Raw genomic sequence first — 219,913 nt, forward strand, 5'->3', positions numbered from 1 at the left:
AGCACTTGAATAGAGAATGTTGTCCTCAAAGTAGCAAATTACGATTTTATGGACTGTTAATGAAGATTTAAAGCTCTTTAGAAAGCTGAGCTAACAGCTTTTCTCTCTCGGATGTCTCCCCCAGGATCCTGGGGCATGCTATTCAGGATAAGGTTTAAAGGAACGGTTCCCTCTGGGAAAGACAATTCAGTGCAGCCAGTGTCCTCTGCTGTCACTACGTGCCACTCACCAACAGTCCCGGACCATTTACTGGAAACCACAGGATACCAGCATTGCCACTATCTCATCTTCCAGCAAGGCAGAGCTCTCAGGTTTTTCTGAAGTACAATGACTACCTAATAACTGTGCTATCCACACAAAGTGTCTTAGCCAATTTTCACATCATGTTTCAGATTACTTACTAGAAAGACAATACTCGGAAACTGGAGCAACGTGCACAGATGTGTGCTGCGGTACGTGATGGCTCTGCCCTGAGCAATCTGCTACCAGAACTGAAGATAGATTAAACACTTTATAAGTACCTCTGACAAAGAAATATAAATACATGGTTGCATTTAGGTAAAAGTGGTTGCTTATTCACCTGAAAGAAAGCATAATGAGCAGTATTATTAACCATAATCAACTGTCTTTCCAAGTCCATACAATGAAGCTTTGACAACAGAAAAAAGACCACTTGCAGGATTTAAACATAGAAGGATTAAAAAAAGTTTTTACACAGTTTTGTCTCTAGATTAATTAAGATATAAAAATCCAGTTAAAATATTCAAAAAACAAAACACACAGAATAACCATTCATTGCAAGTACTGAAAACCGAAGTTACTCTACAAAAGTAGCTTGTCTTTCCCAACTATTTGCATCTATCATGTCAAAGTAGAAAGAAGCTCACAGATTTTCCATTTGCTTTCTCACAAACCTTGAACCTAAGTCAGTAAGAGTCACAAGCTAACGGAATAGACAGTTCTTCAAGGCAGTATTAACAGTCCTTTGATATGTTCTGCCAGCACGGCCTTTTTGATGCATGAACCTTCCCACAACATTCAGAGCATGAATCCAGTGACAACACGGACAATCAATATTCAAGAGAATCAGACACTTCTGAAAATTGTTTCCCTTCCTTTGTTGTTTGAAAGTGCTTCCAGAATCCTGAGAGAACGAACACAGCTGGGCCATTACAACAACTCCAGGTTACACCAGCTTTGGTGCACTGAAGGATTTCTACAGGAAATACACTTTAATAATTTCCTAAACTCCCAGCCACTTGATAATAACATTCATTGCTACCAATTTTTATTACAATGAGAAAACTGTTCACAAAACAGCTACCGTCACTTCAGCGACCAGTCTTGTAGAAACCCTTTTTTTTTTTTTTTTGGAATGGCATTTCTCAATTCAGCACAACAGTTCCTAAGTTGTTTAGCATGCAACTAACACTAAAAGAAGAGAAAATAGAACAATAGAAAATCAGGCTTACAGTCTTGCGTTCTCCATTGTGACTAACCACACGGATGATTTCTCCCGTAGGAATAAGTTCAATTTGCAGTTCCATCTTTCCAAGGTAAGTTAGTAAATCTCTTTGGAAGAAAACCTCAACTAACTGCAATCTTTGGTTCAGAGCCCTGTGTTGAGAGGAAGAGATGAACCTCTATATTTATATTAAGTGTAGGTGTGAACTGAAACAACAATTAAGTTCAAGACTAGCTTCCACTAGTTACAATGTGTGAAGACAGTTCCAAGAAACCTAAATTTATGTTCGTGTTTATTGCTGCAAACTTTGTTGATGTTCCATTTTGGTCCCAGTGGACTTGGGAAGTCAAGCCACCGCGGGTGCCATTTCATAGGTATTAGCACGAAACAATAATATGACAGACCTTACAAACATACCAAGAGATTTTATTTAGAAAAGGTTCTCCTTTTTCAACTCTAAGGTTTAAGCTCAGTTTAAAGTGACAGAGCAATATTGATTGCTCATGTGGTGACTACAGGAAGTTCTTCAAATTACTCTACATCTAAATCACTATTTATTGAATTGTTGAATAGCTAACTAATCACGGCAAAGGAAATTAACTTGCACGTTACTGCACAAAAAATCCTACTAAAAATATTAGAAAAATAAGCTGGTAAACAGAAACTCTGGTTTAAGTGTAATTACAGCGCTTTACTAAAGTCATGTAATCCATTAAGGCAGCATCTAGACCTATAATCTCCACACACTCCCCTCACAGATGCAGATACGCTGACAATGACCATGGAGAAAGAAGACCAGTCTAAACACCGGGTATTTCAAGACTTGCTGTTATGGGACAATTCCATCAATCTTATCTGAATACGCAAGGCTGAGTTTTCAGCTCTACCACAGAAGAATTCCAGATGATACTGCTTGTTAAAAAACAAACCAAACCAAAAAAACAACCAACCTACGTAGATGTTAAGATTAACAAGCATTTGGCCATTCAAGAGTGGACACAACACCAGTCTGGTCTGTAGCTGAAAAGAAATGGCCCGGCGCCGTTCTGTGTTTCGTATCTGGAATCATTCTTACACTGGCCTTAGCTGTTATATAAATTCTTGGACTGGGCCAATCCTGGTTTCCCTGACCACTTACTTTCCAATATAAGGCTACATTGAAAAAGAGATTTTATCAGATTAAAGAAAAAACCACCACTGTCACTTCCTGAAACAAAAACCAGACCTATTCTCAGTAACATGGAGCAATAGCGTGTCTATCTTATCTACCCTTCATATATGGAGACGTTACGAAGATTAATAGTCCAGAACGTGAAGGCTGTTTAACTGGAATGATTTGTGACACCGATGCCAGAATTGTTTTTTTTGTTTGTTTGTTTGTTTTTTTAAGTGGGCTACGAGTAAATGAGAACAAGAGAAAAAGGGTAGACTAAGCAGAGGCTTTAAAGTGTGCGTGTATTTACCCTATAATTATATACATAAACAAAATAGAAAAGGAAGGAGAGGAACATGGGGTGATCTTTGCCAATGCCAGGCAGTAGGCTTTAAGACCAGTTACAGTAGAGCATGTATTGATAAACAATGCTGAAACATTTCCCTCCAGGGCTGGTGTCTGTATTTGATAACTTTCAGTTTCAGTCAAAGTATGGTTGACAGGTTAAAGTATTATTTTTTCTCCTTCTTTTTGTGATGCTAGCAGATTACTATTCTCTGAACTCTTCCTATACCCCTGCATTTCCTCTCACCAGTTTATGTTCCCAGATCTCATGCTTCTTCTGACTTCTGTATTCTCCTCCAGTGATTCTTCCAACCTGTGCTCCAAATGCTCCCACATGGATTCTCTTGCTACTTTCTAGACTGCACGAATGAGATGTTCTTACTTTTTTGATAGCAGGGACCTTGTGAGGGGAAGAAGACAGTTGCACTGTAATACGAGAGGTGGGATGTACACATACACACACATTATTTTTCTTAAGTTGAAGCTATTGAACATACAAGCTCAGTATAGTTCCCTTCAGTAGCTCAGTTTCCAGAGTAACTGAAGACAGTTTATACTGCATAGATTAATCAGGTGGCAAGTACCACTGCCTCGGCTGTTAAAGCAGCCACACAAACAGCTTACTGCACGCTGTATGCTATACAACTCCCTGATGTTTGAGTTTGCCCCCTAAAGAAAGGGTTAAAGAATACAGAGACGAGGGAAAGCTGAACATGTAGAAGACTGGCCTCAAAACACTTCTATCTTTACACAGAAATCTTTTTCCCCATTCTCTTTTACTATCAGTATAAAGAAAAAACAGATATAAGAAAATGAGGATACTACCTGCCTAATGTATGAGTTATAAAGTTAAATAATATTGGTACTCCTGCATTGACGGGCACTTTCTACGATCTCCATATCATGTTGTTAAAAAAATATTGCTTCATTTCAATCACCTTCAAATAGCAAATACCTATATCTAAGGATAGAAAAGGCCATCAGAAATATTCCTGTTAATAATGCAGCGTTCTCAGAAAAGGTATCGTTTCCTCTCTCAAGGAAAACCTAATTCAAGCTCTGTCCAACTGGCCTTTCCCCTGCAGTATATTAAGATAAGTTCATCTGAGTGTCACTTAGTGTCCAAGAGCAGAGAAGGAAGTAGTGGTAGTAGAAACAATAGTCTTTATCAGAAGGTATTTTTAGGGTCTAACAAACACGCAAGACATCTTCGAAATATTTCCTGTTTACACAGAGCTGTACTATCTATGTGCAATGATATACTGCGTATCCTGAGGTTGGTTAGGAATCAGAGGTATAAGGAAGTTAAATAAGGCTATACTGACAAACACTCCTCAGTAGACATATTTCATATTTTAAAATAAATTCTCTAACAGCAGGGAATTGTGAAGTTACCCTTAGAAGGAAGCAATTTGGTAGCAAACGTACATGAAAAATACATAAAGTTAAAATATAAAGTATAATGTAAGAAACTTTTCACAAAGAAAAAATATCTCAAATTACATAACCTGTGAAAAAGTCGATTTAGTAGAACCTGTTCTTAAATGCTAAGGAAGCATTTTAAGTGGTTTGAGCATTTTTACAGGGAAAATATTGAAACCAAAGTTTCAGGGAATGAGAAGTGAGAACTCTAATAGATCTAGGGATGCCTCACGAGTAGCAACTGTTACTGACCCCTTTTTTTCATTGTTTCCCTTGGCTAAGACAGCACTCCAATTCTTCTCTTTAACTGTGTTATTGTCAACTGTCATTCATCCAACTCCTCCCCATCAGCCTTTTTTCTTCTATCCAGCTAGAAACCAGTTAAGTCAATTTTGAAGACACTGTGTAATAGAGGAATTGTGGAAACAAATATGCAAGTTAGCAAGAGGAAATACTGAAAACTGATGATGAGAAGTATTGTGGATAACATTAATATAAACACAAAAACTATGAATCTTCTGTACAGAACTTCATTTAGGGAAGAATTTCCAAAACACAGCTGTATACATCTTCTCAGGGAAAACAAACAACAACAACACAGAAAACCACCACATACAAACTTGTGTTCCTGTGTAAGCATGCATAACTCCACTGGTACAGACAGAGAGTAGAGACAGAAAGGATAGGTCAAATTGAATGAAAGCAGGTTCAATCTCCTGAAATAAAGATTTTGAACCAAGCAAGTGCTAAGTTTCTAACAGGAAAAAAAAAAAATAGTTGCCAACCAAATAAGCTAGTTCTCCTTTGTTACCAACATGTGCTCTGCAATTCAATATTACTGAAATTATGTCCTACGGGTGGAATAAAAAAGCAAGAGGACCTTTTTTTTCCCCAACAGTTTAAACATGCAACTACTTCAGATGAATTTTGTATTAAGATACCTTTTCTAGGGAGGGGGGAGAAAATTCAGAACAGATGCTTACAGCATCATTTAAGTTCATTTAACACTAGCCTCATTTACAGGGGAAAAAAAAGTCTTTTTAGATCAATCTGCTTTATCCAAAAGAAAAGCAGTATTTGCCTTTGGCCTTCTGTTTCAGTCCAAAGCCCTACCACATATGTTATTAGTGACATATTTCCATTCTAAAATACTACTGTATGTGCACATTAAACATCACCAGAGTTTCTTGGAGAAAGGGTACCATGCATGGAATCGATTCTCTCCACCCAAGCCAATGTCTTTGTTCTCAAATTAATCGAGGCCATGTAGAACACTTCACTGCCAGGATTTATTTTAGTCATACATGAAAAGAAAACACATGAGTATAAAAACATTTCCAGTGACCATAACATCCAATCAAAGGTGCTTTTAAAAAAAAGATAAATTTCATTAGAAATTGCATCATTACAGATCATGGAATAGTTTGAAAAGCTACCATAGGTAACAGTAGTAAACAAAACTGCTACTGTGTGCATAATCTTAAAGAAGTATACAGTTCTGTGCAGCATTTTCCTAACACACGATCAGATTCAATCGCAGCTGCTGTGGGCATTTTCAGTGAAGTCCTGTGGTGCAAAGGATTAGCTTACAAAATGCAGCTTCTGTCTCCAGTGATTGAGAGAGTTATCAGTTCTCATACAACATTAAGGAGCTTGGGTTTCTCGCCCATGTAAAGCGGCTGTATGGCTCCCCCTCTGAGCTGCTCGTGAATGGCAGATGCACCCTGATTAGAAGAAACTGGATCTTGGTCCACAATAAATCACCAGCTATGGTCTGGAATTCAAAGACCACAGTTCTTTGAGCTCTCCATGGGAATCTCCTTGCATGGAGTATGGTATTACAGTTACACAAGAAAAAACAGAAACATTAACGACTCAAAACCTGCAAGTTATTTGCACTTCAGTAGGGATTTGTCTGATGCTGTAACTGCCATGAAAAGTCACACATCTGAAAGATTTAGTGCAACACAAATTCTTGTAAGACTGCTACAAATGTGAAAATGGTTTCTAATATTGTTCCAAAGTATAGTAGGAATGTCAACTGTAAACCTTAAGGCGGTTTTAATCCATGCAATGAACACAGGATCTTTCTGAACCTGCCCTCCCTACTTACAACTGGAAATATTTCCCAATACTGAGCATTAGTTGAGATACAACTAACTGAAATTTACAGAGGCTAGGTGCTCTTAAACCCCAAACTGCAACAATCTAACCAGTTCACCCATGTTAAAGTTTCCACAATATACAAAGACCCTGGGACCCCAGAAGGTTTTTTATACAGTGAATGACATAAGGAAGCAATTGAGAAAGAAATTTCACATCCAGGTGTACACTTCCTATCGCAAAAGAATCCTAACAGAAATAACTAAGACTATAATAATAAAATAGAAACCACTCAGTTCTGAAGCAAAATAAACACACCACCAGCAGCATCCTTTGCTTCATTCTTCCACTTGAGCCAAATTTTCTCTTTTCCATCCATAACCAACAAGACAGTGATTAGCAACTAACTTTACTTACCATACACAGTAGGTAACTCAAAGCTGTGTCTAGAACATGGAGACTAACAAGTGCTCTTTTCTGTCACTGAAATCTGAGATTCTGTGGAATGGTGGTGTCTCTTCCAAATCCTTTCCAAAGACCTCCCTTTCCTCATCAACCAATAAAACCATTTCTAAAGCTAACTACCTTTCAGGTTTTTAAAAGTACTTGATCTTTCTTATTCTATCTCCACCCTCAAGTGCACAGGATACATTCAAGTCTAAGCACCACTAGGAAAAGAAATTTTGCAGACTGATTGCTAGAAGTGAAAGACTTCCACAATTTTTGGTAGCACAGATTACGCTATAGAACAAAACTCGTTCCACTAAATTTCCCATTTATAATTCATGTCACTCTGTAGTATGTGTAACAATAATGTAGCCTAATAGTATCAGGGATGAACTATGTCTTTAGCTTTATAAATATGATACAGCAGAGAAGAGGCAGGGTTAGCACGTTCAGTAGCTCTTTGCCAACAAGTGCTTTATGAGCTATGAACTGCCCACCTATGCTAAAGCATTTCTCAAATGAAGCTATTGCTTCCAGAAATTTTGAGATTCTGCTTAACTCCGAGCCAGGGACCAACATAAAAGTATTTTTACTTTAAAAAAAAAAAAATAATCAGAGGGAGAAAAGGCATAGGCAAATTGATGAACTGTTTTGTAAAAGAAGAATCTACCCCCAAAACAAAACAGGAAAAGTGTGTTTCAATAAAAGTATCTCAATCTGGAAAACTTAGAAATGAAAAATCAGAAATGAAAAATCTTACAAACAGGTATCAGCAAGGCATGAAGAAAAAGGATGTACTACTGAAGGAAAATTTACACGCTCCAAATATTATGTTTTTCTGTGACTTATTACCACATGTGTTTCCCAAAAGGTACTTAGCTTACATTTAAAAGTCAAATATTTTTTTTAAAATAAGCTAGATAGCTATATCTAATAAATAATTTTTAAATAACTTCATTTAAACTAAAAAACTTGAAATCAGTGATTAAGTGGTTACAGCTTAGTGAATATTGTATTGTAAATAAAAATATCCTCTGCAAAAAAAAAAAAAGAAACAAAACAGTCCTAAAAATCTATTACAGAATGCAACTTACTCAGGTTAAGTCACTGGATTAAAAGCATCTATCATCTTAAATCACACAGCATTCATTAGGTGCTGTTTTTTACAGTTCCTATCTAATGTAAGAGTTACTCTCACTGTATCAGTAAAAATGCTTCCACAATAAATTACCTTCTATGAGCTTACACAGTTCCCAAACAGCCCTACCTGTCTTACTTGCACTGCCTTACTCCATCTTCTAAGAGTAAAAGCTTATAATCACTAAGACATAAAGAATCATCTGACGCCTGAATCAGGACCACTGAATGCCCCTTCTGACTTCAGAACTCATTATGCGATTCCAGATTGTCAGGTGTTTGCATCCAACTGTTCTCTTCCTGTGCCAGATCCTTTTCTATTAATGTTCTATTTGGCTGAATCTAGAAGAAAAACAATAGTTAAAAAAATAAGAAATAGGGCAACACAGTGTTTCTAAATACTATCAATATACCATCATATAAAGATATGCTGCATACTTGATAAAAAAATAATTAAAAAAAATGCATATATGCAGAAATTATGAAGCTTTAAAAATCTATTAAAACATTAATAAGATAAAAACATTAAGCATCATGGAAAAAGAAAGGTATCCTATAAATGACCTAGTTTATTATATTTATATGGTGTGTTGTATTCACACAGAAGTGACAACTATGCTGCAGAGTTTGTAGCAGATTTTAAGCTCAGAGACAGCTGAAATACTGGACTCTGTAATACTTTTTACCAATAGATAAGAAAAAGATGAACAGTATCACTGAGGTTTACCAGCCAGCTCAGCAAGTTTCATTACTGTATCTCTTACGGTAACAGAGTGTCACAGCCTTCTAAAACCCCCTTCATCCAACAACAACATAGAACTTCATTTCAGCCATCCCACAACACGTTAGCATGGCAGCAAGGGAAATAACTCACAAACAAAATGATTTTGGCAAAGAGAAGCGACAATTGGTCATTTCATCTGCTCTGTAAAGGTTAAGTTAACCTTCCGGAAATTAAACAAAGCCTGTTAAACAAATAACTTGAATTCCAACTGCCCTGTCTTTCCCTAATTTAAGTGATACAGGAAGCACTTCCGTGCAAACCTGCCACAGAAGGGAGCAGAAAAAGTTCACTCACGATCTGTCAGAAACTTGGCAGCATTCGAGTTCTCATCTTTACGGAAAGCAGGGACCTAACTGGCAGAGCATGAAGTTCCAAAAAAAATGAAAGATGAGAGAGAGCTGCCTTATTTCATTAGAACAACGTGCTGCAATAATAGCTACTTAGAATCTTTTAGAATATCAGCAAATTCTTTTACTGGCTGTTAGCCAGCACATACCCTTTTTGCAATTACTGCTGCTGCCATCTCCCGTGGAATTAACCCAGTTGCACACACCTATGTTCAGATGCATATGAAAGCAAAAGAAGTAAAAATCCCAGTCAAAGTTAATCAAAGCTTCCAAATGTATTACCTGAAAAGGCTGGCTGATACCAACTATTGCCTGCAAATTATTGCTGTAGTAACACAGCAAAAATTCTCCTCCTGTATCAGGTATTTCTGCAGCACTCATGTAAATCTGTCAACAAAAATAAGAACAGGGGCAAAGGGTAATTTCCACAGAGAAAACAACTTTCAAAAAGTAGTCTCTGCCTTTCAGGAAATCATAAAATTCAGTACTTGCTGCTTATAAGCAAATTTTTAAACATAAGCTAAAAAGGATGAGCAAAGAAATAATTCAGGAAACCATCTGAAAAGCCAGGAAGAGAAAAGTGAATATCCTTCACCATGTTAGCAAGCTGCCTTGGTTCAGCAAGATGTGAGAAGAAAGAGTTGTTAGAAGGGAAGCGGCAAGGCCACACAAGCAGCAAGGAGGGAGATGAACTGCCTCCTGGTGGCAATGACCAGGTGTTACATGAAACAGCCACACCACCTCCGTTTTGTACTGTCCTAAGGACTCACGGATCCTGAACTGCAGCCCACAATACCCTGCTACAACAACGTTAACAGTGCTTAGATTTTTAAGCTTAGTAATATGAACGCATGATGCCAGAGAAATTTTGAGAGTCAGAATACTGACTCTCGAGTACAAGACAATTTGTGCTCTTGTTATAAACTTGATGTTAACCTCTAACAAGAAACAACCGCTTTCCATTATTGTCTGGGAAGTCTCATCCATCTTTCCACTTTGCCCCTGAAATTAAATTTAAATTCCTGTTTGTTCAGCAAAATACCTCTGGAAACAGGTCATTTGTATGCAAAATAGTTTTTAATTATTTTTTAAATTTATTTTTATTTATTTATTATTATTTATTAATAATATAAATATAAATAATTAATTTATTATTTTTATTATTTATTTATTATTATTTTTTTAAATTGCTTTGTTATCACAACTAGAAAGCTATTTAACAGAGCAGTTTTTAAAAAGAGGCCAAAACACTTAGCAGCCAAAAAGAAGAAAAGTCTAAGAAGCACTAATCTGTAGCTGTATTTGACATCTGGAACTAATTGTGTTAGTCAAATTAAAGTACGTACAGTTGTAATGAAAAAATCATAAAATAAATATTTAAGATACATTGAGAAACTTTGACAATCAGATGAAAAAATGGCCAGTTACATATTTCAGTGGCAGAAATAGAACAAAATAAAAATGATTGTAGCCTTTAATAAAATCAAAAGAGACTACAGGCATAATTTTTTTCATCAGTTACTTTAAGGCACATGATCACACCTGAGAACATATGCTGGACTATCTGAAAATTAAAATGACTTAGAAGAGGTATTTTAAACAATAATATCATTCCCAGAGAGGTTTGACTGGGAAATTGGAGGAAACAAAACCCAGAAGAAGGGGATATGGAACAAAGAGATCCTTGAATACTGCTCTGTAAGAAACTACAGTAGAAAGAAACAAATTGGCTTACTTGTTTGCTGTCCTTGTTAGAAGAAATTTCATCATCTTCTACCCAAGCATAAGTAACATAGTCATTCACGTGCCTGAAAGCCACCTGCAAAGAGAGATGTGAACCATCAGCTTTCTGGAGGAAACAAAAAACGTATCACATGGAAAACTCAAAGACGTGAGAGGCATGGTTATACACTGCAGCAGTTAAAATACTTTACATTTAGGATCAAAACATTTTGGGGCTGGCACATATCTTTAATTTCTAAGAGGGAGGGAATGCCTGTTGTCACACCCTTTCACTGACTTCCTTTCATTTGTTCTCTCTCCTGCATAAATCTTTTGAACCATAAGCATTAAGGGAAGGCAATTCCATTTCACAGCTTCTGACAACCATTTTACTCATGTACATCACCACATTATTTTAGCAGAGAATTAAAAGAATGTGTAAAAGTTCACAGTCATCTTGAGAGGCAACTAAACTCTCACATACAGGAACTACCAGCAATCAAGAATACAAGACTATTTTGGAAAGTTTTCCACTAGCAAGAATCACAATATCCTATGCCAGAAGACTATCTCTTCCTGTCATGTCCACCATCTTCATTAAAGAGCCACAATGCAGGAATGTTACCTTAAAGAGTCCAATCCAGTCCCAAGCGCTGCTTGGGAATTCAGGCACTGCAGAATAGCGGATTAGAACATCATGCTCTGCACTCCACTCACCCTCAGGATTCAGAGTGATCAAAGGATCTGTTAGAAGAGGCTTCAGCTAGAGAGAGAGCAAAATTTAAAGTCAGGCAAGTCTGTTTTTGTTTTTCTTTCAGTTGTTCTTTTTCTATTCTCTGCCACACCTGCTGCAGTACTCTTAAACAAATGGAAACAACCTGAAAGCAACTTGCTGCCTTCACTTTAATCAGAATGAAACACAGAGATTAAGACTTACAATGTATAGAAAAACAGCTTCTGTAAGGCAAGACTTAGAAAAACAATTTTCTTTTTTAAACAACAAGGGGGACATCACCTCAAGCCCAAAAGTTCCTGTAACAGGTTTGTGATCGCTGATGCCGTAGCTCATATGACTGATATAGTTATTCAACGTAACAGAAATTGTCTGTTCTTCTTCGGAGAATTCGCCTTCTTTTGATGCATGCTGGCAGAGATTTTTCACTCTCCAAAGAATTCTATCAGTCCATGCTGGCTTCCTTTTCTTCTCGCTACACAAATGAAAGTATAAAAGTGAAATGAGAAGAAAAAACAGTTGCGAAAAGCTAAAAATAGTGTGCAAAATCTACTCATAGTTGAAAGGCTGTCAGATGCATATTAATATAAGAAGGTAATCATATCCAAGCTTCATTTTACAGCTCTGTTCAACATGCTTTACCACCACGGATTCCTCAATTTGAATGCAACTCCATGTACTGGAGATAAATTTCATAGGTTTCTGAGAGAGGAGTAAAATGAATGGGAGAAGGGCATTCCAATGGGTTAGTCAGCTTCGTACAGGAAATGATACTTTCTCCTAATACACTCCATAAGAACATGCAAGAACGTTGAGATGATTCAACAACTGCCCTAAGCTTCAAATGTATGGTCAGTCTGAGGAAAGGGGCATAAACTTAAGGAAGATGTGGGAAGAGTCTGAATGGTATTTGAAACTATTGAAAAATTTTGAGAACAAGTTTACTTTAAAAACTGAATTTGGACAAACTTAGGTAACTTATATTAATCACATGTGACACAGCAATACTTTCCTCTAACCTGCACTAGTCTGTATTCCAAGTCTGCACAAGCCATTGCTGTCCCATAACAAGAGGCTATAAAAATCCCGTAATCAATAAAATTGTGCCTGTGACTGTACTGTATATCAAACTGCAATCATAATTCAGAGTTTCCTTTTATACCATATCAATAACAACAGAAGACATGAGCCTTCGGTGGTTCTCTCTGTAGTGGGAGGAAGACTTAACAGCAACTCTCTGTATGGATGTATCACTTCAAATTGAAATGGAGAAAAGATCATACCCTATGGAAGAGGAATTAGAATGGACTAGATTGAATCATAAAAGTTAATGAGCAGGATGTGTAAGGAAAACTGTCAGTTTAATATCAAAATCATCACAAACTGGGAATGCCATTTAGTTCAATATTCAACATATTTTTGTTTTACCCCTTCCCATATACAAGTCTGACTCACCTTTAATAAGGTGGAAAGATTTTAAATGACTAAGGGGCTATATCCCGCTCACTCCAGTAATTACATAAACCGACAGAAATCTTTATGAGCTGCCATATGTCTGCTCTGCTGTGCAAGAAAATATCAAAAGAACAGCTTAAGTTAATACACTCACTATTTTAGAGAAAATGGCATACTAGGTGGGAAAGAAAAACTCAAAATCCACATAGAAAAAGCATCAAAATGTGAAGCACACTTTTTGGGGATGCTCAAAAGACCCAAGTGTCTTGAGATCTACTGATCATGCCCCCAATCCAACCAGAATACCTCTGGTAGCAACAGCAGAAAGCACACGGTATGCATAAGCATACATTCTGTTCTTTAAGTAAGCCAACACAGACTATTAGGCTGTGAATCATCCTTAGAATTTCTAGGTTTGGATTTTTATGCATATTTTTTTGTTAACTGGATTTATCACCAGTCCCAGTATCTCGCTTTATGCTCAGTTATAGAGCAAAAGGTCTTTTTGGATCCAAACGAATAAACTTCCAAGATTAAGTGCAACAGCAAAGTAGATAACACTACAGCTTTCAGACAGGTTCAGAAAATCCTGAAGAAAATCAGCTGTCATCTGATTTTCAAATATTTCACAAAAATCAAATCAAAAGCTCAGAAGGAGCATTGTTTTGATTCTGAAATATTTACAAATCTATGAAATCCAGAAGGTTATCTTCTTACTTAAACCAAAACAGGGACTTCTGCTCTCTGGAAATAAAGAAAAAGATCAGTACAAAACCCCTGTTTGGACAGAAACTTGTCCTTCTCTTGAAACATAAGATTTATATTTAACAACAAACTTCAGTGCCAGAGAAAACCTTTGGAAACTTAAGCTACTCCATTTTACAACTTAAAATTATTTACAAAGACACATTTGCATTTATTTTCAAATGCAAGCAGTATCAAATAAAATGCTTACGTAGAGAAGGCAAACAAAAAATGCAGATGATTACTCTCTTCCTTTTTGCTTATTTCTGATAATCAAAGGATGATTATAGTATTAAAGACAAAAAAAAAATTAAACAAGTACTAGTTTATCCTGTTAGTCTAGTCTTTCCAAAAAGAAAGCTGGGCTTTCTTTTTCACTTTTTTCACTCTTTTCACTTCTACTCCTCTCGTGCAAGCAGCAGGCTCAGGCTTCTTCAGAAATGTTCAGATTTGTCCACTGAATGAGCCTATTAGAATAGCTCAACAGCTTCAGTTAACTAGCACGTTCAGGAAATTTAAGTTTGTTTAGCAAAGCTATATATTACTCAAGTACCATGTTGTAATACTCCATGTCTGAACAAATCTTACTGCGCTTTTACCTTGTATCATATACATCTGAATAAAGGTCAAACTTGTAGGTGGGTTTAAACTGCAGAGGACCCTCTATGAATTCCTGAAGAAATGCTTCCTTCTTTTTTGCCATATTTAACTGCAGAAATAAAAAGCAACTTTTAGTTACATTTAAAAATCGGAGCTTAAAAGTTAATTGGGAAAGGAACAGAGAAAGCATTTTCCAAGAAGAATTCAACATCTCAGTCAGTACAAGATGTTTGGAAAAGTAAATTCAGAAGTGTCTCTTTGTTACTGCCAGAACTCTTGACACAATCTATTTAAAAGTTTTGTAGCAGTTCTAATCAAATGCCAGAATAAGAGTCTCTTAAAAACAATTCTTGGGAGCAGAAAAAAAGGAGGAGAAATTAATGTGAGAAACAATTCACAAGCCATGAAGTTCAAAGAAAGCTTCAGTAATACACAAGCACTGTAAATGAGTAAGAAATTAAACTAAAGAAGAAAAAGTTTGTAATTAATTGAGGTTTATGACTGAGAAATGAAAGAGCAAACAGATAGATCTGTTCCACCTCAAGACTACTCTGAATTTGTGTTTTTAATAGAAATGAGAAACTCAAGAACTAATGTTAATTACTACGGTGTTTTTGTATTAATTTAAAAATAATAATAAAAGTAATTTAAAAAACACAACTAATTAATACAACATACCTGGTCCTTTTCCCACAGCAAATTGTAACGCTTGTTATTTATTGATTCTCGGACAAAATGTATGCCATAATCTGCTATCCGGAAGTTCAAATCTCCAAACCAGAAGAGAATGCTAAAAAAAAAACAAACCAAAACAAACAAACAAACAAAACACACACAGGCAGAAGGTTTGTAGAAATTCATTAACTCACGAGGGAAGAATTCAACAGGCACTATCAAGAAAATGAAACACATTAAATAAAAATATCAAACACATACTAGGACATGAAAACTAATGATTTGAAAGCTGTGTCACATATATTTACATAATTTTAATGAAGTTATTAACTATTAAATCTAGAATAGATATGAAATATCACTTTATCTGGCCTGGTAGTTTTATGGGTAAAAAAAAAAAAAACATCTAAAACATTTTGTCTCAACTCATTTTTAAATAGTTCCATTATAATCCTTAGACTCCAGCATTACGTGGGGAATTCTCACATGAAAACAATGAAATATACAAATAATTTAATAAAAAAATGTTGAAAGAAATGGCGAGACACTTGAGGTAAGCGTAATTCATATAACTACAGAAATCATCAATCAAGGATTTAAAGGCAGAGAAGCCCTCAGCTAGATACTAGAATTTTAACAGGAATAAAAACATCCCAAAACATAACAACACAAATCTCCTCCAAAAATGGGAGGAAAATAAACATTTAATAGTGATCTAGACTATTTTTGGTATAAATGAGCTTTAGCTTCTAAAGCTCTCCAGCCTCTGGCATTTCCAGCCTCTTCTCTTCAGGATTGGAAGAGAACAGTCTGGCAAAATAGACTTCAGCCCTTCAAGTCAGCTTTTTCAGCCTGGCCTCCCAATATTCAGGATTAATGCTGAAAAGGCATTTAAAATAAAAATGATGCATAAAAACTCCAAAACCCAAACTCTTTGGTGCATGAGTCTACCATTTAACAGATAAAAACAATACAGACAGAATAGAGTCAGAACAACTCACTCATGGTCCAAGGTACTTGGAATATTCTCTCCTTCAAACTGCATTTCCAGAATTTTTTCGAAGTCATCCAATCGTTGCTCCGTGTTCTCCATGTGTGCTGGCAAATGGCAGTTTATGAAGCAAACTGTATGACCATAGAGGGACATGCGAATGGTGACTCCTCCTTTATTCCCCTGGAACACAGAAAATTAATGTTCTCTAAAACCACAGTCAACAACTGCAAACACAACAGTTAATAACATCTAAAAAAATTAAATCTTGCTATTTAGATTTTAATTAATACAATTTCTTCCTACATAGGTTGTTGTACATCAGCTAATAAACTGGTAAAATATTATGGTCTGTGCTACACGTTTGCATACCAGGTTCAAACAACTGAGTCTCACTGCTTATTCATTTTTAAGTAAGCCATATACCCTCTCTCCCACCATGAAACCATTTAGAGGCACACAGCATCATAAGCACAAGTAACCAAGGCAATCAAATCTCAGTTGTTTCTTTACCCAGTATCCATATAGGCCTGTGCGTGTGTAGTGGGTATGAATGTCCCGGATGAAAGGAAGGTGGACGTGCTTCACAAAGATCAGAAGTAGCAGTCCCTGCATGCGAACGGAGGAGAGCTGGAAAAAGATACAAAACGGTCGTTTCCAGAGAGCAATTTGGAACTCCTTGGATGTACTTCACAGGAGCTGTTAGGTAAGGAATGCCAGAGCAGAAATCATGCAATCCCTTTGCCAAGCCTGGCATCAGTACTGGGACATCGTACATGCAGACACATTTCAGTGCTGTGAAGCATATGTTCCTACGGTAGACTTATTCATAAACAAATTTTTGATGAATCTCTTAATTAACATTAGTGTATTATATTGCAAACTTGAGGTTGACCCCAAAATGTACTTGTCAAAACATTTCTAAAGACCTTTATTCTTCCTCACTAGCCTCATTTCTCTCTGAGCATCCTGTTCATGAAGAACCAAATCCTTCATTTTTCACCTGTTTTATAATACTGCACACCTACAAGTTCTCTGACAGAAGCAAATTTTTCAAACTGCAATGTCCTTCAGCACATAACTGATCACTATAAATCCTATTACAATACCTAACACGCATGGCAGTTGCTTCTAGGCATCTGCAAAAACAGCAAGCTGTAAATAGGAGTATCTTAGTAGCCTGTTATTCCTTTAAAAAATGATGTACTGAACACTTCCAAAGCAAAGATGCTCATATAGCACATTAGATGCTATTTCAGCTTCAAGATACATTTAAGGTACGTTTGGTTCGGGCTTTCTTTTTTTGTGAAGACAGTCTAACGAAGACGATCGTCAAAATTTATGAATTTTAACTTTATGTTGTCCCTGGCAAAAGACACAAAACTCAGCATTTGTTTTAATGATAATGATTCAATTTAAAATGCACATTGAAATTGTTCAGTTTTGAGTTGGATGAACTTAGAGAAAGACTACATAAGAATAAAACCCATTATTAACACTGACTATAGAACTGCAGAAGTATATCAACTGAGCCCAAATTTTACTATAGAATTCCTTCACTCTTTGCCTCTGCATCTACACAGTTAAGTGATTTGAGAACACACGTTACCATTTTCATTGTCCTTGAACCCAATAAAATACTAAACAGTGTACTGAAATGATGAATCACAGTTACTAGATAACAACTATTTGTATCCAATGAGACATTAGTCTCCTTTCCAAAATTTTGTTAAATGATATACAGTATCTTTCAGTCCCTTTATAGACCACATTGAGTAAAGAGAGACCTGGTCCAGGTGCTCAACTCTTCCTGTTTTCCCAAGTCCAGGGTCTATTTGCTACATTTAAATCTGCCCTGTGCTGTTCCCCAGACATTTTTCAAGATCTATAGTTGACTATGACTCCTCTTCGCTCTACAGGTCTTGAGCATCAAAAGACAACGGACCTCTCCTCTGCCGGAACTAGTGTAACTTACACCAATATGTAGTGCCCAATTAAGTAAAAACCTTTGATAGAGGGAATGTAATTCTGTTTATTGTGAAACAACTGACCAATCCCAACCAACCTCACTCTGTGGAAAGAGACCCTGTTATTGAGGGGACAGAATGCCCAAGGATGACTAATAGCCCCTTACACCCAACCTCGTCACAGTTCAGCACACAACAGGCGACTGCTCCTCTCTAAATCAGCCAACTTCCCAGATGAGTCCTAGCGTGATCTCTCCTAACTGCCTGTTTTGATTTTGACCTGGCCTGCCAGTAACATGAAAGACATGTCAATGACCTAGTTCTCCTCTCATTATTAGAGCTAATCCAGTCCTGCTGAAAACCATTAGGTGGCAGCATGCATTCCTCAGTGTGTCCAAAGTGCTGCATTTATAAATTAGAATTCAAGATCAACCATGCATGCCACTGGGAATTCTATTTAGCTGCACACACGTCCTGAACATCAGCCTGCAGATGGATTTTGAATCGCCATCAGCAGTGACTTACGCTAGAATGAACTATGCTTTTTTCCTTTTTTATTAATTCCCAATAGGTTCTTTGTTTTGTTTAATTACAGTTAAAAGAATTGCATAACTACTGAGTCTGATTAACATGCAGATAATAAACTCAGCAAAATTACCCCTGAAACAATGCCCAATTTAGAAAACCAGTAAAACATTCAAAAGGCTTTTAATATCTACTTATTAGGGAAATTCAGGATATCCTCCTACATTACTATTCCCATTACCAAAACAGCCAGTACTTTAGCTGACCTTATGCCCCACGTATTACCAAAAAATCCTGCCATTTAAGCTACCATACGATGTTCTAGGTCTTCAATTGAAATAAAGTCTTCAGAATGATCTGTATACCGTGCTAAAATCCCATTTTACATATATGTAATCTATTTTCACCTGAAAATAAGTTGAGGGGAAAAAAAAAGAAGAAACCTTACCAATCTTAACGAAAATCACTGCCATTGCTTGGGACAGTTATAGTGAAAGCAGGTACTTAAGCAGACTACCTTAGAAGCATCACAATACACTTCCCCAATACTGCACAGAGCAAAAAAAATTTCTACAAATAAGAGAGAGATAGAGATATTGTGGCCACAGGAAATACGCTGTTGAGTGTTATGTTTACATCACATTTAATTTTGAGTAAACTTCATGACTCTGTTCCTTGAGAATGTATTCTCATTATGACAGGAGTGTTTATTTAATTCATCATATGCTTCTACAGCAATTAAACTGGCCATTGCCAGTGCATCTGAACAACTTCTCGCTGTTTATCAGCTGGGCTTCCATCAAAACTTCCCAACTGTTCCAAAATGAGAAATGAATAAATTTAAAGTTGAATTTTTACTGCTACAATTAAGCAGATTATTAATAATAGAGAACATTTTTAAATGCCTTTATTAATAAAGCAAGAAAACACAAGTGTGTCAGAGAATTATTGCTAACATTCACCTACATATGGAAATGACTAATACGTGCAAAAAACACCAACTTATCTTCTATGGAGAGGAATGAGTTTGAGACAAAAATATGCATAAATGGAGCTAGAGAAGATGTTTTCCTTCACTGCTGTAACATTTGTGAAATGTAAACAATTACCTTGATATACCCCAATGGAGACAACACAGTCATGAAAAAAATGCTCCAGGGATCATCAAATGCCAAGTCAGACAAAAAATTTGTGATTCTTGAGTTCACCTCCTGTAAACTGAACACATCAAGATTACTCTCCCCGTACCACCTGGTTTTGACAGAATTCATATAACCTTATCAGAACGCAGATCACAACAGACCTCTCCCAGCATAAAGTCTAAAGTTTCTTACTGCTGTTCTGTTTCTCAATTGTAAGCGGTTTAACCCATCCACAGGTCTACCACAGTGAGAAAAACAAAGTTAAAGGAGCTTATAAACACCAAGTCAGTTTAAAGTTGAAGTCAGTTTAAGGCAACGTTAGGATATATTATAACAAATAACATGACTTTCAGGTCTTCAAAAATTTCAATTGAGTTTGGAAAACATGTCGGACTGTGCATAATGACCTTGCAATTTTTTTTTAAAACACACTGAAGTTTGGATAACTTTCATATCACAAGGAATATGCTCTATGTGCCAACAAAGAAAAACAGCAGCCAAAATACGTTTTAATTTGTGTGTTTAGAAAAAAGTTATTCTCTAGTGTATCATGAAACAACAGAAAGGAGAGAAGATTCTCTTGCTATAAATCATCTCTGTTCTAAGTCACTAATTCTAGTCTTCACCTTCTGCTAAGTTTAGTATTAAACCACCTTCTGGGTGGCAACTCACACTGTACAGTCTTCCCGAAACCAACAGCAAGCTGCTGAAACTTTGCAGTTTTGCAATAGACTTAAAAAGCAAGTTCTTGAACTTATACTTACCCTATAACATACATATCCATAGTTGGGCCCAGTGAGTTGAGCTGAAGTAAACTAGTGACATCAGGAGGTGGAGAAGCTGTGCCCACATTCCAAGTAACTAAGTGCAGTCTACAAACAAACAGACAAACAAAATCATACAAAACCACTGCTAAAATTTAAAGATGAATAGGTAACTCTACAAGCACCTACTTTCCCCACAGGATTTCTATCTACAGAAAATAAAGATTTTCTGTCACTGTTCATCAATCTGAAATCTGTTTATTAGCTAGCATTAAAACCAAACCAAAAAAAAAAAAACCAAAACCAACCAAAACCAAAACACAAAACCAATCAACTAGAGGGAGCAAAACCTGAATTCTTGCCACTTCTCCTTCAGCTTTTTCCCCCAGATAAGGAAAGCTTCATCTAGAGTGCGAGACACTTCTTCATGAATTTCATCATCTGAGCTGATATCCTCTACACAAGCCATAAGTTGGGCCACGCGTTGACGGAGCTGCAAGCGGCTGCTGGACCCTGTGCTGCTGAAACTCGCGGACCGGCTGCGGAGGTTGTGCAGGCTTTCTAAATCATGTAGGGAGAGGGCTGCTGAATCTTCAAATGCATCTTCACTACCGAAGGATGCCATTTGCTCAAAAGAAAAGAATAACTATGCTCTGAAGAACTATCCCATTCAAATCCTGAGTACAAAAGAAACAGATGGCTAAGGGTCTTCCAGATCAGGTTTTCACTCATGTGAAATTCAGCATTGCTTCTAATGCAAAAGGACAAAAGTAGATGCGGCAATGCTGAAAAAAAACCTGTAGCATTACCACCACGCTCAATAGCTTGTTACAAAAGCTGCAACCACATCCTACCTCACACACCAAATTGTTTCTTCCTAATAGATTTAATGTGGCTAATTCTGTAAGCTCACGATTTAAAAGAAGTTATTGTTGGTTTGAATCAATCATGTGCCTCTGTGCCTCTATCTGCAGGTTAGTGGAAACGTAATCTCCAGCTTCCAAGCGTACAAGTACATAGTTTTGACCAAAAGCAAGCAAACCTGCTGTCCCCTTAAGCACTATCAGAAACATTTATATGCCATAGGACTTGTCTATTTATATATATATATATTTTTAAGATGGTGATTTCAGTATCAGAACTTCTAAAAATGGATTTGCTTTACCATCAATCTTGTTACATGTCAGCCTTAAAAAACACTAAGCTGTTAATTTTCCATTCATCTTATTGAACCCTGCAAACACTGCTGGATAGCTAAATAATGAAACTTACCACTATACCCCTTATGGCAATATTTTTATGCCTCAATCAACTGCCTAATCAAGGTGACACACGATATATGTGGAAGAGATGGAAAGTGACCTTGCATCCCACACAAACTCAGTGATCCACAAAAGTCTGCATGCTGCAGATCTCACTCTGCCATCAAAGAGAGATACCACCTGGGAACTCCCCCAGTTAATAACTTCAGACAATTATCTGAGAAAACAAAACTGAATTAATATCAATTGTTATTGACAGAAATTAAGTTCCTCAAAGTGCCCAGTTTCCACACTACTAATGAGAACATGAGTAAAGGCTGCAGTGCTAGAACTTACACCAAAGGAAAAAAAATATTTGTACAAATTACAAGAACATCCTTGAATGAAAATTCAGTTTCACTGCAGGTCACAACTACATCTGCAACAGAAACTTAATAGTGAGGAACGCAAATGAACCTGCAAACAACCTTTAGCATTACACAACCCTAAAGCCCTACAGATGCTCGCTACTACCTCACAAGACCCCAGAGGCACTGCCCACAGTGAGGAGGGAAGGCTGCAGCGACCCCAGTTTTCACCTGATACCACAAATCCTTCACCAAAGGAACAGTACAGTACTGCCCAAACTATTACGGAGACTTTCAATAGTTACGTACTTCGGTGCCAAGCACGCCTTCTGCAAACACACTCTCCAAAATGAGCAAACTATTGAGGGCATTTGGTGTCACTGATCCCTGCAACGATCAAACAGCAGAGAATTCTTTATACTATGGTAATGTGGCTTTAAGATCTGTGAGTAAATGTTTCTGTTTGGTTGTTGTTTTTTTTTTTTTTAAACTATTTTTCCTGTTATAGACAGCTATTCAAATCCCTTTTACGTAGAATATTTATTCAACCAAATGCGTGCCGTCACCGGTTGTGCCACCACAACTTATCTTCAAAGAAGTCGCAACATAAAAAACAACGTTAAGAGCAGAAGCTAAAGATCTACTCGAGCTCTTCCCTCCTCACAAGTTGAGAATTTAAGACACCTGACATGTTACCAGCAAGCGCAGTGGGTTTTTGCCCTCATTAAACGCTAAGTAGGTCTCCCAAAAATCCCCAGGACCCGAACAATACCCACTGAGGCGCGCCGGGCACCACGGCTTTCAGCCCAGAGAATCAGCTTTTCTTCCCTATTTCATGTGACCACGTAACTTCGCCAAGCAGCCTAACACCCCCGGTAATGAGCAGAACCGCAGGTTTCGCTAATTCTGAGGTAATTCCGCAAAGCCTCCCCTGTTTTCTCTCCAACCCCCCGAGAAGCCGCGCTCGGTCCCGCGCCCCCCCCCCCCCTCACCTCAGTCCCCTCAGCGCCGGCCCCGCGGGCTCCATCCCCGCCGCCACGGCTCCAGTCAGGGACGCGCAGCAGGGGGGGCACGGGGGAGCCCCCGGCCTCGCCCTCGGCCTCCCTCCGGCTGCCTCCCTCCCTCCTCCTCCCTCCCCTCAGCCGCCGGGCGGCCGTTGCCGCGCCCATCGGGCCCCGTGACGGGGCGGGAGCACGGGGAAGGGGCCGCGGCGACGCCGCCAGGCGCCCGGGAGGACTGCGGCAGCGGGGCCGGCCTCTGTGCGAGGCCCGAGGTCGCGTTGCGGCCCCGCGGTGCGCCCACCTGAGCCACCACCACCCACCCGGAGCACCGCCACGCACCCTGTCCCGAACAAAGGAGGCCGGGGCGTGAAGCTCTGTCTAGTATTTTATTAGATTTCGTTTCCAATATGCCTGTATTGGAAGAATTAGGAGACAAAAAAGGCACAAACTCACATTGAAAGAAACGACGAGATAATCTAACCCATTCTACGGAGTGTGTCGCCAAAGGAAAAAAAGAGCACGATGAACCGATCAGAACGTGGCGGGGAGGCCCAGCGGGGATGAACCCAGAGGGGTGCAGCGTGGGGGGGGGGGTGGGTGATAGGGTCCTGTCCCCGAGCACCCAAACCACGCGGCGTGGATCGGGGAGCGGGTCAGGGCCCAACCGGCACCTTGGGACAGACAAAGAGGCCCCTGATAATAAATAGCAGGGTGTGGGGTTCGTGCCAAAGCCAATGAAAGATACAACAACGGTAACGCTGCATGATCTTTGCTATGCTCACTAGCAGGAACCAAACGTCGAGACTGGAAAGTCTTCATAGGGTTTGTCTATCCCGAGGCTGAGGGATGCTTTCACTTTGGGTTAAATTAGAAGGAAAGAAGGACAAGGAGGGCTGGGTGCGGGAGTATTCAGGATGGAGTTCCTGCATATTTTTTTTTTTTTGCCAGTTTTTCCACTAATCAGGAAAGCTTTGTGTAAAAGCTCTTTCTCTGAAATCAGAGGATCAAAAAAGGATTGCATGGTGGAATGTTACAATCTGCTTCCACAGCGATTAGTGTCATCAGATAGAAAGCCTCTTGGGTAACACAAATTTAAAGAACAAGTGTGCTGTGTATTCTCAGGTTGTCCTCAAGTGTAAGAATCCCTCAACACGTAATCAACAAACATGAACAGAAGTCAGTGCATAAATTCTTAGTTAAAAATGCTTTAAACTGAAGGAACTATTAAGTGGGGCCTATACTCCTAGAATACTTCTTGAACAGCTATAGAAGATGCCATAAAACATCCTGGTCCCGAATATCCTTGCAGATTAAAATTTAGTATCTTCACCTATTTTACATTACATTTGTTTTACTTCTGTTTGGTGAGATTGCTAAAAATCCCTCATCCCTCCCCACCCCGCAAAACCGTCTGAGGTCACTGAGAAGAGCCTGCCAGAGTTACTGGTACAATTCAGAGCTTATTGCACTTAGACATGAGTAAGGCAAAATAACAAACTAAAAATAAAAGGGATAAACTGCCCCCTCCCCAGAAACCAAAAGCCATCCTCTCCCTCCAGAACACGTGTCGTCTCGTCTCACACTGAAAACAGTTCAGACCCCAGCACATACTTGTTCAGCATGGCACAGGGGCATTTCAGGATCTCCTCCTTGCAGGAATGTGAAGGGCTGAAGGAGTTGGATGTACTACAGAATGCCAAAAAGACTCCTCAAAAGCAGCAATACGCCCCTGTCTGTGTTTGGCATTCAGTATTTCATGTTAGTGCCACCAAATACAGAAGTGGAAGATAAAGTGATTACTACCGGGAAAATAAATAAATAAAATCAAATATTGGGCCTTACACATAAGCAAAGAAATTCATGTTTTCTCATATGTATTTAATAAAGCAGCATTTCTTTGATTCTGTTCTGGTTATTTGATTGTCTAAAGCTGATATCAACATATGGATAGTTACAGTAAGTACTTGAGTTCATTGAATACTCAGAGCTCTTCGTAACTTTTAACGGTATCCTTTGCAATTTATAATAACCAACAGATAACCTAGAAAAAACACAGGTCTCTAATGAGTTGCTTTTCTACAGCATGAAGGGAGATATTTTAGTCTGTCTTGCAATGGGAAGAGTATTATTGCTGAGCAGAACCACCGACCCAGGCACCTGAATGTGATCAGATACCAAGACTTTACTTGTACACCAGCTTTTTGCTACATTCCAATTTGTCCAGGGAGAATGACATTATTATTAGTCAAAAGAATTTTAGTTTTGTAAGTTACAAGAAATCTTAGTAAATAAAGAACCAGGAAGTTGCAACATATGTCAAGCAACTTTTCAGAATGATTTTGTAAGACTGACACACACAGCTGAAGGACGACATAGCTACATGGGCCAAAGAGACCATGTACCACTAAATTGAAATTCAACAGTTACGTGCTGAAGGCCCTAGCATGGGGATGCCGCGTGCAGCTTCTGATCAGTCTTTAATTCTTGTGTGCTAAGACAGAACAAAGTAATGCCGTGCAGAAGCCACGTATCACGATATATTCATCGCAGACCAAGAACTCTATCTGGCTACTCCTGATTATGTATTCATATTACATGCCATTAAATTTGTTACCCTGGGAGCAAGGGTCAGAGCGTATAGTTTTATGGAACAGTTTTGCACTCTAAAATGCTGACAGTTTCCCTCTTCAAATAGACATTCAAAGAATGGTGAAGGGCTGAGCAGGAACAAAGGTGGCAGTTTATCCCAGTTGGAAAATAATAATAATAAAAAAAATAATCTAAGTCACCACATCACAAGACTATTTTAGCTAAAAATGTCACTTGGAAATCAAACAGGGCCACATGGAAATTGGTCTGAACACAATGAAAAAAAGGAGGGAGGAGTCGTAAATACAGCGATCTCTAAGTCACACGTCTCCAAGGAGCTACCTCCTTCATATACGTGCTAACATTGGAGTGCTTAGTACCAGACGGTCTATTTGCTCACAATATTAAAGGGCATCTAGAATTAGCTATGGGAGATTTAAAATCGCCTGCCGATTGGATATAGAAAGGCTTGATCCAGAGATGGTCCGTCAGTCAAGAGTGTGGATTCCCCAGGCCTTCCTGATGACTGTCTTGCAAACTGAAGTAAAGAGACAACAGGAAAACATTTTAGAACCACTATGGAAGTGAAGTGTCCCACAAGAAGCGTCAGACTGAACCTTCATAAAGCAAATGTGAGACACTGTCACCAGTTCAGACAATGGCAATAAACCACTGCATCATATTTCAGCACCAATTCAGAGTAGAATTTCCAGCGCAGCCTGAAACTGGAAAACATTTCAACTTGAGTAATCTAACAAGTCTAGAGGCTAAAGTACAGTTGAGTAGACCACCAAATCCCTTCTCTAAGAACTAGAATAAATGTGAAAGAGGAGGAAACAAAAAAAGGTTAAAGTTACACTAGAAGATTAAAACATACCTAGTGGATTTCAGACGGATGGCATACATACATCTCCTTGTGCTCCCCACTTACCACCAAACAACCAGCAGGTAACAGAGCACAAGCAGAGGCTAACAGTCCCACTCTGGTAAAGACTGTGGTTCTTCCCCACCCTGTTCTTTCCAAGGATAGCTAGGATGGCATTTTACTGTTCTAGAAACGTGGCCAGTAACTTGGGCTTCTCTTCTCTACATAAAAGGGCAATCCTTTCTTCCTCCTCACTTTCTTCCCTAATACTTCTGTTCCTCAACAGAATAAGATTCAACACTCTAAGCACTGCTTATGTGTTATCATCCACAATGAAATACTTGAAAAACAAGTCAAAAAATTAAAAATGGGCATTGCTTCTTCCCTTGCAACATGCAAGTGTTGCTCCAGGCCCTGGCCCATTAGTAAATACCGTTAGCAAACAATGCCAGAAATACATTCCAAATGTATTTGCAATTTCTTAACGTATTCCAAGTATTTGCAGGCCCAACTTATCCTTCCTGGATTGACAAAAGTTTCTCTGCAGGTCACGGAAAGTACGCATGCATCACAGAAAAAATAACATCAGTAAATCTACAAAATGTTGTAACACTTATTTCATATGCTCATCACTCAAATGTTGATTTAGAATAATTCTGAAACAAAAGAGTAAATTCACTTGTCAACCTGTCAAGGAAACAGGTTTATTATCAAAACAATCAATCTTACATATCTGACCGCCATAAGCTTTCTTACCCATTTTTTCCCTAAATAGAGCAATATAGAGTTTTGTAAAACTCTGTTGATACCTACAGTGCACAAGGAAGAAGTCATGTTAGTCATCTGCAGCTGACATTCCTTTCACTGGATCTTTTTCTCTCATCTGAAAGAGGAAACACTATTCAAATATTCATTCTCACATGATGTTATCTCAAAATTTACCAACGTGGAACATGTTAAGCTACCCTACTTTATGTAAGACTGTTTATATCCTAGCATCACAAAACAGTTTTTGTGAATATGCACATCTAGGCACTATTTTCTCTTAAGCTGAACATCTGCAAGGGATCTGGAATCACTATCCAAAGGGCAGAAGGTACATGAAACTATAACGAAATACCTTGAGGCTTGAAAGAAGGGAAGGGGGCAGTGCAGGATACAAATCATGGAACATTGTACTCATTAAAGATTGTATCATTTGGATCTAGGTAAAACCTAAAAGAAGGTATTAAAGTGATAAATGAATCACTGACACTCACACCCTCATTACCTGCGGGTCACTATGTTTACTGGCGCAATAACAAATACAAGAAAAAGTCCATAATGATTAGAAGGAGATGCCAGCACAATTGAGTCATAGCCAATCATTCAAAGCACAAGCAGCATGACCTAAATAGCAGGAGGACAATACACACTATGCTATGACAATGCAGCAGTCTTTTCCTCTCTGCTGTACTGGATAGAAAGAGTTTCTCACACAACCCACACCTGCCCTGCTTTTCCACTGACCTCATCCAGCTGTCTCTTCGTCTCGTCCTCCATCCTACGAATGTCCTCCATAGTCAGATCAACCCACTTATCAAGCCAGCAAAAGAGCTGCCGATGGAAGTTCGTAAAGAGACGCTTTTCTTGCTGCGAAAGGAGTAGGAATAAAACACACAAACAAGTTTATTCACAGCATAATTAATAAGTATCTAACCAAATCATAACAACTTTCAGAGATTTGTACACTGAAGAACCAGCTCCCTAACCTAACCTACCTTTCTATATAACCACCATAATTGGAGACTGGAGCTAGATCATTTTTATTCATTTTTTTATTTTAACAGAATACCTAGAGCCTTGAATCCTGAGAGAAACACTATTTTTCCAAGCCTCAGCAGCAGATGGAACAGTGCCTTGAAAGAATTAGCGAATGCTTTAGTCATTTCCTTTGATTTGAGGGTATTGTTCTGATTGAATAAAGCACTCTAGGTTTGGTTTACTTAGAAGATAGTTGGCCTGAAGGAGCACAAAAAAAGGAAAGAGAATAAAATATTTTTAAGTAATCCTTGACTTGCAAAAAAAATAGGATAGGATTGACGTGCACCCACTTTGCTTTTCCCTTTCACAGCGACCTAAGGAAAAATAAGCCAAAACTTGTTTTCCATAGCTGAAAATCTTTCAGCAGAGGTAAGTAATGTGCACAAGATCCTCCAAGTTAGGAGAAATTTATTCCCCTTTTATAGGAGATAAGCTAGACAAGGTCGTTATTAAACAGAAGTATATAATGGCTCTTGGAAAGTTCTCATTAGGGAAGGACATTTCAGTTTTACCAATTATGGTTTCACATCTGATAACTTGGTCTCATCAAAGACAGCTTAACTACTTTGAAGCCAATGTGCAGCTGAAGAGACACTCGTGAAGAGAAAAGGATTCAAGACACTGCTTTGTTCAGGGCTTTTGTTACAGATATTAGAAATCTTGCAGCAGCATGGTCATTCCCTCAGAGTTCTCTTTAGATTATATCACCAGTCCTGCTTTTGCAGAAGCAGTACTATAGTTTATCAATATTAACTGCTGAGGAATCGCTATGATCTGAAGTCATAGGCATTTTCTGAGCTTGACACTGGTTAGAAAACTGCACATTGTAACTCCCATGTCTAGCATTCTGGTGCAGTTTATGGGTTACAAACTCTGGCACAGAAAAAGTTCTTTTCAGGATACCAATTATTCATATTTTAAGTTTCCAACCATCTGCCTATTTTTTTTTTTAAACACTGGTTCTTCAAGCAGCAGACTGAGAAAAGCAGAAGATGTCTAGAGCTCTAGGACTTGCCAGAAAAACCCTCAGCTGATTAAGATCAGATAACTGAAGCTGTAACTCTCCCCACAAAAACATCTGTCTTGCCACTGAGCAAAATATCCCTAGCATATATGCAACATTTCATCACTCACAAATTAACTACCAAACAACTTCAATTCTCAAGCTGACCTATTAACCAAAGCAAAACTGAGATGTTTTACCTGCATACATTAGAGTAAAAACCTACAACAGCTGATTAACCAATTCACATAACCACCAACCAGTCCTACTCTTGGATTAGCAGCAAATTGAATCCAGCTTTAAGTGACTGCAGTATACTGGGCATAACCCTTGACAATATTGCCTGAGGTGACATGACTGGGTTTCAAATTAGTATCTCCGTGCAGGATACACTCTAAGAATGAGTTGAGGTGTAAAAGCAAAAAACACACCTCATTTCTACATCTTCCTCCAACAAACAGCTCACTTACCTTCTGTATAAAGTTCTCAACCTTATTTTGCAGACCCCACCACTTGAACTTGACTGTTACCAGTTTGTAAGCACACATGTATGGACATTCTGTCTGTTTCCCCAGCTCCTTCTGCAAAGATATAAAGATATTCACTCAGGTCAAATGTTCCCAGGAAGGCAGCTCCTTCAGTCAATCATCTTTCTACAATTCCTCACAATCATCTTACATCTTTACACCTTGACTATCTTTTATTAATAAGTTTTGTCACACCTTTGCTCACCTCTTTTCCAGGGCATCTAAGAGCATGATGAAAGTAAACCCTGGTTACCTCCACAGGTGGACCTCCCTCCATTTTGAGAGGGGACCACTACTTCCTTTCCTCTGATCACCATTTTTTCTCCATTAAATGCATGTCTTTCAGGATCTTCACCATTATGATGTAGCTACTTAGTTTCCTTTCAAGTCTTTTGATAATGTCCCTACCTAAAACCTTTTGGAAATCCACGTAGATTGTATCAGTTGGGTCATCCGTACAATCACTGAGCCTTTAAAAAACTCCACAAGGTTGGTAAAGCAGACTTTCCTACTTTTTGTTACAGAAGCCATATACACTCTCCCCAAGCAGAACATATATGCCTCAGCTACTACGATGTTTGCCCACTAGAGATGAGACTTGCACACTTACAGCTTCCCAGATCCCATCCAAAGTCCCTCTTAAAGACTGGTATCATATTTGCCCATCTAGAGTTTTCAGATTCCAAGGATTTAAGTGAAAGGTTAAACACTGCTGCTCATAACTCACGTTTTTCATCCTTGAATTCTCTTGGGTGAGCTCTTGGACTGAACACCAGACAGCTCTGGCAATTTCTTAGAACTCATTCTATCTCTTTGTACCAAACTTTTTCATTTCCTCTAACTTCAGAACAGATCATCAGCTGCGTTCTGCATTTCTACATACAAGTCAATCTAGATGTGTTACAAACAGATCTGTGGCCCCAAGCCACATCTATACTTCAGTATCTATACTTCAGTCACGCAAACTGATATGGATCCTGAAGTCAAAACATACCTTCCAGTTGGGACCCAGAGGTCCACGTCCAGTCTTGACAGATTTAAATTTTGCTGGATCTTCTTCTGCCTTGTAATCCTATTGGATAGGCACACAAGATTAAATACATATTATCCTACTCTTATGCAGCTGCTCACTGTCACACAAGATGTATTTTTCTGGTGGGCAAAGACTAACCTCTAACTGCTTTCTCAAGAGCTACTGTTTTCAAACTTCAACATTAGGTCAGGCACTCTTCAAGGAAACGTATTTCTCCCCCCTGTGCTGTGTCCTAGACCTATGTGAAGAAGTTGTAACAAACCAATATGACCTTTGTAAGGACTCCTTTGGGGTAACACTATCAGAAGACTGGTAAACTCTCCTTATAGGTTTCCTGTGACCACTTGTTCTTTGACAGCTGCTGCAGAAAATAGCTATGCTCTCTGGAGCTGTGGTATCTAGTATTTTTCACAGCACCATATAAGAATGATGCTCATATATAGCACACTAGATGACAAGCACAATCAAACTCACAACTATCACCAAAAAGAAGGAGGCATTAGTTATGCCTCCTATCACATAGCAAACAATTTGCAGCATCCCCTTCATCTACACTGGATTAAGACCAGGGGCTGTACTCTACTTCTACCCCCATTTCAATTAAAATGGGAACAAACTCAGATCATCAGTTCAATGCCAGAAGTGATAAACCAGTAGAATCTTCTTTGGAAGACTTCTGCTCCAGGTGGATTCTGCTTGCTCTCTGACAGCACTTAATTCAGAGCAATTTCTATTTGCAGGTATACCTTAGCACCTGCCTAATCTATTAGAAATCAGATGCCACTCATGTCCTACCAATTCATCTTTATTGGAAAGAAAAGCTAAAATAAAGACTAGATCTGTCTTAATGCCCAAGGTCAAGTTTGTGAAGAGGTAAGTTAGCCGTAGTCAAACTTGATCAGAAATACAAAGTAGGGAAACTCAAACAACATTCCATTTTTATATAGCTTTTTTTTTTTTTTAGTAGAGTACAGAAACATCCCTTAGCTTCTTATTGTAACTGTAGTCTTTCTTAGAACAAAGTATTAGCTACATGATTTCAAAAGACAACAGCTTGAAGCCATGGGTCAGTTTCAAAAAAGAGGCAATTTAAACAAGATGCAGCATGGGAAAGGCAGTGTCATTTCTTGTTATTCAAGCACTATAATCAGCCACAGTGCTGTAAAGCTACGCATAGTACACTGTTACATGTACTGTAAGGCTAAGCAACACACTTTACAGAATCTTGACAACACTTTCAAAAGTGCTCTTCCTCTAGCTTGCTTAAACACTTTTAAGGAATGCCTTTCCTCCTCTTTCCTTCCTCTTACTTGTCCTGTTACCTGCGACCGTCTCTGTGAACAAAGTTCGTACATCATTCCTCTCTTAGCACAAGGCCTCCCAAACTAGGGAGCTCTTACCCACCTACCCTACCTTGGGAAGTACTTGAGTCCGGTCAGCAATGTCTATATAAATAGCTTCTACGTTCTTCCATACATCTGGCTCCAGTTTATGAACCTGCAGTGAAAGTACAAGCCCAAAGTAATTGATTCAAATAGAGATCACTCCCATTCTAAGACAGTAAAAAACAGACAGAGATACATGGACCCACTGCTCGCACACAGAGAACACACCATAGCGTAAACACAATATAAGATCTTTTAAAGAAGCAAAGGTGTTCACACAGAACAAGTGACTGGGGACAATTTTATTCAGCATATAAGAGAAGCCAATGGGAAGGAGTCCCTGCCTTGCTAGTACAAGAAGCACTTCAAATCCAGGAACACTGCAAACAAGACAGTTCTGCACAGCAACTCTCTAAGCTAGCAAGGAAAGCAGCATTGTGACATTAAAGAGATGAATAAAATACATGACACAAGTACTTACATTTTCTTGTGTTCCAAGATCTGATTTATGCCAGGTTTCGATTTTGATCAGGAAGTCATCCTTCATATATTCGTTCTGTCATAAAAACAAAGCTTCTTGTTATTCTTTGGATATTTAACTTGTCTGATTATTAGCTAGATAAGCAGTGGGAAAGACAACTCAGTGTTAAAACTTGACTGGGGTTTGACTTAGGGAATGCCATATTTAGCTATAAACACATCTTGTTTTTAGAAAAGTTTTTTGATCAACAAATACATAAGATCAAATAAATCACAAGCTGTTTGGTGAAAACCACTTAAGTTCCATTGCTTTAGTGAAACATTTGGAGTTTTCCCCCTATATAATTGTAGCTTTTTCTTTAAAGGAGAATGTCTGCCACTCTAAATAGTTTAGAAGGGGTAACATGTTAACTAGGCAGAAATTGCCTTTTCAAAGAGAATATTGTTCTAGCACTGAGTACTCTTCAAACGAACAACAATATTAAACTGATGTGTTGAGAGCTTTTTGACACTGGGAAGGGAAGGGACAAGAAGCACAGTTCTGCCAAGCAAGCAAAAAACTTTCCATTTCTCATAATTACTGTGAGTAGAAAAAAGACTTCCAAAAGTAACCCTATCCTCCCTCAAGGGAGCAGAAACAAAAATACAGGCCAGTGAAACACTCAGCATGTAAAAAAGGAAATATCAAATTCAGAAGACACATTACTCAGAGGGACGTAATGTTACGAGCTAGCTTTCTTTCAATCAGTTTATTTGGGCAATGGGACATTCCCATGTGTAAAGCTGAGCATTACTGCAGTAAAGAAAGATCCCTGTCCACAGTTATAAATAAAGTGTTTGTGGATATGCCACAGATGTTAAGGGGGTTTTATCTACATGATCTTACCACAACAAAAGATAAAGTGCCCTTAGCTCAAGCTAAAGAGCTTCTTGTACCCAGAATGCTTCATCTCAGACATTACACATGCTTCCATGGATCGTCAGTAAAAAAATAATACTTACTGTAATAACTGGTCCAAGAAATCAATACATGAAAAGAAAGAGATACAATACTTTAGTGAAAAAAATGTACAGCATCCATCACCCCCCTCCCACTATCAGCAAAACAGGGAAAGCTTCAGCTTCCCAGGGAGCTGCTGATACTACTGAAGAAAAAACAAAACCAGAAGTCCATAAAAATTAGCTAACTTCGCCCCCTTCTCCTCTGGAAATTCTCAGACTTGGAGAAACCCAGAGGAGCAGCAATTAATTATGTACTGCCACTTCTGCTCTCTGGACTCCAGCCAGCTGGATGAGAAGATGGAATAAGTTTATTCAGCTGACAGCATTTTACCAATCCTTTCTCAGCTTGCAGATAAGAAACGTCTCCACAGTTCTGAGGCGAACGCATGCTGGATTTCAGGCCAGTGCAGACCTCATCACTCCTGCATGCAGTAACCAGACCCTCCGCATCTCTACTGCTCATGGTAACTAAACTCCCTGGATAGTAAGGCTCAATTATTCAACACAGAAAAGAAATTGAAGATCCTTTAACAGTCAGCATCTGTTCTACCCAAGCCATCTGAGTACATTAGCAATGCTACTCTAAGAATAATGATGTCTGGAAGCTAGAGTTGAACTTTGCTGGTGTGTTCTGAAGTCTAACATGAGGTCTTCACTAAGAAGTAATTTTGTTTTAAAGATACCATTACAACTTGTGATTTTCCAACCCAACATCCTGCAGACAGTACCGTCCATTATCACTTATCATACACATCCAACTCTCTTAATTGCCTATGGCTGGGCCTTGGGCTGCTCTAAAACCCTAGCACTCTGAAAATTGCATTTTACAGAAGGCTAATTATTTAGATTGACGTATTGGGGCAGGGGGAGAGAATAAGCAAGCAGAGCTGAGGCTAATTTTTAAAAGGCTGAATTTCATCTCAAAGAACACTTCATTCTTTCCTGCAAGAAAGAGTTTCGTTCCTGCTAGTCCACATAAATACTGAATAAAGCAGCAGTAATTATAAGCCAGAGCCTTCCCACCTTCCCGTGACAAGCTGCTTTTCCATGACTATGCACCATAATTAGCAGCTGCTTTAGAACAGGTCCATTCACCTTCCTAGTTTCTCATCTATAGGGAAGATTTCTCATTTGTAGAGTGAACAAACTAATCTCTTTAGAGGTGTCCATTAAAACTTAGATGCTCAGCTTGCTACAAATTAGGGCCTGAACTTGAGGTGCCATAGCAGCAACTCCTACGCATTTCAGCTGCAGTAATAACTTTTCAATTTCTTGACATTTGGCCACAGGCACCTCATGCTGACACCCAGAAGAGTGGAACACATACCAAATTGCTTTTCTGAAAAGCATTTAAGTGACATTAATATCTAAGTCGGACTGCAGGAAAGAACCACGAAGACTGTTCTCCTTGGCACCATCCCACGGTTATAACTATCAGGCAATCCTCACTTCATTTTTACTGTAGAAGTTATAAATGTCTACAACAACAATCTCATTTTACAGTTCACACTCACAAAGGAGCAAAGCAAGGCTTCCATATAAAATACATAAAAACTACTCACTACAGCACAAACAGTGTGCAGAATTGCAGGAAGTTATAAGACAGGCATTTAAGCTCCCTCAATCTACAGCACTGGTTTGATAACATTATATAATATGCATAGTAAAGTAATAATTGCGCTTTTCAGAGGCCATATAGCAAAACGTGAGGATGACCATCTTGTATATTAAAAAATAAATACTATAATGCACAATCAATGGAAAGTACAGTTTTATTAAAACTCAAAAGGCTCTACGTAATGACTGACATGCAAGCAAGCAGTGCTCCAGAGAGCAGCACACTAATAATACTACCTCGGTACAGGAGGGTACAGGCAGAAGTACCACTAATTCCTACACAGCCAAACCAGGTTTAGCTCTTAATGCATCCCCGTCTCTTAAGTTTCAAACTCTAGTGAGCAGACTAAAAACCATGCCAACTGCTGTAAGGCAGCATGGCATTTTGTGTTGCGCAAAGATTCACACAAGGCCATCCAAGACTACGACCTAAACACCTGAACACATCTCAAAGTAAAATGATAATGCCAAAGGCAGCCTACAGCACACACACGGGTTCTTCCCTCCTGCCCAGTACTAGCAAGTGAAGGTTTCGGCAACATTTCTGAGCCCTTCTTGATTCATGTCAGGCTGGCAGATTCTCTAAACAGATTTTTCAGCCTCCGCATAAAAACTGCCTTCTGCTGCAACCCCCACAACAATGCACTTTCTATCTCCTATTACATTGGTGTTTATTATAGTTAAACATTTATTTATTTATTTATTCATTTGTTATGCCATCATTTCTAGCATACCAAAACCTGAAGTTTTTGTCAACTGGGCTGGGAAGTCTTGCATTTCATTTTGGTATCATGTTTTTTCCACTTAAGAAGAATTTTAGCAGCATATAATTGAAGAATAAGCAGCTAAGAGTGAGAAAACACACTAACTCCCTATCTTTGTTTCAGAAATTGGAGGAGATGAAAAGGAGGATATAGGCAGGTGTTATGTCTAACAGAATCTACTGGAGCCAACTTAGATCTGTTTCCACAATTTAAAGAATTAATAAAAGACCTGTCTGAGCTTAAACCAGTTCAATGTACTTAGCATGGAAATAAATTAGACATTTACTAGCTAAGTTCAGTAATATGCAGTAAGAAAACTGCATAAAAGTGAGACAGCTGGGTTGTAAATAACTTTGCTTCAACATATGGAATTACGTGACACATTAAAAACTTACTCTGCAGTTGATGGCAGTAACTGAACTTCGTATTTGCAACATCCATTCCACTACATTGCTGTAGGTAATTTCACATACTGAAGTAATGTTATCCTCCCCCACTGCAAAGCTTTTTCTTTCTTTTAAAACACTTCATTTAAAATTCTCCTATGTGGCTGAAAAATACATCTTTCTATACTGAGTTTCAAGAACAGTTGGAATTTTTAAGTTTACAGTTCCCATAGCAATTGTACCTCTGCCAAATAGCAGAAAATGTGTCCTTCAAAGATACAAACAAAAAAGACAGATAAAAATATGACACAAGTGTGGAGGCAAAATCAAAGTTGCAGGGCCTACAGCAACACAGACCCGAAAAACAGTAGTGGTGAAAGATTGTGGCTGATAGCTTCAGTGAGTAAATAAAACATTAAACACTGCAGTAGAAAATGGGTTTGACGCTATTTCACCACTTTGCACAGCTTCCAGGGCCTCCCCAGTTTACAAATGGATTCACTTCACACTTGTTGGATGATATTTGGATGTCTGTGTCAAGCCTCCATCCCAAAAGCAACTGTAGCATTGCCAATTCAACCTTCACTAACCTTAGATCCCACAACGGAACAAGTATCAACCACTTAACACTTGCTCACATCAAACTGCGCTACAAAAAGAGACAACCAAGGTCTCCCCTCTTCCCCCTTTGCATCTTCCATTTTTATTCCACCAGGCTATGCTGCACTGGAGTACATAAAAAAGCGTTCCTCATCCATCCATTTCACTAGTGTTGCAGTTGTTCCTTTAGGAGAACTGACATCCCTTTCTTGGTTTGTTCTGTTCCAATACTTAACCAACAGTACACACACTGCCATTCACTAGCAGCACATCAGGAAAGGATATTTCTTTCAACTCCGCAGACCTATATTTTGCTTTTCCTGACCACAGAAAGGGCTTAGAGAATAGAAAACTAAAAGCTGAAACAGTTCCTCTACTGCTTGCCTCTTTCCTTCGCCCATCCAACCCACCAAACCACAAAGAGAGACCAAAAAGCCAGCAGTCCACAGCCCTTCCCCACACGCTCACCAGTTCTGCAGTAGGGATAAGCGTTCCATGCTTTCTCATGTATATTCAGAGCTCCTTCAGGGGCCAGCATCCTCACAAACGTTGGCACTTTGCTGCAGAATTTGGAAATAGGAAGAAAAATACTGATGAGAATTGCACATAAGAAGAGGTCTGGCCCAGACTCTGAGACAGACAGAAAATCACCTGAAACACAGACCCTAGGGACCTGCACATTGGTGGAACTGGTGGGGTTCTCCTCCCCACACTACTATGGACTTCCAGAGACTGATGAATTGGTCAGTCTAATCTAAACCTTCTTTACATAACAAAAGAGAGGTGGAAAAAAAGAAAAAAATACAGAGGCTGAACACAGGTTGAAACGTAGGAAGCCTTTTGATCTTCAGTCAAATTCAAGTATCAAAATACCACGTAACGGAATTATATTTGCTTTGAAAAACACAGAGCCAGATTTTCTTGGGACAAGAGCCACACCTACGGGAACAGATGGGTGTTCAGCGATGCTCACTTCCAGCTGTGCCGTGTGCCTGCTGCCCTTATGCTCCATCTTACCTCCATGTCCTTCAGCCCTTACATAACCTCTGATTTACACAGTAGGGGCAATCCCATTCCATCTTCCTCCAGTTCCTCTTGCCTTTTAACCCTGCCTGCCTCTGGGAATAAGATGTTTCACATACCTCTGTAAGTGGTAGATCTTGTGTGTGTACTGCCCACGCTCTCCATCTCTTTCGTAGGGTTCATTCACCAGGACCTCCACACCTTCACCTCCACCAGTTTCATTTTTACTGGCTTCTGCCACAGAGTACAGCTGTCCCACTTGATACTAAAGAAGTTAAAGACACATTATTGTGATAGCTGTAATTTAGCAGAATTTATAATAATCAGAAGAAGCCGTCAGGGAAAAGGACATCCACTTGTGTGTCCAGATAAGTAGCTCATTTAATTTCATTTTGGTATAAAAAGCTAGAGTGGTAGTTAGGAGAAAAGCACTGCCAATAAGACAGTTACCTTTACCCCTTAAATCTCAAGCTCAAAACCACTGCAAATTCAAGAGAAAGTAAAATGGATGAAAGGAGAGCCAGGAAGGAAAACATTTAAAGAAAATCCAGGAGCCCTCAGGCATACAGTAGTAAAATCCATTCTTTGTTTCCACTCTTGGCACACAGGTGTACCGATTGTTTACGTCAAATGGAGGGTAACACGCTGCCAGTCCTGAATTAATAAACATGTTAATTTATCCAGAAGATTCCCAAAGAATTCCACTTCTTTTTTCCAAGTCTTTTGACAAAATGGACTGTACAAGGGAAGGTAGGGAAGAACTGAAGAAGAGAGACCGAAGATAAAGGGCACTTGTACCACCTAATTTAACTGCTCTAAAATATATCTGTTAGATGTGCACAGCTTAGAAGCCCAGTAGAGCTGAGCATCCCCCAAGTGCAATTCAAAACAACTAAGTTAGGAAGCTTCAAGTGAAGAGGTTATTTGCACCAGCAGGCTTTCCAATGAAATGCTGCTAACTCTAAAGCTGAATGTAGAGAAATTACTTTTTCTTGGCCTTTATGACATATACTATCACCCTTAAACCTCTTGCCAGAGTTGACACTATAATCTCATCAAGTCATTTCTCTTCGCTGAACATCCATTTCCCTTCTGAACCTAGTTCAAAGTCTGTTCTGTGAGGGCGTCCACAATCATGCCTTATCTCCCTTCTCAACAGTCTTTATTCCAACCCAAACGATGTTTTACTTCATATAACCAAACCCATTCTGAAAACTTTATCTAATGAAATAACTGAATCAACTAGTGTCATAGATAACCACCTGGTCCTTGCTGCCACTGCACCCCCTATTATTTTTCCTACTATCTTTAAGTTTTGTTTGGGGTTGTTTTTTTCTGTCACACTTCCTGTTAGCCATAAGCATTACACCGCTAGCAGGGAGTGCACAGGATTTCAACATAGTCAAATTCTTACCTTTAAGGTCATTTTTAAGTCTCTTACAGACACTGTCTTGGCAGTATTAATTCTCAGGAATCACTCAAACTACTTCATGCTAGACAATCTTTTTCAGAAGAAGCATCCCAATGTTTCACAGGAAAGAGAAGAGGAAAATCAAGAACGTGTACAAGAGAGAACATTCTCTCATCTGCAGAAGATGCAAAGACCAATACACTCATGCTTCTAGCTAAAGAAGAGGATGCAGAGCTCAAAAGAAACACGACAACATGAAAAAAAATCATGCAGACCTCTGACAAAAAGTTAGGTGTGCAGACAAGGTTTGAGAATGAAGCTAAAGCAAAAGGTCAAAAGGAAGTGTTTAAAAAATAACTGATACAACTGTTTCCAGAAATGAAATTGACCAAAACAACTGATGCCAAAGGCACTACAGAGAGGCTGTCTGAAAGGGTAATCCAAAAAGAGTTAGACATCAGAAGTACAGTGACTAAAACACCAAACCAAACCTAAGAACATAACTACAAAGGAATGGAACGCTGCTTAGGCCTTCCTCCGGCTCTCCAGCGCAGGGCTGCACACCAGAATCAGGAATAGCTCTTAACGCTCCTTACATGGAAACCCAGGCTGGAAAAGTGCTGAGAGCTGAAAAACTGCTCAGAGCTGACAACCCAGAAATATTTCACTAGGCTGGCACGTCTTCGGCATTGAAGGAAGACTTCTACAGCGGTTGTATTTTGTTGTCAGAGCATCCAAAACAAAAACAGAACCCAAGTTTTGCAGTGTTGCGCACCATCCGAAGGTAACACAGACTGCATTTCTAACATTGAATAGAGTAGATGATATGCCAAAGGTGAAAGGCCAGCTGTCCTGGCCTCAGTTAATCTGGGGCAGGGTAAAAAGCACACCAGAGGGACTGAACCAAGTGCTCTGTACAGCCTCAAGTTCACCACAGAGGCATAGCAAGTCTAGCAGGTAGTCAGCTGGGAGGGAGGGAGGCCACTCATCCATCTAATAAAAGCTATCTATAGAAAAAGCAATCCACAGAGCACCTCCTCCTAGCTAAGAGCAAAGCTCAGCTGGATGCGTCCAGAAGGTCCTGGCCCAGGTGAAAGAAGCACCCCTCGCTTGGCTGGACGGTTCCTGCGCTGTCACCAGCAGATTGGGTTTCAGTCTGGATTTTGGACTGCGGTACAACTCTCTGCCTTCTGACATTTCAAACGCCACATTGCTTTCCTTATGACTCCCCACAGATGACCCAAACAAAACAGAACACTCACCTTCCGCCAGAAGAGCAAAACATGAGAGTTGTGAAACCTTAGAAGCAAGTTGATTTAGTAGAGTGAAAGCCCCACGTACACTCGTACAGAACAGAACATAAGTAAGAGTTTGGCAACGACAGCACTAGAGGGGCAGGCTGGCCTTGACTGCTTTGCAGCAGGTCTCAGGACAGGTCTCCAGGGGTACAAACTAATTCCTCTTACTAACAGTCTCTCATTCATTCCTTCTCCCTTTTAAACACGTGGGTCAAAGTTCAGACACTAAGAGGATAAACCCTTTGGTTTGGCATCTTCAACATTTAATCTTTGCTGTTATTTCTGATCCGTTAATCACATTGATAAAAGAGGAAAGGGCCCGGACGAAACTGTCCCAATGAACAAATCCCATAACATCTGCCTGTGAAAATTAACAGGGAAGTGGATTCTGGCTCCATGAAGTCCAGAGCATCAGACAGGCCTATCCTTGCAGCTGTGAGAGCTCCCGAAAACCTTATCTCCTGGGGGAGTCACCCCTTTATACAGCAGGACAGCATACCTTCATTACACCAAATTTCATTCAGAAGGCCTGATCCAACGTAGCCACCTTCAAGAACAGTTACTTCCCTGAAAGCGGCTTTGAACGCAATTAATAAATAAGAGCCTTTTGTGTTTGGCAAGCTCCTTCCCATGTGAGAGGAACAAAGAGGCAGCACAGAATGTGTACACACAGCTCTAATCCATACCAGCATTTCAAAGTGGCAGCTGGCGAGACACCCACACAGCAGCTCAAGACCACGCTCTCAAAGTTGGCACTGTGCAACGTGATGTTGGTCAGAGAGCACAGGAGTAAAGTTTAGACCTAAGAGACAACAAGGTATTTAACTTTTTTGCTCCCTGTAATGTAAGATTGTATAGAACAACACAGGAGTGCAGCTCGCAGCCTGCACTTAAGCAGGACCAGATTTTGGCAGAGTTTCCTAGCAGAAGACAGTTTGCTGTGGTCTACCTCCTACATCCCAGCCTTCAAGTTTTAGTCATCACCAGGGCCTTTCCTTCACTGTTTGTTCCCATCTTAGCAGTAACTTGGCTAACTGTTTGGTGTTGAGCTCCAAATTTACTAAGTAATGTCTTCCCACTATCTTCCTGATCACTGGTTTTCTCTTGAATTCCTTACTCTTTGTTAAGCTGCACTTGTCAGAGGTGAGGGGACTCAGCAGAGGACCCCTGGCACATCACAGGGCAACATAGGAGACTGCCTCAGCCCTCTTACAATGCCTCAGAGACACAACTGTTTTCACTCTCTCTTATGCACTGGCACCATACTTTCAGAAACAATTTGCATGCTGAAGGAGTGAACTTTTCAGTCTTTCAAGCAAAAATTCCTAAGATATTACAGTGAAACCAGAAGTCCTCTTCCTAGTCAGAGACGCTCAATGAGCAGCTACACAGTGAAGAGCTACGTCAAGTCTCCAGAGCCCTGTTTAGAGTTTCGTGAGCAAGGAAATCCTTGAAAGCAATGAAGTTGTAGCAGCTGTTTTGTACAGACAACAGTGCAGTGACCAAGTGATGCACAGATGCATCAGCATCTCTCTGCAGAGGCAGGAAGATAAAGCAATACACAAACCCAGAGCAGTAGTCATCCTTCCACTCAATAGGAAAATAACCTTTCTTCTTAAGCATGCCTTTAAAACTACCATAGCATGTAAATGTTTAAGCAAAGACAAGTGGATATAAGAACTCTTTCTGCTTAGGGAACTGTTTCCTGAAACCTAGCCTACAAGTCACATAAGAACATCCTGTCCTAGAAAAGGTGCCTCATGCAGGGAACACGGTAACAAATATACAAGTCTGGGGAGAAATCGGGTTTGGTCAAGTCGGCGGTCCTTCCACATCCAAGCACGTTCAGGTGCTCTCTCTAGCATTTTCATTCCTTCTCTTTTAATGGTGTTTATTTGCACTTCACTTTACAGTCTTCTCACTAGGTTACTCAACCCTCCGGAACTCCGTGGATCCAGAGGAAAGAAAGGAATACATTGTCTTAAACAGATGACCCCAGGGCATCCTCAAACGAGGAGGTTGCTAGAGATGGACAGGTTTATGTACTGCCTGAAACCTCAACTTTCCACCCGGGCAGCCTACACACAAGGCTGAAAACACGCCTGGCACTGAACAGCCAGTCAGGGAGGGAAAAGAGCATAGCAAAGGACTCGCTTTAACTGGATGAAGTTTAATCCTAGTATCACGGAACTCGGAAAAATCCTGTGCTGGGTTCCATCCAATCTAACCCCCTCAAAGAAACAATCTGTAGACTGATGCGTTGACTTTCTATTTACACAGCTCAATACTTAGAGGCATACCCCTGTGAGCTAGGGCTGCTGCTGTTTAGGCTAAAGTCTTCCATTTCTTGAGCTCTGGATCACCTTACCATTTGCCTGCTGCTTTATCAAACACTTCCTCTGTCATTTGCAAGTTTGCATCCCTTGCTTACATGCTACAGTTTATCGTGTTAGTCCCTTCTTTGTCAAGAACTTCCTCACGCAAGTAGCATTCAGGCATCATAAAAGACCCAAATACACCTACTCGTAACACTTTAGTCGAACTTCTGCTAAAATTGCTTGAAACAGATTAATGCAGAAAGTACATAAGCTACAGGTAAGGAGTAAGGAACAGACCTCAGGTATTACCAGACTCATTCCTGCACCAAGACAGCACAGAGACATAAAACTACTCTTTGGTGAGAAGATTAGGTTGCCATCAGCGTGCGATGCCTGTCACAGCAGACTGGTCCACAGGAACAAGGAACTCAGCTTTGACTTTGTTTTCCTTTTTACTAGCCAGCCTCCTGGCTGCAGAAATACACTACACCAAGTTCCAAAGTGTGCTCTCTGAAAAGAGTACGGCGTTATCAAAGGAATATGCTTAAAAGAGCACTGATCCATCTTACCACTCTCTGTGCCACCGTAGATGCTATAATCAGGGGGAAACAAAACTGAGTTCTGTTATTGCACCTCTTCCTAAGAGTTAGGACAAGCTCTTTATCAGAGCTCAAACCAAAGGCTTACAGCCAAGGATCGTAACCAAAAAAAGTACACACAGCAGGACTCTACTACAGAAGCGCTATAGACTCTTACCATTTCAATTTCTCATCTACATTGCTAGTATGAAAATTCAAAAAAAGAAAAACATTTTCATAGGCAGATACTCTACAGGAGTGGTGCTCAGTGCACAAGGGGAAGCAGTGACAAAAAAGGGAGGAAGGAAAGGTAAGCTGCAACTCCCAGAGAAAAGAACAGGAATCAGCTCAGACTGCACAGCTGCTCTGTGGCCAGTTTGGTGACACAAATCACCACCTCCTTTATAAACTACATTTCTCCTTTCTCCTTTTAGAGCTTTACCTACAGAACAAGAAAGCTTTCTTTCTGCGAGATCTAGATAAGATAGTCTTAAAAACTGCTAAGTAGTAGATATACGATCTTTCTTTTGCTATACCACCCTCACAAAACAGAAAAAATTGCTTTACACTTGTAGACAAAGAGCGTAAAAAAAGAGTTCTAGGAAAACACAGGGCGATTTAAATTTGTATTAAGATTTCCTCTTCGTGTTAAAAAAAGAAAAAAAAAGAACAATGGTATTAATCAAAAGGAAACTACACTTTGGAACAGTCTGACAAGTCAACACTTGTTATCAACACATCTGAAAGTACTTTATAGGAGAGAGTATCAGTACCCGCAGGCTTAAAGAAATGAAATTGTTTGGCCAAAGCGACCGTGAAAGAGTAAGAACGCACACAGGTCCTGGAGACAGCTATACCTGTCTCTTGCATTTTCCAGTTTTTGTTCAAATTGCTTTGATCACAAGTTTATTTACAGTCCTAAAGAAAGGAAGCAACAAGAAAAGGACTTACCTCCTCCACAGACACAGGCAGGATAACGCGGCTGAAAGAGAACACAGAAATGGAAAGTTAACAAACGCAGCTGCAGCACTGAGATGGCACACTCCTCCCAGCGATGACTGCTCAGCTCTCCTCTCCCCCATTTCTCCAGCATCCACCTAGCCCTAGCTTTCCTAGCACTTACTCTTTACTTCCAAGACTACTTATGTAATAGCCTCAAGGAGAATCTATACATGATATAGCGTAATTGCAATCCTATACCAAAACTAGTGGAAATATCTTGCCACCCTACAAACCCACACAGAATCAAAATAGTTGCATGTTCCTTCTCACTACATCCTTTCAATAGTCGCATCTTATTTCCCGTCAAGTTGGTACAGAGCGTTGCTATGTGCTTCAACAACTTGGTGCCGATTTGTCATAGTTACAAGTCACTGCAAGACTTGTTTATACATCCCATCCCATAGGAAGCAGCACTAAATAGAGAAGTATATGGAAGGCTTTCTCAGAGCTGACTGCAAAAGAAGGTGTTGCCATTTCCATATATGAGTCACTTGTGGTTTCCTGAATGCCTCGTCGAACCAACTGACTGTGACTTTGGCAGTTTTTGTTCTCTAGACCAGAGATTTTTTGAAAAGACAAGAATGAACTTGAATTTAAAGCTGAAAATGATGCATGCATGTTAAGGCACTTCAAAATATTACGTGTTTCCCCAAAACTAGATTTGTGTTCAACTTCTGCTTTCAGTAAGGATAATGTTGAAACAGGAAACCAGAGCAATACACAGATATGAAATGGATAGGGTTGCTGTGGGTAGAAGAAATCCCATTTCTTTCAGAACTAGTCTCAAAGAAATGTGGATATAATGGGATAAGAAGAAAGTCCTTATTATGACTAAACTGATTTTCAGAAAAGCACTACTGGTGAAAACTGAAGCTTTCTCCTACACTAGAGGAATGTTACCAGCAAGATACCACAAGAACAAACTGTAAGAGAGACAAAAGTTTACAGATTATGCAATATTATTTATGACAGCAATGCTTTATGCTGGCTGCAAAGAACTGCAGAAAAAGCTACTGAGAACTGCAGATGAAGTTCAGCATCAACAGAAACTGAATAACGCATTATAAGCGCTCATTTTCTCCAAACACACAGGGTAACAAGCCCCAAACTAGCTATCACCAACATAAACCTTGGTGCTGTTACAGAAAAACATCTGAAAACATCAGTTCAGTGCCAGTTCAAAAATAAATAAAACAGCAAAAATTGGAGCACAATATTTACACAAAAAAATAAGTGACGGCTACACCACCGCAATCTCTCGTGCATCGGCACCTTGAATACTGCACACAAATAGTTCCAGTCGCCTCACCTCAAAGAGGACACTGAACAAAAGGAGGGCAAAAAAGATTACCTGAGATGTAGTTAACTGGGTTTTTTGTGGTGGAAGAAAGGACAGCGGAAGGGGGAAGGTATGGTAGAGTGTTATAGAGTATGAATGGTGCTGAAGAGTGAATGGAGAAGGAACAATGACAGCATCTTACAACAGAACAACCCAGGACGCAATAACAATCATTAGGTAGCAGATTTTTAAACCAATCAAGGGTACTTGGTTACATCATGCGTATTTAAGTTACGGGATTCCTTGCCAAACACGAGAAGCAATTTTAAAATGGGTTTTGATCAATTCATGGAAGTTCACATGCCGCTTACTGGAAGGATACACTGAAGAACAATCATTCTACTCCCTATTTATATATTGTTTCCTAAAAATATCTGCTAGAAAGCACGATGGAAGAGGACCTTTAGTCCAATTCATTACGGTATTCTGTACATAAGGGAGGAAAGAAAAATGGAGAATGGGTCTCCACAGGTAGACCACATACACAATATTAGCTTAAACACCAAACACAATATTAGCTTAGCTAACTGGATAAAACTACAGTTGAACAAAAAGAGGGACAGGATTATAAATAAGCAAAGATGAAAAACCAAGTATCAGGGAAGAAACATTGGCTTTGGAATGGAGTGCAAAATTGTCTTTTAGAAAACCTGGCATAAAAACATTAATATAAGCTATTGAAATTCTATTTAAGAAACTGGAAGACACTAGATCTGAATATTACCTTACAGCTTGATGTTCACGAACAGAGAAACAAACACAAAAGTTAAATAGTTTACAGTTTGTTTAGCCTAGCAAACAAAGAACGCGGGGGATGACTAACATTTATAGGCCATCAAGCAATAAAGGAGGAGGAGGGAAAACTACTCAAGAGCATCCAGAGGAAAAGCTTCCCAGGAGCAGCAATAGGAACAAAGACACCTAAATTTGGGACAGAACTTGACCAAGCGATGAGAAATTATATGATGTGGTTGCCTGCCACATCAAAGGCCTGAAAATGATAAAGAACGTTTAAGATTCCTCCTAGATTAAAATATGCCTCGAATGACAGCAAAGGGAAGTACAGCTGCAGAGAAGGTCAGTGTCATTATCGTCACTTCACAGGAAAGGGAAGCGACTCTCTATACTCAGATTCTCCTCAAGGTCTTCCGACGCAGTTTAAATCAAAATAGGGAGAGCGTGCAAGCATGCAAGATCTTAACCAGCACTTACAAACTTTGCAACTGAAACCAACCAAAGAGACAAAGAAAACCAAAACCAAAACGCAACAACCCTCTCACCCACGCACAAAACCCAACCATGCAGCTTATCCAGAGTACGGATAGGTAGAAATGAAAGATAAGTCTGAAAGATTGATAGGACACCAAAGGTACACTTTAAAGCTATCACTGCATAACCACCAGTGAAAGAAGCTGCACAGAAAAGACAGATGATGCAGATTGTCTGGGAATAAAAGGTGTGATACAGGCTTTTTGTTATATTGTTCTATATCTGTAATATCTCCTAAAATACCTACGGAGCACATAATAATACCCATTTGATTTAGTAGGGAGGATGTGACGAGGGGTCACAGCGGTGGAAGAACAATCTGCTCAGAGGGCGCACAGCTACAACTCGCTTGTATTTCTGCCACCTACAGCGGCGGGCAGGCAGCAAGGTACCTGACTGCAGCACTGGGGCAACCAGAACTAAACACAGGCAACAGAATGACTTTGACTATCCAGGTCACGCCAAAAAAAGTTGTTCCCATACGCCTTAAATAACTGCTTCCTAGAACACAAGAGTTCCCCAACAGCGTGCAAGATGGGTGACTTTTACATACAACGTCAAGGATGATTAATACCAAAACCAACAGTGACAACTCAGAATGCGCAACTGTTGGAACCAGTTGGGAATCCCAAGAAGTCCAAAGTCAATGCACAAGTTTTTAATGGACAGTGGCAACCTTGACTGTCCTTAGAGCCACATGAGGACATCTTAACAGAGACTGAGAGAAAAGGAACAGGACAATATAGCGAACAAGACTCAAAGGGTTTGGTGACCCTTCTGAAAAAAGAAATGGAAGCCTGTAAAAAGAAAGAAATTCAGTAATTCTGCTTTTTTAACCTTTGTCTTAATGTCTACTCCACATTTTCTTTCAGGAATAAGCAGCATATAAGACCAGTATGTACACTGATTTGGTGAGGTAAATGATAATAGCAAGCAAAACGACTTTTGGAAGTGATCCTTCTCAAAATTGACTTTAAACGCAGAAGCCTGACAATTTAAAGTAGCGATGTTCCCATCTTTACGTGATGCTCTGTAGGTAGCATAGCTCACTGGCAAGTGGGCTTTACTGCAGTACAGGGCAACAAACTGGAAAGGAAAACCAGGAAACACACATGAATTTGAATAGAAATAAACCAGACAGGTGCTGTAAGAAGCAAAGTACATTAACCAACTAAATTAATAGGGAAATCTCAATGAAATAGATGTTATAGAAGAACAAATTAATTAGCTTTTCATGCATCTGAAACTAAGTGCTCAGCCAATGCTTCTGTTTGCTATCCAGTTTAGCACTACAGAAGGTAACAGTGCCTCTGTGTTACAGTGACCAGCTCTTAAATTCTACACCCCTACTGTTGGATAAAAATGGCACGGGTTTAAAGATTGGGGGGGGAAGTTATTCAAGCTTAAAGACAACTACAAGGATCAGCACAACCTTCCTCAGAGTTTTAATACTTAGATCCAAAGCACATCCATGATCTGACAAAGCAATTGCTACAAGGAGGACACTGTCATGTAGGTAAATGTGTCTGAGAGAAGACCTGAAAACCCACTTTGTCATTGGGATCAGCGCATAAGAAAAGAAGAGGGGAAAAAAAAAAAGTGTTTTCTATCAGTCAGAAGAAGTTTAAAAGGACAGGATGCAGGTAGGAAAACCAAATGTAAACTGAACATCCGAGCCTTGAGAGCTGACAGAAGAGCCGTGCAGCGGTGCGCCCAGCTCCAAGCCACCTAACCAAAGTGCACCGGTCCAAAAGAGCACACCACGTTAGCAGGCAGAAAGGCGCCGAACAAAAGACTTGGGCACAGCGGTGTGACTAATAGTTACACACAGCTGGGACGGATCCGCCAGCCTGCCCGCAGCCTGCCTTCCACCCTGTCCCTGTCGGGCAGAACAACCCCGCAGCAACGGCGACCAACTCCAAGGTGAGGGCTGCGCACCGAGACGTATTTCGGAGCTCTCCGGCACACTGAAGTCCTCGCTGAGTTCCTAGCTAGAAATCACACGGCTAAAGGAAAGGACAAGGGCGATAAAACACCGAGCTTGTCATTTAGATGGGGGCAGGATCCCTGCCACCGCTGCGTCCCTGTGAGGAAAACCCCAACCCCCTGCCCTGGCAGCCCCTCTCCCGGTCCAGGCGGGTTCCCCCGGGTGGGGGACACCCGTACCCCGGTACACAGCCGGTGCTGAAGGGCCGGGAAGACCAAAAAGGGGGGGGGGGGGGGGGCACCGAGCCCCAAATCGCCCCCCCCTCCCCGTGAGGCTCCGCAGGCCGCCGGGCCCGGGGGAGCAGCACCGGGAGGCCGGTCCCCGCTTGTGGCCTCCGGTTCCCGGGGAGGGGGGGGCTCCTTCACCTCACAGCCGCCTCCGCGACCTTCACACAGCGCCCCCCGTGCCCGTCCTTCCCTCCCACACCGGCACCGGGGCCCGGCCGGGCCTTTCTCCCCCCCCCCACCCCCCCCCCAAAGCTCCGCCGCTCCTCAGAGGCACCGCTGGGTGACCGGAGGCCACAACGGAGGAAGGGAAGACGGGGAGAAGGAGCTGCCCGCACTCACTATTCCTTGATGAGCACCATGGCGGCGCCTCCCGCTCACGGCACCGGGCGCCTCCCGGCCGCTCCGCGCCGCACCGGGACGGGGAGGGGAGGGGAGGGGAAAGGGGGGGGGGGGGGAACCGGGAGGGGAGGGGGGAGCGGGGCGGCGGGAGCAGGGGGCGGGGCGTTGCCGCGGCAACCGCTGCGTCACGGCGGCGCGCAGGCGTCGCGCGCGCACGCCTCGCGGGAGGCCATTACGGGGGGGGGGGGGGGGGGGGAGGTTTTCCCGCCTCAGTGCTTCCCGCCTCGGTCCCATCAGCGCTGAGCCGCCCCCCCCCCCCCTTTTTACTGGGGTTCAGCCTCTAAAAACTGCTCTTTTTGTGTAATAAGGGGCTGGCAAATGACGTGGTGCTAATGTAGAGACCTAGGGGATGATGCCAAGGAGTGTTTTTTTCAGGGAATGGGGCTCCGCGGGGCCGGCGGGGCAAGGTTTATGGCGAGTCCTCGGTGATGTGAGGTGCACTTGGCATTAACGATGACGTGAAATATCTAAAGATATCTTAAAATAATAATAAAAAATGGAAGTGTAGGTCTCTGTGTGCGTGACCTCTGTTTAAGGCAGGAAAATAGCTAAAGAGCACCAGCTGTACTACTTCATCACTGCAATCACACAGAGCAAGGATCACCTTTATTTGACTGGAAAATCGAGCACTATATGTTCAGCATCACCAAGCTCAAGCGTGGATAACTGAAACGTGCGGCTTTTCCACTCGCACCCAGCACCTCTGCTGTAACGCTCCCACCTAAGGCTACACACATTTATCTGTCACTACTGGATACCAGGTCATCCTGTTTGGTAAAGCCTGATCTCTTTCTCAACCTGCTATCTAAATTAAAAATAATAATAAATACTAATGCATTGAGATTTTTTCCTCAGATGAAGATTAATTGAAATCTGGCTGTGAGCTCCTACCTAGAGAAGAAAAGGACAAGGAAGCATTCGAAGTGCAGCCAAGCAATTTGGCAGACAGCACTGCGTAAAGCGCTCAGGCTTACATAGTCTTGTTAGGAAGCAAGCAATACTTGTATTATGTTCAGCCTGAAAAGGAAAACTAATGATTAACTTAATACCACATTTATTTTTAGATAGCACTGCAAGAATGCACATCACCTTACAGACACAAAAGATGACGCTGGCCTGCCACAGGGCGCTTACATTTTAGCTTTGACAAACACGCCACAAAACAAAAATCTCAGGGACAGGAAGAAGTGGAGGCTGTCAGGTTGTAAAGGGGGGACATCTAAAAAAAAGGAGGGGAGGGGATTATTCCAGGAATAAAAAAGCAAGTTGATGAGGGTCAGGTGCTAGGAAGAGGACAACAGCATGGAGCACAGCACACCTGATAAAAACAGATCGCGCAGAGACAGGCAGAACCGCACAGGTAGAAAAACAAGCTGTAGGGTTTATAATTAATATGTCGGAATGCATCTACATAATACATCATTGTTTCAGCTATTTCCAGAGATTATAATGGTGACATGTCATCAGGAGCGTCTTTTTTTTTTTTAATTGTCAGTGTTGGGTTTGGTTTTTTTTTCAGGCCCTTCCCATCAGTAACCTTAGTGTAATATCATTTTCTATTATGAATAACTTTGCACTTCTAAACTGGGAAGTGGGGAAATAGAAAAAGCTCTGCAGATGCAGGAAAAAAAAATGCTCAAAGCAGAAATTTAACAAAACTTGAAGTTTTTCTTTTTCCCTTGCAGTATCTGCTTTATATTTTGTGGCATATTTCCCAAATCCATCAACCTGTCACGAGGGAAATTTCTTACTTTAAAACATTTTAGTGATTTACTGTCTTAGTTAAAAATCTCGTTATCCTACAATTTTCCTTTGTAGAGAGCATGAAGAGCTCAGGCTTTGTTGTGGAAGTTAAATGTTTCACTTGTAGCTGTGTTGCAGCTAAGTTGGACTCCCAGCAAGATTTGTTCTTTTCTTATTTTTGTACACGTGTCCAGTTACATCTTAAGGATCCAGATACTCTGTCAGTAACTGAATACAGTTACCAGTCCTGATTAGAAAAAACACCACAGATATTCTCTGCTACTCTTAATGGCAACATGCACTGCTTGTTGATGTACTTTGTAGATTGTTGATGGGACTTAGGTATTGACAAATTAGTGAAAGGAAAAAGCAATCACCCTTCCTTCCCCATTCAGTTTTTTTTTGTTTTTGTTTTTTAAAAAAAGATGCATATTAAATGCATGAGGGTTTGTAGAGACCAGGAGCGGCATTTCCAAAAGGTACAGTCACCTTTGCACGGCAACACCCCTGACAGAAGGCTCCTACAAATGGCAGGCACCCACAGCTTAGGTTTCTGCTTCATTACATTCAGGTGGGGATGCTTGTACTGAGGGGATGAGGCTTTTTCCATGACCACCTCCTCACCCGCTCCTTACCCTTCTAATATGAGTGATAGGGAAACACATTGACCTATATTTGAGTTATAAAGGTAAATTCATTATTGATCTAATTTATGTGGCTCTCTAGTATTTGGTAGCCCACTTATTTTTTCCACAGGATGGCTCATGCACACAGAAGAGTGCACTGGGAATTTTCTCAGTCCTGCATCACTTGGCTAGAAAGCAGCAATGCTATTTTCCATTACAAATGTATGTAATTATTACATTTCCATAAGCATCAACAAAAAAGGCAAACTGCCCCTGAACAATCATGCTTAAGAGGACCATCTCAACAGTTTGTTTCTGCAGCATCCAAGGCAACATTTAGAAAAGGCTGAAGCCAGAATACTCTGTTTATCTTCTTAGAGCCGACCCCTGCAGAAGGTGCAGCATTTAAGCAGTTATGCCACAATTAGTAGAGGATGTGCACATCTAGCATGCAGATACAGTTTTGTAGATAAGTTTGAGACTGCTTTTAAAATTAATTTAGTTCACAACTGTCAGAGTAAATTACACCCCATGAGATCAGATCAGCATTCCACCTAGCCCAGCATGTATTTTCTCAATCTTTGACCAGCAGCATATTCTTGAAGAGACAGTGTGCAGGAAAGTAATCTTTCCTTGGCATAACTTTCTTATTTACAGCAACTTAAAATCTCCCTGAGTTATTGGATGCATCAGACCACTGTTTAACCAGCCCCTTGTTTTAAAAAAATAAAAATAATAAATGCTTTTGTTCCCTACCACATTCTACAGCAATACATTTCACGGTTTGACTTTGGGCTGCATGAGAAAGTATTCCCATTTGTCCCTTTAACCCTAAACAACTAAAACATCATTGTGTACCCACCAGTCCTCATAACTGCAAGCCAAAGGCACACTTTACTCTCAGTCTAAGAACAGAGCCTGGAACTGTGACTCAAAGGCATGAGCCCTATTCCTCACAGCCGACCGGCAGCTTCTATACATCATGGCACATCAGCCACAGAGATAACAATTACATATACCCAATATTTTATCAAATGAAACTGGATTAGAGGACACCCCTAAAAAGGGCAGGAACTGAGAACTGCAGTAGGGAGGTAGGTGGCAGGAATAAAAGGGTGCTCTCTGTTTAATTTAGCTGCATACACTTCAAAGGCAGCAGCATCCCCACTGTTTCTTCATGAAAATACGCCACTTGTATTCCACCATTTTGCAGAGACATTTATATCAGGAATTCAAATGACAGAAGAGTGGAAGATATCATGTTCAATATTTTGAAACTGAAGTGGTAGTGATGCTGAGTTAGCACACTCACGTCCTCCAAGAGATGTCTATTGTAAGATATTGCAAGGCTGAGGACTGGGGCTCAGACACTCACCTGTCTGAGATCTTATTTAAAAAAATAAAAAGATGCATAATCCGTCATTGTTATGTGACAAGTATCTTGGAGCAGGAGTAGGAATCGTCTCAAAATATTTAGAAGGAGCAAGTATAATAATGTGGAATGCGGAAACCTGCAAAAAGCCCTCTGGAAATCTTGGAAAGCTGTACTACTGCTGGCAGGTCTCTGGGCATGTATTTGAGACAGTTCCAGGTGAACAGGAAATCAAATCAAAACGCTGCTTCCTTAATTACCACTCATCACAAAAGGTAAAAAGCTGGGAAGGTCAGTAAATCATCACCAAAGCTGGAGGCCAACAAAAAAAAAATGCAAAGTTTTAGAACAGCATAGCGTTGACAGCAGGCAATATGGCTGTCTTGGAACAAACACATTTAATAAAGGCAACGGATTAAAAAAAATAATCCACAAACGTGTAAAATACTCAAGTGGCAAGTCATTTTAAAACAAGTGACTGAAGACTAAAAGGTACCATGGAGTGGAGCAGCAACCGAGCTGCCCGCAGGGCGGCTGAGGGCAGCGACTCAAGATGGCGCTGCTGCCTCACAGCTGCCTCGTCATCCTGCGCTGCCAAGGGCACCGCCGGGGCTCCCAGCCGTCCTCCGAAGCTCTGTAAATCGCCAAGCTTGAAATTTATGAAGGTGAAGACCAGGTTGGGCTGAGCATCTGCATGCTTTAAACCACCAGTAACTGAGTTAACACCCAGTTCCCAGGTAATTTCTCACAGGGCGGTCCAAGCGCACTGATGCTTCTAATCCCCGGCTTAGAGGTAACAAACAGAGCAGGGATTGAGCCTTGTCCTTCTCCAACCAGACATAAAGGAGTTGAATGACTTACCCTCTGCCAGGCTTTGCAGTAATGCAAGAGTTGGCAATTCAGAAGACACCACCACTACATCTTCATAATTGTTTTATTTCTCCCTGCCAACCTCCCTGCAGCCGCTAGCTCAGCCCAGCGCATGCACTGCTGCGCACCCCATGGTGATGTTCATTCTCAATGCCACACAGCCCTGCTCCAAGCAGGTCTACACGGTGTGGTGGCTAATGCTAGTTGCAGAGGCTGAGCTACTGACATCAACGAGGTTAAGGGGAGAAAAGTCTAATTTAGGCAAGAACTAGGAAATCCACTATAAAAATAAGCAGGTTAAGAATTCCCTTTGTATTCCCTCCATGGCAAACAGGCCCTGGGGCACCTTTACCCACATGTATTGCTCTATAAGTCAGCTTCACCATACAATCAATCACCACATACTCTGTCCAGACAGAGCATTGACATTGTAGAAGGCTCTTTATACAGCCAAACCAGCAGCTTTTTGGTCAGTCAGAGTAACTTGGTGTTCAGCAGCTTGGGGGCTATTATCATAACAATGTAGATAAGCTATGGCTAGAGGAAGAATTACTTTGCCACATCACCCTGCCATACATCCACAGGATCCAGTTACCAGACACAAGGAGTGTTCTGTACTCTTGACTCTTTTCAACAAGAAGTCAGATCATGACATGTGAACACCAAGGTATTTGGAGCCCCAGAACCCAGCTTCAAGACGTTTTTCCACTTTAGTAAATACACGCTGCTGCTCCCCTCCTGGGGTCACATTGGAGGGAGGAAGAGGCAAAAGGCAACAAGTCTCAAAGCACTTCATCGGTAAACAAGATCCAATTCCTATCTCAACAGTTCCAGGACTGCAGGCAGTTTACAACACATACAGGTGGCTTTCAGGCTGGGAAGAGGAGGAATTCCAGGCCTTCGAAGACTTGGTGTAGGACCAAGCAGTCCAGTAGGGTCTCCATTTCAGTGTGGAAGGCAGATCCATTGCTCACAGTCTGTTCCATTGCAGTAATAAAAGGTTTGGGAGCTGTCAGTGCTAGCAGCCAACATTTAGCAAAACACTGAAGCTGTGCTCATACACATAGGTATAATTTCCCTTCCCTGCCTCAAAAACAGTCTGGGATATGTCTGGATAGGCAGTAAAACCATTGGGTCCAGCTACGTATCAAGCAGAAAGACCATTATGAAACCTCAGGAAGGGAGGAGAGTGCAGCTTGCATCTGAGACAGTCAGACAAGGTTGAGGGAAGAGGGGGGGAAAACAGACTTCAGTGTGTTATGTTTACAAATTCAAATTAAGGTCTTTCTTCCCTCTTCCCCCATCCCTCTTCCTTCTCTCCCCAGTTTCCTATGACGAGCCTCGGAAGCTGGAGAGTGTGATCAGGGGATAACTTAAGACACAATATCTGCGTGGCCTTTATAAAAAGGAAAAAAGTGTCTTGTGTTCTGGAGTAAGGAGTGGGAAGTCTCCCTCTGCCATTTATCTGAGGAAAGCTCAGTCATGATGTCTGGCTCTCACTCCAGTGATGAGCAAAGACTGGCAGAGCCAGGAGAGAAAAAGCCTGGCTTACACCACAGGTATAACCCACGGATGTGGTAGGAACCTGTACAGGGGAGGTTGAATTTGAAGCACCAGTTTAAACGAAGGCTTCCTCATTGGGAGTGCCATTGATTTTGAGGAAGAGTTTGGCATCGTCATTCTTCTGTTTCTTTTCTCTCTCTAGCCTGCGTTTGTAGCAGACCAGGTAGATCGGAAGGCAGAAACCCAGTAAGCTCAGACCGAGCAAGCCAACATTCACCTGCAGGAAGACAGACAAAACAGAATTAGGCAGGCTAGGACGACAACGACCAAGCCACACATGTCCACGTGTCAGAACCCAGCCCACGTCACTCAGCTACAGGCAAACCAGGAAACGCCCTGCTCGGTGTATTGGCAACAACCTCCTTTGTATTTTTATTTATAAAATACCCAGAGCATCATGTGTATAAATTAAATGCTGTAAGAGTCTGTTGCTCTAGATCATGGCTGCAGAAGTCTCTTTTTTCAACAGAAGAGGTGCGGCTGTTTAAGGTGGGGTTCTTTTACACCAACATCACTGACTTAAGGGCCCTGGGGTGCTGGAGTGCAGATATATGCACATGCAGCCAAGAGACCAACATTCTCCAGGACCACCCACGTTATAGATTCAATGAGCTGTGCAAATACTCTCAGCAAAACACCACACATTAGCCCTACCCACAATAGCCACTTGGCTTTCCTGGCATTAGCATCAACAGACCAAAATTTACTGAACTTCAGATCTTATAGGTCTCAAGAGCACAGAGAATTTCTTTTACATTTGAGGGCCTGACAGATCCACTCACTTTTACCATACAAATTTCGGCTCCCCATGCAAACTGCTCACAAGAAGCACCCCAGCAGCCTTCTCCCTTCCTCCCAGGAAGGGGAACCTCCTAACGGTTAATGACGTTCCCTCCCAGGGCCTCATTACTTACACGCAAAAGGGTCTCCTGGATGGCACCAAGGTAACAGCAGACTAAGAGACATGCAAAATTCCTGCTGTTTATAGCCTCGGTCCATGCACAGGAGTGCTTTTATTTTCAAAGAAATGAGCCCAAACCATCTTCGCCACCGAGCCTGCATATTAAATTTGAGAAGAACTTGCCCAGAGAGGGTCTCCTTCCAAAGGTCCTGTCAATGCCATAAACAGAGGCTGCTGCAGAAGGGCGAAAAGGGCACTGATCAACGACTGCAACCCTGTCAAGCTGCCAAACTGAGTAGAGGGGTATCTGTCAACAGAAAAAGCAACAGCATTATTATACGTCACCTTGACTGTTCACATCACCCCGATCAGGTTACATTCCCAGTAGACTAACACAACAGAGCACAGTCCCAAGAGAGGCATAATAAGAAGAACAACTCTCTCCTGGACTTATGTACAACTCTCTCTTATTCTAGAGTTTTTAGTTATACTTGGTGGTAAGCACAGTGATCTGTAGTCCAGAATTCATCTGGTGACAGGGCCAAAGGCTTCCTCTCCAGACTCTTCTCATCCTGAATTCTCAAATTTAAGAAATACCAGATCCAGCACTTATTTTGTTTTGCAGTTGTACCGTAAGACAGATGGAAGTGCTTATACAGCTACTACTCCTGTTGCAAAGGGAGAAGAGTGTTGACATTTACTAGTTAAAAGCATGGCCTCTTTATCCAGATGACAGCATTTGCAGCTATGCAATCATTTTCATCTGGCCATAACAATTTGCTCCCTTTAGAAGTGAGTGAAACCTGCACAACAGGTTAGCGTGTGTTTTCCTTTTTAGAGGACAAGTCTGATCCCATGTCAAATTAAACAATACTGTTGACTGGAAAGTGCTGAATATCAGATACTACTAATGGAAAAATAAATCTCAGGAACAGTCTAACATCTGTCTCTTTTCACAACTGAGCAGGGTTTAAAAAAGGTCAGGTTAAACTAAGCTTAGAAAGAAAAATGGATCAAAACCTTCCAACACTCAAAGAAGTCACATTCAAAGCAAAAATACCTCGCTCCAAGAAGTTGGAGAGAGTTGCAATGGTCAAACAGGGTTAGTTTATGTACAAGCTGATATGTACACCAACAGACATTTACCTTGCCCAGGACAAATATCTTTTGCTTCTAGCTGCCATGGAACCGAAAATTTATGTGTTTTTGAAGCAGAGCCTCAGATGGGTTTCCTAATCTGGATTGCCCAGACACTGGGACCAAAACCTTTTCACAGATGGAGCCTGGGAAGCCCCCATATGTGGAGATATTCAAACCCCAAGTGGATGCAGTGCTAGACAACCTGCTCTAGCTGACCCTGCTTGAGCAGGAGGGCTGGACAAGATGGTCTCAAGAGGTCACTTCCCACCTCAACAATTCTGTGATTCTCCGAAAGAAAACAGCTTCTTTCTGTCCCTCTGTTCAGCCACTCAGGACAGAGGGGCAGATCTGTTTTCAAAACGAAAAACACTGCTTACTAAGGAAGAGAGCATTTAGATTCAGCTATCGATAACTTTGATAAGTTGGAAACAAGACGCATGATCCATCCTGGGAAAGGGAGTAGGCTTCACTAATGGCATCTTGAGCAATGCTTTACCCGTGTAATTTCAGAGCAGACCAGAAGCAATGTACTCAATTATGTTAATGTTTTACCTGGACCCATGCACATAGCTACTCATTATAAGACAAAAAAAGCCTTGAATTCTTACTATATAACCTCAGTGTCAATAGCCTAGTCTCACCCGCAGCCCATATACAGCTGTGCCTGTCTCCTCGCAGTAGCTATGCCAAAGGGGTTAGTTGTTTCCGAGCAGGGAAAGCATCAACTAGGACTTCAGTCCAGCTACTGTCATGCCCAGCGGTGACTGGGGAAACAAGTTGCATCATTATTCCCCTCTGACCGCAAAGACTTCACTTCCTGATCTCCCTCTCACCTGGGCAGCTTATCACCCCAAACCAGTTTATCTGGCCAGCCACATGCTATAGGTGAGCAGAGACTTACACAGCTGCGTAGAGGCCTCCCACCGCTGAGTGGATGAATCCTCTCACGATTGTGTGCAAAATGAAGGAAAGAATCTGGAAAGAGAAGCAGAAAACGTCAGGTGCTAGGTGCCAAGGTGTGCCAGACCCCAACACACAACCAATCCTAAAAAGTATTCTCCTTTCTAGTACAAAGGGGGGATCGAGCAGTGAAGAACCCAAACCTGAAGGTTGGCACAAGGAAAAAAATTGTAGATGGCACTGTTGCAAGGGCATGTCCCCAGCAAACTGTAGTCAGGGTCACGATACTCTTCTTTTTATTGAGTCCATTGCCAATTTAGTTAATTTTCCACAAGTTATTGCAGACAATATGCAAATATGAGCAAATGACGTCTGCTTGCCTACATCATCAAGGCATGTTTGAGTATGGCATAAAATCACTGAACTCCTCTGCCAAAAACAGGTGGTGCCACAAAATAAATATTTTAACAGGTTTATAATCCCACGGGTACCACTGGGCATAGCATCTGATGCAGAAATAACCTGCTGTATACATCGGCGTCATGCTTCTTACAGCAAATTTCCTGACAGTCAGCAGCTTAAATCAAGCCCAGGTTAAATGCACGGGCACTGCTAAGAGGATCTCAGTAGGAAAGTATTTGTGGTTACAGAGCTCAGCTGCACGAATTCCAAGTGTGTATAAACTGAAGGTCAACTGACGTTTTAACTATAATTGCTTCTTTAGGTTATGGTATTGTTTGTTTCAGCATTAAGGCTGGGGTTCCCAAAGCAGCACAGAGGTCTCCCAGCGGTGCCCGTAAGCCCTCCCGCCACCAGCTGGTTCTGCTGGTTTGCAGGACCTCCCAGCACCGTCCTGTCTATCGCTTTGCCAGCCCCTTCAGCACACCCATCCGTTTGACCTATTCACCTGCAATGGTAGATTAGGAATGAGACAGGTGACTCCGAATCCAACCAGCAGGACATTTGTGAATGCAAAGGCATTGGTGGCATTGGTGATTTTCTGGATCTGACGATCACGTTTTTTCTTTTTCTTGTCACCTCTGGAACAATAGCAAAACCTATGTTACAAAAAGCACTTTTAGCAGCTACTGAAACTCATAACAAGGTTCTCCATGTCTCACATCAACTCTAAACCATTTGGCTAGAGGTCTGGCTAGGGAGACGGTGGGATCTCCATCAGCAGAAACTGAGGAACATTTGGGCAATTAAGTGCTGTTGCTGTTACTTTAACTGTTACACTAGAAGTAAAGTCTGAGCCTCCTTGCTACAACTTAAATTTGCTCCTCTTGACTGATCTTAGGGGACATGGAAGATCCTTTCCTCTTTGCAATTATTAGGTTATCAAGTCTTCCTTCAGGCTCTTTTTTCTATACTGATGGACCGACATTCGTTTCGGTCTTCTATCACAAAACACAGGGGGCCTGCTACGTGGCTGCATGTCCCGAGTGGCACACACTACGCACTGCTCAGCGTTGCTCTCCTCGTTCTCTTCTGAGCCATCATCGCATTCTTTCAGCCGCCAGTCCATGATGTACCCGATCACGGGCGCCGTCAGCAAGCACAGCAGTTGCAGTACCCCAAAAATGGAAGTGTAGAGACTCACTGCAGGGGAAAAAAAAAAAAAAAAAAAAAAAAGGTTTTTTGAAAAGTGTCAGTCCAAGTGGTACCGTAGCAGTAACAGGAGATGCCTTGGTCATCTGCTCTCCTGCCTTGCTGTGAGCTCCAGCTGTATCTCCTCCAGCTCAGAAGCTCCAGCAAGGACAAGCCAGGCTGGGAAGGTGAGTTCTAACCCATTTTGTGCAGAAAGGACAAGTTTGGAAACGTGTATGCGGAGGGAAATCTGCAGCAAGAAATACAGCACCTGAGAGCAATCATTAAAACTTCAACCTGATGAAAATTCCCCACGTGTTAAACATGGGAGAAGTGTCTACACGGCTCTCTAGGGGAAAGCTGATGCCAGCAGACTTAGAAGAGACCCTCCCCTCCTGTTCTATATAGTTCCCCCACCCCACAATGCTTTTTCCACTTCCTCTCTGCAGCCCACGTGATGGATTTGAAGGCATCGCACAGAAGGGCCGGTGAGTCACGGCGTACCACAGCTCTGAAATAAGGATGTGATTCTGAAACTGCCCATCTCAGCAGAGAGTCCTCACAATTTACAGCACCGTAAGCAAAACACAGCCGAAACGAATTTGAGTTTGTCCCTCCCGACACATTTCAAGAGCTCTCCAAAGCAGTACAGCCATGACTTATACCAAAATCAAGGTGGTAATTGAGAGAAGTTCCCAACAAGCTTTTCTCTCATATACAGTTGTAGCAAACCTCATCAGGGCCGCCTCGTGGTGCCCAGGCATGGCACCAGGTTACCCCTTCCTGGCTCCAGCTGCTGGCCAGGTCCTTGCAAGAGGAACTTCCAGCTCCAACCTCTGAACTCACATTCCTGCCCCCATTACCTCCAGACAAGCAGGCCCTGATGTGGCCTCACATCCCATCTCATGATAACAACTGCTGGAGCCAAAAGAGACAGGTGGCATCACCCTCTACAAACACTCCTGAAGCTGATTTGCTCTTGTCTGGTTATTTTTTAATAGAGGGTAAGAAGCGAGTCACGCTGTCAAGCTTTGTCTCTCCATGCTATTCTGAGCACTTAATCTTGGGCTCTAAACACCGACAGCAGAAGCCAAATTCAGGCGGGGAATGAAGTTTATGGGGACAGTGAGAGAAGAGAAAGAAGGACTGTGTTTGCTACAGGAACAGAGTTTTCTCAGTTTATCAATCATCTTAAAAACTGTTCTTTCCTCAGGATGAAAGAGAACAATTTCTAGCAAATACCAGCAGGTATGGCAGAAGTAAAGGAAACAGAAAGGGTTCACACGTGGGCACAACCCTTTACATCCACTGTCCCACAAGTCATCGCCTCAAACTATCCTGAGCAAGGACCTCATCACAACCGAGTCTTCCACCCGCCCTGGCTCTACCCAAGGTCTCCGAATATTACCAGGTTTGGAAGGAAGATGACAATTTTTGAAAGATGCAGTGAAATTTCAAGTCTCAAACACAACAGCTCTACTCTCCTGCCTTCCTACAACTAAATTAAACGGTCATTTAGAGGGATGCTGAAGGCCCTAGCTTCTCCCCTCCGTCTTTTTGGGGGCTGCAGAAGACAGGTAGCTGCAGGCTGACTGCTTTTTCCACCTCCAGGTTTCACAGCAAGTCGAAGTCACCATCCTAATACGCACGGGAAGCAGGACTTTCAAGGACACAGTGCCTCACTGCAGCTTCAAGACTTCACACACTCACTGATTTCCCCCATGTCCTTCTCTCCCGTTCTGTTTCCAGGTATATTTAAATTCTCTTTGACCACAACAACACTTGCAGGAGTGACTCAACCCTCTTCTTCCCTTGTTGAGTGCTCCAGAGAGCAGCTGCAGGTGGGGGGAGCTCTCTAAATAAATCACATGCAAGTAAACAACAGCGAGGAGAGCGAGAAATCGGAGGAAGAAGCATCCCATCCTCGCCTGATGCACGCAGATTACATTTCTAGGGATCTGCATGCGTCTTGGAACTGCTCTCGCAGCCTGACGCTGCTGCAAGCAGACAATACCACTGTTTTGCTGATGCCATGGAAACACCAAGACAGCCGATTGCACTGCGAGCCCGGGCTGCATTCGGGGGGAGGAGGGGGAAAAATGGGAAGAAATCTCAAAGGTGGCATAGAAGAACAAATCACCCAAGAGGCACAATCCCTTTTTTTTTTTTTTCCAAGTACAGAGCTTGATCTAAACAGAATTGGCAGCATAAATAGTTAATATTAATCCTAAAATACTGGGGCGAGGGGGGGGGATAACTAGAGCAAGCCAGGGTAAAAAAAGGAAAAAAAAAAATCAGAGCAAAAGAGTTACAAGGTAAGCAGAAAAGTGAGCTGTGTTGGGAAAGGTAGGCAGCGTGAAGTTTGTCCTGTTTACTGTTTAATGTCTAAATTGGCTCTTGAGCCAGGAGATAAAGAGCTGAATGCTGCAGGCTGTCAAAGGCCCAAGAAACAAAGCAATTCAGGGAATGCCAGGGCACTTGGAGTTTCCTTCCCTCCCCCAGAGCTCACTCCTGTTTTCAGAGGAGTGCCTCTTGATTTATCAGCTTCATGCAATCCAGATTTAACAAGTTCAAACTGGATCTTACTACAGAGGACAGAAAAAAAAAAAAAGGCTAAGCCTTGTTTTGCAATCCCGGGTATTTTCAACAACAGTAAACTAATGTACTCTTTCCTGTTTGCTCCATGTACTGAATCAGAGCTATAAATACAGCCGAGTCCAGTGCAGCGAGCACCCCTGAGCCTCCCCAGCTCACAGCAAGCTACACAAAACAGCAGTGACTTCACTTCTCCCACCCCTGTTTGGGACGAGACACCTACTCCAACCATTAGTCATGAGAGTCAGCTGCTTTGCACTTTGTGCTTGCTTAGGATAAGCAAAGCAAATACCTGATGAAATAGGTTTCCCAGTGGAAAAAAAAAAAGTTATCACAGGCCATCCTGAGAGGCTACTTTCAACAAGTTATCTGGAGGAATAGCATGGACTAGTATTTAAAAGACACCGGGCTAAAATTAGCTTGACATTCAAGTGCCTGCCTCGCTGCCCCTCCGTCCTGGGCCAGGTCCAGCCCTCCACTAGACCCTACCAGCAGCTGCTGGCCGCACTCTGACACCAGTAAGTGCTGTACACGGTGTATTTGCTGAGTAATCAGGCACACTGGCCTCTTGCAAGGCCCGAGTCTGGGTCAGTTTCCCGTTCCAAGGAAGCAGATAAAAGCCTCTAGGTTACCTTACCTTGATCTTCATCTCCAGACAGAAACTCAAGGATGGTATTCATGGCCCCCATGTAGAAGATGAGCCGCAGCTGAGTGACACACATGGTGATGAGGCTGAGCAGCAAGATGGGACTGAAGACACTCTTCATGAAGGAGGGAGAAGCTGCAGAAGGAATAACAGAGTCTCTAAAGAAGGCAATATACCCTTCTAAATGGGCACGTCTTCAGAAGAGGCTGTGGTTAGCAGGTTTTCTAGCTAGTCATTTCAACACGGTGTGCCTGTGGCGGCTCCAAAAAATTTACTGGTAGCAACTGTCTAGTGCTTTACAAATGTCCTTAATGAGTGGCAATAGCTGCTGGGAGTTTGGCTACCGCTAACTGGAGTGAGGAAGCCTCACCTAATTCTGTGGATCAGAGTGAAAAGGAAACTTTAAGCCATTTGCTTTTGCCATACCACTGGGTAAGGAAGGCTTGGTGATGGCAGCAGTCGGTCTAAGAGGTGGCAGTGACCAACTACACTGTCCTTCTGCAGCCATAGCCGTACCCGTGGTGTTGTCCCCACCACTGGCAACGACATACCGTGTGTTTAGGCAGGCGTACACTAACAGGATTCCTTATATAACTAAACTTGTATTTAGATAACGGTGGCTGGCATGTGGCCCTGGCAGCATATGGATCACGTATCACACTATCTGATAAAAACAGGTCTGGAGCGAAGCAGAGAGGCCGCCGGCCTTCTGCCAGAGCAAGCATCCCCGGGGCACCCGGGGAACCACACCTGAGCTGTCGGGCTGGCACTTCACTTCCAGGTCCACCGTGGACAGACAGAGCTTGTTGTTCTCTTGCAAGGCTGTCAGCTCCTTGGGGCCCTTCATGGAGCTCCCCACACTGAGGCGGCGTCCCACGGTCGTGACTTGCTTGTAGAACTGCTTCCCGGTGATTTTGTGGTCAAATCCCAGCCAGCTGAACTTTATTTTCACCCTGTTGGGAAGTAAAGAGAATGAGAGCTGCAACACGGGGTAGGGAACCAGAGGCAGCAGAGTTGCAGAAATCAGCCTACGTGTGGATTCATGGCACTAGTTTTCATCTACAAACCCACAAATGGTCTGGATCCAGAGCACGCAGAGATATAGGCCCTGGGCCAGTTTGGTGTAGGTCAGCATAGAAACGCTTATTGCTACTGGCAGATTGTTTTCTTCATGACTCCTATGCTTTGGAAGGTTCAATTTCCACAGATATTCACCAGTAGAGATAAAAATCTAACGGCAGACATAAATCCTCAACCTCAGAAGAAATGGCAGCAATAAACAACATGCAAAGGAACTCCCTGCCCATTCCTCTGTATTAGCTGTGCCACCACTTTCTAGAGAAGAATGGGATTAGCCCCAGGCCTAATCTAGATGATGCTTACGTATAGTCCATATCTTCTGGTCCTGGGAAAGGCTCCAGTGGCCAGTTGAAGAAACAGTTGAGGAAAACCAGTCCTGCACAGCTTGCCCAGACAAGCAGAATGAGGATGAAGGAGACCCCAAAGTCATATATAACCTACAAAGCACAAGGAAATATGGTTTTGGCTGTAAGGCCAGAAAGATCTTCAATATTCTTAGAATACTGTCTGAAAGGATGTTGTGGAAAAGAACACGCTACATGTAACACAGCTTGAAGAGAGCTGTATATGCACATCTTTAACAACAACTACAGCGACAACAGGACCTCCAGCTGGAATAGCACGCAGCTGCATCACAAATGGCCGCCAAAGGTTTTCACCAAGGACCTTCTCCTTGGAAAGCCAACAGGAGCTTCCCTACACCCTTGGAAAGGGCCTTCTTTTACTGTGTCTCTCTTACTCTGGCTCTGCAGCAAGCCATCGCTGGTTCAGAACTGCTAGGGACCACCAAGGCAGCCCAAGTGACACTCTCTTCTCTTCCCTCAATGCAGTTTGCTAGCTCTGAAGTGCTCAAAGCCAACCACTGGCGACAATCAAACAGGTGAAGTACACACATGTATTAAAAATACACATAAATAATACCTGGAGTCTTTTTTTTTTTTTTTTTTAAATAAAACAGACTTTCATTAAAAAGTAATCATCTCTTCATTTTTCCTTACTGAACACCCTTAAAATCTTACGGTGTGTTAGCAAACAGACAATTCTCTTTACAGTATTCATTGAGTTCTTGAGACAGGCACTTGGGAAGTCTTTAAACACACACAGGAACTGAATCTCGTAAAAGCATCTCTAAAAAAGCGCTTTAACAGTTAGTCCCTCTTTCTTTCCACATTATTGCTAAATGGTGCAAAACCCCGGCACAACAGCACCAGGAATGAGTCACGGTCCCACAGCCTCACCTTGATTCCTGGAAAGGTCACAGCAGAGGAAGCATAGGAGCCAATCATCAGAGCAATGAACGTGGAACGAAGGTCACCAAACATGTTGGGCAGCTGGGGGGAGAAAAATCGGTTGAAACAGGTTGCTGTTGGGAAGGGAAGACGAGGCAAGAAGAGGGAAGGAGGCTCTCTCGAGAAGATACTGGCATTTAGGATCAGGACTTCTGGATACCAGAGCCTGAAGAAAACAGTTTTCTTCCAGAACGGCTCAGCTCTTCAGGACAGTACCCTGCAGGTTGCAGTGGTGTCTCCAGTGTCAGGGAATGTCCACAATCCAAGATTTATGCGCTTAATGATACTGCTTCCTTCCAGACTGACAGCATGCTTTGCATTGGTCACCTTTAGCACAGGATTGTTTGTTCCAGCCCTTGTGCTTTCTTTGAGTTCCTTTCCCCGAGGCTACAGCCACCACCTCTTTTCCTTTCCAAAAATATACGCTCGAGTTCTCTGCCAGTCACCCTCCTTTTAGGCAAGAGCTGCTAGACACGGGCTGCGATAGCTGAACGATCTCCAACACACCCCGCGACACCTCGAACTGCCAGGTTTGCTTACACACCTTGGGTCAGCACCCAAATCTTTGCGGTAGATCAGAAAGCTCCCGTTATAACAAGAAGGAACAGGGACAAAGACGAACTGCTTTGCTAGGTCCCCCTGTGCCGGCAGGCTCTCTGCAAGGGAGACCCAGCTCCTATGGGGTGCGACGTGCGACGGCATCACCGAGAGCAGACGGGGCTGGTTCTGCGAGGAGCTGTTGGGAAAGCAAAGCTCTCGGCGGGGCAGCGAGGAGCACCTCACGCAGCAGTTCAGCCAGCTCAGCAGCTCTCCCCAGACTGCCTCTCCAGCCCTTGTTTCCACTCGGGACCCGAAAGCAAAGCTGAGCAGGCAGAAAAAGCCCCGAGACGTTCCCGCTCATGGGAAAGGAGGAACTTCCCATTTTTCTACACCAGCCTGCTAGCTGAAAATCATGGGAGAGGTCCTGAAGTTGTAGGGTACAGAGAGCTGAGCTGAGACCTCCTGAAGCTGCTCAGAGGGCAGAGGTGCTGCTTCAGGCAGCCAGATTTCCCTCCCGCCTCCTTTTCAGGTAACTCCCCAAATTCACTTGGGCATCACCACCACGTCAGCCTCGGGGGGCCTTTAAGCCAGGCACTGTGGGTGCCTTCTAGGACTGAAAGCCTAACCAGCGTTTTATCTGTTTTCAGACACAGCTGAACAAAATGATTCAGAGAATATTGGAGCCTGAGCAAGCAAATGCTCTCATCGCATTCCCGTTTCGCTGCTGGAAAACAAATCCATCTTTCCCAGGAGCAGCATATAAGGCAAGCGAATCTGGCTTGTGTCACGGTGGGACCAGCGTGTTTACAGCACAAGTATTCCTGCGCAGGAACACTCCAGGATCCATCTGGCTGTTTATCATCTCCCTGTCTCACTGCAGAGCTTTCTATGCAGCGCAGCCTCCAGGTCCTTGGATAACCCCAGCCCAGGAACAGCAGCAGCGATGCGCTGAGCCCGATGCTGAGCCCCGAGCAGGCACGGAGGAGGCAGAAAACACCGTGCTCCTCTGCGGCGAGGATCCCCACACCCATCCCCAGATCCCCGCATCCGGGAGCGCTGCCAACAGGCTGCTTTCAGGAGCTGCAGACAGGAAACGGCAAAGGATCCAAAGGTCTGTTACCAGGCTCAAAAATCTCTCCCTGGGAGCGCTGGCCTAAAATACACACCCCAGAAAACTGCATCTGCAGAGCGAAATATCTGCAGGTTGCAGAGGCTGGTTGCCGTTAGCAGGCAGGGCATTTGTTTCATCTCGAATGCCCCAAACCTGAAACAATCTCCAGAAATTACAACAAACAGCTGCTGCTGCTGGGCAGCTCACAAACACAGCTGCTTCTTGGCTCGGGCTGATTTTCCCCCGGAGCCCCAGAGATCACAAAAGGCCTTTTTCATAAGCAGACAAGCAGCTCCCAGGTGGATCCTCCTGCTCTGGGGGCTACTGGAGACCTAGAGCAAGCCCAAAAGCAAGCAGCCACATCTGGGAAACCCGAGTCTGCTTTGCCTCGATGGGGACACAAGTCCTAGAAAGGCTTGAGACTTCCTAAAATCCTATTTGGCACCAAGCAAGTGGCTGGCTTAAAGAAAATTGGATAGAGGAGATTCATTGGGTTGGATAAGATCTTATCAACTGCAACTGCTAACACTGAGCACTGGGGGGGAAAGGAAATCCGAGACTACCTGAGGGGAGGCAAAGAGAAAATAGCCCAGACCCAGACAAAAACCCTCAGACCGCCAGTGCCAGCACTGGCAATGCCTGTGCAGGTCTCCTCTGAAGACCAGCTACCAAAATAACATACGATATTTACTAAGCCATTTTTCCAGCTGTCTTTACAGCAGTGAGCACTGGAAAAATATGAACCCTAGGGACAAGAAAATAATAATTATAAAAATCAAAACACAAAACAAAACAAAACCACAGAGCAAGTAGGCTCTTTGCTTTCCTGCCACCAAAAAGCTCTGATCCTCAGTCTGACCTTACTCCTACAGGCCCGAACAGACTCCTCCATTAATTTCTGCCTGTTCTGGTACGAGCGTCTCAATTCCGGAAGATCTACCATGAAGAAACTCTTATGTCTTCTGTTTAAAGGTCAATAATGCTCAATGTATAATTAACTTTATGCCCTGTCTGAAAGATACTAACTGAATTTTGCCATACCATAGCTATTTTTTCCTGGAGTCCTTTATTACAGGTCTGCAATCCTAAACTGATAAAATCACTTCCTCGTTTCCTCTTGCAGATGATTTTCTCCTCATCTACCCTATAGCGAGTTTAAAACCTTCAATTAGTTTTACGATTTTTCAGCTTTTCCCTGGAGACAGTCCCTATGCAAAAGATACCACAAAAACCACCACAGTGGCATTACCAAACCCAGTGTCCCTCCTTCTTGAAAGAACAGTGGAAAAAAGTCAAGGGACTGAGAACTGGAAAACTTTGTTTTGCCTATCAGGAGGTATATTTGGAAATATTACAGACAACAAAAATCTGTTCTCCAGGAAAGCCTCAATCTGCCCGCTTTGTCCGAGGCATATGGAAATTCCTGTTCCTGTTCTCCAACAAAAGACCCCAGAGCCCTAAATACTGCTAATATTTCCGAGCAGAGAAGGTTCCCTATGCAGAGATCCCCCCCGCCCCGACCAAAGGGTGCTGTTTGCAGCAGAAAATAAGAGCAAAGCAGCTGTAATTCTTTGAAAGGAAAACAGGACAGAAAACAATCTATAAAAGGCTCTTTGTGGTAATTTATCACACATGTTTATTTCTTTGCATGAAATAGCTCTGGAGCAGAACCAGTGCCAGATTCCTGTGTTGCTGTCAGAGCCACCAATACGGATCTGTTTCCATTTCCAATCTCCCCTTATATTGGCTAAGACCGAGTCACGAGGCAGAAATCTCCCCTCTGCATTTTAACAGCAGGCACAGCCTGACCTTGTTCCCAGAAGCGGGAACACCGCCGCTCTCTTGCTTGCTCCCCCTCCTCCCCGAGCCGCAGCGCCCGGCGCAGGCAGCCTGGCCCTGCAGGGTGCCACGCGCTGCCGGCAAACCCCGGGGACTTGTTGCTGAAAAACCCTTCAAATCCAAGAGGCACGCTTCGTGGGGCACTGCCTGGGCTGCAGTCCCGTTTGTCCCCCTCCCTAAACCCTTGCAGAAGACCATCAGACCCCGCCGTGCCCACGCATGCGGGTGGCCCCATCACCCAAAAAAGTGCCCGACCGTGGCCACCCTGCCACCGAGCAGCCACCCTGGGGTGGCACGGGACCAGCTCATGCACCAGCGGGTTTGACCCATTTCCTAGGGCGTTCCAGGTCGCTGGCTGGACGAGGAAGTCACTTCGCTTCGACTCGTGCGCGATCAGCAGCCGGCGCCGGCGTCAGCCAGAACGAGCCCACTTGGCACCGGGTGCTGATTCCCGCTCGCTGCCTCCGTGCAATGACCTGCCGTCCCCACGTCCCTCCCTCACCATCCCCAGGGGCCACGGCTGGAAAGGACCCACAAGAGATCCTCGTATCGCCAAGGAAGGTGACTCAAGTCATGAACTGTGGCTCGCAAGCAGAGCCATGCAAGGACACGGCGGCGAGCTGCTGGCGAGCAAAACACACGCGCTTGTAAGTCATCGGCCGCAGCAACGCCATGGTGCAGGAGAGGTGCTTCCCTCACAGTTTGGACTGTTTTTAATCACTTTTACACGCCTCAGGTGCAGAAATGCCTCTGCGTGGAGGCACGTGCAGCTCTATCTGTGCCTGGATTTGGGGAGTCGGACCTGAGGCCATCCCAGCTCCCCGCAACGCACACCGCTGCCTGGAGGAGCCGGCTCTACCTGCGGTCTCCCTGTGTGAACTCACAGCTCTGCTGCTTGCTCCAGCCCTCCCCGAGGCTTGGATCACTTCTTGGAAGATTTGACCTTTTTCCTGCAGCTGTACTTCCTCTGTGCTGTGAAACTGGCTCGCTAACGAGGGCACTAATAAGTGGCTTTGCTTATTTCTTCTGCTGCTAAAAGCCACGGTACAGCACATCCAGTCTCAGCCCTACCCTTGCCCTTCCTCCTATCATCACCAGTGGCTCAAAAATAATCTGTGACCCCTTAATAACCACCCAGAGGGACAATAACCAAAGCTGGCAGCTGCAGGATGGGAATCCTCTCCTCTCCCCCCACGGTACCAATGTGCTCCTCTCTTCCTTGCTTGTTTTTGAAGCGTGGCAGGATGACATTTGCCCCACAGTTCTTTGGGAGCATGGCCAAGGCTTCCAGTGAAGAACATTACATACAGCCGCGAGACCGACATCTGCACACATTTTTGAAAGCTTTGAATACGAAAGCGACAGCAGCAACAACATCGCAGCGCACGCGGTGATCTCTAAACCCAGCCTCTGCCAAACGTAGGTCTCAGGAGTTCAGCCAGTGCCTAATCCACGTTAAATTAGAGGTAACCTTAACTACGAGTTTAACTTCTAACAGCGAGCCCAAGGTAACGCGGTCCAAATCAGAAAGTTTTCAATCAGTGCTTCCCAGGCTCTTTTCTAGGAGCTTTTCCACCCGGCCCTGGTTCAGCCACACTGACAAGGGTAATGAGGTGGAAAATCAAGCAGCTACTTGGAGAGTGATACCGCTTCTCTCTCCAGGCAACACGAACCCCAAAACGCAGGGACCCAGCTGACGGTTGTTGACCAGTGCTTGTAACACAACCCACGGACTGAACCGACCCACGCAGCTGCGCAGACAGAGCCAGGGGCATTCAACAGCTCAGCTTTTCTAAGGAAACCTGGAAAGGACTCTCGCCCTTCCGAGAGCAAACACTTTTGTGCTGGAAAACAGTGGGGAAGAGATGCAAAAAGCGCTCGCAAGAAGCTGGTCCTATCCTGCTGCAGGGGTTCTGCACCCTCCTGATGCTTCCCTCAGTTTGTCGAAGCTAAACTGGGCACTGCATGTACAGGCACACGGCAATCTGAGCCCGAGCCAAAAAAACTTCTTTATTTTCACCTCCATCTGAGATGCAAGAGGCAGGTAATAAAGGAATGGAGAAAAAAAGCCTTAGACTAACCAGCTAACACCCAGCCTTTCAGGTAAAAGTGTGACCGACCCTTTGTTCCAAACAAAGCCATGTGCTGCTCGAGCTGCAGGCAAGAGATCCACTTTGTTCCTTCCTGCTAGCCCAGCTCACAGCCGCAGTAAGGAATAAAATAAGAGTCAGATGGTAACTCTTTGCTTACCGTGAGCGATGTGAAGGTCATACACATCCCACCAAAGCCATTCAGAGCCAGCGCAATGAATATCAGCACAGACAGAGCTGCAACAGAATAAAAAAAGCTCAAGAGCCTTTACTGGGGTGGGGAGGGAAAGGAGACCAACAGGCCATCAGGGTTTTGGTCCCAACATGCAAACCTCCGAGGACCAGCCTTGGGACGTGCCACATTCCTCCCAACCCAGCTCATCCCACCAGCACCCATCTCTCCAGCCACACAGCGAGCGAGGGGCTTTTCTCTAGGGAACAGGCTTGCTGATGTAGCTTGTCTGAACGGGTACCAGAAGGGAGATTTACTTGAAGGAATTGGTTCCAAAGTGTAATCGCACTATCTGGTCTTGAGGAGCATGCTCCAGCCATCCCCAGTGAGAAAGCAGATTACACATCATGTGCTATTACCTATTTCCCAACCCTGGAAAAGCCAGGAACTTGCTTGAAATTGCTCCTTACAGCACTTGGCCAAGTGCAAAGCTGGGGGAGACCTGGCTATCTCAGGCATTTGGCCCTTGCCATGCACTTATGGCTGTAAAACACCAGCCCTCCCCGAGCCACGGAGCCCCCCCAGGCCAGCAGACCCTTGGTTTGTGTCCCCAGCGAGACCCCGGGGCTGCACATGGAGCACGCAGCTCTGTGCACGTTCATCTGCACCCCAAAAATAGGGCCACAGCCCCAAAGCCCTCCCAGCTCGGCACCAAATGCCTACTTACAGTCTGGGTTACTGGCACCATATGCGATCAGCACGCAGGACACAGCGAAGCAGGCGCTGAAAGGGAACCAAAACCATGAGTCCAGCCAGCCTTGCGTGCAATAAATTACACATCCCTCTCCCTCCTCAGCACCTCGTTAAGCCAGCGCTGTGTAATTTATGTAAGGGAGCTGGCGATTTGGAAACAAAAATCCAGGGAAATACCCGAAGATTACAGAGAAGCCTTGCACAAGGGCTGAAGCAGCAACATTCCCTCCCACTGCTCTGGCACAGCTCTTGCCGAACCCAGATGCCCCGCTGCTTTTCCAGCACGCAGCTTGGCCAGTCATCCCCTCGAGGTGACCAAGGACAGCAGCAGCTTCGGTTCTGTGACCCAGCTGCGGTCACAGCTCCTCTCAGGTAGGGTCTGAGTCAGGCTTGCCCTCTTTGTCCCACCCTGCCTACGGGCCAGTTTGGTTTTGGTACAGTTCAGTGCTATAAAACTCAGCGGCGCTGGGGCCCACTGTGCCCAGCAAGCCACATCCTCCCGTGCCACGGCAGAAGCTGCGAGTGACGTTGTTATCGGGGACAGAAAACGACACAGATACCACATGGCACAGAGGGGACCCAGAAAAGGCAGGCAGGACGGGTTTATCTCAGAGTTAACTCCCCAGCTTGCAAGCTCTGATGTAACATCTTGGTTTTGTGCCTCTCAGGACATAGCTGAAGGGAAAAAGCTAGCCGCTGTGACTCACAAGTGACTCTGCTCTTCCTCCAGGCTCCATCTGGCCGGGAAGCAGGGAGCAACACTGGAGAGCTGAAGCTTGGACACGGAGTCCCAAGCCCTTCCCTTGTGGAGCAACTTGCCGTGCAGCCCAGCGCTGGCCAAAACCATCCCAGAGCTGCTCTGGCACCCCATACACAGCCAGCAGCTCCCAGACCAATCCCCCATAAGGTTCCTGAGGTTTCAGGGACACACCAAAAGGCACAGCACCCGTCGGCTTCTGATAAAGTGTGAATTTGCCCCTCAGCCCACCCTGGTGCCCAGGACACCGACCTGCCCAGCAGCCGCAGCTTGCGAGGGCCGTACTTGTCCATGACGATGCCCAGGGGCAGCGTGATGGCGCTGAGCAGGAAGGAGCCGATGGTGAAGGCCAGGTTCAGCATCTCGTCCTGGGCGTTGCACGTCGGCCACTTGTGCTCTGCCGCCGTGCTGTTCTCGTGCTCAGGGCTGCCCGTGGAGTTTCCTGCGTGGGACGACAGAGGAGCATCATTGCAGCGTGTTGGGACGGGGCTTGGAGCCAGGCAGGGAAGAGAGGAGCCTCCAAAATAATCTTGATTATTTTGATTGTAATCAGTAAGAAATGGAGAAGGGAGAGAAAAAGAGCAGAAGGACAGGGGACAGCTGACGAGGTCAGCTCGGAGCAAAGGGTGCGCAGGCACCCGGGAACAAGTCTCCCGTGAAGAAGGAGCAGGAGGGCAACAACCTCAGGACAGAGCAGAGCAACCTGAGGACAGAGCCCCATTAATTTATAGAACTACCCTAGTTACAGGGCACTGCCCCAGCAGGACTGGAAGGGACCGAGATAAAAACTAAAGTACTCCTAATCCGGGACTGGCGTGTCATCAAGGATTTTTTCCGAACTAAACTGGAAGTGGTGACTACAGCCAAAGCGGCTATTTTGGGTCCAGATGCCGGGCTGACGAGGCCTGGCACGGAGCTCGGAGGACGAGCCTCCTGCCCTCGCCGCGCGAGGGATGGGGAGGCAGCGGCCACCGTGCTGCCCCAGCCTGGCTGCCCCGCTCCCAGGAGGGCAGGCAGCTCACCTGCCCTTGCCGGTTATTAACGGGTTGATGCATCTTTAGCTTCGACCCTGTAATTAGTTTTTTTTTTTTCAGTTTTTTTTTTTTTCCAAGTGGGTTTAGGCCACACGGATCAGTTACACCTCTGACTTTCTGCTCTTGACTTGAGGAACTGCGCAGGCAGACTCCCACGCCAAACAGAGCTCGCGTTGTGTAACAGACACAGAAACAGGACGGGGGGGGGGGAAAAAAGAAAGAAAGAAAAGGAAAAAGAAAGAAGTTCCTTTTCTTCTGCAGCAGCAATTTCACTGGCTCTTGCCACCTCCCCTCCTGTCACAAGCCCATCCCAAGAAGGTTTAAGTGTCCTGCAACAACGTGGGTGCCTTTAGACTTTCGTTAGCCCAGAGCGTTGGTGCGCTCCACCCCTCCTTTGCCCGGCGCTTATCTGACGTTTCGGTAACCTTTGCTGGTATGACAAAGCACTTGCCTTTCTTTTTTTTTTTAAACTGCTGCAGCGAGCCAGTGACATAAAGCACTCTTCTCCATATTTAATAATTGATCTGACAAAATTCAATATTAAAGGAAGATTAGAGAGAGGAGTCACCCATGTAACCATCTGTGTGAAGCGAGACCAGAGAAGCTCAGTGCTGGGGTTAATTAGCAGGAATCCCTAATATTCCTAATATTTGAGCAAGGACGCTTGCTGCTTGGTGTGGCTCGTGGTCAGGCTCCCCCCGGATGCCCGTGCCACCCCGTGTCCCCGTCCCACGTCTCTTTCCCTTCCACCCCATTCCCCCCAAGCCCTGGCAGCGACTGGTTTCACCCTGCTTCTCCCAGCTGGCATTTTTCTCTCCTGCTTGCCAAAACAACCCTCCCGGCTCTGTGTCAATCGCAAACAAACCACGGGCCACCTTCCAGACCTTCCAGACGCCAGGTATTAGCAGGAATTCAGACGCTGATATCAGAGGCTTACGGGCTCCTGCAATCCTTCCTCTGCCCCCTCCCAGCCCTCTGGGGAGGATGCGAGGCGTTTCCATTCACACTGCCCCCAGAAACAGCTCTAAGATGGTCTCAAACAGCCTGTGGCAAGCAATGACTGTTTGCTCATTCCCTTTGCTATTTGCTCCTGGTGGATAATTAATCCATCCCTTCCCTTGCCCTGCTAGCCACGGATAGCCAAAGTGACAGACATGTCCCCAAAAGGCCCCGTGCAGAAGCACTCCTTCTGCAGGGAGGATGATGCACTTGAGTCACGTCCTTAGAAATCAGTCCTGGACAGATCTGGGAGCCTCTGTGGCTTCACAACACCTCTAAATCTCTTCACCGATCTTTCCTTCACCATCTCCTCTGTGCTGTGGCTCAGGACCCCAAACACCCGACGTCCCACAGCATCTCCACGCGGCAGGCAGAGGCGCAGGGCTTCGCCCCCAGCACCAAGGCTTTGGGGCTCTCCGCCGAGATAAGCTCACAGGAAACAGATGTGGTGCGAGGCTGAAGTCGGAAAAACAAGAGGGGTGGTGCGCTGGGGGGGGGGAAAGACTGACAAAACAGCAGTGATTTCCCTGTGTCAGCACTGTGCGGACACAGCTCAGCTGTGGCGTGGACGAAGGGACGCGGGCAGAGCAGTGACCTTACAGCCGCACACATCGCCAGCAAGAGGATCTCAGACCAGAAATATTCAGCACCGGGAGCTAGATCAGATTAATTGACATTAATATATGGATGTGTATGGTTACAGCGTGACCCCAAGGTGCTCCCGCTGACCACGGGCCCTCCAGCAGCACCAGGAGGACCAGCAAAGGGCGCTTGGCCACCTCTGCAGCCTTGCTGCAGCCAGGAGGGCTGGGACCAGGGCAGCGAATGCAGGCTGTGCCTGTACCAACCGCCTTGTTTACAGCTGCTCGCCGCCAGCTCCGAGGAGGGGCCAGGCAGCAGCGCTATGTGGAAATACAAATTGTTTGCGAAAATAGCAGCAGCCCCTGAGCAACAAGGGAAGATCCAGCGAGGCGTAATGGAAAGGATTCGAGCGGCCCTTGGCACCTCCTCGGCCGGGGAATCTCCGGGAGGTGCCGCAAATAGAAGATTTTGGAGGGGCTGCAGGTGCCTGGCCGGGGAGCCGGCGGGTCACCTGCAAGGGGAGCGAGTGGCAGCGCGTGACATGGACAGGAGGAGATTAATGGGCAGAGAACCTGCCTCGCTGCTCACCTACCCAACACGCCAGGCTACGGCAAACAGCCGTTTCCTTCAATCACAGCTCAGATCCTGTTCCAGATCAGTGCACGCCACAACGCCGGGGAAAAGCTCCTACGTGCCCGGCTCCGTCCACAGCAGCGCTTTGGGGAAAGGCTGTCCCTGTGCCGAGGGCTGTGCCCTCCCCAAATCCTCCTGCCAAGTCCACCTTGGACGTCGTGCACGAGTGCCACCGGAGCACGCGAGCAGCCCAGGCTGGGTCCGTGCACGCTCCCCGCTGTCTCACCGACCAGCCAGAAGGAGCTGCGAGTCTTTACCAGCAATTACAAGAGCACACTGCTTGTTTTTACAGCGCTCCCCCCCCTGCCAGCAGCAGGATTTCTGCTGCCCAATTAGTAGTTTTGAGTTACTATTTAAAGAATGGCAGAGCTTAGGTGAGAGGAAGGCTGCCTCGGTAATCATTTATGTCAAGCTCATCGCTGGGATTTGTTCAGGCTGTTCCGGGAACGTTTAAAGCCATCCTTTCTCCCACACGAAGTGCTGTAGGTTTCAGGAGAGGGTCAATCATTAACTACTCTTTGCTGACCCCTCCGAATCCCAGGCGCACAGCGGGTCACCTGAGGAATGAGCCTGGCTTTTTCAGGAGCGGCTGCCATCTCGCACCGGCACAGGTTTCCTTTCATCTTGTTCCTTGGATCAGCCTGAGCTGAGCAGGAGAGACAGCCCCGGCAATAACTCTAGGACACAGCCTGAGTGGCTTCACCTACCTCTTATATTTTCTTTTATTTTCAAAAAAAGAAAAAAAAAAGGAAGAAAAAAAAAGCAGGGACAAAGTCTGGGAGCGCTGGCAAAAAAATGAAAACAAAATTAAGAAATCACAGCAAAATGCATGTGCAAACAACTGATCCGCAGCCTGCCCACATAAGAACATGTTTTCTCTTTTTAGGATGGTGTCATACTTCTGGGAACTGGGAGGAGATGTTCTTGCTTTACACTGCTGCGAACACAACGGGTTCGGGCTTCCCTCCGCTCGCACCTCCCTGACCTCGCTGAGCCCCGGAGAAGCCCCAGCCCCGCGTTATTTAAACCCCCAGTCGCTCCCCAGCTGCGGTTTCGGTCCGCAGCGGTTCTCACCCCAGCCAGCGCCGCCAACAGCTGCACGCCAGCGCAGCGAGCTTCCTGCCGAACTCGAGCTTTTACCACGCTCACGCTTTTTCCTGTTTACAGGGTCGCGTGCGCAGCCTCGCCACGAGCCCTCCTCACGTCTCGCCAGTCCCGAGGGGCCCGAAGGCCCCACCACAGCCCCAGGGTTTAGCTCAAGTACCACAGGGCCGCGAGGCTGCGCCTTCCCTCGCCCCCGTCCAGGTGTGTTACGCTGAGCTGGGTGAATTAGCTTATCGCCTCCTCGGTTTTCCACAGCCCCGTCTTACAGGAAGGTCCTCTGTCCCTCTGGCTCCTTATCTTTGCTCTTTGCGAGCAGATTACCAAGTTCAGTACTCTTTTTTCCCCCCCCCCCCTCTTTAAACGTGCTTCAGAAATGCCTAAGCCTTGAGCTTCCCAATCCAAGTATCATCGCAGCAGCACGAGGCCCTGACCAGATCAAGTTCCCCAGCAGCTGATAAGGCCCGAATCCTGATAAAGACCGCGGAATCAGCATTCGAGCCAAACGAAAGATGCTGCTTCAGTTGGTTAAAGGCCAAGTGGTAGTGTAGTAAAATTCAAATGGGAACAAAGTGCCACCACCAGATTCCTTGTCAGCAAATTTCAAGCATACCTCTCGCTGTGGTCAAGTCTGCCACCCGGAACAAGCATAGCCCTCCACTCAAACCCTCTTGCACAACTGCTTTAAAAATATTTGCCGCTTCGATGGGGATTTTTCCAGGTGTCCACCTCCGCTCTTGTGCAACCGAGAGGACCCTACGTGGTTGTAGGGCGGACGGGTGAAACCCAGCGCCAGAAGCCAAGGGCAGAAGGGGAAAAAAGTGGGGGGACTCGAGGAAGACCATGAGCCCGTCGTGAACAGCAGCCGCTTTCTGGGCAGCTGCTACCTTCAGAGAAGAGCCTGCGGAAGGGATAAGGTCTAGTTTTCTCTTTTGTTGGAAGGCATCACAAAGTGCAGAGCTTTTGCTGACAAACAAAAAGCCCTGCCAAGAACCTTTGGCTCATTAGGAAAAGTCTTTTTTTTTTTTTTTTTTTGCAATACTTACATGCACACAGCGGCGTTAGGAACAACAAGTGCCCAAAGGCTACTAGTTACAATTTCTTTGTTTCCACCCATCTTCCAGCCAAGAGCTGCATGATTCAATGGGTTGTGCTGAGAAAGGCAACCGCTGGGCCGCCCTAACCCCAGCAAGGGTCAAAGGCAGCTCGGTGCCAAGCCCTATGGGGTCGGTCAGGGCTCCTGCCGCAACAAGGGCATCTGCTGTCCCCAGGCCTGGAGCTATGGCTCTTCCCTACCTCGTCCCTGAGGTTATTACAGCGAGGACGACAACAGAGAAAGGAAAATGAGTAAGCAAGGATGGAAACTGGCAGAACTGCTCCTCAAGGCTCATGGCAAGCCATTTTTTGAGCCAGTATTTGAGGACAATGAGAACGTTTGACTCCTTAAGCGTCTTTTCAGGGTTTAAATCGCCCTGCCTGGGGGCACAGGCTGGGACAAAGGCATCGCCCCCGGGGCAGCGATTCCATCGCCTCCTCCCCGCGGTCTGCGGCTCCGGCACTCCCAGATGCAGCCAGACCACAGCACGGCAAACCAGGGTGAGAAGCCACCGCAAATCTCGCCGATTTGGGGCAAAGGCAGACGAATCGAATGCAATCAAAGCAAAAAGCAGGAGGATGGGCCTGAAGCGAAGTGCAGCTCCTGTCAGCAGGGCACAGCTCAGGGCACCCGATAGCAAAGTGGCTGCTCTCAGCCGCAGTCAGCGTTTGCTTATCAGCTCTGGCGTGTTTGTGTTTTATCTCCGTGGCAGAAAGCTCCACCTGGGTTTAACGAGACCTCTCACACTGGCCCGAGGCAAAGTCGCCATGGCTTGGTGACAACACAACAGCCTCTTTAGGCCTGAAGTCTCCTAAACAGTGTCCGGCTGCCGGGGACGCTCCCTCGCGTCACCCGGAGGGCCGCTGGAGATGTAAGCAACGCGGACACGCTTGGAAGAACCGTGCTGTGAGCAGAGGGCAGGAAGGAGAAGAAGCAGCCACGCTACAGCTGACAAGAACCAAAACCTGCCAGGTGCAGCTACGAGACTGAGGCAGCCACCCACAGGCACACAAAGCGGGGCTGATGAAACAGAAGTACGACAAGCGAGGGGAAAACCAAAGTATCATCACAACTATTCACTGCTTGGAGGTCATTTGCCCACATCGCAGATTTCCCCCACTATTCTTAGCCATACTGAGGTATGGCTCTGGTGCATGGCCCTGGGTCCATGCACTTGTTTCCACCTCCTTCCCTTCACTGCTTCTTCCTCCATCCCATGCCCACCAGCCCTCGGTGCAACCCTCCCATCTCATCTCTATCTCACACCTCTGTCCAGAGCCCAGACACCCAGCTCCTGCCTCCCTTTGCTCTGCCGGTCCCCTCCTGGCCTCATCCCAGCCTTCCCACCCAGCAGCACGCACGAGCCCTCCCCACGAGCCATTCACCGTCCCCCAGCACCCACGGGGCCGCACCAGCCTTCCCTTGCAGCGCTCAGCCAGGCCTCCGAGCAGAGGCAGGACTCAAGGCCAAGAGGAAGAGGCTGTGCAGGAAAACTGGACCTAATCTTTGAGGCTCCTTTTCCGTTCACCCCGCAAAGCAGCAGCAACCACAGGCACATCACACCATCACAAGGATGCCTTCATTTCAGGAAAGGGACGCACATCCCAGCCCTCTACCCCAGCCCACACCACCCCGAGGCAGGGAACCACGCCACCAAACCGCAGCAGCCACCTTTTCACCCATCTTGGGAGCCTCCAGTTCCTCAGAGCATCCTTACCCGACTCTTGGCAGAGGTAGGAGTAAAACCCTTCTGCTTTCAGCATGATGAGCAGGGACCCCCAGCCCAGCAGGACAGCGGAGAAGAACAGGTTCTCGATGATGGCTGTGAACGCCATCCACCAGCGCCGGCGGTGGGCGGTGGCGAGCGTGGGTGCCATTGCTACGTGGGAAGGGTGCCCTCGTCCAGAGTCTCAGCCTGCAGGGATCTGAACAATGACAGGAGAGGTCACGGATGTGGCACAGGCTGCTCAAGGAGAGTGCAAAAAAAAAAAAAAAAAAGTTTAAAAAGAGGGCGTTTCGCAGGAAGGCAATAAAGCCTGCCCGATGAATGAAAGGCACTCGGGTGTAAAGCTCATTTATGCAGGCAGCGGCTTGCCAGGTGCCCCGGAGGGAAGGGGGAGCACGGGTGCCCTTGGTGCAGCCCCTCCAGCGCCAGCACCGTGTGCCAGAGGAGCGCTCAAGGGCTCCGTTCCACCTCCCGAGCAACAGGTATGAAAACACAGCAAATATCCCCTGCCCAGAGCCTGCTCCCCCATCGCAGCCCGTTTGCAGGGAAGCACGTGCAGAGCCGGGAGCTGCCCCAGCACCCTGACCTCCTGCTGCTGGGGCAGAGGCTGGGAGCGGGGAGGCAGCCCTATAGGAGCTGTAGGGACCCACCAGCTCTGCTCTGCCCCACGGGAGGCACGGATCTGCCCTGGAAAGCGGCCGTGAGTGTTGCCCCTATACATGTTCATACCGCAGGCAGCTCAGCAAGGAGCCCCTTTTTGCCAAACACCCGACCGGGTGCAAGGCGGGACGCATCCTGCCCCATGCTAGCCCTGCAGATGGCTGGCCGGGGACAGCCCATGCCGTGCACGTGCCGCCCCGTGGATGCTGCGGCCGGATTAACAGCTCCAGCTCCACCTGTCCCGGTCCCCGCGGCCAACGAGAGCGAGCGGCAGCAAATATGGGAGCAAATCTGGCTTGGCTGGGGGAGCCCCGAGGTGCGGGGACGCCCCTGGGTTCATACGGCAAGTGGCCATTTTAGACGAGTTGGGTTTTTCCCCCCCCACCCCAAAGCATGCCATGATCAAGCACTATGGGGAAACGAGCGGGCTGCCCGAGACGGTCTTCGGGCTTTCCACGGGGCCAAGGTGCCACCACCCCCTTGCTTTCCAGCCCCCCCTACAAGGGTGCCAGGAGGACAGGACCACCCTGCAGCCACCCAGGCTGCCACAGAGAGAGAGCCCCCTGCCCCTGGAGCCAGCCTGCAGCCCCCCCACAGCCCCCCACCCACCCACCCAGGCAGCGCGCAGGCCCGCTGCCCCCAGCGCAGCCCGGACGTGCTTCCTCCACGCCTCCTCTTCCTCATCCCGTGCACCCGCGCGCCCACCGCCCCCAGCCCCGCTCCTCTCCGTGCCGCAGCCCCCCCTTGCCCAACGCCCCTGAGGAACCCCGTTCTGCCCCCACCAAGCCCCCCGCTCACCCTGCTCAGCCCCTACAAAGCCCCCCCATGCACCCCACTCCCCCCAAAAAACCCCCTGTGCCCTGCCCACGGATCGCTCCCACACCCCCTGCTCCCCCCCCAGCGAGGAGCCCCCTCTCCCTCCAGCACCCCTCCCAGCATAAATCCCCCCATACGCCCCTTTTCCCAACCTCCCCCAAAAAAACCCTTCTCACCCCGCTACCCCCAAACTGATGCTAACCCCACCTCGCTCTCCCCACACTCCCCCCCCCCCGGCTGCACCTCTCTGTGCCCCCAGCACCACCCCGAGGGGGGCACCCCGTGCAAGCCAACACCCCCAGCGCAACCCCCCCCCCCCCCTTGGTACGCCCGCTGTCCCCAAAGCCCTTAACGCAACCCCATTCTGCATCCGGCCGAAAACGAAGGGGGAAAAAAAAAAAAAAATGCAAAAATGCGAAAGCAGAAAAATGGGGAAACGGGGAAAAAGCAGAAAAATACGAAGGCGTAAAAATATGGAAAAACGAAAATGAAAATTAAAAAAAAATAAAAATTAAAAAATTAGATATACAATTTAAAAAATAAAAATTAAAAATGAAATTTTAAAAATTAAAATCGCCCCCACCCCGAGCATCCCCCCCCCCCCCCTCGCCCGCCCCCGGCCCGCTGCCGCTCACCCCGGCCCCGCTCCGCCGCTCGGCGCCGCCGCGCTCCCCCCGGTGTTTTTATCCGCCCTCCGCAGCAAACAGCCGCCGCCGCCCATTGGCCGCCGCCACGACCAATGGCCGAGCCGCCGGGGCACGTGCCGGGCCCGGTGCCCCCCCCCCCCGGTGGCCCCGGTGCCCCCCCCCCCGGGGCCGGTCCCGGTGCCGGTCCCGGTGAACGCGGCGCGGGGAGCGCGATGCGCACGGAGCGCCCCGGGGTCATGCACGGGGGGGGGGGGGGGGGGGGGGGGGGGGGGGGGGGCAGAGCCGAGGCACCCGCGAAGCTTTCCGGGAAGGGGGAAAAATAAAATTAAATTAAAAAAAATAAAAATGAACATTTTAAATTAAAAAATAATAATAAAATTAAAAATTAAAATGAAAATTTAAATGTTAAAAAATAAACAATAAAAGTTAAGCAATAAAATTAGTACATAACATTAAATTTAAAAAAATTAATAAATGAAATTACAACTAAAAATAAAATGAATAAATGAAATTGCAATTAAAAAATAAAATGAATAAATGAAATTGCAATTAAAAAATAAAATTAATAAATGAAATTGCAATTAAAAAATAAAATTAAAATAAGGTTAGAATTAAAAATTAGAGTACGGTTAAAATTAAAACCTCAGGTTAAAAATTTAAAAATAACGTTAAAATTAAAAAATTAATGTTAGAAGTTAAAAAATGACGCTAACATTAAAAATTTAAAGTTCTAATTATTATTAACCCTAAAATGGACGTTAGCGTGAAAATTAGCATTCAGATTAACATTAAAACCAACTTTAATATCGTAATATTAACATTAATATTAAACATTAAAAATTTAAAATCAATATTAACATTAATATCGCGATATTAACGTTATTAATATTAACGTTACACATTAAAAAACCATCAAAGTCAATATTAACGTGAATATTAAAACTAAAGACCTGAGATGGGTGACAGGTGCAGGATGCGGCCCTGCCGCACGCTCCCCTCCCGAGCACCGGGGGCTCGGGGCCCTGCAGCCCCCGGTGCCCACGGGGCCGTGGAGCCGGGTGGCGGTGACAGAAGCGGCGCGAGGATGAGGAGCACGGCGTCGAGCCCCGGTCGGGCCCGGCCCTGCCTCGCGCCCCGTTAGATGAATTTTCAGGGCCGTGCCGCGCCGGCTCCCAGCGCCGAGCCATCGCCCGTCGGCTCGCTCCTGCACCGCGGCCACCCAGGGGTTTGGCCACCGTGGGGCCGTTTTGGTGGCCGAGCGAGCCCACGGCGGCGCTTGGGGCAGGGAAAGGGCTCTGGGGGACTCGTAGTGAGGCTGAGGGTCCCGACAGGTGGAGCCTGAGGGTGCAGACATGGAGGGTCCGGAGAGACGGACGCGCACCGCTGCGACGGGTGGGAGAGGAGAGCCTTCGGCCTCGGGTGGAACATCGCAGCGGCAGGGCAGGGCGTTCGGCCAAAGCAAACAGAGAGAAAAAATCCCGAGGAAAACAAAACAGCCGGGGCCGGTGCGGTGCCTGTGGTGGCCGTAAGGGAAGGCCGGGAGGGCACGAGGCCTGCGGAGACCTCGAGGGCCTAGGGGAAGCTGAGAGCGCCGCGGGGCTCTGTCTGCCTACGCTAGGAGGCAAAAAGAAGCTCTCAGGAGATCTGCTGCCCTCTGTAAAGACACCCGGGGAATGAGTAAACATCGTGGAGAGAAAAAAAATAAAAGCTAAAGGGACAGCGAAGCACAGCACTGGCACAGAGAGGCGTTTACACAAACCAGCCAAGGACAGGGGAGGCTGGAAGGGAGGCGACAGCTCCTGCCCGGCCTCACCGGGGGTCTGCGGTGGGCTCCGGCGGTGGTCCCCGGGGTCCCCATCTGGGGACAGGTTGGAAAAGCAGGGGACAGCCCGGCGAGGTGTCTGCTCCTCCCTTGGCCGCCAGGACGGACATGTTCGCCTTCCCCAACTTGTGGTGGTGCAGAGCAGAGACCCCGCAGCGGAGGAGGGCTGCAAGCTGGAAACCCCCGTGCGTGATCGTGGGGAGCGGGTGGCTCCCCCTGGGGAGATGCTCCCGTGAAAAGCAAAAGGAGAAAAAGCAAAACGCCCCGAACCCAAAACGGGCAGTGCTAGAGCGGGGTCCGCATGCGGAAACTCAACCTGAGACGTGTGTGCTCCCAGCCCACCCCACACCCCCCTCGGCCCTGCTCTCTCCATCACTTAGAAAATTAAGATATAAAACAAAAGCCTAAAGGTAGAGGCATTCCCCTACTTCAGAGAACATTTCTGGCCGTATCTTCAATCTGGAGAGCAGCTGGGCAACCACATTTCTTTGGTAACATTTAATTTCCAGTCAGAGGCTTTCATGCCCCTCAAAAGAAGAGAAATACACACAGAAGTGCTACCACCTAGATGCATCTAAATCCAGCTCATGCTGCGAATCCTCCGGCTCCTCGAGCAGCCGTTGTGCCCACTGACAGACACAGGGCTCCCTCGGAAATGCCATTTTCCACCTGGTTTCTGTCCTTACTGGGGCCAGCGCAGCTACTGGTGCACAAGGCGATGCTCACGGCCCTGCTCTGCTCGTGCATGAGCGCAGCGTGGCGTCTTATGGTGCTTCAGGGCCGCGCACCGAGCCGGTGCCGTGCCCCATCCCGTTTCACGCGCCGTGCCTCTAACACACGGAAACCCACGTGGCCAGAGCCGTGAAAGCCAGAGCTGCACAGATAACCCCCCCGCAGACCCAGATATCTTTCAAGATAAGCAGCTAAAATTAATTTTTGCAGAAGCCGCTCGCGGCAGCCCATCGTCTCGCCCAGCAGAGCTCCGTAAAATAATCCCCTCCAGTGAGAACCACCTTTACAGCGAGAGACAGCGAGTGGCAGCACCTGAGGTCTCCGAAGGGAGCGCCAGAAGGTGCCACCGCTGCGTCCCGCTCCCCCCAGCAACCACAAAATGGGGCCCGTGGGATGCAGGGGGCGGAAAACAGCCCCGAAGCACCGTGAGCCGCTGGGGCTGCGGCTCTCAGTATCACCCATCTCACAGTCGGGGTCCTGGGTGGTGGGAAGGGAAGGGGGATAACGGGAAGGCTCCACGTGTCCAGCCCCCCACTCGGGGGGGACCTTGGCTCCCCCAGGCTGGGACCGACCTAGCGGGGTCCCGCAGGTCCCCGCTGCCCCCAGCCACAGGGCGGGACGGAGCTGGGGGCTCAGGTGGCCGCAAGGGCGGCCGGCGCATCCTCGCTGCCGCTCACGGTCTCGTATTTGGGCTCTTCCTCGGGGGCAACCTGGCCCTTCGTTTCCAGGCTCAGGGCCACCTCCAGGCTTTTGCCCCTCTCCACGGCGTCGCCAGCCCCGTCCTGAGCCCCGGAGCCTTTCAGCGGGGCCGATGCCAGCGGGAAGGACCGTCTCTTCCCGGGGAGGTGCTGCTGTTTGCCGGGGCGCTGCTCACCTGCAGCCCCCGGGACGCTCTCCCTCTGCTTGCAGCCGTTCGCCGAGTCCCTGCGCTGCGCCAGGGCCCGGCGGGGTGGTTTTTGGATGGCCTCGACGCTCCTCCGCACCTTGGGATCCTCCTTGGCGGCCCACTTGCCTTTCTGCAGGCTCCCCAGCCGCTTCAGCACGGCCTGGACCGGTCCCTCGCCACCGCCCTCGGCTTTGGGGTCCTGCCCGGCCGTTCCCACCATCATATAGATGGTGGTGACGTTGGGCTCCTTCCCCTTCGTGTCCCAGCTGCCGCTTTTGGCGGCCGCTTCCAGGGCTTCCACCCTCTGGGCCACATGCCTGGTGCCGGAGACCACCCGCCGGCGGCCCCCCGGGGTGGCCCGGGGCGATGGCCGGTGGCTTTCTTCCCCCTTGGCGAGGGGATCGGGGCTCTCGTAGCCATCGCTGGCCGGCTGCTCAGCGGGGGGCTCGTCCCCTGTGTCCCCTGATGTGGGGGACAGCTTGGCCGCCCCCCACGGGGTCTTGGGCTTCCGCCCGGGGCTGGGGGTCTCCGCCGCACCGAATTTCGTCCCCTCGGCGAAGGAGACGGAAGGCCGCTTGGCCTTGGCGATGCTGGAGGTGCGGGGGATGGCGAAGGGCTGCGAGACGTCCTCGGCGGTGAAGGCGGCTGGGTCCGGGAGCGCCTCGCCGGGGGGGGAGGCCCCATCCTGCAGCTCGGTGCCCTCCAGCAGCGGGACACCTGCGGGAGAAGGGGGAGAGCTTCAGGGCTCGGGACGCTGCTGCAATAGGGGTGTGCCCACGTCGGGCACGTCCCAGCGCACGAGTCCAAGCACGGCCTCGGCTCGTCCTTGGGGAGAGGGAAGTGAGGGAATAAAAATAACGGCAGGCTGCGCCCAGCATCCTTGGGAAGCCCAAGGACTGTAAAAGGGTGGGATGGGGTCAGGGCAGCGCGGAAAGGCTGCGGGGAGAGGAGGCGCAGCTTCGTGGGTCACCTTCTCTGGGAGGGACGGAGTACTCGGGTCCCTCGTTGTCAGTGTCGAAGGAGGAGAAGGAGCTGTCCGAAACCCAGGCGGCCGAGGGCGACTCGATGAAGCTGGGGTTGAAGGGGATTTCTGCGTCGTGGTGGGAAACTGGGGGCGAGATGACGACAGGCTGAGGTCTGGGGGCACAGAGCATCACCCGCCCCGTGGGATCCCCCCACAAAAGGTCTGTCGGCAGCTCCGTTTTCCTCACCTGTGACTTTGGGAAGTTTGTAGCCGCCCAGGGAAAAGCAGGGCATCATAGCGCTGAGGTTCGCCAGCACCCCCTGCACGTGGTGCTTCATCCTGGCCACCACGTCGTCGTCCGGCACGGCCGCCCTGTGCAGGGACAGGAGCATGAAGGCACAAAAGGGACGGGGTTTGGCAGCAAGGGGCCCCTGCACACCCACCTGTCTCTAGCGTCTGCGGGGCCGGCGCTGCAGCAGCAGCAGCAGACGCAGAGCAGCAGCAGGAGGAGAGGGACGAGGATGGCAGCGGCCAGAGCCCCGCGGTCCAGACCTAAATGGGAAAAAAGGGATCGGGGTGTCCGTGGCTGCACCCCGACATCCCCATCCCTGGCGAGGATGCTGCGGACCCTCCTCGTTTGGATGGAGGAATAAATGTGAGGCTGCTCTTACTCAGCATGCAGTCGCCCCCCACGGGGTGGCAGGGCCCTCGGGAGCACTGGCACGGGGAGGAACAGTTCGCGCCAAAATACCCCTCCGGGCAGGTGTCGTTGCAGCTGAAAGAGAGAAGAAAGGAGGGGAAATGCCCCCGGGGACGGGGGGGTCCCGGCCCTGCCCTGCTCCCCCCGTTACCTGGGTCCCCAGTAGCCGGCCTGGCAGAGGCAGGCACCCGACACGGGGTCGCAGCTCCCCCAAACGCACTCGGGGCAGAGGAGCTGGCATCCGTCCCCGAAGGTGCCCGCGGGGCAGGAGCTGTTGCAGCTGCCAAGACAAAGCAAGGAGGCGTCAGGGTGCCGGGACCCCAGCCAGGACCCACGGCCGCATCCTGCACCCAGGGGGCAGCGGGGGGTACCTGGGTCCCATCCAGCCGGGCTCGCAGTGCAGGCACGATCCGGTCTCCGCATCGCAGGCGTCCCCGTGCCGGCAGCGGGGGCACAGCTGGAGGCAGCCCTCGCCGTGGAAGCCGGGGGCGCAGCGCTCCTTGCACAGGGTCCCGTTCCAGCCGGGCTGGCACGCCAGGCAGAAGCCGTCCACGGGCGAGCAGGGCTGGCTGCGCTTGCAGCTCCCGCAGCTGCACGGGCATAGGGGTGGCGAGGCCTCGGCATCCCCCCCCCAAAAAAACACGGGGTTTTGCCCCACGGCAGCATCGATTTGGGCCACGGGGAGATGCCGCAGGGCAGGAGCCGAGCAGGATAAATGCTGCCTTGGGGCACGGTACTGAGGATGGCCAGATTTAGGGATGACACCAGAGCTTTCCTCTACTTTTTTAGGGGCGACGCCAATGCTGCACCCAACCGGGGCTGCTCGAACCTCCCCCTCCCCAACATATCTCCCCATCCAGCCAAAGGGACGGACACACCCCCATCGATTTTCCCCCTGCTCACCTGTGCACACACTGAGACCCGTATTTCCCTGCCGGGCAGGGCTCCCGGCAGCTCCTTCCCTGGTACCCGGGGACGCAGCTGCAGTGCCCGGTGAGGGGGTTGCAGGAGCCGTGCAAGCAGTCGCAGCGCCGCTGGCACGCCGGCCCCCAAAACCCAGCCTTGCACTCGCACTTGCCCGTCTCCTGGGCGCAGGGCGAGAGGTTGCAGGAGCACTTGAAGCTGCACCTCCTGCCCCACCAGCCCGGCAGGCAGCGGCAGTGCCCGCTGAGGGGGTCGCAGTGCGAGCTGGCGGCGTTGCACTGGCACTGCTTCTTGCAGCTCGGGGACCACCAGCCCGGCTCGCAGCGGCAGGCGCCAGTCAGGGGCTCGCAGTGGCCGTGGGGCCCGCACTGGCAGGGGAATTGGCACAGCTTGCCCCAGCGATCAGGGTCGCAGGTGCAGCGCCCGCTCGCCGCCTCGCACGTCCCGCCGGGGTGGCACGGGCACCGCTGCTTGCAGTCGGGGCCCCAGTACTGCGCGGGGCAGCCTGCGGGGGGAAGGAGACAGCAAAGCCAGGAGGAGGAAGGGGGGGGATCACAGGGAAGCCCTCCCAGCATCCCGGGGAAGGCTGGAGGAGGCGGGGAGCACTCACGGGAGCTGCAGTCTGCGCCGAAGAAGCCGGGTTTGCAGCGGCAAAGCCCGGGTTTCACGCACACCTCGTCCGGCCCGCAGGTGTCCTCCCCTTCGCACAGCGCTGTCGGGGCACATCAGCATGTGCCATCCCCACCGGGGTGCCACCACGCATGGTCCCCACCACCTCCCGCACCCCCAGCCCACCCGCAGGGGGCTGGCATCCCCCTCCCCACCATCAGCACCCCGCTCCCCACGCTCGGTGGATGGCCGGGGGCTCCCCAAGGCGCCGCAGGGCCAATGGCATGGAGAAAACTTCCAGCCGAGCGTGGGATGAGGATTTTGGGTGTCATCCATCGATGGCTTACCAGCCGTGCACTCCCGCCCTTCCTGCTTCCAGCCAGGGCAGCACGCCAGGCCCGCGGGGGGGCTGTGGGACAGAGAGGGGACATCAGCTGGGGACTGGGGGGGGACCAGGGCCGGGTATGTCTGCGTTCAGCTTCAGGACTTTGGCTAAGACGAAGCTAAAGCGGGGTGTTCCCCCCCCGGGGCTCGGCCTCGCACACGGGGAAGCCGCGAGGCCCTGGGGGCTTTGCTCCGGAAGGAAGCCAGGAAAATAGAAGGAAATTTAAGACGCTGCAGCCAGCGTGGGCCGCGGGGCTGGTGCTGGGACAGGCGCGCCCGGCGCTGCCGACACCACGGCTACGGAGCCCAACCAGGGCCCTGATGCTTTGGGAGAGGCTCAGAACTGTGCTGGTGACCCCAAAAAAAGGCACCAAGACATGGCGTTGATGGAGAGATCAACGGGAAGGGCAACGTAGCAGCAAAGGGGCAGGGATATTGCCTCCAAACGCCATTTAAGATTTGCTCCCATGACATTTCTGGCCTGGTGAGCGTTAGAAGTGTTGCCAACGCTCCCAAAACCCCACCGTTGCCCCCAGGCTCTCTTGGTACGTGAGAAATAACCCCACGGGGAAGGGATTTGGGGGCCTGGAGCCCCCCAGCACCGTCCTGCTCCCTGTGCCCACGCAGCACCAGGCTGCAGCTCTCCGTCCATGGAAGGCCGGACCGAGGATCCCACCCTGCCGCCACCCAAGGGCCCCGGGGACGCGGTGGCACCCACCTGTCCACCTTGCAGACGTTCCTGCCGTCGGGGTCGAGCTCCTGGGCAGAGCCCTGCACCCACAGCCACAGCTGCAGGCACAGCAGCGGCCGGGCGCTCGCCATCGTGCCGGGGCGCGAGCGCCGAGGCTGTGTCTGTCCTTCTGTCCGTCCGTCCGCCCCGTCCCTCTCCCGCGGCTCGGCCTCTTCCTCCCGCCAGCCTTGGGTTTCTTCCTGAGGAAACGCGGGAGGAGGCGCCCCGATCCCACGTCAGGGGTGCGCAGGGAAGGAAGGAGCCGGGAATGCCACCGGGCGGGCTATTTTTGGCCCTCGCTGCCAAAAAAACGGGCAGCCCGGGACTCAGCACCCCACGCGGGGCAGGGCACCCACCCAGCATCTCCCCTTCACCTGCTCCACCGCCCCCCAAAGCTGCTTCGGCCGACGTCCCCAACCCCACCTGAGGCATCCGTCTGCCCCCTCTCCTCCTGCTGTCCCCCCGGGGTCCCCACGTCCCCCTGGGCACACGGCGGGCCCCAGGCTGCCCTTTGAACCAGCCAGGGGCCAGGGCCTGCGGCCACCACTGGCCACCGTCCCACCGCCCGCCTCCCCAGGAGCTTTGTGTCAGCAGATGCACAGGAAACACCTTTTTCCTACCCAAGCCTGGCCGGCCAGGGGGTGGAATCCAGGCTGCAAGCGTGGTGCTCCCCCCAACACGCAGGATTTAACTCCTCCGCGCCCGGCGCTGCGCCCGAGCAGCCCCAGTTGCCATCGCAGGTCACCCACTGGCCATTTGGGGTGGCTGGAGCACAGCCCATTGCCACTGTCCCCAAGGCAGCCCCCCCGTAGGGGCTCTGGCACCGTGCAGCAGGCCGCAGCCCTTTGCACCAGCACACAAAAAGCCGCAGATTCGCTGGGGAACGGCTCCCAAAACCCTTCCCTGGGCTCCTTCCAAAGCAAAGACAGAGCAACGGTTGCAGCGGGTGCCTCGCCGCAGGGACGAGCGCCCCGTTTATTTCTGACTCCAGTTCTAGATTGAGGAATTACCCGGCCCACGGGAAGGCTGTGCCCCCACAAGCACAGGGATTGCCAAAGTTTTCCAGTTGCCAGCAGCAGGAACAAGTCCCGGTACAAAAATGATTCACCCCGCGTCGGATACGTGCAAGAGGGGCACTCGCTGCGCCGCAGCCCCACGGCTCCTGAGCGCCAGAGCACCCGGACACCCAGCCCTCACCAGTGCAGCGTGCTCAGCCCGGCGCGGGCACCCGCAGGACAGTGCCCATCCAGCCCGGGCACTCTTCCTCCTTCTTCACATTGCAGGGATACGGGGAGGCACGGTCGGAAAGAGGGGAAGGAAAATACCCAAGGCAGGGCAGGATCCGGCAACGGGGCCCCTGGGCTGTGCCCACCATGGGGTGCTGCAGTGCAGTGGGGAGCGGGCACCCACCGAGCTACAAGCAGGGAGAAGCGCGGAGCAGCACCCATGGGTGCTGAGCTGCCCCGTGCTGGCTGAGCCCCCCCACTGCCCCGTGCCCACGCGGCTCCTTGCGGTGCCGGCTCCAGCGGGGTCAGAGGGGCGGCGATGCTCTGTGCGGGCCAGCCGCCCGCTCGCTCTCTCCCACCGTCTCCAGCTTCGTGTCGGACGAGTCGATGATTTCCCAGGCTCCGGAGCAGCTGGGCGCGGGGGGGTCTTTGCTGCTGCCCTGATACCACAGCCCGAAGCTGCAGAGAGAGCAGATAAGGGGCGTGAGGGAGGAGAGCTTCCCAGGGAAGCGGCCGGATCCCAGCCGCCCTTCTGCATGCCTGGCTGCGAGCCCCCCCGAATGCGTGGCAGCCCCGAGGAGGCAGCAGGGTCTCTGCCTGCCCAGGGAAAGACAAATCCCCCAGGAACCAAGCAGTCCTGCTCTGTGGCAGCACCCCAGGGCAGGCACCAAGCTCAGCCAGCGTTGGGTCCACGGCTGAGCCCAAAACCTGCTCCCTGCTGGCAGAGCCACCTGTCCCCACCAGCGCCTGACATGGGAGTGAACTTACAAGCTCCTGATTTTGGATTCGGGAGGCTGACCATCCACACAGTCTGCGCTGCGAGCCGGGAGCCAGGAGCCCTCGTCTTCCTCGCTGCAGCACAAAGGAAGGGACAAAAACCCAGCTGAGCCACACATGGCGAGCACCAGAGCCCCCGAGGCACCCGCCATGCCCCAGCACCATACGTAACAGGCAGCCACCGCTTCCTCTGCCCTGGCTGTGCCACAGGAGCAGCTCAGGGAGAGCCCTCCTGGCATTTTCTGTCTTATTTTGGGTCTCCATCACTGCCTGGCGGGAAGGCACCCATCTTTTCCTCTTGCTCCCAGCCCGCTCCATCCCACGCTTGCTCTCCGAGCCCTTGGCACCCAGTCACAGCAACGCTCGCATCCCACAGCCAGCCACATTTCACGGCGAGCACAGCCCCAGCACCGTGACCTCAGCCCCCAAAGCTCTCGGATATCAGCTCCAAACACCCAGCGCTTGGTCAGCAGACGCCGGTCCCACATGGCCGCGGCAGCAGAGCCGCAGCCCACGCCGAAGTCCGTAGGCAGCTAAACCTGGCACACCGCTCAAGGGACCTGTGGGCACTGCTGCTGCCTTGGCTGGGTGCCGGGGGGACGTCCCCAGCCCTGCGCAGCCCCCAGCCCACCCAGGGTCTGTGCCAGCTGAATGCGGTCTCAGGGGCGCCACCAGCTACAGCTCGGCGACGTGATGGGGACCAGCCAGGCCCCGCAGGACAGGGGGTGACCCCCAGGAGAGGACTGCAGGGCAGTGCATGGTGGCAGTTGTCCGGTGGCAGCGTGCGAGCAAAGCAAGCAGCTCCCCCGAGCACGCAAGCGAGCAGCATTTTTAGCAGGAGGAAAAACAAGCTGTGCGGAGCTGGGGGAACCCCCGTGCTCCTGAAAATCCCGTTCTGCCTCTCCAAGGGCACTGCAGGTTGCACAGAAAGGTTTCGGATAGGTGGGGAGGACCCATCCCTACCCTGACCGGCCTGGCCCGGCAGGTCCCAGCCAGGAGCACCGAGAGCATCCCTGCCCTTCCCAGCCCCCGGAGCTCCGAGCAGCACCAGCCCCCTCCTCCTGCCTGAGCAGCAGAGCCAGGACTGATGAGGGCTGCCAGAGCTGGGAAGTGGCCACGCTGGGAGCCTCAGCTCCAGCCCCAGAGCACTCTCAGGCTGCTCCAGGTTGTACAACCCCCCCCTGCCAGGAGCCCCCAGTGCAAGCAGCAGCAGCAGGTTTCAATGGCACAGAAGAGCTCAGCCCCCTTCAGACCTTTATTGAAGCCCCGAAAGCCAATGAGATACATCCCCATGCATCCCCCCGATGCCACAGAGCAGCTTCAGCGCAGGCTTAGCCCCCTGCCTCGAGCAGGGCTGGTGCTCAGGAGGGTCCTTCCCCGTGGCGAGGAGTCTGCTGGAGCCAACACTGCCCACAAACGTCTGGCAGAGCCTCCAGGGAACACCTCTACCGTCACCTTCAAGGGCTCTCTGCTGGGTGGCCTCCAGCCACGCAGCGCAGGGACCAGCCCGGTGGTCCCAGCACCGCCACCATCCACGCAGGCACAAGAGGCACTCGGCCATGGAGCAGGCGTGTGACGGGTGACAGGGGCATGCGAGTGGCGGCAGAGAAGAGCCCAGCCCCTGCAGCACTCCCAGGGCTGAGCCAGAGCGAGACATCAAGCGCAGACAATAAACCTTTGATCTCTGGAAGCAGGCAGGGACGAAGCAGGGAGCCCCGGGGAGTTCCCTTGCAAGGTGTCACAGCGCAGGGAAGCACCAAGCCGGCCGGCATCCACCCCGCTCAGACCTCCCTGTCCTCGGACCAGCCGGACTCACCTGCTCGCCGACTCCTCTGCTGTCCCCAGCATTTTGGCTCGGATTTTTCTTTTCTGTCTTTTGATTGTCGACTTCATTGCATCCAGGAAGAAGCTGGGGACTCTGTCTTCATTCAGCAGCTCCCTGGCGAAGAGAAGGCGGTGGTTAACTGAGAGCCTCATGAAGAAATCCTGCCTGGATGGTGCCAGGAGCAGCCAAGGGATGCTACGGGGGCAGGAGGCACCCGGCTCGATTCCCCGTGCCACCAGGCTCACCGCTGGTAATAGGCCAGCTCCTCCTGCACCAGGAACAGGTTGGTCTTGAGCTCGTTCCGCTCCTGCAGGATCTGCTGCAGCTCTTCCTTGGAGAAGCAGCAGTGAGCGGGGCTCCTGCCCGCGGCCCGGGGCTGGGGCTCCTCGTCAGGCAGCGGCTCTCCTTCCTGGGGGACGGAGAGGGTGAGCAGGGGGACGCAGACCCTAAAGCCCTGCTCTCACCTCCCACTGCCACACGTAACAACCCCTCCTCGGCCGCTCGGAGTCCCCCCCGTGGGCAGCAGCTCACCGGGCTGGGCTTTGGCTGCGGTGCCTCGGAGGCAGCCCTGCTCCTCCTGTTCATCTCCCTCTGGGTTTGCACCACGACGGCCTCCAGGTCCGACTTCTTCTCCAGCGCGCTCTTGAGCTGCGCCTGCACCACGGCCACCTTGTGACGCAGGTCCTCGTTCATGGACATGAAGCGGTGCAGTTGCTCCTGCAGCTGGAAAGCCCACGGCAGCCACAAAGTCAGGCACAACGGCTCCGCTCGGCCGCCACCCGGGCCACCAGCGCCTGCACGGCGTGGGAAAGGCATCTGCCCCAGCAGGCTCGTGCCACCGGCCCCGGGGAGGGGACATGGAAGCAGGTCCCCAGGCCCTTCACGCCCTCCAGCTCCCCCGCGCTCACCGCCTCCGTGTCCCGGCTCTTGCAGACGATCTCGTGGGCTTGGGCACGAATCTCGTCCCGCTGCTTGTCCACCACCTCCTTCAGCCGCAGCATCACCTCTCGCTCCTTCCGCGCCGTGCTGTCTGCGCCCAGGCGTGGGGGAACGGGCGTGAGCAGCTCCGGGGACCCAGGGACACCCTCGTGCTGCCACCCTGCGTCCGTCCCCACCACCCTCTGGCACCCCTTTGGATCCCAGAGCCTGCGGGCGCCTCCACCTCCCTGGCACGAGCTCCTCCCAGCCCACGCAAGGCATATTTTGTCCCAAACCCTTCACCCGTGCTTAAAATCAGGGGACTGAGGGGTCCTGTGGCTCACACAAGCCAGCACTGGTGCTCTCTGTTAGGACAGGGACAGCCGGTGGTGGCAGGGCACCCTGAGCCCGCCGGGACACCCACCTTCCTGGGACTGGCTCTCGGCAAGCTGCCCCAGGAGCTGCTGGTTCTGCTCCTCCAGGTGGGCCAGGCGGCCGCGCAGGGCCCGCTCCCGGCGCTCGGCCTCCCACAGCCTCTGCTCCAGGTCCTGGGGGACAGGGACAGCGGGGTCAGGGCCGCCCCCAGGGGCTGGGGACAGCTTGGTCTGAGCCACCCCAAGGGGCTGGGGGACAGGACACAGCCGGGCGTGAGCCAACCCCAAGGGGACAGCAGCGTCCCCCAGGGGAATCCCGCAAGGACAAACGCCACCACGGAGGGGACCCATGAAGGAAGAAGGGCCAGGCCAGCCACCTGCCCTCGGGGACATAGCAGAGGGGTCAGCACCTCCCCAGAGGGCCAAAGGGCCCCTGGCCGGGCGCCACCAGGAAGGGGACCGGGGACAGGTCACCGCTTCCCCCCGGGGATCCCATCGGCACCCCGCTCACCTCCGCGTCCTGCCGCCCGGCCGGCGGTGCCTCACCCTCGGACCCCGCCGGTGTCACCGGTGCCACCGGAGCCACCAGCGCCTCCAGCAACTCCAGCAGCCGCACAACTGGCGGCACCAACCCGGCCACGGCGTCGGGCCCGAAGCGGCCCGAGAGGCGGCGCAGCTCGGCGCCCAACGCGCTCGCCATGCGGTAGACGTGCGGCGGGGCCAAGCGGCCCGGAGGCGTCTGCCACAGGGGCTCCGCGCCCCGCGGAGGCTCCGCCATCGGCCGCCACCGTCGCCGCCACCGGACGCGGGCCCCGCGCTCGCTCCGCCCCGTCCCGCCCCGTCCGGGGCCGCCCTAGCGAGGCGTTCACCTTGGTTAAAAAAAAAAAAAAAGGATTTATTAAAGCCACTCTACAGACGGTACAACCACCGAGACATCGCGTGCGGGGTAGACGGGGGACGAGGGAGGTGTGAGCACGGGAAAAGCAGGGAGAGGCTGTTGAATATCAACAGTACTAAGAGTGCCGGGAGGAGCAGGGCTAGGCGTAGAGGTCCTCCCGGTCGGCGGAGTAAACCTCCCCTCCTGCAGCAGGGCGAAGTTGAGGAAGTGAGAGGGGCGATGGACTTCGTGGTAAAACTCCTTGGGGTTGGCGAGCTGCAGCTCGTACTTCATGTTGGGGTCGTGGCGAACACCTGGAAGAGAGAGTCGCAGCTGAGCCAGCGCCTCCGCCTTCAGCTCCCACCCGTACCCCTCTGAAAGCCCTTCCTGCCTTCCCCCATCAATCAGGAGCTTAACGAAGCCCTCTGCCCTCCCAAGAGGATTCTTAAGCAGAGCATGCAAGAAGTTTTAAATCCACAAGTCTCCACACTGTGTGTTCCATGGCTCCCTCCCCCAGAGACTTAAAATGCCCCCCCAGTACTTTCCTGTAGAATAAGTCGAGCATGTTGTCTGCCAGTCTCCTCATTTCCTGACCCCTTCTGCAGCTATGGTTCCCCAAGCTCATGTCCTCCTACCAGGGCCCCCTGCTACCCCCCCCTGCTGGGCACAGCTTCCCTCTCCCATCATCATCTCTTCTGCCTGACAGATATTAATTATTCAGTGGCAATACACCAGACACTACAGTCCAGAAACACAAAATGGTCTCACGTCTGATTTCTCCCCCGCATCAGAGTTTGCTCTCTTGCTGCCTCAAATCATTAAGAACTGACATCCCTGCACTGGTACCAAGGAAAGGTCAGACCACAAAGCTAGTATCCCTGCCAGCTGCTCAGAGGAAGGTCAAGCTTCACAACATGTGAGGAATGCTTCCCTGAAGGAGCCATTTCCTTCTCCTGCCCAAGCTGTTCACGTTGCCTCCCTTCCTGTCCCCTTCCCGGGGCTCACCCATGAAGTTGTAGTTCCAGGACCCTTGCGCTGGAACCATGAAGAAGCCGAGGAAGCGGTCTGAGAGCAGCATCTGCACCCTCTCGTAGTGGGATGGCAGGTAGCCCTTGGGGTTGTTCCCTTTGTCTGTGTTCTGCCTGCCCCACTCGTAGCCGCTCGGGGTCAGTTTGTAGGCTGTCAGGGTGCAGGAGCCTGGCGTGAAACTGAAAGGAGAGCAGAGAGATGATCCAAGTCAGATTAATTTGGGACAGAGGGAAACGAGAAATGAGCAAATGCCCCCTTTCTGACGAATTTTTAGTTCGAGACTTCAGCACGTTCCCAAGAGCTGCGCCCACAGGTCCCCTCAGCAGCCTGGCTTCTCTCTGCCCTGGCAGAGGGGACACACAGAAGCCCTGCTGCCTCTCACCTGCAGGTGATGATGATGGTCTTCTCCCCGTCCCAGGAGGGGTTGTCAGCCATGACCTTGGCATGGGTGGTGACATCCTGTGGTGACAGCTGCGGGGACTCATTTGGCTGGGTGTGAATCCACCCGAGAGGTTCCATTTCCTGGTAAAAAGAAAGTGAAAATCAGTTACTTTACAAAAAGAAACCGAAAGCCAGGAGAGAAGCAAGAGCTGTTTAAAAATAAGACAGCTTCAAGCACGGTACAAGGTACACGGGGACTAAAGGCTTCTCCCTTCCACCTTATCCCAGATCAGGCGGACTTCAGGCTGAGCCACTGAAGCCCCACATCCACAACAGAGCAAGGGCACCCTGCAGAGGTAACTGAGGCGAGTACATCAGAGCTGAGTGTGGCAGCAAGACTCTCCCATCACCTTAGGTCTCTGTTACGGAGACTGTGGTCTTCCACCATCCCCAGGAGCAGCTCAGCTCACCTTGAGATACTCGTGCTGCGGCAGCTGCCCCGGGAGATGCACTGTCTGGTGTGTTCCCCACTGGGGCACCATCACGATGCACCGAATCTCCTTCACTTGGGGGTTGTCAGGAGGGCTCACTCCGTACAGGTAACCGGCAATCTAGGAACACAAAAACCCGCTTTATGAGCCCAGAAGAGACCTCCCTGTAACCATGTAAGAGTCAGTGGGCCTGTCCTTAGGTCCTGTGGCAGGTATCTCTTGTTCAGCAGGTCCTCACTAGAAGGGAAGAGCGTAGTTTTGTTCCGTGCTGAGTTTCTCCCCAAGTGTGGCCATAGGGAGCCTTCAGGACCTGGCTAGAACTTAAATGTGTTCAGCGAATATCACCGGTGTCTACCTTCAGCCTAGAGACAGCAACAGGCTCCCAAGCCCTTCTCCCTTGGAGCTGACTGCCCAGGACCGGTGCGTGACCCAGCAGCATGGAGAACCACTACAACAGACTCCAGCACGCTCACCTGGGCCCGCAGATCTGAGATGCAGATGAATTTCTTCAACACGTTCTTGGGAAGAATGTACGTGTAGCCTGTTTCCTTTATATCGTCCGATGAAACGTAAATATGGTTCGTTCTCAGGTGGAGGTTGGCAGCTGAAATTGCTCTGTGAAGAGGAGACAATTATTACAGGGCGCACAGGTCCTTCCTGAGCACTCTGACCTTTTCCACTGCTGTCCGTCTTCCTACCTGACTCGCCACTCAGTCTTGGAGGAGAAAGTCTGGGTTTCGTAGTTGCTGGTTGTGGAGGTGATGATTTCATCCCCATGTTTGTTAACGGTGCGGGTCTGCGTGGCTGTCAGTTGCGACTGCTCCTTGGTTTGCTTCTCAATTTCTGCAATCTGTTGTCTCTGCTGAGAGGGGGCAGAGATCTCCATGCCCAGGATAATGTCTCGGATCTCCGATTGTGTCAGGGATGCAACATTCACACTGGAAAATAAAATTCACTCAAGTCAGGCACCTCAAAATACATGCTGGACCCTTCTCACCAAGGCACAAGCTTGGAACACACAGTCAGGGCACTACAAAAAATGAAATCACGTTTTAGACAAGAGGAAGGACCAAATCACACGATGCACAGGTCAGAAATCACAGATCAAGTATTTTTATCTGCCTTTCCAGAAAGAAGCTAATATAACCAATTTCCCCACGAATCTGACAGTTCATTGCCAAAAGCCTTTCAAAGTCTTCTATCTGCACAAGGAGTGCTCAGGCCACACAGTATTTAGAGCAGGAAGGAAAGGCTGACAGGATTACTGCAGCAGGACAGTGGCTTACTTGTTCTTCTTGCCATAGTCAGCAAGGATCAGATCTTTCAGCTGCACCTCCACCTTAATCCATTCCTCGTCTGTCAGGGTTGGCCAGATGTGGTGAGGCTCTGTTATGGTTGTCTTGTCTGGTTTCAGAATCACTTTGGCTCGATCATTATTCACATGTAGTGCCCGGAGAATCAGAATCAGGCGGGAGAATGCCTTAGACAAGAAAAAAGACGCAGCTAGTCAGAAAATGCACTGTTTTTTTTCCCTTTCACACCACTCCTCTGTTCGGGCACAGCGACAATACATGAGAAGTGCCAGTGGAATCAATCTGAAGAAAAATCCACGCAGATCAAGAGCAAGTGCTCTTGAGAAAAGTACAGGGAAGGACTTCTGAAACCTCGGCTTTCGGTTTGCGTATCAGTGGCAAAGCAAAGTACAGACTATGCATGTCCTCACCGTGTAGGAAGAGATGGTTTTCAGCCAGTCATCATAGAGATTGAAGAGAACCATCTGGGGTTCAGTAGCCTTCAGGATGAGATCACCAAACTTCTCCACTTTCAGACAGGCCTGGAAAGGCAGCTGCAACTCTGAGCCTTTGATCACAATATTGGGGAAATCCAGCAAGTGCACCTGGAGTTTATTGAGAAGAGGAATTAACTCACAACCGTTGGAGAACACTGGTCCAGATTAAGACTTTCACGGGAACACAGAACTGTACTGCAACCTCCCAAAGATTTTACAATGTCCCCAAACAACAGCGTGCTCCTTGTTACCTCAAGTGGGTCCAACATGCCCTTTCGAGTCACTATGATCTGTTTAGGCTGCTCCTCCACGGGAAGCGATCGAATCAAGGCAGCCACTTCTTCAGCAGTCTTCCACTTGGCCAGCTATAAAAAGACAGCAGGGTTAGAAGAATATCTCCCTGCTAACAGCAAAGTTTCCATACTTCTGAGAATGAGAGAGGCTCAAACCAAATCCTAAAAATACATCAGAAATGTATGGCTTGTTTCAGATCAGTGACAAGGCCGAGCATTTCCCTCTCACTGATCACAGAGGGCAGTTCCCATTCCTGAAGCTCAGTTACTCCTGACTGGCTGAGAAAAAACAGCTGATTACACCACCTCCCTGGCTTCACAACCTCAGTGTCTTTTCGCTGCACTGGATGTTTGTCCAAGAGCAATGTGATTTGCTGTAACAGTCAGCACAGCACTGTTTCTCAAGTCCTGCTGGTCGACATAGGCTCTTTACACCCCAGAGCCTCAAAAACCTTGCAACATCAACGCCTGCATTCTTACTTCTTTATCCCATGCAAACGCTTGCCAGAGCACAGGTTACACACTGGCAATTGGAGCTCCAAACCTGTTGAGTGGCAGGAAGCTAAACACCCTCATGATGCTTTCTACTCAACTGTATATTCCAAGAAACCAGAGCCCAGCCGTGCCTCACTGCACAACGCACAAAAAGCAGACAGGCCCCACCTGTCCGAGACGTTTCTGTCCTGCCCACACAGATGTATGGATGATCTTCAGGAAGAGCTGTCCGGTCCTGGGATTGAAGATGAAAATGGCTCCATTGATGGGTTTTGTGGTCAAATTCCCTTCAAAAGTCTGAGGAAGCAAGTGAAAGTAGAGTGAGATGAATGCAGCCTACACACACACTTACACAACAACTGACTCGCCACATGCTTTGAGCAAGAACTGTACTGGAAACTCAAGAGCTGCTCTGTGCACACTGCAAAAAAAATGGGTCCATCCTAGTTTTCCATCATGCATGCCTCCACAATCATCCCCAGCAAAGGACATTTACGGTCCTCGTTCCTTCCCCCTGAAGGTGCACCCCTGGCCTCACCTTGTGAATGGTCACTCTGTACACGTTGGTGTCGTCCACAAACCAGATGATCTGGTTGGAGAAGAGCTCTCCATAGTTCTGAGAGGAAAGGTATGGTTCTGTGGGCTCAGATGAGTACAGCTGCAACCCCTTGCGGATTCGCTCTCTCAACACATACAGCGCAGGATTTGCCTTCATAATTTTGGCCATAGCCTGCTGGATCAGAGGTTTGCTCCCAGGGAACCAGTTCCCATAAGCACTGAAGAGGAAAACAGACAAACAGTTGTTGCCGCCAGCTCTAAGGTGAAGCAACAACAGCTATGCACAAGTCTTGCCGTGCAGCAACCAGGCACCTTTCTGCAGGCTGATTACTAACTTCTCTTGTGATGTCCTTGGAGCTGTTCACCTATAGCTTTTCCCTACACTTCCTCTCAGCGGGAAGCCAGAGCACGCACACGTTGCAGTCCCAGAAAAGCTGCATCTTCTCTAATTGGCCCACTGGAGAAGTCTGCTTTAGGTGACATACAGCCCTAGTCCCCCCCCAGGGAAGAACAGTTGCCCACTTTAGCAGACAGCTTTTAAACAAGGCCTGTCCCTGAACTCCAGCAGGAGTCTGGCAGAGATCCCCTAAGAAAACAACCCATTAGTGAACTGGGAGGACTGAACCATTGTTACAGCAGACATCAGGCAACCTGACGGAGCTGCCTAGGTGCCTCATCCCATTCAGTGCGTACCTCCAGCTTCTGTCTCCTTCCCTCACACTCTTGCCTGGACTGCAGCCCAGTTCAGAGTCACGCTAAGACCCATCCAGGAACTACCAATTACAGTTAAAATGCAGACGGTGCAGATCTTACCTGTGCAAGTTATAGGCCAGATCGATGGCAATGAGCACACCGGTGGGAGATGGATAGATACTCATGTTGTCTGTAGTGTAGTCCAGGAACTTGGCTCTTGCGTAGCGCTCAATATCATGGGAATCGTAATCTCCCCAGCGCAGCTGGATATCAATCCAGTACTTCTGAGTGGTGGTGCTGTCCATCACATCTCTAAGGAGAAAGCAAGCCAGAATAATTTATCTGGCACAAAACTCTCAGGCAGTTGCTGCATATCTCTTTGGCAGAGAGTAACTGCTACCAAATCTGATCACTGAAGCCAGCTGCTATCTGCATACATTCCTGAAAACAAGGTTTCCACTACTCTCTTCACACAGCATCTGAATGCAGAAGCTGTTAATAATGCTACACGGCTACTCATCTACTGCACAACGAGCATCATCTACCCCAGGGAACGTCTGCTGAGGATTCAATTAAGTGAACACAGCACAGATGCAGATAAGTGTCATTTTACTCCACACTGTGGTCCCAGGATGACACTGTTCCCCGGAGTTTCCTGAAGAACTATTCAGAGCTCCTGAGCTTGGGCTCATGGTAAAGGGCACATGGAAGAGGGAAGAGCAACAGGGATGCTCTTCATGTTTTCCAGAAGGCGGTGCTAGAGGTGCACCAACCATCCACACAAACTAGCCCTGCACTTTGCCAGGTGTGATTGTGTCCTCCTGGGTCCCCAAAGAAAACCAAAGGTGCCCAAGAGAGAGGGCCTTTAGCTCAGGACGACAGCCTCAGCAGCTCTTCTCTGCAGCTAGATCGAGGTCGAGATAAAGGGAAGCACTTACTTGGAATCTGCAAGCAATGACGGACGTGACACATTCCACTTATAGGAAGCAAAGAGAAGGATATCTGCACATGAGGAATTCATCTTGTACGACTTCCTGGGATGGATTGTCTCTTTCTGCACTGTCTCAATCTCCAGAGCATCCAGCTCTTGATCAAACACCTGGGGAAAAGGCAGTCAAAGGTGAGTTGTGTTCAAGCAGTCTAGCTAAAAGAGTCTATCCTCAGCATGGACCTAGGCAGATGCCCAGGAAAATCTAGGTTTCCTCCACTTCTCTATCGAATTGCAGGAGGAGTAGCCTTCCTACTGTTGTGAGCAGGAGGCTGTTGGTACACAAGGAGCATGTCTGCACCACACAGAAACAAACCTAGTTAACATTCTGCTCACCTGACACAAATCCATTACAATGCTCTCATGGATCTTTTGCCACAAGTGAGCTCGGAAAATCTGAATGAGAGAAATCTTCAGCGTGGGGATCTTGCCATGCATAAAGATACCTGTCAAATCCAGCTGCACCTGAAACCCAACATACACCTGCAAAGGAAAAACAGCTGTGAGAACAGGCAACGGCACAACTGGTCAAGTTTAGAAAACAGAATTGCTCCTGTTGAGGAGGCTTACATCTACAGTTCATCTGCAAGAGGAGTTCTGAAGGATTATTACTGCTATTAGTAGTTAACTGCTCTCAACTCAGCAGAAGTTTCTACAGGCAAGCTCCAGATACTTACATTGGCTCTGTTAATGGTAGGAGACCACCACAGAGTGAATCTTCTGTTTGGAATTTGATTCAAACCAGATCTCTGGGCATTTGTCAGCTTCTTCCACTTCATGGACTCCTCAAAGCCACTGGCCTTCTCCCTAGAAATGACAATCAATCGCGTCATCACAGCTGACTGCACATACCATATATAATAGAGGCAAGGAACAAGCACACCAGGAGTGAGAAAGACTGCTCCAGGGAAATAAATTTCCGTGGATTCACATGTGAAAATTCAGTTACAGCACAATTCCGGGTACCCTCACAACTGAGCTATACAATGCACTTCTGGAAAACAGAACATGCTCGCAGCAGAATCAGTACAGCTTGAGCCAAGAACTCCTCCTGGTGCACCACTAAGCTCCAGTTTGCTCGACAAGGCCAGATCAAGGTTTCCCTTACCAGAACAGACCCTCCCACGTGGGGAAGTAAGTGCCCTTGAAGAGAGTGTGCTCCAGGATGCCCTCCACTCCACCAAGTGCCTGGATCATATCCGTGCGGTAGTTGTTCAGGTTCCAGAGCTTCCCGTCGTGGCGCTGATGTGTCCACCAGAACGGGTTCTGTTTCAGGACCTGCGAACAGCCCGCAAGTGAGCAGCTTTGTACTGAGATCACTTAACTGTGCTGTGTTAATTTTAGGAACCAAGATGATGATGCCAGCTAACAAGTAAAAAACCTTATATACTCTGTCCTGTAAGACACAGCTCATCTACAAGATGAGTTCAGTCAGTACTAGTGGGCAATGCAGACTGGGCAGAATCTAAGATGAAGTCTGAATGTCACAGTCAGCCAGGGAAATTTCCCTGTCAATACCTGATACTGTTTGAAGTCAGTCCTGACTCTCCATCCTTTATCGTACGCTAGGGTGTGCCGGTCCTTCTGGAAAAGCGTGTTTATACGAGGAATCCCCCTGTCCCATGAGTCCTCCAGATCCTCCAGCGTCAGACGCCTGAAGAAAAAAAAGCCCCCACGCTTTGTTACCTCTCCATTTTATGACAACGCATTAATGAATATTTCAGTTGATGAGATCACAGAAATGATACAGACCTCAGGGCTCTGGCAGGAGGTTCTAAAATGCCAAGCACTCAGAGGCTCAAAGCGTCCACAGCTTTCACTATGAACAGGCTGATGTCAAACAGCCGAAAGGAAACGCTTGCCCTTGTAAGTGAGCAGAACTAGCTGTGCAAATGGGTCTGATGTCAGCTTTTCCTGGCACCATCTGGCGTATCATTTATCTTAAACTGTGCCATGGGTGTACTATCTGTTTGCAGAGCCCATGCCTCCTCCAGAGGTAAGACTGCAGCTCTGCAGGCAGCCTGTAACATATATCACAGACCCAGCAAGGTCTGCAGAACCCTGAGACAGTACCAGACCTCACACCGCTGCCTGCTCCTGCCCAGCTGAGACGTGATTGCACACGGAAACGTACCTGTTCTGGGCTATAGCCTCCTGTCGCTTGAGGGCATATTCTGCCCATACTCTCTGAGAGTCGATGAATTCACTCTCCCATGGCTGGATGTAACGGTACAAATTTGGGATGAGCTGGTCCTCCTCATGACTCATTCCTGAGCGGAAGTGAGTAATGCCGACGTCTGTCTGCTTGGACCACCTGGAGCAGAGAGGCAGAAGAGTGAGGGGGGAGCAATGGGACATCGCAAGTCACGTTGCCATGACCTACTGTAAAGGCAACCTCTCTCTTTAACAAGTCACACTTTAGCATTCTCAGATATTTTTATGGCAAAGAATTATTCAACAGAACACGCAAACCATGTGGGTGTTTAGGACAGGGCAGCACAACTCACCTCAGGTCAGACTGTGGGATGAGAACGTGGCCCATGGAGAGCATGCCCAGCCCTCCCAGCTCTTTAGGGGTGTAAAACACCACCGGTGGAAAACGGCTAGGCATCTTGGAATTCAGCCCAATTTTGATTCGAGTCTGGATTTTGTTCTCACACTTCACCAGCAAATCAAGCAGCTCCTGAGTATTTACAACAGCCTCCCGGAAATACGTCATCAGGCCAATCAGAGCCGTGTTCCACTTGTTGACAATCTAGGAAGGAAAACAAGGGATCGGTTCTCAGCCTGTTCCCCAAGCATCTGCAGAAAGCTCTCTTACACATCTTTCTCCCACCTTACCTTAGTGAAGGTTGTAGAGCCAGAGGCCATGAGGATCTGCCTCACTCTGTTGTGAAACCTCTGCATGGACTCATCGTCCACACGCAGGAAGCACTGGGCTGTGCGCTCCTTGGTGACCTGCAAGAGCACAGGGCTGTCAGTTCCTTCCCGGGAGCCCTCCGTCCAGTACAGACAAGGTAAGCAGTAAGGTGAGCTTTTGCCATCAGGGGTTTATGGAACATGGAAGGCAACATGCTGAACAGAACCTCTACAGTTTTGGATCCCCCCTCATCCCCGACCAAGAATTCCCCATCCCTCACTGAGTTCATTTTAGCTCTACCTGCCAGTGGTCCCAGGAACACAGCTGGCAAATGCATGCTGCCAGGCATCCCCCCCCAGCAAGTGTAAGCCCTGCTCTGATGCCAGGGGTCCCAGCAGGGCCTCCTCTCCCAGCCTAACTCTCACTCTACCTCGTTCTGCAGGTTCCAGACACCGTCCTTGTGGGTGAACTCCTCGTAGCTGGTGCGACATTTGGGCAAAATACGGCACTCAAAACCACACATGTTAAACAACAAATTGGGGTTATCCTTGCTGTAAACGGAGACGAAGCTGTTCTCCCATTGTACTGTGGTGACTGATCGAGGCAGGCGGTTCTTGATATCCCAGAACACAGCACGACCCCTGAAAAACAAGGCACGCACAGTGAGGCCAGGCTGTCTGTTACCACGGTGAAATACAAACTGCGCAAGTTTTCAGGGCTTTCTTAGCACCACAGTCTCTCACATCCATCATCCACTGTCAGAATTATGGCACAAACCTCCTCATTTCATCTTACTTTTTTTTTCCCGAGCACCTGCCTGCTGGGCTTCAACACTTACTTATCACAACTAATTTCCCCACCACCCCGCTCCTTGTTTTTTTCCAGGTTGCAGCACTTACAGGTTGACGTCATGTTTCATGAGGCGCATCCGAGCATCCCGGGGCCAGCACTTCTTGTTGTTGTAGCCTACGATGTTCTCGTTGTTGGGATCTGGATGCTCTGTCAGGTAGCGCTGAATCAAGTCTCTTGCCTCATCTGCTGTAAACCTGGAAACGCACAGAAGAGGAACTGGAGTTATACGACCATCATGTCACACCACCAGTCTGCCCACAAAGATAAGGACCTGCTTATGGAAAAGCTGATTGCTGTAGCATGTCTGAAGCTAACTATCAAATTCCTGCATCTTCCCACCGAAAGGGACTTCAGTTTCGTTAGCACAGACCAACCCTTGACTGGGTTATCTTTCCATGAACAGACATAAAACGTTACATCCACTTGCTAGGAAGCCCCAAGAGGCTTCTTTAGCAATGGAAAATGAATTTGACTTTTGATGCTGCTTTTCTGCTGGTTCAGTGAAGCTGTGGAAAAGCTCTCCTCTTAATACGGTGAACTGGGAAAGCAAGAGGAGGCATTTGGACACCCAGTTTTTCTGGAAAATCTGTTAATTCAAGTATTCCCGATATTTCTTAGCAGAGGGGAAAAAAAGCCTGGAGTAGAAGCATACTAATTCCTGCTTTCACAACATCCGCTGCAAGACGCCTGAGCAAAAGTTAAGCAGAGGAAGGCAGGGCCCCAGCGAGCTCTCACCTGAAGAAGATGTGAATGCGGTCGATGTATCTGCAGAAAAGGCGGATGGGATGGGCCACCTCGGTTGCAATGTCTTGGAAGCTGAGGAAGTCATTTGGCATCTGGGGAGGCCCAGCCATTTCGCTGGCACGGTGCAGACCTAGCACCAGCAGGTCCATCACAAGCCCGTAATACTGGACAATGAAGGAAGCAAACTGCAGCCCACGAATAATCCCATAGGAGTTGGTGTGATTCATGTCCTGAGTAAAAGAAGGAAAAGTGTGAGAACCTGACTGGCACAATACACCAAAAACCTTCACGTGAGCAGCTGCTTTTCAGCAGGACCCAGTAGGGTTTCCTTACTCCCTCATCACTTCCTTCTCTGCCAAACCTTGTGCCCCCGCTCCTACCCATGGGTCTCAAACCTCTGAATTTTACAGTCCACACCCCCCTTTTTCTGACAGTAATCATCACCTTGTAGTTGATCACCACGTTGTTTTTGGCTGTCATGTAGTCAGCGATGTTGTGATCAACAATGAGACGCAACAGCCTGTTGAGCAACGTCAGGTCAATCTTTTCATACATCTTCTCAAATCGAGATTCCAGCATGACATTGCATTCACCTTCACTTGTTTCCCAAACATCCTGCAGGTTATTAATGCCTGAAGAGACAAACAAGCATGTCACGTTAGCTGACAAGGCAGTTCTCGGAGTGCAGAAGCACCATTCTGGGCATGAAAGTCAGCATGTTTCCTGTAACACCTGATTTGCAGCCTCTGTTCCCTGCAGTCTATCCAGAAATTGAAACAGAAATACACAATCAACCACAAATGCTATGTTAACCTACAAAATACAGCTTTTGAGCGTAATAACTAACTGTACTATTGTCTAAAAGTTGCAAATATGAAAACTTAGCAAGGGCATTCTTAAGCAGCAAGCTAACATTAACAAAACTCATTTTATCCTGGAATACAAGCCCTCACTAACCTTGGCACCACTTGTACACTAACAGGGGAGGAGGTTCGGTGTCAGCAGGTTTGATCCAAGGAGGGAAGAGTCTTCGCTTATCAGCCTCGTACCACAAGTACTGATCCAGATAAGCATCTGTGATTTTCTCCAAGGGCTCAACGTCATAAACAGGAACCAAGTGGCTGTAGAGATCCATGAACTCAATACCCACCTAAGAAAGAGAAGGCAAAGCTGAAGCCTGTATTTACAAAGAACACCTGTGAAGTCTCTAGATGGTCTTGGTAGCACACAGCGTAAGTTTTTAGTATTCTCTGGCTTTGACCAGGACGCTCACCTCCTTGAAGGCTCTCTGAGTTAAAAGGTGTCGTTTGATTCTGGACAGAGCTTCATGAGGATTATCATACGCCTGTTCAATCAAGCCCAACTCCTCCCTCTGCGACTGATTCAGGCGAGATTTCACACTGAAAGTGAGAAAGGACAGCTCACACACCCAAGCATGAACAAACTAACGGCTACAGCATTAAATCAATGAAAGACAGTATCAACCAAGTTGGTTATGACAAGATCTTTAATTCTTCACAATCCACATTCCCCAGCTGCCCAACAGCCCCCAGAAACATGGAATTGTTTTTCCCCAAGTGGCAGAGTCATGAAGAACCCCCAGGCAGCCTTGGCAGTACCACAACCTCCAGCCTTTACCTGTCCATCAGGGTAAGTTTTACAGTGTACTCAACTCCAGGAATAATGGACAACAAAATACTTTCAGAAGCCCTTCCCAGTGCAGATGTCTGACCCTTGGCAGAAGGTAATCACTTCCCGACGCTTACCTGTAAGCTTCCTTCAGCCTCTCCAGAGCTAATATGAGCAACTTGGTGTCATGCTTGTAGGACAGAGGTGGGAATGGAATGGGTGAGAACCTCCTGCTTTCCAGCCAGTGCACTGTGGTTGTGTACACAGCAACAGCCTCTTCTGCTGTGATGTAAGGCCCATCCTGCACAACCACAACAACATTAGTCAGTGAAAGCCTGCCTATGGAAACAGCACAAATTTAAGCAACCTCAGGCAGGACAAAAAGTACCTTCAAGTAATTATGCTGTCGTTCCTGCTCAGCTTTCAAGTACAGTCTGGTCAGCCGGCCCAGATTCTTCTTACAGACAGTCTTGTCCACAGTGGCTCCCCGACGGATACGCTCTCTATTGTAGTGAGCTGTATTTGTCCACCAGTCAGCTTTTGCCTTCACGTACCTCAGGATCATGTTCTCAATAGGAGTGGGCAGCCCAGGAACCTGGGGAGGGACAGTAACATGAGGGAAGCAGGAGTGGGAACCTTCATAAGAGCAGTTCACCCTAAGAGGTGTTATAATTGAGCTGAAAAGAAAGGCCAAGCGAGGGACTTACCTTCCAGGGGATATTGGCCTTCCAGCACCGCCAAGCCTCGCTCAGATGCTGCAGGATGGTTCTGGCTTTGTTCTGTTTGATCCCTTCTGGCATCATGTCCAGAATGTCATGCATAACGGCTGCCCTCAGCTCCAGGTCAAAGTGAGACTCCACGCGCTGCTTTGTGACCGTCTTTGCTACACCCTTTGAGTGACGGCCTGCAAAAAGCAAAGTACCTCAGCAGTTCAGACATTAGAAGAGGGCAGTGCCCCTCTTCTTTGTATTAAAGGAGTGTCCTGCAGAGAGGTGCAGGGTATCTGAAGAAGTTTAACTGCCACAACGTTACTGATGAGTTTGGAATAATTGATCAGGGGCTACCGATCCCAGAGTGCTATGGATCAGAGAATTCCACTTCCATTTAGAATCTACTGTGGGGGCACTAGTCTTGTAAGAGCTCTAAGCAGGACAATAGCTGTTGGGACTGACACAGAACATGGACACAGATCACGACTTGAAACAGAAACCTTGAGTTTAAGCTAGCAAGTAAACAGTATTAATCTTTAGCAGACAATCCTCCCACGTCCGAGATTTACAGGGTGTGCTGACCTTCAAACTGCCTGGCTAGCAGATTCCCCAGCCAGCGTTCCAGCAGTGGCGTGATGCCCCTCATGAAGAACAGCCACACTCTCCAGCCCGGAGCCCAGAAGCCACAGCCAGGACCTTTGCCCACAGGCCCCTGGAAGAAGAGAGGCACGGTAACAGCAGGTCATTTACGGACACTCCAGAATCCATCCCCTCTTGGTCAGTTTACTTGGGGTCACCACCTCGTTGGAAAAGTGGAACTTACTGTGTTAAACCTGTAGTAGATGAGATGTTTCAGGTCCTTGCACATGCGAATCTGCCTCATCAGTTTGTACTTGTATCTGTACATTCCTGTCAGCTGACCCACATGGGCAAAGATGTACTGCAAGCCGTCTGCCAACTGAAACACAAGGAGCACAGTCAGAGATAACAATCAACGCTACACACATTGCCTCAAGAAGCCAGGCTTATTTCCCAGCTATGAGTAGAGTGTATCAGGCTGTGCAAAGCTCCTACCAGTCACTCACGGAATCATCAACTCTTATAAACTAGGCTAACAGCAGAATTTCGCACAATACCACATGCTTTCATTGCTCCCCTCTACTTCTTAACACTGCAACGGTCATTTTGTGCATCCTATATAAGCACATTCAGATTTTCCGTTCCTTCTCTCAACTTCCTCTCACCACCTTTAAAAGGAAAGAAGGAAAAGAAAGAATCAAGCCTACCTGAAACGCATCCACATTTCCCAGCCTGTATTGGACGTGGCTGTCCACCACCAGTTTAGTCAGCCGCAGAACCTCTCGGCACAGATGGAAAGCGTTACCGAAACGGGATTTCTTCCTTTCCTGAGAAAAGACAAAGATTCAGGACTTCATAGAATCACAGAATCTTCGAATATCCCGAGTTGGAAGAGACCTACAAGGATCACTGAATCCAGCTCCCGGCTCCACACATGACCACCCAAAAAATCAGACTATGTCTGAGAACATTGTCCAAGTGCTTCTTGAACTCCAGCTAAGAGTCAAACAGCTCCAATTTGGTCAGTCTGTACAGCAACTGAACAACTGAGTCACTATGTTCACTATTACCACACCAGCTACTTAAAAATCTTCAGGTATACTTCTACTCTTGAGTAGAACAGGACACAGGCTGATACCTTGGTGGTGAGGGTCTTCACTGGCTTCAGGTTGAAGTTGTAATCTAAGTGAAGGTAGTTCAGGTTCTTTCTGTGGATCAGCAGGTTCAGCATGTTGTAGCCCTGGCGACACACCTGCAGGCCTACTTCCACCCAATCCAGCTTCGTTGACTGGAAGAACTTTGTAGCCTTGAAGGAGCGGAACAGGTACCTGGAGAGAGAAAGGACTATCATCAGCTGCATCCCCTACAGTGGCTCCTCCTGAACAGGCCCTCGCTTACCTCTTCTTCTGGGCCTTGGGGGGCCTGTGCTTGAGCGCATTCAGAACATAGTACTTCAGTAGCTTCTGGTAGGAGACTCGCACTTTCACGGGCTGGCCTGCTGGGCAATGCTCACGATACCTAGGGATAAGACATATTTCAAATTTTCAGGTAACTCACATTCCTTGTAAAATGGTAAGTCTCCAGAAAGTCTCCTGAAATCTCCAGAAGCCAGCCACTCACCCACCACAGGATCTCTTTGTTTTATTTGAATTGTAACGTAATAACGTCACAAACATTAGGACACCCCTTCCCCCTGGGGAAAACTCACCAGTTTTTGACCAGTGGGATGTCAAGAGCTCTCCGAGTCCTCCCAGACCTCAAGTTGAAGGGCCGTGGGGCCCACAGCAGGGCAATGCCGTTGGCTGTGTTGTCTGTATAGAGTGGAGTGTCCTTCAGGAAAGGTTCCACAAACTCTGGTAACTCAAACTCTTCGTCATCATCAGGCAATGGTTCCTGACTCTGAAATGCAGAGAACACACAACACACGTTTCCTAGCTGCTTCAGTTCATTTTTCCAAGTAAAAAACACTTTTGTTATCACAGAAGGCGTGTGACAATGCTGAGCAACAGAGAAGCAAAAAACACTCTACAAGGTTCTAACGGGGCTAGGAACTAAGTCATAGAATCACAGAATCATAGAATGGTTTGAAGGGACCTTAGAGATTGAGTTCCAACCCCCTGCCATGGGCAGGGACGCCACCCACTAGATCAGGTTGCTCAAGGCCTCATCTAACCTGGTCTTGAACACCTCCAGGGACGGGGCACTCACAGCCTCTCTGGGCGACCTGTTCCAGTGCCTCACCACCCTCTGAGTGAAGAATTTCTTCCTAACCTCGAATCTAAATCTCCCCTCTTTTAGTTTGAAACCATCCCCCCTTGGCCTGTCAGTATCTGATTGAGTAAAAAGTTGCTCTCCATCTTTTTTTAAGCCCCCTTTAAGTACTGAAAAGCCGCAATCAGGTCACCCCAGAGCCTTCTCTTCTGTAGGCTGAACAGCCCCAGCTCTCTCAGCCTTCCTTCACAGGAGAGGTGCTCCGGCCCCCTGATCATCTTCGTGGCCCTGAAGTCTGGCTACTGGACCCTGAGCTAGGTGTTACAGGGGTAAATTGAGGGAGATGTCAGCTCCATGAATGCTCCAAGAGCAACCGAAAAGATAAATAGCCTATCAGACAATACTAAAACAACACTGTTATTTAGGCGTTGAGCTTTGTCCTAGAGACCAAAGAAAACATCTTTGTGCAACTACAAAAAAGACAAACGGTAACTACATTTTCCTTTTCAGGAATGAAAGGCTTGTGTTTTCTCCTGAAATATGTACGCATCTGTGCCAGTATCAGAAACAAGGTTATAAAAAGATGCTATAGCCCAAACACCTCCACACACACAGTTTATCAGAGGCTCTCTTGGACAGCGACTCACCTTTACAGAATGTCTGTGTGAAATGGGGTTGATCAGGGGATCGAAGTAAAAAGCTGGGAGATCGGGATCTTCGGTTTTAATGAAAACAACGTTTGGAGTATGATACCTGCAACACACAACAAATTATCAGAGCGTCCCAACGGCTTCCTTCTCCTCTCCCCGCTCTAGAGACTGCTGCACTTACCAGGTCAGGTGGACGTGGTGGGGCAGGTTATTGTACAGGTAAGGGAAAGCAATTTTATACTCCGTCCTGATGGGCTGCCTGATGATAATTTTGTTGATGTCATTAAATTCATTCCAGTCTTCATCCCTCAAATGAGAGGAAAAGAAATTGTCATACCGGCATTCAAGAAGACAGAAACACAAACATTTCTGACCGAAGACGCAGTATCTGCGCCTTTCCTTCAGCCTTCTCTTCATGCTACCAACCATTCAGTGTCTAAAGCAACAAGCACATCACAGGCAATGATAAACTGAGCAAACGCCCAGAATTAGCTCACCCAAGGCAAGGCATGTGGTAACAGATTAGCCCTCGTGACCCTTTCCCAGATAACGACTTATCTTTCCTCCAAAATCGAACACTTACTGCAGATTGATATCTCTGACGAGAGGCTCGAACTTGGGACCTCCAGGAATAGCCATGTTCAGTGCCTTGGAGGTGAAGAAGGCTTTCAGGTCAAACAAATAGAAGTAGTTGTCATCCACCAGGTCGGTGAGCAGCTGATTGGCCAGCCGGTACAGCGTGGACATCATGGGCAGAGTGAACTGCCACCGCTGGTACGTGGAGCCATTGACATACCTGCACAGGAACAGAACGGGACGCTCACTGTACAGCCAGAAGACAACTGGTCCCTTACCAAAGGACCAGAAATAACCTAACACCTTTCCCTGACTGCCATTTGCAGAAATCATTAAGGACAGCCAACTCCTGCCCCCTCCTAGACAGAAAGAGATGCTGCAGGATTGCTGAGGACCTTTATGGATTACAACTGTCCAGTTCCTCGCCTCAAACTGAAGCACCAACATCTGAAGTCATATTCAGGAGCCTCTTGTGAGTGCACTCTTAGTAAACACCAACTAAAATCCCCCCTAGACAATCCAGGTTTCCATCTCAGGCACAGTGAGACACATCAGAGCTTTAGCAATAACCCGTGCAGCAACCCGCCTGGACAGAGAGGCTCTGTTTGCCCTCCCTGGAAGCTGAAGACCAAAGAATGGCTTTACAGTGGTCAGATTCCCCCTCCTATCCTTGAAGAAAGGCATTCTCTCCATGCCAACATCACACAGAGCCCAGTGTTGCACAAGCAAAGGTTATATACCAATAAATACAGGTAATTTATGTAGTGCATAATGTTTGTATCCCACTCCCAACCCCTCACTGGGTTCTGCTACGTACTTCCTGTTGTCTTTCAGTGGCTGGTGGTCGTAGAACCAGTCTAGCACAGGGGCATCTTCCTCTGGATCCAGCTCAAGCTGAATTGCTTCCAGGGGCTCCACATCCAGGATGTTATCGGCATAATCCAGAGGTGGCTCCTCGTCATCGAACGGGGGGAACCTCATCCTCTTGAAGTGACGCCTATCCCTCTTCTCTCGCCTCATCATAATCCACATCGACCTGGCAGAAACCAGAGGCCGTTAGGCACTGCCTTTATTGGGGTTATCAGCGTGGGACTTTGCTCACAAGATCCCACCAGGGTTAAGGAAGAAAGCACTTACCCCCACTGGGCGATGTACACTGGCTCTATGACCCAGGGAATCTCATTCACAAAAGAGATGGCTCCTGTGATATGGTACAAGACTGGAACGTCTCTGATTTGCTCCCACGGCATGGGCATGTTCTCCAAGAGCTTCAGAACAGCATGAGGCATGTACTTCAAAGCACTGCAATCAGAAATCAAGGAAAATCATGGTTGGAAGAGATCTCACGAAAAACACCCATTTGTCTGCTGGAAGCCCCATTACTTGTACATTTACCAGTCCTGAAAACTACTCAGCTAACCTGCTCATAAAGGCCTCCAGTAAAATTACCGCAAACTTCCCTTTCTATTTTTGCACTTCATTGATCACATCACCAGGAAGTTTTCTACTGGTTGCTTTCACAGAGATCGTTATATGCTAAAAACATCCTATCAAAAATATTTTTCACAGGAGTTTTTATGGGTAACCCTAAGCGCAACAGCTCGCAATCTGCACGAGATGGTCCTTTGAACCCAAACGGAGAAGCACTCATGGTGTGTGCTAACCATCCAAAACTGAGCTGACTACTTCATGCTCCCCCCCCCAAGCCCCTTTTAGGATTCAGCATGGTATTTTTTCTCAAAAAAACAAAGCAACAACTTCCTTTGCTGATCCTCTTCCACGTTGCCATCCTAGTGCAACTGCCTGGCCTGTCTTCCTCATGCTGCCACGCTGCTTTCTGTGCACAACCGACACTGAGGGAAGGAGGGGGCTCTCCCTTCAGCAACCAGTGGGCACCCTTAGCACGGCAGCAGCTCCCGGTGCATCACTCGGGAGGGGGGCTGTCCCGTACCCCAGGTAGACGCGCTTGTCGTGGCGGAACTTCCTGTTGGTCATGTCGCCGTGGTCGCGGATGATCTTGCGGACGTGCTCGGGGGGCATGTCCTCCTTCTGCGCGTCCACGAAGCCGAATTTCCTCTTCTCGGCGTAGCGCTTGGCCTGCAGCTGCTGCCACTTGCGGGCTGCGGGGACGGAGAAACCCAGCACGGCGTCAGGCCGGGCCGGGCCCGCTCGGCAGGCCGCGGCCGGCCGTACCCACCTTTCTCCTGCAGCTTCTCCTCAGACATGTAGTCGGGCAGCGGCGCCAGCGGGCTGGGCACCGGGGCGCAGGCCCCGCGGTACGGGAAGACGGCGGCCATGGCGACGACCTGCGGGGGGACGCACCACAGGCTCACGGGGTCCCGGCCCCCTCACGGGCCCTCTCCGGCCCCTCACGGGCCCTCTCCCCCCTCACGGGCCCTCTCCGGCCCCTCACGGGCCCTCTCCGGCCCCTCACGGCCCCCCCCCGGTCCCCGGTCCCCCCTCACCGCTGCCCCGCGCTCCCCCCCCTCGCAATGGCGGCGCTGCCCCACTGCCGCCGCAGCGCCTCCGAGTCCCGGATGTGGGCGGGGCGCGCGGCCCGGAGGTCTGTCCAATCGGCGCTGGCAAAGCCTGACGGACAGCGACCGCAGCCCGTCAGAGCGCGGGAAAGGGTGGGGAGGCGGGGCCAAGCGCGGGAAAGGAAAAGGAACGGTGCTGGGGTACGCTTCCGGTGGGGTGGAGGGTCCCGCCCTCTACTGGTTTTGATTGGTGGAGAGGGATAGCGGTGACAGCCGGGAGCGGGCTCTGATTGGGCAATCACGGGCGCGATGCGGCCTGCAGCCCCTGCTCCTGGGCTTGGGGCCTCTCCCCGTGTCCCCTCAGGGGGGGCTGACTGCCCCCGGCCCCGCCATCTCCCCTTACGACAGCCTCGCAGCCGGTGCTCGCGCACCCACATGAGCTGCAAAGCCACCGCTGTGAGACGCCCCCAAAGCAGGGGGTGCGTGGCGGCACGAACGGTGCCAACACAGGCATAAAATCCTAAAACCATTCGGGTTGGAGAAGCCCTCCAGGGTCATCTGGTCCAACCACCCCCCTACCACCGATGTCACCGCTGAACTGTGTCCCCAAGCACCACGTCCAACCTTCCCTTACCACCCCCAGGGATAAACCACGTCCCTAAGCACCGCACCCACCCATTCCTTGAACACCCCCAGGGCGGTGACTCCACCACCTCCCTGGGCAACCCGTCCCAATGCCTGACTGCCCTCTCTGAGAAGAAATGTCTCCTCATTTCCAACCTGAACCTCCCCTGGCGCGACTTTGGGCCATTCCCTCTGGTCCTAGCACCAGTCACCTGTGAGAAGAGGCCGACCCCCAGCTCCCCACACCTTGCTTTCAGGGAGTTGTAGAGAGCAATGAGGTCTGCCCTGAGCCTCCTCTTCTCCAGACTAAACAACCCCTGGTTTCCTCAGCTGCTCCTCACAGGACTTGTGCTCCAGGCCTTTCACCAGCTTTGTAGCCCTGCTCTGGACATGGGGCCCCAGTGTGGGTAAAACGAAAGGGAAGGCGCTGGCGGGCAGCTCTGAGAGGTGTGCGGCCATGTAACCACCACCCACAGTGGCACGCCGCTGGGTAGGTTCTTGCAGCACCTGCAAGCGCCACTAATAGCATAAACAGCTTTGGCCACTCATTGTTCTCTGGCCTCCCCCTACCCACATGCATTGTTCATCTGTGTGTGTCTGTGCCCGTATTTCCCTCCTCAAATCAAATGCTGCCTGCTCCTAGCAGTGTGTGGCCCTTTGTTTCAGCCCGTCCCTCAAACCAGATTTACAATACCTTCTACCTCAAGATTTTGAGGTAAAAGGTTATTTGCCACGCATACAGCACAACAGATCCAGTGCATTTCTAAAAACAAATACACATAACCCTGACTGGGGTAATCCTGCTCTTCTATGTGGTGCTGGGCTGTTGGGAAGAGTTCAGTGTGTGGGAATAAGTGGGAGAAAAGGAAAAGTGTGAGAGAGAGTGTGTGTTAAAACTTCTAATTCCTTGTTCCAGGAAAGCTTGAGGTACATGCACAGCAAATTGCAAGGCTCCTTCTTGCTTTGCCGCAACCAGCATCAGGAATGAGAGCAGCAAAGCCATGAGATCCATACCCTGCGTGCAAGGGCCCCACAGCCTGCCCTGTTTCACAGCAGGCACTTTCCTCACCCCGCGGGTTGCAAATGCCTGCAACCCTTCCCAGGTGCAAGCCTGCAGAAAGTGCACCCTTCCCTCGCCTCCGGGAGCTTTTGCAGGAACAGGAGAAACCTTAATTTTCCTCCATAGAAAGGAGAGGGAGCAAAAATCCCTGGAGAGGTAGTCTGGGCCAGTGTACAGTATATATTTTTACTCTGGAGCAAGGAGATACAGGATAGAAAGCCAGTGCTGAGCAGTGACACCCCTGGAGCAGGCTGGAATGCAGAGTCCCTTTTTCCCTGCTAAGCCTCTTCCCCTTAAGCTGTTTCATTTGCAGCCATTTATTAAAAACTTGTGTTAATAAGAGCTCGTGCTGCTGGGTAAAGACCATTACACTGCGCTCTGCAGCAGGACTTTTCATTCCTAATAGATGCCAAATCTGGCCCATCTGAAAAAGCCTCATTATGTGGGAAGTGACCGTCACATAGCATCCTGGCACACAGCTCGTGCTCTCCCACACACATTTATGGGGAATTAAAAAGGTCTGGGAACAAAACAACACTGGAAAAGTTCCAGTTGTCAGGAGAAGTCAGCAGCCGGTCCCCGAGCACAGTTCTGCTGCTCCACTGCTCCCATCCCAGAACCTGCAGCAGGCAGCATCTGACACACACAGCCTAAGCCTCTCCCTCCATTACCCACCTGGGACAATCTCCCTGGGGAGGACTCATGAGTGCAGGATTTGGCTTTTACTGGTCCTGGCCTCGAGGGTGAAGCCTTGGGGCCTCTCTTGCCTGGTGCTCCCATGGGAAGTGCCAGAGACAGCACAGGGCTGAGCACAGTGTCCCTGGGGAGTTGGGATGCTGCAGGGTGCAGCTCCAAAAGGGTTATAAACACGTGGTGGTGTTCGGATGTCCGGAAGAGCAGCGGGGAAATGATGCTCCCTGATCCCTTCTCATCTCAGCAGTGCTTTGAGGAGCTGTGAGAGCCCTTGGGGCTTCTCTGAGCAGCTCCGGGTCATCCGACCACGTCATCCGAAGTGCCCCAGTGCCTGGTCCGTGAGCACCTTCTCTGCCCAGGATCCGCAGCCACAAGCCCAGAAGCTCTGTCAGTGCAGCCCCTCCAAGCGAGACACTGAAATAGCCGTGCTCACTCTCCACAGCTCTCTGCTGTCCTCATCCACAGGCTCACGGCTGCTTATCCCCCAGGGCCTGCGCGGAAGGGGGCTATTTCTCCTTCTCCCGCTGCACGTCTCGGCTGGACTTGAAGAAGTCACTACGCAGCAGGCGGTAGAAGAGGATGATGTTCATGGGCATCATGATTGCCATGCCCACTATGCCCACAGTGTACGTTGCCAGGGGCACGTGCTGCCGGTTGAGGAGCAGCCAGCGCGTCATCCAGGCCAGCGTGGTGATGCGAAACACCACGTAGGTGCCCAGGTTGACGATGCTGTTGAGGCGGTAGCAGGTGGTGTGCACCAGGTCGGCCATGAGCAGGATCTGCCGCAGGTGGAGGAAGATGGAGTTGATCTCCACCAGTAAGGCCACGAAGGCAAAGCCCATGTATTGATGGAGCAGCACCGCGATACCAAAGCAGACAATCACCTGGGAGGAGAAAGAAGAGAGGCTGAGCCTGGGTGCTGGTTGCTCTCAGTTGCTGCAAGCCAGAGCCCTTCGTGTTTGGGCACAGCATGAAGCAGAGCTGGAAACGGTTGTCACGCCAGAGCCAAACCACTGGTCATCACTCCACTCATCTCTGCAGCGTTGCAGCCTCAGGCACGAGATAAGGTCTCTTCATCACCGCATGAAACCTGAGTGTGTGTCGTTTGTTTTTTTCCCCCCCCAGAAAAAAAGAAGAAGGAAACAATTCTGTAAACCCCAGGACGAAAGAGGAAACTGAACGGGCAGACCTAACCCTGCTTTTGTGGGCTGGGGAGCGCAGCTGGTGGTGGCATAGCAGGTCGTTCTGCACACAGCCAACAACACTGGCAGGAGGGAGATGCCTAGCCCAGGGCTACGGCTGCTGCTGGCTCAGGGATTCTCCCCAGGACGGGCACACTGCAAGAATTAAGTGGCTTTGGTACATGAGAGCCCCGTGGCCACCTCTCAGGGAGCTCTGGGATGCCCCAGAGGGGCTGTGGGGGCTGAGTGGGTACAATCCTGCCCCACACCCTCCCTGCCATGACAGGCTCTGCCTGTCCGTGCCCTACCGTGCTCAGACCTTTCTGCAGTTTATACCCTTAATGCTGTTATTTGTATTGGCTCTCTAATAAGATTATCTGCTTGCTAAATCACTGTCTTGGCCTGAATTAGCTCTATTGTGCAGATGACCTTTTGACTCGTGAACAGTAGCCAGCAGAGCTGCAGGGCTGAAAATCGCTTTCTCCAGCACGGTCCCACTGCCACCCCTCCTGTCCCCCACGCCCTGCAGAGCCCCGTGCCTCCCCTGCAGCCTGCTGGAAAATAGGCTCAGCTGCTCATCTGCACGGTGCCATCCCCCCTGTCCTGCAGCGTGTGCAGTGCTTGGGCACCCAGACAGCAGAGGCAAGTGAGGAGAAATCCACACTGGGTGTGGAGAGGAGCGGAGGGAGGCAGAGAGCACTGATGTGAGGCTCCTGCATCACGGCTGCCCGCAGCCACCCCAGCCCCATGGCCAGAGCTTTGACCCGAATGAGAGCACCCCAGGGAGGACCCAGGAGCAGGAGGTGGAAGGAGGAGATGTTTGGGGTGTGCGGCCCTTCCTGTGGCTGCTCAGGTGGCCGAGAGCCGGCAGGAGCTGAGATGCTCGCTGGTGCCAATGGGGACACCTGGGTCATGCCTGTCTGTGCCAGGGGTATGGATCAGCCCCCACTCCGAACATTAAAGGTGAGGCTGTGGCTCGGACCGCTCGGGGCCCACAAGCACCAGGGTCTGTCCCCACCTCGCCACCTCCCTCGTGATGAGCGGGGCGCTCCTCAGACCCGCTGCCACCCAGCGCTGCGCCCCGGGGAGCAGCCGGCGGACTCACCACGGAGTGATGGAAGAGCAGCTCCCAGGACTGGTGAAGTTTCTGATTGCACAGCATGTCCACGAAGTCTTCCAGGAAATACCCTGGGGACAGAGAGGCTGTAAGCAAGGAAGCGGTGGGGGCAATATGTGGGGGCCCCCCAGCGGGCTCAGTACCTGACTGGCCACGAGGGCAGCACTCGGCCCCTTACCCCTGTTTCCACCCCAGGATCGGATCCCACCCCACATCCTTGCAGCCCTTCACAGCTACAGGATTTGCTGCCACCAAAGCAACCCCGCGTTGGTGTTTTAGGTAGTTAAATCTCCTCGCTGAGCTGCGGCAATGCCGGGAAGCCTGTGAGCACTGACCACACAGCTAGTGACAGGTCAACAAGGTGACAAGGAGGGGGTCAGGCTACACACAGCCACAGGACTCAAAACTTCTGGCCTCTGTGCTAGCGAGTTCAGCATAAGGCTTTAGGGGGATCTGCGCTGACCACATATTTGGGCACTTTTAGGATGCTTCAAGCCCTGGCTGTCCAACGAGGATGGTGGCGGGCAGCCTGGTGCCCAGTACCTCCAGGCTGCGGGTGCCGTGGGACAGAAAGGAGCCACTGTCTTTGCCAAGAATAAGACGATTGTCTGGGGTGCCTGAGACGTCGCTGCCCAGGACGTGGCACCGTCAGGCACCGACGGGCCCCTGGGGACCCCCGGGGACAAAGCAGGGGGCAGCCCACTCCCCCCGGCCTCACCTACAGACACGGCCACCAGGCTGTGCGCCCCGGGCGGGTGCGTGCCCACCAGGTCCTCGTGCAGCCCGGGGTAGAGGTAGAACCTGCGGGGAGAGGGGCTGCGAGTGCTGGGCAGTGCTTCTGTCCCCCTTGTTCCCTTCCAGTGTCCTCGGTGCCCACCTGGTGCTGCTCACCCCCCCAGCACCCTCCTGTTCCCCTTGTCCCCCCCGTAGCCACGCTGTCCTCCCCCCCCTCCCCAGAGCCTCCCTGTCCCCGCTACCCCAACATCCCCTTGTACCCCCTCACTCCCTCCGTCCCTCAGCACCCCACATGCTCCACTCCCCCAAGCCCCCCCCCAGCATCCCATCCGCCCCCTCCCCAAGCCCCCCAGCATCCCCTAACACCCCAATCCCCCCTTCCACATACCCAAACCCCCTCGGCGCTTCCCTCCCTGCACTTCAGCCCCAAGTTCCCATCGGGGTCCCTGGACAGCCCAGTTGTCCCGTGTCCCCCCCCAAACCCCTGGGTGCCCCCCCCCCTCCATCCCCCTGGGTACCCCAGTGCCGCTCACCCCAGCAGCGCCCCGCCGCCGCTGAGCACGCTGTGTGCCAACGACGTCCAGATGTTTCGCCACTTCCAGCGGTTGCGCCGAGCCGAAGGAGGCGGCGGCACCAAGCGCTCCAAGCCCCGGTTCAACAAGCGGAAAGCGGCGAAGGAACCGGCCACCAGCAGCAACCCCGCACCGACAGCCATGGGCAACCCTCAGCTCCCCATGGGGCACCCAAGGGAGCTCCACGACCGCTCCGCCTCGCCCCAACCAGCACCGCCCCGGGCACCGGCACCGCCCCGGCAGCACCGGGCACCGCCTCACCCCGTGGCCCCGTTGTCTTGGGGCCAGCCCTGGGCATCGCCATTGCTCGGTTGGGAAAGGCAGAAGGGGGGGGGGGATGCAGCCAGCAGCGGTCCCGAGGGTGCTGCGGGAGCCCCCCTCCCGTGCTGCTGTGGGTTTCCACTTCCACGGACGTGCAGGGGCTGTCCTTCCTCGCAGTGCATGACTCAGGAAGAGGGAGGAATGAGAAAGGAGGCCCCTGGGGTGTGTGTCAGCTGCCCGTGGCATCCGTTCGTCGGAAACGGCTGCAGGCATTGCAGTGAAAGAGCGGGGCAGGGGTGTCCTGACACCGTGGGGACACCTTCCTTGTCCCCCCCCCCCGAGGGCTCTTCTCCAGCTCAGTGGCACTGGGTGGCTGAACACCCCTCCTCTGTGGTGCTGCGGTTGGGGTGTTTTGCCCCAAAACATCCCCAGCGCCTGCTGCTGGTGAGGCTCTTGCCCCATTGGGATGTGCGGGGGACACAGTCCTCACCCTGGGTACGGATCCACAGGATCCCTGCAAGCACACACCAACAATTCTGGCTGCAGGTTAAAGGAAAAACAAGGTCCAAAACCATGCTGTGCCCACCATGCTCTTGTCCTCCACCCCCCCTGTCCCGTGTCTGCTCCCGAGAGCAGCTCCCCAGGGTCTGGACACCCCAGCTCTGTGGGTCTGGGGGAACTCAGGGTCGTGTCCCCCCGATTTCTTCAGTTCCATCCTACCGCGGCGCTGCTTTTCCTGCTTGCCCGTCACTTGATCGCTCCCGTGTTGCTCTTTGATGTCTCCACCAGAAGCGCGGATGCTGCCCAGACCTCGCGTCGCTCCTGCAGACGGGATGAGTCACCGCGTACACACCGATTAATGTCAGAGGCTGCCTCCTCTTGGAGGCATTAATTTGGGATGAAATCTCCTTCTTTCTCTTCGCTTGAACAGGAACATGCAGAGCCTGAGCTCTCAGTCACTGCCCTCTCCGGGGTAATGCACGCTGAAACAGCAACAAGCGATACGCTGATGGGAGAGACGTTGCAGAGGGGAGAGATTAAATCAGAGCCAAAAGAGAGGGGTGAGATAGGCCCCGCTGATAGCAAAGCAGCTGCTCATGCTGCAGAAATTTGCCTAAAAGCCAGGAAAAGCAATGTAATTTCATAGCCGTTAAGTGCTGGGGAGACGTCGCCTGAAGTAATCCACAGCCCCGACTGCTGGGGGGATTATAAATAACCCCGTGTATTAGGACTGGAGGGATCACACGGGCTAATCAGCTACCGAGAGGGCCAAACGGAGACGATCCTGCTTGGCGTAAGAGATGCAGAGGGAAGGGTGCGCAGCCTGTGCCCAGCCGGAGCCAGAGCCGTGCCGGGCTGCCCAGGGCAGCAGGCAGGAAAATCGTTTGGTGCCTAATGGCGCTATAAAATGGCAGAGAGACGATTCCCGATGAAAGTCATCCGCGGTGTCTTAGCCGCAGAAATCTTGACTGTCCCCTTCCGTGGCGACAGGAATACTTAAAATGCTTCTGGGCACTGCAGAGCTTTTACCGGCCACTTGCACAGGGGAGGAATTTAAGCCGTGATTAATTGAGCCTCTGGTTCGGCGGCTTAGATCCCACTGCTGGAGCACCACCAGCAGCTGCACACTTTCTGTCTTTCGGTTACTTTTGACCCAGATTTTACGCAACTGTTCCAGGACTTGCCATCGGGCATGCTCTCCTAGAATCCCTCTTTTGGGCTTTTTCCCCTTTCCTTCCACCCCGTGCAGCGACGGCGCTAACCAGGGGATGGATTTAGGGATGGAGGGACGGTTTTAGGGGTGGAGGGGTGACAAACAGGTCCCCTGACAGCAGCCCCAGCCCCAAATCCCCTCCGTGCCCAGGCTGCGGGGCCAGGCTCGTCCCGGGGCAGGAGGGGAGCGCTCCGGCACCGCTGCCACAAGAGGTCCCCGCACGCTCGCTGAAGAGCCCGGCAGGGCGACCCGCTCGGAAAGGGCCTCTGCAGCCACACCTTATTTGGAGATATTGCCTTTTTCACCCCATTTTCGAGAAGTTTTCCAGCGGCTCCCAAAAGGCGGCGTTGGGTGCAGGGATGCAGCCCGCTGGCTGCTCCCAGCCGGGCAGGGGCTCCCTCCGGGTGTCAGCAAGGATGTGCCCGGCCCTTAACTCCATCATCCCATAACGGGCCATCCCATAACGCTGTGGGGACGCAGCTCGTCCCCTAGCAGGGACTCCACAACAGCCGAAGCGTAAAGCAAGGGTGCAGCACTGTTTTTAATAGCCCGAATAACTTTTTTCTCTCTCTCGCAATTCAGCGTTTCCCTGCAGCACATCTGGGACAGATAAAAACCATTTTCCCCAAAACAGCCCCGGCAGTTTGCTGACAACGGCCAACATGAACTCTGCCAGACGAACTGTGTCCTCTCGCAGATGCCGTTCCTGGATGGGGGTGCAGGTGCTTGCAGGTCACCCCACAAGGAGCTGTGCTTTGGCAGCTCCACCACCCCTTACCCAGCACCGTTCCGCTCCCAGACACCGCCCGGGGCTCGCTGCAGCCAGCAGATGTGGGAGCTTCCGACACGCAAAGTCCTTCTGGCTCAAGTCCTGCTCCTGCTTTTGGGAAGCCTCGCTCCCTTCACCCACCTCTCTCCAGCCAGGGAGGCGGAAAGCCCATCTGCTCATCTAACGCCAGAGCTGGCTCACACATCACATTAGTCTGAGATCTCAAAGCCAATCAAGCAGCTTGACTTCCAAATTTTAATCAGTTGTCTTCTTCATCCCTCTCTAAAGCGCATCACGGCTCTGGTAGGCCGTAGGAAGTCAGACGATACAGAGAAGCTCTGCTCTATATATCCGGGTTTTTATTCAGAAAGTCTGTGAACTCCGTGCTTATGAAAGGACCTACTGTGAGAAACATGCCGCACGTGGCAAAGCACGCCCAAGAGCTGCAGAGGTAGCTGCGGAGAGCGCTGAAATCAATGCAAACTCCAGCATCTGCCCCTTCCAGCTAGGAACACCTTCCTGGTTAACCACCGATCCCAGGACTTGGTCTTGGACGGCAAGGAGCTCGTCTGGCTTTGCACCACAACCCATCTACGCTCACCCTGCTGGAGCCCGAGGGGGGAAAACTCTCCCTGCCCTCCCCAGGCTCTGAGCAGCCCCGAGTGCATCCTGCTGTCACCGATCCTTTTTGAGACCATCCCTTGAACAACGCAGAATCTCCTGGAAGCTCAGCTTCCTTCTTTCCTGATGGTGAACGGTGAGACGTGGGGCCAGGTGTCTGCCGCCCAGCCTATATCCCATTCCTCGCCACGGCCAGACATGAACGCTCAGGAAGAATACATGAAACAGCACATATATACTCTATAAACAGCATACATATACTCTATAAGCAAATTAATTCCCTCTAAATATTTCCTTTTCCATGTCTCCTTCCCCTGTGGGATAAACATGTTTTTTCTATCTGGTTTACCGTGCTCAAGCTTAAGTCATTTCTGACAGATATTGATGTGCTTGCTGGCTACGTTATGAGGTATTTATGACCCCGTGCTTTCTGCAATTCAGACAGGTTCAGAATGAGCCTTGAAAGGTGGAAGTACATCTCAGAGCCCTACACCCCTCTGTGCAGCATTGCTTGTTGCTGAGCCCACATGATTGCTCCTGCATTACGAACAGAAGTACTGGAGCTTCACAGCTCCTGCTGCTGCTGGCTCCGCAGCTGGGCACGGGGTAGGTTCCCTCCTGAATTCTCTCATTATTAATATCACAAACCAAGCTGTTCTGAGAGCGGTGTCCCATTAATCATTTTAGCTCTGCTGCTTTCTTCACTTCGCTTCCTCTTCCTGCGCCTGAGCATTCTTCAGCGACGCTGGGCTCTGTGCAATGCACTGCTAAAATCTACAGCTCTGCTAAGGCAGGGAGGGAACAACCTGAGCAAGCTGGGGGCAAGGACACATCTGTCCAGCCACAGCTGCATTACAGAAGGACAGAACGTGCTGCACTGGCTGAGGGTGGTAGGGGCTTGAAAGCAGAGCCCCCCCATTACATTTTCACCTGGGCTTGAATATTCCAGAGTGCTGGCAACACTGGATAGACATAATAAAAGTGAGGATATCTAATAAAAAGTGAGGACAGCTTGCCAGGATTGTCCTAGGACTGCTGATGACCACTTGAGCTCTGCTCATGTTTCAGGGCACTGCATCATTTCTCTCTCTCCCTTTATTTCTACCTCCGATCCTGCTGCATTTTACAAGCAAAGGTCTTCACCATGCTGAGCATCCGGCTCTGCATTACTTAGCAAAGGACCAAAAGATGCTTACAGAGCACCTTATTGAAAACCTGCCCCTGCTAGCATCCCATTCCCTGAATCCCTCGAGGGCCTATTGCATGTTCCTAGGTGTGAGCTGTCAGAGCGGCATGCAGCATCCTGCAGCAAACCCAAACCTCCCCCTTACACTCAATGCCCTTCCTAACTTTCAGAACAGGGTGGGATCTCTTTGCCATCACCTTTGCCCTTATCAGAAGTGGGGATTTTGTTTTGCAGAAGTCCTTCCTGGAGTGCTGGGCTGCATCCAACAACTGGATGGGACGCTCAGCCCTGCAGTGCCAAAGCCACCCAAAGCACAGCAGTGGTTCCCGCCTGGCTCCCTCCGAAGCCTCACACCACTGCTTGCCTTCGTACCTTCCACTTTGCTGGTGCACTGCAGCTTTCATCCCTGAGCAAACGCTTTCCAGCAATTTCTGCTGAGTCAGAGAATGCCTCCACGAGGGCTGCTGCTTCTCCACGTGGGAATGCGCTCCTAGGGAATAATTACAGAGAGTTTAAACAGGGACGTGCAGTAGCCAAATTGCTTCACACTCAGGCGCCTGGCCAGCAAGGCAAAACCCAAAGCTGCTTGTTAGCACTGTAAGAAAATACTCTGCACCTGCGCCCACTGTGGGCGTACACCACCCGTGGGCTAAGAGCACTGCTGGCATCGCAGCGTCCCAGGGCTGAAACGAGTGCTTACAGCTCGCTTAGAGCTCCGTGGGTCCGACAAAGTGAGCCACTCTGCAGGCAGCGAGCGTACGCTGACCGAGCATCCATGTCCATGTCCTCTTCTTGCAGCCATGCCCATGACAGGGTTTGGGAAAGTTTTCATTCCTCTCTGATGCTGGATTTCAGAGCATGCTGCACGGCAGAAAGCTGCTTCCCAACGCTCCGCTTCTGCAAGAGGAATGATGGCAACATGCTGCTAGGGACTTGTCCCCCCTCTAAATTTCGAGACGTATTTAAAGGTTTTGAAACATCTTGACTGTGAAATAGAGATAAGAACTGGAGTAGACACAAACAGTGTAGGCGTCACTCCCATTTTTTGCAACTCCCACCCTCCTGCAAAAATAGCACAGTCAGCAGCATGCCACCCTGTGCAATCCACACGGACACGGCAGTGGTGGGACTGGGTGCCTGGACGTCCGCAGACCGAAATGTACTCATGCAGGAGCAGAGCAGGAACACGGGGCATTTGCAGGGATGCTGAACACTTCGCGCTCCCTTAAAATCAATGGGAGATAGAGAGGATCTGCCTTAAAACAAACACAGATTAATTAATTTTAAAAGTTGTAGAAATGTATAAGCAGTAGTATCCAAAGTGCGGCAAAAATACCATGCACTGAGCTAGAGCACTTCCCATCAAGAAAGAGCAGAGGTATTTCTGCATTGACTCAGTTTCTCTTTCTGAACTGCATCTCACATGACGCACCTCGCCTCCAAACCACACCTACCCTATAATTCATAAGTGCCCTTAATTCTTTGGCAAGCTGCTTCTAAATCTGAGTTTAAAAAAAAATAAATAAATAAAAAGAAAACAAACAACGTTAATGAAGCACGGAGCGATTGCAGAAATCAGATAAACTGTGTCCCTGCTGCCACCTGCCAACTGGGAATGTTGTGCAAGGCTGGGAGAGCATCGCCCAGCGTGGGCAGGGGGGAGCTGGGTTTGGGGAGAGTCTTACAGACGGGGAAGGGACTCACAGACGGTGGTGGCAGCTTTCAACAGGGGCAAACGCTGAGTCCCTGCAGCAGCACCCTGTGAGTATCCGCTGAAGCCTTTCCTTGGGGTCGGGGCGGTAATGCGTGAATTTCCCAATGTCTTGGTGTCGGCGGTGAAATTGCTGCCATATATTGCGCACCTGCTATTCAAAATGTGCCCCACATTTCCCCTCTGTCTCCATTTTTTTCCCTTTTTTTTTCCCCTCCAAAATGGAGAGGAAAAATCTCTAAACACGCCGCAGACTTTCTTCTAAGCTAAAGCAGGGGCAGACTTCTTGATTACTAAAGCAGTGGCAGCGCTGAGAACCAAGTTTTTCAGCTCCTTTTTAGCCTGGGAAACACTCTGGACAGGGATTGTTGCCTTTTTTTTTTTTTTTTTTTAATTTCTTCTCCAGTTAGCGCAAATACTGAGCACCAGCACTGAAGAGGTTTCAGAGGTACTGAGGCAATTCTGCAGACCCCAGGCCAGAGCATCTGCAGGCTGCATCAGCAGTGTCTTGCCCTGACTCAACTACCGTAAATGATTTTAAATAATTTTATTTGTTTATGACACAACTATTGTGAATCATGCTTGCTAGCTTGCTTGCCCTGTGCTTGAGCTCAGTTTAATGGGATGCAGGGCTGTCACCTGAAAATGAGAATTGGGTTAAGTCAGTGAAAAAAATGTCAAAGGAATGGGCTTTGGGTTTGGAGACGAAATAAAAAATGGGGAAAACGTGTGTTTTCTGCCAGTCACGGCTCTTTTTTTTTTTTTTTTTTTTTTTCTGCTGCACCATGAGTGTGGGACCCCCGAAGTAGCGGTGGTCCTACTTTTTGTTGTGGGATTTTGCTGTGATGGCACAAATGTGTCTCAGTGCTGTTGCCTTCAGGGGAGACAGCAAGGACAGACGCTAACCCCTTCCGCCACTCACCCATGGCCACCGGCATGGATGGCGATGACACCGTCACCGCCGAGGTCTGCAATGAAGCCGACATCGGCGATGGAGAGTGAGTACCATGGGGGGAGGCCGAGGCCCAGCCTGCCGCCATGAGCCACGCAGGCCGCAGGGCTGACATTGCCGCCACAATGGCTGCCAAGCTGGAGGCAGCCATGTTGGTGGCCGCCATGTTAGCGGTTGAGGGAGCGCCACGATGGCCATGAGGGGCTGAGCCCTGGCTCCCCGCCATAGCACCCACCTTTCTGCCTCTCCTGCAGGCTCTGTGAGGTGATGGTGGCCGGCCACCCGGTGCTGCTGGTGAGGAACAAGAAGGAGTTCAGCGCCCTGGGCAGTAGGTGCCCACACTATGGTGCTCCACTCAGCAAAGGTAACGTTTGTGCTGGGTGGTGGGGAGAAGCCATGCTGGGGAGGCTGGCTGTCGCCAGACAGTTGTGGGGGCTTTTCTGTTGCAGGGGTCTTGAGGGGGCATAGGCTGCGCTGCCCCTGGCATGGAGCCTGCTTTAACATCAAAACAGGAGATATTGAGGAATACCCTTCTCTGGACTGTCTTCCCTGCTTTAAGGTGACGTGTCGTCCTCCCAGCTTGGCCTATGTCCTCTGTGCCACCCACAAGTTCCCGACACTGACCATGGCTCCATGGTCCCTATCACACAAAGATACACATAGGATGATTTCCTGGGATCATGTAACTCACTCTCCTAAAGCTCCTTTCAATCAAAGGTGATGCCGTACATTCACAGCCAGCACAGCTCTTTTTTTTGGAAAGGAAAAAAGGGATTTACACCTCTTCCTGAGTGCCCCTGGGAGGAAGAGAAAAACTTGTGAGCTCCTGCAGCATCAATGGGTGCTCACTTGACATTCAAGATCCCGATGGGTCACTCTTGGTGTGTCAGAGATGGTTGTCCTCCAACATTCAGCTCAACGGAGTAGGTCCGTGAACTCCTGTGGATACTGATCCTCCTCCTTAGAGCTGGACTCTATTATCCAGATTTGTCCTACAGGTCCCCAGCTTTGCATCCTAGACCCTTTCTCATCCAGGCCCCAGGCTGCAGGACAGCCCATTGTTAGCAGGATCCCCATTAACAGCAGCCCTAGGAGCTGCCCAAGCTCTTAAGCCCTGCCCAAGCTCTTAAGTCACCATTGGGCCAGAAAGCATGGCGCAGCAAAGCCCACTCGATTAGAACCTCACAGGAAAGATCCTATCACCACCCCATGAGTGCAGTGCTTAAATACTCTTCTTTCACCCCTTCAGGTAACAGTGGAAGATGGAAAGGTGTTTGTTACAGCAAAAAAGAAGGTACTGACCTTACCTGCTGCCACTAAGCACAATCAGCACCTTGAGCTAGGTACAGTTTCATTATCTCTCACTTTATTCTAGGATCTTGAAAGCGGCGTGAGGGTGAAGGACACAAGCAAACGGTGTCTCCTCAACCGGACCACAGCGCTGCTCCTTGGGGGAGGTAAGTGAAGTGGTCTGTACCATGCCCTCCCCACATATACTGTGAGCTGCCAGTCTTGTCTCTGGGGAGGAGCTGCCTCCTCCCTCTTGCTCCATAGTGATGTGTAATAGGGCTGAGATGAGCATCTCTTGTAGGTGTGGCTGCCCTGGTCTGTGCAGAGACACTTCGCCAAGAGGGCTTTACTGGCAGGATCATCATGGCCACCAAAGAGAAACATGCTCCATATGACAAGTCCAGACTGATCAAGGTTTGTCTGCAAGAAGAGCAGGACCATGCCCGGGTACTATATGTGAATTAAGGGCATGGCCCACACTCATCACTGGACTGAGCAATCAAATGATCCATTCTGGCAGGGCAGCAGGACTGCTGTGAGGCAAGGAAAAGGGCTATAATTTCTATCTAACGTTTCACTTTTTCCTCCCAGAAACTCTTTGATCAGAGCCTACCACAGGCTAGTGGTTTTATCCCCTTTGGCTGAGTTCTTCCCACTAGAGGTCGAGTGGATATTTTTTGAGGGAGTACAGGAAAATGACGGGGATGGGGCAATACTAGCAGCTGTGATTTACTAGTTCAGAATTTGCATCTTATGCAAACTTCGTTCCTAGTAAACACTGCAAGAGTGCTGCTGGCTGTAAGAAGTGCTTTGTGTCATATTTCTGCTTTGTTTCCAGGAAACGACCATGAAAGCTGAGGACCTCTACCTAAGGAAACCTGAATTCCTCAGTGCTCGTGACATAGAGCTCTGGACAGAGAAAGAGGTGCAAGAGCAGCTGAGATCAGTCCTCAGTGGGTGGCTCTGTTCCTGCCACGGGGAGGGGAAGCCCACACTTCCAGGCATAGTGCTACACTTCCAGAATGTGGGGCTCTGCTTAGGTACACGTTATCTTCTGGGACGGTGCTCCAAGGCCAGTGCTAGGGACTGCGTGCATGCTGGAATGCTGTCACAGAGATAAGGGGCTCCTAAAGCCTAACACCTGTGGGAACTGAAAAACTTCTATGACTCCCCAGCATTCCTCATTACCTGGGTGTCTAGAAATAGGACAGGCAGTCAGAAGGGACCGATGTGGCAGGACACCAGAGGGGCAGAGGTGCCTCCCTGATCTTTGCATGCTTTTGTCTGCAGGCAGTGTCGGTGGATTTCCAGAAGCAGAAGGTCCACTTCAAGGATGGATCCTCTCAGAAGTACAATCAGCTGCTCATTGCAACAGGCAGCCAGTGAGTATATAAAGCATTTGCCGCATGCACAATTTTTGCCAGAAGACGGGTCAACGCTGGGAGCTTGGAGCTCTTCTAGAGACGTGGAAGGGAGTGGTTATGAGATGACATAGGACAAGGTGGGATTGGATGGCCAAGAGACTGCATGAGTTTGTGTGCTCCTTCCTTAGCCTTCCAGCTTCATTTATGATCATGAGACATACCTGGATTTTCTCTCTCTCAGCTCCAGCTTCCTCAAAGTCCCAGGTGCAGATCTGCAGAACGTATGTCATCTCCAAACCCCAGAAGACTCTAGCAAGATCTTAGAGCTGGCAGCTGGCAGGAATGTGGTGGTCGTAGGAGCTTCATTCATAGGTAAAAGGCTGGAGTGACAATCAGGTCATGGAAGATTGGGCCTTGAAACCCGCTGCTGCTGCGTGTGCAGATTGCCTAGGGCCCTCAGGGAAGGGAGAACCTTTCACTGCCTGCCTTGTCACCAGAGTCCTACAGCCGGGAGTGAGTGAGTTACACAACACCTCTTTCCTCTGATAGCCAGAAACTTTGAGCTATCCAGGTCCAGGAAATGTATACAGAGGGAGATGTGCCCTGTGAAAAGGTCACTGTCCTTCCGAGGAGCAGGACTTCCCCAAAGCATTGGGAAAGTGAGGGGGTAAGGCACAGAAAATGAGCTATTTGGTAAAGAATCAGGAGCTGTTCTTTGTATTTCCTAATATCTGGGTCCATAGTGCAAGAGAACAAAGAATATGGGAGGTGGGGAGGGTGGGGTGTTACATACATCAGCCCAGAAATGCAGAGAAGAGCAGTTAAACATTGGCAATACATCAGATTTGTTCTCTTCATCTGGAAGAGGAAAAGATTTCCAAGGAGGAGAGTGCAGGTTCCTGCTTGCAGCAGACTTACCTTGGACATGCCCTTCACTTGCAGGAATGGAGGCAGCTGCCTTCCTCTCAGACAAGGCTGCTGCTGTCTCAGTGGTGGAAAAAGACGAGTTCCCTTTCCAGAAAACGCTGGGTCCTCAGGTCGGAGGCGTTTGCATGAAGGTTAGGAAAACGTGGTGCTGATTTCTAGGATGGAGAACATGTGCTATCTAAATAGCCTCGTTATCCACGACAGGCTGGGAAATCCAGCCATTGCTCTGAGTCACAGCCCTGCGTGCCTAGCCGCCCTCCTGACAGCTCACTGAGGGAGCTGTGCGCACACGGCTGGCCCCAGCCTCTCACACACACCTCGCATTTCCCAGCTCGACTCCATCCCCAAGCCCCATCTCACGCCAGGCCTACCTCACGCACTGGTCCTGACTGGGAACGCAGAGCAAAGCCAGGCTTCCAGCACGCCTTGTGCCAGCTGGGGAAGCAAATGAAACCTCTCTGCTGCCTGGAGCAGCAGCTAAGCTGCTTGCCTGCCTGGGTTTTGGCTGGATGCTGCTGCTTTTACCAGCCTGGAATTTCCTAGTGAATACTCAAACTACCTTCCTTTTTCTTTTCAGATGCTGCAGAATAAAGGGGTGAAGTTTTACACGAAAACAGAACTCTGTGAGCTGAAAGGGAAGGATGGAAAGGTCAGCCATGCTGCTGTGATCCCTGAACTGCTAATTTTAGCCTCCCCCCCTCAACAGAGGTGTATCCCAGTGCCTATGTCTGGGCTTTCTCATCCCATGTCTAGACCCTCGTGTTTCTTTTCATTAAGCACAAGCCTAGGCTCAAAGGGTACCAGTGTGCCATCAGGGGCAACAACTTGATTTTCTGTTACATTCCTGGCAACACACATTAGCTGGACAAGGTGATCTGAACCCGTGAATGAAGAAAGACAGCACAGAATGAGGCAGCAGGGAGGCTGTGGGAATTAGGACAGTTTTTTAACACTTTGTTAATGATTTTTGCTTCTCTCCTAGGTCACAGAGGCCATTATTGCCAGCGGAGAAAAACTACCTGCAGACGTGGTGGTGCTGGGAATAGGTGAGCGACCCCAGCTGGGAGAGGGAGGCAGGTTTGGAAACGGGGAGAACAGCCAGCAAATCCCACTTTAACCCTTCCCAGGATACCATTCCCTGCAGTCTTTTTCCCACTCTGCCATCATCCAATCCTTCCTTTTGGCCCCAAACCACCTGAAGAAAGTCAGCAGCCCATGAGTAATCACTCGGCAGGAGTAAAGGAGCTACTTGTGGTCTCGGTGTGACTTTGGCACGCTTGTTGAGCTCTGTAGGTCACTGCTGTGTTATCGGAGCGTGCTTTGTTCTGGGGCCTGGTTTTATTGTTGCTGGGTTAGGTCAGCACCAGCCCAACCGCTGGTCACCGCCGTGAGCGGCTCTGGTCTGAGCAGGCTGAACAGGCACCAAAGGCGCGTGCTCGCTGTAGGGCCATGGCCAACTTTCCTCCCTGCCTTTGCAGACCTTTGCTGCATTTGTCCTTGCTCCTTTCCCTGCAGGGGCGTTTCCCAGCTCTGCGTTTCTGAAGGGCACCTCCATCGCCAGAGACAGCAGCGGTGCCATCCTGGTGGATCTGGTAAGCGCCAGCTGAGTATCTGTGGTCCGTGCTGAATCCCTTCTCTCTCATCGTTGCACTAATCGTTTTTTGTCCCATTAGCACATGCGGACCAACATCCCCAACGTCTTTGCTGCGGGGGACGTGGTCTCCTTTCCTGTAGCGCTGCTCAACGGGGAGCGTTCCAGCATCCATCACCAACAGGTGGCCGAGGCCCACGGTGAGACAGTGCGGCACCTTGCTTTCCAGCTCCCCTCACAAATGGGTACCGAGGAAATAGAATCAGAAACATTAAGGTTGGAAAAGATCTTCAAGACCATCTGGTCCAACCATTACCCTACACCAATGTCACCACCAAACCATGTCCCCAAGCACCACGTCCAACCTTTCCTTGAACACCCCCAGGGACGGTGACTCCACCACCTCCCTGGGCAACCCGTCCCAATGCCTGACTGCTCTTTCCGAGAAGAAATGAGGCAGAAGGGACAACAAGATAAGATGTTAGGGGCACTGCCTGCCAGCTACCCAGGCTCAACCTGGGCAGGAAGGGTTTGTGGCCCAGACAGAAGCCCAACTTAGCTAGGCAGCACTGCAGGTACACTAATCTGAGAGCAGGAGCCTGGCTTTTCAGAAACAGCCTACACAAAGACAGTCCTGGGGTGAAAGAGGAGAGAAATACCCCTTCAGGCACTTTCTGGCCCACTCTTCGGTGAGTCCAGACACAGGCACGGTGCAGCTGCACATCAGCTCCTAGCGGGAATGATTGGAGGCCCCAAGAAGCCAGAGCAGAACATGGTGTTGAGATGAGCAGGCTTAAGATTCAGCAACTTCTCAAAGCACCAACAAAAATGTTTACTCTGCTGGTCCACCACAGGTTCCATTGCTGCCTTTAACATGCTGAAGAAACTGAAGGAGTTGCACACTGTCCCCTTCTTCTGGACCACAATGCTTGGGAAAAGCATCCACTACGCAGGTAGGACGGGGCAGAGACGCAAAGAGCTGAACCGCTTCCCAGCGGAGCTGCTCACCCACCAGCTGGGCCCAGGGCTTGTAAACACGCAGCCCTTATCCAGGCTGTGGGAAAGGGGCAGTTGTGGAGTTTACCTGAAACAGCTCAAGCTTTGGAGTAGCGGGGTTAGGAATCCTGTCTGAGCTCTGTGCCAGCGGGATACTCAGAGCTCTTGGGTTTTGCTGGTCTCCGGTGGCTTGGAGGTCACGGAGGAGGAAGATTTTCCCTGTCCAAGTCAAGCAGGGTCTTGGGGTCATGACTCTGGGTCAGTTCTGCCTGACCAGAGCCTCCACGGCTGCTCCTGTGCTCCTGCCTGCACTGGTGGTGGCACCGCGGTGGGGTGGGCGGCAGCTGCTGAGCCAGGGCTCCCTGACCAGCTGCAGCCATCTCCTGCAGGCTGCGGGAAGGGATTCACAGACACCGTTGTGAAGGGCAGCTTGGAGCAGCAGAAGTTCCTGGTTTTTTACATCAGGTGAGTGAATCCACAGCCAGTCTGTGCCCCGACACGGCAGCGCTCTGGAAACAGGGCACGGTCCTCTCCCTCACAGCCCGCAGAGCCTCCTGCAGCGGGGACATGGCTGCACGTCACCCTCCCGTGGCTGCGCACCGCAGGCAGCTGCCAGCCTGCGAACCAGCAGGGAGACGATTTCAGAGCAAAACAAGCAGGGCAGGCACGGAGAAGAGGCTGAGCTTCCAGCACCTTCCACGGGAGATCTGACACAAGCCACGCTGCCCCGTAACTGAAATGGGAAAAGCCAGCACTGGGATGGAGACACCATCCAGGCTGGGAGCCTGGGGCACGTCCCCTCTCCATCTGCCCCCAGACTCGGTGCCCAGCCCCAGCAGCACCCAGGAGATCTGCCACAAGTCCTCGGGCACCCTGTGGCACCGGCCACCCTTCCCTGAAACACATCTGGCCTCAGGGTGGCAGGGGGATGCTGCCCCGCCGAGTTCTTTGCGCTGAGATCCACGTCCTTCTGCTTTCTCTTTCAGGGATGGTTTCGTGACTGCAGCTGCCAGCCTGAACTGTGACCCCATGGTGTCTCTGATTGCAGAAGTTTTATACTTGGGGAAACGAATCTCTAAAGAAGAAGCAGAGTAAGTGGCACCCCCGAGCAGCCCGGCTCTGCGCTGCCTTCCCCGTGCCAGCGGAGAGCCCCTCGAGACACAAAGCTGAGGGGAGTTACTGCCCTTCCCAAACACCCCTCTCATTTGCAGGGCCTGTGATATCAACCAAATACCCCTGCTGACAGAAACCTGAGCTTCGTACGTGCACTGCCACAAGGGGCACGGCATCAACCAAGGGTTACGGCTCAACCTTCTCCCATCCTAGGGCAAGAGAAATAAAGTAAAATGGATCTGGTGCCTGCATTTTGCGTTTGCAGACAGCCCTTGGCTGCTCTTTGCATGCTGGGGCAAAACGGAGCCGAGCTTTCCCCTCTCTTCTAGCTGGGGATCTGCTGGGCTGGCCGAGAGGAGGCCGCCCACGTCCTGGGATCCGAGCAAGCAGCAGAGACCCCACGTTCACCGATCCACCAGCAGCCCCTCCTGCTCCTCCGGCTCGCTGCTGGCAGGGAGCTTTCACTGAGCACACCGGTCATGCTGACCTTCTGCTTTGCAAAAGCACATTTTCCCAGCGAGGGGAGCTCTGACTGAGGCAAGCTGCTCCCACAGCTGGGAAGCAGAGAGTCAGCGCGCAGGAGCTCACGCCAAATACCTTACCCCTAAGGACAGAGGGCTGCGAGCCGACCTTTGAGTGAGCAGCACCTGCTGGCATTGCTACAGAGGGCTTGAATATTGCATTAGCTGCCGCAACGAGCGCTTCCCACCCCCTTGCAGCAGCCAGCCCCTGGCAGAGAAACCCCAGCCCCGCGTGGCATCCCCACGCCCGCCGTGTCCGCGAGCGCTGGAGGAGGTGGGCAGATGCTGCAGGAAACACACGGCCTCGGTGCCGGAGGAAAGAGTTGGTAGATTTTGCAAGGCACCAGCGAGAAAGCCTGTGCTTTCTACAGGAAGCACTGCACTTACTCACCGGTCACATGGCGCCTCGCAGGAGGAAGGGTAAGCCCTGAGAATCTAGCAAGTTCCCGCAGGGACACTTTGTCAGCCTGCAATCCCTCTGCTTTTACATTAAATGCGGGCTAACCGTAGCAGGGCCCAGCCCGTTTGCTCAGCAGGTGAGATGCCGTAACGCCATTTTTGTGTTAAATTGTGTTAAACACACAAACCTGCACGCCGGCACCTCCTGACATAGAAAGCTGACCCGAAATACGGCGGTTTTACGTTCCTGACCTCAGGGGGGCTTGGTGCTGCTGCTCAGGGCAATTCTCTACCCTGAAACAGCCACAACTTCCCAGGGAAAGCTTCCCAGGGAAAGAGCCGGATTTCGGTAGAGCACATCAGTCCTTCATGATGACAGGAGGAAGCAGCAAGGCCAAGCGCTCACCGTGCGCTGAGACACCCTGCTGCAACGCATGGGAGGGGGGGCACAGCCCAGGAGCTTCTCCTCCTTGCCCTCGGGCTGCCCTGAATACTCACACCACTCATTTTACCACCCTTGGTGCACTGCAGGGCTTGCTGAGCAGGTGCCAGCTCTTTCAGATGAACTTGAAGCAGCTGGGGTGGAAGAGCCCGGCTCATCTCAAGCCAGAGGTGTGCTTCCATCCCCACCCAAGGGTGCTCAGCCACCCTGTTCTCTCCCGGTGACAGTGACCCCAAAGAAACCTGGCTTCTTGTAGCCACCACCAAGCACACACCGAGCACAGCAGCTTTTAATCAGAATGAAGGACGCTGTGACAACAGATTTTTTTCCCGCTTAGGTGCCAAAATTTGGTAGCAGCCCTGCTGTGGGCACCCAGCCTGTTGAAACCGTGCAGCCTTATTTCAGCACAAGGCCATTTCCCCTCGGCACAGGTGCCCAGCACCCTGCTCCGCCCCAGCAGCCCCGCACCCTGCGGGAGAGGCCACCTCCAGCAGCGCGGAGGCTCCCAGGAGTCCCCGCTGGGCTCACCCACGGACATTTCACCCAGCACCGAGGCACGGGGCGAGATGCACTGGGGAAAGGGTGACCGGGGAGCTGTGTAAGGCCGAAGGAGTCTCCATTGCCACAGAGCAGCTTCCAGGTCCCCTTCAGGGGTTCTTCTCCACCTCCTGCCCAACAGAGAAGCAGAGCCTGGACCACTGATGAACCAAAAAGGTTTCATCCAGACCCCTCCCGGGCTTCCACCCCGACTCCGCATGCAGCTCAGGCAGGGAGGGCGCAGCACAGCAGTGCCCAGCCTGCACCCCAAATACCTGAGGCCCCGGTGCTGCCCCGGGGGCTGGCAGCAGGCGGGCACCCAGCGCGGGGTGGCCGTTCCCGAGCAGCCATCTGGGGCCGTGTGTGACTCGGCCCTGAGTCAGCCGCTGTGCGCAGCCCGGCCCCCGGCACACCCAGCCACGAAAGGGCAGCACGAGCCAGCCCCAGCCCGCTGCCGGGCTTCTTGCGAGGGTAATCTCGCTGCCGTGCCACTCCTACGGCACGACTCCGCAGGTCAGCCCCGCGTGGCATCAGCCAGGGACAGCTCCGATGCCACCACCCCTCCCTGCCACCCCCCCAGGGACAGCTCGCGGTCTGCAGCCGCCACCAGGCAGGTCCCGAGCCCGGGCATCCCGCAGGTAACAAACTCCCTACCAACGAGCTGTTGAGGAAAACAGAAAGTTTAATGTCTCTTTCAAAGCCTTCTCCAGCCGTCCCAGTTAAACGCCACCCCGCCGGCAGGCAGGGACCCCGCTCCCCGTTGTACAGCCTCGTTACAGCTCCCCGTTTTACAGCCCCGCAGCTCCTCCAGCCGCGGCTCTGCCTGGATGCTGCAAGGCGCGCTCTTCATCCCCGCCCTCCTCAGCCTCAGCTCTCAGAGGGGGTCAATCCTCAGGACGCTGCTGATTTACTCATCCCGGTCCCTCGGGGCACAGGTGCAGCTGATGTGCGGCACCTCGGTGATGAGAAGAGAGGGGCTACATTCAACAGTTCTTCAACTGGCAGCTTTAGCTACTAGAAGAGGACATAAAGCTTGCCACTGAAGAACTGGTGCTGGGTAGCCAGGAGCAGGGCAGCGGAGCGGCAGCTGGGGGAGGAAGAAAGGCATCAGAAACGGGACCAACACCGCAGGGACGCCGCCCAGCCCAGCCCCTCATCTCACTCACCCCAAGACCCCGATCCCCCTCATGTCACCTTCACTCGGGGAGGGGACATCCCAGGGCCTCCCCAAGCCCCAGAGGGCACGGAGGGGATGAGGAGGCAGCTCTGAGCTCCCCCCATCCCTCCTCTCCCCCACCCCAGAGCCCTCATCCGCCACCTTCCCTCTGAGGGGGACATCCCAGGGCTTCCCCCAGCCCCAGGAGACGTGGAGGCAGCTCCGAGCTCCCCCAATCCCTCCTCTCCCCCACCCCAGAGTCTCTCCCAGCCCCAGGGGACACAGAGGCAGCTCCGAGCTCCCCCCATCCCTCCCCTCTCCGGAGACGGCAGCTGCAGCAGCTCCGGCACCCGCAGCCAGCCCCCCACGCCACGCGGGGACCCAAGGCCATTCCCCGCCGGGAACCGAGCGATAAGGGAAACCCCGCTCCCGCCGCACCCGCAACGGGCGGCGAGGACGGAGCCGCCGCAGGGGCTCGGCCGCCACCGCGGGGCCGGGGACGACGGGGCCGGTGGCAGCAGGTACAGGTTACGGCATTCCCCGGCCGCTCACCTCAGGCATCCGGGCGCTGGCAGGGTCCCACCTGGCCGGGGGCCAGCCGCCGCCGCCTGCCAAGGAAGACACTTCGTCAGCCCGCCGCCGCCGCCGAGCGCGCCCGGGGAATTCGGGGAGCGCAGGAGCCCTTCGGCGGCCCTCCCTGGGAGCCCCGGCCGCCCCCCCCTGTTCTCTCTTCCTCCCCTCCCCTTTATATTGGGGGGAAAAAAAAAATAAAATCCCTTTTTTCTGCTGCCCCCGGAGCCTGTCAGCGCCTCCGAGGCTGCGGGGCCGGTTTTTGGGACTCTCCCAAGCGCTCGCGGACCTCCCAAGCAGGCGGCCCAGATTTGGGGGGGGGGGAAAAACAGCGTGAATTTGGGGTCGGGACCACCCGGGGAACGCACCCCGCTCCCCCTTAAGCATCCTCCCGCCGCCTCCCACATTTGACCCCCCCCCCAAAAAAAAACCACCATTTTGGGGCTCCCGGCTGAGCCCCACGGGTGGGGGAGCCCCACGGGTGGGGGTCTTGGGGGGCGCTCACCGGGTTGGGGGGGGGGGGGAGGCGGCGGGGCCGGGGGGCGGCGGGGCCCGGCGGGGATGCCGCACATTCCTGGCGTGCCGGGTACATCTGGTCCGGATTCCAGCGCCGGTCCCGGCCCTGCTCCACCCCCGCCGGGGCCGTGAATCAGCACCGGGAAGGGGAAAACGGGGCGGGGGGGGTAAGAAAAGGAGGGGGAGGCCGGTACCGGCGTTACCGGGGAAGGGGCACGGGGGTCGTGCCGTTCCCCCATCCCCCCCCCCAAGACCGACAGAGACTCCCGGCGCCGTGAGGGCCCCCGGGGGAGCTCGGCTGGGCCCCCCCCGGTACTAAACCCCGCTGTGCCCCCCGTGGAGCCCCCCGCCCGGTTGTACCGGGCCGCCCCCCCCCCTCCCCAGCTCCCCCCCCTTTACCGGTACGGGCACCCCAACGGGTTTTCCCCCCTCCCCCCCCCAGCCCCACGGTAAAGCCGGTGCCTCCCCCCCCCCAGCATCCCGACGACCCCCCCCCCCCGCCTTCCTCCTCCTCCTCCTCCTCCGTTCCCCGGGATGCTCCGCTCCGTGCCCGCCGCCACCACCGGCCCCCGGGGCAAAGTCTGCCCCGCCCGGCCCCGGACTGAAGGTCACCCCCGGGGCCGGCCACAGCCCGGTACGGACCGGCCCCGCCCGCTGCCCCGCCCGCCCCACCGGGACCCCCGGTACTGGGCACGGCGCCCCGGTACCGGCACCGACACCCCCCCCCCCCCCCCCCCGTAACCCCCCTTCCGTTAAACCCCACCGGGGGGTAACGAGGCGGCCCCCGCGGAGCCCGGTGCGGGACGGGACGGGACGGAGCGGAGCCCTCCCGCCTCCCCCCCCCCCGGGGGAAGGTCACCTTCCCGGTACGGCACCGGGAGGGCACCGGGGGCTCCCTAAAAACCCAGCCCCGGCGCGGACCCACCTGCGTGGCGCGGAGAGACCCGGTCCCGGTGCCCCCGGTCCGGCCCGGCCCAGTCCGGCCCCGCCGCCTCCCCCCCCCCGCCCCGGCTCCGCCGCCGCCGCCGCCGCCGCCTCGGCCGGGCCCGGCCCGCGGAGCCATGACGCAGCCACCCACCGGCCCCGCCCCCGCCCCCATCACCGCCCGGCCCCGCCCCTCTCCCGCCGCCCCCGCCCCCCAGCCAATAGGATGCCGGCTCTGCCCGCCGCTCGGCCAATCGGCACGGAGAGCCGGCTCTCCGCCCCGCCCGCCCGGCTCGCGGTCGGTGCCGGCCGGCCCGGCGGTTGCCTAGGAAACGGGCGGGTCCGCCCGCCCGCCGCGGGGCACGCTGGGAGTTGTAGTGCGGCGCGGCGCTCCCGGCATGCCCCGCGTGCTGTGAGTTGGCATTTTCCAGAGGGCGAAGAGTCGGCGGGGGAGGGGAGAGGGGAGGGGGCTTAAAGGGCCCGGCGCTGCTCGGCCCCCGCGGGGCGCGGCGCTGGCCTGCCCCGGCCGCCCCCTCCCTCCGTGCCGGGGCGGCGCCTTTAAGGGCTGGCGCCGGCCGATTCCCAGAAGTTGCCCCAAGTCGGCAGCCAATCACAAGTGAGCGCCGGGGGCCGCCAGCCAATGGGAGCGCGGCGGGGGCGGGGCGGCGCGAACCCGCCTGACCCCGCGGCTTGGCAGCGCGGCGCGATGACTGGACAAGTTCTTTAAAGGGGCCGCGCCCCCCCCGCGGGGCGACCCGAGGAAGGCCGGGATCTGGCGCCTGCCGCGACCCCGCGGGAGGCCCCGGAGCCCTCCCCCAGTTCTAGTCCCGGCCGCCGCCAGGCGCCGAGCCGAGTCCGGGCAGTGCGGGCAGAGCGGCACGGCCCCTTTAAGGCCGTCCCCTGCCCTTCGCCCCAGTAACAGCTGATTGCAGCGCGCGGGGGGGCGGCGGGCCAATGGGCTGCCTGCACGTCCCGCCCACGTGACTCCCACGCGCTGCACGCGGCGCTGCCCGGCGGGAGCCTCCCGCCGCCTTAAAGGGGCCGCGCGGGGCGGAGGGGAGAGGGGAGCCGGGACCGGCTGCGGGGCTGCTCCCGGTACCCGGGGCGGCCTCCACGGGGCGGGAGGGGGCTGCGGGGCCCTGCGCGGCTCGGGGGGCGCCGGAACCAGGCAGCGCCCGGCTGCTCCGCTCGGGGCTGCTCCGCCCCTCGCCTCACAGCGTTCCCCTGCGCCCAGCGCACGGGGCCACCGGAGGGGACCGGGCCCTGACCCGCTGAACGCCTGCGGGGAGCCCAGGGGCGGCCTCGCCCCGAGTCGCCCCCCCTTCACTCACCTCCCGCCTGTGGGGTCCACACGGGGCCTCCCCCTGAGCGCGGAGCCCCCTTTAAGGCCGGCTGCCTCGGCGGCGCGGCCGGCTCCAGCTGACAGCCCGGGGGCGCCGGTGACGTCACGGTGACCTCAGCCAACCGCGTCACGCCGGCCGCCTGCCCTTATATGGACGGGCTCTTGCGCAACACCCCCCCCTTACCCCCTCCAACCCCCTCCCCCGCCCCCCCCCGTTCCTCCCCCCCCTCCCGCCCCCCCCCCCCCCCCGGTGGCGGCCGCTGGGGGGAGCCCGGCCCCGGCCCGAGCCTGCGGGGGGGGGGGGGGGGCGCGGGGCCTTCCTCCTCCCCCCCCCCTCCTCTTCCTCCTCCTGCTCTCAGCAGCAGCAGCACCGGGGGGGCCCCGTTGTGTGCTGTCCCGCCCCCCCCCACCCCCCCCCCCGGTGCGGCGGCCGCATGTGACCGCCGTCACCTGACCAACATGGCCGGGGCCGCCCGCCGCCGCCGCTGAGCCCGCTGCCGCCGCCAGGTAACGCCGGGACCGGCGGCAGCGGGGCCCCCCCGGTCCCCGTACCCCCCTCCCCCCATCCCCCCTGCGGTCTCCCCACCCCCCCGTGTGTCCCCCCCCCCCGGTCCCCCCGTGTCCCCCCCCCAGGATGGTGGAGGGCCCCCCCCAGGATTTGGGGGTTCTTTGGGGTTCGGGGTTTGGGCTCCCCCCCCCCCCCGGGGCTCGCTGTGCCGCCTCTCCCCGCTCGGCCCCATCCCAAAGGGCCCGGGGAGTGCTCGGTGCTGCGGGCAGGCTGCTGTGGGCCCCCCCCCGTGCCCCCTGCCACCGGCACTGCGGCTGACGAGGTCCCATTGTACCCCCCCGAGTCCCCCTCTGTCCCCTCTCAGTCCCCTCCACCCCTTCTTGGTCCCCCTCTGTCCTCTCTCGGTCCCTCGCATCCCCTCTTGGCCCCCATCCACCCCCCCCTCCAGTCCCCTTCCATCCCTTCTTGGTCCCCCTCCATCCTCCCTGCATCCCCTTTCAGTCCCCTCAATCCCCCCCCCCCCCCCCAGTCCCCTTCCATCCCCTCTCAGTCCCTTCCATCCCCTCTTGGTTCCCCTCCATCCCTTCACAGCTCCCTCCATCCCCTCTCGGTCCCTTCCATCTGGTCCCCTTCCATCCCCTGTGTCCCCTCCATCCCCTGTGTCCCCTCCATCCCTCCTCAGCCCCTCCAGATGTGCTCTTAGTCCAAATCCCTCCAAGCAGCTGGGGGACAAGAGGGAACCGAGGGGCGCTGGGGGCTCACGGGGGGGATTTTGGGCTCCGTGGGGACGGTGCCACGCTCACCCCCCGCTCACCCCCAGCCTTCCCGGGCTGCTTTCCCTCTCCCAGCAGGAGCCGATAATGGAGGGCTTCCTCCGGAGCGTGGAGAAGGACCTGAACATCGACCGCCGGCAGCTGGCGGCCGCCGCCGAGGGGACACACGTCACGGCGCTGGTCCCGCAGAAATGGCTGGGCAGCCTGAAGGAGCGCCGCGTGCTGCCTGGCCTGTGCCCGCGGCCCGAGGGGCTGAGCGAGGTGGAGGTGAGGACCTTCCTGCAGCGCTCCGTGCAGAAGCTGCCGGCGGGCTGGACGCGGGTGGAGATCCACGGGCTGAGGAAGGAGCGCCTGGCGCAGCCCCTGCGCGTCCCACCCGCCGCCGCCGTTGAGGCCCGAAACGGCAGCCCCGAGACGCTGCACGGCTTCATGCACCGCGTCGCCTCGCAGAACTACCGCAACCTGTGGTGCCGGGCTCACGGCCGCTACGTGCGGCCGTACCGGCACGCTCACGCGCCGCCCGCCGTGCTGGCCCTCGACGCCCTCCGGGCTGCCCTGCAGAAGGCGTACGGCTGCCCCGTCCTCCCGGTGGGTAAGAACGTGCCCGGTGCTTCCCCCGCCAAGGAGAGCGCTGCGAGGGGGAGCCCCTCCTGCCCCAACGTGCTGCAGGCCGAGGCTCTGCTGGAGTCGGCCGAGATGCTGTATGTCATCTACCCGTACGTGCAGTACTGCCTGCACGACATCGTGACTTTCAGCCCGGCGAAGCTCACCAACAGCCACGCCAAGATCCTCTTCCTCCTCTTCCACGTGCTGCAGGCCATGAGGGCCTGTCACCAAGCGGGGCTGGCTTGCGGCGCCTTCTCCCTGCACGACGTGGCCGTGGATGAGAAGCTCTGCAGCCGGCTCCGGGTGAACTTCAGAGAGTACGAGGGACCCAGGAAGGAAGAAGGGAACGCGGAGGCCGGGCTGGAACGACTGAGCGAGCAAAGCGGCGCTGGGGCACGAGAGGAGGCGGCGAGGTGCTCCACCTGCCAGAAGGACCTCCGGGACCTGGTGTTGCAGTGGGTACACGGGCGGGTTAGCAACTTCGACTACCTAATGCGTTTAAACAGTTTGGCTGGGAGGAGAATGGGAGACCCCAACTACCACCCGGTTCTTCCCTGGGTGGTGGACTTCACTACCAAAAACGGCAAGTTCAGGGACCTGAGGAAATCCAAATTCCGCCTCAACAAGGGAGACAAGCAGCTGGACTTCACCTACGAGATGACCAAGCAGGCGTTCGTTGCTGGCGGGTCAAGCGGGGAGCAGCTCCACGTCCCCCATCACATCTCCGACGTCCTCTCAGATATCACCTACTACGTGTACACGGCTCGGAGGACGCCCAAGTCGGTGCTGTGCTGCCACGTGAGGTCCCAGTGGGAGCCCAACGAGTACCCGGCCAGCATGGAGCGCATGCAGAGCTGGACCCCGGACGAGTGCATCCCGGAGTTTTATACCGACCCCTCCATCTTCCGATCCATCCACCCGGACATGCCCGACCTGGACGTGCCGTCGTGGTGCAGCTCCTACGAGGAGTTCATCGAAGTCCACCGCATGCTGCTGGAGAGTCGGGAGGTCTCTCAGGACCTCCACCACTGGATCGATCTCACTTTCGGGTACAAGCTGCTGGGGAAGGACGCTGTCAAGGAGAAGAACGTCTGCCTCCACCTGGTAGACAACCACACGCACCTGACCACCTACGGGGTGGTGCAGCTCTTCGACCAGCCCCACCCCAGGCGCATGGTGGGACCTGCCTACACGCCCGCTGAAGCTCCAGCCATCGCTCGGCCCCTGCTCCAGAACATCAGGGAGGCCGTGGTTTTGGAGGACATCCAGGGCCCGGTGACGGATGCAGTTAACGGGCTGGTCCTGGAGGCTACTCCCAGCGAAACCACCTGGGCCGGCGAGAAATCCGCCGCTGGTGAGGATGATTTAGAGCAAGGCACGGAGGCCCTGGATTCGATTTCCGCGCCTAGCAGAGCTCCCGATCAGCCCTGCCCCGCCGTGCCTCCAGCACAGCCCGCCGCCCTCCCTGCTTATTCTTCTGAAGGCAAGGCCTCGGGGGTCCGACCCCTCCGCCGGAGCAAGGCGGGCGCTGTGGATCAGGCCGACAGGGATGACATGAAGATCTCCCTTCCCGAAGGCTTCAATCCGCTCCAGGCCTTGGAAGAACTGGAGAAGCTGGACAATTTCTTGGTGAAAGGCTTGAGCAGTGAGATGCAGCTGATGGAGCAGCCCTGGGAGGAGCCGCTGCTGGGTCTCTCGGACCTCTTCCAGAGGGACATGCAGGCGTTGGGCATTCTGGTGGCTGAGATAATATTTGCGCCGAGGATTCGCCCTTCGAAGCCTGATGCGTCCCTCTTGGAGCGGTTCCTGATGGTGCGCAACCTGTGCCGCTACCACCCCAAGGAGATCCCGGCCCCGCTCCAGCACGTGCTGCACGTCCTGCTGCAGCTGAGCGTGCCCGTGGAGAAGCTGCTGAAGACCAGGCTGGGCAAGGGCACGGTGCAGCTCTTTGAGTACAAACCCATCTCCCAGGGCCTGCCCCCGCCGTGTCCCACGCAGCTCCTCAGTCCCTTCAGCTCGATCGTCCCCTTCCCCACCTACTTCCCAGCTCTGCACAAATTCATCTTCACCTACCAGGCGAAGAAGGTGGAGGATGAAGGTGAGGGCCGGGAGCTCGTTTTCCAGCTGTGGCAGCAGCTGGAGGGGATCCTTTCCGAAATCACTCCTGAAGGCCTGGAGATTCTCCTGCCCTTCATATTATCCCTGATGTCCGAGGAGAACACTGCTGTCTACGCAGCATGGTATCTCTTTGAGCCTATAGCTAAATCCCTCGGCCCGAAAAATGCCAATAAATACCTGCTCAAACCATTGATCGGAGCGTACGAGACCCCCTGCTACCGCCACGGCAGGTTCTACCTGTACACGGACTGCTTCGTGGCCCAGCTGATCGTGCGCCTGGGCTTGCAGTCCTTCCTCCTCAACCTGCTGCCGCACATCCTGCAGATCCTCGTCGGCATCGAGAGCTCGCGGGAGGAGAGCAAATCCCTCCTCGGCGCGGCTGAAGACGACGAGAGCGGAGCGGGCAGCCCGGTGTCGTGCGTGTTCGGGGAGGAGATCAAAATGGACGTGGAGCACGGCTCTGCCGCCCTCGACCTCCTCGACTACACCTCCGGCGTCAGCTTCCACGACCAGGCCTACCTGCCCGAGGGCGAGGACTTCCAGAGCGGCCTCTACGTCGGGGAGTCCCTGCAGCCGCAGGAGCAGGAGCTGCTCAGCCTGGGGCGGCTGAGCGACAAGAGCAGCGCCAGCGAGGTGTCGCTGGGAGAGGACAGACCCGCCGACGGGGACTCGCAGAAGGACAAGAGCAGCCTGAAGTCCGTGGACAGCAGCCAGGACCTGAAGCAGAGCGAGGAGTCGGAGGAGGAGGAAGAGGAGCACGAGGACGAGGAGCACGAGGACGCTGCGGTCGACGCGGAGCTGGCGGTGGCCGTGGATGCTGGCGCCGCTGTGGACGCTGGCACCTCCGTGGATGTCACCCTGGCTGATGACAGCAGCGAGCCAGAGGACGGAGAGGGAGAGGAGCTGCCGGACCACTCGGATGACAAAGAGCAGACGATACTCCTGGGTAAGGCCCTGCTAGGGTTTGGCCTTTCTGCTGGGTGTGGCAAATACCCAGAAAAGCAGCGAGTGGGAGAAGGGGGGAGCCAGACCTGCCGCGGAGAAGTGGATCCAGATTCGGGGGTGTCTCTTGTCCTTTCTCAGGGACGGTGATGAAACCATCCTAAAAGGTCCGATCCCACTGAAGTGTGTGGACCTGGCACGGCTGCGGGGAGGAGGTTTGGGGTGAAAGCACGGCTTTCCGCAGTTTGCCAACAAACCAGAGACCCGTGGCTGCCTGCGGGGCGGGCAGGGTCTGGGAAGCGGCGGGCGATAGCTAATCTGCGCCGCGCCAGGCTCTGTCCTTGCGACTGTTTGTTGTTTTGCAGACACAGCCTGTAAGATGGTGAGGTGGCTCTCGGCCAAGCTGGGCCCCACCGTCACGTCCCGCTTCATCGCCAGGAACCTGCTCCGTCTGCTCACCTCCTGCTACGTCGGTAAGGTCTGCTCCTCACACCCCGGGGTCCCGGGGTGGGCTCTGCCCCAGAGCTGGGCGCCTCGTGGCTTGGGCTTAGCCTGCTGCTTCAGCTCGTGGTGTTGTCTCCGGGCAGGCCCCACCAGGCAGCAGTTTGTACCGAGCAGTGATGAGAACGGTCCCCTGAGTACGGGAAATATCTACCAGAAGCGGCCGGTCCTGGGAGATCAGGTGTCCAAGCCGGTGCTGGCCTGTCTTGTGCACGTGGCGTACCTGTACGGAGAGCCTGTCCTCACCTACCAGTACCTGCCCTACATCAGCTACCTGGTTAGTACTGACTTCTCCTCCTCTTCTCGTCTGGGTCAGGGTGGGAGCTCTGTCCAGGCATCCGAGGAGGGGAGAGGATGCACAGAAAATGTGCTCCAGCCTCCTTCGTGAGAGTTGTGCTCAGCTGAACTCCCCCTGGGGCAGCGTGGGCTGAGCAGCTCTCGCTGTGTCGGAGCGTGCGGGAGCCTTGGCTGGGAAAGGGCTGCGCTGGTGCAGCCAGGAGCGATGCTTTGACCCCCCCGCCACGAGCTCCAAACCGCTTCCAGCTGAGGACACGGCTGTGCACGTGGGCTTTGCTGTTCAGCAAGCCCAGGCCACCACGGATCTGCACCGAATTGCAGGCAGCTGCAGCCCTTCCTTCCCCATTTCAGCGGTGGGCTTTCCCCGCCAGACCTTTTGCTGGCACCCAGAGAAAAGTATTCTCTTCTGCTTTGCAGGGCGAGCAGGCTGAGACGGAGCTGGCGTGGGGTGGGACTGTGATAATGGGCAGACGGACTGCAGCGGGATTGTTGGGGCGAGTGGTTTTACAGGGGGATAGGCAGGGGAGATGTCAAAGGAGTTTTTTTCAACTGCATAAAACAGCACTGGCAAGACTTAGAAACTTTTCGTTTTGAAATTCTTAGCTGAGTAGCAAGAAGAAAGTGTGTGTGTAATGCAGCTGGTTGGAAAAACAAACCATTTTTCATCTTTTTTTTTTTGAATGGTTTAAACAGGCTTATTTTTCATATTGCTCCTTTTTAGCAGTTATAAACACTTGGGTTACTGATTGTTGTTCAAATGGAAAACTTCAATGGCTTTCTGATCATTTAAACGTAGAGGGAAGGAGGCCACAGCTGCTCATTTAAAGAAAACAAAAAAAAGCGCTGTCAGTTTTTCCAGCGTGGAAGGGGAGATTTTTGATGGGGGGGGGAAAGAAAAAAAAAAAATCCTGTTTTTCAGCAAAATCGCTCTCCACCCAACTGCGATCGTGGCTCCAGCTGTTCTGCTTTGCTGTGCTCAAGTTATTGCTTGGGGGTGATGGGGAGATGAATGCTCCTGTGAATAGCATTTGGCAACCTGATATAAAAGTGCTGAAAGCGGAGGGTCACAAATAGGGTAAAGTGAGTCCTTCCCGGAGGATTTGGCAGAGCAGCTATTTTGCGAGGGGAAGAGCCTCTGTGATGAGCTGGAAGATGGCAGGTGTACAAGAAATATAGTGGAAACCGGGACTTGTTTGTGGGTTTTGTTATTGACTCTCTTTTCTTGGGTGTTTGGTTTGTCTAGGAGTTAGGAAAGAGAATCTAGACGAACCTTTCAGTCTTGCTGCTGGCACTGTGAACTATTTGGCGGTGCTGTAACCGTCACGGGTACGTTCTCAGCAAAAAAGGATGCGCTCCTCTGCCTCGAGAAGTTGTTAGCAGCTGGATTTCTCGAAGTTGGCAGGTTTGCCCAGGCTTTGTGCCTTGGATATTTCATGCAAGGACAGTTCCTCAGCAGTCTGCGCATCCAGGCGTAACGTGGCATAAGATGAAGGCACGGATTCTTGCTCCAAGATGCTTGTCATAAGTTTTCCCTCCTCCTGTGCTGCTGAAGGATGTGGTGCCCGGGCTGGTGATGCTCTGGGCCAGTTCACGATTGTCTGTCTCCCCTCTTGAGTTTCTCAGCTGCCAGGAGCATTCTGCAGGGATATGTGCTCCATAAGACGTGCACAATTTGGGGCTGTCCACTTCTCTCCAGGCTCCTATTTGTCCTTGCATCTGTCCTTTGGTTCAGGCTCATCCCTCGAGCGCCAGACCTGTGTCGCTGCTCAGGTTCCTCTCCCGCAGGCTGTGGCTGGTGCTGGGTTTTGAGGCTGAGCTCAGGCGATCCTGGGATCACCCTCGATGTGTCCTGCTGGGGACGCAGTGGCCCGGGCACGTAAAGGGCCCCGGCACTGGAGGACTCCTTTTGCAGGTCGCACCCGGCGGTGGGTCCGGCGGCGGGCGGCTGAACAGCCGGAAGGAAGCAGGGCTGCTGGCCGCGGTGATGCTGACGCAGAAGATCGTGGTGTGTCTGTCGGACACCACGCTCATGGACATCCTCCCCAAAATCAGCCAGGAGGTGCTGCTGCCGGTGCTGGGCTTCCTCACTTCACTGGCCGTCGGGTAAGCGCTGCAGCCCGCGGTGTCTTCAGCCACAGCTTGCACAATGCAAAATCTGGGGTGTTCTGTGAGGGTCTGATGATTTTTGGGATTGTGGGGCCGTTCCTATCCAGATGTGCACATCCTTGTACTGGTCTGCAGTGTGTGTGTAGAGCTTGTGCTGCTCGAGACCTTCTGATAATGCCTGAAAACACGAGACAAGGCAGGAGGTGGGAAGCAGAGGAGGGGAAAAGGGATATGTGTAGGACAAGCTGGTAATGGATGCCCTCTTCAGTTTCCCCAGTGGTGCCCAGGCCCGTATCGTCCTGTGCGTTAAGACAATCAGCCTCATTGCCTTGATCTGCCTGCGGATCGGGCAGGAGATGGTGCAGCAGCATCTGAGCGACACGGTGAGGAACTTCTTCGGGGCGTTCTCGCTGCTGCAGGAGCTGCAGGACCAGGTCAGTGATGTGCGAGAGGTGCTCCTGCCTTCGGCCCCGTGCGCAGCTGCAGGAGTGTGGTGGGCACACCTGCATACACCAGCACCGGTGTCAGCAGCGCCCAGCCCAGGCTGTGTGTGTGTAATTACGTGGTGAGAGCGTCTGATCTCGGGAATCTTGCTGTTTTCTCCTGTCCAGGGATTGACGGCGGAGTCGCTGAGCAGCTGCGAGGTGCCAGTGATGGAGGTGCCCCTCTCGGACGGGAAGCTGCTGGCCCTGGATCCGGCAGTGCTGATGGAGTTACAGAAGGTGTTTAACCCTGAGATGGCCTACATCACCTACATCCCCTTCTCTTGCTTGCTAGGTACGGCTTGGCTCCCTTCTCCTGGGCTTTGCGAGAGCTCCTCGCTCTGTGCATGCGTGTGTGACCTCAATTCAAGAGAAATCAGAGGGCATAGACCTGTCGGGGGAAACTCAGCTTCTGCGTGGTGGCTTGGTCTGCTTGTGGTGTCGGGAGCCCACCAGGACTTCAGGCTGCTTTGGCTGGGAACGGCATGTGGCTGCCTTGGGGGGTGTTGTGTTCACAGCCCGGAGCTGCCCCCCGTTCTGTCGCTGATGGTAGGGGATGAAGGCGAGGAAATCCCTTCCCTGGGAGCCGTGCTGTCTCTTTTCAGGCGATGTCATCCGGACGGTTGTGCCCAACTACTTGCTGGTTGAGAAGCTGGCCAGCCTCTACCTGGAAAACGTGAACCCAAAGAGCCTGCAGGCGGTCAGCCTCGAGCAAGCGCCGAGCGCGGCGGGCTCAGACCAGGACACGCGAGGGTCCGAGCCGCTCCCTAGCCACCACGAGGACAGCCACTCCGGCACTTTCGGCAGCGTGCTGGTGGGGAACCGCATCCAGGTTCCTGTGGACACGCAGCGGGAAGGCCTGGGCTTACTTCGCCTCGGTGCCGGCACCGATGGCTTTATTCCGAGCTCGTCCAGCGAGGAAAACGCTCTGAAGCACGACCTGCCTCGCAGCACCCACATGCTGTGCGGGAACTGGCTGGCCTACTGGCAGTACGAGATCGGGGTGAACCAACACGACCCCCGCTTCCACTTCCACCAGATCAAGCTGCAGAGTTTCTCAGGGCATTCGGGGGCCATCAAGTGCGTGGCGCCGCTCGGCAGCGAGGACTTCTTCCTCAGCGGCAGCAAGGACAAAACCGTCCGCCTCTGGCCCTTGTACAACTACGGGGATGGCACCAGCGAGGTGCCGCCGCGGTTCACCTACTCGGAGCACAAGAAGTCTGTTTTCTACGTGAGCCAGCTGGAGGCATCGCAGCACGTGGTGAGCTGCGACGGCACCGTGCACATCTGGGACCAGTTCACAGGTAAGAAGGGAAAGGGTAAGGGCTGGGGTGAACTGGTCCAGTCCTTAAAGACAGGAATATTGATTATTGAATGTTATATACTGAATATTATATACGAATTGCGATGGCTTTTGCTAAAAACCAGCACAGAGACTGGATATCTGCCGTGTAGCTTCTCCGTATGTTTACTGCTGTAACTTATGTGTCACGTTTTCACAGGCAAACTTCTCCGGACTTTCGACGAGTTAGACAACAAGGTCCCCATCACAGCTGTGACCACCATGCCACCTCCCTATCACAGCATCTCCGTGGCCAGCGCAGACTCTGTGCTGCGTTTCATTGACCACAGGAAGCCAGGACTGCAGGTAGGGAGCCTGTTGCTTTGCAAGCCAGCCTCCTTCAGGCTTGCCCATGGCCTCCATGTGCTTAGTAAAGCAATCCTGGCTGGTCCAAAGCCAGCTGTGATGACTCCACGGAAGCCAGCTGTGCCCCAAGGTCTCTTGTCCCCTAAATTCTGGATCCCCTAGACCTTTCGCCCCTTGGTAACTGGACTCTCTCTTGCAGCACGAGTTTCGCCTGGCCAGTGGGGTGAGCGCCGGGCTCATCCGCTGCTTGGCTGTCAGCCCTAGCGGGCGCAGCGTCATGGCTGGCTTCTCCTCTGGTTTCATTGTGCTGCTGGACACCAGGACCGGACTCATCATGCGGGGGTGGCCTGCCCACGAGGGAGACATCCTGCAGATCAAGGTGAGAGGTTCAGCTGGGGGCAGTGGGGGGCTGCTTCATGGGCCTTGCTGGTCCTTGGAGGTTGTGTAGAGCATCCTGACGTGCTGCTTGGCAAAGCTCACCTGCTCCATCCTTGGGGCTTTCCTCCAGCCCTTGCTGTGTCCTTAAGTGGCTGCTCGGGCTCTCCTGCCCTGTGGTTTGTGCTGCAGGCAGGTGCTCTCACTCCAGCCTGTGCTGAACAGAGATCTCAGCCCTCCCAAGTGTCAGGCCTGCCAAGCAGATCTGTGTCGGGGCAGGGAGTAGCCACATGTCCTGTGAAGAGGCGAATATTTTGCTTCTCCTCAGCGTTTTCAGCCCCTCTTGGAGAGTGTCGCTCTAATGAGTAACTCTTGTCCATATTTACCCATCCCCAGGGAGCAGCAATGGGGCTCCAGTGTCCTCGACCCAAACGCAGGTTAAGCAAAGTTCACTAGGGTGGGTTGTTTACCCTCTCACTAGCTCTGCTAATAAGCTCTCCGGGCTTCTATCCTCAGCAGTGTTTTCTACTGAGAACTCCCCATTTCCTTGTCCCTGAGAAGGAAAATAACTTGGCAGGTGGTTTAACAGAGAGGGGAGACCACGTGGTAACCTCTTTACCCACTGCAGTAGTAGCAATGAATGATAGATAATGAATGAGTTGAGTATCAGCAGCTTTTTAAGAAGAGATGCAACCCATCTCTTGGACACTTTGCAGAGTGCTGGAGGAGGTCACCAGCTACCTGAGAGTCCTGTAGCTTGCGGTGTCCACCTGGACGCCTTGTTAATGCTGTTCAGTACTGGCTGCTGCTTGGAAATGGCTGGGGCTGTCCTAGAGGATTGCACCGAGACCGTTGGACTATTGGCAGCTACCTGCTAGTCTCATTTCCAGGATGGGTTTGGGAATCTTTACTGCAACAGCGCTGGTTCACTGGCACTTCATCTCCAACAGGCTGCAGAGGGCAATGTGCTAATCAGCTCCTCTTCGGATCATTCCCTGACCGTCTGGAAGGAACTGGAGCAGAAACCTCTGCACCACTACAAATCTGCATCTGAACCCATCCACGCATTTGACCTCTACGGCAATGAGGTGGTCACGGGCACCGTGGCCAACAAGATCGGTGTCTACTCCATGCTGGAGTCCTCAGCTCTGCCCATCAGCACGACCAAGCTGAGCTCGGAGAATTTCCGGGGTACTCTGACCAGCCTGGCGGTGCTGCCCACAAAATGCCATCTCCTGCTAGGCTCGGACAACGGCGTGATACGCCTCCTGGCGTAGCAGCCCCAGCCCAGGAGCTTGTGGCCATCCCACAGCTCTGGTTGTAGAGCTGAAAGCCGGCAGCGCCGCTCGCAGAAGAGGCAGAGTTAGGTGTTTCTGAACGGACGATGCAGGGGGGAGGTGTACTCGTCGGTGAGCACTTGGTAAAGCATCTCTAACCTCTATCTCTAAAAAAAAAAAAAGAAAAAAAAAAGAAAAGCCATAACTGAGAAACCTCCACTGCTGCTGGGAGAAATATTGGGTGTTGTAGGTCACTGTCACCCCTGCAGAGAGGCCTGGAGCTTTTTCTGTACCACGTGTGCCTGATCCCCAGGGGACTGTGAGCTGCCCTCCAGGGAAATGTGGACCATGGGTGTCCTCCCTCCTTCCATTACGGGGTAAGAGGTAGCCCTTGACACGAGTACAACAGTTTAGCTGACACGAATACAACAGTTTAGCTACTGCCATCTGCACTTACCCTTCGCACTCCGCTCCTGACCAACTGAACAGTCTTACTGGGATAGGGTAAGTGGGCACTGCTGCGTGGTGCCAGGCTTATCCTCCTCCTCTGGTCTGTGGGTTCGAGGCCCAGAGGATGCACTCTATTACCTTGAGGTTCTGCTGCCCACGTGCGAGCCTGTATGGGAGGAGGAGAGGTTAACTAGAGCACTCCTGTTGCCTTACTGGTTCCAGCGCAGAGTAGGAAGGCAGGTCAGCCAAGGCAGGAGCCCTGTATCTGCTGCACGGGTTCGTTTGGGAATGAGCTGCTGCAGAGGGATTGTTTGGGATGTGACCCTCTGGAGAGGCCAGAACTAGGTGCTTGCGTCAGGGTTTTTGCTTCTGGAGCAGAAAGGTGGGGATGGATTGTTGCTGGTTCCTGCCCCGGCAGCACTGCATCCCGTAATTATCAGCGGGGTGAGGAATGCTGCGTGCTGTGCGTTGGCAGAGTTTCTCAAGCAATTCCCTTTCTCATCCTCTCTCCCCTCCTTTGTGCCGGTCAGACTCCCGGGGAAGACAGAGCAGCAGGAAGGTGCTCAGTTCTGCCCCTTCTCACCGTAGGGTCGAAACGTGGGGGCACAATCCAGCACAGTCCCCTTCTGGCCTTCCCTTTGGGGCAGCACTGTTTGCTCCCACTCCTCTGTAACCCAAAGGTGAGGAGAACGCTCTTTGACCCGGCAGCAGGAGCAGTTGCCTCACTTCTCTTACAGCGCTTTTCCAATCCATCCTTCAGCCTAAGTCAGAGCCAGTACTGGGGGAGCGGGAAGCTCTCCTCTTGGGCAGAGGAGGAGCCTGCTGTGAGTTGTCCTGGAAGGGGAAAGGGCTTCCCCCAGCTGCCAGTCCGAGCCAGGGAGCTGGGCAGGCTGCCCAAGGCTTCCAGGAGGGTGGGGAGGTGAGCGCTTGGCCCTGGCTATCCTTCTGACCCAAGGGGAGCTCTCAGTCCCGCGTTGCCTATTAACCATTTGCAATAGATGTAAATATTTACTTCTAATAAACTCTTTGAAAGAGATGTGCAGAAGTGTGTGGAGGAGCGCTCGGTGCCGGGCTGGGTGCGCTGAAGGGGCCCAGGTGCGGCGTGGCTCGGTGGCTCGGTGCGTTGGCTGCAGCTCTGCATTCAGGCACCACTCGTGGTCCTGGAAGAGGGATGCTGCGAAGATGCCCCGGCTGTAAGGTAGGACTGCTGCACAGGGCTTGGATCCGCTTTCCAAGGGGAAGAAGCTCCCTGTGTTGCAGTGCTATGTCCCGAGGGAGTTTCGGGTTGCAGAGCACAGCTCCAGCTCCGTTCGTTCCCACCGCCTGGGGTGAGTTTGGAAACCGTGAGCTGTCACAAGGGAAGGATGGCTGCAACTGCTGCAGTCCTTAGGAACTCCTGTCACGCTGAGGACGTGGCCGGAGCCGTATCCTGTGCTGGGAAGGATCACTTGTTTCTGCATGCGGCACGAAACTGGACAGCGCTGCTGGAGTTCTGCCTGTCCCCAGGACCTTTCCTCCGTACCCAAACAGTGCATGCGCTGCAGGGCCAGCTGCTGACAGGGCTCCGGCTCCTGCTGTGCCCCAGGAGAAGCAGCAGCTGCTCTCAGATGCCCAGCCCGCACGCTGCCTGGGTCCATGGCCACGGGGCCCCGGGCACCTGCTCGCTGTTAAAAACCGTGCCTCGTGCTCGCTGCAGCACAAGCAGCCGGGCTGCGGGGAGGAAATAGCTGAGGCTTCCTGCAAAGAAAATTCCCAAACCAGAGAGAGCCCTGTGGCAGTAAATACCGAGCCCTACATTTTCACTGGAGTTATGAATAAAAGGGAGCATTCCCAGCACAGGGGGTGCATGGAAAGCAGAGCCACTGCTAGGGCAGCTGACTTCTCCCACCAGCAGAAATAACGTTTCAGAGCTGGTAAACTCAAGGTTAACGCTGTTTTGAAGGTGCAGCAGCATAAGCTGTCTCCCCATCTCCAGATACACCACAAACTCACTCTTATGCCCCAAACAAATGTTTAACCGGATGCTGTAAGTCAATATTTGCTTGCCAAATTCTCAAACAGGGGGTGGTGCTGAAGGTCACTCTCGGTGGGTCGGAGGGCTGGGCAAGAGGCTGTGCCCCATGCAGAGCCATCGGCCGGGCCAAAGCAGGTGCCAGCTCCAACGTGGACACCAACAACAGGTAAGGGGCACGCAAAGGAGGATTTTTGAGAAATGGGGGCATTTCCAAGGAGCAATAGTGCTTTCCCGGGGAGGGTGTAGGACTGGCAGAGAGTTAAAGGATGGGCACCACAAAGTACAGGGCGTTTGGGGGTCGTATGTGGCTGCAGGATTTGGGGTGAGGGGGCATGACGCGGTCTCAAGTTTTGCCTCTGCTGCTTGGCAGCTGGGGTTGCAGCCCAGCAGTTTCAGGTCAAAGCTGGGACTGCTTGGAGAGTGGAAAGCAGCCCCAGGAATTAAGCATACAGCTACCACGGCAATGCCTGGGTTCTGGATGGAGGGTCCATGTTAAAGAAAAGAGGGGTTATTTCTGTTCGAGCAGGAAAAGTAGCTGGTTGAAGCAGTGGCCAGGGGGAGGGTGGGGTTTCATCCACTGCCCTGGAAGCTCCCCCTGTCCTGTACTGGAACTGAAGCACAGGGGTGGGAGAGGCCGGGTTTGCCGGCAAAGGGGGAAGGCAAGTGCTGGGAAGGGGAGGACTCTCTATTCCAGGACTAAGTGCTGATAAATTGCGCTGGTGTCGTGCTTCCTACCTGCAAATTCCCTCCCAGGCAGCACTTGCTGAGTGCCTGTGGCCCCGCAGAAGCAGGTTAGTATCCCTTCTCAAAAGAGCTGGGGCACAGCCGAGAAAGGACGCCGTGCCCGCACCTCGGTGCTTTGCACGGGGAAGGAGCAGAGGCTCTTGTCTTCTTCCAGAGGCACAATGTGTGTAGGGCTGATTAGGGAAATACCATTTGCAATCCAGATGAATGAGGGTGTTGGGGTCAGAAATGCAGTTTCCTAGCAAGAAAGTGTCGTGCGAGAGCCTAGCTGTGGTTACAGCTCTGATCCGGCACCGGTCCCCCGTTCCTCTCTGATTTCTCTGCCTTGGCGTTGGACCCAGGAGTCCTGTGTTGTTTCTTTGCAGCATTGTTCATCTCCCTACTGCCTTCTGCAAGCTCCTGCGCCAACCTGTTTGGCCAGGTTGATAATTTTCTCCCTGTAGACCTGAATAAGCTCAGCTTGCTGCTGCCAGGCAGCTGGAAATAACTCCTCTCTCAGCTGGTCCTTCTGTTCCAGAAATATGGTGTTGCTCTGGGGGCTGTTGCTGCTCTGCCTATCTGCTCTGCACACTCAGCTACGGGTAAGTCGCTTCCCTCCCGTGGTTTTGGGGCCTCTCCTGGCCAGCAAAAAGGGCAAAGGCAGCGAGGTTGTTCTCCAGCCTCTGGGGCAAATACTGCCTGACGTTTCTGCGTGAGCTGTGGAGGACATTGCTCCCCTGCTACGGCGTTAGCTTGTGCCCCAGTGCAGGAAGGTTTCTAATCTGCCTTTCCCTATCTAAAATGTTGGTGGATGTTCCCATTACTCAAGGGGATTTCTGTAGAAAATCTTTAGAAACTTGGCTTCAATTGTATTTAGTGACCGTGACATTCAGGGGTTAATAGGACATTGTTTTAATAACAGCTTTTTTTTTTCCCCTCTGTTTTAAATCTGGATCCCTTTCAGATCTGAGATTGCAAAACTGCCTGAAGAATACATTATTTCATACCCTTCTTACCCAGTCCCTTTCCAAACAAATCCAGCAGCATTTGCAGCCTCTCCCAGCTCCTGCTCATTTCCACGTCCCCTCAGCGGACCCCACTGTCCCTGTTTCTGCATCCTAAAGCCTTGTCCCTGCTACAGCCACACGAGCACCTCAGGACTGCCGCAGCCAGGCTGCTGCCAGCTTCTGACCTGGCCCCACGGGAATGTGTTAGGAGTAGGGGCGGAGAAGACTGACTCTGGAAATTCGGAGGAAATTTATCAGCGACCTGACTTTGCTGTTTTCCTTTCCAGCTCCCTTTGGCTCAGGCCATTGAGCAACAGCATCTCTCCTTAGATGAAGTCGTGAACCTGAAGGTAAGCAGCCACCGGTTCCATCCCAGGGACTTGCTCTTACACTGTGTACTTGCAGCAGTTTTCCAGACTGAGCCCAGGCAGTGTGATCTAGCAGTGGCAGTGCAAGAAGTCCATTTTGTGCAGACTTCCCTCCCTGCCTCACCTGCTGCTGCTGCTGACGCTGTGCTCCGTTGTGTTGGATGCTCTAGCCCAGGTAGCTGGGCAGCACGGAGTAAATGTCAGCAGCTGACCGTGCAGGGACTGGCAGGTGAATTATTTCACTCCTGACTGCTAAGGGAAGATGAAGAAAACAACTAGCTGTGAGGGTGAGAAGGAGAAAGGCTCGTAGCTGATGCTAACCACCGAGCAGCAGAGGAATGTCATCCAAATGCTGGTGAGAACAGCGAGATCTGAGGCAAAAGCACGTGTTTAAGACCCTGCAAATATAAGGACAATAGCAGCAGTGCTATAGTCTAAAGCTTAGACAACTGGAAAATGAGGATTTTGGAAAGAAAAGCAATGGAATAAAACAGACGAGTCAAGAGGAGACAGATGCCTGGAGGAGGATCTGAGCCAGAACGGATCAAGGCTGTGACAGCAGCAGAGGGTGCTGACCGATGCATGAGGCAGATCCGCAGTCCCAAAATATGTGAGAGGAGGAGGTGAAATCAAGGTTGAGGCTGAGCAGGTGGCGGCTCCTGTCCCCGCAGCAGGTCTGCTGGGTTCATTTACCTGGGGCAGGCCCTGAGAGCAGGCAGAGGGGGAACCACTGCAAGCCCCCGACTCGAGTCCATTTTCCTGGCATAAAGACATCCATTTTTCCAACCTTACGGAGGTGCTGTTAACCTCAAGGTTAAAACATAAATCAAAGCAAGGTCGCCACGAGAGTAGAGAAGTTGGAGTTTTCTCAGCCCATTTAATTGTAGTGTCAAACCCACTAGGGAGGCAGTGCTCCTGCTTTCCCACTGCTCTACCCTTCTCGTTTCTCCCCAGGACCTGAAAGGAGATGAAAAGGTACTGGCTGCTCTGCCAGGAGCTGTCCCAACCCTGCCGGATGCAAAGCTCTCAGACGCCTGGGAGGAGGCCTACAGAACGGCGTTACCTTTCCCCACCACCCCAGAAGGAATCGAGAATGATGAGAGCCCTGAAGATACGGCCACAGCTGGGGCTGGGAACTGTCACGGACAGGAACTGGCTGGGGAAGTCCTCTCTTCTGAAGAGGAAGGAGAGGATGAAGACAACCAAAGCTGTGACATAACCTGGAAGAAGAGCCAGAGGCTAGCAAAAGGGTTGATGAAATTCAGCATCGATCTCCTGAGAGAGGTCCAGCAGGAGTCTGACAGAAGCAATGTGATCCTGTCTCCCCTCAGCATCGCCCTCGCCTTGTCCCACCTGGCACTGGGTAAATTCTGCACTACCAAAGCACCCGTTCCTGCCTTTCCTTGCACCCCCTCCTGGAGGCACCAGGAGCCAATGTGCAAAATGCTGCACCTTCCACTTAAATCCACTCCCGCAGCTTTAATTAGGGACTATTACAATTAAAGCTGCTCTCTGTAGCCCGTGTTGAGGATCCTCCTCTCACATTTCTCCAGCATCTTTTGTAAGGCACCCTATCTTTCTAAAAGGAGAGTAATGTCCCTGTTTTCCACTACACGGGCATGAACTAACGGGGATTTGCCTTTGCTTTAGGAGCAGCAAACCAGACCGAGAAGCACCTGCTGGAGGTGATGCACCTGGAATCCGTGCCCTGTCTCCACCACATGCTGAGCACCCTTCGCAGAAGGCTGGCAGAAGCCACGCTCAGCCTTGCGTCGCGGGTGTACCTGCAGAAAGGTGAGAGCTGGCTCAGGTGGTCCCCAGGGATGTGGGATAAAACTCTCAGAGTGACAGAGAGAGATGGGAGCCTGCTGCTGTACTGGGAACATATTTCCGTTTCCCTAAGTGCTTCCCCTGGGGAGCATCATGCATACTGAGCAATTTTTTTCAAGGTATGGTGACTTCACATGGAATTCTTCCTCTCTGCTAGGATTTGAGGTGAAAGAGAAGTTCCTGGAGGATTCAGAAAAATTCTATGGGGCAAAGCCTGTGAGCCTTTCTGGGAGCAGCGAGGATGACGTCGAGGCCATAAACAAGTGGGTAAAGGAGGCAACTAATGGGCAAATACCCACCTTCCTGCAGCAGCTCCCTGAAAACACAGTGATGCTCTTGCTCAATGCAATCCATTTCCATGGTGAGCTCCACAGGTCTTACTTTTCAAGCCTGATCATCTCGAGGAATAGTTAGAAATCTAGTTTTCTGCCAACGCTGTAGTTGAATGGCATCTCTTTTTATTGCTTCCTGCTAGTCAATCTGCTTGTTCTTTTCTTGTGCATCTGCTGTTCCTCTTGCTTTGATTTCTTTACAGTAATGATCCCCAACTCTTTCACATGTGCTAAAAATGTTGCTTGACTGTAGAGTCAGAATACAGCAGGTGGAACCTGTGGTATTTTTGCGTCCTGGTTCAGGATCCCAGACAGCCGCACATCACTGCTCATCTTAACCAAAGCAGGTCACATGCAGCCCGCTGCACACCGACCGTACAGCTTGGAGGCAGCTTCTGTGGATTTATTTCTGACTACAGTGTGGTGGTCAGGCACGTCTTCCTCTTTTAACTCCCCGAGAGCTGTGCATCAAAGACCAAATGCTTCCAGGGTAAATCTGCAAATATTTTTTAGCTTGGTTTTGGAGCACCCGTTTCACTGTACGCAACACAAAGCGACACTTCATTTTTTTCAAAGCACTTCACAAGCGTACATGGCTTTATCTTCATAGCCTTCAGTAATCTCCCACGCTGAGGCATGAGGATTAATCCTAGTTCCTTTTGTTATCCCATAGTCCCTCTCTGGAAGATAAGGGCTTCCTGTTGTTACGGTTCCTCCAGCCTCGGTACCGACTTCACTGTATTTCTACTTGCCTGGTCTCTATCTGCCTTGTCTGAGAACTCGCGCTAGGAGCGTCAGCTAGGCAGTTTGTGTTTTCCTACCCAAACGTAACTTCACTGAATTCTCAACTTTTATTTTGACAGGGTTTTGGAAGAATAAGTTTGATGCTGCCTTCACTTCACCAGATGTATTCCACCTTGACGATGATTTTGTGGTCTCAGTTGAGATGATGAAAGCCCAGAGGTACTCCCTGAGCTGGTTTACACTGGAGTCCCATGACATTCAGGTAGGGATCTCTAAAAGCACAGATTTTGACTGGAGTTTCCTCTTGCTATTTTATTTCACTGACTGCAAATGTTCTCTTCAAAATACAAATGTTTTTTTAACAAGAATAGCACACACACAATTTTAATAAGCATCACTTGTCCTTGCTTCTAGCAAGAATGTTGAACTTTTGCTCTCAGTCTCTTAGAAAAAACACAGCTATTCCTACTAAGTGAAAATTAATGTAATTTTAAAGCTCTAAGTTAAAATGAATGAGAAAATGTGGAAAGGAGTTCCCCTAAACACTGCACTGTTGGAATCCTTCGGGATACAGCTATTGCAAGTGTGGGTACAATGTTTATACATGTAAGCTTCCACCCTGCCACGTGTTTAATCTTTACCAGTCAGTGGCTGAATAGTAAAATCCGATGCTGTTATTCCAACAAGCTTTCTCCCCCTGAAGAACCCATATACCTTCCCAACAGGTTGTTTTTGTCCTACAGCTATACTGGCTCTGTAGACGAATCAGAAAAAGAACACATTAAAAATGTTATTTTCTGGACTTTCCTTCTATAAATTCTTCTGGTTGCTTTTCTTTCCAGGTGGCCAAGTTTCCCTTTAAGGGTAACGTGAGTTTTGTGGTCATTGTACCGAACCAGTACAGTTGGAATACCTCTCACGTGCTGGAGAACTTCCCTTACGGACAGCTATGCAGGCTTTTCCCCAAAGAGGTACCCACCACAGTGAAGATACCCAAAATGAAATTGGATTACCAGCTGGAACTCAACAACGTTCTCAGTCAAATGGGTAAGGCTCTAACAGGATTTGGGCAGAATAAGCGAATCTGATCAATCTGCATGGCATCTGTTCACTAGCACTAAAAACTACCAGCCTTGTTTCGAAAGCTGTGCCTCACAGCTTTGCTCCAGATAACATCCAAACCCTTTCGTTTCTTATTCCTCTCCTCTTCCTTACTCTCTGCTTGCCTAGCACCAACTGTTTTGCTCTAACGAGATGATACTATAGGGAACGCAGCTTTCGCACTTCCTCAGAATCTTTGAGGTCTTCCTATTCCCCTATTTGTAGCCAAGACCAACTTCCCGCTGTGTGTCAACTTTCTTTGTCATTTAAAATGGTGTCCAGGACATATAAATTGCTGAGAGAACACAGATCACAAAATCTGGAATTGAGATCTTATTGAAATTAAACACTATCCACTGAACCTCTAGAGGAGAATAAATCGAGTTTACTTTTTTTGTAAATTGCTTTAAAAAAAAAAATCTCCTCTGTAAAACTGTTTCCAGCCTAACAGGAAAGAGACTTCAGACCTGCAGTTGCTTTTTAAGGAAGGCCTTAAGTTCTGACACCACTGCTCTAAAAGAGGTGGACAAGCATGTAAAAACTGCTCTGGTTTTGGCACCCTCAGCTCTTTGTACTGTGAGGGGCTGGAGAACCTGGTTGGACTGCAGCTTTTATTGTGGTTGCCTGCCAGTTCTGTGGTCCTCCATGCTGGACAACGCGTGTAACAAGAAATCAGGGAACTGCTTTCTTTAGAATTCAATTTTTGAGGAAAATTGCAGTTGGTGGCACCAAATGGGAAAGGCTAATTTAAGTTTCATTCCTCCGTAGGCCTCCAGGAGCTGTTCACAAGCCCAGACCTCCAGAAGATCTCAGATGAGTCTCTTTTTGTATCCAGTATCCAGCATCAGTCCAGCCTGGAGCTTAAAGAAGACGGGGTGGAAGGATCTGCTGCTACCAGCGTTGTGATATCACGCTCGCTCTCGGCCTTCAGCCTCGACCGGCCCTTTCTCTTCATTATCTTTGAAGAAGAAATGGGCGTCCCGCTTTTTATAGGCAGTGTCCAGAACCCTAACCCCAACGCTGCTCCCCAGCTAAAAGAGCCACGGCACTCGCCTGATGCAAGAGATGACAAGGAGTACCCCATGCCCAAATAAGAGAGGAGCAGAGCCTAAGCAACCTGGGACTGCTACCTGGCCCTCTGGACCCGCTAAGAGGGGCCTCCTGTCACTGGAGACCTCCCTTCGAGGTCACAGAAGGCAATCCCTTGCTTGTTTTCCTTTACAGATCCCTAGAGACCGGCCCTGGGATATCCCATTCCAGCCCTGAGAAGCTTTTCCTGGCTGAGGTTCCCCTCTGTTGACCCTGAAAAGCTTGCTCTGCCTCTCAGTCCTGGAAGGGAGGCTTCCTTGTCCCCAGACTCTTATTAGAGTCTTTATTAAGCTCTTATTAGAGTCCCCCATAGCCCCGAATTATCATTAGCATCTGGCAGCTTGGACAGCAGCCAGGGATATTAATATGGCTCTTCCTTCCGCAGTTCCTGTGAACATGCATTCCTCAAAGTGTTCCTCTGAAAACTATCTGTGCCCACCTAGAAAACGACCTCTAAATCAACTGGAGTAGCACCCACTTGTCTGCCCTGGGATGAGGCAGAGCCATTTCAGACAGGCTCTTCTCAGACATTGCCTTTTCCCCACTCCTTGGCTGTTGGGGTCTACAGTGAGGGAAATCCCTTTGGATCCTTACCTCCAATCCTTCTCCTGGGAAATTCTAGGTTCTTGAGTAATGCTAGATTTTTCATGGCTTATTTTATAAAGCGTTTTTTAGTAATTTTTATGTTGGCAGAATAATAAAGAGTAAAGCAGAAGACGTTTGCTTAAGGTGTTACATTGAAAGACCCAACTGAGAATGGAAATAGGCAAGCAACTTGAATAATTGCAAAGATTAGGAGAAAAAAAATACTCTGGGCATTAAATACACAAAGATAGGAGGGGATTTGCAAAGGATCTGCTCCTTGCTATACCTTGTCACAGATGATAATGGGGAGTCCAATAAGCTTTGGGCATCTCACTTGCAGAGTTAGTTTGCAAACTGTGTTTGACTCGCTTGTTCAGAGCTGCTTTTGTGAAAAGAGCTGAATTCCTCGAACAGAGCATGAGCTGCGCGGCATTGGGACCAGGAGGGTATTTTGCCTGTGAACAGCAGTGCACTGATGAGCAGAGATACGGCAGGCCTTAACCTTTCTCTGGAGCAAAACCTGACCCCTGATGACAGCTGCCAAGAGATTCGAAGATGTCGATTAGGCAGCTATCTGGGAATTGGTGGTCTACTGGAATACTCCTGGCTCAACAGCACAATCCTATGAATATCTGCAAAGGTTTCCAGGGAAAGGAGGGGCAGACTGTGATGCCTGTAGCTGAATGTCAGCGCTTTCCCCCTGTTGTTGCGAAAGGCAATGTCTTGTCACAGCTTCACTACTGCCTGAGACGGGCACAACTCCCTAGCTCCTTGTTCAGATGCAGCTTACTCCAGATGTGCACTGCTATCATTAAAGATCCTTGGGAACCCTCCACCCCAGCAATCCATCCACTACTACGTAAAAAGGTCAGACTAACTCACCGTTGCCTGCCATGCTGCAGCTATTTCTGTATAAAACCATGGCTGTCCATTGCAGATTCTGCTTCTGAACTCCCTCAGCTTCTGGATAGAGAGTATGGTGCTCTGTTTTTGTGAAATAGCAGTTACAGAGCGTGAGGGCCATCCTTCTGGCAGTGTTTTCCTAACTCGGGAAGTCTGCCTTCCCTCAAAGGAAGGCGCAGAATGCTTCTGGGAGCCTCCGTCCCTGAATAGTCTGCACCATCTGCTGGAATAAGAGAAGGACTGACTCACTAACCATGAATTTCAGGGACGCGGGAGACTTTGGGGAATAAAAAGTACTGGCTCAAACCTGCAATTACACATTTCTAGTAGTCTAAAAGGGGAAAAATGGCTAAAGATAATGCCTACCCCTGTGACCAATGCAATGACACGCACCCTTCAAAAAGAGGGTGTAATTATGGGGCCATATAATTCTAACAAGTAAACCCACAAGAATCCATCCCTACTATATGGGCATAGCTCTAGCCCACAGGAACATTTTAGCTCATTTATTTATACAGATTCATTCCTAACGTTCAGAAATACCATCCCATGCCTTAGGTAAGTCTTGCTTTGGATAACAAAACCTCAGCACTAACCTCCCTAAATTCCACTCAGTTGCACTGCAATCTGTGCAAAATTTGAAGCACAAGTCTTCCTTTTCATGCCTCTGCCCTCCAGTTTCCCCTCTTCTATAGAGATTTTTCCCCTCTTTCTCAGATTCCTGAACAGCATTAGTTCTTATTTCCTATTTTCCTTCTTTCTGCCATCCCTCCTCCTCCAAGGCATTCTTGTCAAACTATTAATTTCACCTTATTTGTCAGTACAGCAGCGCTCCATGACTGTGCTTTGCCGAACAAATGAACAGTTACACCTACCTTAAGATTCTTCTCACTCCACTGACTCTGCAGAAGAGGCAGTTTGTAAAATGCAAAGTAATATTAATATCTCCGCTCAGGAACTTCCACTTCGCTTTGCTAAGCTTTCATTTTGATTGAGCTCTGTTCTGAAAAGACACGACTAGCACTGGGCGTCTGCTCTATAACTCATCTGCGCCGCTGGCTGAGAATATCAAATAAGTCTGAATAACTTTAATATTAGATGTATTTTTTTTTCCCTTACTAAAGCAAATTCATATGAACGTCATCAGAACTTACTTCCACAGCACTGTTCGGAGAACATACTGTCTTGAACCCCAAACAAATGAACAGTAAAATATTTCCATTGATTTAACAGAACTGATCTAATCCCTTGCATCTCTTTAGATGAGTATTATACACCATTTCAGGGATATGCTCTACCTGCAGGAATAAAGCTTGCTTTAGCCTATAATAACATTCTGTACAACTGCCACTCCAATTTAAATGGTTTAAACCCAAGCCTTTATTTAAACAGATGAGCTTTCATTTGACGATACAGACAAGATATAAAAAACTTCTCCGGTAGTCCCTCCATAAAGGGCATTTTAATACTGTATTTGTACAAAAAAATTTACCAAAATGAGACAAAAACCATCACAAGATCTCCACAGCTAACACCCTCATTTCTGACGGGATGATGGAAAACTATTATGCACAAACATCTTTCTGCAGATTTGACTTCTCACAGAACAAGCTGAGAAACAGCTGAGAGCTGAGCTGTTGCTCTTCATGTTATAGGGTTACCTTTGAAGCACCGACTAATCACAAAGCAAGGCTCCCTGATTTGCTTTTCCTGCTTGCAGAAACAGCTGCCAATGCTTCTCCAAAACCATCCTTTCCTCTTATCTGAGGGATTGTATAAGTCCAGCGCAAGCACGCATGAGTAATTCTTCATTACCTGTTCGCAGCATGGCTGGCAGCCCCAAAAGATGTCTCAATAAAAACCTAAACTGTGGGCACTGATATTATTGGCTAGAGTTTACTTTCAGCATTTCCAAATAGACAAACAGCTGGAGTGGCTCAGGCCAGCTACGTGTCAGTTCAGCCCAGTATTCTGTCTCTCCCAGTAACAAACGAATGGGGAAAAAAAAAAATCAGAAAACCACCAAGAACGTGTAAGTAGGGACAAAGAAAAACAACTGCTCTCTCGTTGCACCTCTCAGCTGCCCCGCTGGATATTGCATCTGACCACCGCCAGCCTTCGGTGGACCTGTCTTCCACTATTTTTTTTAATCCACATCTTCCATCTTCTGCAATATCTAGTTACTTTAAGTTTTACAACTTAATACTTTTGAAAAACACACTGTTGTTTTAAATAGGCAGATACGTGGATACTGATGAGTATTCCCCATGATGCTTCTACTATTAAAAATAACAACTAACCTCTGCCCCTTTACCTTGTTCAGACCACTTATTGTTCTATAGGTCCTACAACATTCTCTTCATTCTTTTTTTTCTCCTTTTTTTTGGCCAAAAAACTTCCAGCCAGTTATGTTAATAACTTGTTAACTAGTAACTATCACTGGACAGAACCACTGCTGAGTACCTTCCCCTTAACTGCTTTAAACGGCAGCTGGATCCTGCTTCCACTGTAGCAGCCTCTCCATTAAATCTTCAAACGCTGCTGCAGTGACGGTACCTCCTCTGCACTGCTGTAATAACGGTACCGCCGAGATGGGAGAAAGTCTCTCATGTGACATGGGGCAGAACTGAGGGGATAAAAGGCTTGCTCAAACACGGCAGGGAAGAAGAAGGCTGAGCGTTTGGCTCGGTCCTGTTTTAGCCGCTGGACTGCCCTTATCGCAGAACGCACATTTGCTTTGGAGGCGAAGGTTCATCACAAGCGCGCACAGCTCAGCCAGAGGATCACAGCAAGAGAAAATGAGAGCAGAGCACTTTAAGAGCGCCCTGGGAAGCTGTAACCTGAAGCCTGCCGAAGGCTGGGCTGGGGAGGCAGCAAAAAGCAGATGTGGCTGCGTTGAGCCCGCACTGGCCCCGGCTCGCACCCGCTGGGAAGCTGCGGCAGCGGCGGCCGAGAGGAGCCCGAGGTAAGGGGCAGCTCGGGCTGCTTGCGCTGCCCCCGTGTCGGCAGCCAGCGGCCAGGGAGTGCCAGGGGTGTAAAGGGTGCAGGGATGATGCTGGGGAGCTCTTGGGGAGCCGGGGAGTGGGGAAAAAAACGGTTCTGCTGCAGGCGTGAAAAGGCGCGACGCCCGCCAGGTAGGTGAGCAATCTCAGCGAGGGTTGGCAGCCAGCAGCATCCCAGGGCACCTCTTTGCCACCGGGGCAGACGTGTGCTCAGGGACTGGGGGATTTTTTTCCCCTTTTCTGCCCTTCTAGTACCTGTGTTGCAGCTGGGAAGAGGCTTTTTCTTTGCAACGGTAACAATTTTGGCGATAGTCAACTCCTCTAGGTCTGGTGGTCGCAGGATGCCTCAGGAGTGGTGCTGTGGGGTGGAGCAATCACCTGAGGTCTGAGCTCGTGGGTGCTGTTTCGTAGGAGCCCTAAAATCAGAAGCATTCATAAACGATTTGAGACTTGTACCACTGTAGATGGAAAGCAAAACATTTCACTTCGCACCTGCAGGCCTTCGCAAACAGACAGCTCCAAGGCGCAAAGTTCCTCCTCAGCTCATTTCTCGTTTCTTCCTGTACCTTCCTGACTGTAACATCACACGCTGCATGCTGTTGCTCCTTCTCTTCTTTTTAAAGGCAGCTACAGATTGAAATAGCATGCCTGAAAACATCCAACACCTTTTCTCCAACCAAATTCTTCCCTCTCTGCATTTTTGGCTGTGGACTAAAGGCCATGCAAATAGAATCCAGATGTTCAGGCCAATTCAAATGCAAAAGGCTTTGTCCTTCTAAAATGGAAATTGCTTTTTGGCAAAGTTCGAGAAATATGAAGCTGGTGACAGTACTGGCAAAAACAATATAAATCTGCAAAACCAATCTCCGCTCCTATACTCCCAGGAGCTCAGTATAGTTGGAAGCAGGGATTGTGCTGAACCTTTTTTTCAGAGAAAAGGTTACGCTCCATGGAAAACCATCTCCAAACCAGACTGGGCCAAACCTCTTCTGCTCAGCATGCGAGAACACCGCTTGGTGCAGGCATCCTCAAAAGCCCTAGCGCCATGCCCTAGCTTTGCTTAGACGCATGCAGGGCTTGTCATCTCTGTTTCAGCGTGGTGCCTATTCATTTTAAAGCTCTGCAATGATACAAGCAATCCCAGCATCATACCCACTGTCATACCACCAAACATGGTTTGTTGCAGTGTAATAAGTCCTCTTAATAAGCATTTCCTGCACCAGAATATCTCATCTACTCAGCAACTGGGATAGCACGATGCGAGTGCACAGGGAAAAGAGGTACCACTTTTATCTTACACTGCCTAAACATACGCGAGAACTTCAGACGTCCACCGTGACACCACTCTCTCCAGGACAGAAGTACCTCCAGAAGAAAAGGGTTTGGGGAGGAAAGGAAAACGGTGAGCTGTCTTTCACTGAAGGAAAACCTCTGCCTGAACAGACTGGGTCCTGAACTCTGGCTGTCGTAGCCACGTGGCTTTAAGTTGTATTTCTACCAGCAGGCATGTTTCCTTTATAGCTGCAGTTAATCTGAAACACATGTTATTTCTCTTACTTCGCTGGATGCTTGGATCACAGGGGTTAGTTAAATACAACCCTCTTCCTTTAATTTCTGGGAATCTATATAAACATTGCCTCAGACCAGCCGCAGTGGCGTCTGTACTCAGGGGCATGACACTTCTGCAGTAGCTCTGGTTTACCCGCAGTGAAACCCTGGGTTAACACACTGCCCTTTGGACCAGACAGATCTGTCTGGAAGGGCCACATATGCCAATGCTGGAGTGATTAAAAGTGGATTCCACAGAAGGAAGCTTATCAGCTTTGGAAAGTTTGGTACTTTTCTCCCACCTCCATTAAAAATATGGAATAAGCCAAGCTCTGTCTCTAGATCTGGCACAGCATTAGGTATTTACTCCCAGCCCTTTTCCTCTCTGTCTTGTAAGAAAGATCTTCTATTGGTCTGTTATCAAACTGCAAATAAGAAGCAAAGGATTCAGTATAGCCTTCCAAGTACATGCAGACACAAGAAACATGGTAAATTAGTGCCCGAGGCAGAAAACTTGTTTACCAGAGCAGTAGGCAGACAGTTCTTCTCTTCTGCCCCATTCAACAACATGAATTTGCTACCTTTTATAAACGCTGATGTGTTGAATTTTTAGTCTAAAACTCAGAAGATATGATTTAGTGCCTTTCTTGACCATGGCACTCAGTAGCTGCCAGCATCAGTGTGGTTTGGGCCACACACATCTGCTTTTGTGTTCAGACACACCCAGGCATGTGTGTTTGCCCAATTTTGAAGTCATTGGAGCCAGGCTGGCTGAATACTTCGAGCAAGCTAGAGAAGAAGAAAACCCAGCTAAGATCAGGTGTGTGTTTCACAATCAAGAGGAACAAGCAGCAGCATGTCACTGCAGTTCCTGTCACAACCAGGTACAGCAAACAGGAGCAGCAGAGATGTATTTTTCTCAGTTGCTCAAACTGTCATGTTCTTACTCTGTAGGTTCAGGCATGCAGATTCCAGCGGTTCTCCTTTTCCTGGGTCTTTTAACTGTCCCAAGCAGATCCCAGAATTCGGCTGCTGGGCAGGTAAGTAGAAGACAACAGCAGAGAGTGAGAGCCATACTTGAAGCAGGTAATTTAATTTTAGAAAGTCTTACAAAAGGATTAAACGCTACCCTCCTAAGTTACTAGGTTTTTATTTAGCAACATAATGAGACTAACTCCTGCTTTACGCAGATAAAACCAAAGCAGTTAGAATCATCTCCTGATGTGAGGCAGATACAGGGGATTCCAACCTGAGCACTGCCTTCAGCTTTCTTGGGACGCTTTAAAGCGAAATCACTATTCCTACACTCTATCAGGAAGATTAAGCCAATACTTCTGCGGATCACAGGAGAGTGTCTGCAGATTGCTTGCCTTTGAAATGCTTCTGATTGCACCTGCCCTTGTAAAGTGCAAGTCTAAACAAAGTGCTCCTTGTACTTGCTAGAACTCTGCCACCACTGATGGAGCTAATGCTGGCGAGGTCGAAGAGGAAGATCCATTCTATAAAAGCCCTGTAAACAAGCTGGCAGCTGCAGTCTCCAACTTTGGCTATGACCTGTACCGTCAGCAATCTAGCCGGACAGCCACTGCCAATGTGCTACTGTCTCCGTTCAGTCTGGCTACTGCACTCTCTGGTCTCTCACTCGGTGAGTTCCTTTTTTCACGTGCTGTTTGACTTGCCAGGCCTTCCTTCATGCTGTTGTCCTTGTTGTTGGCAGGGGCTGGAGAACGAACAGAAGATGTCATTTCTCGTGCTCTCTTCTACGATCTACTTAACAAAGCTGAGGTCCACAACACCTACAAGGACCTACTGGCCGCTGTGACTGGACCAGAGAAGAGCCTGAAAAGCGCCTCCCGTATCATCTTGGAGAAAAGTACAAGTCCTTCTTCCCCTCTATCAAAATTTACCTATATAAACTAGCAGCAGGTAGAAAACACTGAACCAATAGCACCACAGTAACAGCCTTGGCTCTCAGACTGTTAAGCCACAACAGACAGTGTGTGGAATGCATTCCTGCTCCAGATAAAGCCTGGAAAGTTTGCGTACATATAAATAAGTGAAAAGACCAGACATGCACCAAAAGGCACTGGTGAGAGAGCAACTAGCATGCACAAGACTTAGAAGAAACTTGCTGCGAGGATTTTGCCTTCACTCTAGGTTTCCTGGCAGATGCTGCTAACTACCAAGAACCACAAATCACATTTTCCTATTTGTGACAGCATTCAGCCAGTTTTCTTTGTTTAATTCATTGCAGAAATATTTGAGATATCTGCTTTCAGCATGCAATGAACATCTGCTGAGAAAGCTGAGAGCTATTCTTTGGAACATGCTAGTTCCCAGAATCCAATAGGCTGAGTAAGCTACGCTCATATAGAAAAAGCTGGAAAAAAAAAAAGACAGATTGATTGATGTAGGAATAGCTGTGTCCAAGCCTTCTCTTGTTATCTCTCATCTTTACTTTTCAGAGAGAGTTATTCCATACCCTAGCATGGCTGGCTACGGGACTGAATCAGTTTCCTCCGCTCATTCTTTTTCAAAGCAGGTTTCAGGATACACACAGCCACAGATCTGTTTTATGAGAGAACTGCTGCTGGGCTTTGGATTGCAGTTTGCAGCCTTGAAATTGTTTTGATAAGGGAGCTAACTGCAACATTGATCTTTTTGTTCCCCAGGACTGAGGGTGAAGTCTGCTTTTCACAGCCAACTCGAGAAGTCCTACAAAATGCGTCTGAGGGCATTAAGTGGCAATGCCCAATTAGACCTTCAAGAAATCAACAACTGGGTTCGGCAGCAGACAAAGGGGAGGATTCTGCGGTTTATGAAAGACATGCCCACAGATGTCAGCATTCTCCTTGCTGGGGCTGCTTACTTCAAGGGTAAGAACGCTGCATACTCTGTTACAGAGAAGGACTATTAAGTACATGTTAGAAGAGATGTGAGGGAATGATCTCACTGCCAGTAGCGCAAACAGACTGCCAGAGATGAATATAAGAAGAAAGCGTTTGAGCATGTTTAATAAACAAGAAAAAAAATGCATGCTACCTAAACAGAAGTAGTCCTCAAGGGAGGAATTATTGCTCCTGGGAAGCTGAATCTTGACCTGTTTGCAGTAACAGAGCAGAGAAGAAAGTGTAAGCTAGCAAAACTCAATGGCAAAGAAAATATTAACATTTAGGGAAGGCAGAGGTTAAAAACTGTACTGAGCCTTAGTACCACACTGTAGAGGGCATGGAGGGAGATGCTGGAAAGCTGTTCTAGAGCGTGCTCCAAGCCAGCACCTACAGAATCCAGTGTCCTGGAGAATTATCGCTTAGAGACAAGGAGCAAAACAAAGGTGGGGAGAGAAGTGCTTTATGTGCATGGACACAATTGTTACCCTTTAAAATAGTTTTGTAATTGCATAAGTGGACATCAGCTTCCCAACAGCTACTCCACCCATGAGCTGGCTTGATTTTTTATTTTTTTTTAATTTCTCCTTTAGCCAATTCTCAGATGAAAAGGAGGGGCCTAAAAGTGGCAGTAAATCAATAGGTCCAATCAGTCTATTTCCATCTCTACTACCATTCCTTTATGTCTCAACTTTTAAAGCACAAATAATGCATATACAAAGCACAAGATTACTCAGCCGTAGACACAGGCCCAGTTTCCTATGCTATTATTCCAGAAAACCTTCCCTTTTATCTTTGAAAAAACAGGGACTTGGGGAACCAAGTTTGACACCAAGAGGACCGCTCTGAAGGACTTCCATCTGGATGAGGACAGAACTGTGAAGGTGTCCATGATGTCAGAGCCCAAGGCCATACTGCGATATGGTTTTGACTCAGAGCTCAACTGCAAGGTCAGACAGCAAATATTGCACAAGATCTAAACCTACTGAGGAACAGGCTCAGCTACACTTACCTGTTAACCTATTCCAGAAGACAGCCTCACTCCACCCATCAGGCTAGTTCTGCAATCCCTGTTTTGAAAGGCACTATGCTTATTCTTGGAGTATTTTTCTTTCACATAGGCTGTGTGACAAGCAGTCCCAAGCTTAAATAATGCGCAGATCCTACTAGCCTGTATTGCTCTATTTAAAGTTAGGTTAGAGGGACAGAACACAGAACTTTTCGATCTCTTCTTCTTTCAACAAATCTTGCACTGTAGCATGAGCTCAAAGAAGCTGTCCCAGGCGGGAATCCCCCAAAGCAGTAGTGTAGTTCACTAGATTCACCAGGTGAAAAAGAGCTCTTGCCATCTACTAATTGAGAGGGGGAAGCAGAGGTTGATGAAATCTTGGGCACAAGAAAGGTCAGGGAGCATCATGTCCAGTAAAAGCAACCAGATAAGGAGACAAAACGTTAACTGGAAAGGCTGACCAGGCAGCCAAGGGTTCAGGTCTGGGACTGGTACAGGGGAGGGTAAAACTGTCTCCTGTGGGGATGGCCCTTTCTTATTCGTAACTGGCCTTCCAGATTGCCCAGCTGCCACTGACAGAAGGAGTCAGCGCCATGTTCTTCCTGCCTACGAAGGTGACCCAGAATATGACTCTGATTGAGGAAAGCCTCACTTCTGAGTTTGTCCATGACGTCGACAAGGAGCTGAAGACAGTCCATGCGGTGCTAAGCTTGCCCAAGCTAAAGCTGAACTATGAAGAGGCACTTGACAGCACTCTAAAGGAGACAAGTATGTACATCACACTACCTCTACAGACTGCCAGGTCTGAAAGCAGGAGGCAAGTTGCTTCCTGCTCACAGAAAACATGATGCTGGTGGGTTATTAGTTTGGCCCTGCTCTCAGTCTTACAGATTTCACCATCAGCTAAACCACCTCGGCCCAGGACTCCTCAACTTTTATCATATCTGTCCATCAAGCTCATACACTGTTTCTGAGATGCAGAGGGAGAAGCACAGTACAAGCAGATCTAAACTTCTTCTCCCCGTTGCCCCCATTAAACTCTACCTGAGCAGCTATGTGATGCCCTCCTGGATCACAGCATTAGCAGTACCGCTCTTCCATCTGACATCTATGCCTTTAGTTAATGGAATTTTCTTTCTTTCCTCCAGGGCTCCAATCACTTTTCACATCACCTGATTTTACCAAGATCTCTGCCAAACCTATTAAGCTATCTCATGTGCAACACAAGGCAATTCTGGAGCTTAACGAAGATGGGGAAAAATCCACACCGATTCCTGGGGTGAATGCTGCTCGTCTGACCTTCCCCATAGAATATCACGTGGACAGACCTTTCCTTCTTGTGCTGCGAGATGATACCACTGGAACCCTCCTCTTCATTGGAAAGATCCTGGACCCCAGGAGTGTTTAGATCCGTTCACAGTAATTTGCGATGGTAGGGCTCAAATGGAAGGGGTGGTATTGGGAGGGATACTCGCTCCCTGCTCTGCTGCACAAAGACACAACTTGCAAATTTTATGCCTTTATGCTGCAATAAAAGAGCTTTTGCTATTAATCTCCACAACCCCAGTATTCTTCCTTGAAGGACTCTCCTGTATACATCACGTTTTCACACTCCCATTTTCCCTAGACTGAGCCCCAATGCAGTTCTGTCCTATATGCAAACATCAGTCTAGTATATACTGGATTTTCCCGTATCCCATCTTCCAAGCTGAAGCTAGTTGTTCATACTGAATCCCTCATCCCTGATGGGACTGCTCTGCTAGCCCTCCAAGTTCTGCAGTGTCCCCTCTTCATAGAGTCATAGAATTGTTTGAGTTGGAAGGAACCTTAAAGATCTAATTCCAATCGCCCTGCCATAGGCAGAGACACCTCCCACCAGAGGGGCTCAAAGCCCCATCCAACCTGGTCCTGAACACATCCAGGGATGGGGAATCCATAACTTCTCTGGGCAACCTGTTCCAGTGCCTCACCACCCTCATAGTAAACAATTTCTTCCTTATATCTAATCTAAATCTCCTCTTACAGCTTGTAAGTTTGCACTTCCCAGCCTGCTGCCTCATCCACTCCAACCATTTACATTTCACACTGACAAGAAAGAAAGTGCTTCAATGGTATTAGAAGTAAAAGGCAACGTGGTCTGGATGACTGCATGTTCGTGACCAGCAGAGTACCACACATGGGAGACTCACATCTCTAGAAACACACTCGTAAGCATCTCAGGCATTTGCTTCAAACCCATATGCAAAAACTCTACAGCAGCATCTATTTCCACCATAGCACACGCAGACCCCTCAGGTTAGAACCGGTCATTTTATTTACAACAGTCTCACTAAAGAGCATTTCAGATTTCACTCAAGATGTTACATGCAATTTTCCAGCTTGTACTACATGACTACCTTACCACACAAAACTTAGCTTTGATGAAAGATCACATTGCAGCTTCCTTTGATAGGGAAATTAAGTCCTCTGAAGGATGCTTCTGGGAAGCTCTAACAGACAGGTCTTCATCTCTTGTAGTTCCCGGATCTGAGTACTCTGAGGACCACAGTGCACTGTCAGAATCTTCTCTGCTCTTTGAATTGTGCTCAGAGCTTCAGAAACTGCAAATCTGAAGTAGGAAGTGAGTAAGAAGAGTATACAAAATACTTAACTCAGCTCCCTTGACTTGCACAACCTTCGACCCTTCCCCCAAAAAACCTAAGCCTGTTCACGGGTATAGATCCTACCCTCCACTGCCTTTCAACACCAGGCAAATAGCACGCACTTCAGCTGCAAAGGGAGGATGGGTTAAAAAAAATTAAAGAGATGGACAAAAAACTAAAACATTGAGTATATGTATGCACTACTTCCTCGCTGCAGCACCCGCTAAAATTCAGACAGTTAAAGGGAGGTGTTGTTAAAAGACGTGCCGTAGTCTGGGGATTTGCTTGTCAGAAGAGGGTCGAAACAGAGCAAGGAGATTTTATTTCCTTGTTTGGAAAGATGTCAGCAACATTGTACAGCCACGTAAACATTGAGGGTGACTAGTTAGAATAAAACAATAGGATGGGGAGAAACGGAGCCAGGGAATGGAAAAGAATAGGGAGGCACAAAGCAAAGAAATGGGTCCAAAGAGAGGCATAAAAGACAAGTGAACCCCATTAGGGTTAATGAACTTGCATTTGAGTAGTATACAACTCTTGTACCCGTGCCTAAGGTCCTGCAAGGTGCCAAGGACCGCCTGCCGTGATATTGTGTCAGACACACAGGAGTGGTGCAGGGAAGGGAGAGAGAATGAAAGCAACTTTACCCATTGAAGAGAATTTGTGCCAGTTTGAAAAGTTCATGACCCATTTCTACACTTGATGGCCCGTGATGCGTTTCTACAATCTGAATACTTCTCTCCAGGTGTCTGGCTGCTTCCTGCCACTTTCCTGATTGGGAAAAAAAAAAAAAAAAAAACAAATCACCATGAATAAATACTGTTTAGAGTCACAGTCGTCCAGAGTTTGACAGCATTATGCAAAGCATGATGAACTGTGCACACAGCATTCTTGAGAGGTTGCTGTCCTCTGAACCAGGACAAGGAAACTAGAAGAAAGTGAGATCACACTGTTCATTGACAGATGGGAACACAGTTTTAGCTAAAGCAGTCTTTCTGAGAGCTCCACTGTCAAAACTAGAGAAATGCAGTAGGGGAAAAGTAAAAAGGCTAGTCAGGGGAAATGCTAGTCTTGTTAAATTCAAAGTTCAGAAAACTAAAGACAATCTTGAGTGAGAAGACAATGCCATACCAAGAGTAGCATAGACCTGTGCCAGATGATCCTCCATCTCTCCCATCAGCAAATGCTCCGGTGACAAGAAGTTTCTAGCATCCATCTGACACTTCAGGAGCATTTTGATAGCCTCATCTATAAAACAGGATATAAAGTTCATCTTAGTGGCCAGTCTCTGGATTGACATGATCCATGAAATGAAACCAGTCCACTCTCATCTCTGTATCTTACACAACTCGAGCTGGATTTGGTTCGGATTCAACATCTACTTCCTCTGCAACCCTCCTCACTCTAATGCAGGGCTGGCCAGACTCGCTCCAGGAAAGCAAGGCCTGAGAATGCATAACTCCAAAGTTATCCCGAGTTCTTTTAGTCACTATGGAACAACGTGTGACTTAGATTAACACCCAGATCAGGAGTATAAAAAACCTAAAGCTCAAGTCCCCAGGGACACCAGGCTTCATGCCAGGGGACCTCAACTATGTAAGCAACAGTGCCATCTCACGGCCAGAACCATGTCTCCTGATGCGTACTCATGAGCTGCTGACCTTAAAGCAGAAAGCTGAGCCTTACCAGCCCTGCTGTCTCTTAGCAGTTCTAACGCTTTCTTGATTTGTCGCTGAAGGTCTCGTAAATGCCGTGACAGGCTCTCTCTGCTGACTGAGCGCGCACAAGCTTCATTTGAACAACAAAGCACGTCTTCCCCCTGTGGAAATCATCCCTGTGATCATTCCTGCTCACATTCAACTCAAAGCTTACTTTCCATAACCGTATCTCTGTATTATGCTACAGAGGTGCTAAACGTAGCTGAAAAACTAAGTGACTTCCTTGTAAACTGCTGTTAACTTACTCAGATTTTGGGAGAAACTTCCAGGAATAGCTATGATCACATGGGCCAGTCTGAGCCCACTACAGGCTAGGCCAAAGCAGGGTCATGAGTTACACAACTGATGTTCACACAAAGCATGTACTGTGTTGTCTTTTCTAACACACACTACATGCTGTTTTCATTTCCATCCTGTGAGCTGCAGATAGTGAGACTCTCACTACACGGAGCCCCTGCAATTACACCATGTTCTAGACTTCAGGCCCCAATTTTCTTTCCTAAATATCCCCCTCCACCCAGTACTATATCCCCCTGATATTATGAGGTTCCTCCTGCAGGTTCCAAGGGATTTTAACTTCCTGTTAAGGGCAGTATTTTCCCTCTAATGCTGGAAGATTGACAAACAAGAACTTTGCAAGGAAGCTGCTCAGAACAGTGAGATACTGCCTTGACTCTGCAGGTCATGGACACAGGTCTTTAAATCCTGCCTTTCCCAGAGACCCAAACATTACACATCCTGATCATGTTAAACAATCATAATTATGGAGGAACTACCTGCATTGAAGCCTGGCAGCTAGGACAGCAAAATGAGTTCCTCACGGACACCACACTCTTGTCGCCAGACTCTAACTCCTCAAGGCACGCCTGACAGTGGCACTCAAAGAAATACTGACTGAGAAGCTGTTGTCTCTCAGCAACCTTCATTCTACATCGGTGAGGCCCTGCAAAAGGATGGCAAAGGTAGAAAGCGCTGAACAAGTACAGTTCCTAACATTAGCCTAAAATCTATCTTTGTTAAAACGGAGACTAAACGGAACATCTTTTGGGGAGTACAAAACCGGAGACTGTGAAAGCGTGATAGTGGGCTTAAGAGATAAACACTTGGTTTGATAGCTTTGATCAAGGCTCATACATAAACAAAGACTCTAGCAACATTAGACTGGGAATCGTGATATTATTAGCTATCAGTCAGTGTGCCAAGCAGAGGTGAAAGGATGTCTGTGTCTTGAGACAGAGTTAACACTTACCATAGCAATGGAAAATCTCCTGGCCGCTTGAGATTGGCTGTGATGCCCTGACAGTGGCAGCTGTCCCACTAAATGACACACTGATATTGGGGCTGCACGAATGGTTCAGAAGGCTGAGGACAGGGAAGAAGGCTGTTGCCAGGCGCACGGGTTTCTTATTTACAACAGCACCATCTCCAGACCCTAAAGAAAGAGGAAAAACAAGTATGTTAAGAATGAATTCTCTGTAACCCGTCACAAATTGGACACTAGAAAGATTCTTTCCCTAGAGAGACTATTTCCCTAGAAGATTCTTTTAACAGAAAGATTTCTGGTGTATTGCTACAATAAAAAATAGCTAAATATCATCTACGTATGCACCAAAGAACAGGCTGGCATGGGACAGGACATTAATTTTAAGCAAGTCATTCCCATCTGTAACAGGAGCTTTCTATAGCTCTCTGCTTCACATGAAACAGATAAGCAAGGATAACAAAGAAGAGCTTAAAAGTTTTTCTTACCCAACTCCCGCATTACAGTGATCGCTTGTGCATTACATTGCAGCTGCAACACATGCCTCAGCATTGCTTCTGCCATAATCTGCAGCTCTGGAGACAGCTCATCAGATGTTTTTTCACATGCCTTAGTTCCGGACCCCTTCTCAGACGATTCCTGATTCAGAACAGCAGCCTCCAGACCGGCTTCTTGCAGTTTCCTGCATATAGCTACTACACTCAGCATGCAAAGGAACTTATGTTCAGGGCTATGCTTCTCAGCATGTGGCAAGAGGTTGAACACAGCTCGGTAAGAACTCTGGTACTGGCCATTATCATTACAACCAGGGATACCTCTGGTTCCAGTTCTCGTATCTGGTGCCTCACTGGGATGTTTACATCTTGCCTTGGTGTTATGAAGATCTTCATCATCATCATGGGACTGCTCCACCAGCCTGCTAACCTCTGAAAATCCTGCCAGTAGAACAGTCCTTAAAGCAACGTGGCAGAAGACCCCTAACGTGAGAAGCAGCGCTCCCAAGGAGCACTCTGTCCTGTGGTATTGCTCCCATGCCGTATCTGCACAGTTTTGGCTGCAGTACTTTGCATAACTGCACCCACGGCAAGGCACAGAGGCTAAAAGCTGCTTCAGACAACGGTGGCAATAAAGATCTGCGTTAGTGAATCGAGTATCCCACACCATTTCACCGCTGTCCTGTAGCAGGCAGCTCTCCCCTTCTTCTGGGCAGAGCACGCTTACAAAGGCCTCCTCTTTCAACAGGTTCTGTCCTGGCAGGATGTCCCGTGAGGCCACCAAGTGACGTCCTTTCTCTGTATTGAACTTCAAGCTCAAAGATGAAGACGCACCTGAAATACTGTCGTTCTCTTCCCAGATCTCTGGCTCTCTTTGAGTATCACCGCACGTTTCTCGTGCAGCCTCTGGACAGCTCTCTCTCTCAAGTACTTTAAGCTTCAGTTGATTTAACTTTTTCAGCAGCGTCTGGTGTGCAGGACTAGTCATAATCCCATCCAGAGCAATTTTATTTTCCACTGCAGCGAGGGTGTCTGCTGCATCCTGTACCCTCCCCAAGCACAGCAGGCATTCAGCTTTCCGCAGCAAGACCTTGGGCAGCAGTCTGTCTGGATAGCCATGACTTTGAGCCCTGGCAATATCTTCCAAACAAACCTAGAAACAAAGATAAGGCCTTTTAAATGTACTTGAAAATCACGTGCACTTTTATTCTGTCTAAGATTCAACATGTTTTAGTAAGACTGTTAATCGGCAAATTTCCCGTTCATAGCCAATCTGCGGCCAGATAAAAACTCCTAACATAGAATAAGAAGGAAAGCGTGGAAGTCTAAGTAACGATGGAAGCTTTGAGCACAGCTTCAGCAGCTTACCTCTCTTGCTCTGACAACCTGTCGTTATTGCGGCCTTTACAGAAGCAGCCACCTGAGGCCCCCCGTGCAGACATTGCATGCCAACACCTCAGATACCGCTTGGGCTTTTCTTTGCCCTATTTCCCCTTGTGCACACTGATCTGCTCCAGGACGCTCAGGAGCCCAGCCACCACCCCTCAGGGGCGCCCCAAAACCTCTTACCTCAAAGTGGCCGAGGTGAAAGAGAGCAGCCGAGCGGTTGGCAAAGCACAGGGACGCCTCGGGGCTGCCGGGGAGCTCGTGGGACGCTGCCTGCGGAGGAGAACGGAGGGCGCTGCCTCACGGGGGGGCACCACGGGCTGTGCCTCACCGGGGGCACCCTCAGCGGGACCCTCGTCACCCGGATGCTCCCTCACGGGGGAAACCCCAAACACCGGGCCTCGGGGGACCCCGAACACGGGGGGGGGGGGGACCCCAAACACCGGGGGGGAGGGAACACAAACACCGCGGGGGGGGACGCCCCATGAGCCCCGTACCCGCGAGTAGAGCAGCGCAGCATCACCGTAGCAGCAGCCGCCGAACCGCCGGTTCCCCTCCTCCCGGTACCAGCGAGCGGCCGCCGGTTCCTTGCCGGTGCGCGCCCGGCGGCACAGCCGCTGCAGGGCCGCCGCCTCCTCCGCTCCGGGCCTAACGGGACAACGGAAGGGGGGGTATCAGCACCGTTAGGCCCGGCCCGGCTTGTCCCGGTCCCTCCGGCCCCACCGCTCACCTGAGGAGGCCGCAGGCCACCCGCAGCGCCTCGCCCGGCGGCGCCGCCTCCAGCCGTTCCCTCAGCGCCGGCCCCAGCGCGGCCCGGCACCGCGCGGCGCAGCGCCGCCATTCCTCCACCGGCAGCGCCATGGAGCCACGCTCCCACCGCCTAATGGCGGCGCCCAGCCGGGTGAACCCCGGGAGCGCTTCCGCCGTACGGGGCCGGGCAGCCAATAGGAACGCTGGGACTGCTGGCGTCATGACGCGCCGGAAGCGGGAGCGCGGCTCGGAGCGGCGGGAGGATTTGGCGGTGGCGGAGCGCGGCGGGAGCGGCGGCACCATGAGCGTGCGGCTCAGCGAGGGCGCCATCGCGGTGAGCGGCCCCGAGGCGGCCCCGCGCTCCGGGACCGGGCGGGGGAACGTGTCTGGGCCCGCCTGGGCTCGGTTCGGGCCCGGTTCGGGTTGTGGCGGGGCGCGAAGGCTGTGCGAGGCCTGGCGAGGAGGGCTCGGGGCCGGGGGCGCGGCCCGGGGAGGGCGGCGGGGACGCGGTGCAGGCTCCGGTGCTGAGGGGAGCGGCGCGGTGCCGTGCTCTGAGGTGGCCCCGGCCCTGAGAGCCTCTGGTGGGCCCGCTGGTGCCAGCCTGTCCCTGGACACCCCCCCCCCCCCCCGGGGCCTCCTCCAAGCTCGCGTGGCGGTGGCATCTCGCTGAGTTTCTCTTTTTCTCCTCTCTAGGCCATCATGCAGGGGGAGAGCGTCACGAAGCCTGTGCTGCAAGTCATCGTGAGTACTCCCGGCCGCCTCTTGCTGCTGGCGGGTCGGTGGTCAGCTTCAACGTGGGAGGTGGAGCGGGGCTGTGCTGCAGTCAGGAGTGCTGTGCGGAGGAGCCCAGTGTGGCTGATGTGCCCTCGATGTCATTTAGAGTAATAGGTTTTGTGTGATTTGAGCTGTGCAGTTGATAGCTGCGTTCAAGGTAGGCAAGTTCACTTTGCTTATTAATCATACAAGGGACCTTAAAGACCACCTAACTCCAACCCCCTGCTACGGGCAGGATGCCACCCCCTAGATCAGGTTGTCAGAGCCCCATCCAGCCTGGCCTTGGACACCTCCAGAGATGAGACATCCACACTTTCCCTGGGTGACCTGTTCCAGTGCTTCAGCACCCTTACAGTAAAGAATTTCCTCCTAATGTCTAGAAGGTGTCAATTCATGTTTTTGAAGGGCTTCTGAGGAAATGAGGAGGAAGTAACAATCCGGTGTTTTCCCTGTAGAATACACGGGCCATTGCTACAGGAAATGGGCCTCCACGTTACCGAGTGTTGATGAGCGACGGGGTTAACACGCTGTCCTGTAAGTATGAAAAGCTGCCGTGAGATTTTTGTAAGTGGAGCGATACTGATGGTGCTGAAGTTTCAGATTTGACATCATGTTGCATAGTGATGAAAGAAGTATTAAATGAGAATGTGGTGTAAGTGGGGACTGCAGACTCTGAAGTGTGCAGCTGCATTTTAACGCTCAGACAAATTCCTTCTCTGGAACTTTCTTTGTGAGGTTGAAGCAATTAACTTGCTGTAGGATACAATGAAAATACAGACATCTATGTATGTTTTTGTAATGCAGGTTTTTAAAGTAGTTTGTCTTAGTCTTTTTCTGACTTCTTTAATATATGATCATTTTAGAGGTCTTTTCCAACCTAAGTGATTCTGCCATTCTATTGTTGCACTCTGAAGTTTGGGGAATAAATACAATTAAGTCTATGTTCAGTGTTGGCGACTTGTTAGTTGTTACACTGTTTGCTATGTGCTAGTTAACTGAGCAAGTTATAGGTCTAATGTAATGCTAGTAGGCTGGCTGGAAAAGTGTCCAGTTGTGGCAGACCCTCTTAAGGCTGGCGTGAGTTAATTGTTTCAGCATATTTCTCCTATTTTTGCAGCCTTCATGTTGGCAACGCAGCTGAACTCTCTCGTGGAAGAGGAACGCTTATCAGCCCAGTGTATTTGCCAGGTTAACAGATTCATTGTCAACAGCTTAAAAGATGGAAGGTACATACATTTCTTCAAGTATGGTTCTACAGAAGGACAGCTGTGCTAGCAGGTGCTCTGTCCTGGGTGACTAAGCAAAGACCAAATCCTTTTGATTAGGATTATCTGAAAATAATAAGACTTTAGGGTGCAGGAGGGAAAATACACAGCGCAGGCACTTACAGAATGTGACTGCAGCAGGTGCACGTGTGCCTAGCATAGTGACTTAGTAATTGAAGACTTCCAGTTGGAATACTGTTAAATCATACTGTTTTTTTTCAATTCACTTAAAACTACCCGATGTGGTAAAGAAACAGTGAAGATTGCATGTTGCTTAGGTGTTGTAAAATCTTTGGTCTGTTATGAGACTTTAAGAGAAGCAAGTTAGGCATGGTAAAATGAGAAGTGATCTGATTGAAGCGATCATCTAAAAGCTGTGTCTGTCTGGGAGAACACGATAGGAGGTTCTGCATCTGTTTTTATTCCACAGTTTTCTGGAGGGAACATAACTTCTTTTGAGGCAGGAAACGGATTCTCTTGTGAAATCTGGCATGGTTTCAATACTCTTAAAACACTGTTTCAACCCATTTTTGTGTGCCCATGCAGCCTGCCATCGGCCGTCCTTGGTGAAACGTGATACTTTTTCAGGCCTATTTGTACATCATGAGAGGGTCAAGCTGACAGTGGAGAGCTTTTGTTTTCCACATCCCTTGTAAGAAGAATCAGCCCCTAATGGTTGCTTCTGGTATCTGCGCAGAAAGGATACTCAGCCTGATAGACTTGCAGAGAGAGTGAAAGTCTTTTATAATTGTCTATTTTGTGTTTGTAGGAGAGTGGTTATCTTGATGGACTTAGATGTTCTGAAAACTGCTGATATGGTTGGTGGTAATATTGGCAATCCAGTGCCGTACAACGAAGGTGAGTATCCTCTGTGAACAAATAGCTCATCTGAACGCACTATCTGTTATGATAGTCTTTCAGCTGTCTTTCTTTCTTTGCCTTTAAAAAGAAGCAGTCAAGCATGTTCAGCTTTCTTATGCCTCCAGCACTAATGTCTGTATCTCGAAAATCCTTTCTGTTTGTGTAACACAAAGTAGGGTTTGTTCATATTTTCATAAACTCTGCATCTTGTCTCTAGCTTCAATCTCTAAATGGCATTGAGAAGTATCTACACTCTGTGATAGCATTGACAGGTTTTTATTATATGTTAGTGGTCTTTATGTAGAGTTTCAGTAGGTATGTGAAAGCTGTTCAATATCTCTTTGTGATGAGTAACCAAGTAAGTTAGGTCTTCTTCTGTCTGGGAAGAAAATGTCAGGAGGAAGATGTAATAATGATCTATAAAACTGTAAGATGGCACGGAGCGGATGAATAAAGAATGACAAATTTCTTTTTCTCTTCTGCATTCACTTGATGCTCTTTAGTTCTCATATTATCAGGTAGTGGTTTTAAAACAAAGGCTGTACTACACCCCCAAACAGTGTATAGTTAAATTATGGAACATGCTGCTACATGAGTTAGGTGCCAAAAATTGGCACAGGTTCAAAAAGCAATTAGATATAAAAAAAAAAAAATCCATTAAAGGCTGTTAAACATAACAATACATCCTCTGTGTGAATGTTAGGTTCAGGAAGCACTAAAACTTATATTGCTCGAAGTAGATAGATGAGATACTGTTAGGAAAACATGGCCAGCATACAGACTTCCCTAAGCATCTGGTCCTATGCTGCCATCTGAAAAATGATGATGCTTTGGGTGGCCATTAAGCTGACCTCCTGTGAATCTTCTGCTTTCCACTGCTGAAGTAACTGCATTCTTCATTTTCATGTGCTGACTTACGAGTTGTCAGACAAACATTTTTCAGGTTAGTATAATTTTTTTCCCCCTGAGATGTTCAAAAGTATGTTCAGTTCTTGTAGTTCTCTTTCTTAAAAAGAGGGAGGATAATAAACACTCGAAGAAAATATTTGAACATCTCCAACATTGATGTACATACAGATAATGGCTGACATTTAATAGCAAATAGCTTTTTTCGGTGGATTTTTTTCATTTGTCTCTTTTCTGCTGGAATCGAATTAATTTATCGCTAAGAACTAGTGGCAACAACTTTCTGTAAGATATTTTGGACAAATGGTGGTAGGTACGCTGCCGTTCTGGTTAAAGATCTACTTTATTAACTGAAGCTGAAATTAGCTTTTGTTGCAAAGATGTCTTTCTTCATCAACTGTTCTTTTTCCTGGGGAATTAGAGGTGCGTTTGTTAAATGAGCCTAAAGAATCCTTTGTTCCTTTGATAGTTACTTAGCTGATTGCTGTTTAAAAAATGTGTTGACATCTCAGATTTTATGGTTTAATCCCACAGTTGCTGTAGAGACCAGGATTTTCAGAACACCTATTGAGCAGACTGTTTTGTCTCTTTCTCCCATTTCTCTTGCTTGTGTGATAATACACAAGCATGTTTCTTGTGAACTGTATGGTGTTCTTCTCTTGTCCTACTGTTGCTTAGAAACAACTGGAAATCTTCCCTCTCAGAGAACTGAGTTGAAAATACACCCTTAAGAGTATAAATTTTGGTAAAATTAAAATGATTTTGATCAAAGTTGTGTTCCTTTGGACTTTAAAAAAGTACTCAGCAATGAAGTTTTCAAATCTAAAAGCTTTTGGGGATGGAAGTGTTATGGGTCTGTGATCACAGAAAGCATGGGCTTGCACTAGGTGGTTAAGAGATGCCAAAACTGATGCAATGTATATTTTATTTTAACACATTCTGCAAAATTCATGCTTTTTTTTTTTGACATTAAATAAGGCTTCAGTTATGGAAGACGGTGATAGTTTAGATTAGGTATGCTTAACCTATCCTTTATGCTCTGTAAGGCTGTCTCATTTGTCATGAAAGCCTTTGTAAAATGACAGAGGTATATTTGAAGTTGCAGCTTCTTTAAGCTTTTGTGTATGTATCGAGAGATGATACTTTTGATGAATGCTCAGCTAATGCAGAATGAGTATGTAAGAGCACTTTTTTTTTCCATTAAAAAAAACAGTTTTTAGTCCTACTTTTCATCTTTCTTTAAATGCAGATCTCAAATTGCTAGACCTAGGATTTAATGCTATTCTTTCCTACCACAGTAGGACCCAGAGAGTGAGAAGATGCCTTTTGCCACTTTACGCTTGAGCAGTAGGTGGTTAATCTCACTAACAAGGAAGCTGGAGATGCAATCTCTGTAATACACACCATAAAAACTTTTCAGGCGGCGTTTCATAATAGTATTATAGAAAATTAAGATTGAGCAGTTTAGTTCTTTGTAGAAAGCTATATGGTAATGTTATTACTGTCATTAATCTCATTGAAATTACTCTGATGTTGGACTTCATTCTTACTGTAACAATTACTTGCTACTTATGTTTAATTTCTGTCATTAATCTTTCAGTGTTGAAATGCTTGTATACTTATACATTTGCTTGAACTCCTCTTTCTGCTCTTCCCACCATCGCCTTTTGGGGTGCATTTTTTCAAAGTGTGTTTCCCTCCTCTTCCTCCCCTGGGCTGCTGCTCGGTTCTGGAACAGGCCTTCTGTCATAATGGTCCTATAGCAAGACCTCTGGGTAACAAATTGTTGGAACCATAAGACTACTGCTGTACTGCTCTTACATTAGATTGGGCTAAGTTTAGCTTAGGTTTGACAAACCCGATATACGTAGCAGAAATGTGATCAGGTATTTTAAGTGTGGGTGTTTGGTTTGGTGGTTGTTTTTTTTTTTCCAGCTTCTGCTAATAAAAATTAACGGCAAAAAACAAGCAGAGGAATTGATTTTTTCTGAGCAACCTAAGTGATCCGTAGGCCACCAGCCACTACAAGTCAGTTTAGCAGTCCCTCGACTCCACAAGCAAGAAAATTGGAGAGATTTTCTCTTTTTGTATGTTTGAACACGTGCACAGATGTGTTGTTATATTCTTAATGTGCTGAGAAACGCCAGGCTTTGGGTAAGCAATCATTAAAGCATGATTTTGTGTTTCGTAATATACCAGTACACTAATAGTGTGTTTTTAAAATTTATTTTATCTTTTGTATTAAAACATTTTTTCCCTAGGACTATTTGAAACAGAAGTAAAAGGAAGCCTCTTCCTGTTTCATATGCACATTCCTGTTCTTCTTGCAAATTCTTTCCCTACCCAGACATACTTTCTCTTAAGTGGTTTGTTTGTGTGTTTTTTTTTCTTCCTCCCCTCTCATACAAAACAAATTTGGGGTGAAGCACTGGCTGGGTCCTCTGAGTGAGGCAGCTGAAGGAGGGTGAAATTCGGTTTCTCCATCTAGCGGATTCTGCAGTAAGTGCACATCGCTGTTTGACGTCACTCAGTTGCTAGGGCGACTCCTGTCACTGTTTCACCACTGTGGCTACTGCGACAAGTGAGAGGAACAGACTGGTTTTGTGCAAAGACCTTGTTTTGGGTATTTTCTTAAATATTTTTTTGGATTAAAGATACCTAGAAGGTTACCTCTGTAGGCTACGCAACGTCAGGGTCTCCTTGTGTTGATTCCGCTCCTTTACCGTGCTTCTGTACCGTCCTTTCTTGCCATTCTGGTCTGGGACTCTCTGCTTCTGTTCCTTGTGGTGATTATGGGTTCAGTCTCACCTTCTTTTCCACTTTCCCTGTCTGTCTTGCTGTTCACACCCCTAATCAGGAGGGACTTTGCCTGCGCAGGCCTAAGACTTCCTGCAAACTGGTGGCTTAAGGAGTTAGTTGGGTCCAAAGAGACAAAAATGTTGGGTATTTACTAATCTAGAAGCAAAATATTATAGGAAAGTAATTATTTCTGTCAAGTAATGCAAAATTTTGACCTATGGATTAGTCTTCTAACGTACTGTTTTTCTATATATGTCACTTTCCTCTTTCTTGTAATTTATCATTGGTGTAATGCAAGTAAAAGCCCTGGAATCTACAAACACATACAATATGTGCTTACTGTGGCATGTCATATCCCAAGAAAGGACTGGTGAATGCGGAAATGATGACCCCATCACCTTCACGTTAAATTTCTTCATATTTTGGAAATAAAATATAGCAGGTGTTTTCTTTGTCTTGCGTTAACTGCAGGTTTGACTTCATCCAGTGTTTTCTTGGTCCTCTCCACATTTTAAGAAGGAATTCTACAATTTTTTATCTTTGCTGTTAGGTAGTAGCAGAAACTACCTGTCAGAGCAATAGAAGCCTATAAAAAATGAGAAGTTGTCAAGATTACTTCAGTGCTGTCCTTTTAAATAACTGTCAACCCTGAGTTCTTCTCAAGTAGAAAGCAGTTGCTTGAGGAAAGAGATCTGACTGGGATTCCTCCATGTAAATATCGTTCAACAGATAGTTTGCTGCTGCTGTGCCTTATAACACCTGATTTTTAGCATGTGTTCTGTGTTTAAAATTTTGTTTTCGTACAAAACTTATTTCTTCTTAAAAATGCTTAAGGGTAGTTTTAATTACTGTGCTCCCTGCTGTACTAAATGACCTCTTTCCATTTAATTAACCAGGGCAGGGGCAGCAGCGTTCTTCAGCTCCAGCAGCAAATGCAGCACCCAACAAACCACAGCAACAAAATGGCAATGTGTCAGTAGCAGGTAAGAATAATCCTGGGCAGGAATTCTGGTTTCTGTTTGTGCACTACAAAACCACAGCTTAAACTTAAAAAAGACCCTTTCTATAATAGTGTTGGACAAGAAATTACATTAGACTAACCTGTAGCTTGAAAAGGTGAATTATCTCAAGAGCCTACTGTACACTTGAATTAAGAAAATCTGTCCCGTTTCCTCCTCTTGTCCAAGAAAGGAGGGGGGATGTAACAAAAAAAGGAAAAAAGAGGGAAGCAACTTTGACAAAGCAATGTAAACTGAACATCTAGTCTGAGGCAATTTTGTGTTCTTGAAGTGGTGCTCTCTGGACACCCAAGTAGGCCACAGTGTGGAGCTGAGTAAAAGTTGTGTTATCAGTGCTGAGCTATTGAGGCCAAACAGTTTAGGTGGTGCAGGACTGAAATTAATTCGATAGTACATCTATAAATACAATGTTTTGATCAAGATTTTGAATAGCAAGATGCTGAAAAAGGCGGTTGATATAAATGTCAGCCTGTAGACTTATTTTTGAAACGAAGTTGTCAAAGTCCTAGCTGTTGGTACTGCTTCAACTTGTCTGTATTCTTTATGCAGGTGTTTAAGTATTTTGGTTTTTTGAAATATTAAATTTTAACACTTGCTTACTCCAGCAGAAAACAAGTTTTTCCTTCCTGTATTTCAAGCTGGTGATGAAAGCTCTACATTGATACATTAACAAGATTCTGTTTAGAACTGGCAGTATTGCCTTACATCAGGAGACAGTTTGGTTGTAGGGGTACAGTATCTTAGTTGTTCCCCTGAGTGGTGTAGATCCAAACCTGCATGTCCTGCATTGTAGAAAATACAGTGCAAACTGGTTGTTTTCCACTTAGACTGTGTTTAGCAGACTCAGGATACTTCTCCATTTCCACTCTAAAAGTCTGAGTGTGTCTTTTCTGTGGCAGTTTGCAGCCTAAAAAATACTTGTGACCAGGAGAAGTGATTCAACAAACTTCATGGTGCTATAAGGGCACCACAGAGCTCTTAAATGAGTTGGTGTTAACCTGCCTTTTGTCTACACGGCTGAAATTCTGCATGCTTGCTTTTTTTTTTTTTTTAATTCGTTTTCTTTTCTGAAAGGGCCTCCTGCTCCAAAGTACCACGCTCCCTCAAACCAGTTCAGTAAAGCGAGTGCTCCCAGCGCAATGAAGACACCAGGGGGATCCCAGGCTAAAGTAGTGCCGATTGCCAGCTTGAATCCATACCAATCTAAGTGAGTTTTAATGGTCTGCCAGGTATTAATCAATGTCACAGGCATGAAGGAACAACTTCTTTTTGCTTTATCATCCTTACTGAGATGTATGAATCTCTGTTAAATCGTTCTTCATTAAGTTTTGATTTTATCAGTTAACTTGGGGAGGGGTGCAGGAAGGGCGGGGAAACGAAACAAAAATCCACGCAGCACAGAAACAGCTGTACAGGTTTTTGGTCTTTTTTTTTTCATCAACACTGACAATGTGAGACTTGCCTTTCCATTGTCTTGGTGAAGTTACCCTGCTGAGCTTGATAGGTTTTTAATATTTTAGTCGAAAATCAATTGACTTCTCTTTTTTCCTAAAGTGACCTTCTTTTTGATAAGTTAATGACAAAACAGCTCAGTAAGCTATTCACTTCAGCTACTGTTCTGTTGAAAAGCATGAGGATGTAATTATTTTGTGAATGACATTTTAAAGTTATGCAAACTGATTTGATTACCTAAGTTAAATGCAAATCCTATAATTGGGCTCTTGAGTTCTAACGTGGCTATTCAGAACAGGCAAACTGCTCTATGAGAAATGTACCCTAAAAAGTAAAAGATTTGAGGCCTGCTTCTGTGCAGAAGGATTGTTTGCTGCTATATCGTACTAGATGTTTTATGCTTGGCTTTGTTGTTGCTTTCTATACAACTTTCTGCCTTTAATGGTCGAGGCCATTAAAATAGAAAGCAGCAGAAAGGCAGGTAGAGTTGCTGAGGTGCAGTGGAAGAATTCTGGCTTTTAAATAGTGACGTTCCAGTTCCTAGGGTTGGTAAATTCAATCTCTTTTAAAAATGAAGAAGAAAAATATGAAAGAGGACGTAGAACTTTTTTTTTTCTTGCACAATTTCAGGTGGACCATTTGCGCTCGTGTTACCCAAAAAGGCCAGATCCGCACATGGAGCAACTCCCGCGGGGAAGGAAAGCTCTTTTCTATAGAGCTAGTTGATGAAAGTGTAAGTGTTATATGTTGAGAAAAAGATAATGTATGCCAGATGCTGATGAACCCTTTATAAAGACAGAATAGAGGAAATAAAGTGTATTACAGAAAATGTTTTTTTATGACGACTGAAGTTCATATTCGTATATTCATTAACTTGAGCATCAGTGATCCAGTTCTTATCCAGAATGAAGTCTTAAATGTATGGCATTACTGATTATTTTTCATCAAAGTCTATACTGTGTGACTCAATCTCTGCAGCCTCAAAATACGGTTGTTTAGGGAAACTGACAACCTAATACTTAGGTTTATCATGCTTTCCTTTGGATTGAGAATGAGATCTCATCTTTGCTTAGTTACATGTTACAAAACAAGGAGTGAGAGGAGCATTGCCTCCAAGTTATAAGCTTTCATTTTCGTGAGGAAATCAGAGTATAAATTATTGTAATACTAGGAAATTTCATCTGTGGTTTGTTTGGGGAATGGTATCTGGTTAATCTAACTAAACTCGCAGTTTATCAAACCTCTTATCAAATTACAGCCTTCTGTCATGAAAACAAGATTCTGCAAGATTATATTTAGTATAAAATGTGAGGTTAATAATGTAACGTGTTGTCACCAGCCATTTGTTTTCTCTGCATACTGTTAGTACTCTTTTTTTTTGTTTTGTTTTTAAATTTATCTATTGAGTTTATAATTGCAATTAATTGTAACTTAAGGACTTGACATCATGTATGAGTAGGAAGTACCACAATATACCTGTGTGCTAACTTGTCGAGCTAGGTGATCTATTTGAACTTTTTCTTTCCTCGAATGGCAATTAATGCCAGTTTTAGGAGTACCTGTTCAAAGGTGTGCATATGATGGCAATTCTTTTGCATTTTGTTCTGGAGCTCCAGAGATGCGAATGAGACTTGAATGTGAGATGTGATGGTCAGGTGTAGAATATGTTGTTCTAGCTAGAGCTACAAATCTGAGGAGAATGGTGTTTTTTTTCTCAAATGCCTGGAGCTAGCCTTGCAACCCACACTGTGTCTGTAGAACTGATGCCACTTAACAATGTGAAGGCTTTATTTATTTACTTATTAATTTTCATGCTGAATTTCAGTTCTTACCAACTCTCCTGTTTTTCTCCAGGGTGAGATTAGAGCTACTGCGTTCAATGATCAAGCAGACAAGTTCTTTCCTCTCATTGAACTGAACAAGGTACAGTAGTATTGTGCTTTCATGGACTGACATGAGCTAGAAAAGAGGAGCTTCAGCATAGCAAGGATTTTTAAAGGTGAACACAATCCATTTTCTCTGTCTGACTTCCGATAATATCCTCTGTTTCATTGCTTTCTCCTCTAGGTATATTATTTTACCAAAGGCAATTTGAAGACTGCTAACAAGCAATATACAGCTGTTAAGAATGACTATGAGATTACATTCACTAATGAGACTTCAGTTGTGCCCTGTGATGATGCCCAGCATCTTCCATCTGTTCAGTTTGAGTTTGTATCCATCTCCGAGTTGGAGAACACACCCAAAGACTCAATTGTCGGTCAGTCTAAGTAGCGAAATGGCAAGCTATAAGGCTTTGAAATTTTATTTTTGTCGTGAATGCTGGGGGAGGCAGTGAGCAATACAATGCTTTGACTGTTTTGATCTTTTGGGTGAAGTTAGCCAGTGGTGGTTGCCATTAAAAATGCCTTGGGCAATTATACTGTTAAGCAGTCTTTATCCTATTCTGCTAACAATGTGTAATGATTTCTCTGCAAACTTGTGCTTCAAACTAAAGGCAGTAAACGATACTTGTTTATTGTAGTATGATTGTTGTTTTCCACAGAAAAGGGTTGAAGGAAAAATGTCCTTGCTCAGCACGTGTGTGTTTCATACCTTCCATGATCTTGCTTGCTTTCACTATCTAATTATCTCTGTAGTGATTTTGGCATAATTCAGTGAATCCAAGTCCAAGTTGCATGACTGTTTTGGCTTGCTTTGTGAAGTATTGGAGGTTTGTTTTTCTGTAATTTGTTGGGCAGAGTACTCCGGAAAAATCAGAGGCTGGGTGGGGGCGAGGGTTCTCAGGTTTCACAGGCACAAGATGCATGTGATTCAGAGGCATTCAGCTAGGAATTTTAAAGGTAGATCTGTCATGTTCAAAAAGGAATAATGTCAGGGAGTTCAAAGGGCATGGCATTAGCTCTTACTGCCCAAACATGCGACTTCCCAGGACTCGCTGGATGTTTTGTGTTGGAAGGGACCTCTAGAGGTCATCTGGTCCAACCCCCAAAACTTATTCAAGTTGCAGCTTATGGCCTAGGGGGCTGCAGCGAGGGCACTAGCTGGTTGCTTGTTTGTGGCTGTCATTTTGAAACCCCTCGCTTGAGAGACTTCTTAACCAGCAAGGATCAGGAGCTGAAAGTGATCGCACTTTGGCAGAGTGTGATGGAAAGAGATTTCTAATGTGGTGAGGCTTGAATTTTTGAATATCTTAATGAATTTGTCAACAAAATTAAAGCACTGAAGAATTTTGTAGTAGAGCATTCCTGCCATAATACACTTAATTTCCGTATCAGATTTGATTTGAATAGGGAGCTAGGATATTACAAGGTAAAAATCTGTCACTAGGAATGAATTCTTCTCTTGCGGTCTTGTATTCCCCAATTGTGACCCTTGAGCATCTCTAACTAAATTGTAACTCTTTTTCAGATGTAATTGGAATCTGTAAGAGCTATGAAGATGTCACTAAAATTACAGTGAAAGCTAGCAATAGGGAGGTATCAAAGAGGAATGTGCATCTGATGGATACATCAGGGAAACTGGTGACAGCTACGCTATGGGGAAATGAGGTATGTGCTCTCTTACCTGTTCTTAAGCAAACGTTCCTTTGTGTAGGGTGAGGAAATGCACGCTGTTGTCATCTGAGATGGGCATAGCACTGAGACAGAGTCCTGGGTGTTTGAGGATCGGGGCAGAAAGAAGGTGAAAGACTGTCTGGTTTCATTCAGGTGTGATGTTCTTAACCTTTTTCTGACAAACTGCTGACATGATCTGACTAATGTGTTCTGAACAACTGCAGACATTATGTCTCAAGCCCAAAGACTGTAGATAACAGGCTTCTGGTTTAGAAAAGAATACGAATTGTAGTTTGATTATCAGAAAGCCTGATGGCTACGGCTGTCTCGTTTGAGATGAATTTTATTCTTAGGGTGGGATACTTGTTACCTTGCATAAATCGCTGCTTAACTAGGGGGTTGAAAGGCTGTATCTCAGACTAAGAGTTTAAAATGTCAGAGTTTTGGAATTGAAAGATTGTGTGGTTGTAGTAAACTGGTCCTTTACCACTGGAAAACAAAGTCATTTGTCAAAAGGATAGTGTAGATTCTTAGGGATTTATATTCTGGTCTATAAAACGGGAGTGATCCTGCCAGCTTGGCGGCAGTGCTTTATGGCTAAATGATCAAGTAGGTGGCTAAACGTTAACCCTCTGCCGATGTAAATGAAGTCAACTGAAGTTCAGTATCACAAAGTTTTGAGGTTGAACCAGCTTGTTACAGGAGAGGTTACTAGTGATGAATTTTTTGTGTAACTCTCAAGAGATCAGCGAGATCTGCATTTTACAAAGTCTTTTCACTTGTAGAGATAACACCAAGCATTGAGGGGAAGTGACTTACAGCCTGCAGCTGGTGCACTTAGGGTTAGAATCCATATCTGCCCAATAACAGTCATTGCCCTAACTGCCAAGCTGTTGTGTGTTCTTTTTGTATCCCATGGATACAGTGAATGCTTCTGCTAACTGTAGCTCATTTGTGGTCTTTAAGCACATGATCCTCTCCTTGCTCGTTAAGTGGTGTGGGGTCCTGAAAATCTATACCTTTCAAAGCCTCTCTAGTGCCAAGAGGTTCTTTGTTAGTGTCAGACTTTACTCAGATAGCAAACTGATGGCAACTGGACAGCATTAAAGCAGCTTTATGAGATTAAAAACAGAAAATGGAAAGTTGAGAAAAAGTGTTTGGTCAGTATACCTATGCTTTTACTTCCTATGCTGTAGTAGAAGAGACGTGATTGGCTCAGTTAAGCCAAGTGAGCTCTTCGATGTCCCAAAGAGTGGGATCTGACCAAATAACCTCTGTTCGGAGAAACCTCCATTCCCATAACCCATCTCTGTTTTTAAAATCCTTGTGTAAAGCTCCTAAAGGAGACTAATCCATTTTCTCCGAACAGCTTCAGCATCAATATAGAGTTTCTCCAGTTACCCAAGAAATGGAGTATTAGGATTGTTAGCTGCCTTTTCATAAATTTCTAGTGATATTTTTTGAAAACCATACCTCCCAAATATGGTAAGATAGTTTGATTTAGATCTTGTCTTTTGTCATGATCCATGAATTATGACCAGAAGTTCAGTATCTCTATTGTAGTGTGCTTACTCTTTCTTTTTTTTTCTGTACACGCAGGCTGAGACGTTTGATGGTTCTAGACAACCTGTGGTAGCCATCAGAGGAGCCCGAGTCTCTGATTTTGGTGGTAGAAGCCTTTCTGTCCTGTCGTCGAGTACAGTTGTCGTCAACCCTGATACCCCAGAGGCTTTTAAGCTTCGAGGATGGTATGACTGTGTTTGTGTTGATTCATTTCAGCCTGCTGTGAAGTATTCATTTTATTGTCTATATTTGAGCAGCCTGTAAAGTACTGAGGAAGGGGAGCAGACAGTATGGGTTCCATAGGAGTAGTGCGTGCTGACCCAAAGCCTTGCAAGGCAGCATGAAATCAGACTTTGACCAACTCTACTTTGAGTGACTAGCTGAGAGAACAGTATTTATTTATTTATTTATAGTAGGGTTTTTCCACTTTATGGAATCTGATGCATACTCTGTTAGTATGTACTGGAGGAACTGTTGACTTCTTACAGTGTCTCTTCCTTATCAGATATTTTTCAGATAGCAAAATAGTTTCGGATAGTTTTGCTGTTGTCAGGAAAACAAAATGACTTCTTAGTGCTTCATTACTGCTTCTGGTGTAGGTAGTTGCTAAATTGTCCGCTGTAGCTACTAGCACAGTGAGACGTGGTGTATGTGCTAATGGGGTGAAGTCCCTACAGCATCGGGTTTTGTGAATCCTGGGTTCGCGTTCTGGCTAAATCCTTCAAACGCGGATAAAACGTTTGTGTTAGCATTCTCCATTTGTCAGATTGAGCAGTGCTTCAGTACTTCAGAGGGTTGTTGAAGATGAAATTGATTGTGGGTCTTAGCTATTGCTGTCATATTTTAATTATGCTCAGTTTCTGAGTCCTTTTGGTGTGTTTCTTAAATCACAAAAAACGCCGGAATGGGATGATAGTACAATCTTTTTCTGAAAAGGAGTGCTTTCTTACTTTAACACAGGAGGCATAATTTGTTCAATGCTATTTGCTTTTTTCTTTTGAAGCTGCTGCAAAGATAATGGTACCGTGTAATTTAATTTTAATTATGGAAATATCTTGATGCCCTTAAATCTTGTTATCTGCCTGCCTTAAAGAAGCGTGCAGTGCGTGGTTTGACCACTAGCTGGCAAACAAATTGCAGTTATATAGAACAAAGCTGTCCTCCTTTTGTGGGTTTATAAAATACAGTGCTAATTAAGTCAGAGTATTAACTTATTCTGAAATGCTATTTTTGTTTGCAATATACACAAATTACTGTAATTGTTTCCTTTGCAATCATTGATTTTTACAAAAGAAAAAAAAATCCCTCACGTATTAAGTACATGAAACTAAACGTAAGCTTTTGATAAGTCTGCATGGTCTGCTACCCAAAAATAGAAGCGCATCTTTGTGGTTCCAGGTTTGACTCCGAGGGGCAGCTTCTGGAATGCTCCTCGATCTCTGATGTAAGAGGTGGATCAGCATCTGGGGTGAACACCAACTGGAAAACTTTGTTTGAAGCCAAAGCTGAGAACTTGGGACAAGGAGATAAGGTAGAGCATGGCAGCTGAATGCAAGCATTGTGTATTGGAGAGGGGGTAACAAAAAGCTTATTGGGACTGTCACGTTGTTGAGCAATATGTGCTTACTCTGTAACTGTTTTTTAAGAGCAGAATCCAAGTTCATTGCTGATGTTGCAACATGATCCTTTGTTTGCAAGAGAATTCTAAGCCTTGCGTAAATAGTAAAAAATAGTCTACCCCAAAGATATTTGCATCTTTGCAAACATATAAATAGCACGAAGTATTACAGGAGGAACAGGTGCATTAAGAGGAAGTGGTTTTCAAGGGTGCACGCTTGTTCAGTAGAAAAGCTAGGAATAAGACTCACCGCTCTGGCATTCCAGTTCAGTAGCCTCTCTAGGCTTAAACTGCTCCTTGACTTGTTTAAAAACATTTTTGTTTTTCAAACTTAAGTGCTAAGCCTTTCAGGATGCAGAAGAACTTTTATCTAAGGACAAAACTTTACCTGTAATTCAGCTGTTTTCTGTGACATTTCTTGCACATGCTTCTTAATCAACCTCTGTTGATCTGTTGAAAGGCTTGACTGTGGTCTTAAACCATTAGGATGATTATTTTTCCGTGGCGAGTGGGTATTTTTGTTCTGTGGGCTATAGTTTAATCAAACGCTTATCTGCAATACTACACAGTAGGCTTTCTGGTTTTTGTACTGACTCCCAAAAGAAGCACAGGAAAGTGCAGAATCTTAATCCTGTGAAAAAGTAGAGATTTGAACGGACACAATGGAAAAGCAAATATGCTTTATCTGAAGAAAACCTAGCAATCAGAGTTTCCCGCAATGGAAACACAAAATAATCTTGCTGTAGAGACTTTGTTTAACATAATGGAAACCTGGAAATGATTGCAACAGAGGGGTTGATTTACAGTTTCCCAATAATCCATAGCTGTTAAGCTTTCTAATCTTAAATATCCAAGTATGGGTGCCTTGCTTTGTAGTTAATTCAGAATTGGAAAACATTTGAGTGTTTTGAGGCTAATGTTGCACACTCACTCTCCTAGGCGGATTATTTTAGCTGTGTGGGCACAGTAGTACATCTGCGCAAAGAGAACTGTATGTACCAGGCCTGTCCCTCTCAGGATTGCAATAAGAAAGTGATAGACCAACAGAATGGACTGTATCGTTGTGAAAAGTGTGATCGTGAATTCCCCAATTTCAAGTACCGCATGATGCTTCTGGTAAGTACGTGGACTAGAGGAGACCAGTGCTTCTCGTTGACTGCTTTCCCCGGACAGTCCAAGTTGAAATGTTTTGAGACAACGGGGTCTTAGAGTGCTGTTTGTCTGTCTATAAAGTGCCTATGGATTAGAGGATATTTAAATGGCTTGTATGCTGTACCTAGGTGAGGAATGTTTCATTGAGCTGATTAGCAGTTTGTTTTCCTAGTGCTCCAATTAAAAGCTTTTCTCTTTGCCAAAAAGTTGATGCTAGCTGAGTTGATTCTGGTTTCCAAGTGTACTATGCAGTGCAGAGTACAGATGGCCTACGCCTCTTCAGTAGTGAAGATAAACTGAAGTAAAATGGCATTTCTGGAGAGCAGTAATTGCACTTTTACAGCTGCTACCTATATTTAGTACATTTTTTTGTAGGTATTGTTCTGTCTCATGCTTTAATGGAGCAGGCTTCAGAGAGCTGTCTGAGGATTATTGTGATGCCCGCTTATCCCATAAGCATTGAACCTTTTTCTGTTTTACATTATAAATTAGAGTTGTAGCTGCTTCTTAGAAATGCTGTGCCAGGTGGGCATGCAGAGAAAGGGGAACTATCCCTGCAATCTCACTAAAACATACACTGCTTCTGAATAATTTCTAGCAGATAACTTCTAGGAACACACGCACTACTTAACATAGCAGAGCCCTTCTCAGAGAATATAAAGGCAATACTAAAGTTACAATCGTGGCCTTCAGAAGAGTTTGTCTCCTATTTTCACATTCCAAATTGTCAATAGCAGCCTCATATACGAGGCTAGTGCTTGATCTGTTTACTGCTCTGTCTTGTCCTTGAACGTTTTGGTAGTTGTCTCATAGCACAGCACACGTATTTATGCTCAGGTTCTCATGTCTGTACTAAGTAAATGCAGGCTGCAGTCTTGCTGGTGTCACCCTTGGCTGCTGCCATTCTGAGCTACCTGCTCTTGTTCACAGCCCATCAGTGGCAGAGGAAAGGAACTGAATATACATCATTGTGTCACAGGAAAAGACCAACAAGATCATAATAGTAAACAGTGTACTATTGATATTAACTTACTTTAAATGACTGTGACGTTCTATGGAGGTCTTTTAAAAAGTAAAATAATATGTCATTGTCTTCAGCTCGGGTTATGGAAAGTACCGATGGTGCATAAGGCTTTTTAACTGTGAAATAAATCTCTCTCATACTGTTGTACTTAAATATTAGGCAACTGGAGGATATTATTTTTGTTTGCTTTGTTTATTTGTTTGTTTTTGTTGATTTAGGTGACCATTGCAGACTGTCTAGAGTATCAGTGGGTGACTTGCTTCCAAGATACAGCAGAATTCATTCTTGGGCAAAGTGCTGCTCTCCTGGGAGAACTGAAGGAAAAGGTCAGTCAGCTAGCTTATTAAGTCTTTAGTAAATGTCTCGAAGTTGATCTGTATTTTATACATCTCGTTGTTAAGCGGCCCTCAAATTTCCTGCTTTTTCTTATCGTACCGGTAAGGAAATATTCTTGTGACATTGACTTAAAAGGAAACATGGAGAAAGATGCAACATACCTGCAGAATATGAGTGCTGATCCAGCAGAGAGTGTGGTCTCATCCCTATGTGCACACACAGAGCACTCCTAAGTCAAGAGATACAGCAAGGGCATTGGATTATGTTCACGTAGTTTCAGCAGAAATTGAAAGTATTATTAAAACAAATTTGAAAGGCCTATGTGAAAGAAAGGGATATTCTATTTCATCTGACAAGAGCATGATCTTGCCCGTTCTCTGAGCTGATGGGCCAACTCAGCGGTCTGGTGGCCAGAGATTTCCTCCAGATGTTGGGCTTCAGAATCTTTTGCAAGTTCACAAATCATTGGTTCTCTGTAGTCTGAAGTTCTTGGCAGGGACTTTGCTCTTCTCAGGATTATTTTCCATGGGCCATCTGCCTGGAGAACAGAGGTTTGCCTGGTTTTCCCCATAGTTTGCTCCCCCAGTCAGTCTGTCTACCTCTGAGCTCTTTTGACTCTTAAACTGAAGATCAGCCTGTCCTTATCACCTGGACCTTGAGGGACAGCTGGCTGCTTGTCAGCCCTCAAGGTTGTAGTGCTATTGACAGCTTTAACACATTGACTACAGTTGAAAGGACAGGCTGTTTTATCATTGTACCTAGATTGGAAGGATATGTGAAAAACTGTTTTAGCCATGAATACTAACAGCGTTATTTCTCATGTGTTCCAAAAAATTGTTTACAAAACCAAAAAGTTCCAGAACGCTTTGTATGTATCTTTGTAAGTAGGCAGGAAGCTTTTTTGAACTAATGTGTGTTTGCCCTCCCTTGAAGGCTCTTTTTTTCACCAAGTATTACCAGAAACTTCGTGGACAATACAAAAACTATGACTTTTAAAATAGGTCATTTGCAGAGATGCTTAAGTAATCTTTCTTTGGCAGATTAGAACAGTTTTTAAGGTGGCTGTAAGCCATTAAACACTAACAGACAGTATTTTCTTCCCTCTGTCTCTGTGCTTCTCTGCTGCATTTTCCTTTCTTCCTACCAAAATAATCTCTTCTTGCTTTTAGTTGTCTACTATATAAAATCTGTGTGGTTTTATTTCGTAATGATGTGGAAAACAGATTAAGTTCTTGAATTGTATATGAACACTGCTGTGCTTCCAGGCTAAGGCTATAGTATGATTGATATTAGGGCTCCATAGATATTCCAGATGTTGGTTAACCTATTGCTTGGCTGTGGGAGGAAATGAGCCAGAAGGGATTCTTGAGGCTGTAATCCTGATTGTCCTGAGACACTGTTGTAGCCCTCATCCATTTCTGCGAAGTGGGGCTAGCTTTCCTGTAATTTACGTACAGGAATGGTGTTTGGAAATTTCCTGCACTTCTATTCTGTAAGGTAAGTGGCACAAAGCTTGCGGTTCTTAGATGCTAAAACTTTTGTGGTATCCTGAAGGCTGGACACCTCTGCTCTGTAGGCAGATGTATTGCTATGGCATTCTAATTAGATGTGCCTACACTTCTGAATTTCCATTTTCAGACGTTCTTAACTTGTCAATATTTTCTTAGTTCAGTCATGCTTAATCTCTGCTAGAGTTCAAACAAAATTTCTTAGTCGCTTCTAATGCTGAAGAGAGAGGGGAAGGAGAGACAGCAGATCCTATGTAACAATACAAACATGTAATGTCTTCTGAAGAGCTGTCTAATGGAAATGGCCAGGGATAGAAAATGGAGCATAATATGGAATGAGCCCTTGAGCAGGAATGCTTTGTGTTCCAGGAGAAATTGGCTTTGATTTGACACTTTTATGAGCTTTAAAAACGGTACTCGATGCATTTTCAGCAAGCTTATCTTAGTGTTTTTTCTCAGAAGACCTCATCCAGTGCCCTGTGAAGTTGGTGGAAGTCAACTGCTTACAGGGTGTATTGAGTCCACGTACAGCCGTGCCGTGCTAAGCATAGATGTGCGTGCAAGGTCTTTCATCTCCTTCTCTGCCGTACTTGTTATGAAAGGAGGTAATGCAGGGTAGCAGTGACTGGTGTGCTAACAGCGTTTTCCGCTCACTAATGGTCCGTGTAGTCTGTGGCAGAGGTGGAAACAGGAGCCAAACACTTCATAAAGTGAGCTTTCTCATCCTCTAATCCATATGATGGTCACAGGAAAGGGTTTTCAATATTCAGGAAGCATATGCCGAAATGTTGCAGTCTGCAGCTGGCTACCCATGTTCTCCTTCATTTGTTGTACCTTCCTAAACCTTAGAAGAATCGCCCCGTAGCGTAAAAGAGTGCCGCACGCTTTAAAACCAGCAGTTTTCATACTTGGGATGTGAGTGAAACTGAGGTGGGTTCAGTTCTGGACCAGATGCTCTGTCTCCTTCTGGACTGACTGATCAAGTCAAGTGCATTTGGTAGAGAGATGTGATGATAATTGCATGCCTGTATCACCATGGGGCAGCAGGATTTTGGTGGAATGTCAGCGAAGATTTTATAATGCGTTTTTACAAAAATAAACTTTTTCCATGGTCTTCACAACTTGTCTAATTCTTTTCTACTGTTTTGACAAATTGTCTGAAATAAATGATGATTATGTTTAGTATTCATATGGTAATTAGAAGTAGCTTATGCTGTAAATGTGACATGGTCTTCTAGTGGTTATAAAAGCACTTTCAAAACATGCATCCACTTTTTATGGAGCGTCCTCTTAAATAGGTCTGTCAGGATGTGAAGAATGCATACAACCTTGATGTATAAGCAGAGGAGCTGAATGCCTAATAAGACAATTAATAGGCAAGTAGTTAACTCTGTCAGTGTCTGATTGTTGCAGAACATCAGAAATAGCCCGTTAAGCTGCATGAGAGAATCTTACGCAGATTTATAATGTTTTTATTCGGTATGTCTGGCTGCGGGCTCACTGCAGCTATACATTGTTTTGTTTAGGTTGCTAAAAAGATTTTTCACTCTGAACTACATCTTCTCTCAAAAACTTTAAGCTATTGTTTTGGCATCTAAAATTTGATGGAAAATTCAGGTCTGCATGCATGATCCAGTTAGTTCCAATATTTTGCCAACATCAGCAAGAGATGAACTGTTCTGAAAATTCCTGGTACTACCAGAACCTTGGGTGACTGCAGCTGATGTCTGTCTTTTGTTCTTCTCACAGAATGAGCAGGCATTTGAAGAAGTCTTCCAAAATGCCAACTTCAACACGTATGAGTTCAGGATCAGAGTAAAACTGGAGACTTACAACGTAAGTATCCTCCAAAATGCAAATAACGTAGCATATGGCTTTTACAGTTTGACTTCTCTCCGTAAGAGATGGCTTCATCCTCTTATGTTTGTGTGGAGAAGTTTCCTAAGGTACTTGCTCACAGCAAATACTGTCAGCCTTGGTCACTGAAGGAGGGGACTGCCTTTAAAGCTGCTCCCTCTCAGGTTCCTCAAGTCTGGCTTGTTCCAAATGAAAAGAGTGTAGCTGCTCTGGGAGTCAAGTTTGCTCGCCTAGCTAACCCTGGTACCAAGAACAGGGAGGGCAGAAGGAGGTTAGAACTGAGCATTCTTTTGCTGAGCACTCTTTGCATGCCATTTTTCTCTTTCACAGGATGAATCCCGTATTAAGGCTACAGCAATGGATGTCAAACCCGTAAACTACAGAGAATACAGCAAGAGGTTGATCGCAAACATCAGGAGAAATGCTCAGCTGGGATGAGAGGGCTGCTGCTAATTCATCAAAGCTAAAACTTGCAGGAAAAACTCGAAGAGAGGATGTTACACTGACTTTTTCCTTACCCCATGTATGACAATTTGGCATTAGTTATACCATGCATCGTAGTCCAGTGTAGTGGGCTAAGTGATTTAATTCATTTCTCTGAAGATACGTCCCTGGTGACTAAGAGTGCACTGAAACGGCCATGATGCTGTAGACCGCTGTGGTCTATTAAACTGTGACAGTGCTAAAGAGGATTCTCTAGACAGATTGTCAGTATCTTTAGACAACGCATTCAGAATGTCTGAAGTAACTTTGCTTTCTCTCTGTACGTAAAGCTGAATTATATAAACACTGTGTCGTCTTTGCAAGGAAGTAGTGACAACCGTGGCACTTGGACTTGTTCAGCAAAGGGTAGGAGGAAGAGCATCATACAGCTTTCGGACGTGGACGAAGGCGAACAGGTCTGTTAGCGCAAGTTAGTTCTTTTCTGTAGAATTCAAAGGCTTCCTTTTTCCACAGGTGCCATGCAGTTGTTAATGCTTGGAATGGCAATATGGTAGAATTATTAATCAAAGACATATCTCTTATATCTGAAGAATATCCTTCCTTCAGGGTTTAATAGACTGAGTCAGATGGGTCTGATATTAATCAAAATTGTCTCTTCTGAGGAAGGCAGATAAGCATTGACTCTCCATCCCCCAGGGAAATCTAGGCAACTACAAAGCATTGCTTTAGTTTTCACTTCAATTAATACTATAGGTTTTTGACTGATTTTAGCGCACTTTTCCTGCCCGTATATATTTTGTATGTCTGTATGTTCACTTTCTTTGGTTTTATTTGTAATGATGTTAATCAGAAAAAAGGTCTTTCAAGGGGGGAGCTTTGTTTGAATAAACACTGTTTAATTCCTGTATAGTGAATTTTGCTTTCTTTGAACACCAAAGACTTCTCATTACTGGAAAGCAATTAATTAGCTTTCATAATAAGCATTCACTTGGGGGAGATGTTACCTTATTACAAACTCTAAGGTTAGAGTGAAGAATGGAGACTTCTTTGCCTGATGTTAACAGCATGGAAATGCAGTGATATTTTCACCATTTCTGTGCCTGAGAATGCTGATGAGCTGGCACTTCTGGGATTTTTATTGACGTTTACACAGCAGTCTAAAACTAACCAGGCTTTGAGATTTGTTCAGACATAGAGCTAGTACAGAAAACAGTAATTATGCTACTGGGCTTTTCAGTCAGCAGAGCATGCTAGCTCTGTGTGCTCCTAATCACATTAATTATGTGTTCCCTGGCTGCAGCTCACAGCTTGGCATTTGCTGCACAGCTCCAAGCATCCAGGCAATACTGCAGTGGGTCTCTGGTAGCAAACCTGAAATTTTATTTATTTATTTTGCACTGTAGAGCACTGCTTCTTCACGTATTCATGTGGTGCCCTGGTTTCCTGTTTGTCATCTTTAAGTCTTTATGTTTAGGAACTGTAAATGCCACTTCCATTGATGGACGTGAAGGACATTATCCTGGGCCCATTAATTGCACAAACAGCCCCTTCTTTTTTGGATCCTGAGGATCATGACTGGGTTCTTCTGCTGATGCCTTGAATTTTTTATTGAAGTATTTGTTCCCTCTGACCTTGCTTATAAAGCATTGACTAGAAAATTACAGTCTTCAGCACGGTTCCGGACTGACAAATGGTAGGTTAGCGGTGATAATCTATCTTTCCACTCTGCTAACCAGTCTTCTAGTTCTGCTCCTCCCTTCCTGTGTCCCCACTTTCCCAGATGAGGGGACCGAGAGCAAAATGCTCCTCGAGGCTATTTCGAAGTCTCAGGCCCGTGTACACCGGGTATTTTTACGAGCATCTGTGTTAGCACGTATTTGCTGGCAGTGCAGCTTTATGAGACGATGTCGCACACCTGCCTCTGCTGGGGCAGCTCGTTCTCCCCGAGGGACTGGCTGCACATCCCTAGCACCGGCTTTACTGTGCCGTCAGCCAGAGCACCAGAGATGGCAGGTATCAATATTCGGGAGTATTAAGGTGTCAGGAAGAGCCGAGTGACCTTGAGAACTGGAACAGAAAATCAACTTCAACAGTTGGTGTGAAAAGTCATTTATTTGAGGACTAATAAAAAAAAAACCTGCTATAAAGTGGGTGCTCATTAGTGACTGAAGAGTTGGAGGGTTTTAATCATGCTTTAATCAGCTAGTATATGATAAAAACATCAAGCTATGTAAGGCAAGGTATTTCTAGTGTAGCTATACAAGTACGATAGGATTATATAAGCCTCTGGTGTGAGATCTCATCTCGAATGCAATGTACGGTTCTGGTCTGCATATAGAGGCAAAAAAGAATCTCAGCTGGGGCGAATACAGAGGAGGACTATACACTGAGTAGGAGAACGAAGAGCTTTTTTAGGAGGGGCCTGGAAGAGCTAATTTAGCAGAATGACTCCCGGGAGGGGGATATGGCTTATATAAAACATATATGTAGATCTTGGCTACCTCACTTCCTTCCCCTGGTCGCGGGCTCGAGCCGTGGAAGGGAAATGGTTAAGGAGAAGTTTGTCCGCCCAAAGGGAGCGAGGTTCTGCAGCAGCCTCTGGGCCAGGAGGGAGGGCAGGAAAGGTGCAGCCAGGTCCAGGTCCTCGTCCTCGCATCCCAGCTCATTGCCGAGCGGCCGCTGTTACCCAAACCCTGGTGTCAGCGCAGCTGCTAACGGGGGGCAGGGGAAAAGGGGACTCTTAGAGAGCTCCAGGCTCTTTTGCTGGTGCCAATTAAAGAGAAGACAGTGGGCTCATGATGCTAATTAGGATTACTGGCAAATGAGTCTGGCTTTTCCTTCCCTGCATCGTAAATCTCCCCTGCTTGTGTCTGGGTTATCGCTGAGTGCCCTCACCTGCACGGGATGGCCAAAGGTGTATTTGCTCGAGTGAAAGGATGCTGGAATACCTCCTAACTGTGCAGCCAAGAGTCCCGTGGCTCCTAATGCTTTACACTAAATGTACAAAGCAAAGACGAAGCTGGGCGGTTGCTGGTTTCAAGCAGGTGCAAGGGCAGTCGGATGAGAACACCGAGGTCGGGGTGGCTGAGGGAAGATTTGGAGCATCCTTTGCTGTTGTGCTGTGTACGGGCATTTGGCTGCTTGTGTTGATTCCCAGTTATGATTTAACTGTTTTCACTGCACATCAATTTAAAATTAATTCTTGGTGACCCTTATGAGTCTCTGGAGGGGAGATTGCACTTGAGTCAGATCTTATTTTTAAGACGCATTGGTTTTGTGTGTTGTTGTTTTTTTTTTTTTTTCGTTTCCCCAAAATAAAGCCTTGAGCAGTAATATATTCGAGGAGCTGTTGTGAAAAACAAACGGTCTTCTTGCACTGATCTGCAGCAAACACACTCCGTGTTTCTGGTAGGTCGTTGCTTTACGCTGTGTATGCTACGCCTGGCAGCTTGGATGAGTGTATGTGTGGGCTCCGTGTTCCAGCACGGTAGGATTGTCCTTTTAGTGCAACGGGTGTGAGAGTGGAAGTTGATGAGTCTGATGTTTTGATTCTTAATACTCCGTGATATTTGCATGTGCTGCCCAAAGATACGGCATAACATCTTGAGGGGGGGAGGAAGGACATACTTTCCCTCCACGTCCTCTTTCGTCATCTTTTCCCTTTGCCCTTTCTTGGTTGGTTTTGGCTGGCCCTTGCGAAGAGCAGCCACCGTGCCCATCTCCCTCGCCCTGGTCCCTCTCGCCCGCTGGAGGCGGTCGCCCTTCGAGAAACCCCTGCTGGTTAAGGTGGGAGGGAGAAACAGGGATTTTCTCTCTCTTGTGCACGATGGTCATGGAAATGTGCAACGGAGCAGGCTTCTGACAGCAAACTGCCCCAAAAGCCTGTTTGGGGAGGGAGTGGTCTGTAACATACGATGTGTTATAACTATTGAAGTCGTGCAGTAAATACTGCTAACCTTATTACAGGGAGTGGAAATTCTCTTTACTATATTATCTGTGAGGATACAAAGAGGCCCAGAGACCTTGTCTCGGTTTTCGAGTCTGTTTCTCGTGTTTACATTTTTACATTTCATTCATACACATCTAAAAAAAAAAAAAGGTGGTTTGAATCACCAGATGGATCTTCCGTGAGGACTGTTATGCATTTTTCTGTTTATTTTATTTGAATAGTTAGGTGTCTGTGTTTGGGGATGGGGTGTTGTTTGTTTTTAGATTTTTTTTTTCCTGTTTATAGTGCATTGATTTGTTGTTAAATTCAGCCTCTCTGCCATGCCAAAAGCATGCCTATGGGAGTGTTCCCAGGCTGCTCGTAGTACTTCCCTTTTCCCATCCTTGTATATTACTGTTCTTGTGAGTTATTTAAAATAAACTGGATACTTCCAAAGGCATTTTTTTTTTTAAATTCGATGCAAGCTCCTTGCCCTTTAAAGGGACCTATGGGTAGTATTTTAATACAGCTTAAAAAAAAAATCCTCCTGAATTCTTCCTATTGCCTGATGTTTGGTGCCACAGTGTTCATCTTGGGTGAGCCCGGGGAAAGTCCTTGCTGCTCCGGTACCTTTCAGAAGGATGCTGTTGGCCTGGGATGGTCCTGGTTCGGAAGAGGGCACCGAGAAGGCTGCACTTCAGTACACGACGGGCTGCGGATGTTCCGGGGGGGAGTTCTTTGCTCAGAGCTTGCCCTCAGCAAGTTGGCTGAGCAGACCTCGGCTGCCGTGCAGTTCTTGTCTGATCTAGAAAGGACGGACGCGAACATTTGTCATGTCCACTCTGACATCACTGTTGGGCAATTAAGAGAAAGAAATCTAATTTTTTTGGCCATCACTTTCGCTCTTGGAATTCCCTCATGGCTTATCGTACAAAAGGCTGAAAAATAAGAGTAATAATCCGATTTTTGTCCGTTCCCGGTGTTTTATGTTTTCCATTAGAGCCTTGCTGGTATGCTGCACTGACTTTTTGAACTGCAGGATCAAAAAATACTCCTCCCTTTTTTTTGGTGAAGACTGTCTCTGAGAAGGATAAATATTATTGATTGAGGTATTTAATACACTAATGAAACCCACAATTATTGACTATGTAATTAATATACTGTCTAAAAGTAAAGTTTGACAGCGCATATAGAAAAGCTATATTGACTTGCGCTTCTTTGGCAATGTGCCTTGCAGGTTTTTATTTATAGAAATTGAAACACGTTCTTCTTCAAGTAATGATTCAATCCCACTTTCTGCTTGCCACAAGCTAGAAGGCTGCTGTTCTTCTTGCTGACTGTAAGGCTTTCATTTATCTGTGGGGAACTAAAATGTTCAGCGTTTAGCTTTTCTGCCTATTGTATTAGGTTTCGGCGCTAAGCCGTGGTGTTAATGTGCGCGGTGCTCTTTCTCACAGCTGGGAAACCAGACTTTTTCCCTTTATTTCCCTTTATTTTTGCAAGTAAAATTACAGGAGGAGCTCCTGACTTGCTAACGGTAGGGAGAGAAGAAAGCGTGGGAAACCCAAGGGCCATCTCAGAGGGTTTTGGGTAACCCATTTGTTTTTAAAGCATCCCTTTGTGAGAAGGGGTGTGCTTGGGGAGCACATATCCTGGTTTAGGCTGCAGGTGATGCCTGGTTTTGTCCTGGGTGGCCCTTCAGGGTTGCAGCAGCAAGGTCTCATCTCCTCTCCGTCCTGCATGGGCACTGCATGCTCCTGTCCCATCCCACTGCATCCTTATCCTCGTGGCCGCCCTCCTCCTGGAGCCTCGGCGCGTCTCCTGCCTCCTGTGCCGTTTAAGTTGCCATAAACCATGTATAAATTGCCAGGAAGCTGGAGATACGTTCATAAGCGGCTTGAAGTTGTTCGTGTGCCCTGCGAAATGTTAAACTTCTTAGCGCCAGGTGAAGTTATTTACATCGAACTCAGAAGCCGATAATGAAGGTTTTTTTAGATTTCAAGTGATTTAAAAAAAACTTCCAAATCCCAAGCGTATCAGCTATCTGGTAATTGGAGCTTGTGCTGTCATTAAAAATGACAGCTTTCTCCAATAACATTCTTAGTGCTTGTAAAATGCAGCTAACATAACCTATATTTAACTTGTATTAGCTAGAATTTCCTTCCCATGCTTGCTTACTTTCAGACCTTTGGTGTGCATACCAAGGTCCTTCATGAGCCACGTATTATTTTACCACCTTGGAAGAGTGGAAAGCTTTTAACCAGGGCTGGACAGCCCGGTGGCTCTTTGGTGGCTTCCCCCATAGAAGTCTTCTCCCAGCCAGCCGGGAATCAGAAGCCCTTCTCCTGGTAGAAATGAACCTCGAGCAATAAAATATGCTGCAAGAAAGCCCCGCTTCCCTTTCTGCTAAAGGTTAGAGCCTTGGAGCTCCTGCTCCTTAACCCTGCTGAACAAACAAAGCCCTTTTTTTTCCTCTGCGGTCAGTTAAAAAACATTTGCATGTGGAATCGCCGAGGCGCTGTCCCGTAATTGAGATGCTGGGTGGCAATCTGCTCCCCTCCTCCGCCTGGAAGTGTTCCACGCAGAACCCTCTAATTAAACAGAAAATGGTTTGTCATGTGTAACTGCCTCTTCTGAATGTAACAAACTCATTTCAAGAGATGCCAACACCGTCTTTATAGCTGGTTTAATAATCTTCTCTTGAATCAGAGAGGGCTCTAACCTCGTATTTCACTTCGCCAGCTGTTTATTTCTCCGCGTTTTTTCTTTCCCCCTTACGCTGGGAATGTGTAGACGACTTTTGTCTTTTTTCTTTCTTTCTTTTTTTTTTTTTTTTTTTCCCCCGGTGTGGAAATCCTCATTAGAGTAACGGAGCTGAAGCCTGCGAAATAGTCTGCTCGGGCTGCTTCTCGCAGGCGCTGCTATTTGCAGTGGGAGCACGTGCTGGCTCTTAGCGCCGAGCCCTGTCAATCAGCAGCCTGTCGCACCAGGAGGGAGCTTGGAGAGCCCCGCTGCCAGCCCCGTTTGCTCGGGAACGAAGGTGTTTAGGCAGTTTACAAAGCTCCCATCTATTCTGCAGACAGATGTGCGTGCCACGGCCGCCCTCTGCACATGCCTATAATAGAAGCCATTAGCTTCCCCGTTAGCCGAGCGCTGCAGCGAGTCGCGGAGCTGCAGCGCGTTCCTAATGCATGAAGTGTGGTCTGGGCAGGACACAAATAGTGTCGCGGATTACCAGGTAAAATTGGCTTTTACCTCCCCCCCCATCCTTCTCAGACAGTTTCCTGCCAAACTTCAGCTTTTAAGTCGGTGCTCAAAGAAATTCTCCCCGCGTAAAGGGCCTCTCGCTGCCTTTTAAATTGGCTAATGTTTGGCAGAAAATCCGAGGAGCTGGTGCTGTTATTTAGTGCCTTCATTTCTTGCTGCCTCAAGACTTCATCTGGTATTCTGGGCTTCTGTTTATTCAGGGCCTGCTGGAGTAGCAGTTGTGTCCGCATCTCTCCTGCCCGTATTTCGGGTCCGTGGGGGCTTGCGGTGGACACTCCCTGCATGGGACGGGTCTATAGCAGGCTTGTTCCTTGGTTAAAACCCATCCCAGTGCAATCCTTGTGTAGTGGCTGCCTGCGTGGTGGAAGACCAGGAGCGGTGTTCCTCCAGCCAGGAATGCTGTTAGCATCCAGCTGGGATGTGAAAATCACTCCTAGGCTTGTATCGCTAAATATTGCCAGCCTGATGCCACCATCTTCAAAAAGGGAAGGAACAGCAAGCTGACTCCTGTCAGTTTGTTACAGCGTATTTATAACTCAAATGCTAATTCCTGCTCTTGACTCATAATAGCTTCTGAATTCTGAATCTTTAAATTCCGGATCTCATGTTTTGAGGCTAATCCATTCAGATAGATCGGGAAGTAGAATTTATAATTTGGAGAAGTAGTGTCAGTCCTCCTTTGCTTCAGCCCGTCATTTCACGTCGGCAGTGGGTCCCACCAGCCCGCCAGTGCTTGACCCCTCTTTATAGACCAGTCAGACCCAACGCGTTCATTTTATCTGACTTGATAGTGCACTTTCCTTCAAACTCTTCTTACCTTGGCCTGTAAGCTTAAGAGTCGCGCTGACTGCCTGTCAGCATACTCGCCCGGCTCTGATTTAACTCATTCAGCTTATTGTGAGCCTTAACCTATTTTCCGCGCTGCCTGCAAGCGTACCACTTCTGTAAAGAGATTAATAAGACCCCCAAAAAAATAAAAATGTATCTTCATTTTCCGATTTCTCCCAAGAAGCACTACGGGCTGGTGGGGTTTGAAGGCAGGAGCGGTGTTAATATATCACCTGTCGGCGGGCACAGCCTTTCAGAGCAGTCCCCGAGCCAGCCCCTGCGTGTCCCGGTGCTCGCGCTGGTGACAAAGCTCCAGGAGCTGCCTTCACCTTGTATGAAGATTTGCTTGACTTGCTCTCATTATGCTTTGGTCCTGTACCAGGCTGTGTGGAGAGCGTGCTCATTACTAAGCGAGATTGAAGAAAAAAAAAGTAACCTGTATCTTGATTAGTACTCTGCCTTTTAATTACCATGGTTGGAAACAATTGCAAAATTATGAAGCGATGGCTGTAAATTTCTCTTTTGAAACTTTAATGCTTCATTTCCTAACTTCTTCCCCAGTTAACTGCTAAAAGATCACAGCGTTTTAATGATGCCTGCTAGTGTCGCTTCCTCCGACTAATGAGGTGTCAGTGGCGTTAGGGACAGGGCCGGGTCCTGAGCAGCAGCCCGTGCCTGTGCCCTGCCTCCGTGTCTGCAGGCGGCTGGAGGAGGTTCGGTGCCCGAGCCAAGGGCCGTGGTGCTCCTCCTGCCCCTGGTGTCCTCCTGGAGGGCTGCTGCTCAAATTCAGCTTTAGACTCCTCATCCAGACCTGCTTGACTATGGTGCTGGGGGCTTCATCCCGCAGAAGTCACCGTGTGCCAGCTGTGCGGCTGCGCCCAGAAATCCCCATTCCAGGAGCTCCGTGCTGTGCGCTTTTTAAGCAGGCTGGTGGCAAACACCTTGCGAGGCACATTCGTTATCCCAGCTTCGCTTAATGCATAAGGCTTGGTGGGGAGGAAGCGGATCCTCTCACCGATTTGTGTTTCTTCAGCTAATCCACCTCCCCAGCTTGGCACGGCTCGCTTTCAGTTGCAATATTGCGTGTCTCAGAGCAGCACTACACACAAGTTTTAATTGCACTACAGAAGTGACTTGCTGCCAATAGTTTATTAGACTTCATGAATGCTCAAACTGAAGAACGGTCTCTCTGGATTAGCATCATCTTCCAAGACACCCTTCTTGTTGGAGCGCTGTCAGATGAATTGATAAAAGAATATTTCTGGATTGAGCAAAAAAATTACTGGCGGGGAGATGGAGCAGTCCTGAGGTTTCCAGACAAATGAGCAAAACCCGGGGAAAGCGGTAATTCTGCATTCAGGACGTCACAGGCATGACAGTAGCTTGGAAAGCCTAGATTAAAAAGGAGCTATTTTTCTGCTGGAAATAGGAGGACGGGATTTGGTGCCAGTCAGGAGCAAAGCCTACCTGATTCAGGCAGGAAGCTCAGTTCACCGAAGCAGTTTCTCCGGGAGGCAGAGTGCAGCCGCGGTGCGGAATCAATAGCCAGCACCCGGCGACGGTGGCAGAAGCATTTCAAACATGCCCGGGATAATTAACTCGGAATTACCAGGTGCATATTTTCAAGACTTAAACGGGACTTAGCAAAGGGTTTCGTGCAGCTACGTGTCTGGGCACAGAGTTCTCAGCGGCCCCGGTGTGCAGGGCAGGGCCCTCGGTGCTGCTGCGAGGGCTGGAGGTGATCCAGCGGTGCAGCCACTGGAATAACCTCTGGAAATAGGGTTTAGGCTGTAAACCTCGTCTTCAGCTGGCTCGTAAGTGCTGCTCATCCTGGGAGATAAGTCATTCCACGCCTGTCCTTAAAAATGACTGGCTCAGCTATTGTCTGCATAAAATCACCTTTGTTTATAGTGCATTCCGTAATGGATCAAGCAGCAGAGTAAAATTTAAATAAGTAATTATTGTGCAGGAGGCACACGCTAAATGGAACAATTTCCCTGGCTGCGGTGCCCTTTTGGCTGCACTCTGAGCACAAGATAACTCCCTGGGGTCTCTCTGTAATCAGGTGGGTTCAAACAGGCAGATTTTGGCAGCTCGCACACCTTTGCTCTTTGAGCACTGTTGCCGTTCCAGATCTGCCTAAGCAAGCTAAAATATCGGCTAAATTATTAACTCAAAAATAAATAGGTAAGAAGAAGAAAGAGAGAAAGGAAAGAAACAAGCCATGGGCTTAGGTGTTCCTTTTTGTTTTTAACTCAGAAAGACAAGAACTCCAGAAACTGGGCTTGGGTTTTGGTCACAGTATGTCAGCGCAAGCATTTGGACCTGCTGTCCCTCCCCCCAGAAATGGACTTTCTGAGAGCCATTGGCACTTCTTCCGGAGCCAGCAGGTGGAGCTTTAAGAATAGCATCCCTTACCAGCCCCATTTGTGCTGGAGCCCACTGAGTGGGAGCTATCTGTGCTGAAATTCTGATTGAATAAAAATTGTTCATTATGCACAGTGTCTGGTTCAGTACACAGAGGCAGCCCCCAGGCGCAGACCCCAAGTAGCTGCTTTCTCTTTCCCCAGATTAAAACATATGAACTGCTTTGATGTAATCTTATAACAAAGCCTAATGGAAATTTTATATCCTCTGAAGTTGACTGTCATTTCTCATTGCCCTGCTTCCTCTGTCCTATTAATACTCCAGTCCAGAGAGCCATAGCTGAACTTGTGCTCTTTTCACTCTCAAACACGGTACGCTTCCCCTTCCATGTTTAAGTTTTTATTTACGTTTAAATACCGTTATATTACATTACAGTATGTTTAATCCCTTGTTTTTTTTTTTCTATAGCTATTTATCATTTTAATGGAATGCTGCAGAATATTACATTGTACAATGTGTTTAAATTGATAAATTGTATTAGAAAAAAATATTGGATAGGATTTTTAATGGTAAGTGGGGCTTTAGTAGATATATTTTCTCATTAGTAGACTAACTGCACACAGACGGCATGAGGCTGGAATGTTAAGGATTTTGGGATAAGCAATATTTATGACTTATTTGACTAATTAAGGCATAATTTTATCACAAAGTTTTTCCCAGACTTTGCTGAGCAGGATGAAGGAGGAAAACTTGCCCAAGTGCAGTTACTCTACAACATCAGTTGCCATAACAACTTCATGCAATACTATATTTTTACTTGAAATTCCTTTTAAGACTCAGTTGCTGTAATAATTTGTTTCAGCTGCTAAAAGGCATGTTTCTCTTTGTGGTGGTTTCAAGGCTCTCATTACAGTAACAAAAAAGTGGCTGTGTTAATATAGACTCTTTTCATTTCAACATATGCAAAAGTTCAATAGACTCCAAAAATAGAATTAAAGGGTGGAGGTGATGAATCTGCTATAAAATCTCTTCCAGTCTTTAGGAAAGAGGAATGGGCTTAGCCGGTGAAGGTGAACTTTATTAACAGCCTTAAGGAGAGATGCTGCTACTGCTCTGTACCCACAATTATTGCACCCGACGGCAAGCTAGGAAAAGCAGCTTCACATTGTATGTCCTGCTGCCTGGCACCAGCCTGAACCGTGTAATCCAAAAGGGGGGTGAAGGATGTTTCTGCCCCCCGAGAGGGTTGGGGTCAGCCGGCCGCCGTGCCCCCGGTGCTGCTGCTGCTGCTTGGCCAGCGGCTGGCACTGCGTTGGCTCCTCCTGATGTACCTGCTGCTTTAATTCATTAAATAGTCACCTCACACCGAATGTATATTGTCTACTTCTGGCCACAGGCGTACCAGAAGTGTAAAAACAATTTTCAGGCAGCCTGGAATGTAGTCTGATTTCTGATTCCGATGTTAATTCAGCGGAAGGCAAGGAGTGCATGATAAGAAAGGTGCCCGGTTTTGCTTTTAACCCTTTCCCCCGGCTTTTGTGAGTGCTGCTGTCTCCCAGGAACAAGCCGTGCTGTAGCTGCCCTGCCCGTTGAGCCATTCCTGCTCTGTTCTGAGTCCCCCATCTGGCTTTTGGCATCTTGCAGTCGAGGCAGCAGCTCCTCAAACAAGTTCTTGTTCTAGTTCAGCATATGGACCCTGTTTCTACTGGTGCCAGGCAAATAACAAAGTTTGAATCTGTTTGGTTAATTGAGGCAGCCAAAATAGGGCTTCTTTTTCACAGTCCCCAGGCTCCTGGGGTCTGTGGAGCACGATGAGATCTCCTGGTCCTGTACCCAGGCGGTCCTTAACCTGGGGACAAAGCGGAGAGAGGAGGGGACCCGCTGTCTCCAGGTTTGACTGGGGGTCCGAGCTGGTGGCCTAATTTTTGGCACTGCCCACGTGGGTCATGGCTGTTCTGAAAAAGCCCTGGGGGAGCAGGTCCTACCTGGCTTTGGGGTGATGAGCACCTCTCTCCATCCAGCACGGAGCCCGTGCACGTGATTCCTCAAATCAGGGCATGCAGGAGCCCACACGGACCTCTGCTCCTTTGCTGCAGTGGGGAAAAGACATCACACCTCTTAAAATCCTTGTAGGTCCCACCACCCGGTCACTCGGAAGTTGTTCTGAGCTCTGGTGTGTCATTTTACAGAATTAAGGTGTCCAGTTGGATCCCAGTCTCCTGACAGCATTTCTGATTCTCTGCTTGCTCCTGCATTCCTCCCCCCTCTCCCTTTTCCAATCCCGGTTCTTTATGCTGAATTACGAGGGTTAAACCAGTGGCATTTTGCTTCTGTTCCCTCTGACCAGTTCCGCCCGTGACCCTTGGATTTTTAATAACAGCAGAGATGATGGTCATTTAATGCAGCCCCCTGCCTGCAGCGTAATCTTCATCAAGGTTTTCCTGTAGCCTCCCTCAGGCAGCTTATCTTGTTGCTTAATTGTCTTTATGCTTCCTCACAGCTTCCTATTTTAACCGTATTTCCTTCAAACTGCAGCCGCGTTTTGGTCCTGGCTCAGGAGTGACTGCCTTCCAGCTCGGTGTCTGTCAGCCCTGGCTGTGAAATTTGGGCTGGGCAAATTATTTTGGGTGAGCAGAGATGATAGAAAAGGGCATGTCTCACCACGAAAGATGAATCATTCTTGTGCCTTTTACTCCTTGTTGTAGTAACATTACTCCTGAGGAATTTTTTTGCTATTTATGTGATTGTCACATGCGATTCCATCAGAATTACAAAGGAATTCAGCACGAATTAGTGGCCACTTAACGCTGCAGAAGGCTGCGATGTAAATGTACTCCATGATCTCATCTACAACTCAGTCCTTAGCGGATGCTTCAAGGTAGATTTTTTTTTTTCCTAAAGTGGCCATAAATTGCAACCAGTCATTGGACTCCTTCCAGTCCTACAGCAATTACTGGGCCAGTTCAGCTGAAGGGTTTGATCAGGTGTTTTACTAGCAGGATTTTATTTCGCTAAATGAACATCTCCTAAAGAACCGGGAATGTAATATTTACACGTTAAAGTGCTGCTGTAATGGCACTGCATTTAACTTCACTAGGAGACCAGGAATCCCGTGGTAAAATGCCTGATAACTGCTGCATTTACCAGGGGAATGAATTTATAGCGGTTGAATTCCTCCAGCAGAACAAAGGGCTGCATTATGAAAGCACCCTCGTCACTCTGACAAAGGTTGGAGCCAGTCTTGATTCTTCCTCCGGCAGAGGAAGGCGTTGCTTTGCGTCGCAGTGGTTGTTGCATTGCCCGGCTGCTGGAAATGTTTTGGGTAACGGGGTGGGATGTTGTCCTTCTGTCTTGCCCACCGCGGGCTGCATGTGACTTGGTCTAGCTTGGGAAATCCGGGAGAGGTTCTCCAAGGGAAGCGGTTGATGCAGGTGGGACTGAAATCACCCAGTGCAGCTCCTGTGCCACGGCTGCATGCCCAGATCTGCCCTCATGCCACCCGTCCCCGTGCCCAGATCTCGGGACAGCGCTGTGCCACCTCTGCTGCTCACTCGTATTAGGCACCTCCGTATAAATAACCCGGGGTTAGCCATGCAGCTCCTCTCTCCCTCTATTTTCTTCCGCCGGTATTAATAGTAGCTAATTATTGCTTTTACTATTAGGTCATGTGTTGTAAATACACTAAATGCAGAACGCATCCCGCGCTTGCCGGCTCGTGTGTTAATGCCTATATTCTGCCTCGTAACATCCAGCCTAATTGGCTGCTGGCGCTGCACTGCCTGACACGCCGCTTTTTGGGATAATTGCTCCCAAAGTCTCAGCATTTCAATGCGGTCGGTATTACACGATCTAGCTAAAAATCGTTCCAAACAAACCCAACCTCAGCCCCAGCCCAGCTGGGGCGGTGTCGGAGATTCCAGGCAGGAGCAGGGGGCTCTGTGCAGCCTCTCCCCCCGCGGCTCGGTGGGTTGGGGTTTTGGGGTGCCCCCGCTGCCATCGGCGCGCTGCCTGCGTCCGTGGGTGGCAGCGGGATGAGTCCCTGCCAGCCCGGTCACCAGTGAAGAATCTTTTTAATTATCCAAGTGGTGGTAAATGCCTGCTCTTATTGGTATGTGCATAAGCTGTAACTTTGCTAATTCTCATCTTTAATCTCTTTGGGCACAGCTGGATGCCTGCGCTCCTCAGCGCTGCCTTTCTCCAGCGCCTGGAGGACGCGGGCTCCCTGCCCTGTGTGCCAGTGTGGATGTGTCCCCCAGCAAAAGGGCTTCAGGCTTCTACCCCAAAAGCACTTGCGGGTTGTTTGTGAGCATAATGTCACGCCAGCCTCATGGGATACGTGTGCCCTGTTCGGTTTTCAGCCGCGCAGC

The 219,913-nt window shown here is 48.9% G+C and overlaps 13 protein-coding genes across 27 annotated transcripts; 5 read left to right on the forward strand and 8 right to left on the reverse strand.

Moving 5' to 3' along the window:
- Nucleotides 1-5,655: 5,655 nt before the first annotated feature.
- INPP5K (inositol polyphosphate-5-phosphatase K) lies at nucleotides 5,656-23,312 on the reverse strand. 3 transcript variants are annotated; one of them, XM_048068021.2, is made up of 13 exons: nucleotides 23,123-23,312; nucleotides 20,522-20,629; nucleotides 19,725-19,833; nucleotides 16,637-16,753; nucleotides 16,134-16,306; nucleotides 15,136-15,247; nucleotides 14,457-14,566; nucleotides 13,831-13,857; nucleotides 11,941-12,133; nucleotides 11,551-11,688; nucleotides 10,939-11,022; nucleotides 9,486-9,590; nucleotides 5,656-8,414 (listed from the first exon to the last, which is right to left on the reverse strand). In XM_048068021.2, the coding sequence occupies exons 1-13, from the start codon at nucleotides 23,155-23,157 to the stop codon at nucleotides 8,316-8,318; spliced, it is 1,410 nt and encodes a 469-aa protein (XP_047923978.1). In that variant the 5' UTR covers nucleotides 23,158-23,312; the 3' UTR covers nucleotides 5,656-8,315. The 3 variants fall into 3 exon arrangements, with proteins under 3 accessions (XP_047923978.1, XP_047923979.1, XP_047923981.1); XM_048068022.2 differs by lacking the exon at nucleotides 13,831-13,857; XM_048068024.2 differs by lacking the exons at nucleotides 20,522-20,629; nucleotides 23,123-23,312 and adding an exon at nucleotides 19,064-19,185.
- A 191-nt stretch (nucleotides 23,313-23,503) lies between these two features.
- PITPNA (phosphatidylinositol transfer protein alpha) lies at nucleotides 23,504-50,110 on the reverse strand. The gene is made up of 12 exons (XM_066979902.1): nucleotides 49,977-50,110; nucleotides 44,765-44,795; nucleotides 38,328-38,473; nucleotides 37,654-37,745; nucleotides 35,242-35,249; nucleotides 32,818-32,892; nucleotides 32,365-32,448; nucleotides 30,913-30,990; nucleotides 29,862-29,972; nucleotides 28,095-28,217; nucleotides 27,399-27,468; nucleotides 23,504-26,258 (listed from the first exon to the last, which is right to left on the reverse strand). Exons 1-11 carry the CDS (start codon nucleotides 49,994-49,996, stop codon nucleotides 27,421-27,423), a joined length of 816 nt encoding a protein of 271 aa, XP_066836003.1. The 5' UTR covers nucleotides 49,997-50,110; the 3' UTR covers nucleotides 23,504-26,258; nucleotides 27,399-27,420.
- A 513-nt stretch (nucleotides 50,111-50,623) lies between these two features.
- On the reverse strand, nucleotides 50,624-83,032 carry SLC43A2 (solute carrier family 43 member 2). The gene is made up of 14 exons (XM_066979901.1): nucleotides 82,896-83,032; nucleotides 80,776-80,983; nucleotides 73,866-74,055; nucleotides 72,831-72,886; nucleotides 72,092-72,168; nucleotides 66,301-66,393; nucleotides 65,366-65,499; nucleotides 64,733-64,935; nucleotides 63,974-64,117; nucleotides 60,615-60,753; nucleotides 60,059-60,191; nucleotides 59,153-59,226; nucleotides 57,295-57,418; nucleotides 50,624-56,427 (listed from the first exon to the last, which is right to left on the reverse strand). The coding sequence occupies exons 2-14, from the start codon at nucleotides 80,933-80,935 to the stop codon at nucleotides 56,266-56,268; spliced, it is 1,689 nt and encodes a 562-aa protein (XP_066836002.1). The 5' UTR covers nucleotides 80,936-80,983; nucleotides 82,896-83,032; the 3' UTR covers nucleotides 50,624-56,265.
- A 758-nt stretch (nucleotides 83,033-83,790) lies between these two features.
- Nucleotides 83,791-91,219, reverse strand: SCARF1 (scavenger receptor class F member 1). Of its 2 annotated transcripts, none has more exons than XM_048068157.2 (12): nucleotides 91,082-91,216; nucleotides 90,647-90,858; nucleotides 89,892-89,953; nucleotides 89,546-89,647; nucleotides 88,915-89,440; nucleotides 88,383-88,601; nucleotides 88,163-88,291; nucleotides 87,983-88,086; nucleotides 87,755-87,863; nucleotides 87,559-87,683; nucleotides 87,318-87,455; nucleotides 83,791-87,064 (listed from the first exon to the last, which is right to left on the reverse strand). In XM_048068157.2, the coding sequence occupies exons 1-12, from the start codon at nucleotides 91,088-91,090 to the stop codon at nucleotides 86,094-86,096; spliced, it is 2,706 nt and encodes a 901-aa protein (XP_047924114.2). In that variant the 5' UTR covers nucleotides 91,091-91,216; the 3' UTR covers nucleotides 83,791-86,093. The 2 variants fall into 2 exon arrangements, with proteins under 2 accessions (XP_047924114.2, XP_047924115.2); XM_048068158.2 differs by having other exon boundaries at nucleotides 83,793-87,064; nucleotides 90,647-90,957; nucleotides 91,082-91,219.
- Nucleotides 91,220-91,590: 371 nt separating this feature from the next.
- RILP (Rab interacting lysosomal protein) lies at nucleotides 91,591-96,626 on the reverse strand. Its single transcript, XM_048068159.2, has 8 exons — nucleotides 96,290-96,626; nucleotides 95,829-95,952; nucleotides 95,395-95,516; nucleotides 95,018-95,209; nucleotides 94,732-94,895; nucleotides 94,478-94,600; nucleotides 92,653-92,736; nucleotides 91,591-92,343 (listed from the first exon to the last, which is right to left on the reverse strand). The coding sequence occupies exons 1-8, from the start codon at nucleotides 96,554-96,556 to the stop codon at nucleotides 92,190-92,192; spliced, it is 1,230 nt and encodes a 409-aa protein (XP_047924116.2). The 5' UTR covers nucleotides 96,557-96,626; the 3' UTR covers nucleotides 91,591-92,189.
- A 28-nt stretch (nucleotides 96,627-96,654) lies between these two features.
- On the reverse strand, nucleotides 96,655-116,586 carry PRPF8 (pre-mRNA processing factor 8). The gene is given in 43 exon segments (XM_048068156.2): nucleotides 96,655-96,859; nucleotides 96,862-96,969; nucleotides 97,661-97,863; nucleotides 98,067-98,206; nucleotides 98,536-98,676; nucleotides 99,030-99,171; nucleotides 99,255-99,494; nucleotides 99,843-100,036; nucleotides 100,280-100,453; nucleotides 100,597-100,710; nucleotides 101,302-101,430; nucleotides 101,672-101,909; nucleotides 102,505-102,696; nucleotides 103,323-103,483; nucleotides 103,709-103,855; nucleotides 104,050-104,179; nucleotides 104,481-104,650; nucleotides 104,891-105,026; nucleotides 105,507-105,686; nucleotides 105,880-106,127; nucleotides 106,214-106,330; nucleotides 106,663-106,873; nucleotides 107,132-107,278; nucleotides 107,820-108,058; nucleotides 108,273-108,460; nucleotides 108,786-108,978; nucleotides 109,102-109,228; nucleotides 109,595-109,758; nucleotides 109,846-110,052; nucleotides 110,165-110,361; nucleotides 110,750-110,879; nucleotides 110,991-111,125; nucleotides 111,454-111,573; nucleotides 111,885-112,074; nucleotides 112,145-112,264; nucleotides 112,455-112,645; nucleotides 113,605-113,710; nucleotides 113,789-113,914; nucleotides 114,191-114,403; nucleotides 115,001-115,219; nucleotides 115,321-115,485; nucleotides 116,135-116,303; nucleotides 116,381-116,586. Coding segments are annotated over 43 exon segments (7,005 nt in total). The 5' UTR covers nucleotides 116,481-116,586; the 3' UTR covers nucleotides 96,655-96,815.
- A 1,925-nt stretch (nucleotides 116,587-118,511) lies between these two features.
- On the reverse strand, nucleotides 118,512-133,581 carry TLCD2 (TLC domain containing 2). Of its 3 annotated transcripts, XM_066979692.1 has the most exons (6): nucleotides 133,429-133,581; nucleotides 127,566-127,683; nucleotides 122,604-123,886; nucleotides 122,054-122,136; nucleotides 121,324-121,406; nucleotides 118,512-119,921 (listed from the first exon to the last, which is right to left on the reverse strand). In XM_066979692.1, exons 3-6 carry the CDS (start codon nucleotides 123,363-123,365, stop codon nucleotides 119,593-119,595), a joined length of 1,257 nt encoding a protein of 418 aa, XP_066835793.1. In that variant the 5' UTR covers nucleotides 123,366-123,886; nucleotides 127,566-127,683; nucleotides 133,429-133,581; the 3' UTR covers nucleotides 118,512-119,592. The 3 variants fall into 3 exon arrangements, with proteins under 3 accessions (XP_066835793.1, XP_047924169.1, XP_066835794.1); XM_048068212.2 differs by lacking the exons at nucleotides 127,566-127,683; nucleotides 133,429-133,581 and having other exon boundaries at nucleotides 122,904-124,608; XM_066979693.1 differs by lacking the exons at nucleotides 127,566-127,683; nucleotides 133,429-133,581 and having other exon boundaries at nucleotides 122,604-122,925.
- Nucleotides 128,802-137,388, forward strand: LOC106041383 (apoptosis-inducing factor 3-like). Of its 2 annotated transcripts, XM_013189799.3 has the most exons (20): nucleotides 128,802-128,954; nucleotides 129,311-129,431; nucleotides 129,785-129,902; nucleotides 130,111-130,220; nucleotides 130,306-130,415; nucleotides 131,106-131,150; nucleotides 131,232-131,313; nucleotides 131,448-131,560; nucleotides 131,985-132,071; nucleotides 132,437-132,528; nucleotides 132,752-132,882; nucleotides 133,453-133,568; nucleotides 134,015-134,086; nucleotides 134,420-134,483; nucleotides 134,953-135,029; nucleotides 135,111-135,228; nucleotides 135,883-135,981; nucleotides 136,414-136,489; nucleotides 137,011-137,115; nucleotides 137,236-137,388. In XM_013189799.3, the coding sequence occupies exons 3-20, from the start codon at nucleotides 129,829-129,831 to the stop codon at nucleotides 137,276-137,278; spliced, it is 1,614 nt and encodes a 537-aa protein (XP_013045253.3). In that variant the 5' UTR covers nucleotides 128,802-128,954; nucleotides 129,311-129,431; nucleotides 129,785-129,828; the 3' UTR covers nucleotides 137,279-137,388. The 2 variants fall into 2 exon arrangements, with proteins under 2 accessions (XP_013045253.3, XP_047924164.2); XM_048068207.2 differs by lacking the exon at nucleotides 129,311-129,431 and having other exon boundaries at nucleotides 128,807-128,954.
- A 6,505-nt stretch (nucleotides 137,389-143,893) lies between these two features.
- Nucleotides 143,894-156,663, forward strand: WDR81 (WD repeat domain 81). Of its 3 annotated transcripts, none has more exons than XM_066979683.1 (11): nucleotides 143,894-144,051; nucleotides 144,901-148,495; nucleotides 148,857-148,964; nucleotides 149,079-149,269; nucleotides 151,202-151,392; nucleotides 151,664-151,829; nucleotides 152,007-152,172; nucleotides 152,483-153,181; nucleotides 153,380-153,525; nucleotides 153,725-153,904; nucleotides 154,851-156,663. In XM_066979683.1, the coding sequence occupies exons 2-11, from the start codon at nucleotides 144,913-144,915 to the stop codon at nucleotides 155,175-155,177; spliced, it is 5,757 nt and encodes a 1,918-aa protein (XP_066835784.1). In that variant the 5' UTR covers nucleotides 143,894-144,051; nucleotides 144,901-144,912; the 3' UTR covers nucleotides 155,178-156,663. The 3 variants fall into 3 exon arrangements, with proteins under 3 accessions (XP_066835784.1, XP_066835785.1, XP_047923913.2); XM_066979684.1 differs by having other exon boundaries at nucleotides 143,908-144,051; nucleotides 144,904-148,495; XM_048067956.2 differs by lacking the exon at nucleotides 143,894-144,051 and having other exon boundaries at nucleotides 144,887-148,495.
- Nucleotides 156,664-156,817: 154 nt separating this feature from the next.
- On the forward strand, nucleotides 156,818-165,550 carry SERPINF2 (serpin family F member 2). Of its 4 annotated transcripts, none has more exons than XM_066979688.1 (9): nucleotides 156,818-157,807; nucleotides 158,903-158,966; nucleotides 159,659-159,721; nucleotides 160,694-161,102; nucleotides 161,390-161,533; nucleotides 161,727-161,930; nucleotides 162,765-162,907; nucleotides 163,488-163,692; nucleotides 164,515-165,550. In XM_066979688.1, the coding sequence occupies exons 2-9, from the start codon at nucleotides 158,907-158,909 to the stop codon at nucleotides 164,838-164,840; spliced, it is 1,554 nt and encodes a 517-aa protein (XP_066835789.1). In that variant the 5' UTR covers nucleotides 156,818-157,807; nucleotides 158,903-158,906; the 3' UTR covers nucleotides 164,841-165,550. The 4 variants fall into 4 exon arrangements, with proteins under 4 accessions (XP_066835789.1, XP_013045372.3, XP_066835788.1 ...); XM_013189918.3 differs by lacking the exon at nucleotides 156,818-157,807 and adding an exon at nucleotides 158,256-158,432 and having other exon boundaries at nucleotides 158,751-158,966; XM_066979687.1 differs by lacking the exon at nucleotides 156,818-157,807 and adding an exon at nucleotides 158,256-158,432 and having other exon boundaries at nucleotides 158,885-158,966.
- Nucleotides 165,551-169,229: 3,679 nt separating this feature from the next.
- Nucleotides 169,230-176,331, forward strand: SERPINF1 (serpin family F member 1). Its single transcript, XM_013189919.3, has 8 exons — nucleotides 169,230-169,288; nucleotides 171,828-171,913; nucleotides 172,317-172,518; nucleotides 172,591-172,746; nucleotides 173,546-173,749; nucleotides 174,569-174,711; nucleotides 175,328-175,538; nucleotides 175,919-176,331. Exons 2-8 carry the CDS (start codon nucleotides 171,836-171,838, stop codon nucleotides 176,176-176,178), a joined length of 1,254 nt encoding a protein of 417 aa, XP_013045373.3. The 5' UTR covers nucleotides 169,230-169,288; nucleotides 171,828-171,835; the 3' UTR covers nucleotides 176,179-176,331.
- Nucleotides 169,288-183,176, reverse strand: SMYD4 (SET and MYND domain containing 4). Of its 4 annotated transcripts, none has more exons than XR_010825751.1 (11): nucleotides 183,002-183,176; nucleotides 182,769-182,919; nucleotides 182,455-182,544; nucleotides 180,880-182,038; nucleotides 180,380-180,562; nucleotides 179,907-180,073; nucleotides 179,099-179,231; nucleotides 178,544-178,660; nucleotides 178,060-178,183; nucleotides 177,172-177,378; nucleotides 169,288-169,741 (listed from the first exon to the last, which is right to left on the reverse strand). XR_010825751.1 is itself a non-coding variant. In XM_066979685.1 (10 exons), exons 1-10 carry the CDS (start codon nucleotides 183,130-183,132, stop codon nucleotides 177,228-177,230), a joined length of 2,406 nt encoding a protein of 801 aa, XP_066835786.1. In that variant the 5' UTR covers nucleotides 183,133-183,176; the 3' UTR covers nucleotides 177,062-177,227. The 4 variants fall into 4 exon arrangements, 2 of the variants coding, with proteins under 2 accessions (XP_066835786.1, XP_066835787.1); XR_010825750.1 differs by lacking the exon at nucleotides 169,288-169,741 and adding an exon at nucleotides 170,129-173,973; XM_066979685.1 differs by lacking the exon at nucleotides 169,288-169,741 and having other exon boundaries at nucleotides 177,062-177,378.
- A 25-nt stretch (nucleotides 183,177-183,201) lies between these two features.
- On the forward strand, nucleotides 183,202-206,063 carry RPA1 (replication protein A1). The gene is made up of 17 exons (XM_048067959.2): nucleotides 183,202-183,355; nucleotides 183,715-183,762; nucleotides 184,251-184,329; nucleotides 184,913-185,021; nucleotides 185,830-185,918; nucleotides 190,523-190,609; nucleotides 191,720-191,852; nucleotides 192,728-192,830; nucleotides 193,952-194,020; nucleotides 194,165-194,357; nucleotides 195,509-195,648; nucleotides 197,254-197,402; nucleotides 198,616-198,748; nucleotides 199,775-199,951; nucleotides 201,230-201,337; nucleotides 204,605-204,691; nucleotides 205,043-206,063. The coding sequence occupies exons 1-17, from the start codon at nucleotides 183,242-183,244 to the stop codon at nucleotides 205,148-205,150; spliced, it is 1,926 nt and encodes a 641-aa protein (XP_047923916.2). The 5' UTR covers nucleotides 183,202-183,241; the 3' UTR covers nucleotides 205,151-206,063.
- Nucleotides 206,064-219,913: the final 13,850 nt, after the last annotated feature.

Source organism: Anser cygnoides, chromosome 18 (genome assembly GCF_040182565.1).
Source record: "Anser cygnoides isolate HZ-2024a breed goose chromosome 18, Taihu_goose_T2T_genome, whole genome shotgun sequence".
NCBI lineage: Eukaryota > Metazoa > Chordata > Aves > Anseriformes > Anatidae > Anser > Anser cygnoides.

Coding starts and splice junctions, on each gene's coding strand:
- WDR81 (XM_066979683.1), top strand. CDS start 144,913: ATGGAGGGCTTCCTCCGGAGCGTGGAGAAGGACCTGAACATCGACCGC. Junction 151,830..152,006: donor TGCAGGAGCTGCAGGACCAG/GTCAGTGATGTG, acceptor TCTCCTGTCCAG/GGATTGACGGCGGAGTCGCT. Junction 153,526..153,724: donor ACAGGAAGCCAGGACTGCAG/GTAGGGAGCCTG, acceptor TCTCTCTTGCAG/CACGAGTTTCGCCTGGCCAG.
- PITPNA (XM_066979902.1), bottom strand. CDS start 49,996: ATGGTGCTCATCAAGGAATA. Junction 30,991..32,364: donor GGACTCAAGTACTTCCCAAG/GTAGGGTAGGTG, acceptor CCTATCCAATAG/GATTACAAGGCAGAAGAAGA. Junction 27,469..28,094: donor CGAAGAGACAGCTGGATGAG/GTCAGTGGAAAA, acceptor TTCCTCTTTCAG/ATGAGAGAAAAAGATCCAGT.
- SLC43A2 (XM_066979901.1), bottom strand. CDS start 80,935: ATGGCACCCACGCTCGCCACCGCCCACCGCCGGCGCTGGTGGATGGCG. Junction 72,887..73,865: donor AAGCTGCGGCTGCTGGGCAG/GTCGGTGTCCTG, acceptor GTTCCCTTTCAG/CGCCTGCTTCGCTGTGTCCT. Junction 66,394..72,091: donor TGACCTTCACATCGCTCACG/GTAAGCAAAGAG, acceptor TTCTCCCCCCAG/CTGCCCAACATGTTTGGTGA.
- LOC106041383 (XM_013189799.3), top strand. CDS start 129,829: ATGGCCACCGGCATGGATGGCGATGACACCGTCACCGCCGAGGTCTGC. Junction 131,561..131,984: donor ACAAGTCCAGACTGATCAAG/GTTTGTCTGCAA, acceptor CTTTGTTTCCAG/GAAACGACCATGAAAGCTGA. Junction 134,087..134,419: donor TGAAAGGGAAGGATGGAAAG/GTCAGCCATGCT, acceptor CTTCTCTCCTAG/GTCACAGAGGCCATTATTGC.
- TLCD2 (XM_066979692.1), bottom strand. CDS start 123,365: ATGGGGCAAGAGCCTCACCAGCAGCAGGCGCTGGGGATGTTTTGGGGC. Junction 122,137..122,603: donor GGCGGCGGGGCGCTGCTGGG/GTGAGCGGCACT, acceptor CTCTCCCCGCAG/GTTCTACCTCTACCCCGGGC. Junction 119,922..121,323: donor TGCTCTTCCATCACTCCGTG/GTGAGTCCGCCG, acceptor TTCTCCTCCCAG/GTGATTGTCTGCTTTGGTAT.
- INPP5K (XM_048068021.2), bottom strand. CDS start 23,157: ATGGAGCCCGCGGGGCCGGCGCTGAGGGGACTGAG. Junction 16,307..16,636: donor CAGGCCTATATGGATACTGG/GTAAAGAAACAA, acceptor TCTGTGTTCCAG/GGGAATAAAGGAGGAGTCAC. Junction 9,591..10,938: donor CTAACAAGGACAGCAAACAA/GTAAGCCAATTT, acceptor TTTTGTTGACAG/ATTTACATGAGTGCTGCAGA.
- RILP (XM_048068159.2), bottom strand. CDS start 96,556: ATGGCGGAGCCTCCGCGGGGCGCGGAGCCCCTGTGGCAGACGCCTCCG. Junction 95,517..95,828: donor CGAGAGCCAGTCCCAGGAAG/GTGGGTGTCCCG, acceptor GCCTGGGCGCAG/ACAGCACGGCGCGGAAGGAG. Junction 94,601..94,731: donor GAGCTGGCCTATTACCAGCG/GTGAGCCTGGTG, acceptor TCTCTTCGCCAG/GGAGCTGCTGAATGAAGACA.
- SMYD4 (XM_066979685.1), bottom strand. CDS start 183,132: ATGGCGCTGCCGGTGGAGGAATGGCGGCGCTGCGCCGCGCGGTGCCGG. Junction 182,545..182,768: donor CTGCGCTGCTCTACTCGCGG/GTACGGGGCTCA, acceptor TCTCCTCCGCAG/GCAGCGTCCCACGAGCTCCC. Junction 179,232..179,906: donor GCTGCCAGGCTTCAATGCAG/GTAGTTCCTCCA, acceptor TGATTTCCACAG/GGGGAAGACGTGCTTTGTTG.
- SCARF1 (XM_048068157.2), bottom strand. Junction 89,954..90,646: donor AACGTCTGCAAGGTGGACAG/GTGGGTGCCACC, acceptor TCTGTCCCACAG/CCCCCCCGCGGGCCTGGCGT. Junction 89,648..89,891: donor AGGGCGGGAGTGCACGGCTG/GTAAGCCATCGA, acceptor GTGCCCCGACAG/CGCTGTGCGAAGGGGAGGAC.
- SERPINF2 (XM_066979688.1), top strand. CDS start 158,907: ATGGTGTTGCTCTGGGGGCTGTTGCTGCTCTGCCTATCTGCTCTGCAC. Junction 158,967..159,658: donor CTCTGCACACTCAGCTACGG/GTAAGTCGCTTC, acceptor TTTCCTTTCCAG/CTCCCTTTGGCTCAGGCCAT. Junction 163,693..164,514: donor CAACGTTCTCAGTCAAATGG/GTAAGGCTCTAA, acceptor ATTCCTCCGTAG/GCCTCCAGGAGCTGTTCACA.
- SERPINF1 (XM_013189919.3), top strand. CDS start 171,836: ATGCAGATTCCAGCGGTTCTCCTTTTCCTGGGTCTTTTAACTGTCCCA. Junction 171,914..172,316: donor AGAATTCGGCTGCTGGGCAG/GTAAGTAGAAGA, acceptor TGTACTTGCTAG/AACTCTGCCACCACTGATGG. Junction 172,747..173,545: donor CCGTATCATCTTGGAGAAAA/GTACAAGTCCTT, acceptor TTTGTTCCCCAG/GACTGAGGGTGAAGTCTGCT.
- RPA1 (XM_048067959.2), top strand. CDS start 183,242: ATGACGCGCCGGAAGCGGGAGCGCGGCTCGGAGCGGCGGGAGGATTTG. Junction 183,763..184,250: donor AGCCTGTGCTGCAAGTCATC/GTGAGTACTCCC, acceptor TTTTCCCTGTAG/AATACACGGGCCATTGCTAC. Junction 190,610..191,719: donor TGGCAATGTGTCAGTAGCAG/GTAAGAATAATC, acceptor CTTTTCTGAAAG/GGCCTCCTGCTCCAAAGTAC.